The sequence below is a fragment of the Podarcis tiliguerta genome, assembly GCF_965153285.1.
Source record: "Podarcis tiliguerta genome assembly, chromosome: Z".
NCBI lineage: Eukaryota > Metazoa > Chordata > Lepidosauria > Squamata > Lacertidae > Podarcis > Podarcis tiliguerta.
This window is the reverse complement of record NC_139553.1, coordinates 15,136,663-15,415,287: the sequence shown is the minus strand read 5'-3', so window position 1 is coordinate 15,415,287 and position 278,625 is coordinate 15,136,663. Positions and strand designations below refer to the sequence as shown.

Below are 278,625 nucleotides of genomic sequence, written 5' to 3'. Positions count from 1 at the left end.
CTTAATGTAGGGAAATCATTTCACTCTTGAGTGCCCAGTTAATATATTCCCAAGGAACTTGCTTAAATCTCCGTGAGCTGTTTCTGTGGAAATTTACCCCTCCTTATTCTATTAACTGCAGATGGAATTTGGGTGGGTGGGGTGAGGGGCTTCCGAGTCCTGAGGCCAAAACGTGACACTCCCAGCTTTAGGCTTCTGTTTGAGGTAGCTTGATTGTTTGAAAAAGACAAGGATGCTTGTGGGGAAACAGAGGGGCCCTTGCGTGCTTTCACATCTGTGACTGTCTGACAGGTGTCATGGTGTCCTCCAGAAGTTGTGGTTCAACTCCCAGCTCTTGTTGGATGACTTTAAAAGAGGATTAGGCAAATTTATTGAGGACAAGGCTGTCAACAGATACTAGCCATGATGTCTCCACTGTTGCCTCTGAATGCTAGTTTCTGGGAGGGATCATTAATGCGGAGAGTGGCTGTTGTATGGGTCTTACTTGCAGGCTTCCCACAGGCACCTGGTCAGACACTGTGAGAAGAGGACACTGGACTAGATGGGCCATTGCCTAATCTAGCAGGGCTGTTCACATTTTCTACCAGTTGCTCGGAATTCCATGTAGGGAGAGTGCTGATGTGGTCTTATCCTGCTTGTGGGCTTCCCATAATGGGCATCCGGTTGGCCACTGCGAGGACAGGATGTTGGACTAGGGCCATTAGCCTCATCCAGCAGGTTTGTCTTACATTCTTATGTTTTATGTTCTTATCATTCATGACTATTAGCCACACTGTCTGGGGCTGATGGGAACTGGGAGTCCCAACAACTTTGTAGCCATATTGGCTAATCCTGCTTTACACAATTGTCTTAACTGAAATAATTTAGTGGTGCTTATGCACCACTCAGGACTTCTTAAAATATTTAAAATGTCATTAAAGAACTAATTTGTAAAAAAAAAAAAACCCAAGATGCATGAGTGTGTGAAACTAGATTCCTGTACAAAAATAAGTTTTAAAGTTTTATTACAGTACTACATTTTTATCCCACCTTTTACTCTAAGGAGCCCAAGTTTAGGTACATAGTTCTCCCCATTTTACCTTCAGAACAACCCTGTGAGGTAAGTTTGTCTGAAAGGCAGCGACTGGCCCAAGTTTACCCAGTGAGCTGCATGGTTGAATGGGGATTTGCACCCTGATCTCTCCTAGGTTCTACTCCTCTTTTAATCCCCAAAACAACCCTGTGAAGTAGGTTGGGCCAAGAGGCAGTGACTGGCCAGAGATCACCCATTACGCTTCTTGGCCAAGTGGGGTTTGAACCCTGGTCCCCCAGAGGCCAACACGCTTAGCTGATACAGTACATTGGCTCTCATCCAATTTACATTCATTGCTCCACTAGCACCTCTGGGTCTGCCCACCCTTCACACAAGACCCCCAGAAAGTTGCCAAGATGAGAATGTGGCCCTTGGTCTGAAAAGGCGTCCCTGGCCTCTGCCCTACATCTTAACTAGCCAAGCAACATGGATTGCACAGGTGCAAAGCTAAAGGAGTTAAATTTGAAATTCATTTAAGACAGTTCAGGGTCCAGTGGGAATAAACCCAGCTTTGCTAGTTAGAAGTTTATTTCCTCCAACAAATGTAACATTAGCTCAGCTGAACTCGTTGACATTTGGTCTGGCAATGAGCCTGCTTCGAAAGCAGAGAGCAAGTTGCTAATGGCTTTCTGTCTACATTCCTGGTCCATTTTCACATTTATTTATTTTTTATTCTTTACATGGGAGCAGGTTGCACAATCTGGCAACTTGCTAAAAACGCGTTGCCATCTCCAGTGGGATTTGTGGCAGGTCAAGTTGCCTCTGGGCTCCTCAACTGGGCAGACAGGAAGAAAGCACAGTGGGTGGTCATTTCCAATGCCAGTCCTACCCACTGAAATCAGTAGACTCACTGAAGCACTGAGTTTGTTTCAGAATGGCCATCCACATTGGCTGCCTCTTGTGGGAGTGAGTTCCATAGATTAACTATATGTTGGGTGAGGAAGTCCCTTTTTGTATCTGGCCTGAATCATCCAATGTTCAGCTTCATAAGACATCCACCTAGTGTTCTGAGAGAGGGAGAAACAGCCTTAATCACTGGTAACCATTGATAGCCTTCTCCTCCCTGAATTTGTCCAGTCTAAAGCCATCCAGCTTGGCGGCTATCACTGCCTCCTGTGGGAGTGAGTTCCACTTTTCCACTGTGCATTGCATGAAGAACTTTCTTTGATCTGAATGTTTTTGAGTTGCTCTGAAAACCTTAAACTACTTCAGTAGTGACACAGCTTAAGACAGTGGGGTTCATTTTGGTTAAAACAAATAGCATGATTTTGGGTAGATGATATTCCTGGTGGCAAACTGTAGTTTAGGAGGCAGACATCAGCTCTTGTTGATAGCAGTGCATTTTACTCCCACAGTCAGAAAAAAAGAGCTGTTTCAGCTAGTTTAAAATAAGTCATTTAAAATGCAGTTTTGTATATCCTCAAAAAAATTTCACTGGAAGCATCCTTTTCTCAGGGGATTGGGCTATGGCTCAATGGTATTGTTGTTGGTGGTGGTGTCCCCCACTTACATGCAATTGGCTCGCGCATGATAAGTACAGTGAGGGGAAATAAATAAATAGATTAAAACAAGGAAATGGTGGAGAGAGCTGGTTTGTGGTTCATGAGGAGACCCTCCTTGGAGCTCAAAGAGGACTTTAGTGAGGTGGAGGAAGCCCCGAAGATACCAGAGGCACAGCAAGGTTTGTTTTGGATGCTGAGCTTCCTGTAGTGCAGTTCTCATGTTGCCAACCTCTGGCCCTCATGTGAAGCGGGTGCATGGAAAAGGGCCTCAGATGACTACTGCAGAGTCTGGTTCTTATAGGGAGAAGTAGAACCTAGTGCACAGTGTTGGCTATTCCTGGACTATGCCATGCTGGGATAGTCATGTTTGATTTGCAGATTATGATTGCTACATGGAAATTTTCATCCTTGATTCAATAATGTTTCATCTTTAAAAGGACTTCATCAAGACACACAGATTCCATACCCCGCCCTCATTGGATTTCTGCCTGATTAGTGGTTAGCTAGTGCTGGGAAGACTAAGCCCATCTGCTTGGTGCTACTTTGCATTTGCTGCCTTGGTGTTTTTTTTTAAGGATCTGTTTTCCTTCAGGCAGATGCTGTGCTGTGATTTTCCCAGAAGCCGCCTGCCACTTCCTCTTAGGTTTCGGGCAGTCCTTTTTTTCCCTGCCTGTGCCCATGTCACATGGACATTGGCTTCCTGCAAAGCATTGAGGAAGTCTTTTTGTGACCCTCTTCCCTCTTCCATCCTTTGTAGAAACTATGATGATATAGGTACTTAATCTAAAACAAATCAAATAAATCATAGAAAGCTCCCTGAGCCACAATAGCATTTCAGTATCAAATCTATTTCTCACTGTGTGCATAATGAGACATGTCTGTATGTTCTGTCAGCCTACCCTAATTTATTTGGCCTGTAATCTAGGCCAGACCATGCAATAGAGAAAGAGATAGAGATAGAGATAGATTCTATAAAGCAAGACAAAAATATATTTCCATTTTAATCCTCTTCATTGAACGCTTTTGTTGGTGTGCAGTAATTGGGATTAGCAAAATTAATGTTATGTTACTGATATTAGGGGGTGTTTATACATGTATATGAGATAGTTACAATGTCAGACTGGCATCTGGGAAAGAACAGGATTTGAATTCTGGGGTATGGAACCCATTAGATGGCCTTGGGCCAGTCACTATCTCTCACCCTAATCTCTGCCTCATTGAGTTGTTTTGAGGATGCAATGAAGTGGAGGAGAACCATGTACACCATGTTGAGTGACATGTTTGATGGTGTTTTAGCAACACATTTTGGGAGGTGGGGATTTATTCCTTCTGCTCTCAGTGCAGTTGGTGGGCACTGTCAAAGGGTTGGACAGGGCTAGGGTCGGAAGGTCAGCATCACAGGGCTTGTACTTGCTGTGGGTCACATCTCATCTTGCTAGTTATAAATCGTTTTGTGGAAGGAGAATAGGCTGGAGGTGCATGTGTGGGAGAGGGGCTCAATTCAGTTAAGCCAGATGTGATCAGCGAAGTGGGCATGGGTCATTGCCTACGTTGCATTTCCCAGGGCCTGGGAGAAATTGCTGTCTAGGAGGTAAAAAGCTGAGAAAGGGGCATGGAGCATATGATGAGGGTGCCTATTCAGGAATGTGACCCCCGATGCATGCTACAGGCTGATTCCAGGCATAGCTTTGTTCCTGGCTCTCCTCCTCCAGCTCATTCATGGCCTGGCATGAGATTCTGAGCAACTCAGAAGGGCTCATTACACTTATGAAATTGAAAGACACACACAGAGAAACAAAGACAGGCAGAGAGGCAGACTCATTGCCAGTCCTGCAACTGGATCAGGTCACAGGAACATCTAGCCCAATCCTATTTTTGATGCCCCAGTGGAACGCCTTGTAAGCAGGACCTGAGTGCAATAGTAACATTTGTGATTCCTAGCAACTGGTATTCAGAGAAAGACAGCTGGGTGTGAATGTTCTATGCCCAGCTATTATGACTGCCAAGGAGCTGTCAAACGAGCCAGGTCAATCATGGGGCAGGTACACACACGGCAGGTGCAGAATGGAATTAGCTTTTTAGTAACAGAAAATAACAACACAGTAGAGTCCTCTGGTTCGTCTTAATGAATCTGAGACGTTACTGAAACTAGCTCTGTCCATATCGCTCTAGTCTCACCCTGGATCCCTCCCAAGCAGATGAAGGCTGCATCCTGGGAGTAAGCACCTCTTCTGGGCCTGCTGCTCAACAGCATTAAACTTAGGGAAGTGCTGGGTGAGATCCCATGGACAGTAATACTAAAAGGAAAGGGAGTTCATGATGGCTGGGAGTTTGTTAAGAGGGAGATAGTAAAAGCACAACTTCAGGCAATACCAATGAGACGGAAACATGGAAGGTGCCTAAAGAAGCCAGGGTGGCTATCTAAAGAACTTTTAACTGAGTTAAGATTAAAAAAGGATGTGTACAAAAAATGGAAAAGGGGGGAAACCACCAAAGAGGAATTCAAACAACTAGCCACCATGTGTAGACACAAAGTCAGAAAAGCTAAAGCACAGAATGAACTCAGGCTTGCTAGAGAGGTTAAAAGCAACAAAAAAGGCTTTTATGGGTATGTTCGTAGCAAAAGGAAGAACAAAGAAACAGTGGGGTCACTCAGAGGAGAAGATGGTGAAATGCAAACAGGGGACACAGAAAGGGCTGAACTCCTCAATGCCTTCTTTGCCTCAGTCTTCTCCGATAAAGAAAACAATGCCCGACCTGAAGAATTTGGAGCAAATGATTCAGCAGAGGAAACACAGCCCAGAATAACTAAGGAGATAGTACAAGAATACTTGGCTAGTTTAGATGTATTCAAGTCTCCAGGGCCAGATGAACTGCATCCAAGAGTATTAAAAGAACTGGCAGATGTGATCTCAGAACCACTGGCAGTCATCTTTGAGAATTCCTGGAGAACAGACGAAGTCCCGGCAGACTGGAGAGGGGCAAATGTTGTCCCTATTTTCAAAAAGGGGGAAAGAGAGGACCCAAATAATTACCGCCCAGTCAGTCTGACATCAATACCAGGGAAGATTCTGGAGCAGATCATTAAGCAAACAGTCTGTGAGCACCTAGAAAGGAATGCTGTGATCACCAATAGTCAGCATGGATTTCTGAAAAATAAGTCATGTCAGACTAACCTGATCTCGTTTTTTGACAGAATTACTAGCCTGGTAGATGAAGGGAATGCAGTGGATGTAGCCTACCTTGATTTCAGCAAGGCATTTGACAAGGTGCCCCATGATATTCTTGTAAAGAAGCTGGTAAAATGCGGTCTTGACTATGCTACCACTCAGTGGATTTGTAACTGGCTGACTGACCGGACCCAAAGAGTGCTCATCAATGGTTCCTCTTCATCCTGGAGAAGAGTGACTAGTGGGGTGCCACAGGGTTCTGTCTTGAGCCCGGTCTTATTCAACATCTTTATCAACGATTTGGATGATGGACTCAAGGGCATCCTGATCAAATTTGCAGATGACACCAAACTAGGAGGGGTGGCTAACACCCCAGAGGACAGGATCACACTTCAAAACGACCTTGACAGATTAGAGAACTGGGCAAAAACAAACAAGATGAATTTTAACAGGGAGAAATGTAAAGTATTGCACTTGGGCAAAAAAAATGAGAGGCACAAATACAAGATGGGTGACACCTGGCTTGAGAGCAGTACATGTGAAAAAGATTTAGGAGTCTTGGTTGACCACAAACTTGACATGAGCCAACAGTGTGACGCGGCAGCTAAAAAAGCCAATGCAATTCTGGGCTGCATCAACAGGAGTATAGCATCTAGATCAAGGGAAGTAATAGTGCCACTGTATTCTGCTCTGGTCAGACCTCACCTGGAGTACTGTGTCCAGTTCTGGGCACCACAGTTCAAGAAGGACACTGACAAACTGGAACGTGTACAGAGGAGGGCAACCAAAATGGTCAAAGGCCTGGAAATGATGCCTTATGAGGAACGGCTAAGGGAGCTGGGCATGTTTAGTCTGGAGAAGAGGAGGTTAAGGGGTGATATGATAGCCATGTTCAAATATATAATAGGATGTCACATAGAGGAGGGAGAAAGGTTGTTTTCTGCTGCTCCAGAGAAGCGGACATGGAGCAATGGATCCAAACTACAAGAAAGAAGATTCCACCTAAACATTAGGAAGAACTTCCTGACAGTAAGAGCTGTTTGACAGTGGAATTTGCTGCCAAGGAGTGTGGTGGAGTCTCCTTCTTTGGAGGTCTTTAAGCAGAGGCTTGACAACCATATGTCAGGAGTGCTCTGATGGTGTTTCCTGCTTGGCAGGGGGTTGGACTCGGTGGCCCTTGTGGTCTCTTCCAACTCTATGATTCTATGATTCTATTCTATGACTCTCCTCAAGTGGGATGTCGGAGAGGGAAGAGAGCCAGTAGGAATTGGACTGTCCTGCTACTGCTTAGCAGAGGCAACCTCTGACTCCGCTCTGCCTGAGTCGGTGCTCATACTGTGAGTCTCAGCCTCTAACCCTGTCCTGGAAGTTCTTCCTCCTAACCCCACTTGATTACTCAAACCCCCTGCTTCTAGCACCTCCTAGGTCATCCCTTCTGCAGACTCTTCTTCAGTGTCCCACCACCAGGATCCGAGATCTAAGTACTGTAGTCATCTTCGGTACCCTTCCTGGAGGGCTGTTGGGCAGGTGGCTTCCACTGCTCTTTCTAACCCAGCCAGTCACTAACAATGGCTAAGTAAAACCTGGGTGCTGGATCAGGCCAGTGACCTCTCTAGCCTAGCATCCTCTTCTCACAGTGCAAAAATCAATGGTATGTTGTCTAGTTATCACAGGTTCCATCTGATGATAGTCCTACTCACAATAAATCCTCTGTGGGATAGGTTAGGCTGAGAATCCATGACTGGCCTAAGGTCACACCTAGTGAGTGTCATGCCTGAGTGGGGGGATTTGAACCATGATATTTCCCACATCCTAGTCTGATACTTTAACTACCAGAGCTATAATCCTAGAGAGATTTAACAATCAATGCCTCTTAACAGGGAACTCTGGGAACTGTAGCTCTCTGAGGGAAGAATAGGGGGCCTCCTATCAAATCTCAACTCCCTTAACGAACTGTTACTTCCAGAATTCTTGGAGGGAGGAAGCCTTGGCTCTTTGTAAAGCAGTGTTATAAGGTTTATTTTTTAATTTTTTGTATATATTGAGTTTAATGATTTGTGCAGTTATTCCATTTGTTCAAGACATAATGAGCTACATACATAAAAAACCAAAATGGTTGAACATCAGATAATACAGTGGTGCCTCGCAAGACGAAAAGAATCCGTTCCGTGAGTCTCTTCGTCTTGCGGTTTTTTCGTCTTGCGAAGCAAGCCCATTAGCGGATTAGCGCTATTAGCGGTTTAGCGGCTATTAGCGGCTATTAAAGGCTTAAGGGATTAGCGGATTAGCTGCTAAAAGGCTATTAGCAGCTTAGTGCCTTAGAAAAAGGGGGTGGGGAGCGAAAAAAAACCCCTAGGAATCGCAAGACATTTTCGTCTTGTGAAGCAAGCCCATAGGAAATTCGTCCTGCGAAGCACCTCCAAAACGGAAAACCCTTTCGTCTAGCGGGTTTTCCGTCTTGCGAGGCATTCGTCTTGCGGGGCACCACTGTACTGCTACATTAAGTCTTAAGGTCTTTAAGGATGACATCCCTCCACCTCATTGCGGCTCCTTACTTCTTCCTTTTTTTTTTTTTTACTGTGTCTCCCCCACCCCTTTTAATTCATTAGTCTTACATAATATACATTTAAAGTGTTTGGTGTGAATGTGGCTTGAGCAGAGTATACCTCTGTTTAGAAGGGAGTTGCTTTATTTCGAAGAAGCTTTGCTTTACTGGCCTGAAGAGATGGGCCTTAGCCTCTGAAGGAGGAGACTAGGCACATCAGCTCGGTGCTTTAAGCTGTGTCTCAGGCCCTGCATAAGTTAACAAGGAAGAACCACTGACTTAAAGTCAGGCAGCAGGGTTCCTCCTGAAAGCCAGAAACTCCCCCCCCCCCAAAAAAAACACCAAGCCTCCCAGAACATGCTAAAGAATAATGGAGGGCAACTCTCCCATAACCACTTTGGGAAGTCTGTTGCAATCCATTCAACAACTTAGAAATTTCATGCTGCCTTCAGAAACAGCAGAAACAGCTCCTCCAACATTTCTGAACATGTGCAGTGGGTGGTGGTGCTTCTGGACATGCACAAAATGCGATCAGTCACAGTCATGTCTGGGACCAATAGGGCAGAACATCCAAGGCAGTCTCTGCAACAGTTAGAAAGCCAGCATTCTATTGCTGTTAATTGCTGGATTATGACCTGGGTTACCAGGGTTCAAATCCCCTGCTCAGTCATGAAACTCACTAGGTGCCTTTGGGCTAGTCACTGCCTCTCATAGAATCATAGAGTTGGAAGGGACCACAGGGGTCATTCTTGTAATTCAGGAATCTTATCAGTCTAACCTACCTCACATGGTTGTTGTGGGAATTAAATGAGCAATGGGAGAACCTTGAGCTCTTTGGAGGAAGGGCAGGATAGAAATATAATGAAATAAATTAAATTAAATTAAAAAATCCAGGCAAGCAAGGTCAGGGACTCCAATCTAGTCAGGCAAAAAAAGCACAGGGTGCAAAACAGGGAGTTGGTGTGGCCTCAGGAGACAGGGTGGTGTCTCTCTCTCACCTAATCCACCTCATATGGAGGTTGTGAAGATAAACCCGGAAGATGAAAAAACCTTGGATCCACTTGGATTTTCCAGCTGCTGCAGTCAGGGGCAAAATTTACCCACTTCATTTTGGAAGTGCTGTGGCTTCATATATATACTCTTCCATTTTCTATTGGCATTTCAAATCTTGTCTTTGTTTCTGTGGTGCTCCAGTGAATCAATATTTCTATCAAAGGTGCATTTGAGCTCTTGTGCCCCAACATGAATCTCCCCACCGCCTACCCTTCGATCTCATATCATTTATAGGAGGACATACTGTCAAGAAATGTTGCTTCATTGCATTTATTTTTATTGCCCTGCTAACACTTTTCCAAAGTCCTGGATGAAATAATCCTTAGTCTCTTGAGGGTCATAAAAAAGTCCTCAAGAGGTTTCTGAAAGACTGGTAAAAAAGAAAAAAAAGGTAAAGGGCCCCTGGACGGTTAAGTCTAGTCAAATATGGCTATGGGGCTGCGGTGCTCATCTCACTTTTCAGGCCAAGGGAGCTGGTGTTTGTTTGCAGACAGCTTTCCGGGTCATGTGGTCAGCATGACTAAGCTGCTTCTGGCACAACGGAACACCATGACGGAACCAGAGCTCATGGAAATGCCGTTTCTTTCCCACTGAAGTGGGCACCTATTTATGTACTTGTGCAGGTATGCTTTCGAACTTCTAGGTTGGCAGAAGCTGGGACAGAGCAACAGGAGCTCCCCCCATCGAGTTGATTCGAACCACCGACCTTCTGATCGGCAAGCCCAAGAGGCTCAGTGGTTTAGACCACAGTGCCACCTGCATCCCTGTCTGAAAGTCAAAAGTGAGGGTAACTGCTGCATTGAGAATCATAGAACCATAGAGTTGGTAGGTACTCTGAGTGTCATCTAGTCCAACTCCTGCAATGCAGGAATCTCAACCAAAGCATCCATTTCAGATGGCCATCCAATCTCTGCTTAAAACCCTCCAATGAATAAGAGCCTACCATCTTCCGAGAGAGTCCATTCCACAACAGCTCTTGTCACAGATGTGTTCCTGATGTTTAGTTGGAATCTCCTTTCTTGTATCTTGAAGCCTTTGGTTCAGGTCTGGAGCAGCAGAAAACAAACTTGGCCCATCTTCCATGTGACAGCCCTTCAGATATTTGAATATGGCTATCCTATCACCTTTCAGTCTCCTCTTTTCCAGGCCAAATATGCACAACTTCCTGAACCTCACAAGGCTGGATTTCCATACCCTTGATCTTGGCTGCCCTCCTCTGCACAATTCCAGCTTGTCAATGCCCTTCTTAAATTGTGGTGCCTACAATTGGACACAGTATTCCAGGTGTGGTCTGACGAGGGCAGAGCAGAGTGGTACTAGTACTTTCCTGCACACTATACTTCTGTTTATGCACCCCAGAATAGCATTTGCTTTGTTTGCTGCTGCATCACACTGCTGACTCATGTTAGGCTTGTGGTGTACTAAGACCACTTCTGCTGGAAGAGTGCAAAACATGACTTGGGACAGGTGACACTAAAATGAGAAATATACTAGCTGCTTTCATTGAATCTTATCTTTCCATGGATTGTGATTCCAGCTGTGATTCCTGCATTGAAGGGAGTTGGATTATATGACCCATTGGGTCCATTCACACTCTACAATTCCAAGAGGGTTTGTATTTTATCCCACTTGTTGTTCTGGGTTGTTGTTGTTTTTAAAATAAGTGCTTTTGAATGTTTTGTTTTCCATTTTTAATGTGGGAAGCCACCTTGGAAATCTCTTTTGAGGCCGAAAGAGGTGTGTCGGTGTGGGGTTGGGGGGGAATTTCTAAACAGACAATACTTTGCAAGGTTTTTTGTTTTTTTAATGCATTCCCTATATCAAAATGCTGCGGCTTGCAATGGCGGGAAGGAATTTTTTAACTGGTCATCGCGGTAGGAAGTTGCTTCTTATGGCATATTAAATGCAGTCTGCAGCCTTTTTTCAGTTGAAATCAGGCAGAAGGGGAAGGTAGCAGCTAACAATAGGAGCAGATGTGGAATTGAGCCGCTGCTGATCAACTTCCGGCATCATAATTATTTAATTACTGAGTTTGGAGTTCTGGGACTAGCCCCAAAATGCATAGTTCTTGTGAGCTTATTGTGTGTGTGTGTGTGTGTGTGTGAGAGAGAGAGAGAGAGAGAGAGAGAGAGGAATATGCCTATTCCTCAGGCATAGACTGTCCCCAATGAATGTGGCCTTTCAAATGTTCTAGTGCTGGTTTCAGAATGGCAATTCTTGCTTTGGGCACTCGGTGGGGCTCTTCCAAACTTTTTAAAGATATCCTGTCTTCTAGGAGGAGAAACATTGTGAAATTACAGCTGTGAAATTTTTAATAGTGCAAAGCAGTTACTTAAAAGGATGCAAGCAATAAAGGGTATGATATTTATAATCCCAATAATTTAGGATTGGTTTAATTGGATTTTCATTTAAGTGTGTTATTTTCTTGGGCTATTCATCCATTGCACTCTAGGTTTGCTGACCCCTGAGGTTTCCCCAAATGTGGGAAACTTGATTGCATATTTGTTATTGGGCTAATAATAATAATAGAAATAATGCAAGTAATCCAAGTAAATCAAGTGTAAATGTTTGGGAATTTAAGTATAACAATAACAGTAATGATTGTATTTAACGTTCAAAGAACTAATGTTTGGTTAAAGGTAAAGGGACACCTGACCATTAGGTCCAGTTGTGGCCGACTCTGGGGTTGCGGCACCCATCTCGCTTTATTGGCCGAGGAAGTCGGCGTACAGTTTCTGGGTCATGTGGCCAGCATGACTAAGCCGCTTCTGGCGAACGGAAACGTCGTTTACCTTCCCGCTGGAGCGGTACCTATTTATCTACTTTCACTTTGACGTGCTTTCAAACTGCTAGGTTGGCAAGAACTGGGACCGAGCAACGGGAGCTCACCCCGTCATGGGGATTCAAACCACCGACCTTCTGATTGGCAAGTCTTAGTTTAACCCACAGCGCCACCCGCGTCCGTATAACAGTAATGATCGTATTTAATGTTCAAAGAACTAATGTTTGGTTATGGTGCTGTAATTGGTTGCGTCATAAAACTGCCATCAGCCTCTGAAATTAGGATAGTACCTCACTAGTTGTTGGAAAATTCTGGTATGTATGCAAATGTTAAACTATAGATCTTACTCCTGCAGGATTGGATAAATTCATGGAGGAAATTAAGACTATAAGCAGCTGCTGGCTAAGCTCTGCCTCCATGGTTGGTTGTGATGCTTCTGAATACCACTTGTTGGAAGCTACAGCAGGAGAGGATGCTCTTGTGCTTGGCTGCTGCTTGTGGGTTTCCCAGTAAGGCAGCTGATGGCCACTGTGAGAATAGGATGCTGGACTAGATGGGCCTGATCACAAGCCTGATCCAACAGAGATTTTCTTACATTCTTAATAGTGTCCCTCAGCTGATAGTTAGGTATCTTCTGTCAATGCATGAGGTTGGGTGCAGGAAGCAATTCCCAGTGTTGGAAGCTACACACAAACACACAAATTTTCCTCACCCAGAGTCCAAACAAACTCTCAACTCACCCACAAAACTCTCACAATGAGCAGAATTCATGGAAACAGCAAACATCACCCTATTATCCCATTCTAGATGTGCTTTTTATGGGCAGGCCCAAGGTGGTAGTTCCTCAGGCTGCCCACAGCTGTGTTCCATTCAGTTGCACTCACCACACCCAGGTCGAGGTATAGCCGGTTTGTTGAGTTTCCTGGGGGTCCAAAGAATGGGAGGAAGGCCCCCTCTACTCACAGCTCTTTCTTTACCCTCTATCCCAGGCATAGGCAAACTCTGGCCCTCCAGATGTTTGGGACTACAATTCCCATCATCCTTGACCACTGGTCCTGTGAGGGATGATGGGAATTGTAGTCCCAAATATCTGGAGGGCCAGAGTTTGCCTATGCCTGCTCTGCCCTTTCCTCAACCAGCTGCTTTACTGTCTCATGGCAAGGTTTGCTTTTGTGGATGGTGCTTCCTCAGGCTGCCCACAGCTATGTCCTATTCAACTGCACTCTCCACACCCAGTTCCAGAATGTAACCAGGGGAGAATGAATAAATGGAAATTGCTTTCTTCCCCATTTTGCTTACGGAAGCCCAACTGTCAGCTGAGCGGCACTGTTGGATGGAACCCACTGTGAGGATAATTTGCTTGCTGTCAAATGCAAGGCCTTTCAGGTTCCCAAAATTGGAATTGTTCTGCTTACCTATGCTAGCCTCAGATTTGCTCTTAAAACCCTTTAGTGTGAAAATAGAATAACTAGGATTCTGAGCTCCCAAAGTTTGCAGTCTTTGCTTAGGTGCAAGACTCAGTCTGGGTGTGTTCAGAAGTTGTCTTTATGTACTTCTGGACTGTCTGGCTCCCTGAGAATGGTATTTAGAGGCATACTGCCTTGGACAGTGGTGAAGAACATAAGCAGAGCCCTGTTGGGTAAGGTGAAGGGAACCCATGTAGTCCAGCATCCTGTTCTCACAGGGGCTAACCAGATGTCCCAATGGGAAGCCCACAAGCAGGACCTGAGCTCAACAACAATTTTCTCCCCACTTGGAATTCCCAGCAACTGGCATTCAGAACTGAAGGCAGAGAGCAGGACCACTGCTTTACTCCCAGAAATACCCAGATTTTAATGCGTTTGCTGCCACAGGGCCCAGCATCCAGCTTTTCATCTGGATACCATCTGCAACCTATAATGCCCTTGTAGATAATGCCTGGGGAGCTGGGTTTACATCTCATTTCAGCCATTGACTCACCGGATGGTCTCCAGCTAGTTAGTCTTTTCTTCAGCCTCAGTCCCTCTATCTGTAAAATGAGCATGTTGGTGACTTCCCTCACAAGGTTGTTGTCAAGACAGACAGGCGGTCCCCCACTTGTAATAAGACAGCATATACTTCTTGAAGCTAACATTTTTCTTTCCATTCTTTTAGTTCCCCCCAGAACATTTTCAGTGCCCCTATCTTGGACATTGTGTGTATGTGTGTATCTTCTGGAAAACCTCCCCAGCCCCTCTATTTTTCTAGTGTGGGTGATGTCATTTGGCCTCCACAGTTGCCAGGTGAACAAAAGAGCTGATCTCGAGGGCTAGAGCAAGTGGAAATAACGTGGCCTGAGCCATGTGTGCACAATTTGTCCAGATGATTCAAGGTGCCGCCATGGCAACTGGCAATAACAAAGAGGGAAAGAAACTGGAAAAGCAGCTGCAAAGGAGACTTCATTTTAACAGCGCCGTGGCTGTGATTTTATAAGGCTTGGATAGTTTTTTTCTGGGATATCTCTCATCTCCCCCTTTCTGCTGTTCCTCTCATTCTCAAGCTCTACACAGTCCATGGCAGGACTGTGGGACCTCAGGCCCTGGGAGTCAGTGTGGCCCTCAGGAACCTTCCCAGGCAAGGGACCTGTCCAAACTACACCCCTCATCAGAAGGGAAGGGCTGTAGCTCAGTGGGTAGAGCATCTGCTTTGCATGCAGAAAGTCTCAGGTTCAACCATCACCATCTCCAGTTAGGGCTGGGAAAGGATCTCCTGCCTGAAACTATGAATAGCTGCTGTTAGAGTTTCTGAGCTACATAGACTGCTGGTTCTCACAGTATTAAACAGATTTCCATGTTTCTCCACAATGGCTTAATGCCCTCTGAAAGTGTTTTTATCTGAATGGGATGTGTCTTTGATTTGTGATAATGCCTCTTGCTTGTCTGGATGTAAGATAGGTATGGTTGATTGATTGAATTTATACCCTGTTCTTCTGCCACAAGGAGTCCAGGGTGGCAAACAGATACACAGTTAAAAACAAAAGCAAAGCAAAAACATTCTAGAGCAGATCAAAACACCCTTAAAACATTTAGAATTAAATGCATCAAGAAAGGCAGTTACAGCTAAAAACATTTTAAAAGGCATTTACAGTTAAAAAGCCTATTTCCAGCCAGGAGTCGGTATTCTTTAGCCACTAAAGGCATGGGATAAACAGGAATGTTTTCAGTTTCCTTTTGAAAGTTAATGGTGATGGAGAGATAGGCACACTACACTAGGGAGGGCATCTTGCAGCAGGGGAGCCACCACTGAAAAGCCCCTGTCATGGATAATAATTACCAGCCAGGCAGCCCCCAGAGGCAGCTCTACCAACAAGGACTCACCTGCTGATTGTAGGGTTTGAGATTTGTATTGTGGAAGGTGCTGTTTTAGATGCTTTGGCTCCAAGCTATTTGGGGCTTTATATGCTAGGACTAACACCTTGAATACATCTGTGTATTCAACATCTTGAACATCAATACCTCTGACTTTTGCAAAGCTGAAATGTAGCTTACTATACAATGGTCAGAGTTGGACCTGTTGCTCCTAATACTTTTTGCCTCCCACTTTTTGCCCACTGCTTGCACATGGCCTTCAGGAGGTCCCACATGAGAAAGTTCCCCTAACACTGATCTCAAGGGCATTGGGTGGCTCTGTTTTTGACTTTTTAAAAAAGTGGCTATTTTTACTTCCAGAGTTTATTTAGCCCTGAATTTTCACTTCAGGCAACTAATTGTACAGTTCATCTCACTGTGTGAAGACATTTGGTTCCAAAGGTATTCTAGAGATGGCTGTGTTTTCAAAATACCTGCACACCATGTATTGCTTTTAGGAAATCCTGCAGGGTTTGGAACTGGATTTATTGTCGCTTAGGTACACAAAAGGTACCTCTGTGTGCCCTAGCCTTTAATAACAATGAGAAGACAGTTATATTGTAGGATCTCTCCTGTCCCCTGAGGCTTTGAAACCTTTCCTGTTTTCAAAGAGAGACTTCCTGCAAAGTGAAATTTCCTTTTGTGTTAAATAAAACGTACAATATTGCTTGAATCAAAGGTCTTCCCACAGCTTAATAATGGTCAATTTTGGTACGGTGTGTGTGTGTGATTTTCTGTACAGATATCGTTTCCAAGCTTAGCTTAGTTTGGGGAGGAGTAGAGTGGCTGCAGAGTCATATCTAAGGCTTGGCTAGGCATGCTGTGCAAACCTGGTGAAAGTTAAAAACCAAGGTTCATAAGCCAGCAACAAACCATGGTTTCAGATTGTGGTTTGTTGGCAGTAGACAACAGTTAAAAAGCTAGGACAGGGTTCCTACCCAGTATTTGGACCTGGGAAATATGCAGGTGGGGAAAGTGTAGAGCATGCTTCCCCGCCCCCCGGCTGGGCTCTCATGATGCATATCTGTGTGGAGAAATGTGTAGTTTTGGTTCTTCCGAGGTCCCTTCTCTGCCTCATTGCTGTCTTTAAGGCAGATATTGTGACCAAAAAGAAAACCAGTTTCATTACATCACCAGCATGCAATTTGATTTTGATGGGCAGCACTTAGATTTATGTTTTATGTACAAAAGGTTTTTGCCCTCTGAAAGCAGCTGACTTTAGAACTCTAAATAGAGAGAGAGGGTGTTTTTAAAAAATAGCATTCACCACTGTGTTTTGAAGCATTATGGTACATATCCAGTGAAGCAGAGCACTGGAAGATTCAGAACAGACAGAAGGAAGGAATTATTCATGCAGCACAGAGTTAAACTATGGAGCTCCATCCTACAGGAGGCAGTGATGGCCACCAACTTGGCTGGCTTTGAAAGAAGATTAAAAGTAGAAATTCATGGAGGAGGAGACTACCAGCTATAATGGCTATGTTCTCCCTCTACTATTGAAAGCTGTAATGCTTATTAATACCAGTTGCTGGAAGGAATTGTTAGCGGGGGAAGTTGCTGTTGCACTCAAGTTTCTGCTTGCAGGCTTCCCATGGAGGCATCTGGTTGGTCACTGTGAGAAAAGGATGCTGGACTGGATGGGCCTGCTTTTTCCTGATCCATCAGGCTGCTCTTACACGCTTATGTAGTCCTTCATGTTCCAAAAGGAAGCCTTTTGGGGTGTTATGAGTGTGTGCCAGGAGATAAAGTGTGCTTCTGTTATCAGACATTTGGGAAAGAACACAATTCTGTATCCTCTTGCTAACAGTCCCTTTTTGGGAAATGTGACTCCGTATCTTTGTGCTCCTTGGCTATTCTCCATCTCGCAGTCCATTTCCATGACAGTCCAAAAACCTGTTGCTTCAGCAGAAGGTGCCAAGAAAACTCTATCCATGTGTGACTGGCCTTCTAAAAGAGTTTTTCTTTCCTAGCCTTTTCTAGATTCCTTAATATTATTTTCAACATCTGGAGGGACACATGTCCTCCCTGTTCTTCAGCACCCATGAAACAGAAAAAGAGAAGGAAGAGACACTGCTGTGTGTGAAATTGTTATTATTTATTGTATTTCTACTCCACCTTTTTCTCATCACGGTTCTCCCCCTTCCCATTCAATCCCCCCCCAACAACCCTGTGAGGTAGGTTAAGCTGAGAAGCATTGTCTGTGATCCAAGGTCACCTAGCGAGCCTCATGGCTGAGTGGGAGTTTGAATCTGGATCTCCCAGGTCCTCACTACACCACATTATGGCTCCTAGGCTTGGCTTAAAGATAAATTAAGCCTAGTGTTGGGATTTGAACCACCAGAAGGTCATGTACTTGGGGGTGGAGGGAATCACGTTAGGCTTGGGCCCATTTTGTTGCTATCAGCCTTGATTTAATATTTGCATTTTGCTTTTCAAACAACAGTGTTCACAATAATACTTTTTTTTACCTTTAAAAATTTATCTAATAAAACCTATTCAAAAAGTTTTTTAAAAATAGACTAAAACTGTTTAAAACACATAATCAATTTTCTAGGTATCTGGGTAGGGTAAAAGTAAAGGGACCCCTGACCATTAGGTCCAGTCGTGACCGACTCTGGGGTTGCGGCGCTCATCTCGCTTTATTGGCCAAGGGAGCCGGCGTACAGCTTCCGGGTCATGTGGCCAGCATGACTAAGCCGCTTCTGGCGAACCAGAGCAGCGCATGGAAACGGTGTTTACCTTCCCGCCAGAGTGGTACCTATTTATCTACTTGCACTTTGACGTGCTTTCGAACTGCTAGGTTGGCAGGAGCAGGGACTGAGCAATGGGAGCTCACCCCGTCGCGGGGATTCAAACCGCCGACCTTCTGATTGGCAAGTCTTAGGCTCTGTGGTTTAATCCACAGTGCCACCCACGTCCCTTTAGGTATCTGGGTAGGTATCTGGGTAGGGTTGTCTAAACAAGAATATTTCTAGTAGGCACCGAAAAGAGTACAGTGAAAGCTGCTACCTGATATCAATAGGCAAGGAGTTCCAAGGTATAGCTTCTGCCACACTAAAGTATCAGGTTCTTACAAATGTGGAATGGGTATTATGTGGCACCTATAACAATGCCAGTTCCACTGATTGAAGCGCTTCAGTGGACTTATATGGGATAAGGAGATTTTGTAGGTAAACTGGTCCCAGGTTGTTAAAGGGCAAATTTGTAGTGACTACAATTCAGCACAAACTCAGAGTGATTCAGAATATCAGAAGTGGTTGCTGATAACTAGCCCTGTGCCAGTTGATGTCCTCTCTCTCGTTCAGTAAGGAAAGGGCTCCAAGCTTCGATAAGGCCCACTCAGAAAGGCCAGTGGTCAAAGATGTTGGGAGTTGCAGCCCAGCATGGAGGACCACAACTTCTACATCTTTGCTCTAATTTGGTGATTGTACTTTTTTTTATGTTGGCGTCACAGTGTGTATGATTTTGACTTTAAAGACATTGGGTTGGGTTGTAGATTTGAAACATATTCAGTGAAATAATGGGGATAAGGAAAATATAACTTGCTTCGAGAAGGGTGGTCACCCAGTTTCTGTGTTGCAGTAAACAAGGCAGGTGGCAGCTTTTTAATGACAAACAGGTTTAAGAACATAAGAAAAGCCTGCTGGATCAGGTCAATGGCCCTGTTCTCACAGTGGCTGACAGTGGAAAGCTCACAAACATGGTTTGAGTACAACAGCAACTCTCCCTACTTGTGATCCTCAGCAACTGGTATTCAGAGGCAGACTGCCTCTGATACTGGAGGTAGAACATCAGAAGAGTCCTACCACAATGGCTGGGCAGATGCTACTATGAGAAACATGCAAGCAAGACCACTCTCGCTACCTGTGATTTCCGGCACCTGATATTCAGAAGCATTACTGCCTCCAACCATGAAGGCAGAACATAACTATTGTGGCTAGTAGCCTTTGATAGCTGAATCCTTCACAAATCTTTCTAGTTCTCTTTTAAAGCCATCGAAGTTGGTGGTCATCACTGCCTCCCGTGGAAGTGAGTTCTGTAGCTTAACGTACTGATCTAATTTCAGAGACTGATTGCAGTTTTATGATGTGACCAATTGCCGTACCATGACCAGACACTAGTTCTTTGAACTTTGAATAAAATATTTTTAAACTTTTACCTATAAGAAAAGCCCTGCTGGATCAGGCCGATGGCCTGCCTAGTCCAACATCCTGTTCTTGAAGTGGCTAACTGGATGCTCCAATGGGAAGCCTGCAAGCAGGACCCAAGCACATGAGCTTTCTCCTTCTGTGGTTTCCAGTAACTGGCATTCAGAAGCATCCGACTATGGAGGCAGAGTGTAGCCATTGTGGGTAGTAGCCATCAATAATCTTTGTTACAGTTTAAACTTTAATAGACTAGAGTCCGCCTCGTCAAGAACTGGCTACTCTCTAAATTGGTCCCCAGTTTTTGAAGAACAAACCAACCAAATTGAGGCAACCACCCAGATTTGCTCCTGTTTTTTAAAAAGTGCACATGTGAAGCTCTTCCATCCTTAAAACATAAGGATTCTTAAAAAGCTCTGTTGCACTTTGACTTTGTAAACATCTCTTCTCGTTGAACTGTCTCTTGCCTTACAACACCATTTGTGGGTTTCACAGTTCCAAAGTTGTCCCTTCCTCCATAATTGCGACTGTCAGTTTTTTTTTCAATTTAGCAGCCTTCAATTCTGCCAGCAGGCCTTGTGAAAGCTGCATCTCATGTGACTCAGATCATCTGATCCTCTAGGAGCCAAAACAGTCACCAGAGAGACCAAAACACGCCTTTACCTCTTGGCAAAGCTTTGCCTATCCTCCTCCCTCTTTTCTTTTCTTTTCTTTTCTTTTCTTTTCTTGAGCTGTGCTGTGATGGAGGAGGTGCCCTTTTAACCAGTTTCAGCAGGAATTATTGAAAACCCAGTGATCTTAACATTCGTCTGGTGCGGTTTTTTTGGTACAGATTTCTTATTTCATTTTATAATGGACATAAAACTGAGAGAACAGATATAACAACAGATGAAAACTAAAAGGTGAAAAGCAAAATTATAAAAGAGGCACATAGAATGAATACAGTTGCACATGATTTAAAACAACAAGGGTTTAAGTAAAGAATATTAACATCTGATTTTCAAGCATAATTCCAGATTTGCTAGACATGTGACAAAGGTTGTCTTGAAAGCGATTGTTCTGTTGTATATGTAGTAAAATAATGCCGAATCTTATTTAAAAAAGACTAGAAGGATCTAGTCATTGAAATATCAAATTATGTACAATTTTCTCCATTATATCTACATTCCAGAATGAGCATCAAAAATATTCCGTAAGTTCTGCAGGCACATGGAGACCTTGGTACATACAGTTCTGAACACTGATCTCAGGTGGTACGTTTCCATTCCCTATTTCATATTAAGTGGTGAAATAATATTCTCATATCACTGAAGAACCAGCCTCGCACATCGAGCCCCAGATGGCACCAACCCCTTCAGGACAGCTGGTTTCACTTAATGCACTCTCTTTAAACAAAACCCGTGTTACTGGAAGCAAGTTTTGAAATAGGCCATAGTTTTCTCGGGTTCTCTGCTGCTTTATGAAGAAGTAAGAGGAGAAGGAGGGAAGGATTTGAAAGAATTTCACGTGGAATCTGTATTGGAAAAGCATTTAGGGAAGCTTTTGTGATGGAGCATTTCCAGTCAGGAAAGACAAAGTATTTATTAACACAGTACAGAGTTACAGGGTGGAATTTGCTCCCTCAAGATGTAGGGATGGCCACCAGCTTGGAGGGCTTTTTAAAGAGGGAGGATAAGGTTATCAAAGGCTGCTAGCCATGATGGCAGTGCTCTGCCTCCACCGTTGGAGGCAGTATACTTCTGAATGCCAGTTTCTGGGAATTTCAAGTGAGGAGTATGGTGCCGTGGTGCTCAGGTCCTGCTTTTGAGCTTCCTGTTGGGGTATCTGGTGGCCACTGTGAGAACAGGATGCTGAATTAGATAGGCTCCCTTTGGCCTGGCTCTTCTAAGGAGATCTGTTGTGATAGCAGAACTTCCATGCCCAGGGGCAGTCTACCTTTGAATCCCAGATGAAGGGAACAGCAACTGGAGAGGGGATGTTGCACTCAGGTCCTGCTTGCAGGCTTTTCTTCTGTTGTAATCTGTCTGTCTGTCTGTCTGTCTGTCTTTATTTTTTAAATTTCTATTCCACTCTTCATCCAAGGATCACAAGATGAATATAGAAACACAAAAATGTGTAACATAGTGAGACGCCAAAGCAGTTTAAAAGGTCATAGATTGTTCAGTTATCCAGATGCCTGGGAGAAGAAGAATGTTTTTGCCTGTCCTTAAAATATATGTAACAGAGGCACCAGGCAGAGCCTCCTTGGGCAGAGCATCCCATAAGTGGGGAGCCTCCACAGGAAAGGCCCATTCTTCTGTTGCCAGCCTCTGAACCTCTCACGGAGGAGGTACACTAAGAAGGGCCTTAGATGTTGACTGCAGGATCCAGGTCAGTTCATATGGGGAGAGGCGGCCCTTGAGGTATTGCAGTCCTGAACCATTTAAGGCTTTATAGGTCAAAATCAGCACTTTGAATTGTGCCTGGAAATTAATTGGCAGCCAGTGTAGTCGGATCAGGATCAGTGTTATACGCTCAGACTGTTTTGCCCTGGTGGGCCAGAATTCTGGTCACAGAATTCTGCAGAAGCTGAAGTTTCCGAACTGTCTTCAGAGACAGCCCCACATATAATATATTGCAGTAATTAGCCTAGAGGTTACCAGAATATAGACAACAGAAGTTAAGCTATCCCAGTCCAGATGGGACGCAGCTGGGCCACCAGCTGAAACTGATGGAAGGCACTCTGTGCCACTGAGGTCAATTGAGCCTCAAGTGACAGCAAAGAATCCAGAAGGACCCCCAAGCTGTGTACCCACTCCTTCAAGGGGAGTGTAACCGAATCAACAGCAGGCAACCTCTCATCCATCTGGTCTAGGGAACCAGCCACTAACAGTGCCTCAGTCTTATCTGGATTGAGCTTCAACTTGTTGGCTCTCATCCAGTCCATTACTGAGGCAGAATCACAGTCCAGCACATCCACTGCCTCACTTGCAGATGTAAAGGAGAAGGAAAGCTATGTGTTATCTGCATATTGCTGACTATGTACTACAGAACTCTGGTTGACTCCACTCAGTGTTTTCGTGTAGATGTTAAACAGCATAGGGGATAAAATTGAACCTAGAGTAACCCCTGCATTAAAGGCTCCATGTGGCCGAAGAGCACTCCCCAAGCAACATCCTCTGTAAGTAACTATCAAAGTAGGACTGGAACCACTGCAAAATGGTGCCACCCACCCCTAACTTGAATAGCTGCCCCAGAAGGATCCCATGGTTGATGGTATCAAAAGCCAGTGAGAAGATGAAGAGAAATTAACAGGGGCACATTTCCCCTGCCTCTCTCCTGACAGAGGTCATCATGTAGGCTGACCAAAGCATTTTCTGTGTCCAAACTGGGCCTAAACTCTGATTGAAATGGATCAGTTTACTCCAAAAGCCCCTTTGCCATGAAGGGGAGATTGGCAAAAGGCCCCTCTCGCTAGGAGCCACTAATAATCTCCCTGGCCTAGCCAGCTGTCGTCTCCCTGCTAGTTTTTATCAGCCAAGAAGTGCAAGGATCCAGAGCGCAAGTGGTTGCCTTGAGGATCCAAGCACCTTGGAATCCTCCCCTCTCCCCAGTTCTTGTACAGAATCCAAAGAGAATCTGGCAGTAGCAGTTGCTGCTGAGCTGACCAACAGGTCGAGACACCATTGCATCATTTCCCCTCTGCCCTCCTCATCCCTTTTTCTTTTTGGTATTGCATATTTTAGATTGTAAGCTACTGGGGCCAGGACTGTCTCCCTCACCTTTTTTTCCTGAATGTATGTAAAACATTATAGGAAGCTTTCTGATGAAGAGCTGAGGCAAAAAAAATAAATGCTTTAAATCATCATCGTCGTCATTGTCATTGTCATCATCATAAACGGTTGTGAGCAATTTGCATGGCAGTGAACTCTATGAGGTGGCTCTAAATGCCTCAGAATCTGTGGGCACCTCTGATGTCTTTTAAATGAGTTGTTGCTTAAATCCATGAATCACTTCCCTCATTGATTTCACTGGGCTGGGTGTATGAATGGAATGTTATCTATGGCTTGAGGGTTTTTTTGTGTTTTTTTTTTGTTAAACTTCATATCTTAAAAATGTGGTGGCCATTTCACGCTTAGCAAACCCCGTTTTTTTTTCTCCCCTTCCAACCTCTTTGATGCCTTGGAGTCTTCCATGTGCCTTTATGGGTTCCCTCTTCCCCCCTGCCTTTTTGGGGCAGGGGGTGGGGAGGAAGAGGACTGGGAGTGTGTTTAAAATGGAATCACTCAAGCTCCTTTCATAAATCTCCTTTTAAGAAGTCCTGAGGAGGGTGTTTCACACATGGAATATCCTCATTGGCCAACTTCCAGGTAACAGAGCCTTTTAAATAAAGGATCTGAGGTGAGGCAACAGTGACAGGGAAGTCTTTACTTGGGGCTTAGCAGAATAGCAGCCAGGCTTTCATAACTCTGGATTTCCTCCTCTGCATACTTAAAAAAATTAAAATTAAAATTGGAGTTTTACTCCTTCAGTTGGCAACTACATTGGCTTGATGAACCAATCTAGAACAAAATCCAGAGTGAGGTACACAAGGCTCTCTCTACTGCTTTTCTCAGTCATTTCCCTGACCAGCATATCCTATAGAATCATAGAATTGTAGAGTTGGAGGGGAACTCAGGATCATCTAGCCCTGTTCCCTGTAGTGCAGGAATCACAATTAATGAATCCCTGACAGATGACCATCCAACCTCTGCTTATAAACCCCCAACGTAGGAGTATGCATCACCTTCCAAGAGAGTCCATCTTACTATCAGAAAGTTCGGAATCTCCTTTCTTGTAATTTGAATCCTATGCTCAGGAGCAGGAAAGAACAGCTTGCTCCATATTCCACTTGACAGCCATTTAGATATTTGAAGATGGCTATCATAACTCTTCTCAGTCTTCTCTTATCCAGGCTAAACATGCTCAACTCCCTCAACTATTACTCACAAGGCTTTATTTCCAGACTCTTCATCATCCTGGTCACTCTCCTCTACACAACTTCCAGCTTGCCAATATCTTTCTTAAACTGGGATGCCCAGAACTGGACACAGGACTCCAGGTGGAGCCTGACCAAGGCAGAATGGAAAGAAGGTAGTTGTTGATCTGAACATGAGGCACAAAATGAGCGAGGTTGGATCTGCAGTGAAGACGAGCTCTTAAATCCTGAATCTAAAAATCACCACAGAGCAAGGGATGGCTTTGTAGCCTCTGAATAAAGTGTAAAATTGAGCCCTGTAATTTCTCTAGGAAGGTGTGATGTGGTGGGAGGCAAGTTTGATTAAAAAACAACACCATGTGCACTCCTATCACATGACAAAATATTCTTAGCCCCCAAGTGCATTGGACACTGTGTTTTCTACAGCTATTTTCTGGCTCATCGCCCATGAAACGTGATGAGAGGAGAGAAAGGCTCAGCATTCCAAAGAAGCAATTTTCTTGACAAAAGTCAAAGTTATTTGTTGTGTTTATCCTGTATGAGCTTTTGCGGTTCAGTGGAACTTTTCTCACTGTCATTGCCTGGAACTTTTTAGTTTAGAGAGAAGGCGAGTAAGAGAAGATATGATGGAAGTGTATAAAATTTTGCTTGACGCTGAGAGAGTGGATAGAGAAAAGCTTTTTATCCCTTTATCCTAACACTAGAACTTGTGGACATCCAATGAAGCTGAGTGTTGGAAGATTCAGGACAAATAATATGAAGTTCTTCATTCAGAACATAAACTGTGGAACTCACTCCCACAGGGAGGCAGCAGGGATGACTTTAAAAGAGGATTGGAGGAACAGAGTATCTATGACTACTAGCTGTGATGGCTATACTCTGCCTCCATGATCAGAGACAGTAATGCTACTGAATTGAGTGCTCTTACTATTTGGTCCTGCTTGTGGGCTTCCTACTGGAGTATCTGGTTGGCCACCGTGAGAACAGGATGCTGGACTAGATTGGCTCTTGCCCCGATAGAGTAGCCAGGCTCTTCTTGCATTCTATTTCCACTATCAGAGATAGTATGCTTCTACCGTTCTCAGAATCACAAGTGGGGAGAGTGTTGCTTTCGCTTTTGGGTCCTGTTTGTGGGCTTCCATAGGTGTCTACTGTGAGAGCTGGATGCTGGACTAAATGAACCATTGGCATGATCCAGCAGGGCTCTTATGTTCCCATCACCTGCTGACCTTAACTTGACTGTGCATCAGCCCTGGAAACCCTCTACAATTTTGGCAGGATGGCTCACCACAAGGGCAGGGAAAGCTTTTTTAGCTTAAGGGCCACATTCCTTTCTGGGAAACCTTGTGAAGGCCACATGCCAGGGGTCAGCAGGATCAGATGCAAAAATGAGCAGAGCAGTGAATGCAAATTTTACCTTTCTGTGGCAGGCTAATTTCTACACAATCACATCCTTCTCTATCCAACAATAGCCAGTGTGGTGTAGCAGTTAGAGTGTCACTCATGAATTTCACTGGGTAACATTGTGCCCAGTCACTGCCTCTTAGGGTTATTGTGAGGGTAGAAGGGGGAGGGGTAAACCATGTATGATGTCACCTCGAGCCCCTTGGAGGAAAGACAGGATAGAAATTTAATAAAATAAAATAATAAAATAAAATAAAATAAATCCAGGCAAGCAAGATCGCTGAGTGCAAGGATTGCAATCCAGTCAGCCAAAATGCCCCAACAACACTCTGGGTGCAAAGCAGGGAGGGCGTTTGGCCTGGGGAGAGTACTGAGGGCCAAATAGAGAGTGTTGAGGGGCCGCATTTGGGCCGCAGACCCAAAGTTCCCCACCCTTGACTTAATGCCACAGTCCTTAAGGATCTCTCTCCCCCCCCCTTTAACACAATGAGTCTTGTGGTACCTTTAAAGACTAAAACATTTTTTATCTCATAAACTTTTTGTGTGCTGCAGTTCATCAGAAGCAAAGCTGCAGCTCTTAAAACAAATATATATATTAAATGCACACCCCACCCCCGATTTTCAAGTAGGCTTCAGAAGAGAGAAGCAAAGTACCTTCTAGGGTATGTAAGAATGTGAATATTTTCTCAGCTGTTTGCAACTCAAGACAGAAACAGAGGCAGGTCCAGCACTGAGAGAGAAGAGTCCTGTGGAGACCAGAGGAACCTGCCAGGGTTAGGCTGAGCTCAGCAGGAAGTGGGATCTGTAGAAGACAGGAGGGCCTTGACACCATTTCTGTTGGCAAATACATGGTGCCCAATGGCCATTTTCCACCTGCACTGTTAGAGACAGTGATACTTCTGAATGCCAGTTCCTGGGAATCACCAGTGGGGAGGATGTTGCTTTTGCACTCATGCCCTGCTTGTGGACTTCCCACTGAGGCATCTGGTTTGCCACAGTGAGGAGAGGATGCTGGACTAGATGTACCTTTGCTCTGATCCCACAGGGCTGTTATGTTCTACCTCCACTGTAAGAGTCAGCGTGACTCTGAATACCAGTTTTTGGGAATCACAGGTGGGGAGAGTATTGTGTTCATATCCTGCTTGCAGGCTTTCATTGGGGTATTTGGTTGGCCACTGTGAGAGTAGGATGCTAGGCTAGGTTGCCCCGCTTTGGCCTGATCTAGCATCAAAGCTCTTCTTTTTTTCTGCCTCTCCTGTTGGGGGCCAGCAATACATTGGAATACCAGCTGAAGGAATCAAAAGTGGGGAGAGTGTTGCTATTGTGCACTTATGTCCGTCCACCTTTTAAGCTTCCCATTTGGGCATGTGGTTGGCTCCCTGTAGCCTGATCTAGCAAGGCGCTTATGTTCTTACACCCACTCCACTTCAGGCCTGGGGCCTTCGCTTGCATCCTGATGTCATCCAAGCTTTTGTTTTCCAAGATGTGCTTGGATCAAGCAAAACTGCTCTGCTGGATCCGTTTCCCCAGCTGAACATTTGTTTGGATAACCTTTTGGAATGAAAAGGGGCTCCTCATTAAATGTGGGTTTGGGAAGGGTGCTATTATTCCCTAATAATTCTTGCAACTGCTGTTTTGGAAGCTGGGGGAGGGGGACATGGAGAGCAGGGGATGTTTCATTGTACACCCTTCGGTCGAAATGCATCTGAAAAGATCTGAGCTGGCAAGTTGTGTGTGTGTGTGTGTTTCTTTCAACTGCCCTCAAGACAACTCTGGAGAAATAATGGCTTATTCCTTGTTTAAGCCGCATCCCTGCTGTGTCTAACACTTTGTGCAAAAGTTCGGGCATATATTTTCTATTCCTTTTCTTCTTCTTCCACTTCTTCTCCCTCAGATGTAATTTGATCGCTCAGGCTTGGTCCTCTTAACTCTGGAAGAAGGCTTTTATTAACTGTTTCCTCCCCGCTTGGAGGAGTGAGTTTGTGAAGAGTGCTGCTGTCTGCAACAGGGTATGTCAAGGAAAAGGGCAAACCAAATGATCAAGTGGATGGAGCGACTCCTCTGCAAGGAAAATTTGCAGTGTTTGTGGCTTTTTAGTCTACAAAAAAAAAAGACAACTAAGAGATTACATGACAAAAGTTTATAAAATTATGCCTGGCATGGAGAAAGTGGATAGAGAAAATTTTATCTCCCTATCTCTTAACACCAAAACTTGTGGGCATTCAATGAAGCTGAGCACTGGAATATTCAGGACAGATAAAATAAAGGACTTCTTCATGCAGCATATTGTTAAACTATGGAACTCTTTCCCAGAGGAGGCAGTGATAGCCACCACTTGAATGGCTTTAAAAGAGGATTGGACAAATTCATGGGGTTGAGGGCTATCAACGGCTACTAGTCATGATGGCTACTCTCTGCCTCCATAGTTGAGGCAGCAATGCCTCTGAATACCAGTTTCTGGAAACCACAGGAAGGGGAGAATGCTGCACTCAGGTCCTGCTTGCAGGTTGCCCTTAGTGGGCATCTGGTTGTCTGCTGTGAGAAGAGGATGCTGGACTAGAAGGGCCGTTGGCCTGATTCAGCACTAACCTATGGCCCTTCTCAGGTGAGGCTTACCCCTAGTGGCTATGACACAAAAGTTAGGAATAGACTAGTTGGCAGAAGTGGGATCACATGTCCAACATCTCTGTATGTCTGAATCTGTTGTGAAAACAGAGAATCTTAAGCGACCCTGGATTCAGCATGCAAGTAGTAGATGGAAATATCTGTGCTCTTGAAAAGGAAATCTGGAATATCAAAGAGACCCACCCATCCTAGATTTTTTGGTTTTGCAAGTAGTGGAAACCAAATTTTCCCTCCCGGTTTTATCGCTCTAATTTGGGCTTGAGGGAAGGGAGCGATGAGGCTCTTTAAGAAGGAGAAGCTGGCATCGAAGCACAAAACTGCTCAGATTTCCTGCTCATCTTCCTTTCTTCGGCATGGAGTGTGTTAACCTTGTTGTCCCTCTCTTGAGCGTTAATAGGGGCAGTCTTAGTAATCCCATTTAGTAATTCCACTGGAATTCTTATGGAATTCTGCATTCCTGCAGCTGCAGCAGTAGACAGACCTCATGCTATGGAAAGCAGGAGGGGTCAGAATTGCTCAGTTTCAGGATATGCTCTTGTGATACTCCCTGCAGTGTGACTATGCTGCAATTTCCCAGAACTGCTGTCCTCAACTTGGGAGGGTCAGGATTGCCCCATGCTCTGTGTTACATAATATTCAGTCTTGTTTTGTTTTTTGGTACCTCTCCCCACTGTTGACAAAGCATTATTTGAAAAATGTTATGATATACCGTATAGGTTTTTGGCCCAGTGCTGTGGGGTCCACTCTCTCTGGTCACTTTCCCCACCCAGATTAACCCACTTACTCAGACAGACAGAAAGGGAGAAAGTCTGCTCACTCTCTTTCACATACTAATAGACACATACTTAGCTTTTCCAAAAAGAAGAAGAGGATTTGATATCCTGCTTTATCACTACCCGAAGGAGTCTCAAAGCGGCTAACATTCTCCTTTCCCTTCTTCCCCCACAACAAACACTCTGTGAGGTGAGTGGGGCTAAGAGACTTCAGAGAAGTGTGACTAGCCCAAGGTCACCCAGCAGCTGCATGTGGAGGAGCAGGGAAGCGAACCTGGTTCCCCAGATTACGAGACTACCACTCTTAACCACTACACCACAGTGGCTTGGGTCGGGTGAAAAACTGGATCCAGAAGAATGAACACTTAGTATGCCATACTAGAGACCAGGGATTGAATCATAGAATCATAGAAGAGTTGGAAGAGACCACAAGGGCCATTGAGTCCAACCCCCTGCCAAGCAGGAAACACCATCAGAGCACTCCTGACATATGGTTGTCAAGCCTCTGCTTAAAGACCTCCAAAGAAGGAGACTCCACCACACTCCTTGGCATCCTCACTCAAATCATTTATTTAATCAATTTATTTAATCAATATATTGGGTTACTGCTTTTGGTTTGATTTTATATGTTGTGGTCTTGTTGTGAACCGCCCTGAGACCTCCAGATATAGGGCGGTGTATAAGTTGAATGAATGAATGAATGAAGTTCACTGAGTGACCTTGGGTCACAGCCATTGCCTCTCAGCCTATAACATACCTCACAGGGGTGGAATGGGGATTAAATGAGGAGAGGGAGAACTGTGTACACCACCTTGAGATCCTTGGAGAAAAAGGTGGGGAATAGATTCAATCAATCAATCAGTCATCAGTCAAAGAAGCCCTGAGAAGCACATAGAGTTGAAAGAGGGAGTTGGGAGGAGCATCACTCCTCCAATTTCCTCCTTCAGCTCTATGCACTTTTCATAGGAGAAAAGTGGCAACTGCGCTCTCCATCTCATGACCAAGGGAGGCAGTGAGTAGGGTGAGGCTCAGAGACACTGAGAACACCTGGGGAAAGATCTCAAGGGCCACTGTGACCATGGGTGCCATTTTGAAAATAGGCCAGGCACAAGGTGCCATATAAGGGCCTTTGGGGGGGCTGTTTGTCAGCCTCCATGAGAAGCACTGGTGGCTACCAGTTTGTGGCTGGATTGTGACTATTATTGTTATTGAATTTATACACCACCCTATCAGGGTGGTTTACGGAATAAAATCTATCCAGTGGATAGAGTAGCAAGTGGATGAGTACCACACTAAATATGTATAGCAAGGATAAAGCTCATGGATAACAGAGACAGGTTAATGAGAAAGGTTCATTTATTTCATAAAAGAAAGGACTTCTTCACAGGGTGCACTCACTCCCAAAGGAGGCAGTGATGCCCACCAACTTTGAGCTTCAGAAGAGGGTTGGGCAAATTTGTGGAGGATAAAGCCATCAATGGCTACTAGCCATGCTGGCTATGCTCTGCCTCTGCAGTTGGAGGTGGTAATAAATCTGAATATCAGTTGCTGGAAACTGCAGGAGGGGCAGAGTGCTGTTGCACTCAGGTCCTGCTTGAGGGCTTCCTATAGGGGCACCTGGTTGGCCACTGTGAGCACAGGAGGCTGGACTAGAGGGACCATTGTCTTGATCCTATAGGACTGGTCTTACGTTCCTAATATGGACTCCTTTCTTTCAGCATAGTTTTTTTTTGGGGGGGGGGGAGCAGACGAATCTCCTGGCTTCCATTAGGATTAGCTTCCATATTCTCACTATATTCTCACTTTTCTTGTCTTTGAGTTCTGTTTTACCATCTCCAGAAAAAAATCTGAGAACTTCTCTCTCATGCTGCTGTGAAGCTAGAAAGCAACAGATAGTTGTCTAAACATGTCTACCCACTACCCACCCCTTAAGAATTTCTAAAGGGCTGAGGCCACCACCTGTAGAGTCTCAGCTGACCCTTTTCTAGTGAAGTGTGGGGGAGAATTTCAGTTTTCTTAGCCTTTCAATAAGAAGCTGACCAGTTCATGCTTGTTGAACCAGTACAAGAACTGGAGCACAATGATCTTTCAGAATTCACACTCCTCTGAATTTTGCAACCATGTACTCCATGCAAGCAGTAAGTATTAATAAAGAGCCACTGTGGTATGGTGGTTAGTGTCAGACTAGGGCCTGGGAGAGACCCAAATTCAAGTCCCCACTTGGTAACCTTGGTCACTGCCTCTCAGCCTCACCTACCTCATAGGGTTGATGTGAGGATTAAATGAGGAGATATAGAACCTTGAGCTCCTTGAGGGGGAAAAGGTGAGATATAAATGCAATAAATAAGTAATAAAAAACAAAAATGCACAAATTAGAAAAATGTGTACACTGGTACCTCGGGTTAAGTACTTAATTTGTTCCGGAGGTCCGTTCTTAACCTGAAACTGTTCTTAACCTGAAGCACCACTTTAACTAATGGGGCCTCCCGCTGCCGCCACGCCGCCGGAGCACTATTTCTGTTCTCAGCCTGAAGCAAAGTTCTTAACCCGAAGTACTATTTCTGGGTTAGCGGAGTCTGTAACCTGAAGCGTATGTAACCCGAGGTACCACTGTACATTAATGAAGATAATATACAAAAATGCATTAACTAGGGTGAGTTGCTTTGCAAAAATGTGTCCGGTCTTGGTCAAAACTGCATACAGAAATGAGTACGTTAGGAGATACTTACCCTAAAACACTTATGAATTTTCACAATTGCAGTTAGGAGATACTGACCCTAAAACACTGATGATTTTTCACAATCGCAGATCGCTGCAGAAGTGTGGAGAACTGGATTTAGGATTTGGAAAGTGAGAAACTCGAAAGAAACTGAAATTGTTAGTTTCATCCCTCCTCTCCTCTGCTTGGAAAGCGGAGCCATGAGGGGTTAACATGGGATGGGCGTTCCTTTCCTGATGTCACAAAGTCAGACAACCAAAGCCTGAAGGGGGCCCTTTGTTGGCAGTTCAATGTATGCAGCCTCTGCTTGAGTTGGATGTAGGACGGAGCTGGAAAGTGGGATGGCAAAATTTGGGAGCTCTCATTTGGAGTAATTCATCATAATAGAAAATCAAAGAATCATAAAAAATGGATGATCCACTGCTTTGACTTCTTCCGTTAACAGTTTTTTAATGAAGGCTGGATTTGTAGCCTTTTTGTGTGTGTATGTACCGGAGGGAACTTTTGTGTGAAGTTTTCAAGAGGAGAAGAGGAGGAGGAGGGGAGGAGACAGCAAGCCTACAAAACCAAGGGCCTTGCTCTAACCGATGAAAATGTTGGAGATCTGCCTGAAATTAGTTGGTTGCAAGTCGAAAAAGGGTCTCTCTTCATCATCCAGTTGCTACTTGGAAGGTGAGTTCAGAGCTGCAGGGTCATTTGGTGGGAGGGAGGAGAGGGAGTAGTTAATCTGTCAGGAGGGCCCCACAAAAGCAGAATTCTTAACTCCAGACTCACTTTGCCTAAGCCTCTGTTCAATTGTGCTTGTGCTTTTCCAGAGAGGGGCCAGCTGCATTGATAGGGGACTGGGCTGGAGGACTTCAGAGGGCCCTTCCCCAGAGTTAGCCTCCACTCGCTGGTTTTAGTCCTTGCATGAGGGGTAGGGGGAGCTGTTGGGGGTGGGGTTGGCAGCATCAAAGAAGAAGCTTATTTTTTAAGCAGTTTCTGTGTAACTTTCAAACCAGGTGATTTTTATTAACCACAATGTACAAAAAGTGTGCCCGATTCTCTTCCATTTATGGTTGGAAACTGACGAGAGCTCACTGACAATCTGCTAACAAAACCACGTATCTGTGCCTTGGGCTTCTTTCTTGCCGGGAGCAGCCCAAGAGGTTGCCTTTCAGAGGAGAGGATGAAGCCACCTGGGCCTTTGAAGAAGAATTTTAAGTGAGACCCATTCTTGAAGAGAGATTTGCATCAATTGATCCAGAAAGTTTATATGTACGTGTGTCTTGGGGTTGTGTAGTGCTGTTAGCTTGTTTTTTAATTCTTCCTTTTTGACGCAGATATTTTATTTGCATTGTTTAAACTTCACTTCTGTTGGCCTTCTACATCTTTTAACTTCATATATATTCTTTGGGACATGTCCTTAAGATCAGCACAAGACCTTAAAAAAAAAGCCTTGCACAAGATGTAGAAGTGAAAAGACAGCCTTTTTTAAAAAAATCCATACCAATAGTGTAAGGAATTGGTAATATAGCTATACTCTTCCTTTGGAATATTAGAGCTCAGGATTCAGTTTTCAACTTGTGTCACCAATTGTTCATTTGGACTTGGTCAAGTTCTTTAACCTTTTGTCCCAGTTCCCCCAGGGATCAATGGCACGTTTTCCCCCATCCAGATTTTTTATTCTTTCTCTTCTGGCATTGTTTGGACTGTTCAAGCAGACCACGGCTTTCTTTTCTTTTCTTCTAGGGCTTTGGACAGTGGGTTGGCTGAGGCTTTTGGATGTGGCTCATATACAAACATCATGCATGCCAGGAGCCTCCTCTTGTTCATCAGTTTAGCAAGCGGAAATGAGTCCCCGTGACTTCCTTGAGCCAGTCAGCAATATCTGTTTCTTGGAAGGTTGGCCAGTGAATTCTCCACAAAAATAGTTCTGAAAAGTGGATCATAAAAGTAGATCTTAATAAGTACCTTCAGGGCAGGAATTGTGGCCTGCTTGTAATCATTTGTTATATCTGGGGTTCCAGCAGTTATTGAGTTTGATTTTCAACACCGAGCAAAAGCAAAGGCACCCCCCCCCCTGTACTCAAAATTTCCATCTTCTCAGTCAATTCTGCTTTTTTTAAAATAGAAAAAAATGCCATCTTATTGTAACAGTTGTCTGCCATTAGCATAAGTTCTACTTGGAGTAGAGCGGGGACACAAAGAATCAGGGCTGGGAGAAAAATAAACACATTTGTAATGCAAAAAATTTATAGGAGCATTCATTAAAAAATAATTATCAGGCACTGGCTCTATGGAACATTAAAGTGAAAGGGGTGGGTGGAAGGAATACCGGACACCTAGGAATGCAGATCTAACTCCTAAGAATTTGGACCCTATGCTATGTCGTCCCATAGCCAGCTATCTAGGTTGGGAAAGGGTTGAAGGGTCCTGGGTCAAGATCCCTTCAACAGCTCCACAGAGTATTATTATTATTATTATTATTATTATTATTATTATTATTATATTTCAATTTATATACCACCCTTTATCAAAAGATCAGGGTGGAGTATAGCATTAAAAACATATTAAAGAACATCAATGATAGAAACAAAGTAAAAAGCATATTGACAGACAGCATAATAATAATACTAATAATACTACTAATAATAAGATAATCATCATCATAATAGTCCCCTCCCCCACACTTTTACATGCCATAGATTATTTAATAGCCATAGGCCTGGGTAGATAAGAATGTTTTTGCCTGGTGCCTAAAGACATGTAATGATGGCGCCTGGTGAACCTCTTTGGGGAGAGCATTCCATAGTCAGGGAGTCACCACAGAAAAGGCCTGTTCTTTGTTGCCACCCTCCAAGCCTCTCTGGGAGGGGGGGAAATAGAGAATGGCCTCAGATGACAAGTGCAGGGTCTAGGTTGGTTTGTATGAAGAGAGGCGGTCCATAATGTATAGAGATGCTGAGGTGTGTAAGGCTTTATATGTCAACATCAGCACTTTGAATTGGTCCTAGAAACTAATTGGCAGCCAGTGCAGTTGTGCCATAATTGGCACACACCGTACTCTTAAGCTTCTGTTAGAGCTCTTCAGGCTGTCAGAACCCAACAGATGCTTGCCATTATGTTTTGACCATTGACTTTCTTGACTAGACCACTGTAATTCACTGTGTGTAGGACTGTTCTTGAAGACTGTCCAGAAACTTTGGCTGGGGCAAAATAAAGCTGCTAGAACAGTCATACCAGTGGTGAGGACCTTCAAGTCTCTGTGACTAATGAATGCTACCTGGCTGCTTTGGTTAGGCCAAGAAAATGCCACCTATTCTACATCTGAAGTGGGGTGTGGGGCAGAGAGTGACATGGCTGGCCGAAAGGGGGCTTGCAGTTATCATTGATTAGAAGCATGTGAAAATCTATGTGCACCAACAATCAGCTGATCAATTTAGCTTGCAAAGCAGTTTGAACATTGTAACTTGCAACCGTTTTGCATTAGTTATATTGGTTGCCAGTTTGTTTCCAGGCTGAATTTAAAGTACAGTGGTACCTCTGGTTGCGAACGGGATCCGTTCCAGAGTCCTGTTCACAACCTGAAAGGAACACAACCCCCTTCTGCACGTCTGTGCACGCGCAGGTCACGATTTGCTGCTTCTGCGCATGCGCATGACTTCATTTTGCGCGTCTGCATGCACGAGTGGCGAAACCGGGAAGTAACCCTTTCCGGTACTTCTGGGTCACCACAGGATGCAACCTGAAGCAAACATAACATGAGGTATGACTATACTGTATCTGCTTTCCATTCAGAATGTTCCTGGTTCAACCCCCAGCAGCATCTCCAGGTAGGGCTGGGAGTGCCACCTGTCTAATACCCCGGAGAGCCACAGGCTGTCAATGTAGACAATATTGAGGTAGATGGACCGATCATCCAACTCTATATAAAGAAACTTTCTATGTTTAAATGCATAATAAAAAAGGGGACACAGATTTACATAAAAGGCAAATTTCGAAATAATGAATGAAGCAGGGGTGTCCAAACGCTCCTGATGTTGTTGGACTCCCATAAACCCCAGCCAGCATTGCCAATAGTCAACGGGATGGGAGTTGTAGCTGAGCAACATCTGAAAGTCCAAAGGTTAGCTCCTTTTGCTTTATAAAGAAATACAGCACATTTTCTCACTCCATATCTGTATGTATATAGAAAAAGATAGATGGATAGATCCTGTTCTATTGTACCATAGCTATGTGCCTGTTCAGCCTGCTGTTCTGGTGCTAACTGCAGATGAGCAACTGCAGGGCCTCTTCTGCTGTCCCAGACTTTCCTATAAGATGTAAAGTGGTGGGCACCAATAGAATGTCTTTAAAAGAGGATTAGACAAAGTCATGGAGTAGTAAGGCCATCAATGGCTGTGTTCTCCCTCCACAGGCAGAGGCAATCTGCCTCTGAATACCAGTTGCTGGGAGTCACAAGTGGCAAGAGTTGCTGTCAGGCTCAGGTCCTGCTTGTGGGCTTCCCATTTGGGCATCTGGTTGCCCATCATGAGAACAGAGTTCTGGACTTGATGGTTTATTGCAGCAGAGCTCCCTATGTTCAGACCTACTGTGGTACCAGAACCTCCATGCTCAGAGGCAGTCTCTTGCTGTATACCAGTTGCTAGGAATCACAACTGGGGAGAGTGGAGCGGCAGTCAGATTCTACTTTGTGGGCTTCCCATTGTGGCATTTGTTTAGCCACTGGGACCAGAATGCTTTACTGTATGGGTCCCCTTTGGCCTGATCCAGCAGCCAACCTCTTATTATGTTCTTATGGCCAGATAGCCGTTTAAATTGAGGACTTCTCTCTGTCAAGGAAAGCACATGGTGTCCCCCCCCCACCATGTTGCAGGTCTCTCAAGAGCAGGGGTCAGCAAACTTTATCAGCAGGGGGACGGTCCACTATCCCTCAGACCTTGTGGGGGGCTGGACTATATTTTGAAAAAGAAAAAAGAGAATGAATTCCTATGCCCCACAAATAACCCAGAGATGCATTTTAAATAAAAGCACACATTCTACTCATGTAAAAATACGCTGATTCCCAGACCACCCGCAAGCTGGATTTAGAAGGCAATTGGGCCGGATCCGGCCCCCGGGCCTTAGTTTGCCTACCCATGCTCAAGAGTTTTAAGTAGAGGTTCCCAAACTGAGGCTTGAAGGTTTCTTGTTTCAAGATTTCAACTTCCTCCAGTGGCAGGGCTCTTTATTGCCCTCCTTTGATGTAGCCACTGTCTGCATGGAGATAATTAAGCATTACAGAAACACCAGTAGAAAACATTACTCCAATTGTTATTGTTGTTTAAATTACAAGAAAGTAGTTTCTGATTAATCCTTAGGAAGAATGTTCTGATAGTAAGAGCTGTTCAACAGTGGAACGGACTCGTTCGGAAGGTGGTAGACTCTCTCCTTCCTTGGAAGTTTTTAATCAGAGGTTGGATGGCCATCTGTCAGGGATTCTTTAACTGTGATTCCTGCATTGCAGGGGGTTGGACTAAATGACTTTTGGGGTTCCTTCCAACTTTACAATTGTATGATTCTATTCCATACCTGGATATGAAAAACACTGCAAACTCCCAAGCCTTGTCTGACTGTTCAGCAGACAGAATAAAGAAGTGGAAGGTGTGATGAATTGCTAAACTACAAACTGTATATACTGATCAAAGCCTTGTAGCTTATTTGAGTTATCTGACACTGCCGTTCAGCAATCAGGTGGAATTTATCACAGCATAGTGACCATGTGACTGTGCCTCTTGCTTTGCCTTTTTTGGGAGGGTGTGTGTAGAGAACCTCTGATTTTTGCACTGGCAGAATGTAGCCCTTGGTTCAGAGGTTAAGAGTTGTGTTGGTTGGTAAACTGCCCTACTAGAAAAACCAACTAACTAACTGAAACTATCACAGGGACAAACAAAGGAGGGTGCCTTCACCCCATCACATACACACGCCTAGAAGACTATGACCCCCCAAAAAAACCCCACATACGAATCAATATGGTTACCTTAACCCAGCAACACCGCCCCCCCAATCAAAACACACTGCAGCCAATCAACAACAACAACCAACCATGCCCTGGGCCCTCTGATCTCTCCTCTGCCAGCAAAAATAAAGCACCTATCCACGCAACACTTGCAAAAAACCCCCACTCATATACTCTGTAAAGGATGAAAGGATTTTTAAAATAACATTTTTATGAAGTCTCCAAAAACATTCTAAGGCATTTATCACCATATACATTTTTTTTAACATCCAAAGTTTCTTATTGACTTCCCACCCCATCTTCTTCATAAAGAATGAAAGTTTACTATCCCTCTCACTCTGCTTCTTTTTTCTCCCCCTCTCTCCTCACTTCTCTTTCTCCCTCAGCCCCACATTGCCGGCAACAAAAAGGTCTCAAATTGACTGTAATTGGCTTGTGTGAAATACTCCATGACTTGAAAACAGAGACACTGAATGTACTTTTGTTACTCATGGAAAATCTTTTAATAAAAATTGATATTTAGAAAAGATTTGCATTGGTTGCCCTGTCCACTTTTTGCCTCTAATCCCATGCCTTACTGGTGCCATGCAGCCCCTGGAAGGTTATACAAGAGGGGAAGTGGTCCTTGGGGTGGAAAAAAGCTGAAAAAACAGTGATGGAAATAGTGTAGGGCAAGAGCATCTTGGGAAATATGAAAGACACAGCCACACACACACACACACACACACACACTGAGATCTGTCACTGATGCTGAGCTCAGGATACCATCATTTTGTGACACACGATTAGGTTTCGCCAGGAGCTGAGCTTCTTCAATTTTGTCCTGAGGTTGTGAAATGTTCCCTCTTGGGAGACTTGCTCACCCCCTTTCAGAGACTGACAAAAACATTCCTTAGTTTGCCTAGACCCGTTGATCCTACTACTGCTGTTTGCTCTGCTCTTTTAAAAGTTTTATTGGGTTTCAACTGGGCTAAATGTTGTGTTTTAATCATCGTGGCAGTGTATTAGATGTTTTGTGTCAAAAACAGCTTTGATAACTACCGTTAAGAAGTAGTTGGAAGGACAGTTCCACAGTGGCAGAGCATCTGATTGGCATGCAGAAGGTCCCAGGTTCCATCCCCAGCAGCATCTCCATGTAGAGCTGGGAAAAGACAATCCCTGAAATTCTGGACAGTGACTGCCAGTCAGTGTTGACAGTATGGAGCCAGATGGACCAAAAGTCTGATTTTATATGAAGCAGCTTCATGTATTCTTAGTTAATTCAGCTCTTTATTCAGAACCATGATGACTAGAATCTTTCTTTTTTTGGGGGGGGGGCATAGATGAATGGTAAAAATGCCTGTTTTGCATGTAGAAGGTCTCAACTTCAATCTTTGGCATCCCCAGTAGGGCTGGAATAAAACTCCCAGACCCAAACCCTGGAGAGCTGCTGCTGCCAGTCAGTGTAGACCAGGGGTCTGCAACCCGCGGCTCCAGAGCCGCATGTGGCTCTTTTACACCTTTGCCGTGGCTCTGGGGCGGATACTAGCGAGGGGAGGAGGCGCATTGTGCACCCCGACACTCCCCACTGTGGCGGGCGCTGTAATGGCTGTGACGTTGCATCGGGGCGGTGCGTACGTTAGTCACGCACCGTCCCGAAGTCACCTTTCCGCCCGCCCGCTACACTGTAAGGGGCATGTACGCTGGTCACTGCATTGAAAGGGGAGTGAAGAACACACACACACAAAAAGGTAACTTGTTAATTTAACGTTTATTTCTATGAGGAGGAGTAATTCTAAGGGGTCAAACAAAGAAATAATAAAAAAGTGACAAAAAAATCATTTTTATAATGATGGGTTTTACGGCTCCCAGGTTTTTTTTTCTTCGGAAACGGGTCCAAGTGGCTCTTTTTGTCTTAAAGGTTGCAGACCCCTGGTGTAGACAATGGTGAGCTAGCTGGACCTAGGGTCTGACTCGACATAAGGCATCTTCCTACATCCCTAGTGGGTAAATAGTTTTGTGAATTGTGGTGGATTTTTGTTTTTGTTTTAAGCCATTGTTGCTAGCTCAAGCAATATTGCTCCCTAATTCAGTGGTTTCCAAAGTGGAATTTCCTGGGGGGGGGGGCGGCATTGAGAGGCAAGGGGGAGGCAGGGGTTGCTGGAGTATCAGACTTTGAACAGCTAGTGTCACTGGATCAAATCATCAGTTTTGTTGAATTAATCAAACTGAGAAGTTTGAATTGGATTTTTACTAAATGTGCAATTGTTACTGTTTTTAATTTTATTGTGTTGGTATCTTCCTTAGTGGCTTGTGCAAACTCTTTCTGAACAATGCTTTTTCTAGGGTAGTGGGCACTGGGGATGAGTTTATGGAACCATGGGGGTAGTGGCCCGAAAAAAGTTGGGGAACTACTGTGTTTGTGGTGCTTAATCAAAACACCCCCATTATGGCTTCTACAAGGGTTGTCTCTCCCCCCTCCCTTCCTGCTTGATTCCACCTGGTAAATATTATCTTAAGAGGTTTGAAGAACCAAATGGTTGACAGCTGCAGCTCCCACCCTTTCTAGCTCTCCTCTTTCTTCCCAGTTTGGATACTTCTTCACACCCCCTTTCTGCATTGTGAAAAAGAATAGATCAGATGCGGGGGGGGGGGTGCTGTCTGTTCTTACTGCAGATGTGGTCTCAACAAACGAACTGCATCCATATGTCTCGAAGAGAGGATAAAATTAACTTGCTCTCGCTGTATTTTTATTTTAAAACACAAGTTACTTTTAAAGCAGAGAATTTTTCCATCAAATCAAAAGCTAGTTCTTGTAAAAACTTAGCTCAAATGGAGCAGAGAAGGTGTGGTTGTTGGGGAACCCTCCCCAATTCAGTGCGCCCTGGTTAAAAAAAAACCCCAAAAAATTGTAACCAGAGAAGTGATTTCTTTCACTGCCAGCCATTAGATTCTGTAGACATTCCTGTATGGTGAAAGTATCTTGTTACAGTAACCCCAGAGTAGCCTAGTGAAGATTTGACGTTTGCTGTGGTTCTTAAAAAATGCTGGGCTCTTTTTCTACGTGATTTGCAAGGATATGTGTTTGAACCAGATTCCAATTTCCGTAATTAGGAGAACTGAAGCATTATCTATACCCACCCACCCAAATTCAGTTCTGATCAAAATACAACATATGAAATCCAGTACCAGAAAAGCGCACAGTTTGAGCTGTTTGAACCCTTAATGCAGAAAGGTTGCAGCATTTTGGAATATTTAAGTCACACCCAAACTATACATTTAAAGTGATGTAAACAAAATCTGCTCCCTTTCCCTTATGGGGTATCCAAGAGCCCGTACAGAGTCCTTAAGTGGGTTCCCTATCGGCAGAAGAAAATAACAGAGGCCAACCAGAGAATATTGAGAAGCAAAGTGGCTAGGAAACCATGATCTTTATTGAATTGTTGCAACAGGGTCCTCACACCACATGCAAGAGGGAGGAACAATCCAGAACAATGGTGTGCAAGCCCTTATATAGACTTTTTAAAATTGCCACCCTGTAAGCTTAAGGCCACCCCCCAATACATCATACATACATCACAGAAGGGGTTGTCTACAGCAGAATCCTAAGGCCAGGATACCTGATAATGGTCACTGATTTCATTACCTGGACAGTCTGGCTACACTTTTGTGATGGTTAATACTTTAGTTCCTGAATCCAGGTCACAGGCTTACCCTATTCATACCCAAATGTGCCCTTAAGGCAGGATTTTGTGAGCACAGAGACAATAGGGAGGCTTTTCCTATTTCCATCCAAACTGCAGAGGAGTATTTGAGGTGACTGAAAGAGTCAAAAAAACATTAGGACTGTTCCTGGTGCAACTTGACTTCTCCGCGACCCTTCCACTCTGCGGGGAGGTGGGACCGATTCGGATGGTCCGCCCCCGCCACTTAATGGATCCAAATGGTTTCCATAGCGTGATAGGGGATGCTTTATCCCATGTTGATGGCCTTTCAGCTGATTCCCTGGTGGCCCGCTGGAATGTGGAGTTAACCAGGGCTATTGACTGTTTGGCTCTGAAGCGCCCTCTCCAATTGCATGGAGCCCGGACAGCCCCGTGGTTTTCCACGGATCTGAGGGCAATGAAACAATTGTTGAGACGGCTAGAGCGCCGGTGGTGGATGACCCATTCTGAAGCTGACCGGACACAGGTTAGAGGTCAATGTTGAGCCTACCAAGTGGCGATAGCGACGGCGAATAAGACTTTCTTCGCCGCCTCTATTGCATCTGCAGAAAACAGCAGCAGGAGACTTTTTCAGGTGGTCTGCAATTTAGCGGAACCACCTGCTACATCGGGGCCCAGTACGGGCCACATGATCTCCTGCAATGATTTTGCAAAGTTTTTTGCAGATAAAGTCGCTCAGATTCGGGAAGAGGTAGACGCCACCGTGGGAGCAGGTCCGGGGCAGAAGAGTGCTAGAGTCCTGTCTAGTCAAATTGCGTGGGATCAATTCCAATCTGTTACCTCCGACGATGTGGACAGACTGCTTGGACAAGTGAAACCAACCACCTGTCTCCTTGATCCTTGCCCATCTTGGCTTATAAAAGCTATCCGGGAAGGGCTGGGCGATGGGTTTCGTGGGGTGGTGAATGCTTCCCTCCGTGAGGGAGCCTTCCCAGACCCACTGAAAGAGGCGGTTATTAAACCGCTTCTTTAAAAAAATCTTTAGATGCGGCCATGATGGCCAACTATCGCCCAGTCTCAAATCTTCCATTCTTGGGCAAGGTGATTGAGCGAGTGGTTGCTGAACAACTCCAGGCACGCCTGGAAGAAGCGCACCATTTGGATCCCTTCCAGTCGGGATTCAGGCCTCATCACGGGACTGAAACTGCCTTGGTCGTAGTGGTTGATGATCTCCGCCGGGCTAGGGACAAAGGTGAGAGCTGTTTCCTAGTTCTGCTGGATCTCTCAGCGGCATTTGATACCATCAACCATAACATCCTTCTGGACCGTCTTGAGGGGCTGGGAGCTGGGGGCACTGTCATACAGTGGTTCCGCTCCTTCCTTCTGGGCCGTGTTCAGAAAGTGGTGGTGGGGGATGAGTGTTCAGACCCCTGGGCTCTCACTTGTGGGGTGCCTCAGGGTTCTGTCCTCTCCCCTATGCTTTTCAACATCTACATGCAGCCGCTGGGAGAGATCATCAGGGGGTTTGGGCTGGGTGTTCATCAGTATGCGGATGATACCCAGCTCTACCTCAGAACTAGTGAAGGCGGTGACGGTCCTGTGTGAGTGTCTGGAGGCGGTTGGAGGATGGATGGCGGCTAACAGATTGAGATTGAATCCTGACAAGACAGAAGTACTGTTTCTGGGGGACAGGAGGCAGGCAGGTGTGGAGGATTCCCTGATCCTGAATGGGGTAACTGAGCCCCTGAAGGACCAGGTGCGCAGCCTGGGAGTCATTTTGGACTCACAGCTGTCCATGGAGGCACAGGTTAAATCCGTGTCCAGGGCAGCTGTGTACCAGCTCCATCTGGTACGCAGGCTAAGACCCTATCTGCCTGCGGACTGCCTCGCCAGAGTGGTGCATGCTCTGGTTATCTCCCGCTTGGACTACTGCAATGCGCTCTACGTGGGGCTACCTTTGAAGGTGACCCGGAACCTACAACTAATCCAGAACGCAGCAGCCAGACTGGTGACTGTGAGTGGCCGCCGAGACCATATAACACCGGTCTTGAAAAACCTACATTGGCTCCCAGTACGTTTCCGAGCACAATTCAAAGTGTTGGTGCTGACCTTTAAAGCCCTAAACGGCCTCTGTCCAGTATACCTGAAGGAGCGTCTCCACCCCCATCGTTCTACCCGGACACCGAGGTCCAGCACCGAGGGCCTTCTGGCGGTTCCCTCACTGCGAGAAGCCAAGTTACAGGGAACCAAACAAGTCACAGTGAGCTACCATTGGTTTCTACCACCTCTTTTAGGTCAGACTGTAGCAGGCCCCATACTACCTGGGAAAGCTTCTGAACAGCACAATGCGGATGCAATGGAAGCAGCAAAGTAAGCTTTCTTTGCGGGCTTCACTGCCCACTAGCTAGGCCCAGTGATGAGCTCTCATCCTTGTTCAGTTGCATTCAGCCGAAACTTTCCTCCACTTGCGTTCGAGCCATCTCCTAGCTTGTTTCCTCACCCTAACCTCTGGAATATGCCAGACACCAAACTGCTTCCCTTGCAAATGACATGCATTTCATGCTAACTGTTTCTGTCCAGACAGGTGTCTCTTATTTTGCTTGATGAAATTAAACAGCTTTTGTTAAACATGGGACAGGTGTGTTAGTGTTTTGCATGAAGGAGGAAATAAGTCCCTGTCTTTCTCTCCTTCATTATGCATTTCTTCCTAGGCCTTCTGCTGCTTTGTTTGGTTCCAGACTGTGTGTTTTCCATCCATCCATCTCCTCAGTCTCCCCAGTGAATCTAGTATCTTGCTTCCTCACAAAAGGCTTGGCTCCTGCCTATAACCCATTTAAAAGAGACACCCAGTTGTAATGAAACTGGGTGTGTAGTGTCATGGGAAGATGTGTTTCACAAGTGTGAAAGGTCATATGCCTGCAGGATCCGTAACAATATTTATTTACACACACACACACACACAAACAAACAAACAGAGAGAGAGAGAGAGGTCGCTATAGCAAGTTATTTGTGACTTCATCATGTGCACAGTGAGCGTGCATTGATTTCTTTTCCCCTCTGATTTCCATTGAGCATGCATAAAAGGATGCAATCTTAAAGCAGGAAATTGGAATACCGGCGAGGTATCCTTGCTGAGTTGCTCAGACTTCGTGTTGGGCACCAGGGTGCATGATCTGGCTGTATGTTCTCTTTGCTGATAGATTAAGACTCTGCCTATCTCTGTTGAGCAGATCGCACCTGTGTCTAATGTCACAGGTGCATGACGGTGATGCAATATTTAGGAAATTTGGCACCACCTCTGCCTGATACTGGAAGCCAAAGCTCTGTGGTGAAGCCCACATTTTATTCACACATGCATGCATGCATGCACACACATACATATATACTAGAGTGGTCTACAACCACAGTAAATATATACTGCCTGCCTCCTGGCTACCTGCAGGGAGACAGTTCCACCCTGCCCTCCTCCCATTTCTGTGGAAGGAAAGCCACATTCTTGTCCATGGGATTCACCTCCCAGCTACTACAAAAGTCCTGCTGCACCTTTGAGACCGTGGAGACTCCAGTCCACAAATGGTGGCGCTGTAAGGAAATGTGCAAGTCCTCAAAAAGTGCACCAATATTTGTTCTTGTTGCAATGTGCTAAAGCTAGTCTGGTGGAGATTAGCTGTAGTGGAAAAGTTAACTGAAAAAGCAGACGTTTGAGGGGAGTCAGTCTGAAAAGTGCAAGCTGAACATGAGTCAACAGTGTGATGCAGCAGCGAAAAAAGCTAATTTTATTCTAGGCTGCATCAACAGAAGTCTAGTGTCCTTATCAAGGGAAGTCACAGTATCGCTTTATTCTGCCTTTGTCAGACCACAACTAGAGTACTGTGTCCAGTTCTGGGCACTATGATTTAATAAGGATACTTATAAGCTGGAAGTTGTGCAGAGGAGGGCAGCCAAGATGATCAGGGGTCTAAAAATCAAACCTTATGAGGAACAGTTGGGGGAGCTGGGTATGTTTAGCCTAGAAAAGAGGAGACTGAGAGGTGATATGATAGCCATCTTCCAATATCTAATGGGCTGTTGCATGGAAGATGGAGCAAGCTGGTTTTCTGCAGCTCCAGAGGGCAGGACCTGAACCAGTGGCTTCAAGTTGTAAGAAAGGAGATTCCGACTGAATATCAGTAAGAATTTTCTGATGGTAAGAGCAGTTCAACAGTGGAATGGGCTTCCTCAGGAGATGGTGGACTCTCCTTCTTTGGAGGTTTTTAAGCAGAGGTTAGGTGGCCATCCATCATGGATGCTTTAGTTGAGATTCCTGCATTGGACTAGATTACCCTCATGGTCTCTTCCATCTCTACAATTCCGTGATTAAATGAAAAACCATACTAAAAAAGTTAACATCAGAAATTAGCTATTGTGGAAATATGTATACTTAATAGCCTGCATAGGGCTGGTGGAATAGAAATGTTTTCAGCAGATATTTAAACGCTGAAACAAGGTGCCTGCTGAATCCCTACTGGCAGAGTATCCCGCAGGCCTAGGCCAATAAAACTAACGGCTTGGCTCCTTGTTCTTGTCAAATGAGTCTCACCAATTGAGGGAATAACTAACAACCCTCCTGCAGGTGGTCTCAGTGACTGAGCTGGGATACACAGGTTCAGGCAGTCCTTGAACCATCCTTGATCTACGTTGTTCAATATTTCGTAAATTAATAGCTTGAACCTGGCTTGGTAGAAGATGGGCAGCCAGTGCATCTGTTTTAACAATGGTGCCATGTGCTGTCAGCCAGATGCCCCCATCAGCAGTCTGCCCACCAAATTCTGCACCATCTGGAGCTTCCGAATCAGACCCAAGAGCAATTCTACATAGAGTGCATTGCAGTAATCCAGACTTGAGGTTACCAGTGCATGGACTACAGTGGTCAGGCTATCCGTGTTCAGGAATGGCTGTATCTGGCAAACCGGACTGAGCTGGTAAAAGGCACTTCTAGCTACAGAGGACACTTGAGCTTCTAGTTATAGAGATGCTCCTTCAGAACTGCTGCAGTTCTTCAGGAGTGCTGAATAGAGTACAGAATCCAGTCACTCTGCACTCCATTTACCTTAAAGAAATATATTTTTCTGTGCAGTAATATTGCTTAGTGTTGTATTTATCCTGGACTGTCCACACATCCTTCCGCTTTATTAGGTTTGTGATGCTTCCACTGTGTTACTGAATTATTGCCATATGGAGCAGACACTGTTGTGTAGTGCTACAAAAGTGGTTGGGTGGGGGACCAGAACATCTGGGGTATGAAAAGGTACAGGATTGCAGCAGGAAGTTACAGGACATGCATCAGTTGGAAACAAACCTCAAAACATTTGCAGGAGCAAACCATACTGAAACTGGAATTGCGTGTAACCACCCGATGCCTTCTTACATGCAAATAATCATGAATGCACAATGAAATTGATGCCTGGAGGGACCGTGTGGTGTTCTGAAGTGTTTCTTCAGAGAAAGTCACTGGGTGAGGTGACCCAGAGGTTGCATTAGAAGAGCCTGCTGGATCAGGACATAGGCAGATGTTGTCCAACATCATGTTCTTACCAGGGCAAGCCAAATGTTTATATGGGAAACCTGTAAACAGGACTGGAATGAAAGAGCACTCTCTCCTGCTGCAGTTTCAAGAAACCAGTATTCAGAAACATTGCTGTTTCCAACTATGGAGGCAAAACATAGCCACCATGGCTAGTAGCCATTGATAGTCCTCTCCATGAATTTGTCTAATCCTGTTTTAAAGCTATCTAGGTTGGTGGCCATCATTGCCTCCTTTAGGAGTGATTGTCAACTGTGTGAAGAAGTTCTTCCCTTTTTTTGTTTTGAATCATCCAATATTCAGCTTCATTGGAAGTCCAGGAGTTCTAGTGTTATTAGAGATAGAGAAGGTTTCTCCATCCAATCCGCAAAACTTTATAAATTTCTATCATATCACCTCTTACCCACCATTTCTCTAAGCTAAAAAGTCCCAAATGCTGCAACCTTTTTGTTCACCCAGTTTGGCGAGATCCTTTGGTGGTTTTTTGTTTTTGTATGCTGCTTACATTGTGTCTGAAAACATGGACACTTAAATGTTCTTCAGAATGATCTAATAAATATAGGGCTAAGATCTCAAATGACCAGCATAGGACTCAGTACCTCTTTTCCTTGATAAGTGAAATTGATTTTCTGCCTATGAAACTTGAACCAAATTGGAAGTTAGCAATTTCAGGACCCCACTCATCAGTTACTACAGCCAGTTCCAAAACTGCCGCTGTTTTGAGGGTGGGATTCAATCACACCCTGTCAAATTCAGGCTGGGCACAGTTGGGCCATTTACACAGCAAACACAATCCCCCCCCCCCAAAAAAAATCAGACACTTTGATCAGGAGAGTGATAGAGAAATGGTTTGGTATCCCATCTTCTAACCTTCCTGGAATGAATGCTCAGCAAAACAGCCATTGTTGTTGCCATTGTTCCTTGCAAAGTTTGGTGCAAGCAACATCAGGAGGGAAGCTGAATTAACAGGCTGCCTGCATGTGACCTATGATGCATGTGAGCTCTGTGAGTGCAGCTTTCTCGCTATTGAAGTACAGAGTATTTGAGGACTGGGACATTCGCAGAGAAACCAAAATGCTTGTTTACAAAGCTATTGTACTACCAACCTTACTATATGCTTGTGAAATATGAACCACTTATAAACGCCATCCCCAGCTCCTCGAAAGATTCCATCAAACAGTGTCTCCGAAAATTTTTACATATCACTTGGGAAGACAGGCAAGCTAATATCAGTGTACTGGAAGAAGCAAAGATCACCAGTGTTGAAGCAATGATTCTTCAACATCAACTTCGTTGGACTGGTCATGTTGTGCGGATGCCTGATGATCATCTTCCAAAGCAACTACAGTGGTACCTCGGGTTACATATGCTTCAGGTTACAGACTCCGCTAACCCAGAATAGTACCTCGGGTCCCATTAGCTAAAGTGGCACTTCAGGTTAAGAACAGACCTCTGGAACGAATTAAGTACTTAACCCAAGGTACTACTGTACTCTATTCCAAACTTAAAAATGGAAAGCGTAATGCTGGTGGTCAACAAAAGAGGTTTAAAGACTGTCTCAAGGCAAATCTAAAAAAATGTAGTTGCAACTGGGAAACACTGGCATGCGAGCGCTCCAGTTGGAGAACGGCCTTTACCAAAGGTGTCATGGGCTTTGAAGACACTCAAACTCAGGACGCAAGGGAGAAACGTGCTAAGAGGAAGGCACGCTTGGCAAATCCACACTGTGATCAACTCCTGCCTGGAAACCAATGTCCCCACTGTGGAAGGATGTGTGGATCCAGAATTAGCCTCCACAGTCACTTACGGACTCATTGTTAAAACCGCATTTATGGAAGACAATCTTACTCGGCTATGAGGGATCGCCAAAGAAGAAGAAGAAGAAGAAGTCGATTAGGGGTGTAATTCAGCATATTTTCCCGTTCTGCCCCATATTTGTTGCCTGCAGCCTTAGATCTGTTCTGCTGCAATTCACTTTCTGTCAAAAACCATGTTATTTGTCTCACTGCCCGCTGTGAGGAAATTGTGTAGCACACGTAATTAATCATGTAAATTATGTACCTTAAGTTGTCATTAGGTCATTCCTCCCCATTCATTCCAGTGCAGAGGAAAATAAATGCATTTAGGGGTGGGGGACCATAATCAATTACCTATCGTTTGCGTGCTGAAGGCAGCAAAAGTAGCAGCAATTATCAGTTGTATTCACTGGGTTGCTTTCTGTTGCAGACATAAAGTGAACACCGGCAATTTCCCCTCCTGTGTCTGTTTTTGTCGGAATGTTCTGACATCCCTAACCTTGAGGGAAGCTGTCATGGCGTGCCATTGTTTGAGGAAGTGGGCCTGTAATTGGCAGCCGAGGAAGTAGCTGCAGTGCAGAAGGAAGTCTGTCGCTTCACTTTAAAGGATGCTTTTGTGGGGAGGTGATTGTGATGTCTGCAAGTCCACGGGACGTGGCACTTGTTGTTGATAGATGTTGGATGTTGTCTTTCCGTTGGACTTGCCTTGCAGTTGGTACAGCTTGGAAGCTGACTTCCCCTGCAGGTTTCTAGTGTTTGTTTGAGAGGAGAAATGCAAAGTTTAGTCTGGGGTGGAAGCTCCTGACTTCAAGAGCTTTTGTGTGGGTGGGTGGATATGTCAACTGCAAATAGGGATTGAAGGACATTTTTAATGTTCTGGTTCTGTCTGTTTCTCATCTCTATCCCTCCCTCTCCCCCCCCCGCCCGCCCCAAGTTCTCCACCTTTCTGCACCTATTTGCATTAGAGGGGAGCAGCTGAATTCTCATAAATATTCATCAGTATTTTTGTGTTAATTTCTCCCAACAAACTTTGTATGATTTTTTTTTTTACTAACGGTACACATTTTTGCAAAGGCTTCCCTGTAATGTAATGTATTTCTTTAATCTGTTTGTTTATTTCATAAAATTTACACCCTGCTTTATTGTTAAAAAAAAAAAAAGACCCTCAAAGTACACCTTCTTTATGGCAGCCTCACCTAAAGAAAAAACTTCTCAGTCATTGGCACCACCAGTGAATTTTTCCAGTCCTTTTTTAAAGCCATCCATGTTGGTGGTGGGGACGCGGGTGGCGCTGTGGGTAAAACCTCAGCGCCTAGGACTTGCCGATCGCATGGTCGGCAGTTCGAATCCCCACAGCGGGGTGCGCTCCCGTCGTTCGGTCCCAGCGCCTGCCAACCTAGCAGTTCAAAAGCACCTCCGGGGGCAAGTAGATAAATAGGGACCGCTTACTAGCGGGAAGGTAAACAGCGTTCCGTGTGCTGCGCTGGCTCGCCAGATGCAGCTTGTCACGCTGGCCACGTGACCCGGAAGTATCTCCGGACAGCGCTGGCTCCTGGCCTATAGAGTGAGATGAGCGCACAACCCTAGAGTCTGTCAAGACTGGCCCGTACGGGCAGGGGTACCTTTACCTTTTTATGTTGGTGGCATTCACCACCAGGTGAGCTCAACTTCCTTATGGCACTTTAGAGAGGCACATTTGAATCTTATTTAGTGGAAAAGAGAAGGAGAGACAGGCACACACAGAGATTTGAATGTGCCTCTCTAAAGAATTTGGCTCCCTGTTTGGAACAGATGCTTCTTCGAGGAGGAAGTAAAGGTGAAAAGAGGTGTTTTAAGATGTGTACCTGTGCTTTTCCTAGTGTGGAGGGTGTGGTGGGAAGTAGGGTGGGAAGTGGTGTGTTGTAGAGCACAAGTGAAAAGGAACCCTGGAGAAACAGTAGCAATCTGAGGCTGTTCAGACCCAGTGACTAGTGAGCTTCGAGCTCAAGAGCCTGCTTCTCAGCAGCTCCCCTATGCCGCATGTGAGAGAGGCATTGCTCAAATCTGGAAATGTTGCATTGATTTAAATACGGGTGCCACCTTAACTAGTGACAGTTTCTGTAGCATAGTGCTTATTATGTTTGCCTAATCCCCGCGGCGGGGTGCGCTCCCGTCACTCGGTCCCAGCGCCTGCCAACCTAGCAGTTCGAAAGCTCCTTCGGGTGCAAGTAGATAAATAGGGACCGCTTACTAGCGGGAAGGTAAACAGCGTTCCGTGTGCTGCGCTGGCTCGCCAGAAGCAGCTTGTCACGCTGGCCACGTGACCCAGAAGTGTCTGCGGACAGCGCTGGCCCCCGGCCTCTTAAGTGAGATGAGCGCACAACCCTAGAGTCTGTCAAGACTGGCCGGTACGGGCAGGGGTACCTTTACCTTTACCTTTAACACGCAAAAGATCCTCAGTTCAAAACCAGGTAGAAACAAAGTGTCAGACAGGGACCCAGGAGAGACCAGGATTCAAATCCCCACTGGGCCATGAAACTCACTGGGTGTGACCCTTGGCTACTCATTCACTCAGCCTAACCAACCTCTCAGGGTTGTTGTGGGAAGCTATGTACACCACCTTAAGCTTCTTGGACAAAAAAGTAGGATGTCAACGTAAAAAATGAACACATGTGGATGGACAAATACGTCAAATTTTCATTTTCCCCAAAAGTTCAGTTCAGTTCAAAAACATCAGTTTTTGAATTCTTCTGTCTTCATGAAAATTTATCTGCATTTTAGTGTGAATTTATCCTAATATGCACATTTTTAATATGCAGTTTTGCCTAAAATGTACTGTTTTGCAAAGCAATCTGCCTTAGTGCAATGCGTGTGTGTGTGTGTGATTTTCATTAACATACTCATTTTTGTACACACTTCCCTTGCTATGTAATTATTTGTACATATCTCTTGGCTGGAGAACTATGTGAATTTTGGAGGATTTCTGTGTTTTGGTTACTTGTATTTAGTTGAGAAAAAAGCCAAACCTGGATAGATTATGCTTGCTGGAAGGATGCTGGAGTTGGTAGATTGAAATTTAATCATCATCAACATCATCATCATCATCATCATAATCTGCCTTTCTTTTCAATAAGAAATACCCAGGTGGTTCAGAAATTGACATAACATCAAAATAAGAAGAATCAAATTATTGTAAAAAGTACAGCTACCGGTAATTAAAGTACATAGCAAACAACCCCCCCCCCCACACACACATTAAAGCATCCTTAACATAATAAACAAGCCCAACAGGACAATGTGACAGTTTAAATAGCAATCAAAGCAGAAGGTTCAAGACAGATATTGGGGATGTCTGCTGAAGCAGGTGGTCTCTTCAAAAGCAGGCTTTGTTCTCAAATAACAAAGCAGGAGATGTTGTCTTTTTACTTCTGCCACTGAAGTTCATACTACGTGGAGTGCAAACTTTCAATACATGTGAAGTTCTTCAGATTCTGTGTTCAAGAAAAGCATCACAAAATGTGTGTGTGTGTGTGTGTGAGAGAGAGAGAGAGAGAGAGAGACCTTCTGCATGCAAAGCAAGTGCTCTGTCCCTGAATTTACACCCCTCCCTAAATTTGGCTGCCAATAGGTCCTGTTGTTAAGGATTCAGATATTCTTGGAAGTTGTGCAATTTTCCATCTGTCAGCCGTGATTGTGTGGTCACTCAGGCCTAATAGGTTTCAAGATCTATGGCCAACGAGCACTATGAAGATACGGGTGATACTTTGCATCATGTCCTGCTTTCAGGTTTCTGTTCAAGGCATCTAGTTGGCCACTGTTAGAATAAGATGCTGGACTAGATGGGCCTTTGACCTGATCCAGGAGGGATCTTCTTACAGTCTCCCTCCATTGTCGGAAGCAGTATGCCTCTGAATGTCAGCTACTGGGACCCGCAACTAGGTAGGGGGTTGCTGTTGTTTGTAAGGTCCTGATTGTAAGCTTCCCCTAAGCATCTAGTTGACCACTGTCAGAACAGCCTGCTGGACCAGATGGGCCCCAGTTGGCCTGATCCAGCAGGGAGGCTGTTTCTATCTCTTTATGAAGATCACTCAAAAGTAAATAGTTTTCCTTGATTTCCAAGTTGTGCTTTCACTGTTCTCCTGAAGTCTGGCCTGTTGTGTCTCCTCATCTCAAAAGAGAGCAAGTAATTTGGCGCAGAGAGAAGGGAGGGGTCAAATTTTTAACATAAACATGAGGGAAGGGGGGAGTGAGGGGAGTTCTCATGCTGTTCACAGCGTGGCCTCTCTCCAGGATCTTGATTCAAGACCTGGCATGAGCCCTTCACCACTTGTCCTTGGTCGTGGTGTAATTGGAGGGGAAGACAGTGCTGGATTTCCGGCCTTCCTGTTGAATCAGTCCCCATTGGGAGGCATTTTTTCTCACTGACCGAGGTTACATGACATCCCACTGTGTACAGTTTACAGTAAAGCCTTTGCACAGGGAGGATGGAGCAGCAGCAGGGGGTGAGGGGGCAGCCTTTTCTCTCTGCACTGCTCTTCACTGATGTCATCTTTCCACCATCTCCAGCTGTTTGCTGTCTGTTTATTTCAGGTGTTTACCCAGTTGATGATGTCACACACACACACACACACATACACACAGCACATCCAATATGTATGGCGCCTCTTTGTTTGATAAAGGGAGCTTTTTAATGGGCTTGACAAGATCAAAGCATTCTTCGGGGTAAAATGATTAATCAGCTTAATTTTCTCCAAGTGGCTCTTCTGTTTCTCTCATAATTGTCGTAATTAAAGCACTGCGGGGATGATAAAATGGGTAATCTGTGTGCACAAAAAAGGGACAGATGAGTGGGGTGGGGGGGAAGGCTGAATCCCCGTAGCATGTTTGAAAACTTAATTGTTTTACAACCCATCAGACCTTTCTTCTTTTCTAGGTATTTTGCCTTGGTGAATAAGGCAGCTTTTGAGGAGAGCTCTGCAACCAAAGCTGGTGTGTTTGTGTGCAGATAGATATAGGATAGGCCTTTCAGAGCAGGTGGTGGGTGGCACTGTGGTCTAAACCACAGAGCCTAGGGCTTGCCGATCAGAAGATCGGTGGTTCGAATCCCCGTGACAGGGTGAGCTCCTGTTGCTCGGTCCCAGCTCTTGCCAACCTAGCAGTTCAAAAGCACGTCAAAGTGTAAGTAGATAAATAGGTACCGCTCCAGTGGGAAGGTAAACAGCGTTTCCGTGCACTGCTCTGGTTCTCCACAAGTGGCTTAGTCATTCTGGCCACATGACCCGGAAGCTGTCTGCGGACAAACGCCAGCTCCCCTGGCCTATAGAGTGAGATGAGCATGCGACCCCAGAGTCGTCCGCGACTGGACCTAACAGTCAAGGGTCATTTTACCTTTACCTTCGGAGCAGACCCATTAAAATTAATGGGCCTATTCTGAGTAGGGCAAGCATTGGATACAACCCATAATTTTAAATTCTGTTCATGGTTTTTATTGTAATGTATATTCAGATGTACATTCCAGTCACTTCTCTCTTGGCCTAACCTACCTCACTAGGTTGTTGGGATTGAATGAGGATAGAGAGAGCCATGTACTCCACTTTGAGCTCCTTGGAGGAAAAAGTGAGATAGAAATGCAAAAAGAAAAAGAAAAAAAAGAATAATGCTTGCAATATATTTACATAAAATCATAAAATAATAAAACAACATTGTTTATGCACACACACACACGCGCGCACACACACACACACACACACACACACTAATAATATAAATCAGCCAAAATACAAAATAAATGTCCTTTAACAGTGGTTCTCAAACTTTTTTCTCTGGGCCACACTTTCAGAATAAAAGTTTGCTCATGCCACACCAAATTTTATATTGATAAATACACTGGAAAACAAAAAGAAACAACTCCTGGCAGTGCTTGATTTATAACATAGAACACAAGTACTTTATAATATGATCATGGGACATCCAGAAAGTATAAATCAATGCAGCTACGTAAGAAAGTGAATCATTCTCACAATATAGCGATTCTGGATCACAACTAGGAGTGTCCTCAGTATCACTTGATGCTCTTGCTCTCATATTCTACTAATAAAAAATATTATTTTGACATTATACTATACTATTCTACACTGGAATGTTAAAATGTTTATTTGATTGTCCTTGAATATTCCCACCACACTTGCCATCCTCTCCTGACTAGTGGTGGAGCGTACCCCACCAGCACCTGGGGTGGGTATACTCTGGGCAATAGGGTGGGGGTGCTGGGGGCGGAGCATCTGCATCCTTCTTAGCTGGAGGGACGCAGCAGCTCTGTGCCCTGGCCCTGTGCTGCTTTTAAGTCAGTGTGGAACCTGTAAGGGCACCCTTGCAGCCTTGGGTCCCAGCATCAGAGGGGGGCAGTGCTGCCTCTCCCATGCTTTGGGACTGCACTGCACAGCCTGCCTGGCTGCCCCTCACACGCCCTGTAAGCCCAGCATCGCTTTGCAAGAATTGCAAAAATGACGCTGGGCTTGCAGGATGCATGAACTCTTGCAGTCTTCTCAGGCATCCTCCAGGCTCCAACAGGAGGGCGACAGAGGAGGAGGCAACAGGCAAGCATCATTCCCACGCTGCTTTTGCGAACGGCGCTGGGCTTGCAGGATGCCTGAGCTGTTGCCTCCTTCTCAGGCGCCCTTCTGCTGGAGGGTCCCTGAGAAGGACACAACAGCTAACCACAGGCAGGGCGTCAGGAATGCCCCCCCCCCCGAAACAATGCCCGGTGCATCGGTATCCCAGCAACCTCCACACTACGCCTTTGCTTCTGATACACAAGGTGCTCCGCATCCTTTGAGAACCACTGCACTAAGCACATTCAAAGCAAAACTGATTAAGAGAAAAGGGGAGGGGGGGACCAGATTCTTTTTTGAAAATTAACCTTTTTCTTCCCCTCCCCTTTTCATTTACTTTTCCAGAAGCGCTTCAGAGGCCAGTAGCCTCTGAATTTGAGCCCCAGGGCCTAAGTGAAGCCGTCCGCTGGAACTCCAAGGAGAATCTGCTTTCGGGTCCCGGAGAAAATGACCCCAACCTTTTCGTTGCCCTGTATGATTTTGTAGCAAGTGGAGACAACACTCTCAGCATAACTAAAGGTAAGAGATGTATGTCAGGATCAGACTACAAAGTGTGTATGAGACCCAAGTCCAGATTGTCATTATTTTCATTCAGAACAGTGCTTGTCCAAAAACAGTGCATGGCCTGAAAGGACAAACTATGGGGAGGGCATAGGGAACAAGCAAACTCAGGCACCAAATCCCAAAACAGTAACCAGACAGAATTGAAGGAGGTCAATGAGGTTGGTATTCCAGTCTTCCTTCTATCTCTGCAGCAGCCTGCTGACAGGCTCCCTCCTTTGTTCATTCCATCTATATGAACTTCCAATTTGATGCTGAGCTGAAGTCCAGGTTCTTAGTGCTAGTGCTAAACTCGACAAAGTGTGTCTCTGGTGTCTTTGAAGGAGCATCTTCTCTCAATATGGGCCTTGAGATCAACTTTGGTCTCAGAGCAAGGAGGTGAAGATGTGTGGGGTTTGGAGCTGCCTTGGGAATGGCACCACAGTGGTTCTCCCTGCCCCCCCATCACTTCTCTTCATGCAGAAGTTTTAAAACCAATTTCCAGGTCCCATTCCCCATATCAGATCTGTTTCACACGGATAGCAATGTGGGAACCCTCTCTGGGAATGGTGGGTGCCTTTTTTTTCACTGGGATTCTTCCAGTGGGCACACCTGGAACAGTGAAGTTGACCATGTCCATGCTGGTTCCACACCAGGGTTAGGAAAGATTTTTCAGCCTGAGGACTGGCCCACCCTCCACAGGCCATTTTTGGCAGGTGGATGAGGACACCTATCTGGTAATTGCCTGGTTTAAGATGACTCCAGGTGGTTCAAAGTTCAAGTTGCAGGAGCAGACAGAGGCTTGCCTCTGATCTCAGTGCTGTAGTCACACGGCGCTAAAATCAGAGATGACCTTTTGCTTGCTCTTTAAGAGTCAACAGGCAGAGGCTTATCTCCAGTCTTAGCACTCTGGAATCACAGTGCTAAGTCTTTGCTGCTGCTTTTTACCATCAAAGAGCAAGCTGCCTCTTGGATCTTAGTACTTAGATCGGAGATAACAGATCTCTACAGCTGGTATCGTATGATGTAGGGTGATAGACAAGTGGGCATGTTTTGCCCCAAATGCCCTTGTAGACCAAATTCAAAGGCCTCCTGCAAGATGTGGACCAGAGGTTCCCTACCCCTGATCTACCTGATGACCACTCTTAGCAACCATGTGATAAAGCTTTCTGCAGTTGTGACTTCTGGCTTCATAAAAATTGTTTCCAGTTCAAAAATTCAGATCCAGCTTCAGATTATTTCCCCCTCTGATGCTTTTAAATTTGCATTTGTCTGTTGGGTTTTATTACCACATGCTGCCTCAGATGCTTGCCTGTCCATGTAAAAATAAACACTGTATGTGCTGTTTTTATTTAATCCATTGATCCATCTTTGGATTATAGTCAATGACCAATATTCGTTCTTTTTGTTTTAATTGTTTTAATGGAAAGGTGAAAAGCTCCGCGTCTTGGGCTATAACCACAATGGGGAGTGGTGTGAGGCCCAGACAAAGAATGGGCAAGGCTGGGTCCCCAGCAACTACATCACCCCCGTGAACAGCTTAGAGAAGCACTCATGGTACCATGGGCCAGTGTCGCGGAATGCGGCAGAGTACCTGCTGAGCAGTGGGATCAACGGTAGCTTCCTGGTGCGGGAAAGTGAGAGCAGTCCAGGCCAGCGGTCCATATCGCTGAGATACGAGGGAAGGGTTTACCACTACCGGATCAACACTGCATCTGATGGGAAGGTGAGAGCAGACCCTGGTTGACCTTCCAGGCGTGTCTTATTTATTTATTTTACATCATTTTTTTGCTAAAAGCATGCATGGTGGTTAGACCACTACTGTTCTTTCTTGAGCATTTGTTCTGATTCATCTGTGGGACGGGGTTATATGATAGCAAGCATTCATCCTGGTTTGCTCGCAGCTTGCTCACATGTCTCTCCGTTCATTGTCCATTCATCGGTTTGTTTCTCCATCATTTTCCAAACTACAAAAAAATTCTGTGTGCGTGTGTTTGGTATGGCTTTGTTGGATGAGGGTAGCAGAGCCAAGTACTGCTGGTTTCCAAATGGATCACTGGAAGATTGAAAACCTGTGAAGATGACAAAAAATAAATAAATGAATAATAGCAAGAACATATGTCAAGAAAGGAGATTCTGACTAAACATTGGATATGTTTAGCCTGTAGAGCAGAAGACTGCGAGGTGATACGCGAGCCACCTTCAAAAATCTGAAAGGCTGTCCCATGAAAGATGGAGCAAGCTTGTTTTTTGCTGCTCCAGGGGGCAGGACCTGAACCAATGGATTCAAATGACAAGGGAGTTGTTGTTGTTTAGTCGTTTAGTCGTGTCCGACTCTTCGTGACCCCATGGACCAGAGCACGCCAGGCACTCCTATCTTCCACTGCCTCCCGCAGTTTGGTCAGAGACAAGGAAGTAGATTCCACCTAAACATTAGGAAAACGTTTCTGGCAGTAAAAGGTGTTAAACAATGGAGTGAATTCCCTTGGAAGGTGGTGGATTCTCCTTCGCTTGAGGTTTTTAAACAGAGGCTGGCTATCTGTCAGGGAGCCTAGTTGTGATTTCTGCATTGCAGGGGGTTGGACGAGATGACCTTTGGGTATTCATTTCCTATCAATGTTTGGTTTTTATTATTGTTCTATCTATGTTTTTACAGTTCTTGCTTTTAACTATAAGCTGCTTTGAGTCCCATCAAGGGAAAAGGTGGGGTTTAACAACAACAACAATTTGTTGAATATGTTGTAATAATAAATAGCATCTATTATTATTGTTATTATTATTATTATTCAATTGAAACCCTCTGAGGATGTCAAAATAAGGAACAAGCACTTGTTGTTTTATTGTTGTTTTTATTATTTTTATTACTAGTAATAATTATAATTTATTTTTTTACCTGCCCTTCACAATAAGGATCCAGGGCAGGTTATAGCAATTTAAAAATACAATACAGTGGTACCTTGATTTGCATACATCTTGGTTTGCATAAGTTTTGGATTACAAACACGTCAAACCCAGAAGTGCTGGTCCCAGTTTGCAACCTTTTTTTTGGATTAAAACCCATTTTGGGAGGATTACGAATGTGGTTTTTTTGGAGGCCCCATTGGTGAAAGCATGCCTTGGATTGCAACCTGTTTCAGTCTACAACGGACCTCCAGAACGTATTATGGTTGTAAACCAAGGTACCACTGTACTGAAAATATTTTACGGCAAATTACAGTCACAAGAACCAGGGTAAAGAGGTATGTCTTCAGCACAGGACACAAACTAAGCAGTGAAGGTGCCCAGTACATCTCTGTGGGGAGAGATTTAGATCTTCCTGCTGACATAAGGCAGTGCAGCATCAGTGACAAGGTGTTCTGCCACTTGTAGCCTGCTCCAGCATTGCGATAGGGCACTCTGTTTAGTCTGGCAGCACTCTCAGTGCCAAGGAATGACCAATACTCGCTATGATAATCAGTTTAGATTTGCGCAAAGCAGGTTAATAGTTTTTCTTTCCCTGGAACTGTTTTAATTGGAATTATTGGGAATGGGTACCAGCAGGATGATTTCATTAAAGCGAACAGCCACTGGCTTACCACCAGGAATCTATGAATTTTCATCCTAATTTTATTGTGAAGGGAAGAGAAGAAGACACCAAGAGTCTCAGCAGGCCTAGTTCTTAAACGATCAATTTCAGCCATTTGATAAAAAATATATATCATATGTCCCCTGGGGGATGGAGATGGTAGTGGGGAGAACAGACGGTGCAATCCTTCCCGCCTGCTGTCTGGGCTTTTGTAGCTGTCTCATTTCTCAGTTTGCTGGCAGAATTTAATATCTCACAAGCTCTTCCAGTTAGATCAGCAGCTTTGGTGTTGTGTCTCTGTATGTGTCTGTGTAGAAAGAACCACACTGTGCCACTGTCTCCATCTCCTATAACATTAGCACTTGTGGACAGCCAGTGAAGCTGAATGTTGGAGGTTTCAGGAAAGATAAATGAAAGTACTTATTCACACAGTGCAAGGTTAATAACTGCAGCACTTAACTCCCACAGGAGGGAGTGGTGGCCATCAACTTTGATGGCTCTAAAAGAGGATGTGACAAATTCATGGAGGAGAGGGCAATGCATGGCTATTAGCCACTGTGGTTATTCTCTGCCTCCATGGTTGGAGGCACAAATGCTTCTCATTGCCAGTCCTGGAAACCACTGGAGTGCTCTTGTGTTTGGATCCTGCTTGTGAGTTTCCCATGGCCTTCTTGGTTGGCCACTCTGAGAGCAGGATGTTGGACTTGATGGACCATTGATCTGAACCTGGTGTAGGCCTCTTATATTCCCCCTCCCCCCAGGTTGGAGGCAGTATGAATACTTCTTCTGAATACCAGTTTCTGGGAATCACAAGTGAGTAGAGTTGCTGCTGCACTCAGGTCCTGCTTGTAGCTTCCTGTTGGGGCGTCTAGTTGGCTTCATTGAGATCAGGGTGCTGGACTAGATGAGCCATTGACCTGATCCAGCAGGCTTTTCTTATGTTCTTACAACTGTATCAATATATTTTCAGCCCCCTAGACCTTTCTGTCCAGTGCTCAGAACTCTCCCCAGGCCACACTGCTCTTGTTTTATACCCCAAGTGGTGATGTGGGTGGTGCTATGGTCTAAACCACTGAGCCTCTTGGGCTTGTCGTTCGGAAGGTTGGCAGTTTGAATACGCAACGAGATAAGCTCCTGTTGCTCTGTCCCAGCTTCTGCCAACCTAGCAGTTCAAAAGCACACCAGTGGAAGTAGATAAATAGGTACCGCTGCAGCAGGAAGGTAAATAGCATTTCCATGTGCTCTGGCACTTGTCAGGGTCTTCCATGCGCCAGTAGCAGTTTAGTCATGCTGGCCACATGACTTGGAAAGCTGTTTGTGGACAAATGCCAGCTCCCTCAGCCTGAAGTGACATGAGCGCCACACCACATAGTCGCCTTCGACTGGACTTAACTGCCCAGGGGTCCATTACCTTTTACCCCAAGTGTTTTTGCCTGGCTGGGCTGTGTTCTTGAACTCTCCAGTTAAAGGATCAGAGAGCTTTGTAGCATGAAAGACAGATAGACAGATGGTCAAATATCCAGATTGGTTCAAAGGCAGCTTTCTTTTATTTCTTTTGCAAAATTTGGTATTGTAAAAAGAACAACAACAAAAACCCATCTCAAAGTGGTTTACAAAAGAATAGAAGAATAAAATTATTGGTAAAATAGATAATGATAATCAACCACAAGCTAAAAATCAGATTAAAACACATGTCAACATTCTACATATCTAGGCAGGCTTGTCTAAACCAAAATGTTTTGTAAGAGGTATTGAAAAGAGTATAGCGAAGACACCTGCCTGATGTCAACAGACAGGGTGTTCCAAAGTTGTGGTGCTGCCATGCTGAAAGATTGATTTCTTACTAATCCAAAAGCTTTCTCTGATGCAGCTTGCCCAGGATTGGGGCAGCACTGTTATAAAAAAGTGGGATCAGTTGAGAAGTGGGATCTGATGGGGGTCTAGACGGGAGAGATACTTCATTTCTTTAAACTTTTACATTTACTATTTGCAAAAGCCTGGTGGGGTGGGGGGAGGCCATGGAAAAAATGCACTCCAGTGTCATCTGCTTGGCTCAAAATCTTGGCACAACATTTTTGGGGCAGTCTCCTTTGTGGTCTGCCCAGTTTGCAAGCTCTGATATATATGCCAGGCTCATATATTGCTTATGGGATCGAATCTGGGCCTTAGAAGGGCTGTAGCTCATGGGTGGAGCATCTGTTTGCATCTGTGAAAGGTCCCAGGTTCAATCCCTGGTGTCTTCACATAGGGTTGGGATTGTTCCCTCCCTGAAACCCTGGCAAGTGTGGATAGTATTGAGCTAGATGAACCTATGGTCTGACTTGAAATAAGGCAGCTTTCTATTTTTTTCAAAATTATGAGAACTGGAATCTTACATACTTCTTAAAGGACTTTAGTTCACTGGTAGAGCATCTGCTTTGCATGCAGAAGGCTCCAAGTTCAGCCCCCAGCATCTCCAGGTAGAGCTGGGAATATTCCATGACTGAAATGCCAGAAGAGCTGCTGCCAGTCAGTGTAGACAAACCTGAGCTGGACTGACCCAATGATCCGACTCAGCATAAGGTAGTTTCCAGTGAATTTGCAGAGCAGCACATCTGACATCAATATGAAACAGAGCCTTCGGTATTATTGGCTCACTCCTGTGGAATGCTCTTCCAACAGAGAGATTCAAGCAGGCGCCTTCTATATTAACCTTCAAACGTTCACTGAAAACTTTCCTTATGCAGATAATTACAGGAAAACATTTTCCTATAATAGTTAGCTGGCAATCTGTTTTAATTTGTGGTTAGCTTTTATTATATTACAGTTGCTTGAAACCTCCCTGATGTTGCTGTTGCTTTTATTAAATTTCAACATGCAAATATTATTGTTTTTTAACAAAAGAATATTTATTTATTTTATTTACTGATAAATATATTTATATACTGCTAAGTCAGTATATTAATTGCCTGTATGATAAAAATATAAATATGTAGGAAAGCTTTTAGGAATAACTTAAGAGACTGCCTTATCCCTTATGCACCCCATATATTCTTGTGGTCTGCAAGTTCCAAAGCTCTCGGAAGACGTCTCTGCAGTAACTCTGAGCGTGCAGTAACCTTTAGTGTGGCTGCTCCTGTTCTGTGAAACAGCATTTCTGTCAAGAAATGACAGCGGCCCACTCTCTGTACTTCCTGGAAACATTTTTGTTCTGACAGGCTTTCACAGCTGGACAAAGGTGTCTTTTACCATGCATGTCCACTTCTTAGGGTTTTAGTCTTAAAAAAAAAAGTGTTCATCATTTGTGAGTTGTTAACTTTTTTATTATCTTAAACGTGAATCACCTTGATATGGTGGTTTGCAAGGTGATAAATAAATTAATTATGATAATAAGTTTTAATTGGATGATTTAATTTAGAGATTTAATTTGATGATTTTAATGTATTGGTTCATTTAACCTCTCATATTGTAATCTTTTCTAACCTTTTGATGATGTTTTATTATTACTATTACTATTACTATATTTTGATGCAATATTTGATGCAAATATATATTTTGGTTTAAGTTATTTTTAATATTGTATTAGTGCATATATTTTATCTGTGGTTGATATGACCATGGTGGTTGAAACAGCAATAATAAACTAGTAACTGTATAAATATGTACCATGTAAATGAATAAACATGCAATTTTTGTGTAAATCAGCAGCATAATAACAACATGGAGTTGTGGTGACTCTCTCTTCCTCTCTGCTTTTGCTCCCAGCTCTACGTGTCTTCGGAGAGCCGCTTCAACACTTTGGCTGAGCTGGTCCACCATCACTCTACCGTGGCAGATGGGCTGATCACCACTCTGCACTACCCGGCCCCCAAGCGCAACAAGCCCACGATCTATGGTGTGTCCCCCAACTACGACAAGTGGGAGATTGAACGCACGGACATCACCATGAAGCACAAACTTGGAGGGGGCCAGTATGGCGAGGTATACGAAGGCGTCTGGAAGAAGTATAACCTCACAGTGGCGGTGAAGACCTTAAAGGTAGGTACTGAAACCTTTTCTTATCCTCTCTCTTTCTACCACTCTTCTGTTTGGTAGCCACTGCCCTTTTAAAGAGGAAAACTTCACCACGCTTAGAAGGCCCCAAAAGGTACAGACTCCCCTAATGAAGAAGGGTTGCAGCATTTGGGACTTTTTAGTTTAGAGAAAAGGTGAGAAAGAGGTGACACGATGGAAGTTTATGAAACTATGCACGGCGTGGAGAAAGTGGTTACGGAGTAGTTTTTCTCCTTCTCTTATGATACCTGTGGGAATGCAATGCAGCTGAATGTTGAAAGATTCAGGACAAATAAAAGAAAGGACTTCTTCACACAGCAGAGCACAGTTAAACTATGGAACTCGCTCCCACAGGAAACAGTGAAGGCCACCAACCTGGATGGATTTAAAAGTTGATTAGACAAATTGGTGGAGGAGAGGGCTATGAGTGGCTGATCACCCTGATTGCTATGTTCCACCTCCACTGTCAGAAGGTTTGCACCTTCACTGTACTCTCTTTGGTGCGTGGAAGAAACATTTTTGTTTAGGCAGAGCCCTGATATGTAGAATGTTGACCTGTGTTTTATCTTCATGTTTATTTTAATTGCTTTCAAAGATTTAAAATAGTTTCTACACTCTACCTCCACTGTCAGAGGCAGCAGTATTCCTGGATACCAGTTTCTGGAAATAACAGGAGGGGAGAGTGCTCTTGTGCTCAGATCCTTCCTGCAAGTTTCCTCTGCAGGCATCTGGTTACCCAGTGTGAGAAGATGCTGGGCTAGTTGGGCCCTCTTTTTATGTTCTTAGGATTTGCATTTGAACTGCTGAGTTGTTTTCCCACCTCTGATTTGTACCCCTAGAGAAGCAAATTCCTCAAGTCGGCTTTGTGGATTCTTTTTTAAAAGCATATGCAGACAGTGACACCTAGTGTTCTAACCATGCAGATTATAAGATGCGGGGGGGGGGGGAGAGAAATGTTCCGTTTCTGATTGCTGCAGATATAGCCTCCATTAACAGATACATTGCGCTCCCTGGGCAGGTGTTTTACTTACTTTAAAAAAACAAAAAACAAAACTGTACTTTCATCCAGAAATCTCAGCGCTACCAGGAACAGTATTCTTCAGTCATCAAATGCAACTAGGTAAATAGGAATGTTTTCAAATTCCTCTCAAAAAAGTGAATGACAATGTGCACATCATGGGGAACGCCTTCCACAATCTATTAGTAGCAACAGCAGTATTTAATGTATATGTATCCTGCCTTTCTCTCAAATTAGGATTCATAGGAGCTTACAACATTAATAACGTATTTATAAAATATGAAACAATGAAAACAAATTAGTTAAAAACAATAAGTAATAATACATCAGAATGTATTGAGAGACAGCAATTAGAATCTAGCTTGCCTAGTGGTCAGCGTTGTCTGCTCCTTAGTTTTCAAAGCTCTGTCTGAACATCTGGTTGGCTGCTGAAAATTGGATGTTGGACTACATGGGCCATTGGCCTGATTCAGCATAAGCTATTCTTATGTTCTCTGCATCTGATGGAATGGGATCTGTTCTGCAAAGTGCTTCTTATGGTGTAATGAAAATGGTTAGTCTTTGGCTCAGTCTGTGCTATACATCTTAAGCAGTATCAGACCCCTCAGTCATGAAACCACCACCACTACCACTCTGAGCTTCTATGGGGAGCTGGAACCGCAGAACTTAACATCGGGGAGAGTCTGTAAGGAAGGTAGTGATCTCTCAGATATTTGGGGCAGGAGCTGTGTAACACACTTTATATGTTATTATCACTTATATATACATTTTTAGGAACATTTAACCCAAGTATATGTGAGGGGAATAGAGGGTTTCCTAACAACCTCACATAAACTATGCAAAGGAGGAGGTTGCAGCAGATTCTCCAGGTCTAGTATCTTCAGTTCAGATAAAGGAAAGGAATCTGAACACCCACAAGTCCTTTAGACCTGTTGGTCTGCAATGCCAAATGCCCACTGTATTTCAGCCCTTGACACAGTTCTGGATTGCAGAATTTAATCATGTGAGATATATGCCTCCACCACTATCCCAGTCATGCCATACTGCTTTGTAGCTTTTTTGGGTGGTGGAGGGCAGGCTTGCCATTTCCACGGGTAACTTCCCTCCTCTCGCAAACCACCTCTTCCCGCTCTGGGAAGCTGATTTCTCTTAGATGTTTCAGTTATGCATTCTATCGTAAAATCTCCCTGTTTTTCTGAGTTGAAAGCGGGTACTTTGCCACGCTCCGCCGCCAATTCCTAAACGCCAGATAAATACTTAATGAAGGATGACTGGAAGCTGGGACTAAAATAATATAAAGCGGCTTTTTCTTTCTCTCCCTCTCCCCCCTCTCTCTCTGTGCAGGGAGAGCTATCAGAGCACTCAGAGAAACTCTCCCCAAAAAGGTGCAGAGCCTGAAATTATGCATGGCTAAAAACACACTTGAAAGGCGGGCTCCTAATCCACCTTCCTTAAATCCGTCAATCTAGTCTTAGACTGCAGGATTAGGGCTCCTTCTTCAAAGGTGTGGAGAATGCCGGGTGGTGTTTTGTTTTTTGTTTTTTTTAAAAAAACACCTCATATCTGTCTTTAGACACCAGCAGGGGGAGACAGGCCCTTAGCGGTCTCTTTGCAGGGAGAACTCTTGAGAGGTATAATTTGTCTTCCAGAAAAAGAGTTTCCAAAGCACTTTGGGCATCCCTTCCCTCCGTCCCTCGCCGTGCCTGCCCCCGCAGCAAAGAAGATCGACACCTTAAAATAATAACGGGAAGGAGGCTGCCTTGGTAGTTTCAACGGACGTCGCTCATGATGAATTATTCCTGCTGCAGCCTATTTATTATCCTGCTTCAAAGTGGCTGGAAGCGACTCAGTGCGTCTTGGCAAAGTAGTTCCTACAGAGAGGAAAAACGAGGGCTGGGGGGACCCCGTCCAGTGCTTCGGTAATGTTGAGCTCCATAGGGCCATTAAGTAAGACTTCAATTAGCACATTGCATTTGGCAAAAGAGAAAGAGAGAGATCGAGATCAAGGATATTTGACAACCTGATTTGCCCAGAGCAGAATGGAAGGGAACCTCCTTCTGACAATCCTCAATTTAGAACCTAACTTATCTGACTTTGCAAAAGTTTCCCCAACTTCTGAGATTGCATTTCAGCCTTTAGGACTTGCCTACAATTGATTGAAACCGCCAGCCTACACCCAGAGATTTGGCTTGGGTTGTTTTCAAATTGATACAGCAACTCTTAGACTTCTTCATCTCTGTGGCCCCATGGTCATGTCAGCCTCAGAAGGGGAGAGTGCTCCTGTGCTCAGACACTGGTTGCTGGGACCTTCTGAATGCAAGGCCTGAGCTTTAAGCCTTTGATATTCCTCTTCTCTTCAAAGTAAAGTAAGATTCCAGTTCTTATGGTTATTAATAGAAGGAATTTAAGGGGGGGATGCCAGAGATTAAACCTGGATCTTCTGCATGCAAGTCGTAGTTATCTTGATTTTAGTAAGGCTTTTGACAAAGTCCTCCTGATATTCCTGTGAAGAAGCTGATAAAATGTGGACTGGATGAGATAAACGTTAGGTGGATTTTTAGCTGGTTGACTGACCAAATCCAAAGAGTACTCACTCATAGTTCCTCATCATCCTGGACAAAAGTGGCAAGTGGGGTGTCACAGGGTTCTGTCCTGGGCCCATTGTTGTTCAACCTCTTTATAAATGACTTGGAGGAAGGAATTGAGGGGGTGTTCATCTAATTTGCAGATGACACCAAGCTGGGAGGGGTAGGAAGTGCCACTGAAGAAAGAATCAGGATTCAAGATTACTTTAACTGATTGGAGAAGTGGCTCCAAACTAGAGAAATTAATTTCAGTAGGGACAAATGTCAGCTTCTGGGCTGGCAGGAAGATCCATCAATTTAAGACGGCAGACACCTGGTTTACTAGTAGTACATCTAAAAAGGACCTAGGGGTCTTAGTGGATCACAAGCTTAACATGAGTTAATGGTGTGATGCAGCAGCATAAAAAGCTAATGCTATTTTAGGCTGCATCAAGAGAAGTATCCAGATCAAGGGAAGTAATAGAATAACTTTATTCTGCTTTGGTCAGACCCCACCTGGAGTAATGTGTCCAGTTCTGGGCGCCACAATTTAAGAAGGATAATGACAAGCTAGAACATGTGCAGAGAAGGGCATCCAAGATGATCAAGCATTTGAGGCCAAAGGTTTACAATGTACCGCAGTCTGAGGCCAGAGGTTATTGATATTCTGCAACCTGAAAACATCAAAAACCTCTGGCCTCAGGTTGCAGAATATTTTGCCCCACAACCATTCCCTTTTTGCAGAGCTTTTGTTGCCTGCATCAAGACAAGCAAATCATCCCAGGCCTCTCCATTGTTTTAGCACACAAGAGCTTGATTTCTCTCCCCCCCCACCCCCCAGGTTTTCTGTGGTCCTACAGATCTGGCCAGGCGCTTGCTCCATTTCCTCTGATGATGTGATGTGATTGAATCTAGCAGCCTGACCCACCTGGGTGCCTCTGGAGGGTCATGTTTGAGACATCCATCCTGCAGCTGACGTTGGCCACGGCCTCTTTCCAGCCCCAGCCTTGTGGGAGGCTGAAGATCAGTCAGCCTGGAATCTTTTCATTCCCAATAGGCTTACAAACAAATTATTGCTACTGTCAGGCTTCCCCTGATATTTCATGCATGTTGTGGTCTTCCTGGAAGAGGAGAAAAATGAGGTGTACATCAAGGAGCTAAGACAGAGATTCTGGAAGAGGTTTTTCATTGCATCATAGAAGCAGAGGCAGTGTGGTGTAGTGGTTAGCATCTTTGACTAGGACCTGGGAGAGACCAGGGTTCAAATCCCCACTTGGCCATGAAACTCGCTGAGTGACCCTGGGCCAGTCACTTCCTCTCACCCTAGCCCTCCTCACAGGGTTGTTGCGGGGATTAAGCAAGGAGGGGGAGAACCATGTTCACCAGCATAAATGAAACAAACAAACATACATACATACAAACAAACATACAAACCAGGAAGTCAGAATTCCACAGCAAAGGATGAAAGGGAATAAGGATGGAGGAGAAACTCAATTCAGTTTGCATTTTAATTTGCACTTTCTGGAACCATGAACAAAACCAGGTGCAAGGTTTTTTCCTGAATTTGCACTTCTCTGAAATTTTCAGTGTGGTTGTCCAGAAAGGTAATGTTTACAAAAATGTGTATATTTGGGCAAAGTGTGCCTAACAATGTATACATGAGTGGAAATAGCATTTAGAACTTAATATATGTCCCAAATATCTGAGATATTGCCTCCTTTCTTACAGATCCTCAAGAGTGGTAAGATCAGTGGGGGGAGGGTCTTTTTGTAGTTTCACCTCCCTCAGAAATTGGGGGGAGGGTGGCAGCCCAGGGGAGGGCATTCCCTTGTAATAGCCCCTAAGTTGTGGAATTTCCTCCCCATAGTGGTGCATCTAGCACCTCCATTATACAGCTTTCCAAAGCACCTATTTACTCTGACTTTTTGACACCTGTGATGTGTGTTTTCAGGGCCCACCCCATTCCTGTGGTTGTAACCTGTTTTAAGTGTTCTGAATTATAAATTGTTGGGACCTGCTAGTGAGGCACAGGTAATAATAATAATAATAATAATAATAATAATAATAATAATAATAGTACTACAGTGGTACCTCGGGTTAAGAACTTAATTCGTTCTGGAGGTCTGTTCTTAATCTGAAACTCTTCTTAACCTGAGGTACCACTTTAGCTAATGGGGCCTCCTGCTGCCGCTGCGCCACCACTGCATGATTTCTGTTCTCATCCTGAAGCAAAGTTCTTAAGCCGAGGTACTATTTCTGGGTTAGTGGAGTCTGTAACCTGAAGCGTCTGTAACCTGAGGTACCACTGTAATAATAATACATAAATATAATAATCCAGCCATGAAAAAACCCCACCCGTCTCTTCATCTTCCATCAAGGCAAGCAAAAGGCATCATTGCAACAGCAACAACAAATCTTTATTACAGTCGAAGATCAGCATAAGGAGGGAGGGATATACCGTACTTTTCTGTGTATAAGACAATTTTTTAAATTCTAAAATAATGTTCAAAATCTGGGTTTGTCTTATACATGGATAGTATCTCCCCCCATTTTCTTAAATCAGAGTCCCCCAAAATAGGGTGCGTCTTATACATGGGGGTATCTTATAGATGGAAAAATACGGTAATCATTAAAAATCTTTAGTTTTTAAAAAAAAACTAAAAGGAGTTAAGACAGAAAGTATATATAAAAGTCTATAAGGATCCAGAAGAAGCTAAGAGAGTCTAAAAGAAGGATTAAGAACATTAGACAGGAGTGGAAGAGCGTAAAAGGTTAGTATATACAGTGGTATCTCTGGTTACATACTTAATTCATTCTGGAGGTCTGTTCTTAACCTGAAACTGTTCTTAACCTGAAGCACCACTTTAGCTAATGGGGCCTCCCGCTGCCGCCGCGCCGCCGGAGCATAATTTCTGTTCTCATCCTGAAGCAAAGTTCTTAACCCGAGGTAATATTTATGGGTTAGCAGAGTCTGTAACCTGAAGCTTATGTAACCTGAAGCATAAGTAACCCGAGGTACCCGTGTATAAGACTATAGCTATCAGTCTATAGAGCACTCTAATACAAGTTCTCATTATATCTAGTTTGTGGCACTAGTCATCATCCGACGAATTTTGAGCACTCCTGTGCAGAATCTGGCAACGTATGTTGTAGCAGGGTTGGTATCTGAAAGCAGCAGGGAAGTATAAAATTGTCCTGTGTGCCCTGGGTACTTATGCAGTAATGGTAAGATGAGGCTAGTACGAATGTCTCCGTAGTAAAGACTCTAGAGAAGCACATGCTCTGTTGTTTCTATTTGTCCAGAGTCACAGGGGCATTGTCTCTAGGCATTATTGCAATTCAAGAGCATATTCTGGGCAAGCAGAAGCACTTAGGGAAGGACTAGGAGGGATGTGGCCTGGGAAGAGTCCTAAGGGCCAGATAGAGAAGGCTGGAGGGCCACATTCCTGAAGTTCCCCATTCCTTGTAAGCTGTTGCAACTCACTGTGAGACCAGCTTGTAATGACAATGAGGATGGTAATAGGAAAAATATTGCAAAATGCTAATATTTGACTCTAAAATGCCATGGAAATGTGGAGAGCTGAACTTAAAACTAAGGGGTGAGGTGAGTGAATCCAGGAGAAACAAAAATTGATAGATTTGCCCAGCTCTAGAAGAGAAGCTGCATTGTGGGGCTCATGAGAGCTGGACTCTGTTCTGTGGGTTCTCAGTCGGTAGCCTCATGCAGATTCCTTTCACACCCTCTCTCCATAAGAAAATAAATGGCTTATTAAGTAAACAGAATGTAGAAGGACAGGAAATCACAGCATGGGGTAACTCTGTCTCTTGACCACCACTCCCAGGCTCAAAGGCTATAAAGCCAACCTGGATTGTGAACCTTTATTTAGCATGCCTAGCCAACATGTCTCCAGAATTCTGAAGAAGATTCTTGAGGACAAGAAACTTGTTTAGAAGCTAAGATTCTTCACAGCCAGCACTAACCACTAGGTTTCTCGGCTGTGTGATTTATAGCCAGACTTATTTTTTACCCTTCGCCTTACCGTTCAGACATCATCCTTGCTTACTTTTTATTAGCCCGGTTTCTGTTGGCTAGGTAGAGGAAGTCACCTGCCAGCTGCCAGTCAAACTAATTGGAAGCAAATACATGGATGGGGTGAAAATGCTGAACAGCAAAATGAGCACTGAGCCAGATTTTAAGAACATAAGACGGCCTGCCAGCTGAATCGTTCCAAAGGCTCATCTAGTACAGCATACTGTCCTCACAGTGGTCAACCAGATACCTCGAACAGAAGCCTGTAACCGGGACCTGAGTGCAATGGTAGCACTCTCCCCACTTGTGATTCCTAGCAGCTGGGAACAGGAATATCTTTAGTCCTCAGGGCTGGCCAGATACATTTAAGCACCTCTAGCAGAAAAACTCTCACACCAAATTAGAGTTGGTACAGTGTGGTGATTAGAGTACCAGACTAGGACTTGGGAGACCAGGGTTCAAATCACCCACTTGGCCATGAAGCACACTGGGTGTGACCTTGGGCCAGTCACTGTCTCTCAGCCTAACTTTCCTCACGTGGTCGTGGGGATTAAATGGGGGGGGGGGGGCTACTATGTACACCACCCTGAGCTCTTTGGGGAAGAAGGTGAGGTATAAATGCAGGGATGTACCAAAAAATTTCTCGAAGCATGAGTTTGATCAAACTGCGGGAGGCAGTGGAAGACAGGAGTGCCTGGCGTGCTCTGGTCCATGGGGTCACGAAGAGTCGGACATGACTAAACAACAACAACTAAAAAATTAATCTGTGCAAGCCCCATTGAAAAAAGTGGAGGCCACAATCTAGTGTAGCTCTCATTCATTTTAGTAGCCCCTGTGCAGGAGAAATTCCAGCAAGCAGGTGGCATTGGGCTGGATCACCCCTTTTCCTAGCATCTGAAATCCCAAGGTTTCTTCTCTGTTTCACAGTGGTGCTGCCTCTGTGCCATTTTCCCACCTCCCAGTATCCCCTTCTGCCATTTTCTGCCTTATCCCCCATCAATGTTTTGTTTTCCTGCCCAGAAAGAAAGAAGCCCAGGGACAGAGAACAGCATTGTCTGTAAAGGCACAGCCTCCTCCCAGCCGTGCTTTGTAAATGACCTTCTGGCCACCCAAGCTTCTGTTTATCTTGGACTCTACGCCCCGCTGAGCAGGAACCGTACCTTCCTCACTCCAGAGTGAGGCCAAGCCGAGATGGCTTTCTGCTAATAACATCATAACATACATAATTTTAACTGTGGCGGTGGAAGACACTGCGGGGAAAAAGAGAGAGGCAGTGGCTTTTAAAATGCAAAACTTTTTCTCCATGGTTCGGGTTCCATTGCAAACTCTGAGGGGGGGGGGGAATTCTGTGGCAGAAGCTCTTCTAGACTTGTATAGTTGGAATCGGACCCCTTCAATGCAGGAATCACAGCTAAAGAATTCTGCTTGTGCTGTTAGCCACGGTTTCCAGAGAGGCAATGTGCCACTGAGTTTTAGTGGCTGGAGACAAGCAATTAGGGAGCAAATCGAATACTGGACTAGATGGAATTTTGGTTGAAGCCAATGAGGCCCCTCTTAATACTTCTTAATACTTTTTAAAGCATCTCCAGATCAGGAAGGCAGTGTATGTAGTTCTCCACATTTAATCTCCACAATAGCCCTGTGTGGTTGGGAGATGATGACTGGCAAGTGGTCATCCAGAGAACTTCATGGTCGAGTGGGAGATTGAAATCCTGGTTTCCCAATTCCTAGTCTTACACTCTAACCACTACACCACACTGGGTTTTCCTCATTTTGTATTTGTAGATTATATGTGACAGTAAAAGTGAACTTGTTGACATCCCCCCATGTCACCCTCTCAACTCCCATGAGGTTCAGTAACCATCATGGTTGGGGATGATGGGAGTTGAAGTCCACTGATGTCTGGAAGGATGGTTGGAACACGGGTCCAGTGACATCTGGAGGGATGATGGGAGCTGGAATCTAGAGGACTAGAGATTTCTCCACTCTGGTATATGCCTCTGAACTTTTTTAGCTACTGATACATCTTCTCTCTGCGAATATTGACTACCTAATCAAGCCTTAAGTGTCATGTCTCACACAAGATGCAGGAAGCAAGGAGGGAAAAGATTATTAATGTGGGGACGGCAGCAGTTTATGGAATTTATCTGTGTTATGCATAATTCCATGGAAAGAGAACAAGGAAGGGGATCCTTTTCCCTCCATGATATTAAAACTTGGGGTCACCTGGGGAAGTTGTTTGTCAGTAGATCTGGACAGGCAAAAGTGTGTCTTTTTATATAATACTTCATTAACTCATCAAGGTGTGCTAATGGAAACTAGTTTTGATGGCTTTGAACACTGACTAAACAAATTCATTGGGGAGGTCTGTTGGCAGCTTAATAGGTTAACAGACCCTCCACATTCAGGTGTGGCCTGAAGCAAGTCCTGAGGGCCCGATAGAGAGGCCTGGGGGCCATATTTGGCCTCTGGACTTGCGGTTCCCCACAGGGGATCAGCCAGGAGCCCACAGATTGATTCTTGACTTACTCCAAATTCCAGTTAACCCAGCCACCACCACCCCTGGCTCAGCATGTAAATTAGCCCCTCTGATATTTCAGAGGAAGGTGACGGTTTCTGAAGTTGCATCGATTTCCACATTGCTCAGCCATTCTCTGGATGGTACCTGTGTGGCCTTTTCAAAACAAATAAAGGGAGAGTTTAATCTGGATATAGGGAATAAAATTGTCTCCTGGAACTGCAGTAACCCAACACCAGCAAAATATAAAATAAAAGAGCTTCAAGCAAAATATAGGGTGGTATCAATGCACTTGTTCCATTAGCAAAGATTTGCGCTCACACAATGGAATTCCTCCCCCCCTTGTCCACCCCATGCATGCCCTGCACCCTCCCCAAACTGCTCCTGAGGATTGGAGAAACCCCCAGATTTAAGGGGCAGTTGTGAGGAAGAGAGAGATGGAAAGTACAGTGTCGCAGTGCATGCTGGTCAGTAATCATACAGTCCAAAGTTGGAGTTAACTCTTTATTAGCAAAAACATGATCTCCACAGACATTGCGGAGTGTCAAGGCTAATGAGCGTAGTGGCCAATTTCTGGTGGGTCTTATTCCATGGAATCAGTTGCTGAGACTGAAGGTCCCCACCTCCCGACAGCTATCTATGTCTCCTTCTCTCCAGGGCTATTTCCAAGCAATCAGATACTGCGCCTGCATACAGCCAATCTCTCCTCTCTTTTCATACCTTTCATTGTTCTGGAAGACTGGGGGGGGGGGGGAGGTGAGCGTGTCACAGCAGGAGGGGGAGACACCCATGACTTTTCACCAGCCTGACTCATCTCTGCATATTGACCTCCCTCCTCCCACTTGCCAGATTCAGATTCAGCTTCCGATTCTTAACTTCTCTCTGCCACAAACACTCCCAACTCACTAAGCCCAGTTACTTCTTCAGATTACGACACCTCTTCCTTGCAGTCTTCTCCCTCTGACCACTCATTGTCATCCCATAACCACTCCCTGGGCTTTAAGCCTTCTTCCCTTGGGGGTTCCCCAGCTGGTTCCTCCCTCCATTCCTCTGTGTCCAACCAGACCATGATATAGAGTTGTGTAAAAATAAATCCATGCACAGACAAGGATTGGATACAGCCAATTGTTGCACTGAGGGGCAGGCCTGAGGCCAGAGGTTTTTGATGTTCTGCAGCCTGAGGCCAGAGGTTATCAATATTATGTAATGTAAGGCCAGAGGTTATTAATGCTCCACAGCCTGAGACCAGAGGTTATCAATTTTCTGCAACCTGAGGCTAGAGGTTATCGATATTCCACAGCCTGAGACCCGAGGTTATTATTGTTCATGCAACTGTAATTTCCAGTGATTCCATTATCTAGACCATGTGCTGAAATCATTCTCTCTCTCCCTGTGCTCCCCTTACCTCTTTTCCTGCAGGAGGACACTATGGAGGTAGAAGAATTCTTGAAAGAAGCAGCGGTAATGAAGGAGATCAAGCATCCAAACTTGGTGCAATTACTGGGTAAGTGTCAGAAATACCAAGCAGGGCGACTCAAACCAAAGCCTTGCGCAGCAATACAGGACATTAAAGAGAAGATAAACCACTTAGCCACACCAAGGCTTCACAGAGAGACATTTCAATTCACTGGCAGGAGCTGGCAATTAATTTTTTTAAAAGTTGAACTGAGTTAGGTTTGTGCGTCTGTGTGTGTTTAAATCTTCATACTTGTATTTAATATATAAAAGGCCAGAAAGCTTAGACATCTTTAACCAGCTTCTGGAGGAAACTTTGTCTTCTCTTACCATAGTAAGTTGTTTTATTTCAAGTCAGAGCTTTGAACCATCTAACTCAGTATTGTCCACACTGACTTGCAGCATCTCTCCAGGATTTCAGGTAGGGAGACTCTCCCAGCCGTACCTGGAGATGCTGGGAATTGAACCCTGAGACCTTTTGCATGGAAATCAGATGCTGTGGTCCCTTCCTCATAGGAGTGCAGCACCTCTAGCTTAAAAATCATTCATCCTAGTCATAGGAAGCTGCCTTACACAGTCAGACCTTTGGTCCATCTAGTTAAGTATTGTCTGCATTGGCTGGCAGCAGCTCATCAGGGTTTCAGACAGTAGGTCTCTCCTAGCCAGTGTGGTGTGGTAGTTAGTGTTAATCTAGGACCACGGAGACCAGTATTCATATTGCCACACAACCATGAAGCTCACTGAGTAACTATAGGGCTAGTCACTGCTTCTCAGCCTAACCCACCTTGGTTTGTTGTGGGCATTAAATGAAAGGGGGTGGGGGAAGAATCATAAGCACCACCTTGAGCTCCTTTCAGAAAATTAAGGGTTCCCTAGGAAAAGGGATTGATTGTTAAATCACACTGAGAACTGTAGTTTTGGGAGGCCAATAGGGGTCTCAGCACCCTTAACAAGCCACAATTCTTTGTGGGAGAGGTTTGCAGTGGTATCATAATGCTTTAAATGCATAGTGTGAAGATGGCCCGACAATGGATACAACCCAGAATTAATACTGCAAATCATAAATTATTTTTTTCTTTCTTTAGCAGGATTTATTTTTTAAAATCTAATTTGTTCATTTTTAAATGTTTCATAGGCGTATGCACACGGGAGCCTCCGTTTTACATCATCACCGAGTTCATGACATATGGAAACCTCTTGGATTACCTGCGGGACTGCAACAGGCAGGAGGTGAACGCTGTTGTGCTCCTCTACATGGCCACCCAGATCTCCTCTGCTATGGAGTACCTAGAGAAGAAGAATTTCATCCACAGGTAGGAAAACTTTGTGCTGCTATTCAGAATAGTGCTATGATTTGCTTGCTTGTTTGTTTCCTGTTGAAAGAGCCCAGGTCTGCAAATGGATCCACAATTTAAAAAGAAAAACATTATAGAGCAGTTAAAACATACTTTAAAAAATGGTGGCAGTGACAGCCACTAACTTGGATTTCTTTAAAAGAGTGATTAGACAGATTCATGATGGATAAATAAGGCTATCAAACAGCTCCACTGTAAAAGGCTCTTGTTTGCTGGGAAGTACAAGTAGGCAGAGTTTGGTAGCGCTCAGGCTGTGCTTGTTAGCTTCCCACTGGGGCATCTGGTTGGCGACTGTGAAGACGGGGTTGTACTATGTGAGCCTTTGGCCTGATCCAGCAGGACTCTGCTTCTCTTCTTACAGAAGAAAATGGAACCACCCCCCCTTCCACCACTAGCCTGCTACAGAGGCTGTTAATACAATATTTCACAGACAGAGCGATGCAGCTTTACAGTAGCACATTAATGTTGTGTGCTGTGTCTTGGAACACGCAGGCACTCCTTGGGGAATCACGTCTTGCTTCTGGATTATTTTTCCTGCCAAGGGTATGTTGCATCCCTGCACAGCTTAGCAGCTGGCAAACCCAGACCTTCAGCTATTTTGGGGGTGGTGATGCTGCACACTCAACCCTGCAACTGTGTATAATGTGAACCTGAGCAAGAGTTCACTTTGCAGCAGAGAAAGTGGGGGAGATTTCAATCTTTCCCATACCAGCTGTTTCCCTCTACCCTAAAAAATTCCTCTCACAGCTCTTCTCCCCACCCCCAGGAGTGTTACAGATCCACCTTTGCCTGAAACCCTGGGAAGCCACTGCCATTGTAAATGATACTGAGCTAGATGGAGCAATGGTTTGACTCGGTATAAGGAAATTTCATGTGTTCCTATATAAGCCAGCGCTTTCTTCACAACCATGAGCCCTGGAATTCTTAGGGGAAGGCCAATAGTTCAGTGGTGGAATTTATTGCCTTGCAAGCCGAAGGTCCCAGGTTCAATTTCTGTCATCTCCAGATGGGACTTGGAGAGAGACCCCTGGCTGAAACCCTGGAGAACATTGGGCAGTCATTGTGGACAATACTCTGCTAGATAAACCCACGGTCTGATTCAGCATGCAAGAGCTTCCTATATTTTTAGCATAATGGCATTACAGTACTGGACCAAATAGATTCTGAGATGGTGTGTGAGGGTCCTGGCTTAAACTGCATGCAGCCCCTGCCTTTAATTGGCAGGCCACCACTTTCTGATCCCCAAGGGCTCCCCTTGGCACAAAGGGAAGCTTACTTCTGCTGCTTTTGTTGTATCTCCTATCCCATATCTTAATCATAAAATTGAGAGAGGGCTAGATAACCCAATGCTGTCACAAAAACATGGGATCAGGCCAGTGGCCCATCTAGTCCAGCCTCCTGTTCTCACAGTGGCCATTTGGGAAACCCTCAAGCCCATTATGGAAAACCCACGAGCAGGACCTGAGTGCAAAAGCTCTCCCACACCCTGTGGTTTCCAGCTGCTGGCATTCAGAAACATTGCTGCATCCAACTGTGGTGGCAGAGCATACACATCATGGCTGGCAGCCAATGAAAACCCTCACCTCCTTGCCCCTGTGTGGTCATAACCCCCAGGATGCCCTTGTCCCTTCCATCACTCCTGCCTTTTAGTCTTTCTCAGTCCTGATGTGGTGTACCAGTGTTTCTACCTCCTCTGTGATTTTACAATAAAACCTCATGATGAAACCTTCCTTCCTAATCACCACAGCTCTTTGTGCAAAATGAGCTCTTCCCCATTCTTCCTTCTTTCCTTCCTTCCCCTGAGCCAGTAAATTGCTCATAATGACACCCCTTTTCTCTCCCCACCCCAAACCATCATTCGCCGCTTTACAGTTACTGGAGTTCTCAGAAAGACTCTTTCTCTGTGTCTCTCCCCGCCCCCCACCCCCCACCTTTTCAACACACCTTCCACCCTCCTCTCTCCTTGTCATCTTGTGCTTTTTAGTGATTCCTTTCTCCTCCCGCTATTGTCTGGATTGTGTGCCTCTCCCGCTTCTCTCCATTAAGCATCTTTGCCATTCTTGCTGTCTGGAGGATTTTGACCTTTCAGTGTGCTGCAATTATTGCTAGCACTTTACATTCTTTGTCTGGGGAAATGGCCTCTGAGCAATCTAATAGCTGGTGGGTGACTTGATCAACTTTTGGGGGGTATTGTCAGTGTCTGTCTTGAAAGTAACTTGGGCTGAGCTTGGTGCCGTGTGGGAGGTCTCTATTTCCTTTCCGGGATGCTTCCTCTGTGACTTAGGAATGTTGACATGCTGGAAACAACCCCAGTCACTGAGCAGGGGGCAATCTGCAAATGGGACATTTGTACATCTCTTTCTCCACCCCACAGGGAAACGTGCACACCCACACCCACCAGAGTACATTTGAAAATGATTACAGTACTTCCAAACCACTCAGAAAACTTCAATTTGGTGCATGTGTAATCAAAGACTAGAATGTAGATCATTTGCAGTGCATAGTCATTAAATTCACCTCACAATAAAGGGTAGTATTTATAGCAAATAATGCATGTGAGGCCCTTCCATTTGGGGAAGAGGTAGAGCATCTGTTGTGCATTCAGAAGGTCCCAGGTTCAACCCCCAATGGCATCTTCAGGTGGGAGAGACTCCCATCTAGCTCAATATTACCCATAAGGTAAAGGTAAAGAATCCCTGGATGGTTAACCCAAGCCAAAGGAGACTATAGGGTGTAGTGCTCATCTTTCTTTTCAGGCGGAGGGAGCTGGCGTTTGTCCACAGACAGCTTTCCTTTATTGCCTATACTGACTGGCAGCAACTCTCCAGTGTTTCAGGCAGGGAGTCTTTCCCAGCCCTACTTGGAGAAACCACTAGGGTTGAAGCTGAGACATTCTGCGTGCAAAGCAAATGCTCTGTTTCCAAGGTACAACCTTTCCCCCTTTTAATTTTTCAGATGTCAATGTACATTATTCCACTTATTTCAACGTGTGATGAGCCAGCCTTGCTAGTTTGGGTGTGTTTGTGCATGTATGCTGTTTATTGTAGTAAGTGGATCCTGGACAATGCCTACCATCATGGCACTAGTGTTCCCCACCCCCGACCATCTCAGACACTATTTATTTATTTATTTAATTCATTTATTGCATTTACATCCCCCCTTTTTTCCAGGAGCTCAAGTGGAACCACATGGTTCTCCCTCTCCTTGTTTAATCCCAACAACACTGTGAGAATGAGTGGTTGGCCCAAGGTCACCCAGTGAGCTTCATGGCTGAGTGGGGATTCGAACCTTGGTCTCTCAGATCCTAGTCCAGCACTAACCACTACACCACACTTGCCCTTTATGTCTGTTTTGCATGACTTTCCAGGTTGTGCCTGGCTCAGGAGCCCTTTTTGCCTCACCTTTCTGTTGGTTAAGAGAGAGAACTTGAGGAAGTGCACCGCTACTCACTCTCTCTCTCTCTCTCTCTCTCTCACACACACACACACACACACGTCGAGGTCACCTGCGTTTCATCAGAGTAGTGATCTTTCCTACACAATTAGCATGCCCACCAAAGGTTGCCCACCTGCTTCCCCTGTAACAAGCTTGATGATCCCACACTGAAATGCTGACCGTTTATCCCTAAGACACAAGCTTTTCTTCTGCTGTATCTAAAGGCTCATCCAGGCACCTCCATCTCTGATAATGGCACCACCAGTGTCTCATAGAATTGTAGAATTGGAAGGGACTCAAAGGGCAATCTAGTCCAATCCCTCAGTGCAGGAATCACAGCCAAAGAATCTGGCTGCAGATTATGGGAGTTGTAGTCCAACAACATTTAGAGCTCAAAGTGCCTCCCACCAACCTTATCCAATCACTCCCCACTCCAAACACAGACTCTCCCCCTCCCAACCTAATGCTTACTGTCTCAACTGGTTCAATTTGCTCCATGCTGGGATCCTCATCTCCGGTCTAACCCTTCCTGCAAAGGGAACTTTTCTTCTTTTTTAGAGGAAGAAAAAAATTCAAGTATCATTCTCTGTCTCATTCCTTCTGTACTCTTGGGCACTTTGTTCTGCACTGTCAGTGACCCCAGATCGCAGGAGCAGGCGGGAAAAGTGTCTTGCTTCCCGTTCTCTTCTCTTCTATGCAAACGGCTCACCCCCACAGGCTCCCAGTCCCTTCAAGGGGGTGCTGTCGCTGTCCTCCTCAGTGGATTTCAGATGCATGTTGGTGACCTCACTGAATGACTGGAGTCGGCGGGAAATGACGGTCGCTAATGACAAGGTGCTTTTCTCCCCTTTATGTGCCGTGTTGACGGCATTCTCGCTGACGAGAACAGGACATGTCGGCAACGGTGTGTGACAAATTAATGTGCCCTTTCAGTATGGCGCTCTCTCATTGAACAAGGAGCTCTTCTGTGGCTCTGCCTGTGACTTTGCAAAGTTCACAAGTCACTGGGAAAGTGGTTCATGTATCTTTCACGTAGGGAAAGAGTTGCGCAGTTGGATTGATTTCCAATTTAGCTTGGTGTTGGGTGGAAACAATTTATTCAGCCTCATCGAACATAAGAAGAGCCATGCTGGATCAGGCCAATGGCCCATCTAATCCAGCATCCTGTTTTCACAGTAGCCACCCAGATGCCCTAGTGGTAGACCTTCAAGCAGGACCTAAGCCCAAGAGCAGCTCTCCCCTCCTGTGGTTTCCAGCAACTGGTATTCAGAACCATTGCTGCCTCTGACTTTGGAGACAGAGTTATTATGGCTAGTAACCCTTGATAGGCTTTTTCTCCTCCTCGGATTTGTCTGCTTTAAAGCCATCTAAGTTGGTGAATATAATCCCCTCTTGTGGCACTGAGTTCCACAATTAAATACATGCTGCACGAAGAATGACTTTCTTTTAAATGTCCTAAATCCACCAACATTCAGCTTCATTGGATGACCATGAGTTCAAGTATTAGGAGAGAGGGAGAATCCCCCCCCCCCATCCACTGTCTCCACGCCACACATAATTTAACAAGCTTCCATCATGTCACCTGTTCCTTGCCTTTTCTCTAAACTAAAAAGCCTCCAACACTGCAACCTTTTTTCATAGAGGAGTCACTCTACCCTTTTGGTCATTTTGGTTCCATTTTCTGAAACTTCCAGCTCTATTTTATACTTTTTGAGGTGAACTCTCTTCCATTGTTTTATGAAGGAGCTGAAAATTTGCACGGAAACAATTCCTCCATTATCTCTTGTGTGTTATGGCTTCTACACCCTTCATTGAGGTTGTTACTTACTCCCCACTCCACAAACTCCAGATGCAGTGGCTCCTAAACCTTTTCAGGCCACTGCCCCTTGGTTCCACAAACTAATCCCTAGTGCCCCATACCTTACCCTACCCTGTACAAATCATTATTCAGAATAGCAGTTTTCATGACCCACTGAGGAAGATAATAGCACAAAAAAGTTCAAAACTGTAATCATTAACTGCACATTTGTTCGGTTACAACTACTCAGTTTAATTCAACAAAATGAATGCACTTGATTCTGTGAAGCCAGCTTTTCAAACACCTCCATTTACACCCTCCTGCTACCCCCTTGCTTCTTAGGGCCCCCAGGTAATCCTGCCCACTTTGAGAAGGACTGTTGTAATGTTTGCTTTTTCATCACCAGGTAGATGTGTGTTACCAATAAATTCGGCTCCTTGGCCCAATTAAAATGATTGGTGAAGGGTTGTAGCTTAATGGCAGAGCATCTGCTTTGTATGCAGAAGGTCCCAGCTTCAACCCTCAGTGGTGTCTCTAGATAGAGCTGGGAATATCCCCTCCTGAACTTCTGGAGAGCATTGACAATACTGAGATAGATGTACCTATAAGCTGATTCAAACCAGCTTCTTGTTTAAATCTCTTTTTCCAGAATCATGAAAATTAGATTTTTTTTTATTTTAAGAGAACAGGACCAATTTCTCAGGTACAGAGCATCTGCTTTGCATGCAGAAGGTCCCAGCTTCAGTCCCCAGTGGCACCTCCAGATATTGCTGGGATGGTCCCACACCTGAAACCCTGGAGAGAAACTGCCAGCCAGGGTGGGCTATACTGAGCTAGATGAACCAGTGGTCTGACGCAGGATAATAAGGCAACTTCCTATGTTCCTCGGAAGTATCTATTGCTCAGCAATAGAACATCTGCTTTTCATGCAGAAGGCTCAAGGTTCAATCTATGGCATAACCCTGGGGGCACTTCTAAGAAGGCCCTGTCCTTGGTAGTTACCTGCCTCATTTCATTCAACAGTGGCACTTGGAGCCAAGGTGTTCTTCAAAGTTCTGGTTGGAGAGAAAGGCACTCTATCGTGTAGCTAGTCCCAAGCTGGTTTTAAAAATATTATTATTATTATTATTATTATTATTATTATTATTATTATTTCAACTTATACACTGCACTTTACCCGGAGGTCTCAGGGCAGTTCACAACAAGACCACAACACAGAAAATCAAACCAAAAGCAGTAACCTAATAACACCCCCCCCAAAAAAATCCACATTCTAAAAGGTTGTAAAGCGTACAAAAAAATCAACATTCTAAATGGTGCAAAGTGTAAAACCAACACTTCAAACTGGGCCCAAACAGATATTGTGCAAAGACCTTTTAAAATTTCCTCAGGCTCTGTAGTTTATAAGTCACCCTGATGATACATTGTAAGGGCAGGGTATAAATCCAAATAAATAAATCGTCTGCCATTATTGATTCCCCCCCCCCTTCCCTCTCACTGAGGGAGTCCTAATGAGCTTCAGAGGAAGTACAGGAGTTGCAGAACACTGTTTGAAAATGACTGTTCTAGATCTCCTTTCATTCTTGGCCTCTGCTGGGGAAAATACTTTCCTCGAGGTTGCTTAGTCTGGTGTTCCTTCAAAAGGAAGCTTTAAAAAGTTTCAGTTCTCTGCTAGCATCAGAGCCGTTGGTTGAAAGGAAGCAAATCGGCTGGGAGAAGGTAAACTTGGAGCAGTGACCAAGTGGTGAGCAGAGAGTTCAATCCTGCTAGCTGCAGGGGTCTGCTTTGCCAGGGAAGATGCACACAGCAGGATTGAACCCCTCCCACCCATTCTTGGTGTCACCAGGTGACATCAGCTCAAGGACAGTTGGGTGTGTTTTTGCAGAGAAATGGCCTTGTGGGCCAAACTGGGCTCCCTGGCAGGCCAGAGGATCCGCATCCCTGAGGCATATCCCTGATTTTGCTAGTGGGGTACAGTGGGAATATTTGAAGCTCCCTGCAGCAAACAGCCACCACCACCAAATTGTAGATGGCAGCAAAGAAGCCACAGCTATCACTGCCATCCTACTCTTACATTCAGTTGGTAGAGCATGACTCTTCATGTGGGACTCTTCATCTCAGGGTTGTGGTTTCGAGTCCCACGTTTGGCAAAAAAATCCTGCATTGCAGGGTGCTGGACTAGATGACCCTCGTGGTCCCTTCCAACTCTGTCAGCATCAACACTTGAAATGTGTTTGTGTAAATTTAATGGAGCAGCCTCTGGTTGCGTGAACTGACTCTTAATGAAAAGCAGTGAGTGCATAATGGAACAGAAGTTGTATCTGTGGTGAAATCTAGAGAGAGATTTCATAGCCCATCTTCCATCACTGCTGCCACAGGGACCTGGCTGCCCGGAACTGCCTCGTTGGGGAGAACCACCTGGTGAAGGTGGCCGATTTTGGTTTGAGCCGGCTGATGACTGGTGACACCTACACAGCTCACGCCGGTGCCAAGTTCCCCATCAAGTGGACTGCGCCAGAAAGTCTCGCCTACAACAAGTTCTCCATCAAATCTGACGTCTGGGGTAAGAGCTATGTAGTGTGCCTGTGGTGTTCTGTTGTACATGTAAATTATATTGTGTTTGTATATATGTAATAATTTTAGATTAATAAAGTGATATGTGGTACATGCATATTAGGTAAATTGAGGGAAGCATTAGGTTGGGAGGCGGGGGGAAGTGTGCTTGGAATAGTGAGAGTGAACAGGAAGAACAGAAGCCCTGCTGGATCAGGCCAATGGCCCATCTGGCTCAACATCCTGTTCTCATGGTTGCCAACAGCGAATGGATAAGCGTTTGAATATTGGAGAGACAGTTTGGGATCTAAATGTTGTTGGACTACAATGCCCATCATCCTCAGCAGGCTTAGCCAATGGTCAGGGATGATGGGAGATGTAGTCTAGCAACATCCTTGGACCCCCCAAGGGTGAAGAACACTGGTTCTGACAGACAGTCCAGGGCACTTGGACTCGGGAGTTGGATGTGGAGAGAATGACTGGATGTGGATGGGGTAACTACATTGGTTGTAACCAATTTTTGCATGATGGTTTCTGAGATCAAGGGAACAGGTCTTTGTTTGTGCTTGGATGCTACCAGAAACCATTTTGAATCAAGATGACAGGCTGAACCTTTCAAAACTGCAGTGATACCAGCCACTGATTTCAAAACTGCCTGGACTCCCATCATAGCTGTAGAAAAATCCAGTTTTCCAAGGTGGATAATATGCCTGCATCTGTGGAGGCTGTGGGTTGTTGTTTTTTTTAACATCACATTTTCTCCTCAATCTCCCAAATGCTGGAGGACCGAGATGTTAACAAAAGAAATGGCTGGACTAGAACAGTCCCTGGTTGTTTCCCATGTAATGCATTGTGACACCTCTCAATACACAAGACGGCAGTGGACTTCCCTTCATGTTAAGAGAGAGAGGGGTGGCTGAAGTAATTACATACAGGTTGCTGAGCTGATGACAAGAGGCTCTGCCTTGCCTAGGGGAATCTCAAGTACCTTTAAAGCACATTTGGAACATATCCCCACCCCCCAGCACCAAAGAATCCTGGGAAGTGTAGCTGGTCAAAGATGCTGGGTAAACTTCAGTTCCCATAATTCTTTGAGGAGGAAAATGTGCTTCAAATCTATGGTGTGTACACAGCTTTCATTTCCTAGGTGGGTTGCAATGCTTGAGGATTTCGTTCAGTCTCCCATCTTTAAGCAGACCAACCTGATTACTGATACATGTATCACATTATCCTTCCTTTGGGAAAAAGCCATAGCTCAGTGGCAGAGCATCTATCTTGCATGCAGAATTCACAGGTTCAGTCCCCAATGGTATCTCCAAGTAAAGCTGGGAATATCCCCTGCCTGAAACCCTGGAGAGCCACTTCCTGTCCGTGTAGATAGAACTGAGCTAGATGAAACAACGATCAGTATAATGCAGCATCCCATGTTCCTGCTTAAATTGGCCTTTTATTTAGAACTATGAGGACTAGAATCTTGCTTTGTTTCTAGGAGAAGGACTGTAGCTCAGTGACAGAACATTTGCTTTGCATGCAGAAGGTCCCAGCTTCAATTCTCAGCATCTCTGGCTAGGGCTGGAAATGTACACTCTCTGAAACCCCTGGAGAGTAGCTGCCTGTCAGTGTAGACAAGACTGCACTAGGTGGACCAGTGGTCTGATTCACTTTACTTGTGTTTTACTTCCATTCTTGGAGGAAGTATGCCTCTGAATACCATTTGCTGGGAATCACAGGTGGGAAAAGCACTGTTGTGCTGCTTGCAGACTTCCCTTTGGGGCATCTGTTTGGCCACTGAGGGAACAGAACACAGGACTAGATGGGCCCCTTTTGGCCTGATCCAGCAGCCAGGCTCTTCTTATGCTCTTAGGATAGAAGCGAGAAAGGAGGTCAGAGGGCTTTTTTGGAGTGGGTTAGAGAAGGTGAAGGAGAGCTATTTGATTCCCAGAGAAGCAGCAGCATCTCAATAGGAAAGGAGGTTTCAATTAATCCGCCCTGACGTCTCTTAATTGTGCCTTTAACAGGACTTGAAGGAACTTGAAGTGTTCGCACTGGAGACAAGCTAGTAAATTGAAAATTAGGCTAATTCTGCCCTGTCTTATCTCATGAGACTTGTCTGGATTGATGAAGAGGCTTGTTACTCTTCCTTAATGTCTCCGTAGCTGTTCGGCATGGAATGTGAGCTGCCCAGAGCGGGGAACTGCCAGAGCGTGTTTTGCTCGGGCTCTCCCACCTCTGGGGAACAAATTTACATGTTGCATTAAAATCAGTTGGGAGTAGGCAAGCCTGGAGTGGGGACTCCTGCAGAGTAGCATTGGGCAGCCTCACCCAAGTGTGAATAATTCTGCAGCATTTTTGCCCCAGGATATGGAGAACACTCCAATCACAGCAGGGGCAGAGGTGTGGGACAGAGGGACCCACCCATTGCAGAGACTGTGTCAGGGCAGCACCAGGCAAGCTCCTCTGTTCCAGAGGCAGCTTCCATAGGATTTCATTATTTCAGTGGTGTGTTTCTTCTAGCACACTCACAGGAAGGAAACAGAGAGGGGGGGATGGGACGAAAATTGAGGAAAAAAATAAAAAAAAATACCAGCTCAGACTAGTATGTCCCTATGACTCCAGTGATGTCAGTGGTGCTCCAAGGTTGTAATAAGAGAAAAGACTCCTCCCCCCCCCCCCCATGACCTATCCTCTCTTTGATCGGAGATGCTGAGATTCTTCATGCAAAGGGGTGGCTGCTGAGTGATAGTCCTTCCTCAAAATAATTATTATTATTATTCATCATTAAATTAATCTATATTATCACTTGTATCGCAAAATGACTTCTAAAGCAGTTTACTTTAAAATCAGTACATAGTTCAAATATACACTAAGAGATCCACAGTGGCATTAAAACACCCTTAATTAAAGTATTCAACAAAACATGGAATTACAAAGCACAACAAGTTGGTTTTTTTGGAAAAATAAGTTAAAACAATAAGTTAAAACTCTTCCTTCTGGATGGAGAAATGTTAATGTATATAGAATTGTACACATGGTTGATTTGAATATGTTATTATTGATTATTTATACGCAGTGTATCAGCTACCTGGGGGGTTTCACTGTTTGGGTTTTGGTTGTTGGTAAAAAATAAAGAAAAATAAATAGATAAATAAATAAATATGAAAAAGAAAAAGAAACAATAAAATTATAAGTTCAGTTCACCTAAAATGGTGTGTCTTCAGGAGCCGGCAGAACGTCAACACAGATGGGGCCTCTGTGGCATGCCATGAAACTGTGGCCTCCAGTGAAGCAGCCTGCCTCTGTGTTACCAGCAGCGGATAATCTTCACCTTTCCCCAGAGGACCCTTTACCTGGAGGGTACCAAAGATTTGGGCAGGGATGCTCTGCGAGCAAAGTATCTCAATTGAGGTTTATATATCAATCTATTGACATCGACAACAACCCTCTGAGCAATTTACATACAATTATATGTGAACTATTCATTAAAAGCGTCAATAAAATCAAATATTGTAAATCAGATTGACTTAAAATGCATCAAAATATATACAAAATCAGCAATTTTACACATTTGAATATGCTTTGGATGCCCCCTTCCTTTTGCTTATTAAGTCCAACCCAGGGATAGTTTAGATGGCCTCTTTACCTCAGCAATCATTTTGGAGAGATATGTTTTGGTTTAACTAGCCCTGGTGGTTACTTCTCCTAGACTTTTCCTTGCCATGCACAAACCTGGTTTGGGTATGTGCATTGCACGATTAACAGACAAGCTAAGTGTGAAACACACACCATAGCTCTAGTCCCTGTATTTATTGAGGCAATGCTTATTTTTTTTCTTGGCAAAGAAATTTAATGAATGAATGAATGAATAAAAACAATAGTTCAACACAATATAATTGCATGTTAAAATTACGTGCGGTATGCCATGTTAGCCCTAACTCAGAGTAGACCCATTGAAATTGTTGGGCATAACTCATTTCAGTGGGTCTGCTTGAAGTAGAATTTAGTTGGCTACACCTGTATGTGTCTTAAAATTACATTGGTTTCCCCCCAAATGTCAATCCTATTTAGAGCAGATCCATTGAAATTGATGGATGTGACTAATAATTATTTGAATTGCATTTATATCCCACCTTTCTCTCCAATGAGCTCAAGGTGGCACACATGGTTCTTCTGCCCCCCATTTAATCACCACAACCACCCTGTGAGGTAGATGCGGCTAAGAGGCAGAGACTGGCCCAAGGTCACACCCAGTGAACTACATGGCTAAGTGGGGAGTTGAATCCTGGTCCTGGTCTGACACTCTTAACTACTACACCACATGGGTCTGCTTTGAGTAGAATTGGCTACAACGATACATTCCTTAAAATCACACTGGGCTTTGTCTCCTGAATGTTAATCCTACTTAGAGTAGACCCTTTGAAACTGATGGGACTAATTTGGGTCCATTAATTTCAGTGGGCCTACTCTGAACAGAAGGTAGATACAACCTGTTGTTGTTGTTGTTTATATGTGTTCCCCACCTTTGCCATAAGCTCCCATTTAAAGTATCAGTACATTGAAAATGTCTTACTGACTTCCTCTTCCCCTGTAGCCTTTGGTGTCTTGCTTTGGGAAATTGCAACATATGGGATGTCTCCCTACCCTGGGATCGACCTCTCTCAGGTCTATGAGCTCCTGGAGAAGGACTACCGAATGGAACGACCTGAGGGCTGTCCGGAGAAAGTCTATGAGCTCATGAGAGCATGTAAGGTTTTACTTACTTCTACATCTCAGTGGGTTGCTGGGGTCGGCTGCAGTCACAGAGAAGCAGGGAGCTGCTCTTCACCTGGTCTTCTGCTCTTACTGACCATTGTAAGAACAGGCTGATAGATGACTGGCCCAGGTGTCCCCTTGAGAAATGTGAGTTAATTGTTATTCCAACTGAAGATGAAAGCATTGCATTGTTTCAGCTGGCTTTAGTTACACTCATTATGTTCTTGTTTATTTTATTTATCGCATTTACATTCCACCATTTTTTCCAAGGAGCTCAAGGTGGTGTACATGGTCTGCCCCCCACTCCTCATTTAATCTGCAGAATGTAATCTGTGGCATAGGTTAGGCCGAGAGACGATGCCTGGCCCAAGGTCACCCAAGGTCACCCATTGAGCTCCATTGCCAAGTGTGGGATTTGAACCCCCGTCTCCCAGGTGCTCATTTAATTCTCACAGTGACCCTGTGAGGTAGGTTAGGCTGGTAGCCCCTATCGCTTCACCCTTATGGCTAGGAGGGAGAACTCAAGGAAGTGCACCTTCTCACCCATCAGGGAGTTTGGCTACTCCTCCCAAAGAGCTCTTAACTTGTGAGAATGGGAGGAAACTGCATGGTAGAGAGGGTTTGCACATGTGTTGAAGGTATTTCACAAAAGCGCTAACATTCCGCCCTTCCTTTCCTACTTTTCAGGCTGGCAGTGGAGCCCATCCGATAGGCCTTCCTTTGCAGAAATCCACCAAGCGTTTGAAACTATGTTTCAGGAATCCAGCATTTCTGATGGTAGGTGCCATCATGGATAATTCTCACTCTGTAGGAGGCGAGATAAGTGCTTTGTTTTCTGCATGATTGCTTCATCTGCATAACCCCACGCATTTTATTTTATTTTTGGAGATGTAGTGGAAATCTTCTTTTGATAAGTCAGGGTAGGGGGCCACCAATAGTTCTGGGTCCAGAAACTCAGGCAAACAAAACCCACTGCAGTCAACTGAAGGCAACCAACCATGCTCTCAGCACCAATGAAAACTAATAAATGAATAGAAAGAACCTACCCAAGTGATGCTGACATAAAAACCTCACATATACACTAAGTAAAAGAATCTAATTTTACTCCCCCCCTCATCTGAAAATAGAGTCTATGTAGATACTTTTGTAACCCTAGAAAATCTTTAATAAAAACAATTTTAAAAGAAACTCAAGACTAGCACCCAAAATGGATTAGTAGCCAACACAAACACACACACAGAGATACTAGGGACTGTGTCCCCAACTCTCTCAGCTCTCCAACCCCTTGCCATTCCCCCCTATTAACCCCCTAGAGCAGCGGTTCTCAACCTGTGGGTCCCCAGATGTTGTTAGACTACAACTCCCATCATCCCTGACCACTGGTCATGCTGGCTAGGAATGATGGGAGTTGTAGTCCAACAACATCTGGGGACCCACAGGTTGAGAAACACTGCCCTAGAGCTTTCCCTCCCCTTGCAGCTAGGAAGCAGAGCCAACCAAGACTGGATCTAGACACATCAAAGAAGCGTTTCCATTTAAAGTGTTGTAAATTTAAACAGGGAAAACAGGCAGAGAAAACCAGGACTCCACATCACCATCTGGTGGCACAATGTTATATTGCATATACAACACATTCAAATCACTTTTCCTTTACCAGTCTAGCTGAGTCCCAGCTTGTATTTTTGTCCCCATCCTCCTTCTCCCTGCTGAGTTTTAAAAGGGGCAGCAGCAAGACTTGATAAGGAAGCTGATGGGCAGGGCCGCCCCCTGAGCTGGTTGCAAGGAAGGCTGGGGTTGGTGGGGTGGTGCCTCACTTGTCCTAATAGAATGGCCTGCAGTGCAGTAAAGGCTTAATTTCTGTCAGTTGCTAACTCTGGCTAGTGCCTGTTGACTCTTTGCTCTCTCTCTCCCTGCTCCCCACCCCATCCTTGTGTTTTCCAGAGGTGGAGAAAGAGTTGGGGAAGAAAGGAATGAGAAGCGTAGTGAGCACCTTACTACAAGCTCCAGAACTGCCAACAAAGACAAGGACATCCAGAAGAGGAGCTGAATGCAAAGAAGCCAATGAGAGCTTGGAGGCGGGACCTACCAAAGGGCCAGGGGAATGCGGTATGTCCTAGCTCTGGTAGCAAGGCGACTCAAGGTTGCTCCAGGACACTTGAGGCACCTTGAAGAGGCTTGAGGCAGCCTGCAGCACACAGAGCAGCTGGGTCAGGACTCCAATGCACCATTGGGATTGCTCCTTCATAGATTTGATGTGTGTGTTTATGAGAAAGAGATAAAATATGGATGTGGTTGTTTTGTATATCATTATGAGGATTTTTTGAGAAGTATGCTCATACCAGACCAGGGCACAATCTGGATTTTAACATTAAAAAAAAAAAATGTTAAACAAATTAACAAAATATATATGCCACTTGATTGTACATGGAACTCCTAAGCACTTTGCACAAATAATATTAAGCAAACATTAAAATTATTGACAACAGACAAAGTTAAAAACAGGAGTTTTAAAAAAATGATTGCAAAGGGTGGGTGACATTCAAATTAAAAACACATCCAAGTTCAAAATTAGTTAATTTAAAACATCTTAAACAATGAGGGCAAAGCCATCCCCAGAGAGGTGGTGTTAAGGGGGTAGCCCTTGTCCTTGCTTACCTCTGAAGCAGCAGTTCCTGCTGGGGGCGCCCCTGCCCCCATTGGACCAGGCCTTGATATAGCTCCTACTACCCTGGTAGATTGAGCCCAGGTGTGCTCTCAAGCAATCTGGCCAGGCCTCCCTATGCCAGTGAAATCCAGCTGCTATGGAGGAGGGTCACTTACAGTCTCCGGCTGCTGCACTAAATTGGGCCCCCTTTACCCTGATCCACCAGCCAGGCTCTTTGTGTTATTATTAGCTGTGGTATTTGGGAAAGATCCTCCATGTCTAAGAGAAATCTACCTGGAAGTGCCATTTGCTGGTGAGGCAATGGCATGGGCCTTCCAGCCCTGCTTCTGGGGTTGGATGGGCCGCTGGTCTGATCCAGCAAGGATGGTTTGCCTTCGCTCTTGGAGGCACTATGCCCCCTGGTGCCAGTTGTTTGGAATCCCTAGTGTCCCTGGTGACGCTGGTATGCTGAGATCTTGCTTGTGGGCTTCCCATAGGGCATCTGGTTGATCACAAGTGTATTTCCCAGTCCTAACTGGGAATTGAACCTGAGACCTCCTGCATGTGAAGCAGGTGCCCTGCCACTGATCTGTGGTTCCATGTCTTAATAATAAAGAAAGATTTCATTCCTCATGGTTCTGAATTAAATAGGGGCATAGGCAGCTGCCTTATACACAGAGCATTGTTCTATCATGCTCAGTATGCTACAGTGACCAGCAGTGGCTCTCCAGGGTTTGAGGCAGCTGGTCTTTCCTAGCCCTACCTGGAGACACTGCCAGGGATTGAACCTGAGACTTTCCACATACATAGCAAGTGCTGTATTGCTGAGCTAAGTTTGCAGTTTGACACTTGAGATTTAGAGGCAGCTACACACAAATGGCCACCCAGCTCCAGAAAGCCTATTCAAATTGGCCTACAGCCCAGAGATTTCTGTTGCAAGTTACTGGAGTGAGAACTTAAGAAGGGCCATGCTGGTTCTTCAGACTCCAAACCTGCCCACCATCCTCTATTCCAGCATCAGATAACCAGATGCCTCTGACTATGTGCACGACGCAAGGGCACTGGCATGTTGCTTCCCAGCAGCTCTCAGATAAACTGCCTCCAAACAGAGAGGCTGCGCCTAACTATCATGGCTAACAGCTGCTGATAAATAAACCTTCCGATTCCTCCATGAACGTGCCTGATCCGCTCTTAAACTCGGTGGTCGTCACTGCGTCTCACAGTAGTAAATCTTTAAAAGTAGCTACTTAAGAGAACGAGCTGAGAAGTCATTTGGTGTCCTTAGATAAGCTGCTCTCTGCCCGCCCCCCGCCAAACAAATCTGCAGCATGGCGCGGGATAATCATGCTGCTGTACCTTATAAGAGTTACTGACATAATTCATGTGAAGCACTTTGAGAGCTTAGAATAAATACCAGGTCTTATTATTATAGCAGTGTAACTTATGCCTGCCACATTTCAAATCAACCTCCAGACAGGCCCATAAGGCGAGGAGATTGGTTTGCCGGTTAAGCAAGTGCTGTCTAATTCTTGACTTTCTATTTTTCCTGCTCTGCAGATCCCACGGACCACGAGCCAGCAGTGTCCCCCTTGCTGCTGCGGAAGGAGAGGGGCCCTGCAGACGGGGGCTTGAATGAGGATGACCGCTTGCTCCCGAAGGACAAGAAGACCAACCTCTTCAGCGCCCTCATCAAGAAGAAGAAGAAGATGGCCCCCACCCCGCCCAAGCGGAGCAGCTCCTTCCGGGAGGCGGACGCCCATCTGGACCGCAAGGGAGGGGGTGAGGAAGAGGGCAAGGAGGGCAGCAACGGGGCTGCGCTGGCAGACGCCGAGGACCGCTCCAGGTTCCAAGGTGCCATCAGCGAGGCTGGAGTCACCAATGGGACTGTGTCTGGGAACTCAGGGTTGCTGTCGCCCAACCCCTGGAAAAAATCTGGCCCTGCCACCAATAGCCGTCCAGGGGCCAGTGAGGAAGAGAACAGCTTGAACTCTGCCAGCAAGCGCTTCCTGCGATCGTGCTCGGCCTCCTGTGTGCCCCATGGGACCAAGGACACAGAGTGGAAGTCGGTCACCCTCCCCCGGAACCTGCAATCCACAGGGCGTCAGTTCAACTCGTCCACCTTTGGGGGGCACAAGAGTGAGAAGCCTGCCCTGCCTCGGAAGAGGGCCAACGAGGCAAAGGCAGACATGGTCACCCGGGGGACAGTGACCCCACCTCCTCGGCTGCTCAAGAAGAGCGATGAGGCGCCTGAAGACGTCTTCAGAGATGCTGAGTCCAGCCCGGGTTCCAGCCCACCCACACTGACGCCGAAACTTATCCGGAGGCAGCAGCTTGTGCCTCCCGCCAGCCTTCCTCACAAAGAGGAAGGCATGAAATCCAGTGCCTTAGGAGGTGGGTTGGGAACAGAGCAGAGCCCCTCTGCCAAAGCTGGCATCTTTCTCAGCAAAGCTCCTGCTGAAGAGCCCCGGCTGAGGAAGGCAAAACAGCCTTCGGAGAAAGACAAGGGGAAGCTCTCCAAGTTGAAACCAGCCCCGCCCCCTCCACTCTCCTCCTCATCTTTTTCCATAGGGAAAAGCAGCAAGGGGGGTCTTAGCCCGGGACACGAGGAGACACCTATGCCAAAGGGCAAGCAGCCAACTCAGGCCACAGACTCCTCAAGCATTGAGCCCCCCAAGTCCAGTCTGTTAGCAGAGGGGATGAAAAAGCCTGCGATCTCCTCTGTACCAAAGCCCCCATCCTCCACAAAACTGCTGCTGATGGCAGCCTCCGCCTCCTCCACTACTTCTCCCTCATCTGCCCCAAGTGTTGACCAGCCTCCCTCTACGGCCTTCATCCCCCTCATCTCCACTCGTGTCTCCCTGCGAAAGACCCGCCAGCCCCCAGAGAAGATCGCCAGTGGTGCCGTCACCAAGGGGATGGTCTTGGAGAGCTCTGAGGCTCTGCGGACGGCCATCAGCAAGAACTCTGAGCAGATGGTGAGCCACAGCGCCGTCCTGGAGGCAGGCAAGAATCTCTACACTTTCTGTGTCAGCTACGTGGACTCCATTCAGCAGATGCGGAAGTTCACATTCCGGGAAGCCATCAACAAGCTGGAGAACAGCCTCCGGGAACTCCAGATCTGCCCTACTGCAGCCACCGGGGGCCCCTCTGCCACCCAGGACTTTAGCAAGCTGCTCAGTTCTGTGAAAGAAATTAGTGACATCGTCCAGAGGTAGCAGAAGCCACTGGATACCTGTAACTGGGGAAGATGATGGGTTGCTGCACAGCTGAGTGCAGATGCAGGACTTGGGGGTGGGATGGCATGGGTGGGGGTGGAGGGCATCAGTTGGGACTGGCCAAGGCATTTTGTGGCCTGGGGCAGAACAAAACAGCCCCCAAATCGTCACACATATTAACTAACACAGGGTGATGTCTTCTGCGCTTGACCCAACTGAAACCAGTGGGTCCCAGGAAATACAATTCAAGGGGTGTGTGAGGCTATGAAGCTCACTGAAGTGAAGCAGGTCTGGATCTGGTCACTGCCGGAAAAGGAGGCTTCCCAGGAGATACAAAGGTGCACCACCTGGGGTCCTGTGATGGAAAGAAGTCAATACACAAACAGACACAGAAAGTGTGCAAGAACAGCTCTCCTCAATTTAAGCCAGGGGTTACACAGGATCCTCTGAGGGTTTCTACCTCCCTCCCTCCCTCTGTGTCACCCTTAAGGGCTCTCAAAACCCTCTGCCTCACCTTACCCTGTCCTATCAGGTGTGGGCACAAAGCTGCCTGTTCAGTGCAGGTCTAGCCCCTGAACCAGAGACTCATTGAGAGATGGCCCACCCATCCACCTCTCTCTCCCCCTCTCCCTTTTCTAACCCAGATTCCCTGCTGTCTCGAAATCCTCTTATCTGTGGAGTTCTCGCCTTGAGGGGAAATGACTGAACAGTGTTGAGGCTGGCATCATTTCCTTTTATTCCTGTTTAATGTTTCATTTCTTTTGGACTAACCTGTACATTGGAGGCTGTGCTTGATGGACCCTGCTACCTGGACCAGTTTTCCTGGCCAAAAGGTGTATGGAGGAGGTCTCTTCAAGTTCCTTCCTCCTCTTCTCCCCTGTATGGTGTTTTATTCCATACCTGCCCTTCTCCACTTCCCTGACATCTGCACCAGATCTCTGTTTTTTCCAGTTTGGAACTGGCTAGCGAAGGGGACAGAGGGAGGAGGAGATATTGGCAATGATGCAAAAGCCCTGTCTTGCCAGGAGAACCTGAGCAATTATTATGTCCCTTTGCCCCCATGTTCCCACCACTACCTGTATCCACTGTTGATGGGTCCTTTACCTTACCTTACCTTACCTTAGACCTGTTATGGTGGTGAAAAACACCACCACCACCGCATTCCCATCTCTCCAGTAAACAGCCTAGCCAAATTATTTCGAAAATGGCATGATTCAACCAGGGCATCAGTTAAAGCAGAAACCTCCCTAAATGTATGCTGGTGGTGAATTGCTAGCATCTGACTAGAAATTAAAATGGGAGCTGTAAATCTCTCCCCCTCAAAAAAAATAAAAAAAAATATGTAGCACTGTCCTGCAAAGAAACACTTTTGGTGGGTTTTCAGAAATTTGTTAATTTTCATAGAGGTGGGGCTTACTATCAGTATTTAACCAGAGGCAGAAGAGAATTTTATCCTCCCTTTATCCTAATTTTCTTCCTGAAACAAGCTGCAGTCATTCCCACTGTAGATTAACTTTGTGCTTTCATATTTGGACTACAAAGCACTTTGTTCAGGGCATGGATAGGAAACCTGTGGCCTTCTGGATCCTGTTGAAACTCCCAGTTCTCAGTGGCCAGCATGGCCAACAGTCCAGTGGGGAAGTCCAGTGGGGAAGTGGGGAAGTCACAGCTGTGAGCTGTGAGCCCAACAATGAGGGACTGGCAACTAGTTCTTGTTGGATGCCTGGCCCCTTGTCAGGGATTTTGGAAGTTGTAGTCCAATAACATCTGTAAGGGCACACAACCACTGACTCTTGATTTAATGAAAATGAACTGCAATCTTTTGTGTTCATAAACCCCTCTTGACAAAGGCTCATCTTACAGTAGCACCACTCCTAACAAGTGCCAAGAGGGGATTAGATGATTAAATGCAAAAGGTAATTCCCTGCAGATGCCAAACTAGGCATGTCAGGAAGAAGTGTGCAGGAAGAAGGCATGTCACATGCTGTCTTTGTCTCTGTAGGATCCCTCATCCTCAATTAAATAGATAGATATATAGATAAGATAGACTTGGATGGGTTTAAAAGAGGAGTGGACAAATTCAGGGAGCAGAAGGCTATTGATGGCTACTTGCCATGGTGGCTAAGCTCTGCTTCCATAGTCGGAGGCAGTAATGCTTCTGATTTCCAGTTGCTGGAACTCTTGAGAGGAGAGAGTGCTGTTTGCCTGTTTCCTGTGGGCATCTGGTTAGCCACTGTGAGAACAGAATTCTGGGCGAGATGGGTCATTGGCCTGATCCAGCAGGCTCTTATGTTCTTAGATAAACAGACACGCACAGGGGAGCATTTGATCCCATCTGCACAGAGGGTTCTAAGAGCCAGGAGCAGTTTTATCGAATGAGACATTTGTTGACAGAATCTCCTAATCCAAGAGCATAACTAGCCCCCTGCCCTTTTGCAAAGCGATTAGCTCCCCTGTCTTGCTGGCTTCCCAAAGCCTTGTCCCATCACCTGCTCACCAGTCTACTGTCACATTTACTGCCCAGGAGGTTTCAATCCCACCTACTGTCCCCTTGGCAAAAATTGTTTTTTTGATCAGCTCAATGCTACTTCACCCTGTTAACTGCAATTTACCGCCACTTGATTTTTTTAAAAAGCGAGGCTCAAGGAAACCAAAACCAATTATCATTCGCCCCTTCCTTCTCTTATTTGGCCTCGCGCTGTCCTTATCCTCTCTATGTGTCTTCAGCACTAACCACTTTTAAATTACATTGCTGCCTTCCTCTTTGAGGGTTCTTTAGCTGTGATTCCTGCATTGCAGAGGGTTGGACTAGATGACCCTACCAATTCTATGATGCTACGATTTCCTTTTTTATACGTTCGTTATGTCGCTGTGACATTTCTGAGACTCTTTCCTCTCCACTCCACTCCACCCACAAAACCCACTTGCACACCGCTTTGCAACATAGTCATAACATATTTTTTTTTTGTACATGACAATAAATATGGGGATGTAAATGCACCACTGCCGGCTGCCTTTGTGGACCCAGATGTGCATAACAAAAAACAAACAGTAGACCAAAAAAGACTTGCACCCCTAAACACTCAAATACACACCCAGAAAAAGATATCTCTCTTTTCCTGTTGGGCTCTACTGTTTCCAGAGGGTACCAATTTCGTTTTTGTGGATAATCTTTTGTTGCCACTATAGATATATGTTTGTAACTCAATATTACACACAGTTTTTGTAGGTCTTTCTGTCTGTTTCGTTTTACAACATGTGAATAGCTGTGTCTCTCTTTGCACCCCCACCCACCCACGCAATAATACTTGCGGGACTTTGTAGTTTTCCTCCCTCAGCTGATGATTGTCCAGTTCAGAATGTGGGGGTGGGGGCTGGAGGATGCCTTCCCTCCCCCCTGTAAATGGCTTTCTCTCTCTATCTTTGGCTTTGTGTTTGTTTTTTAAATAATTCCAGATTTTTCTTCCTTAGCATTTTTTTAAAAATAAATTGATGTCAAAGAAAGGAGGAGCATTTTCTTCCCTGTAAAATGAAGTCAAACTCTCTCTGGTTTCAGATGGATAGGAAGGTTGACACCCTTCAACACTATGCTGCACAGCCTCATTGTGGGATTCAGCATGGAAGCAGCACTTTTATCTCTCTGAATTTCTGGGGAGGGGAGCCTTCTACCTGCTCAGAAGTCCACACACACAAAATCGACCTTTTTTGGATAGACTAAACAGGTCTCAAGATGAGGTGAAGCTCCTCCCCAGAAAGAAATTCTCACACATAGAAAGCTAGTGCATCAGCGAGAAGGGCAATGCTAGAGCTTTGGTAACCTTCTATCTAATTCTGGGGCAAGCATAAGAATCTCTCAGGAGTTGGGAACACCCCTCAGGCCATGGACCACAATCCGTCATGAGAAGCATTCCAGGGATGAGGAGGGCCAGAGGCAAAAGTGTATGAAGGGGTGGCAACAAATGCAACTCTGCCTTTGAACAATAGGCTATATTGGACAGGGATAACTTGGCCATGGTCCTCCATGCTCTGGTAACTTTTGGACTGGATTGTTGTGGTGCGTTCTCTGTGGGGCTACCCTTGAAGATGGAAACGTCAACTAGTCCAAAATGCAGCACCCACATTGCTGGCTGGGGTTCCCTTCAGATCTCAGCTGTTTTGGTTGCCAGCGAAGCCCAATTCCAGACACACACTATTGTTTAAAGCCCTAAATAGCTTAGGTCCCAAATATTTGAAAGGCTGCCTCTTTCTCTACAGTCCCTTCCCTGGCTTGAAAATCGTCAGAGAAGGTGCCCTCTTGGTAGCTTCACCACCTTCATAGATTTGGGGTGGTGGCATCCCAGGAGAGGGTCTTCTTTGTGGCAGCCCCTAAGCTGTGCAACTTGCTCCCCACAATGGTATGTCCACCACCTTCACTATACAGCTTTTGACAGATGCTGAAAATGCACCTCTTTACCCTGGCCTTTGACATCCGAGATGTGTGTTTTCAGGGCCCACCCTCCGGCTGATCGTAAACTGGTTTTGATTTGGAAAACCAGTTGAAAACTGGTCTAAGAACGGGGACATCCAGTTCTTTTTCACACAGCTCAATGTATAGTTACTGTGGAACTCACTCCCACAAGAGGCAGTGATGGGCTCCACCTTGGATGGCTTTAAAATATAATTGGACATATTCATGGAGAAGGAGGAGGCTATCCATGGCTACTAGCCATGATGGGTATGCTCTACCTCCATGGTCAGAGGCCGCATTGTTTCTGAATATCAGCTGCTGGAAAGCCGCAAGAGGGGTGAGTGCTCTTGTGCTTGAGTCCTGCTTGTAGACTTCCCCTTGGGGCATCTGTTTGGTCACTGTGAGAACAGTGCTTGCTCGCCTAAGATGGGCCATTGGGCTCTACTTAGGTTCTTATGCCTGTGCCCCTTCAAGAGATGAGAAGCTGAGCATGATTTTCATTTTTATATCTCTGGCATATAAGACCGCCAGGGAGAATTTAACAGCCGTTGACCAGTTTTCATTGGCTCTGGCAGGTGGGAATTTCCTGGGCTGGTTGGGAGAGAGAGAGAGAAGGGGGTTCAGCTGCTTCCTAGTGTGAGCTTTTCAGGTGATCTTTGGCATTTCAGGGAAGGCATTTGAGCTTCTGCCGTGTGTTTTATCCGGCTGCATCTGGGAGGGAGGGAGGGTTCCCCAAAGGAGCTAAGCGCATCAAGCTGGGAGTGGTGGGTTGGACGAAAGTGGTGGCAATTGGGTTGAAGCCTAAACTTAGCCTAATATGGTGGGAGTTGATTTAACAGATCGATGCATTTAACAGTTTGATAGCTCCAATTTTCAGGGTTATTGAGCCTGAGCAAGAGCGAGAGAGCGCCCTGGCTGGGGGGGTGGGAGTGCAGAGGATAGCAGCTTGCTTGCTTTGTGAAGTACGTAGTTGAAATGGTAATGTTTGCTGTCAGGGCCAGCCTTGAATGCTGGCCCTCCCTTTTTCAGAGGCAGCTTGGCTGGAAAACTTAGCAAAGAAAGAGAGAGAGTTGGGGAAAAAACATTCTCTGGGGGTTTTTGGGGGGGAGGGCAGGATTTTTATTGCTGCTGCTGCTGTTACGTAGATGGTAAAAGGTTGGACAGTGTGTAGTAGTCTTGGGAATCATCTTCAGCATATCACTGAGATGTGGAAAGGAAGCCAGGAATCTGCTTTAAACTGAGCCAGCCTATCTAACTCAGTACTTTCTGCATTGACTGGCAGCAGCTCTCCAGAGTTTTAGATGGGACATTCCCAAATCCACCTGGAGATGCCAGGATTGAACATTGGTGGTTCTGCATACAAAGCAAGGGCTCAAACACTGTTTCAGCACTTCCCTGTAAAAAAGTAAGATTCTAGTCCTCATGGATCCAGATAAAGGGTTCATTTAAAAAGAAACATGGAAAACTTACTTCTACCAAGTCAGACAATTGGCCCATCTGACTGGCAGTGGCTCGCTATCGGGTTTCATTGGGGGGGTCTTTACTACTGAATACCAGATACTGGAAACTGCAGGAGGAGAGAGTGCTCTTGTGCTCAGCTCCTGCTTGAGAGTTTTCCTCAGCCGTCTGGTTGGCCACTGTGAGAACTGGATGCTTGACTAGATGGGTCCAGCAGGACTCTCCATATGGAAGTCTACTGCAATAGAACCTCCACACCCAGGGAAACTACCTCTGGATACCAGACGGTGGGGTACAAGCTGGTGGTTGTATTAGGCAGGCCACTGGCCTGATCCAGCAGGGCTTTTATTGTGTTCATAGACGTATGTTCTTTGTGGGAGCACAGCTTCACATCTGCTGGGTCAGCCGAGCCCCTGTGCCCTCGCTTTTCTTCTTGGCAAACTTCTTTCATCAGTGTGTGGGGGGGGAGTCGAAGGTTGGTGGAGGGGGGATGGCAGATAGAAGGGTTGGTGGTGGTGGTGGTGTGTTGTTTTTTTCCTACCCAGAAAATATGATCTGAAATTGACAAAAGTAACTGAGCCAGCAGAATTTCCCTCCCTGGTTTCTATTCCCCTGGCAGATCTTCTTCCACCTGCGTGAGAACCCTCTCTCCTTGAAGCTAAGTTTGGCTCTTGGATCCATGCGTGAAGAAGGGTGGTTTATTTTTATTTTGCACTGTCCTTTCTATGGGTCCCCCCCCCCCAGTACGATACTTCTGCAGATTTTTTGTTTTTTTAGCTCCCTGCCCTCCTTATGCTCAGCTTGACCTGAGACTTAATTCCTGCTTTGCTGGCCTACCTTGGAAGTGACGGATGGTGTCCCCTTCACACCCTTCACATTATGATAATCTGATATTGGACCAAAAGTGGCAAGGAGAGTGTTTAAATTTGTGGGGCTGTCTCTGTGAAGAGAATCTGAAGCTGGGTTCTCTGAAGCTTCCAACCCCGGATGCTATCTTTAAAACAGGTGAGGAGAAATCTGAGGCCCAAGGACTAATGCAACCCTCCAGGCCTCTCTGCCAGGCCTTTGGGACTCACCCCACAGCCATGCCTGTTCTTCCCAGGCCATATCTCTAATTGATCCTGCTTTGCACCCTTCTAGAGAGTTTTTGCCTGCATGCAATGTGTTGTTTAACTCTGATCATGCACCTGGCTTGCCTGGATGGAGCATAGAAAAGGGTTTGTGTAAGCAAACATTTTATACCCTGCTCACTTTTGCTGTCAGCCCCATCCACCCCGACACGTGACCCTCAGAAGGTTGCCTAGAAGGGAACATGGACCTCAGGCCAAAGAAACTCTCTTACCCCAGTTAATATGTTTGGAGGTTTGGCTGAAACCTGTGGTCATTTGGACAGGGTTGCAAAGTGTAGAAGGCAGTTGCTATCAGGCCAGTGGCTGACAAGATGCCCCTGTGGAAAGCCTGTAAATGGGACCTCAGAGCAGCAGCAACACTCTCCCTGCTTGTGGATCCCAGCAACTAGTATTCAGAGGCATATTGCCTCCCACAGTGGAGGGAAAACAGGAGAGCCTGGCTGCTGAATCAGGCCAATGGCCCATCTAGTCCAGCATCTTCTTCTCAAAGTGGCCAACCAGATGTTCCAAAGGGAAGGCCACAAGCAGTACCTGAGCACAACAGTGCAGTCCACTCCAGCGTTTTCCAGCTACTGATATTCAGAAGCATTTACCATCTTGGATTGTGGAGGCCTGGCCTAGCTGTTGGGGCTAGTAGCCATCAATAGATCTTCTTTTAAAGCCATCCATCCAAGCTGTTTGCTGTCAGTGCCTCCTGTGGGAGCAAGTTCCATCTAGTTTAACTATGTATGTCCTTTAAATGGATTCAGGCACAGACTTTGGCTTCGCCTGCATTGGACCGCCTTTGTCATTGAGTGTCGGCTTACGTCTAAGCCATTCGTGCATTGCCTGACTAATTATATGCCAAATGGGATGCTAAAGTATGTCTATTATATTTATAATCCGTCTAAAAGAGTCCAGCCTCATCCACTACTATATTTCTGCCACAGTTTTATAAGAACACAAACACATAAGTTATTTGCATTGTTGTGTGTATATACATTTTATGTGCTGGTTCCTTTAGGAAGCCTCAAGTGGAGAGGCGTATAATAACACACATAATATATGATAATTGTTTGCACTTTTAGCAGAGCTGGTAACAAACAACTCATTGAGAGCAAGGAGCAAAACAGGAGTTAGAAAAAATCCATGCAGATAAGCTCAAGATAGAGATTTAACAGAAAATCCTGTGCCTATATCATAAGATCACTTCCTTTGTTCCTACTGAAAACCTAGCCCTTTCCCCAAAAGGGTGGGGGACATTATTATTCCCACTTTCTCCCCACCATCCATAATCTTTATATTGTCCCAAAGTCTGCAGTGAAGTGGCAAATTCTGAATTGCAGAGTCCTTTAGTGATTTTAGTCTCCTTTCCACCCACCTTTCCAGAGTGACTCTCGGAGCCCATCCTCTGTGGCTGACTCGTCTCCTTTCATTCTGATGGGTACCACTGGCTAATAAGCTCCCCATTCATGCTGATTGGGTAGTTTTTGGATGCTTGAGGCAGGGGCCCTGATGCAGAAAAAATTGTAAAGGGTCTTTGCCCCCTCCCCAATGCAGCCTCATATCCCTACGCTCTGCTTGCACCTCTAGACTACACCTCTAGACAAAAGGGTGCAGCCAGTGGTCTCAGCCAGTGTTGGTGGGGAACTTGACTCTGTCCCTTGGATCTTTGGTGGCCCAGCATATTTTCCTAGAGCCGTTTGGTCAGACTCATAATGGTAGCTTCGAGAACACTATCCAACCATCTCGTCTTCTGTCGTCCCCTTCTCCTTGTGCCCTCCATCTTTCCCAACACCAGGGGCTTTTCCAGGGAGTCATCTCTTCTCATGAGGTGGCCAAAGTACTGGAGCGTCAGGATCTGTCCTTCCAGTGAGCACTCAGGGCTGATTTCCTTAAGAATGGATAGGTTTGATCTTCTTGCAGTCCATGGGACTCTTAAGAGTCTCCTCCAGCACCATAATTCAGAAGTGTCAATTCTTTGGCGATCAGCCTTCTTTATGGTCCAGCTCTCACTTCCATACATCACTACTGGGAAAACCATAGCTTTAACTATACAGACCTTTGTTGGCAAGGTGATGTCTCTGCTTTTTAAGATTCTGTCTAGGTTTATCATTGCTTTTCTCCCAAGAAGCAGGCGTCTTTTAATTTTGTGACTGCTGTCACCATCTGCAGTGATCATGGAGCCCAAGAAAGTAAAATCTCTCACTGCCTCCATTTCTTCCCCTTCTATTTGCCAGGAGGTGATGGGACCAGTGGCCATGATCTTAGTTTTTTTTATGTTGAGCTTCAGACCATATTTTGTGCTCTCCTCTTTCACCCTCATTAAAAGGTTCTTTAATTCCTCCTCACTTTCTCCCATCAAGGTTGTGTCATCTGCATATCTGAGGTTGTTGATATTTCTTCCGGCAATCTTAATTGGCACTGCCCGTCTTTGGGATTGGGATGTAGACTGATCTTCTCCAATCCTCTGGCTACTGCTGAGTTTTCCAAACTTGCTAGCATATTGAGTGTAGCACCTTAACAGCAACATCTTTTAAAATTTTAAATAGTTCAGCTGGAATATCATCACTTCCACTGGCCTTGTTATTAGCAGTGTTTTCTAAGGCCCATTTGACTTCACTCTCCAGGATGTCTGGCTCAAGGTCAGCAACCACACTACCTGGGGTGTATGAGACCTCCATATTTTTCTGGTATAATTCCTCTGTGTATTCTTGCCACCTCTTCTTGATGTCTTCTGCTTCTGCTAGGTCCTTACCACTTTTGTCCTTTACTATGGTAATCTTTGTACGGAATGTTCCTTTTATATCTCCAGTTTTCTTGAACAGATCTCTGGTTTTTCGCATTCTATTGTTTTCTTCTGTTTCCTCTGGCTGAAAGTCTAGGCTGCATCAACAGAACTATAGCATCAGGATCAAGGGAAATGAATGTATTCTGCCTTAGACAGACCCCACTTGGGTGTACTGTCCAGTTCTGGACATCTGAAGAAACTGGTGTAGCTGCATAAGGAGCTTAAAGATGAGAAGAAGAGCTTTATCAGCTGAGATTTAAGGGCATGTATAAGAAATGGAAGAAAAGGGAAACCACAAAGAGTATATACGAGCAGCCAACAGCTGCAGGAAGAAGGTCAGGCTTGCAAGAGAGGTTAAAAATAATTTTCAAAACGTTTCTTCAGCTATGTTTAAACCAAGAGGAAGAACAAACAAGTAGTAGATCTCATGTATGGTGAAGACAGAAATGCTACTGTGTGACAGAGAGAAGGTGGAACTGTTCAAAACTTATTTTGCCTTTTCACCCAAAAGGAAAGCAATGCCCAACCTGCTGACAACAGACTAAAGGATGTAAGGAGGGAGCTGCAACCCAAGAAAGGAAAAGAGGTGGTGAGGGAACACCTAGCTAATTTAAATGAATTTCCAGGGCCTGATGAGCTGCATCCAAGGAAACTAAAGGAGCTTGCAGATGCAAGCTCAGAGTCACTATCCATAATCTTTGAGAATTATTGGATAACAGGATTCTTTAGCAGTGATTCCTGTATTGCAGGAGATTAGGCTACATGACTTTGGGGGGTCCCCTACAACTCTACAGTTCTATGACTCTATGATGGTAGATGCTCTTGCCAGTTTCTGTGCCCCAAAGATTAATATATTTATATTCTGATTCATGCTTTTTTTGTCATCAGACTTAACTGCTTTTACAGAAAAGCAAAATATTGGCAGCACACTAAGTTTGTCTCGCAGACTTTGCAACCAACCCCATTATCCCAAGACTTACCATATTTTCATGAATCATCATATCCATTTCAACAGTGTAGCAGACCATAACTCAGCAATAGAGCACCTGTTTGACCAATGCTCTGATTCAGTACATACGAACACAAGCAGAGCCTGCTGGATTGGATCAATGTCTCATCTAGTCCAGCATCCAGTTCTCACAGTGGCCTAATGTGAAACCTGCAAGCAGGACCTGAGTGCAATAGCACTCACCTTGTCTGTGGTTTCCAGCAACCAGTAAAGTATGATGTAGCTTCTTACACCTTGAGGACTGGAACCTTAACTTCATCATAGTTAAAATACTGTAGCTTGTTGGCAGAACATCTGCTTTGCATGCAAAGGGCACCAGGTTCAATCCTTCTCGTCTCTGGGTAGGGCTAGGGAAGAACACTCTGAAACCCTGGAGAGCTGCTGTTAAGGACTTGTGGGGCTCTGTTGAATGACAAAAGGGTTAGCGTGGCCAGAGGCTGATCCAGAGGAAATGGGTTGCAATTTATGGGGGTTTGTGCCTCCTACAAGGCAGGAGACAGAGCTGGAGGATGGGAAGAGATCTGAGCAGTCAGAGATGGGTGAGGAAGGGCAGGACACGCCAGGAGCTGAAGCAGAGAAGGTGCCTGAAGTGGGGAGAGAAAGCAGCAGACACAGCAACAGCTTCCATGTCAAAGGAGTCACAGGTTACTTGTGCCTGTTGCTCCAACAATCCAGCACAGAGCATTAGCCTGGGGAGTGTGTGTGTGTGTTCACCTCTGGAGCTACTGTAGGTTTGTGCTTTCTTTGTCAATAAAGAATTAAACTACTGGCTGTTTGCCCCCCCCCCCATGGGAGCGAGTTCCACAGTTTAACTCTGTGCTGCGTGAAGAAACTCCTTTCTTTTTTCTGCCCTGAATCCTCCAACATTCATCTCCATTGGATGTCCATGATTTCTAGTGTTGTGAGAGAGGGAGAAAAACTTGTCTCTACCCACTTTTGCTATACCACCAAGTTTATAAACTTCTATCATGTCCCTTCTCACTCACCTTTTTCTCTAAATTAAAAAGTCCCGAACGCTGCAACCTTTCTTCATAGGGGAGATTCTCTAGCCCCATGATAAATTTGCTTGCCCTTTTCTGAAGCTTTCCCAATCCTGCAATATCCTTTTTGAGGCCATTCTCTGCCCTACCTAGAGATTACGAGAACTTACCTGGGAGTTTCTGCGTGCAAAGCAGATCCTCCACAGCTGAGCACCAGCTTTTCTCCTAGAGATCAGCAAATTGCCAGCTGTGTCCAACTTGTGGATGCTGGACATGGAGGAAAGCACAGATCTGGATAGTGACAGAGGCTATGGACTAGGCCAAGTTCCAGCCTGACATTCCTCCTATCTCAAGTTCAAGACCCACAGAGGGCTGAAGTCCTGAGAGCACCTGTCTTTTTGCTGCTCTGGAAATGGTTGGCTGAATGACACCTGTTGCTTCTTCAGCCAGGTTGCAAAGGAAGATGACCAGAGGCTGGGTGCAGGGGATGCCTCACAAACCCTGCTTTTAATCTCATCCCACGGGAGAGCTCTGTTTCAGAAAACAACCCCAATGTATGGTTTGATTGAACAGCAAAGCTGCTGGGAGCTTTTAATTGATGTTGCCATGAAGACAGCCCTCTTACTTTATAATCCACCCCGCAACACTCTTTAAGCACTCAGATCCTTAATAAATATCCAGCCTGTCAATTTTCCATCCAGCTGCAATGAAAGAGTTTCCAAACTGCACCGGGCTCAGGGAAAGTCATGCTAACTGGAGGGCTCCAGATTTCATCTTCTGATTATTCTTCTGTGGCGAAGCAATGCCCAGCAGAACGTGGGGTGGGGGTGGGGATTCCGTTCCCTCCTTTAAACCAGAGGGAGGAACAAGCAAATATTTATTTCAGTCATTTAAGTCTGCAATTGGTAACGGGCACACATATTTTGATTATGCCATTTCCACGCCTCAATTACCAAGTAGCTGTGATTTCTGCATCGCAGGGGGTGGGACTAGATGACCCTTTAGAGACCCAGCTCTATGGTTCTATGATTTTCAAGTCTCCTGAGATTCAAGAAGGAGGTGGAGCCGGATTGAGAAAGGGGCAGAGGCAGCAGTGGTTCTGTATACCGGTTGCTGGAAAGCACAGGAGAGTGCTCTTGTGTGAGGTCTTGCTCACAGGCTTCCAGATACCCAATATGGGAAGCTCGCAAGCAGCATGCAAGCACAATAGCACACTCCTCCCTCTGTGGCTTCCAGAAACTGGTATTCAGATGCATTACTGTCTTTGTTGCAGCAGAGTGTTACCATTTTGGCCAGTAGCCTTGCCCTCCATAAACATGTCTGATCCCCTTTTAAAACTGTCCTGCATTCTCTGCTGCATCAGGCTAAGTGAGGCCCATCCAGTCTGTCCTTCTCTTCTCTCAGTGGCTAACAAGATGTTCATTATGGGAATCTCCCAAGCAGAACTTGAGCACAAGAGCAACTCTCCCCAGTTGTGGTTCCCAGCCATTGGCATTCATAGGTATATTGCCTCTGACGTGGAAGGAGACTGGTAGCTAGGGAATGGCAAGAAATTCAGCTCAGTTTTCACTTAAAGGCAAACCTACATAATATGCACTTTCAGAAACAATGCAGAAACTGCACTGCAGCCCTTCTCCAAATTTAGTGATGCAGTTCTTGCCAATCATTGCCCTTTTCTGGAGTAACGTGAGTAAAGATGCACACATCCACAAAAACAGCATACAAATATGTGTTGTTTTAGGGGAAATTGTTTTGTGAAACAATGCCTGTTAGTGGAAAAATATTTCAAGCGTATCAATTAGGAGAATCTGCATAAAAATGCTAATGACTTTTCATGAGAACTTAAAGGAATAGCGGTCTTCCACAGGCTGTGGAAATGTGGAGAGCTAGTTGGAGAAATTAAAAATGGAGAAAAACTTCAATTCACAGTTCTACCCATCTCCAGCAAGGAGATGGCCCTCTCTCCCCAAGCCCAGAAAGCAAACCCCCTCCACCTCATTCTCCCACAAGGATACTGAGTCAGAAATAAAAGAGAGTGGTCATGGCCCTTAAGGGCTCCCTGTCTGGCCCTCAAAACTCTATGAAGGCTACACCAACTCCACACTCCACACTGACTCTTACCAGGCCACACCCCTAACTCCCCCCCCCCCCCATTATTTTGCATGGTTAGAATATGTATCCTTGAACTCCAATAATGCCTCTTGCTTGCTCTGGCTGCAGTATAAAGGTAGGGGTGGGTGGGTGGGTGGGTGTAAACTAAGCTATGGTACAAAGGTGAAATTTTCATTTGTTTCTCCACCCACATTTGCTTTGGGCCCCATCCACCACTGGCCCATGACTCCCAGAAGGGAATGTGGCCCTTGAGCTGAAAACCGTTCCCCACTCTTTCTCTCAAGCATCTGCTCAGTTTTTCTTCTTGAGTTTCAGAGGTGCCCTCCATGAATGAAGACTGTGATCTATGCTCCCAATGTTCCTTTACGGTCAGGCATTGCAGGGGGGAAATTGTAGCGTGGGGGGGGGGGAATCTCTCTGCACTGTTCTCCCTTCCTGCAAAACACGCAGAAGTGGCCTTGAGACTGAGCTGCCGAATCAGAACAGCTGAAGTCAGTGGAAAGGAGGAGACTGTTGTGGAATCAATCCTTTCTTGACACCCTTCTGCGAAAAACAAGATTTTGTAGAATAGGGAACAGGAAAATGAGAAATGCTTGTGTTGTATGAAGCAACAGATGGATGAAATCAGGGGTGAGGGCACTGCAGGTCATCCCAAGAGTGTTGAAGATGTATCACAGGACAGATAAGGAAGGACTTCCACAGCCGAAGTGGGTGGACAGTGGACTTCAGAAGAGAGCTGCTGTCTTCCGACTCCGCCGCCCAAAGCGGAAGCTGAAGCCTCCCTTCTTCCGGCTGTAGCCGTTCAGCTCCTCAGCAAGGTTCCCCAAAGTGCCAGCCCTCTTCTCACCTGCCTCCTCCGGCAGGTAGTTGGTGGCTTCATTCTCATCTTCTGGACCACCTCCTCTCTCTCTCCCGAAGCGGAGGCGGATGCCAGCTCGCTCCTTCTCGAAACCCTGTAGTTCCCTGGCGATGCTGAGGAGGGACTTTAGGTCTCCAGGTGAACACTTCCACTTGGCAGCTCCGGGGACCCAGAGGCTGGCCTTCTGGCCCAATGCCTGCCCCTCATCCAGGGGGAAACAGACACAGAAGCTCAGCAGGGAGAAGCAGGAGAAGAGGCAGGAGGCCTTCATCTGGGGAGAAAGAGTGAAAGACATGTCACTGGATTTAGGCATCCCTAGACAAGTCCTCAACCCACCACACAAACACACACCACAAACGCCTCTGTACTTTATAATGAATAAGGGAAGAACTAATGGTTGCATTCAAAACTATATGATACCACTTTAAATTATCATGGCTTCTTCAAAGGAATTATTTGAGACTGGAGTTTGTTAAGGGTGCTGAGTGGTGGTAGGAAACCCACTATTCCCTTCACAGCTCCCAGAATTCCCTGGGAAGAGAGATTGACTGTCAAATCACTCTAGGAGTTGTGTGTTTTACTCACATTTTTAAGCTTATCATTGATTTTAATTATTCTCTGTACATTTTAAATATATATTTTTAACAGCCCCCCCCTGAAAATTTCATTGTTTTATTCACATTTTAAACTGCTTTTAAGTATATAAGGGTACTGAGAGCTATTAGTTGAACAATCAATCACTCTTCTCAGGGAACTCTGGGAATTATAGCTCCAGGAATAAAGATCTCCTAACAACTCTCAAGAATTCTCCTATCCTGTGGTTTCCAGCAGCTGGTATTCAGAGGTTTGGTGTCAGTGGAGGTAGAATATTCATTCTGGATCAGGCCAAGGGCCCATCCCGTTCTCATAGAGGCCAGCTTATAGTCTCCGACTGCCCTAAAAATGCTGGGACTGTCACAAAAATCCTTACGCCATCACGACTTCTTGCTATGTCAAGCAGAGTCCTGAATTCCCTTGGCTAGTGGGGAAAGGCAGTGGGGAAGGGGAGCAAGTGGGGGAGGCAGCCTGACCTCTCACAGTGGTGCAGTGGGAGCTGCTGGGAGGGGTGAGCAGCACTGGCCTTCATCCCACCTTTCCTCCCTCCCTCCTCTGATGGTTAGGCCTTTCAGGAGCTAGAGTCAGATGAAAGTCAGCAATAAACAAACAGTGGTGTCAGTGAAGTTAACTCTTTATTCAAAGAAACCCAAATAGTGCAGCTGTAGTGATCCCAGCAACTCTTCCCAGTAGGTCTTCCCACAGCTGCCTGAGTCTCTTCCTCTCTAGGGTCTTTTCCCCAAGCATTCTGGGACTGTGTCTGAACACAACCAATCTGTTCTTTTCATTTCTCTATGTGTTCTGGGAGACCGGGCAGGAGGGGAACTTTTCACAGCAGGAGGAGGAAACTCCCTGGAGTCTTCAGCAAGACTTCAGCACCCCATCTTGTCTCCTGGCACCCCTCCTCTCCAGCCTTTGAATTAGGACTGCTCTCTGCTACACAGTAAAATTATTGCTGCTGTTGTTACAACTTCATGTGCTGCACCACTGAACGACTGCCTTACTCTCCTACAAAATCCAAGAGGAAGTCTGGGCTATTCTTTTTTTTTACTGCTTAGAAGTTTTTCTCTTTTGCTTCTGAGTGCAGCAGGCACTTTCCCCCTTTCATTCTTTTATTAGTATATCTTGATTAAAATTTGGCCTGGCTAGTTAAAATTGCCCCATGGCTTGATCTGGCCTGTGACCTCTTCCACTCCCCAGATTGCCAACTCTGTCGCTCCATTAGCACCATGTGGATTCAACAGGAGCCTTGTAAAACAAGAATGCAGGAAAACAAATTAATCAAGAGATCTGGACAGCTTCCTTTGGCAAACTGAGGCTGAAAGAGAGTCAATTCTGGTCGCAATTATTCGGATGGTTTTGAGGGGTTGGCATGGAGCCCCCTTTGAGCAAAGGCTCACCGCTGAAATGTGGGCTTTTGGAATACACAGTCATCCCCCCTGTTCCTTTCCTGCTGTGAAATGAATTCTTCCTTTTTGCACTGCAAAATTGTGCGCCCTACTTCTCTCGCAGAGTTCATTCTTGTCTCGTAGGGTGAGATACAGAATAGTCTAAAACATTTATTGAATTTTCGTGTAAAGCTTTGCAAACCCTTGACACACCACAGGTATCTTCTTCTTCCCCAGACATAGATTTTTATGTTTCAACAGCAACTATATTATAATAAAATTACAGCAGTTGATAAAATAACAAGGGTGATGATAGATCTTTTTTTTAGCACAATACAGTGAATGAATGATGGCTTAGCTTAGGGTGGAGGGGTCTTTTTCAGCACTGAGGGGCCACACACCCTTATTGGAACCCTTCTGTGGGCTGCATGCCAGTACTGGGTGGGTTGACAGAGAAAGTGGGTAAAACAACAGAAGTGAGATTTCCCCCCCATGGTCAATTTCAAGGGGGGAAAGTATTCATTAACAGGTGTAGCTTGAATTGAGCAATGTTTGCAAAGGAAGATTCATGCAGCAATCAGGGTTTCCATTCAGCATGGAATTTACCACTGAATAGAAGTCCTTGCAGGAAAGTTTGGCTCCACTTGGAAGGCCTTAATGGGAACTCCTGAGTGATGCTGTTTCCAGTAGTGCATCGTTTGGTCCCAGATTTGATGCCAAATGCAAACCCCACTTTAAGAGAGCTCATCCATACTGCCAATTAATCTGGATACAAAACTTCATGTAGCTCCATTAGTTCTCTGTTGTCATGGAATCAAAGAATTGCAGAGTTGGGAGGGTAACCCAAGGGTCATCTAGTCCAACCCCCCTGCAAGGCAGGAATCACAGCTAACAAATCCCTGACGGGTGGCCAACCAGGTTCTGCTTAAAAATCTCCAAGGAAGGAGAGTCTGCCACCTTCTGAGGGAGCCCATTCCACTGTTGCACAGCTCTCACCATCAGAAAGTTCTTCCTTATGTTTAGCTGGAATCTCTTTTCTTGTCTTTTGAAACCATAGGTTCAGTCCTACCCTCCAGTGCAGGAGAAAACAAGCTTTCTCCATCTTCCATGTGACAGCCCTTGAAATATCTGAAAATGGCTACCATATCTCCTCTCAGTCTCCTCTTTCCTAAGCTAAACATATCCAGCTCCTTCAACCATTCCTCATAAGGCTTGGTTTCCAGACCCTTGGTTCCAGACCCTCCTCTGCACACATTCTAGCTTGTTCATATCCATCTTAAACTGTGGGACAAAGTACTCCAGATGCGGTCTGACCAAGGCATAATAGAGTGGTGCTATCTCTTCCCTTGAACTGGTCACTAGACTTCCATTGATGGCAGCCTAGATTAGCACTCACCATTTTGGCTGCAGTATCACACTCATGCTAAGTTTGTGGTCTACTATCACCCCTAGATCCTTCTCACATGTACTGCTGTCCACATGGTGCTCTCCTGCAAGTCACTGCCTTCCTATATGTTCCCCTCCCTTGATCCAGATTTTTTACCCTCCATACCAGGGATACTCTGAAAAAGAAATTAGTATGAGAAAAGGACAGGAAGGTGTGAGAAGGCAGCAATTTGGAGAAGAATGTAATATAGACAACAGATGATTAATGGAGGTACAGAAAGCTTATTAGCTATATTAAATGAAAGTATGGAAGAGCCCTTAACATTCATGCCCCAAGCCTGACATTCTCGGTTCAAATAATAAAAGGCATTAAAAATGGATATATTTTAATGTGTATATTGAGATGAAATGTGGATTTCAAGGTAAATAAAATTATGTGATAAAATTTGTGGGTTGCTATCCAGCTAAGTTCTACCTAGAGCAGACCTATTGAACTTGATGGACCTAAGTTAGCCACTGCAATAAATTTCCATAAATTTATTCTGAGTAGGACTAGCATTGCATACAACCCCAAATAATTAAGTACAGATTTTCATGTGGATTTTTAAATACAGAATCTCAGATTAATGCAGAAACAAAACAGGTATATGAACCCAAGTAAAATTAGCACAGACTGGAGATAGATTTATTTTATTTGGAGAGCAAGTGTGATGTAGTTTTTGCATTAGGGCCTAAGAGACCAGGGTTCAAACCCCCCACTCAGCCACAAAGCTCATTATTTCAGTCACTGCCTCTCAGTCTAGCCTACAACACAGGGTTTCTGTAAGGATAAACTAGGGAGAGGGAGAGCCATGTATGCCACCTTGAGCTCCTTGGAGAAAAGGTGGAGTATGAATGCAAAATAAATTAATTAATTTCCCCATTGCTTCAAGTTGCACCCCCTGAAATCTCCTCTTCTAGATAACTGTTAAAAATGCAGCAACTCTGCCTTCCTTTGCATCTGGCTGCTCAAGTCATGAAAGGGCAGCAGATTTTAAGTCCTTTAATTTATCATAATTGTCATGTTTACTCCCCAGGGAGAAGCGCTTGTGGGATTCTCTGCTTCAGGTGCCAGAATAATTCAGCCAGCCTTTAGTTAACTCCATGTACCTTGACTTGGCACGAGGGAGGAGACTAGTTGTTTCCTGCTCTGCCTCAGCCAGCAAAATGTGTTTAATTCTGTTCCTTGTAGAAATCCGAGGCACTTTTCTTCCAAATGACACACTTGCTTGTTTTTAGCATGCCATTTCCTCTAATCTGCACATATTTGCAAGTGAATTTCCACTAACACAATACATTTTGTGCCTGCCATTTCAAGAACATAAGGTGACCCTGGGTTCTGGATAAGGTCAGTGGCCCGCCTCGTCCAGCATCCTGTTCTCATGGTGGTCAGGACAGGTACACAAGAGCACTCTCTCCTCCTGTGGTTTCCAGCAACTGGTATTCAGGGGCATTACTCTTTTTAATTTTTTATTGATTTGCTAAGAAAAAAAGTTCAACCATAAGAAAAAGAAAGAAAACAAATAACCTTTCTTGAAAAGATATCTCATAAAACTATCTAAAGTATCTAAAGGGCAGAGCTTGATTGACTGACTGTTTTTCAATATGCGGCATGATTTTATTTCCTATACAAATGCTGAGGTGCATGGTCAACCAGTGCCTTCTGTACATGCAAACATCTGGCTCATTTAAGGCTATATAGAACAATAATGATGGAACTCACAAGTGGATGATACGTTTGTTTTTATTAAACTTTCTTATTTGTGAAAGAAATCTTTGGATGGGTTGATACTTTATTAACCCTTTGGAGCCACACTGTGTCTTGGTGCACAGTGGCTGCACTACTTTATAGTTTAAAAACTGAAAAGCCTCTGAGCACAGAGGCAGAGCATAGCCATCGCAGCTAGTAACAGTTGATAGCCGCATTGTCCATGAATTTGCAATATATTTCCAGTGCAAATAAACCCAAATTTCCCCACTGAAAACTTCCTAGAAAAACCTGTCCGTTGTGTTGGAACCCGCCTCATGAAGCCAGGCTACTCCAAGAGGCTGCCATCCAAGTCGTCAGAATTCCAGAGGCAAATACATCTGTAAATGCCTTGGAGAGAGTGAACCTGCCAAATACATCCTCATCTTTCGATGTCTGCTTCTGCATGAAAAGGAGTTGCGTGATACTGTTCAGGGATGCAATAGCTTGGTAAATGACATCACTGCAATAAAAAATTTAAAGCAAGGGCATTTGTAACTTGATGCACTCTCAGTTATGTAATGTACCACTGTAATGTACTTTTTGTGATATCATAAGATTGGGAAGAGGAGAGCACTGCTGTGATATTTTAGTTGATCTAAGACAGCAAAAACATCAGAAAAGCCCTGTTGCATCAGGCCACTGGCCCATGTAGTCCAGCACCCTGTTCTTGCAGGAGCACACCAGATGCCCTAATGGGAAGCTCACAAGCAACATCAGAGCACAAAAGCAACTCACTCATCACTTGTGATTCCCAGGAACTGGTATTCAGTGGCTGGCTGCCTCTGACAGTAGAAGTAGACCATTAGAAGAGCCTTGCTAGATCAGGCCCCTCCAGTCCAGCATCCTGTCCTCAAAATGTCCTCAAAAAAATGTCCTCAAAATTGTGGAAAGCCCACAAACAGGACCCAAGAACAAGAGCCCTCTCCCCTCCTGCTGCTTCCAGCAACTGTTTCCAGAAGCATAGGGAGACAGAGCATAACCATCATGATAGTAGCAATCAACAGCCCTCTGCTTTATGAATTTGCCTAATCCTCTCTTAAAGTCAACTAAGCCATACTCGCCAACATTTATCCAATAAAAATAGGGATGGCCTAAGTAAAAGGAGGACATTCTGGGATCAGATCAGAAACCGGGACGGCTTTTGTAAATCCAGGACTGTCCCTGGAAAATAGGGGCACTTGGAGGGTCTTGCCTCCCCATTCTGAAGGAGGAGCCAGTGTGGTCCAGCTTTAGTGGGGAGGCTGTTGTCAAGGCAACCATGACTCACCCAGCCCAGCCTATGTGACATCACTCACTGCTGGCTTCTAGGGACCAACTGCAACTGATCAGTAGTTGGCAGTGAGGAGCAGGAGTGAAAGAGTTGGCAGTGAGTTTGAAGCCCTGGCCCCCAAGGCAATGATCAGGTCCATTGCTGTGGCCCTCCTCTGCCTCATTCAGACTTCCCTGACGTGGGCTAAGTGGAGGGAGCTTGATGGCTGAGAGATGTTTTGAACCCAGGGCTCCAGTTTTTCAACTTCTCCTTGTTCTCTCCTAGTTTCAAGAGGCTGCGAGAGCTTCTGGGCAACTGCTGCAAGAGGAACAAGGTTCCCCTCTTTGCCCCCATGGAAGATCCAGCCCTTGTGAGTGGCCAGGGGGTGGAAACAGGTGAGTCTGGGGGTCCAGGTGAGCAATTGTTCTGTTGCTGAGAGGGAGATGATTGCGAGGCCTGTAAGACTCTGACGATAATGGAGTCCAGAGGAGACTGACCTCTGCTTTGAGGAGACTTGGAAGAAGGCGGAGGTGGTTAGTTTGTATTTTACTTTCTTTATGATGTTTCCCCCTTTGTTTCACCTGCAGAGCTGCCAGCCCAGGGCCCACCGTTGGAGCTCCACTCTTTGAGGAGGTTCATGGTGGAGCCCCTTGGGAAGATGATCTTCATGTGGCCGGGCGAACTTGGGAAGGGTACCTCAGCCTCCACCATCTTTAGCATTTAAAGCCGAGCTCTGGGAGGCAGTGGGGGGGCAGTCCTTGGATAGGATGTGCCAACGTGCCCCCCAAGGGCACCCTTGGGGCTGGAGAGACTACCTCTGGCGCCCACAGGTTCACCTCTCGCCCCCACCGAAATCAGACTTGAAATAAACATCTTTTGGTAGCCAACAGAATAGGGGCAGTTTGGGCTTGAGAGGGTGGGGTGTGGCACCTCCAGGGGTTTCCCATCCCTTAAATGGCCGTTCTCTTCTTTCCCTTTCCCTTCCACCCAGACGGAGTCCTCATCAAAGACCTTGAGCCAGGGGAGAGGGAGATCTTGCCAAGTCCGACCACAAAGAGTGACAACCATGGGTGTAGCCAGGATTTTGGTTAGGGGGGCAGGCCTTTCATTTTGAGGGCAGAACCTCAGTTTGCCATGTATTTTTATTGATTTTTATTGATGGGGCGGCAGCCTCCCCTCCCTGCAGCCCCCCCCCAGGGGTATTAGACTTCCCAGGCAAGTTCAGATAGAAGAATAAGATGGGAGAAAGCTCTTCTCTTTCGGCTCACACCAGGGACCTCGCCCTGCAAATGGCACATGGTTGCTATTTGACATCACAATGAATTTATTTTGTACACTTAGGGGTGCCTCCCCACCATGCCAGGATCCTGAGACCTACAGGCATATCTGGCAGGATGGCGCCAAACAAAGGGTCCTGGACCAAAGTATTTTCTGAGATCTTTTTGATAACTGGGCCAACAATTCACCCTTCCCCTTGTCTGGCTCTTTTGAATTTGTATGTTTGGATCGAGACCTTAATAACAAGGAACTGATTTTGTATCTGTTGACACTGGCTGGGACCACAACTGCCAAATTTTGAAAGACCTCAGCAGGGCAGATTCCTCGCTTCTTCCCAAAGATGAGGCTGTCAAGGCCTTTCCTCTGTGAAGATCGGGATTGGCAACTGGTGTCCCTGGGCCAAACTGCCCTCCTGAGACAAATCAGCTTGTCTAAGCCACAAACATGTCTTGAGGAAATGGATTTCTTGGATTCTCCCTCCTCCCTCCTCCCTCCAAAGCCCAACTGCCTTTAACTGTCACACACACACTGTCCTAACCATCACCTGCCTGTCACACACCATCCTCAGCCAATCAGCACGCAGCACACCCCAAGGTTCCATCCTCCTCTCCCACTGCTCTCACTTACCTTATATCCCACAAATGTTTCTCTACCCAACATTTTACCACGTGTCCCTTAATATACAAACTTACACAAGTCAGTTAACAATGACAAACACCACACACACACACACACACACACACACACACACACACACACTTCTGAACAATTTCGGTCTGGCACCTCCTCTTTCCTTGGAGGTTTTTAAGCTGAGGATGGATAGATGGATTCTTCTGGTGGAATTCCTGCATCACAGGGGGTGAACTAGATGGCCTTTGGGGGTCCCTTTCAGCTCTATAATTCTGTGCTCATGGATGCATAGAGACATTTGCAGAAGGGGGTGAGCCAGAGAAAGTGGGGCAAGCTGAGAAGCCCCCTTGCAAGGGTTTGGGGGATGGCAGAAAGCAAGGAGGGTGGAAGGAAGGTAATCCAGGCAAGGGGAATCCTCTCTGGATTACAAGAGAACCATACAGGGAACAGCTCAGTCCAAGAATTGCCTGGCTCTGTGCAGATCTGGAGCCATTGTGAGCCTAACAGGGGTTGACTTCCCTGAACATCCTCTGTTTATCGGTCACAAAGAACGGCATTGCCCAGACCTGGAGACTCTGTGGCTTATTGAGTCTGGGGTGGGGGACCTCAGGGACCCAAATGCACCCCTTGGGCTTCTCTGCCTGGTCTCCAATTCTCCCATTCACTGGGAGTTGCTGTCCTTGACTCAGACAATGCCTCTTGCCAGCCAGCATGGAGAATCGAGAGCGGGGGTACGCAGAACCTAGGTGGCTGCACAGAGGTGACATTTTACATCCATTGTCTCACCCACTTTGCCTCTGGCTCCACCCATTGCTAGCATGTGGCCCCCAGAAGGTTTCGCAGACGGGAAAGTGGCCCTCAGCTGCAAAATGTCCCCCACATCCCTGTCCCATGACATCCTTTCCTATCCCTTTCTCAGAGTCACCTCACCCTGCTCCTGATTTTTCAGTATCTCATTGTTGGTGAGCAAGGACAGCCTTATTATACCCTACCCATCTAACTGGGTTGCCCCAGCTACTCTGAGTGGCTTCCAACATATAAAAAATTTCAATAAAACATTAAAAACTTCCCTATACAGGGCTGCCTTGAGATGGCTCAGGGGTAAGATAACTCCATACCCTCCAATGAAAATAGGGACGCCCTAAGGAAAAAGGGGACATTCCAGGATCAGATAAGAAACTGGGAGCGGTTCTGTAAATCTGGGACTGTCCCTAGAAAATAGGGACACTTGGAGGGTCTACTGGCCATCACTGCCTCCTGTGGGAGGCAGTTCCATAGTTTGTGCTTCAGGAAGAAGTCCCTCTTTTATCTGCCCTGAATCTTCCAACATTCAGCTTAATTGGATGTTCACAAGTTCTAGTGTTACAAGAGAGTGATCAAAACTTTTCTCTATCTACTTTTACAGTGCAATGCAAAATTTTATAATCTACCATAATGTCGCCTCTTACTAGCCTCCAAAGAAGCATTGAGAACTCAAGGCCAATCTCCTTACCCTAGTAGTCTAGAAATGGCTCAAGTTAGGGAAATAGGAGTCTAGATTTGTTTACCTTTAAAAAACTAGTTTCAAGAGCTGACCTCATCTATGCCACCCTTTGCGAGACAGAACACCCACTCGGGGGGAAATATTCCTTGACAAATGAATGAATGAATGAATGAATGAATGAATGAATGAATGAATGAAAAAACGCATAAGCTTTCTTCTGAACACAGTAGCAGACTTTGGGCTCTCAAATTTCAGTGGCACCCTGTGTGACACTAAAATTCAACACACATACCACCTCTCATACTCCCTTCTACGGCACTGTTGTGGCACCCCCTGCAGTGTGCCGCCCAGTGCAGCCGAACCAGTCTTGCTACCCTAAAACCACCTCCGCTGAACACGGCAACAGGCTTCCTTTAGTACTTACTTTGCTGCTTCTGCTAGATTGACTGCTCCGTCCAGGTGGGAAAGTAGGATGTGCATGAGGTGCCCATGTCTCCCTTTCTTTAAATAAGACCCCTCATTAAACAGACACCCTCCCCTCCCCTCTGATAAGATTATTGCTCTGCATTCCACAGCCTAGGATTCCATTGTGAAGCCTGAAGTCTGGGGGGGAACATGGATCCGACTGGGCTTCTTTGAGGGCAAAAGAGTCGTTTTGATTAGCTGTTCACGCTCCCCCTTTAAAAAGTGCATTTAATTCAATTGTTATTTTTCTTTATATCCCAAAGCAGGCCCAGGACCATATCGTTAATTAGCACTGAGTCACCCGTGAGTGACAGGGAAGATGAAGAAGGTGATGCTGATTATCATAGTATAGCATCATAGAGCTGGAAGAGATCCCTAAGGGTCCTCTAGTCCAACCCCCTGCAACCACAGCTAAGGGACCCCCTAAGGCAGCCTTTCTCAACCTGTGGGTCCCCAGATGTTGTTGAACTACAACTCCCATCATCCCTAGCTAACAAGGCCAGAGCTCAGGGATGATGGGAGTTGTAGTCCAACAATATCTGGGGACCCACAGGTTGAGAACCGCTGCAGGAGTTCAGCAGTGTAATTAAAAAGTAGTGCTGAAGACACATATAGTGGTTGAGGACAGTGTGAGGCCAAAGGAGGGAAGGAAGAGGTGAATGATAATTGTTTTTAATGACCATGTGCTGGAACTACTAGATAAGGTGAGTCGTCTTTCGATATTTTGGACTAATGACAAAACCAACCACCATTTGACTTAGGCAGCAGCTAATTGGCCTCTTCAGAAGAACGGTGTGAGCAGAAAGCTGTTAATGAAAGGGGCAAGAGCCCTAAATATATACAAGGGGTGGCTTCAAGAGAAAGGGCCTTCTCCATATGACCCCTACCTCAATTTATGCCTGCAGGCACAAGGAATCCTAGGCTTCAATGCTTTTTATGCGTGCATGATATCTGATTTGAGTATTTTCATCTCGGGCTCCCTACTGAGCACTTATTTGCTTTATCCTTTATACTGATTTATATACAGTTATATAGATATTTCTTTTCCTGATAGTGTTTGTATGGTTTTGTCATGGCCTTTGGCTAGTACAATAAAGCATATCTTGCTTTGATTTGCTTTATAGTACTCTTGTCTTCAAAGCTAGCACTCAAACACAGACACTTTGTTCAAGAGAAGGGCTGATCACTCCAGGAGTGTGATCCTATTAAATGTTGATTTGAAGTTTTACATCTGCCCAACCCCTGCAGGCAATAACCATTTTTAGAAAAACCAGACACAATGTTGTTCCTGGATAAGGGAGACATAACGACACATGTAGGGAGGAGGGTAATGGTTTGTGGTGTTTTGTTTTGTTCTTGTTTTTATAATGTATTTTGTGCTTCGGTATTGCATTTTTATGTTATGAACTGCCCTGAGATCTGCAGATGAAAGGCAGTATACAAATTTAATAATTTAATAGCCTTGCTGGCAGGGGCCAGTGGCCCATCTAGTCCAGCATCCTGTTCTCACAGTGGCAGCCTAGATGCCCCAATGGGAAACCAGAAAGCAGAACCTGAGCACAAGAGGACTCACCTCTTCTGATGTTTCCAGCAACTGGGATTCACGCATTACTGTCTCTGACTGTGGAGGAAGAGCATAGTCATCTTGGCTACCAGTTATTGATGACCTAAGCCATCCTTGTAACTGACCTTCACTGCCTCCTGCGGAAGCAAGTTCCACAGTTCATGCACTACGTGAGTAAGTCCTTTTGTTTAGCTCTCCTGAATCTTCCAACATTCAGCTTCCTTGGATGTCCATGCTCTAGTGCTATGTGGGAGGAAGAAAAAACTCCCCTCTGCCCACTCTTTCCAGGCCATGCATAATTGTATAATCTTTTATCATGTCGCCTCTGACTTGCCTGTCTCTGAACTAAAAAGTCCCAAATGCCTCAACCTTTCCTCATAGGAGAGTTGTTCCATTGTCTCTGATGGTGCATGACAACTCACTTGAGGATCTTGGGCAAGCCAGCCACTCCTTCCTGAGCTTAATCTACCTCACAGGGTTGTTTTGAATTGGGGCAGTAGCCCTCACGTTCACCTTTGAGGAAAAGCAGTAAACCAAACAACACATAATAATGAGTTCCTTTTTATTAAGGTTTTGCAAGTCCACACATTATGTTATTGGACACCAATCACACACTAGTGATCTACTTCACTGGAATGGTGGATGGGCACATGATCTGCCCAGCAGTTCAGACATGAATGGGCAGTATCCTATACCCAGCTCCCTTGCTGACCTTCACACACCCTTAACTGACCCATGCAAAATACATGAAAGTCACGTCTCTCTTCCCCCACCCTCCCTTTATCGCTGAACTTCCAGCTCAATGAAATGCAGAAGTGGCAAACTCTCCCTGCTTTGTATAATTCCTTGTCATTGTCAAGATCAAACAGTGCATGAAAGTGAAATGATGGCTCACTGGAAAGCATCATTGGAAAGGTCAGGCCAGCCTCTGTTCAAGTAGTTGTTCAGAGCAGCATCTAACCATCAAGGATCAGCCTTTGAAGGAGCACATCTTAGATCCAGAAACACCCATGTCAAGTAGCTGCCCTGTTCATCTTCTGTAGCATCCTGCCCTGGTTTCTTGTGCACAGAAAACCCAGAAATACATCACACAATGCATTTTGATAAGCCATACAGTGTTAAGAATTGCAAGACTGTAACATCTTTAAGTTGGAGGAACATAAGAGAAGCCTTGATGGTTCAGGCCAGTGACCCATCTAGTCCAGCCGCCTGTTCTCACAGTGGCCAACCAGATGCCCCAAAAGAAAGCCCCCAAGCAGGACCTGAGCAAAAGAGCACCCTCCCCTCCTGAGATTCTCAGCAACTGGTATTCAGAAGGATTGCTGCCTCCAGAAGTGGAGGCAGAACATAGCTATTGTGGCTAGCAGCCTCCTATAGTTTCTCCATGAGAGCCAATTTTCAAATATCTTAAGGGAAAGCTTGTTTTCTCCTGCTCTGAAGGGTAGGACCAAAACAAGGAAATTCCAACTAAACATCAGGAAACTTTCTGACGGTATGAGCCCTTCAGCAGTGGAACAGACTTCCTCTGGAGGTGATGGGCTCTCCTTCATTGGAGGTTTTTAAGCAGAGGTTGGATGGTCATCTGTCATGGATGCTTTAGTTGAGGTTCCTGCATTGCAGGGGGTTGGACTAGATGGATGTCTCTTCCAACTCCATGATTCCCATCAGCCTCACTGATGTGACCAATGATCATGGATGATGGGGACTGTGGTAGATACAGAGAAAGTGAGTCATGCTTATGTCCCATTGCTGTGAACAGAACTTCAACCAATTTCTACTAACATTTCTCAGTAATTTTACTGCGACTTAACATCGCAATTTTTCTCTAGATTGGAAAATATTAAAACTTGTATTGGCCTCTCTGATTCATCTTTAACCACCCATGTTTCTCATACTTTAAATTCTTACCCCTCTTCACACCCCCACCCCCAAAAGTGGAGTTAAAATCTGCTGTGTGAGCACTTTTCATTGCAGGACTTACACTGGGGTAGACCTGCAACATAGCCCTCCTTGATGAACATCACCTGTGTAGTAGCAAACAATGTCCCTGAATTTCAACAGCTTGCCATTTATTATTTTTGTTCTGTAAAAAAAAAAAATGCTAAAGGTTCCAAAATAGCTGACATAACCTATTCAGTTTTGCCATTTTGCTGTTTTTTCATCTCAGCAAAGATATTGGGTTTAAAAAGAAGTTTCATATAGTTTTTCAAATGAAAACTGATCCAGGGAAACTGGTTAAAGTGCTCTTCTCCTGATGCAACACACTCAGCTTTATTTTGGAACATTTTAACACGCTGAGATGCACTTGAATTCTGCTCAGGGTAGAAAAATGCCCCATAAAATTGCCCCCCCCCCCAATTGCTTGGTTTCTGACTAGGAGGGCTAAGGTGCCACAAGACTCTTCCTTGTTCTTGGTGCAAGAGGCTAACCTGGCTGGCTGCCCCTCTGGGATTAATCTGCCTTGAGCATCACAGCAGACATGTTTTAGCCTAAGCCTGAGAAACAGATAACACAGAGACTCTTCAGGAGTTAATCCTTGCATCCAACCTGGAAACTCCACATTTTAGACAGCCCCTCCTTTTCATTGAAATAAACTCACTAGAGGAAAACAGTGGAGGCTGGTGCTCTTTGGGATTGGTGGGACGGAAGGCAAAGGAGACAAAGGAACCCAACAGTAGGTGGCACCTGGGCCAATTAGGTCAATTAGTAGGTGGCACCTGGGCAAAGCCAATTAAGTCTCATTTTGTCCCCATCGTGCCTCTGGCAGGGCAGCACTGAGACTAAGGAGGAAGAAGTTGACATTCAGTAGCAACCCTCAGACTGGGTCTAAGGAGGAGGGCAGGTGGGTGAGGGGCTGAATGAGACCAGCCTGAGGTTGGTAGAGCTGTGCCCTAACAGGCACTCCTGGGGTGAGGCTTTCAGGATGACAGAGGAAATGTTTTCACAAGCCAACGACAACCCAGTTTTGCTTTTTTTTTTTTCTCCCGGCAAGAAAGCAGTTTCTCAAAGATCCAAAATGTGGGAGTGGGAATGGAGAGATCAAGATGACCGCTTAATCCCTTATCTCCTCCCTGATCCAACAGAATTAGAAAATATTCCACCTAAAGCAAAAGAAACCAGGGCAAACACAATGGACTGGTTATCTAGCATCACAAAGGCAAACACCATAAAATCTATTTCCACATCACTTGGGTGAATTATATAAAAGCAGAATGTCCTGTTCATTTGTGGGAGACTTTGTCTTCACCGAATGTCCTCTGAGGTGGAGCACATGCACCAATATCTATGGAATCTTCTTTGAATTGAACAAATTGAACTATTAAAAAAAAAATCAAACCAGTCCCAAATCTTGAAGCTTAGATACTGCAGATACAGGAGCAATAACAAACAAACAAACAAAACAAACAAACAAACTCCTAACCTTCCAGTATCAACAAGAAGCAGATTCCTCCTGCCTTCACTTGATTGCAGGTATTGTTTGGGCTTGAGTGTAAATCAAATTACTTAATTAGGCTGGAAGAAACAGCAGGAGTGGGATTTGTCAAATGGGCTTTAATTCCTCAACCGAAAATTTTCTCCAGGTGTAAGGTAAAGATAACAGCTGTTTCCCGCCCCCCGCCCCCCCTTGTTTTCAAACACACCCTTCTGAAAGCAGGACAAGTTTCTGTTCCTGGGATGGAAGCTGAGTGGGGTTGTCTTATATAGGGAAGTTCTTCCAGGACTGGTCCAGGTCCTTTGAGTTCCTGAATGAATATGAACATAAGACGAGCCCATCTAGTCTAGCATCCTGCCACCTAGATGTCCCAATGGGAAACCCACAAGCAGGTCCTGAGTACAATGGCAACACTCTCTCCACCTGCAATTCCCAGCAGCTGGTATTCAGGGGTACAAAGCCTCCAAAAGTGGAAGGAGAATCTAAGAAGCACCTGCTGGATCAGGCCAAAGGCCCATCTTGTCAAGCATCCTGTTCTCTCATTGGCCAACTAGATACCTCAATGGGAAACCTGAAAGCAGAACCCAAGCCCAAGAGCCCTCTCCCCTCCTGTGGTTTCCAGCAAGTGGTATTCAGAAGCATGACTCTCTGACCATGGAGGCAGTGCAGAGCCAGCTCTACTATTAGGTAAACTGTGGCCCCCAAGGTAGCAGCCCTGAGGGCCCCCCACCTGCCCTGCTGCCTGTTCAGAAGCAGTGCTGTTATTGGTGCCGAATTCAGCCGAAATGTCTGAAATTGTGCAAGATCTTGCGAGTGCACATGATTTCAGCAAGATCTTGCCTGAAATTAGTGGTGATGTTGGTGCTGCGTCTCTGCCAGTGGTGGTGGCAGGGCAGAGAGAGGTGTGGCATTGGTGGGAGCAGGTATCGTGGCGATGGGAGCAGCAGGACAGGGCAAGAGGACACTCCCCCTTTTGCTTCAAGCGGTGAAATGGGATGCACCACCCCCAAGGCAGTGCAGAGCTATCATGGTTAATAGCCATTGATAGCCCTCTCCTCCATGAATTGGTCCAGTGCTCTTTTCAAGCCTTCCATGTTGGTGGCCATCACCACTTCCTGTGGGAGGGAGTTCCACAGTTTAACTCTGTGCTGAATGCAGAAGTTCTTTATCTGTCCTGAATCTTCCAATGTTCAACTTCACTCGATACCCACAAGTCCTAGTGTTATGAGAGAACTTGTGGACATCTCATGAAGCTGAAAGTTGGCAGTGTCTCCCACCACCCCTGGGCACAGAAGGGTAGATAAGCCTGACAAAGAGAATAAAAAAAAAAAACCACACACACACACACCTCCCAATATGAGGCACAACTAACGATGTTTGGAATGCAGCTATATAAATGGTTACTGACCAGTTGTTACTCTGGCACACCATTCCCTGTGTGTTTAGAGGAACATTTATTTGTCTGTCATACTTTTTGCGTTTACTGCGGAGAATTAACATGGATGGACACTCACATGGGGGTGGGGGGCAGCTGGAACACCTGGAGGATAATCAGATCTAGCAACCTTCCCTGTGAATCAGAAAGGATGCATGCCCTCCCTTCACCATCAATGTGAATAAATCTTCATGTAATATTTTGTGCACTCTCCACAACAACCAGTATCAATCTTAAATTAATTAATGTTGAGGGAATTGGCCCTTGAGAGCAATTAATTGATGCTGTGCCTACCTTGCAAATATAAGATGTGGGACACTTGGCTTGCCAGTAGTACATGTGAAAAGGATCTAGGGATCTTAGCAGACCACAAGCTTAACATGAGTCAACAGTGTGATGCAGCAGCAAAAAAAGTGAATACTACTCCAGGCTGCATCAACAGAAGTCTAGTGTTCTGATCATGAGAAGCCATAGTACTGTTCTACTCTGCCTTAGTCAGGCCACACCTGGAATAAATACTGTGTCCAGTTCTGGTTTCACAATTTAAGGAGGATACTGACAGGCTGGAACGTGTGCAGAGGAGGGTGACCAAGATAATCAAGGGTCTGGAAAGCAAGACTTATGAGGAATGCTTGAGGGAGTTGGAAAAGAGGGGACTGGGAAGAGATATGAAAGCCATCTTCAAATAACTCAAGGGCTGTCTCATGGAAGATGGAGCAAGCTTGTTTTCTGCTGCTCTAGAGCGTAAGATGCAAACCAATGAATTAAAATGATAAGAAAGGAGATTCTGGTTAAACATTAGGATGACCTTCTGACAGTAACAGCTGTTGAACATTGGAACAGACTCCCTTGGAAGGTGGTGGGGTCTCCTTCGTCAGAGGTTTTCTAATGGAGCTTGGAGGGCCACCTGCCAGGGATTCTTTAACTGTGCTTCCTGCATTGCAAGAGGTCGAGCTAGATGGTGCTTGGGGTACATCCCAACAATTCTATGATTCTATGCTCAAACAGCATTTGCAGATTTTTTAAAGACTACCAGAAGCAGTGAACGGAGACTGTATAGCAGGCAAACAATGCTTTTTTCACACAACTTCCAATTCACCAGTGCACAGAGATGATGGTCTCCACTTTCTATTTTTCAAGCCCCAGTTGGCTGTGATATTAACAGCCTTAATAACCTCTCCCTGCAAAAGTATACCACAGTAAATTTGAAGGCCTTAAGGATTTGGTGCCTGTTAACTGGACACAGGCTCCCCATACCCTGCTGAGAGAAGATGAATTATGTCACCAATTGTATTAGTTGTATTATTTATCAGTTTGTATCTCTATGTACAAATTAACATGTGGACACTTTATCTGGATCTCTGTCCTCGCCTCTACTCCCCGAAGTCTAATTGCCCACCAATAGGTTTTGACAGGCCTTGCTCTGTCAATCAGACAAAGCAGGACACTCTATCTGTGTGCTTTAAATGTCTGGTGTGGATCTGCCCCAAAGCTCCCTTTCTTTTAAGTTAGGTATTTTACATGGCATGGAAGTTGGTTCTTAATCTTGGCTCCTCTCATGCCAAGCTCAAGACACCAGCCAGGTAATGCTGGCAGAACAATTGTCTTCTCCAGGGATTCCTAGGGAACTTTGCCCATGCATGGATTGTTCCAATACCCTTCAAAATGTTTCCGTAGGCAAATCCAGGTGGCGGTTCAGAGTTGTGTGGAACTGCTTACCTACCTCACCTGAGAAATATTCTGTTATTGAAAGGAAACACTTCCCTTGCAACTCCTTGAGTGTTTTCCCCTCCGCAAGAATCTCCAGATTCATTTCTCTTGAGAAGGAATCTTTTAGCAACTCATATCAAAATCCTTTCTCCCATTCCCACAGGGCAGAGACAATGGGAGATCTCCTAGACCACTGTATTTAACCAGACTCCATCATAAGAAATTGCTGGCCCATTTAGTCAGCCTCCTGTTCTCAGTGGCCAGCTAGCTGCCCCAATGGGAAGCCTATAAGCCAGGCCTGAGCACAAGAGCACTCTCCCCTCCCGTGCCTCCTATTCAGAGGCATACAGCCTCCAGCAGAGGGGGCAGAACATGAGGTGAACCCTGCTGGATGAGGACAAATGAGGTCCATCTTGTCCATCCTGTTCTTGCAGGTGCCCCAATGGGAGACCCAAAAGCAGAAGCTGAACAATTCTCCCTACTTGTGATTCTCAGCAACAAGAAGAGCTTGCCTGCTGGATCAAGCCAAAAACGGTGCATCTAATCCAACATTCTGTTCCCACAGTGGCCAACTAGATGCCCCAATGGGAAACCTGCAAGCAGGATTTGAGCACAAGAGCTCTTTCCCCTCCTGAGGTTTCTGGCAACTGGCATTCAGAAGCATTATTGCCTCCATCTGTGGAGGTGGAGCATGACTAGTAGTTGTTGATAGCCTTCTCCTCCATGAATTTCTCCAACCCACTTTTGAAACCACCCTTTGCCTCCCTGTTAGTGCCAAGAACACACCCGCTTCCTCCATCTCGCCTCTTCTCTCTACCAGTCCTTCAGCATCAAACTGCTAAAGAGTTTGCTGCAAAACCATTGCCAGATCTGTCCCATAAGTGCTTGGAAGTGAGTGGAATTGGCCACAGCAAACTAAGGCAGGCACCCCATTTTTGAACATCTGGGCTTGATGGAGAACAGCTTGCTCTGCTAACTATCTCTTTTATGAGCCCCCCCCCTCCATTGCAGTCTCTTTACAAACTAAGCACCACAGTTGGGGTTGTGACATTTGCTTAAAGCTCCTTTGGCAATCCTGTTTTCTGTTGTTTGCTGTGAAAGCCTGAGATGACAAAGAAAAGAAAAGAAATACATATTAACCAAGCTTTTCTACCTAGACATGATTTCTGCCATGCAACAGCAGCTGAGGTATGGAGGGCTTGAGGACAGGTGGGAAGCAATTTCTGAAGTTATCAGTGACCCACAGATAATAAGCCCTCTCTGATTGCTTCTGCAAGACCTTAATGGGATTGGAAGAAATGAGAGGCTTGGGGGAATCTTGAAAGGTGCACAGCTTCTGTCTGATGCAAAAATGAGCCCATGGCCTTCTGTCCTCCCTGGGCAATAGAGACACTGCTGGAGCAAGGGGAATGTGGCAACCACCACTACTGTTATAAGGTTGGGGGTTAGTTTAGATGATCTCCATGGGTACCTTTCAAACTTGTGACCCCATGACTGTGAGGTTAAGATCTACAAGAGAAAACCTGGTGAACTGGTCAGACCAGTCCAAAGAGACTGCCATAGAAACATATGAATGCAACCCAAACTCAATCCAATGCAACCCAAACTCAAATTGACTCTGGATTCCTCCCAGTTTTGGGAACTGACAATAGACAGGTTAACAGAAATGAAGGTGCTGAATGACAGGGAGAGGGGGCAGTGAGAAAGAATAATAGGGTGAGTTGTTTCCCCCCCTGATCCTGATAGTGTATTGAAAGTTCAATTCAATCCTCACAAAATGTGGGAGCTGTGGAGCCATATTTTCCTGGTAAGGAGAAGGTAAGTAGACTGATAACCATTCTTGGGGCTGCTTCACACATAATGCATTTCCTACAGGACCATAGAAGTTGTGATTGTGAAGCTGAGTTAGATCATTGCTCTATATAACAAAGAATGGGCTATTCTGACTGGCAGCCAGTCTCTCCAAAGAATTCGGGGAATAGGCCACTCTCGTCTCTGCTGTCCATGATTCACTTTTAATGGGAGATGCTGGTAGTCAAACCTGGGACCATCTGTATGCAAAGCAGGTCCTCTCCTACTGAGTGACAGCCCATGTGCCTGTTTGGACATGTGGACAGTGGTCCCCCCTCCCAATATTTATAGAAGCATGATGTGTGAAGCACTTGCAGGTATTAGTGCCAGTGGGAATCCCAGATTCTGAAATCGGGTGGCAGAGCAGTTATTGATTATCAAGAGCCAGTTTGATCAGTTGAATGGTCTTTGGGGAGGCTTTGGGGAACAGAGGAAGCTGCCTTGTATGAAGTCATTGGTCCACCTAGCTCAGTATTGTCTACACTGGCTGGCAGCAGCTCTCCAGGGGTTTCAGGCAAGAGTTCTCTTCAAGCCCTACTGAAGATGCCATCAAGGATTGAACCTGGGACCTTCTGCATGACACTCAGATGCTCTACTACTGATCTAGAGCCCTACGTTTGTCAAGATCCTGGTCCTCATGGTTCTGAAAAAACCTCACGGTTTTTTTTAACCTCATGGTTAAATAGGAGAATAGGAAGCTGCCCTATATTGTGTCAGACCATTGGCCCACCTAGGTTGGTATTATCTACCCTGATTGAATGTGGTTCTCCAGGGGTTTCAAGTCTCCCAGATCTACCTGGAAATGGCTGGGGCTGAAGCTGGGAACTTCTGCATCTCAAGAAGATGCTCTATGACTAGGCTGAGCTTTCCCCATTTAAAACTTTTTTTCCCTAGATATATGGGCCACAGAGAATTTGATAGTCACCATGTGAAATATGAGCCTCATTTGCCTATGCGTGTGCGTGCGGGGAAGCACTGGGTGCTCAGGATTTGCTGGATTTGGGGGCATGCATTAATTCTGCCTTTATTACATCACAGCTTGCTCCCTCATCTGAAAGCAATGTGATTCTTCAGAGGTGTCTGCCCTTTTTGCTTTCTGCAGAACTGAGACACAAGGGCAAATTCCTCTATAGGAACACAGGATGCTACCTTATACAAAGTCCAACAGTTGGTCCATCTAGCTTAGTACAGTCAAAACTAACTAGCAGAGGTTCTCCGGGGTTTCAAATAGGGAGTCAACCCAGCCCTGTCTGGGGATGCCAGATATTGAACCTCTGGCCTTCTCAGTGCTTCCCCTTCCCCACCCACAAGAGAAATAGGTGCTGGAACTCACCACAAAGTTGTTACAGTAAGTCGTTGGGCAACTCAGGGCAACCCTGAACAATTGCCGGTTTGACAACAAACCCACGGAGGTGCTAAAAGCTACTGCAAGTTGTCTCCCTAACCAGTTTGGAGTTCACCCCTGGTTCTGGTGCAGGTCAGATAAATGCACCCCTGCTTCCCTTATTCTCTTAGATTCAGGCAGGTGGCTAGGGCATCTCAGAAAGGCCCTTGCAGAAACACACACATGTGCAACAGTAGAGGCCTGGCAGGAAAGCTTAAAGCCTGCTGCTGCTACACGGGAGACTGATTGAAGAAAATGGAATATGAATTGGCCCCACCCCATAGCTTGACCAATCACTGCTAGGAGCTAGGTGGAGTCATAGTTCTGAAAAAATTGTAGACTCACACATGCTGACCAGCTTCCATTTTGACTTGACATGTTTGCTTTGGGCTTCTCAGAAGTACATAAAAGGCAAGAAGCAGGTGGGAGGATCGCCAGCCCACAATGGCACCCGCATGAGAAGTGCCAGAACTGTGCTTCGACACACTCCGACTGGGAAAAAAAAAGCATTGGACCTTCTGCATGCATAGCAGGTACTCTGGCACTGAGCTGCAGATGCTCTTGATGAACACAGGAAGCTGCCTTATTATGCTGAGACAGACCATTAGTTCATCTAGTTCAATATTGTTTACAGTTTTCCAGGATTTCAGACAGTGGGTCTCTCCCTGCCCTACCTGGAGAGAGATGCTGGGGACTGAACCTAGGATCTTCTGCATCTTTTGCTTTACCACTGAGCTCTGCCCCATTGAAAGTACAGCCCCCTCCTTGCTTGTGGCTGCTTCTCACAACCTCCAGTGTGTTTTCCTGCTCAGATTCTTTTGGCTCAGGGCCTGTGGGTGCCTTGTTACCTCTGTCTCTCCCAGCTTCAAAAGGATTCGCAAACAAATGTGGCTGATTCCTGTGGCTTTGAATTAGTTAGGCTGAGAGAAGATAGAGGAGTCCAGCTGTGCCTGAAGGCTGGCCATTCTTGGTTTGCATGTCCTGATGCAAATCATTACTCTTGAGGTGCTGACTCCATCCTTCACCCTGGTGCTTAGTATGTCCTTTTGTCCATAAGAACAGTGGGGCACCCTCCACTCTTCATGCAGCAACACAAAGAAAGTGTTGTAACTAGAGATGTGAGAAGACATCCCTTTTGGTTGTGCCATGTAGCTGTCACATGTAACACCGTTTCCATTCCGCTCCTTTTTGTCTTCCACCAAAACTACTCATCTCATCTGCTGTGATGAAATAATGTAACTTACACAATAAATTACGCAGGTGACATATGCTGTCATTACATTATCCCACCGCATTTATTTAATGCAAAGGAAATGCAGTGCAGATCGGGGGTGTGTGTGTGTGTGTAGCATAATCGGTTACAGATCATCGGCAGACTGGAAGCAACAACAAAGGCAAATACTGAAAATAATCGCTGGAATGATTTCTGTTCCAGACAAGAAGGCGAAAAAGCAAACTGTTTCAGCAGTTCCTGCTCCTGTTTCCTTCAAAGTTCTCTTGATGCCCCTGGTTGTGACAGCGAGGCAAGCTCACACCAAATGAACAGAGGTTGGATATGTCAAGGGTTCTTGAGTTGTGATTCCTGCTTCGCAGTGGACTAGAGTAGATTACTCTTTGAGTCCATCCAACTCTACGATTCTATGATCCAGGAGTCATTTTCAGTGCAATCCATGATGTGTGATTTCCTGACAGCACAGCAATATTTTCCTTTGGCTTTTCTTTGAAGCACTGTCAGTCATTCTCAGCACTGACACAAAGCTTTCCTTCCTTGCCGTGGGTCTATTTCATCTCCTTCAGCCTGGCCTTGTATGTGAGCTCACCTTGCCTAAAGATCAGGCTGTTGTTATAAATAACATGATTACATCTCTACTATGGGGTGGGATGCTGGATATGCTTGGACCACTAAGAGATTCACACATTCTAGGGGCCAGGTTCTTTGGCTATCGAAGCATCTCTTTTTTTTCATAAGAAGAATAAGAATAATAAGTAGTTGTTGTTGTCGTCGGGGTGGGGGTGAGTAAGATGGCTTCCATTGTGCAGCTGGGGAATCCTTCTTGCTTGTGTTTATATGGGAGACTTGTGGACTTAAGACAACCCTTGCTTTGGAAGAGGTAGAGCTGGTGCCTTTGCTTCCAGGAACCTGCTGTGCACATCAAGGGGAACTCTTGAAGTATTAAAACATTGGTTGGTGGGAAGGGGGCTCTTTCGGGTCCTGCTGCCCCAGACTCAGACAAAAAACAACACTGAGCTACAGGGGACTGGGGGTGTTGGTGGGGGTGGGGTGGGGATAGAGAACAAGTAGAGTGATGTGGGAAGGGGACTTAGCTAATTCTCATCTCTGGCAGGCCGGATCTTCATCTCGGTGAACTTGAGGGAGTACTGCCAGCCTGTCCACGAGGACCACTCGATGCCATCAGCGTAGGAGCTGTGGTGGCCCTTCAGGTACTGCCCGTTCAGGTTGGAGGTATGGCAATTGCGGTACCACCAGGCCCCGTGGTAGAAGGAGGCACAGTTGTTCTCTGAGTGGTCGTTGTCCAAGTCTTTGGTGGTGAACTTCATGCCATTGTGCTTCAGGAACGAGTCGCCTGCAGGGGGAAGAAGTCATTTGTCAGGGTGTGGTGAGGTCTTTGGAAAGGGCCACTTGGTGGACAGGGACATCTGTCCACAGAGAGTCTATTTTAATTTGCTCCAAAAGCTCTGAGCAGGTCTGTAAGAACATAAGAAGAGTTTGCTGGAGGAGGTCAATGGCCCATCTAGTCCATCATCCTTCCTCACAGGGGCCAACCAGATGCCTGTAGGAAACTCACAGGCAGGATTCTGGCACAAGCACACTTTCCTTTCCTGAGGTTTCCAGCAACTGGTATTCAGAAGCATTACTGCTTCCAACCATGGAGACAAAGCATAGCCATTTTGGCTAGCAGGTGGCGCCAGATCTGCACTAGGGGTATTAATGTCAACATTCTGGGACAAAGTAATGGAAGGCTGAAAAACTAAAGGTGCAGGTTTTGGTGAGGCTAAATGAATGAACAGAACTGTAACTCTACATTTTAGAAAGGGTTGTGCAATTCAGTTGAAATAAAATTTTGTTTAGTTTTGTTTTACGTCAATAAAACTATAAATATTTGCTTTCTGGGTTAGTCCCTGACAGCTGAGAGCCAAATTCTTCCTTGCAAATTGGACGTTCCGACTTAAATGTTCTTTCTGTCAGGGTGAAATGTCAATTTCTGACCTGAAGTTTCAATTCTGAGCAGCTGTTTTGAAGTGGAAATTTGCCGTTCTGACAGGCCCGATTGTTCCAATGCTATTAGCACCGGTGCTGTTCTGGATATAATGCATGGTCTTTTGAGCACAGAGCAAATGGCCTTCCTTCTTTCCTTATGATCCACGAAGAGGTATATACCCCAAACTTCCACAGCTATTCACAAACACACATCCCCAGTGCACAAATATCCACTGCACATGCGTATCTGTTTCCCCTCTCACACTCATCCCCTCTGCCCTAGGCACCAGGCAAACTTACCTGCTGTCCCAGAATAGTCAGCAATAGTAACTGGATAGCCATCTTCCTCAGGGTCGACAGAGAACAAACCCACTGAAAACGTTCCATAATGTGCATAAGCTGTGCCATTATCAAAGTCCTCTAGGTCAATGCGCAGCTCATAGTTGGCTTGCGTGGTCAAGGCATGGATCCTCTTCAGCCCTATTAAATGAGTTTCTAATCAGTTTATATGTGGGACATAGATGTGTCCTTAAATACATACATTACTGTTTGTCAGACACTGCATTTTATAAACAAAGAAATACAAACTTTGGAACTCCCAAACTATTGACATCAGACAGGTGCCTTTGCTGCACTCTTTCCAGCACCGGCTATAAACATTTTTTTGTTTAAGCAAGCCTATCCAGACATGTAGAATGCTGACATGTTTTAATCTCGGTTTAAACTTCTTGATTTTAATCATATTTTGAAGACTTTTAAATAGCTGTTTTGTACTTTTTTACTAGCAATTTCATTGTTTTATTTCTTTGTATACCATTTTGAGAGTTTGATATCTTTGGTTTTCGGGGGTTTTTTTTGCAATCAAGCAGTACCTCTGGTTGCGGACGGGATCCATTCCGGAGCTCTGGTTGGATCCTGAGGTTTCCACAACCGGAGAGACTGCTTCTGCGTATGTGTGTGTGGTGAAAGCCGGAAAAGTACTTCCGGGTTTGCTGCATTCACATCCTGAAGGATACGCAACCGGAGGTGTGCATATCCAGAGGTACCACTGTATGCATTTTATGAAATACATAATTTGCTATGTTCTTCTTAGAAGGTGCAGCTTTTTCAGAAAGCACCTTTCTTAAGGCTACCAAAAATATTAAAAATCAGACCTGCCTTAATGTGTGATTGGATGCGGGTGGCGCTGTGGTCTAAACCACTGAGCCTAGGGCCGATCAGAAGGACGGCGGTTTGAATCCCCACAACAGGGTGAGCTCCTGTTGCTCAGTCCCAGCTCCTGCCAACCTAACAGTTTTAAAGCACATCAAAGTGCAAGTAGATCAATAGGTACAGCTCTGGCGGTAAGGTAAACAGTGTTTCTGTGCACTGCTCTGGTTTCGCCAGAAGCGGCTTAGTCATGCTGGCCACATGACCCGCAAAAATTGTCTGCGGACAAACGCCAGCTCCCTCGGCCTAAAGAGCGAGATGAGTGCCTCAAACTCAGAGTCGTCCACAACTGGACTTAACTGTCAGGGGCTCTTTACTTTTACCTTTTCAAATGTGTGATGTGCAGATTTTGGAGGATTCTGCACTGGGTAGTTACCCTTAAGTTACAAGTAAGGAGGTTCTGACACAACGTCAGAAAGATCTTTCTGGTGGTAAGAGCTGCTCGACTGTGGAACCAACTTCCTCAGAAAGTGGTGGACTCTACTTCATTGGAGGTTTTTAAGCAGAGGCTGAATGGTCACCTGTCATGAAATCTTTAGTGGAGATTCCTGCATTGCAGGGGGTTGGACTAGATGACCCTCAGAGTCCTGTACAACTCTACAATTCTATGATTCTAAGGATGTACAAACATAAGAAAAGCCCTGCTGGATCTGGCCAATGGCCCATCTAGTAAACAATGACCCATCACAGTAAACAACCAGGTGCCCCATTGGAAAACCCACAAGCAGAATTCGAGCATAAGAGCAGCACATTCCCCTCCTGTGGTCCCAAAGCAAGTGGTATTCAGAAACTGGTATTACTGTCTCTGACTGTGGAGGCAGAACATAGCCATTATGACTAGTAGCTATTGATAGCCTTCTCCTCCATGAATTTGTCCAGTCCTCTTTCAAATCCATACAAGCTGGTGGTCATCACTGTATCCAGTGGGATGAAGTGAAGAAGTCCTTTCTTTGATCTGTCCTGAATCTTCCAACACTCGGCTTCATTGCATGTCCAGAAGTTCTAGGGTTATGAGAGAGGGAGAAAAACTACCCACTTTCTCCATGTCATGCACCAACTGGAGGTGGGGGTTCAAGAGGCCATGGAATATTAAGAGCCCAGCCAACACAACAAGGAAAGCTACTGTTGGCTGTTGTGTCATGTGCCTTCTCCACAATTTAGTCCCACTTCCCAGTCCAAACCTTCTCAGCCTCTGTTTCATGCAGCTTTTAGTGTGGACCTTCAGTGGCTGAGAGATGGGATTTCGCTGCCTATCAATTAGGACTTGCAAAAGCACCTCTCTAGAGGTGGGTGCTGAGTGGGGAGAAGGAGTCCTGCTGATCATTTCTCAATTAAGAGGTGATTTGGGGAAAGTTGTCATTCGCCGTGAGTGATGACTCCTTCTCTCCCTTTTTCAAACCTCTCCTCCATCACACCTGGTGTTCTCTTTAATTACCAGTATTTTAAGTTATACTTGCAGGCTGCAGGCTCCTTAGGTAGAAATCATCTCCACAACATGACACAACAGCCAGCAGCAGCTTTCCTTGCAAACCCCAACAGTTTTGATTCAGAGGTTTCTGCTCGCTGGCGTGCAGCTTATCTAGGAATGGGTCAAGGCCGGCATAACAGGGAAATTCCAAAGTGAACATGTGGTTGCAGGGTTTGGGACTTTTTTGTTTTGAGAAAAAAGCAGTAGGAGGCAACATGACAGAAGTTTGTAAAATTATGCATGACCTGGAGAGAGTGGGAATATCTTCCTTTCTCATAACACTAGAACTCATGGGTATCAAGTGAAGCTGAATGATGGAAGGTTTGGGACAGATAAAATAAAGTCTTTCTCTATGCATAGTTAAACTATGGAACTCACTCCCACAGGAGGCAATGAGGACCACCATCTTGGGTGAGGCAGCACTGCCTCTTTGCCTAACCTACCTCAAAGGGTTATTGCGGGGATTAAATGAGGCCCAGGACCTGGGAGACCTGGGTTCAAATCCCCCACTTGGCCATGAAGCTCATGGGGTGGAGCCAGTCACTGCCTCTCAGCCTATAACCTACCTCACAGGGCTATTGTGAGGATAGGATGAAAAGGAGGAGGAGAATCATGTGAACCACATTGAGCAACTTGGTGCAAAAGGTGGGATAAAAATAAATAGAGCCACTTCTCTGCCTCTTCCCCAAAGCTGTGATAACAAAGGCCAAGATGCACATACCGAGCCAGTGTTCTCCAGTCAGTTTCCCGAATCCATCCCTGTAAGCTTCCCACCCGCGGAAGAAATTCACGGAGCCATCCTCACGCCGCTGGAAGACCTGTGGTGGGAGAAATCAGTGCAGGATTAATAAGAACGAGTGTGTGTGTGTGTGTGTTCACTGGGGGGGAGGCGGGGGGGGAGCCTCCGTCAGCTTTGTCTCTGCCTCCCCCATTCACGGTCCAGTTTGAAGAGCGATGGTGCCGCTTTATCAGATGAAAGAGCCGAGATGCAAACTAAAAACCCCGTTAAATTGGCTAATTATGTTGGAGTGGTTCAGCGAAAGGGACTCTGAAGAGGCTTCCTGTCAGGATTAATAGGGAGGTTGACACTGAAACCAGAAATGTTATGTTACAGATATGGCGGCTATTAATTTTCTCATTCTAGGCTATCACCCAGGGAGCTTTCTTCCAGCCCAAGGGCCGCATTCTCTCCTGGACAACCTCCTGGGGGCCACAAGCCAGGCTAGGAGGGAGGCAAGGGTCATGAGCAGAGTTCAAGGGCACATTCCAGCCAGGCAAAAGCACCCAAGAAGGATACAAAGCATAGGTAGTATAGAGCGTGGCCTATGGCAAGAAGGAATGGCTGAGGAGGAGGTAGAGCCCAAGGGGAGTCCCAAGGGTTGGATCGAGAGGTCTCCAGGGATGCACTAGGTCCCTGGGACTGAGGTTTCCCAACACTGTTGTGGGGTTGTTGTTTTTTTAAGTAATGTGCAAAGCAGACATAAGAATATAAGATGACCCCTCCTGGATTAGTCCAGTGGCCCTTCTAGTCCAGTCTCCTCTTCTCACAATGGCCACTCAGATGCCTGTAGGAAACGAGCAAGCAGGAATTGAGCACAAGCGCCCTCTCCCCTCCTGGGGTCTCCTGCATCTAGTCTTCAGAAGCATGCCTGCAACCCATGGAGATTAAGCATAGCCATTGCAGCTAGTAGCACAGCCCTCTCCTCAATGCATTTTTCCAATCCTCTTTTAAAGCCATCCAAGTTGGTGGCCACCACTGCATCCTATGGGAGTGAGTTCCATTTTTTAACTATCCTCTGCATGAAGAACTACTGAATTGTATTCTGCCTTTTGGATTGCCAGCAGATCTCCCCTTAGCCATGTGTTATCTCATGATTGCTGTGGGGCACATGACCTCCCTTCAGGTGCCCATGGTCTGGTATTTGTGAGTGGTGTGCCAAGTGATAGGGAAGCCCTGCTGTGTTGCATTTGAACCACGGCATCTTATAGTCAAACCTTATATAGTGGTGAACATGAACATTTCAAGCAGGCTTTCATTTCTGGGCAACGAAAGAGTTTTGATTAAAGATTAAGCAATAACGAACTGTGCATTTACTGGTTTGCCTTACCCCCTTCTGCTGTGCTTCTCAAATTAGCCAAGTGAAATGTCCTCCTTTTGGTACTTTTCTTGCTTAATTAAACTTTGATCTATTGGCGGGAGAATCAAGAAAATACCTCCTGTGTCTGCTGCTCACCATTAATTAAGCGTCCATCCCCTGATTTAATGAAGCAGGGGCACATTTTGACTGGAAGGGCACCAAAAGGAAAGTTTACTTTCAGAACAGCTGAGTTCTCAAATCACTGGATTTTCAGCCGTGACCTAAAAGGCCTTTCAAAGTTGCACATACAAGTACAATGGCCCATCCATTTACCGTATTTTTTGCTCTATAAGACGCACCAGACCGCAAGTTTTTGGAGGAGGAAAACAAGAAAAAAATATTCTGAATCCCAGAAGCCAGAACAGCAAGAGGGATCACTGCGCAGTGAAAGCAGCAATCCCTCTTGCTGTTCTGGCTTCTGGGATAGCTGCGCAGCCTGCCTTTGCTCCATAAGACGCACACACATTTCCCCTTACTTTTTAGGAGGGAAAAAGTGAGTCTTATAGAGCAAAAAATACGGTACTTTAAAGAAGCACTCTGGTGATGGTAACCGTATTTCCACTGGTGATGCCAATATGCCACCATTACCCTCAGGCTAATAATGGTTGGAGGGTTGGAACTGGGGTATTATTTCTAACAGTGGCAGGGAACCCTTTTCCGCCAGAGGGCCACATATTATGGGCAACCTTCCAGGTGCCAGATGTAAAAGCAGGCAGACGTGAACTTTACCTCCACTAAGCTAGTTTCATAGGCACATTGAAAGCTGCTTACACCGAGAATCAGGTCAATGGTCCATCTAGCTCAGAATTGTCTACACTGATTGGCAGCAGCTCTCCTTCTTCATATGTGTTACTTCAAGACTGGATTACTGCCATGTGTTCTATGTGGGGCTTCCCTTGCATTGATCCAAAAGATGGAGTTAGTGCAGAATGCTGCAGTCTGGTTGCTGACAGGACTGAGACATTGTCAGCATATCACACTTGAGCTCAGAGATCTGCACTGGCTGCTGTTTTGCTACCAGGCCAAGTTCAGTGTGTCATTTCATTTCATTCGGCAGAACTGGCGCTCTTACAGGTGCCACATAATACCCACCCTGCATTTTTAAGTAGTATGGCAGCAACTCCCTGCCTATTCGTATCAGGCAGCTGGCTTCATTGTATTCTTTTTAGCACCGGCTAAAAACATTTTTGTTTAGACAAAGATGTCCAGATGCTTAGAAAGTTGATGTGGGTTTTAATCCGTTTTCAGTCTATTGTTATTCTCACCCTTCAAAAGTATTATGGTTGTTACTTTTCCTTTCTTGTTTGATCCTTTCTGTAACCCGCTTTGAGACCCCTCACCCCCCATTTTATTTTGTTTACAATCAAGCAGTTATAAATTTTATGGAACAAATAAATAAATACGTGGAAAGGCAGCATTTTGGGTATAGGGATCCCAAACAGTACCGGGTTTTCTAGCTTAAAACCAGCAGTGAGGGAATCCAACTGGCATCAAGGGAAGTTGGGAGGTTCACACATTCTCATTCCATCCATCACTGTGTTCTGTGCTGGACTCAGTTTCCAAACCAAGAAGCAAACAGCTTCTGACCAGCTTACTCTCTGTGCATTTGTCCAAGCCTCTCTTTAAAAACAAAAACAAAAATACCCCCACCTAAGCCAGGGATCGCCACCATGTCTGTAGTTAATTTTGCAAGTGTGTGAAATATTTACAGTCAATTGCATTGGGTGATAGGGAGTTGTAGTGTTCTGTGGGAGTGTGTGTGGAGGGGGAGGGGAAGAATTATCTCTGACTGATGTCCTCCCTCTCCTGTTTTCTTCCCATGAGCTGCACAAACATCCCCCACCACCAAACCCTTTTGCTATGGATGATTCTTCCTGAACAGATTCGGGCAATTTCATGCTGCATAAACTGCCCATGATTACATTATTGCAGTATCTGGAGGTTGAGCACCACCGCGGCCAGCATATGCTTCAAAATCCTGATGTGTTTCTGTTGCATCACAATGGAACATTGTTAAGGGGCAGCCAGGAACTGGGCTCCCCACAGTCTTAGTCTGGGGCTGTGTGCTAACCTGGACAGACAGGAAAACATGGATGGATTTATTTATTTTTTTAAGGTGGGGAAAACAACAACATGATTTTTTCTTTTCTTTTGCAAGGGCTGTACTTCAGTGGGGGAGCACATGCTTCAAACAAAAAGGTCTCTGGGTCCATCCTCTGCATCCTCAGATGCGGCTAGGAATGTCCCTTTCCTGAAATCCTGGAAAGCTGTTGCCAGTCAGTGTGGACTATACTGAGCTCGATGGATGAATGGTCTGACTCAGTATCAGACAGCTTCAGGTGTTCCTACTTAATTCAATCAATACTTAAGAACATAAGAAGACCCTCGCAGGATCAGGCCAATGGTCCATCTAGTCCAGCATCCTGTCCTCACAGTGGCCAACCAGATGCCTATGGGAATTTGACAATCAGAATCCGAGCACAAGAGCAACACCCTTCCCTCCTTAAGTTTCCAGCAACTGGTATTCAGAAAGCTTTGCTGTCTCCAACTGTGGCGGCAGAACATATCCATTGTAGCTAACAGCCATCATCAGCCCTCCCCTCCATGATTTTGTCTAACCCTCTTTTAAAAGCATCTAAGTTGATGGTCATCAGTGCCTCTTGTGGGAACAAGCTCCATAGCTGAACTATGCGCTGTGTGATTCTTCAGAACAATGAGGACTAGAATCTTGTTTATTGTGGCTAGGGGAAGGAGATAGCTCAGTGGTAGAGTGCACCATTTGCATGTAGAGAGCCCCAGAAGAGGCAGATTTAGGGGGGCATGATGGGTTCAGTCGCACAGTGTGCAGAGAGCATCAGGAGCACTGCAGGAAGTACTGTAACTGTGCTGTAGAATGGAAAGAGAGAGGTTGGGTGTGTGTGCTGAATTTTGGTGTTGCGCAGGATGCTGCTGAAATTTGAGGCCCCAAAGTCTGCCACTGGTCCCAGGTTCAATCCCCAGTGGAATCTCTAGGTAGGGCTGCAAGAGAGCCCTGCTCAAATCCTTCCTATGCAGCGTTAACATACCAAATACCTTCAGAATCACAAGCCCACTGTCCCTGAACTCTGAAAATGTTTCACTCTTGCCTGGATGGAGGATACAGAGGAGCATGTGAGTAAATTGATACTCGTTTCAGCAACTTTTGCTTATTGGGCTGTCCAGTCCTACTCTGTGGCCCCCAGAAGGCTGCTTAGAAGGCAACATGGCCCTTGAGGCTGGGAAGAATTGCCTAGCCCTCCATTAGATGCCCTGCCACAGCTCCGACCAACTTTGCAAGCCCTAGTTTGGAGGCTGTGACATGATGCTCACTCATCAGGCTCGCCTCTGATCCAAGCAGTACTTACCTTCTAGAATTAGAACCCTTAATTTTTATCCCTGCATTGAGCGCTTGAGAAGCTGCCTTCGCTAAGCCCCTTTGAAAGGGGCTTTGGGCCTGAACAGTTTGACGGCTGAAGGACACTTTTGCTGGAAAGGGGCCCAAAGCTGATTGCTAATGGAGAGCTTTTCTTGGCTCCCACATCAGTGGGGCATGGGGAAGGAGGGAAGGTTATGGGAGCAGGAGATAATGCAAGCTCCTTCATTAAGCTGCTTTGACCTCAGGCTGCAAAGTAGGCCAGTTGTCCACGGCACTGATGGAGGAGGGTTTGGAGGGGCTTGAGTTGCATTAGCAGAGAGCTCTCCCTCGCTCTCATTCTCCTCTCCGCAACCGTCCATGTAAAGGCCTGATTACACAAATGCCTTGAGAGATTAGTGGCCCGAACAGCTTTGGTGATAAATGCCTCTTTGCTGATTATCCCCCTTTGTGGAGGTGCAGAGACAGCCATGCATGGACCCCGAAGTGGCGCACAACGCCACAGCCACAGTTCCTTTGCCCCTCAACATGACTTGTTATTTTTCCTCCCCCAGAGCTGATTTCTCTGTAGCCATGTGGGCTAGAAACCTGAATCTGAAATCAGGGGAATTTGCCATCCCTTTTAATCTTGCCATCAGTACGTCATATAAGAAGGTCTAAAAGGATCCAAATATGTCTGGTCACAGCCAGGGAGTCCCAAGCAGATTAACACAGCCATCAGGAGGAAAAGGGTTTTGCTAATAGCTAAGGTGTTGCGGTTGGGTCTGTATCCCTGAGGACTTAGTTTTATTGCTGGATCACAAAGGGAAAGCATTCATAGCTTCAAAGACAAGGGTCAAGAACTCAATACTCAAGTGTTCTATTCCAGGGTCAGAAAAGAAATTGATGTTGTTTGGTAAGGCTGCCAAGCTATGATTGAAAAACCAATGGCTCCTTAGGCAGTTCAGAGACAGGCTGTGCTGGGTAAATCTGGGGAATGGTGGCTGAATACTACTAGGGTATCAGATTCCAATATCATTTTCTTCATAAAAGATGGCTTTACACACAGGTTCACGTCTGTCCACCCCTGGCATGGCCACGAAGAGGAGATCAGAATTTTCTGTTTTAAATTGAACACACTTTAGAATGCCATCCCAAACTAACCATAATAGTGGTTAGTCTTAACTATGGTTTGTCAGAAAAACCAACCTTGTAAACCACAGTTTGGAGTCATTTTGTTTATACAAATCATCATTAAGATTAACCACAGATTATCCATGTTCAGGCATCACAGCAACCAGTCAGTGGTACAAAATGGACACAAAGCTTTTGAAATGCTTGCAAGCTGGGCCAGGCGGTGGGAGGATGCAAGCACCCAAGATCACTGCAACTTGTTTTTGTTTAGTGTTGCACCTGGTTGAAGCCACAATACGGTTGGCAATAGTACTGTACTTATTGGAGGCAGACTACAGGAATCCTGACTACAGGGCTTACTTATCTCCTCATTCAACCCCAAAATTTACACGTGTGGGTTTCCTGCCTGCCCCCGGAAGTGATCCGTTGTGACCTTCCTGGAGGTACTTGCAGTGCATTTGAGCATTCAAGCAATTGGCCTCAATGCCCCCCTCCCTCACTGCCCACAAATCATCCAGAGAGTGACAGCAACAGTTTTAATAACCAGGGACCACTCGAGAGTGTATTGCTTTGATACTGCATTAACTTCACTGGAATAAAGGACTGCCACTTATGTGTCACTGCAAAAGAGGTGCACATATATTCATAAACTGTGCATCTGCTCTTTTGTATGCATAGGTCCAGATTTAGACATACCGTAATTGCTATAATTGAAATAGACTGCATTTCACCCTAATAGAGAAGGCTGTGACCAGGTGGCCTCTCTGCCTTCCAGGTGCTCACCATTGATGGACAACCACAAAGGCCCCTCCTGCTCTCCCCTCTTTGGGTCTGTTAACTTTACAGCCCTTCACAGCCCTTCAAAACAGAGCAGTGTCCTTCAGCCTTCAGTCCCCAGATGTTGCTGGACCACTTCAGCTCCCAGCATCCTCCCAGCAAGTAGAGAGAGAGAGAGAAACATTTTTCAGGCTCTCTCACAGCACTAGAATTTATGGACAGCTGATTCAGGAAGGATAAAAGAAAAGAATTTTTCCACACAGCACATTGGTACACTATGGAACTTGCTCCCAAAGCAGGCAGCGATGGCCACCAACTTGGATGACTTTAAAAGAGGATTAGACATGGCTATCAAAGATTAATAGCCATGATGACTGTAGCTCCACCTCTGTGGCTGGAGGTGGTAATGCTTATGAATAAAAGTTGCTGGAAACCTAAGCAGGGGAGATTGCTCTTGTGCTCAGGTCCTGCTTGCGGGTTTACAATTGGGACACCTGTTTGGGATGACATATGGGCCTTTGTTCTGATCCAGCAGCCAAGTTCTTCTGTTTTTAATTTTGCGGAAAGCTGATCTGGGTTCTGTACATCCTCACCCCAGAAGTTACTTATTTGTTTATTTCATAACATTTATACACTGCTTGTTTGGTTTATGGTTGTTTTTTTTTAATATAAAAAAGCCTCAGTCTGCTCTACAAAAGATAAAACAGAAAAATCAATAAAAACATCACACCCATACAAAAGTTAAAATACTAAAACAGATGAAAATCACCTCAAGATTCTAAGCATCTGGCTAGGCTTGTCTAAACAGGGATGTTTTTAGCTGGTGAAGGCACCTGCTTGATCTCAATAGGCAGGGAGTTCCAAAGTGCAGGTGCTGCCACACTAATTCACTGAGTTGTAACGGATGTGGAATGGGTATTATGTGGCACCCTCAGCAGTGTCAATTCTGCCAAAGCAGTTGAGTGCGCACATGTTGGGGACATTCCAGATTCAGGTGAAAGAAGATGGTTTTCTCATTGTTAGATTCTATGCAACAGGTATGCAGCAACTTTTTTGTGGAACATTTGAAAAAGCCTGTTCTTGCTTTTTCTTACTAGATTAATTGGGTTGTATCCAGTGCTATTATCCTAGAAAAAGAGGTGCTGGAACTCTCAGTGAACACCTCACTTGGAAGGGCATATTTTAAAAGTTTAACAATCCTTTACTACATCCTTTACTACATATTTTGAGACTTTAAAACTCTGCTGGGGTTCTCTCAACAAAGAGTATGGGCCTCAAACTTGGATCTTGGCATCCAGGAATTCTCATTTTCTCTCTCTTTTGCACCAGTAAATATTAGCCAATCAGTCCATATGCCAATGTTTGTCAAGTTCAATGTACTGATGAGCTTAACATACAAGGTAAATAGAACTAACTCTCTTCCCTGCTTTGCTGCCTGGGGGCAATTCTCACTCGCTGCAGGCGAGTAGCTATTTCAGAGCCTCAAAGAATCGTGAACGTTCTGTACATATTTTTTTGTTGTTACACATCTCCCCTTCTCTTTTCACTTGGCTTTCAAGCTGCAGGTGAATTGTGTAAGTTTTTTGACCAGTAACTAGAGCTTTTAGAGTATCATTGAAACAAGAGTTGGGGTAAAAACTACAAGTCAAAACCAAAACAGAAAACATAAATGGCCATGTCTGGGGGGATATTGCAACCCACTAGTTAAACACTAGTGTCACTTCTGAAAAAGAAAGGAAGGAAGGAAGGAAGGAAGGAAGGAAGGAAGGAAGGAAGGAAGGAAGGAAGGAAGGAAGGAAAGGTGTCATGACAGTGCAGTCAAACAGAATTGACTCAGAGGGTCAAAGGAGCAAAACCTAAGTTTGTCTTAACATGTTAGTGATGTATAAGAGGTTCTGTCAGAAGCCTACCTTGATTTCTTGTACAAGAAGAAAATTCTCTCTCCTTCACTCATGAGGTTCTGGCTATCCTCACAAGTCCATGTTGGGACTGAGAGAGCTGGATTGGAATTGATCATCTGAGGAGCATAATGTAGAATCATAGAATTGCAGAGTTGGAAGGAGGACCCAAGGGTCATTTAGTCCAGCCCACTGCAATGCAGGAATCACAGCTAAATAATCCCTGACAGACGACTACCCAACCTATGTTTAAAGACTTCAGATGAAGAAGCTAAAAAAATGAATTTCAAAAGGGACAAATGTAAGGTTCTGCACTTAGGCAGGAAGAAGCAGCTGCACAAATATAAGATGGGTGACACCTGGCTTACTAGCAGTACATGTGAAAAGGATTTAAGGGTCTTGGTAGACCACAAGCTTAACACGAATCAACTGTATGATGCAGCAGCAAAAAGGTGCTGGTACTCACCATGAAGTTGTTACAGCAAGTGCCACACATTTAACCAGTGCTTTACATCTAGGAAAATGGTGCCGGTATTGCGGAGGATGTTGACAAGCTGGAATATATGCAATGGAGGGCAACCAAGATGATCAGGGGGCTGGGAACCAAGCCTTACGAGGAACAGCTGAAGGAGCTGAGTATGTTTAGCATGGAGAAAAGAAGATCTGAAGGGTTGTCACATGGAAAACTGAGCAAGCTTGTTTTCTGATGCTCCAGAGGGTAGGACCTGAACCAAAGGATTAAAATCCCATGAAAGGAGATTCTGATTAAACATTACAAAGGAGTTTCTGATGGTAAGTGCTGTTGGACATTGGTGGCTCTCCTTCATTGGAGGTATCCAAACAGAGATTGGATGGTCATCTGTCAAGGATTCTTTAGCTGTGATCCCTGCATTGCAAGGGTTGGACTACATTATCCTTTGGATCCCTTCCAACTCTACAATTCTATGATTCTATGGTCAAATACACTGGGACCCTGCCAGAGAAGGGCAGGAAATAAATTTGATGATGATGATGAAGAACAATGGGATAAGTGAAGGCTATTGTGGAATGCTCCAAAGGTGTGGACAAAGAGTTTCTGCAGGATATGGAAGAGGACAGCGAACCAATGCAGGGATTTGAAATAGGATATTTATGATTATAGGTGGGAACAATTTTGGCAACGAACTATTTGATATTGCCATGACCAAGGAAGACTAGGAAGCAATAATGCAGCAGAAGGCAAGCAGAGTTCTAAAAGATGAAGAGGAGATAGGTTTTTGCAAAAGTGTGTAATTTATGTAAGAAGTTCACACACAATGCTCACAACAGGACCAAATGAGATGGAACAGACCTTGGCTTGAGTGCCATCGAGACAAAAATGGAGCATAATTTGCAGCTTGTCCTACCATAAGTCTGAAGCCCCGAAATGCATTTATCTGGGCCCTCTTTCACATCTTTGCCCTGCATGGTCAGTCTGATGCTCAAGGTCTGGATTTAGCCATGACATGTCTAGCATGCTGACAGACTTGTTGAGGCATTTTGCTGCCAGCGTGTTGCCTTGATGTTAAAACTATTTTCTCCTCAAAGCTGAGAGGATCCTGCTGACTGGGCTGGCTTTAAATAGGCACATAAGTATTGGAGTTATCATCTCCCACTGCCCTTTGAGAAGTCGCTGTTTCAGTCCTTGGAGCACTTTTGAAGCTGTGAGAAGGTACGGAGAAAGGTGGCCTTTCTTAACCTTTTCATGAGAGACTCCATCCTTTTCTCCTTCAACTCTTTTTCTCCAACCCAGATAGCAGTGAGGAGGAAACAGGGATGAGGTTGCCATTTAATTTTAATGATTTTATTAAGGTTATGTTATTACAATTCATTGTCAAAACTATTATATATGAAACATTCTTGTTTCCTAAGAAGAAAAAGAATGAAATATAAAGGGGAAAGAAAAAAGGAAGTGTATAAGGAGGGGAAGAGATCAGGGGGGTTTTTCCAGCCAGAACTCGCCAGAACTGTTCCAGCATCTCTCAAGTGGGCAATACTGCCATTATAAGAGAACAAGGGAGGTGTTCATAGTGAGTTCCCACACCTCTTTTTCTTGAAAAATAGCACTGGAAGGGATAATAGAACAAACAACAAAAATTCTATAGTGCTGTGAATAAATTAAAGGGGGAAAATATATAATCATTTACACTGGCATTCCAGAAATGTAAGAATAAGGCCCAACACGGCTTAATAAATTTGCTTTCTTGATTATTATGTATTGCATTTTTATTATACAGTATTGTTATGAGGGGGTGTGGCAGACTCCCCATAGTCTCTACATTCAGTGGAGTGGCAGAATCTGAGCAAAATCATAAATTCCTGAATTTAGCAAGAGCTGGGAATAACATCAGCAAACATGTTCATGAAGCCAGCTTGGTAATGCCTTGCTGGGGGTGGGTCATTGAAGAAACGATGGCGCTGATAGCCAGCTGTCAGCCCTCAATGGAAGTCATCACCCAGGCAGAAGGCTCTGCCAGTCACAGAAGGAAGTTGCCAGGGTAACAAGGGAGGTGATGTCACCACAGGAAGGGAGGGTGTCCTTTTACAACTGATGATCTGGGAGCAGGGGTTTCTGGGAAGAAGGAGCAGGAGGTGGGCAGAACTCTATGCAGGGACTGAAGGACTAAAGGGCTGGGCTGGAGCAGGCCGCTAACAGAGAGACACAGGGATGGGGCTTAAGGTGCCTCTAAATCCAGTGCTGCACTGCTTGGAAGGACAAGCCCCTCTTGGGATGTCTCTCTCTCTCTCTCTCTCTCTCTCTCTCTAACTCAGGTGTAAATATGTGTGAATAAACCATATTTCTAAGACACTGCAGTCTCCGTTGTGCCTGGTTTTTCCCAAGTAAATGCAAACCCTGGTTAATTTCCAAGAACCTTGAAATCTCTTGCTACCACTCAGTAGAGGTTGGGGTGGCCGGTAACAATATGTAAGTTTCATAATTAAGGCAGTTTGCCAGGTTTTCCTTAACTGATCAGATATGGCAAGAGGGTCTTTATATTTCTACTTTGGGGCAATACACTGTTTTGCTGTTGTTAGCGGTGTAGTAGTCAGCTGGAAATAAGTACTAATTACTTTAGAGTGAAGCATCAACAGGAGAGTTATTTTAAGGTTTCTCGGGAGACATTGTCGTTTAATTTGAAAAAGCATGTGGCAGGGGGGAAATGGTTGCCTTCGCGAATTACAAGTGCATCAGAAAACCACTTCTTCTTGAGCATCATATCTTTTGTCAGAAGGGGAACATCTATAAACATTTGAAGTTGCTTTATACCGAGTGAGACCAATGAACTCAGTCCTGTATGGGTGGACTGGCAGCAACTCACCAGGAATGCAGACATGAATCTTTCCCCTGCTCTACTTGGAGATGTCACTGGGGATTAAACATGGGACCTTCTGCATGTAAAGCAGATGCTTTACTACTAAGCTACCACCTGTCCCCTAAAAATAAAGTAAGATTCTAGTCCTCATGGTTCTGAATAAAGGGCTGAATTAAATAAGAACACAGGTCCATCAGGAGTGCTGTTGTCTGCACTCACTGGCCACAGCTCTCCAGGGTTTCGGGCAGCCCTAGCTGGAAATAATAATAATAATAATAATAATAATAATAATAATTTATACCCTGTCCACCTGGCTGGATTTCCCCAGTCACTCTGGGCGGCTCCCAACAGAATATTTAAAATACAATACAATGTTGGGGATTGAACCCAGGACCTGCTCTACTCCTGAGTTACAGACGTTCCTGTTGAACATAGGAAGCTACCTTATATTGAGTCAGAGCATTGGTCCATCTGCCTTAGTATTATCTACCCTGACCGGCAGCAGCTCTCCAGGATTTCAGGCAGGGAGTCGTATCCCAGTCCTACCTGGGGATGCCAGGGATCGAACCTGGGAACTTCTGCATGCAAAGGAGATGCTCTACTACGGAGCTACAGCTACCTCCCTGCTCTGTAGCAGTGTGGTCACACAGATTGAATCTCAGGTGCTCCTTTTTACATGTGGCACAATGTGGATTTATGTGGCTTGTGCCATTCTTTGAATCCATACAAAGCTTGCATCCAATTTGTGCTCAGTTTATTTGTCAGAGGAGGAAACCAGCAAGCCCTCAAGAAGCTGAGTGAATCTCCTTCCTCAGCATGTCATGGGCTTCGCTGGCAACCTGAGCTGTAGATGAAGAAATTATATGATCTCATCCAAAGGGATTTATAGAGCAGCATGAGCAATTTAACCTATGTCCTGGCTCCCAGTAGGCTCTCAGAAACTGTGGAGTGGGGAGCATGTTGACACAGTGTGAGAGAAACAACCTGCTTATATCCTGATCTGGTTCAGACAAATTGATTTGACTGTCCTGGAGTAAGCATGGGTTAAAAAAGAGAAAATAGCCACACATTTATCAGAGCGGTTCCACAAGCAGGGCTAATTGTATTCGGTTCAAATTTAAAGATCCACCTACCTAATTTGCAATATGTGAGCCTGTGTGATGTAGTGGTTAAAGTGCCAGAATAGGGCCTAGGAGACCCAGGTTTGAATCCCCACTTGGCCATGAAGCTCATTTGAGTGACCCTGGGCCAGTCTCTCAGCCTAGCCTACCTCACAGGGTTGATGTGGGGATTAAATAAGGGGGGGGGGGAGAGAACCATGTATGCCACTTTGAGATCCTTGGAAAAGAATGTGGGATAGAAATACAGCAAATAAACACAGTTATTGATCAGCATTCACAGTTAAATTTTGCAACACACTTCTCTGGCCAAATATTGTGTACAAAAATGCATATAATAGGGTAAAGTGTGCATAAATGTGTGGAGAGTAGTCATGGATATAGCACACCCAAGTGCATTTTATTGTAACGTGTGCGGATTCAAATGAAGGTACAAATAAATGTACAAATATAGGGTACATATAAATAAATGAATGTTAAACAAACAAACAAACAAATAAATAGCTATTTTTAATAGCTAGCTAGCTCTGTGTGTGTGTACATAAAAATGTATGTTTTGGGGGAAATCCAAACTTGGCAGCAGGGTGGTTGGGAAAATGAGAAAGCGAGAAAAACAAAAACTGACATCCTCATGCGTACGTTTCCTTCCTTTTTAGCTTTTCTTGAAGAGCTCCAGAGCCTTCAAAACCCACCTTTCAATTCCTCCCTCACACACTGATGTCTGCTCATTTGGGCTCACCTCATTTACCTCACAGAATTGCCTTAGTGAAACTCAGGTTTCCCGCCTTAAAAATATATATATTAAGAAAATAGCTTTAAAGCTTTTAAGAACTACATTGCAAATCACTATCTGCTCATAGGATCCCATTTCGTTTCCCTCACAGAATTGCTCTTGCTACACGTTCCTGAGGGTCTGGGTTCAGTTTCTCACCATTTTTTGTTTTTAAAAGAGCATCAGGGTGTTCAACAATTGCAGGCAAAATTTGAACATGCATAATTTCCCCCTCCAGTAGAGAGAGGAATTTCTGGTATTCAAGTAACTGTTAAACAGAGAGAGAAGCTCTGACAGGCAAACAGTACAGCTGGTCACCAACAGGGACTGTCCCTCTTATGGACACAAAACTGCAGCCCTCTCCCCTCATCCATAAGGACCTAGTTCTTGCTCTCAGCTGAAGCTGGAGTTCCCTAGGCCCCATCATCCATTCCTTCACACAGCTCTCTGATTCCTTAAGCCATGGACTTAAAGAGACACTGGGTAATTTGCTTTTCTGGAAAGGTGCCATTCACAGCCAAGCGACCGCCTTTTCTAACTCATGTCCTCATTTTCTAGGGTAACAAAGGGCCTACAGGTTATATAACTGCAACTATAAGGATTATCAAGTCAGCTTTGTATACTTGGATTTTTTTTATTTGGCTTTCTCCAGTTTCACTTTCTTAGAAACGGAGGTGAGGCCTGGCTTGGCCTGGCCTAGTCTGACCGATGAGGGATTCCCTTAGTCCTCTCACAAAGCACCAGCATGCTGACTCTGCACAACTTGCTGCCTTATTTATTGGCACTTATGGATTACTTGTCTTCCTACAGGTATAAAAATGTAAGGCTGCCAACGTGCAACCCCCATTGGAGGAGTTATAGTGCCACATCACAATTCTGGATTTGCGTGAAGTTGGTGAGCAGGGGAGCAAAAGAGGAAGCAAGTTTTTAAATGGTGGTTTTAAACAACAGCATGGGTTTAAATAAAGCTGTTTAATGTGGTATCGTAGTGCTTTAAATGTATGGCGTGAGTGTGATCTTAAGTCAGAGTCATTCTCAAGATGATCAATGGCCTGGAAACCAAACATTATGAGGAACAGTTGAGGGAGTTGGGTATGTTTAGAGGAGACGAAGCGGAGACAGGACAGTCATTTTCAAATATCTAAGCTAAAGGGCTTTCACATGGAAGATGGAACAAGCTTGTTTTCTCCTACTCCAAAGGCCAGAACCCGAACCAATGGTTTCAAGTTACAAGAAAGGAGATTCTGAATTATCATCAGGAAGAACTTCCTGGTAGTAGGAGCTGTTCAAGAGTGGAATGGTCTTCCTTGGGAGGTTGTGGACTCTCCTTCCTTGGAGATTTTTAAGCAGAGGTTGGGTGGCCACCAGTCATGGAAGCTTTAGTGGAGATTCCTGCATTGCAGGGGGTTGGACTAGATGACCCTGAGAGTGCCTTCCAATTCTACAATTCCATGATTTTATGAAATGCAAAGTGAACAAAATTTATCCCTATCCCTATCTGGCAGGAGGAAAGACAGCAAAACAAAAATGTTATGTTGCTTATTCAGATAAGCCAAACTATCCCAGGCTTTATTTTCTCACCTCGGGGTAACCTGGCTGTCTGTAATACCATGCCCATGTGATTTTACCACACACCAGGTGCAGAAGGTGTGATAAAATGGTTTGCCTCTCTGGCAGCTCTTAATTTTACAATCCACTCTCATTTTCAACCCAAACGCTTCCATCGCCACTAGCCACAGTGTTGATGGCAGAGATTGTGTCTGCAAGTCAAGAAAAATGGATGGGTCCCAAGTGACACCCTCTGCTTCTCCTCTTAACTAACGAGCTGCGATTGAGTCCCCAAACAATTTGTTCCGACAGGTCTTTTGCTCCTGACCAGTGTCTATAATAGATGTGTGCGAGATTGGCTTGAACAGAGCAGGGAGAAGATATTATTCACATCCCTCATTTCCTCATGAAAAGGGTGCTGGGCAAATCGTACATGATGTTTTGTCAGGGATCTGGATTGGAGGAGCTGCCATGAATCAGGCCTCTGACCTGGCGATCGTAGTGTATGCTTGTAGACATCTGCCAAGCTGTCACCAGCATCACACTGTCTCCTGGCCCTGATTTCAGTAGAAAGACATATGCAGATGGCTCTGTCATGTCACCATGGCTACTGAAGTGTAGGTGGGTTCAGGCATAACCCAAAGACCAGATTTCAGCTCAAAGGGATTTATTGTAGCAACAGGAACAAGACTAACAGGGCCCAGTATATACATCTTAAGACGGCTCAGGCGAAACACAGGCGAAACACAAACCCCACCTGTGATAGGTCGTCTTAATGCTGCAATTAGAGAATCACAACACTGGCCTATCTCAGCAGGGATTGGTTGCCTGCCAGCTATTAACAATGTCATTGGAGGGTTTTAGACTCCTCTCTGTCTTTTGTTATGCAGATGGTTCCTGAGCTCCAGGAGGCCTAGGCCTGTATTGCATGCATACAGCCTAGCTTTGGTCTACAGTGCCTGGATACATAACAGCTTCTTAACTGTCCACCTTCCCTGTAGGCCCCAGTAAACAAAATATGATCCCTCACTCAGTTTTCACTATGCAATCATTTAACATGTAGAGTTGGAAAAGGTTCAGAAAAGGGCGAGCAAAATGATCAAGGAGATGGAGTGCCTCTCTGATGAGGAAAAGTTGCAGTGCTGGGGACTTTTTAGGGGAAAGATGTTAGAGGTGGCATGATAGAACTTTATAAAATTATGCATGGCATGGAAAAAGTGCAGAGATAAAATTCTCCCTCTGGAAACTAGAAGATTCAGGACAGATAAAACGGAAGAAATTCTACATGCAATGCAGAGTTAAACTATGGAACTCACTCTCACAGGAGGCAGTGATGGCCACAAACTTGGATAGCTCTAGACAAATTCATGGAGGATAATTTTATCAGTCTTTATTAGCCAAAATGACTCTACCTCCACTGTTGGAGGCACCATGCCTCTGAATGCTGGGTGCTGGGAATCACAAGGGGGGGGGGGGGAATGCTGTTGTGTTCAGGTCCTGCATGCAGGCTACTCGCGGGTCTCTGATATTGCTGACACACACAATGTCCCTTTATGGATATGCCACCACGATGCATGAAAATAAAAAGAGCCAGAGACCCAGCTATCCCAGCATCTTGTTCTCACAATGGCCAACCTCTGGGAAACCTGCAAGAGAACCTGAGTTTCAATAGCAACTCTCCCCTCTTATGCTTCCCAGCTACTGGTATTCAGAAGCAAAGGAGGGAGAAATCAAAATAGCTGTGTTGGATTAGGCATGTGCCATTTAGTCCAGCATCCAGTTCTTACAGGGGCCAACAAGGTGCCTCAATGGAAGAAAGCCTGCAAGCAGGGCCCAAGCACAACAGCACTCTCCCCTCCTGTAGCTTCCAGCAACTGGTATACAGAAACATTGCTGCCTCTAACATTTGAAGTAGAACATGCCCAATATTTCCATTATGGGTAGTAGCAGCAATGCTCCTTCGATGGCTGTGTGTACAGTGGACACTCTGGTTTCGAATGTGATCCGTGCGGGATGCACGTTCACAAGCCGCAGCTGTGCGTCTGCGCACACGTGGATTGCGATTCAGCGCTTCTGCGCATGCGCAAACCACGATTTAGCGCTTCTGCGCATGTGCAACCTCTGAAACCTGGAAGCAACCCGTTCTGGTACTTCCAGGTTTCAGCAGTCCATAACCCGAAAAAACGCAACCTGAAGCGTCTGTAACCCGAGGTATGACTGTGTTCCTTGTACACCATTTTGAAATCTGAAGAGTGCCGACCTGATTGTTTGACAAGAGTGATTTTTCTACCACTTCTTAAAGCCAGTTCTCAGTATCAGCCTGTCTGTAGGTATCTCCTACTTCAGCTATCTTTTTGACTTTTCAAGTTCTCGTATGAAGCTGCTCTTGTCACGATTTGTGATTTTTCTGCTCCTGTCTCCTTGCCTCACTGTTTTGGCATTTCTTCAGCCTCGTTCATTAATTTCTCCAGGCTGGCGTTGTTGACACAAACTAGCCCCCAATCTAGCATCTTTGCCATAGACATGAATTGCTGTGATGACCCCAGCGCTCTCTGGGAAGGTCACATCTATGACTCTCCTCCCAGAGGGGAAACTTGTTAAATTTCTGCCAATGACTTCATCTTGCCTTTAGAAAATGGCAGGTCAGGAGATGGAACTGCGTGTTAAGAGCCACTGATAAACCTTCAGTCACTCTGTTGTGTCTTAAGTTCAAACACCCTTAGGGTACATGCCCTGAAACCACTTCATGTGGATCAGTTACTCCTTAATATCATTTAGCCACCCTGTTATTTTCCTGGATACTTCTGCCGATGAACTCTTTAGCCCAGCTGAAAATTTTGCTTTCTTGCCATTTGCTGAAAGTGGAATGAAAATCCCACTACTTCATTAGCCAGCAATGGTGATCTAGTTCTGAACTTTTAAGAAATCAACCTTTTAGTTTGGCAGCACCCATGGTTTGGAACTCCCTGCCTATTGACATCAGGCATGCACCTTCGCTGTACATTTTTCTGCACCTAAAAACGTATTTGTTCTAACAGTCCTGTCCAGACATGTAGAAACTATCATGTGTTTAAATCTGGTTTTAGCTTAAACTGTTGGTTTTAACAGTATTTTGATTTTTTTAACATTCATGTTTTCAATTTTTTATGATCATTTTAATGCTTGTTTGCAAACCACATGGAGGTTCTACCTACAATCAAGTGGCACATATGTTTGGAAGGGCTCAGAGGTTGAGCACGTGCTTTGCATGGAGAATTCCCAATGCAATTTTCCAGGGAAGGTTGGGAGTGTCCCCTGCCTGAAACCCTGGAGATGGTTTGGGGAGAGTCAGTGTAGACAATATTGGGGTAGATGGACCAACGTTTTGACTCAATATGAGGCATCACTTCCTATGTTTTTATTTCAATCAGCTCCTTATTCAGAACCATGAGGATTAGGACCTTAATTCTAGGGAAGGGCTGTACCTCAGGGACAGAACCATGTTCAATCTCCAGGTACAGCTGTTGGTAAAATAGAGCCAGGTGAATCACTTGTCTGAATTCAAGTTTAAAGCACCTTCATATGTACACAGGTGCTGCACAGGAAATAAACCAGAGCACTCTCCAAGGCTGGGCTCTTCTTTCTGGGAAACCACATTTCTCCCCTGAGCTCAAAATGCAAGACAAAGCCATGGGCAAAATGAAGGTATGGTCTTGCTTATAAGAGTGTTGTGGGTATCTAAGTTCCTAATGAACTGCGAGAGTCTTTCTCCATGCACAGCTCTGCCCCCACCTTCTTGGCTGTCTGCTTGTCACACCAAGCCGCAATGAAATCTAGAAACTAATTTTATGCCTAGAGATAAACAAACAGAACATCTAACCATGCTGGCATACAGACCATCAAGTTTAGTACACAAACCCTGCTTTTTATGTGTGCTCCATTAATAATAAAGTCGGCATTATCGCAATATTTTGCATTTACTCTTGTATAGATTTATTTCCCATCTGCTCCTCTCCAGAAATGAGTTTATTTTACATCGGCGTGATGATGCCAGGGAAGGTTTGTTTTATGTATATTACTTCAGAACCCCAAAACATAGAACAAAGTACAGTGATAGCAAATGCCGTTTGTTCTCCGTTAAGTCCTACCTACTAAAAAAGTAAAAATCGAAATCTCATTCCATCTGTGTCTTTCCCAAAATGTTATTGTTGAATCCAACTAAGTTCTAGTTAGAGTAGACCCAGTGAAATTAATTACAGTGGAATCCAACTCCCTTCAGCCCCAGCCAACATAGCCAACAATCCAGGTTGATGGAAGTTGTTGGCAACATTCATTCACAGCACGCATTTAAAGCATTATGATACCACTTGAGACAGCTGTGCCCTCTCCAAATAATTCTGGGAGCTATAGTTCATTAAGGGTGCTGAGAGTTGTTAGGAGACTCCCTTTTCCCCTCACAGAGCTACAATTTCTAGGGTAGTTTAACAATCTGTGAGGGAGATAGGGGGTTTCCAAACAACTCAGCACTCTTAATGAACTACAGCTCCCAGAATTCCTTGGAGGAAGCCATGACAGTTTAAAGTGCCATCACTGCACTTTAAATGTATGGCATGAATGTGGCTGTCATCTAGCAACAACTGGAAAGGCACAGCATCCTGGTCCCAGCCACAGGGTGCTGAAAGTCTGGAAGCTGAGCTGCTATCCCATTTCCAGCTTAAACCAAAACTGTGCTGATCAGATGCTGTTAAATTGTCCATATCTGAAAGCACCCTCAGCATTTGCCCTGGCACTGACTGGCCCTGTGCTCTTGCTGCAGTGAGGCCCACGGTGCCTCGATGCCCAGAAGGCCCTGCCCATCAACTCACAAAGGATGCCAGCTTCTCTTGTCTCCTCCGTAAGCTCCCAGAATCTGTTCCCCATCATTGCCTCTCTGCTTCAACCTTGACGGAAGGTCACATGCTTTGACCAGCTAAGCCAAGGGGTCTATTACTCAAACCAATGCGTCAAAGAGACTTAAGCAGGCAACAGACCCTTACCGTCCACCCGCCGCCATCCGTCGTCATGTCACAGTAAACCTGGAAGCCTTCAGGGTAGTGAGTGGGGAAGACAGAAAAAACACCGTCCTCTTGTTGTCCGCTTGCATAGATGTCAAAGCAGTCCCGAGGCCGAGAGCCTGCAGTGAAGTGTGGGGCAGAAGAGAGTTGGGGGGAAGAGAAACAAGAGAGGTCTAATTAATAGACTAAATTACAACATCACTGTTTGAGCCCTTGGCTCTGGACTCTCGCCTATTCCAACTGGTTGCTGTCACTAAAAGAGACTTTGTTCTGTTTCCTTCTATGCTCTGGGCAAGTGGAGTTCTGGCAGAACTCTTGTTTCATACAATCATAAAATTGTAGAGTTGGAAGGGACCCAAACAGTCATCTAGTTCAACCCCCTGCAATACAGTTTCTCTCTCTCTCATTTTTAGGGGGTTGATTCGTGCAGAAACAAAGCAGTATGCTACATCTGGGACTGTGTGTTTTTTTGCTCAGAAGATTCATAGCTGAGTGGTAGAGCATCTGCCTTGTGTGCAATTGTTCCCAGATTCAACCCCTGATGTCTCCAGATAGGTCTGGGAAAGAACCCTTGCCTGAAACAGTAGAGAGCTGCTGCCAGTCAGTGTGTAGAGACAATACTGAGCCACATGGATCAATGAGCTGACTCACTATAAGGCAGCTCCCTATGTTCCTACAAAAAACGCAAAATGCACTTCTATCTTACCACTGAGCGCTCACTTGTGCATTTGGGGCTGAATACCCACAATTCCCTGTGAAGAGGGACTGATTGCTAAACCAGTCTGGGAATTTTAGCTCTGTGAAAGCAGTTGGGGATCACCTAACAACTCTCAGCACCTTAACAAGCTACAGTTCCCAGGATTCTTTGGGGGAAGCTATGGCTGTTTAAGTGGCATGAAACTGCTTTAAATGTGAAGTGCAGATGGGGCCCAGGATACATATTTTACATTCTCTAACTTCTTATTTATGGTTGGTGGAGTGTGAATAAATTATATTCATAATTGCCCCAAGAAGGAGAAGAGAAGGAAGCAGATCTCCTACCGTTGGAGCATCCTTTTGGCCGGGCACTCCGAGCTGGAGCCTTCTGGAGGTCAGCTTTGAGCCGAGGTCGGACCGCACTGCGGTCCTTCTGCAAGGTGTCCAGGATGTCGCTGACAGAGCTCACTAGTCTCGCCATGTTGGTCTGGCTCTCTGAGAGCAGCTGTGTGGAAAAAGTCCAAATTCGTTATGACTCAGTTCAGGGGGTTTGCCAACACACCATCCGCAGGCACCAACCTGTCCACTACTAGCTTTAGGACAGCCTGCGAAAGGTCTCAACCAGGGCCAGCCCCAAGGCATTATATTTTATATATTTTTTTTATTTCATAAAACTTGTACACCACTTGATTGTAAAAAAAACAAAAAACTTCTAAGAGGTTTATGAACGATAGAACAGTAAAATCAATTAAAAAAAACTACAACCCTATTTTAAAACATGAAAAAGTTAAACTACTAAAATAGATTCAAATTACTTCAAGTATCTGGGTAGGCTTGTCTAAACAGGAATGTTTTTAGCAGGTGATGAGAAGAGTACAGTGAAGTTGCCTTCTTGATCTCAATAGGCAGGGAGTTCCAAAGTGCAGGTCCTGCCACACTAAGTGATCAAGTTCTTCTTACAAATGCAGAATAGGTATTATGTGGCACTTGCAGTAGTGCCAATTTTGCTGCATGAGGCAAGCCAGACAATGGTACCATCACCACCCTGTCCATGCATCCTGACTAGGTGATATCCCCTATGATCTTAGACACAACCTCTGAATAATGTCTTTTTTTGCTTGGTGCTTTTAAAAGCACTGCTACAGAGTTCAATGGGACTTATGAATGCTTTCCTAGCTGCAAGCCTTACTGAGTTCAAAGGGATTTGCAGCCCAGGCCTACTAAGCGAGGCTTTGCTCTGTTCTACAGCTCCCTCCTCTAAACTGTCCCTTCAACTTCCTGCCCTCATACTCAGGTACTTTCCCTCAGCGGCTGTTCCTTCCAGCCTCTACAATTCTATGATGCTCTGATTCTAATACTTATTTCCATTCTGCCCTGCATTTGTTACACGCAGGACCATTTCGATTCTGCCACAGTTCATCTTCCACCCAAAACCACATTATTAATCTCAGTTGTCCGCTGAGGCAAAATGATATAACTTACATAACTTATGTAAATGAGATTCCTTCCATTTTGGCACCCCATTCATTTCAGTCATTTATGAACTGAAAACAATAACAACAGTGAATACTGATTCTACTCAGTGGATTGATTTCTCTTCTGGGCATGGTGGTGAATAAGCCAGCATCTGCAATTTCCAGCCCCATTTCCAGTTTTGACAGAATCTTCTGACATCCCTAATGGCTCGCTCCTTCCTTCCTTCCTTCCTTCCTTCCTTCCTTCCTTCTTTCTTTCTTTCTCTCCCCTCCCCCCCCCGCCCAAATAGTCTGCCTTTATTAAATTTATATAAGAGAGTTTACATTCAAAAATTAAAGCACAAGATGCTTTTCATTTACGTTGAGAAGGAAAATGTGTCAAGGGAACTGCATTGCATCTTTGCTTTTTATGATATGGAAGAAATACAAATTTAATAACTAATGATTTCTCATCGCCCGTTGGTTTGTCTGGGAGCTAAAGTTGCTGAGCTAATAGGAAAGGTTGCAGATTTTTGCTCTGGCCATTTCTAAAATTAGACTAAGGCAGCAACAGAAAAGCAATCTTGTCATTTCTGTCAAAGTATCAATTGGGTTTTATTTTATTCTAACTCTTCTTCTTCTTTTGTATATAGCACTTTTGGGTATTAATGGTGGTTCATTACATTAGTCCCAATGCTAAGATTTTTTTAATGTAGTGCTCATTTTAGAGTTCAAAACCGTAAGTGGTTTAGGCCCCATAGGTATATCCCTACAGACTCTCCTGGGTGTTAAGATCAGTAGAGGAAAGACATTTTCGTAGTTTCACCTTCCTTAGAAGTTTAGGGTAGTGGCAGGCCTGGAAGAGGACATTCCATTGCAGTAGTCCTTAAGTTGTGAAGTTTCCTCTCTACAGAAGTGGCTCTGGCTTCTTCACTATACAGCTTCTGGCAAATGCTGAAGTCGCACCTCTTTACCCTGACCTATTCCTGAGACTGTAATCTGTTTTTAATCATTTTTAATTCTAAATTGTTGTAACTTGCCCTGGGACCCTGCTGGTAAAGGATGGGTAATCCATTTAATGCTAATGCTAATAATACTGTGCTGGGGTGTGTGTGTGGAATTTTTTTTTATATACATATTGCATTGCTCATTATTGTTTTAGACAAGCCTACCCAGATAAGTAGAATGTTTACATGTGTCTTAATACGTTTTTAGCTTAGTTCTGTTTTTAATTATTATTTGAATGTTTACATAGCAGTTTAAACTGCTTTTAATGTTTTATTCTTTTTGTAAAGTATTCTGAAGGTGGGGTTTTTTAAAATAAAACAATGCCGTGGTAAATGAATCATATGGGGAAGAAAACATTATCATTATCATTATCATTATTGTTATTCCTATGTTAATATCCCAACTTTCCTTCAAGAAGCTCAAGGTAGCATATACAGTTCCTCCCTTTTCCTATTTTATCCTCACAACAACTCTGTGAGGTAGGTTAAGCTGAAATACAGTAATTGGCCCAAGGTCATCCACTGAGCTTCTTGGCTGACTGGGGATTTGAACCCTGGTCTCCCAGGTCCTAGCCCAACACTACAGCATACTGGTTCTCAATATCAGGAGTATGCAATGTAATAGTATGAAATAATTCCCCCCTCCTTTCACAGTGGACCTAGTAATGTATATGGTAACATTTTAAACAAATGCTATCTGGGCCCCCATTGTGGAAGCTTTATCTTATTGAGCTGCAAATTGATTGCATTTCTCTGCCAAAACATCGAGAGTTTTATGTTGCATTCTGCTGTGTTTGTTGATGCTTTTAATGATCATGTATTTTATTCCCTTTGCCCTGTAGACTTGCCCAGGGAACATTGTTGATGGGCAGAAATGTAAATCTTGTCATTAAACAACAAAAACGTGGTTGAAAATTGGGCTGCTATAGGTGATCAACTCTACAAAGCTGACTTCAGCTGCAGTGCATGGGGTAGCAGGCTGTGCACTGCGTAATGGCTTATTGCTTGTACATATGCACATACACTAGAGGCAAGGAGCATTTGCCCATTACTCTTCCTTAAGGGTGGGGAGCTTTTTCTGACTGGTGATTCAGATCTCTATCACCCCCAACCCTGGAGAGCCCAGCTGCTATCAGGTGATACTGAGCTTTGATGCCCCAACTGCCAGGACTTCAAAGCATGGTGAGGAACTGTTTGAAAGCCCTTTTGCAAACAGCCTCACACTGCTATTCAAACTTCTGAAAATCAGGGGTCTAAAGAGCTGTTTGCAAAATGGCTTTCAAACAGCCCTACACTGTGCTTTGACTATATGAGCCTTCTTCTAGCAGGGGAACAGGTGAACTGAGCAGAATTGAAACTTCTGCTCACCAGGTTCAGTCCTTGTGGATGCAGGGGTCTCCTTTGCCAAGGGAATATATTAGTGAAGCAGACTCCAGCAGGATTGAACCTAATTCTCCCACCCATCAGTGATGTCAGAGGATTGGCAGGTGGGCCATGGATTGGGAGAAATGACTTTGTGGGCCAACTTGAACTCCCAGGCAGGGAGGCTAGAGGCTTCCCACCCTAGCAGTACTTGGAGATATGACTTCTGGAGACCTAGGGGAGGCTGCTGAGCTCCACATAAGGACAACTGTAGCAACTCAAACTAAAAAATGTTAACAAGGCATACCCAAAACACCAAAGCCAGGCCCAGAAAATAAAAGTAATGGACATATCATGGCATGGACTAAGAACTTAGAAAATGAGATATCAGAGGAGTAATAAGACTTGCTTTGTTGTTCTTCCCATGTAGGACACTTTGCCTGGGATCCTGCGTTGCCTGAGGAAACTACTGCTGTCTTCAGACTCTGATGAGTGGATCTTGTAGTGACCAGGGATTTCCCTCCAACCAGGTCATCACTATTCTGACCTTCACCCACTAGGAGCCAGAAACTGTGGCATGAGACTTATGTCCTTTAAGATACCTGTGTTTTTTTGTGTGTGTGTGTGTAGTTTCCCAAAGGACTATATAACTCTGGTGTTTGCTCCAGGCTGCTGCTGAGGTAATTTGGCTCTTACATTAGCTGCAGGTTTGCTTTCCATGGTGCTGAAATCATTCCACTGTGGTTTTGCATACCAGCAGAACTACCCAAAGTTCTGAACCTACACCAGAACAGCACCAGCACAGCAGAACTTACACCAGAACAGCACCAGCAAATCACCTTACCCCTGTGCTCTCCTGACCAAGTTGTTGCTTTCCTGGGATGACTAATCATTCGTAAACAAGAACAGCACATGGAAAATATTAAATAGCAATTAGCACTTGGATGCACTCAGGGAACCTTTTCATCTTGGGGGGGTCAGAAGTTTATCTGCCACTAACCCCCATGGGCCATGTTTAACAGACGGGCAGGACAGCCTACCTGTCAGTCATCATCAAGGAATGAACCAGCAAAGCAGTACCCAACAGGATCGTACACTTTATTCATAAGCTGATGAGCAGAAAGTTAGGTTCTGCTGGCTGTGGGGGTCAGCTGATGGGCAGTTGGATGTGCTTAGGGGGGAAATGGCCTTGCAGACCCCTTGCAGAGCCAAGATTGGCCCACTGGCCACAGATTCCCTACCCATGGACTAAGCTGGTGCCATTTCATTGTTAGTGTGCTGCCAAAGCTTCCTGTGGCTGTAGGGGGGGTATGTGTATTGCATGGGGGCTCACAATACTCACAACAGCATTAAAAACAACATTGCAATCGCTATACATAGTATCAAACACAGTAGCATATAATTAAAGCAAACAATAACTAATTCATCAAAGTAATTGAAACAATTCAGTGAGGCTTGCTGAACTCTTGAGTTCAAAAAATATGGATCCCTTGGCAGAAGTGATGGGTGGTTTTTAAAAGCAGATTTTCCAACATCACAATTTTCCATTAAACACCCTACACGGGGGTGGAGGGGGGTGGGGGTGAAAATGCGAACAGCTTTTCTCCTTGCTCGCACCTTTTATCAGACTTCTCCATAAGAGTCAGCAGTTCTTATCTAATATACAGTGATGATTCATTGAGGAATTGCCTTACTTCAGCAAGAAACAGGTGCAAAACCAGGAGAGTTTATAAAGGTTTTTACAAGGATGTGATGATGATGTCTTACCTAACTGAAGATGCAGGTGAAGAGGAGGATTTAGAACTACAGGAAACTGGTTCACACTGAATCAGGCCATTGGTCTATCAAACTCAGTACTGTCCACGCTGACTAGCAGTGGCTCTCCAGGGCTTCTGGCAGAGAGTCTCTCCCTGACCTACCTGGCAATACCATTGGGGATTGAAACTGGGGCCTTCTGCAGGCAAAGCAGGTGCTCTACCACTGCGCCTTCACTCCTAAGAATATAGGAAGCTGCCTCCTTAGTCCAAGTTGGGGCATTTAGCTCAATATTGTCCACACTGACTGCAGTGGCTCTCCAGGATTCCAGACAGGTGTCCTTCTGGACCTACCTGGAGATGTTGGGGACTGAAGGGACCTCTTGCGTGCAAAGCATGTGCTTTTCCTGAACATAAGAAGAGCCCTGCAGGATCAGGCCAATGACCCACCTAGTCCTGTTCTTCCTCAGTGGCCAACCAGATGCCAACTATAGGAAACCTAAACACAAAGCACCCTTCCTTCCTGCAGTTTCCAGCAATTAGTATTCAGAAGCATTAATGGCTTCCAAATATGGAGGTAGATCACAGACACGTTCAGAGGCATCCTTGTTGCCCTAGCCGAGTCTCAAGGTTTATGGGACTGAACCCCTTCCCCCTGCCCAGACAATTAAACCTCACTTGAATGCAGAGTTGAAATGGTCAGCCATTTTGTTTCCAGGTGATGCACTTTCCCTTTCACTACAGGGATGTAATGGCTGTTCTTTCCACCACCCCCTCTAACCTTGCCTTAGGCATCAGCACTGAATTTGCAGAAGCCTCCTTTGATGACTTCAATCAAAATGCAACAGAGTTCACTGAGGTAAGCCAACATCCTCAGGGCTCACCAGCATTTAGCTACCTGTCTGGCAAATGAGCTCTCAAACGCTACGTGCAAAACATGTACAGGCTCCCCTCCCCTGCCTTCTGTAACCTTCCCAGTTTTCCTCCTATGAAAAGCTGTGGCTGCAACTTTCCTCCTCCTCCTAATTAATTAATTAGATTTTTATACCGCCCTCTATCCATAGATCTCAGGGCAGTTCTGTGGCATCCCAGACCAGTGTTGCGGTTGTAAATTTGGAAGTGCATAAACTCATTGTGAGAGCCCCTATACAGCCACATCACCAAGGAAAGTCTGTCAGGGGCAAAGGGCCACATTCCCTTTGGGGGCAACCTTCTGGGGGCCACATGCCTGTGGTGGGTGGGGTCAGAGCCAAAAGTGGGCTGAGCAATTTGGCTGGTAGCCTAGTTTCTACCCGAACAATTATCTTCTATATGTTTTTGGCTTTTTGTATTTAATCGGTGGTGTTTTAACTTGTATAAGCTGCCTTGAGTCTTGGTCTTGGAAAAAGGTGGGATATAAGTAAATATTGTTGCATGCCACCCCAATCTCTGAGAGGTGCGAGATTCCAGGGGCTCCAGGCACTTACCCAGGGTCCGGTGTCCTCGGAATGAGGGACAGCAGAGACGGTGGTGTCACAGAATCACAGAATCGTAGAGTTGGAAGGGACCACGAGGATCATCTAGTCCCACCACCTGTAATTCAGGAATCTTTTTGCCCAAACATGGGACTCGAACCCACAACCCTGAGATTAAGAGTCTAATGCTCTACCAACTGAGCTAACCCAGGTTGACAACGTGTTATATGGTTTATTTAGATCTATATACTGTACAACCTGAGCCTGTGTTGGAGGGGCTCACAGGATTCACCCTCCCCCCCCCATTGGGTCTTGATTCTCCCATGGCCTCAGCACTGGATTCAAGCAGAGATCAGGCATAGCTCTTTCTCTCACCTGCCCAGCCTGCCTCCAGCTTCTAGCTTCTAGCTCACACAACTCTGGTCTTTGTCTTTCTAACTGCCAGACAGTTTCTAACTACCCTGCCCATTTGTCTTCTGGCACAGAGCCACCAAGAAACTTGCCTGGCTACTCCAGCAATTGATCCTTATTGTATCCAGGAATTAGAAGGGACTGTATACAGGTACACAGCCTATCTCCCCAATTCTCAACACTATAATAAATGCAACTGCCACCACCACAACAACACATCCTTATCTATCCTCCACCCAGACAAGCAGGAGTCTTGAGCAAAGTTCAAGGACACATCCCAGGCAGGCAGAAACCCTCAAGAAGGATGCAAAGCAGAACTGGTAAGGGCTGTGGTCCTGGGAAAAGTTCTGAGAGCTAGGCAGTTAGCTAGAGAGCTATAGGGCAGCATCCAGCCCCCAATCCTGAGGGTCCCCATCCTAGTCACAGCTCTGAGAAGAGTTCAGCAATGCAGACCACTGTGTGATCCATTATAGCCGGTGAGATACAGTGGCCAGAGTGTCCTACTAGGACCTAGGAAACCAGGGTTCAAATGTGCACTCCCCCATGAAGCTTGCTGAGTGACTTTGGGCAAGTCCCCCGCCTCTCAGTTTAAAATATCCCATTGGGTTGTCATGAGGCTGAGAACTATGTACTGGTAAGTCACCTTGAGCTCCTTGGAGAAAAAGGTGGGATACAATAAAGAGATTATAAGTAAATGCTTATACATGCATGTATCAAAAAGGAGCAGCACACAGAATGAACAAGTCCTTTGCATTGGGAGTAAGCGCCATTGAACTCAGTGGCTGGTTCCAAGGGGACTGGTGGAGAAGAATACAGGGAGCCCAACAGTAGGTGCTTCCTGTGCCAATGACAGGTAGAGCCACACCCTGATTGGTTGTATGCATGAAGATGGTCAGGTAGGGGGTGGCCAATGGGAGACTAAGGTTGGTGGGGCAGCAACCTCTATATGACCTAATCTCCACCATTTGCAACCACGACTGTTTTTATAGAGGCTATGGAATGCTCCTTCCTGCCTTCTTCTGTTCTTTCTGTAATTAAAACACACTTCCTGAAAACCCGTTAAGAGAGTTAGCATCCTGTAAACCAAGGAGCCTGGGTAAGTAATGGTGTATATTCAGGGGGAGATAGTAAATGTTTTGACATCTGTTTCTAAAATAATAATTAAAAAACCAAAAGTTTGCACTGCACCTAACTGCAACAGACCTTAACATTTTCCACATAATTTGATTTTGGTTTATTACACGGATGGAAGTGACTTAAATAAAATATTTTAAAACCCTCCAATCTAGAGGACAGTCTGCAGTTCACGAAAATCTCTGGTCAGCTACTATTTTATTTATTTAGACTGAGATGATTTTTTTAAAAGAGACTCCACATTTTTAATTGATTGAGGGCCAAGGGGTCAGCAGCAATGGAACACAGGAAGCTGCTTTATCCTGAGTCAGGCCATTGGTTCATCCAATTCAGTACTGTCAACACTGGCTGACAGTGATTCTCCAGGGTTTCAAGCAGGAGTTCTTCCAAAAACTAACCTTTCCCCCTGAAAGTAAAGATGCTGGACCTCTGGCTATGACCCTTCAAATGGCTTTAACTTGCTTCTGGAACACAAGCCAAAAGTTATTGGGGATGGGGGGGGGCACACTGCAGTTCTGCAACCTGCCTGTCCATAACATATGAAAATCATCTCAATCTATATTGGTCCCTAACTTATACTTTGCATGATTTGTGTGTTTACGGGGCAAGTGTTCACAGGAGCTAGCCTCTTGCCCCTCCGCTCCCATCCATCACCTGTATGAGACGGCCTTGCTCATTCTGCAGAGCGTTCAGCTCCTGCCCCATGGTGCTGTGCCCTTTCTTCAGACCGTCACAGTCTGCCCTCAGCTGGGTGGCATGGCTGAGAACTTTGGACACCTCATCCGACAGGCCCACCAGCAATGCCCTCTCCTGCCCCTTCGATGACTTCGTCTCGGCATCAAGATCTGTCACAGCCCTCAGGACAGACGACTGGAGGCCCTCCAGGCGGGTGAAACCGGTGCCCTGATCCGGGCAATTGGGGTCGATGAATATGTTGACACGAGAGCCATCAGCTTTCTCGATGGTGACCAAGGCGTTGGCTTCATCGGGATTGGTGCTGATGATGGGTGGGGATTCCGTGACAGGCGTGTGGTAGTGGTTCATGAAGAGGATGGCACCAGTGACAGTGACGGCAAGGAGAACTGCCACAGACAGGAGGACGGTGCAGAGGATATAACCACAGCTCATTCTCTAGAAAACAGAAGCAGAGAGAAGGTTATGGCCACTTTGTGAGCCAACATAGCAATGGCAAGGGATGGGTAGGGATTGGGAAGTGAGGGGAGAGAAAGGCAGTTCATGTCAGGGACCAGAAGCTGGGTTCCTCTTCATTTTATTTATTTTTTCAACAATCTGTTGCTTTTTTAATTATATGGCTACTAGCCACTGTGACTATGCTCGTCCTCCATGATGGGAGGCGGTTATGCTTCTGAATAATAGTTGCTGGAAACCGTAAGAGGGGAGAGGGCTCTTGTGGTCAGGTCCTACCGTTGGGCTCCTCATTCAAGCAACTGGTCAGCCACTGTTAGAAGAGGACGCTGTACTAGGTGGGCCTTTGGTTTGATCCAGTGGGACTTTCTAATATTCTTACTCATCCTTCATATCTTGTTCACTCTCTCGCCATCCATTTACAAGGTGCAGGGACAGCCACCAACTTCAATAGCTTTTGAAATAGGCTAGACAAATTTATGGAGGTTATCAACAGCTACCATTCATGATGGCTATGTTATCTCTCCTCTGTCAGAGGCAGTATACTGGGAATCACAAGTGCAGAGAGTTGCTGTTGCACTTAGGACTTGCTTATGGGCTTCCCCCCACAGTTGGCCTCTGTGAGAAGAGGATGCTGGGCTAGATGACCCATTGGCCTGATCCAGCAGGCTCTTCTAGTGTTCTTATATACCATTTGAAACGGTTCTTTTTAATCTCAAATGGGTTCACAAGAAAGAATAAAACAATGCAATTTTGAGTTTGAAATAGTTAAAAACAACTGTTTAAAGCATTAAGAAAAATAATTAAGATGGTAAGCTGACAACCACATTGAAACACATATCAATGTTCTCTGTGCCTAAGCAGAAATGTTTTTAGGAGGCACAGTGAAGACACCTGCCAAATGTCAATTGGCAGGGAATTCCAAGGTGTCAGTGTTTCATCAGGTGATGGAGGCAAGGACTGTGAACCTGAAGGAAAAGGTGATGCAAGGCCAACCCCAGAGGCATTGCTACCAGATGAATCTGTGGGGCCAATACCCCCCCCCCCCCGGCCAGAGGATCTGTGCAAAAACGTGGGAGATCTGAGCCTCCCTCAGATGACATCAGAGTCTCATCTCCCTCCCATTTAGGGTATGCTGCCAGAGGTGTGGTAGTCTGTGGACACAGCAGGTCAAAGGCCCATTACTTTTTCTGCAGATGGGTCCCAGCAGGGTCTGTTGTCTCCAGCATCCTAGAACTGCCCCATCAGCATGAAAGGAAAGCTCCTTAGCCACTATGAAAAAGCCTCCTCTGGTTGGAGCCCAACCAGAGTGAAAGAAGGTGAGGCAGCCACTGATGATGTTCTCCTAGGGTCCCTCTGGAGAAGATACACTGGAAGGACACCAAGGAGTTGTTGTTCTGTCTGCTCCAAAGCTAAGCCTTTAGGAACACTGACAGCCAGAGGCATAGCGGGGGGGCAGGGGGGGCACATCATTGGGGTGGCACTTACCATAGGCTGGGGCCTGCAGCAGGCCCAAGCCACACATCTCTCTTGGGAGTGACACAGTGGCTCGGGTGCCTACAGGCTCTGCATTGCCTGAAACAGCAGCATGGAGCTTGCGTCTGCCCATCACCTACCCCTCAGCCGCCATACAGCTGAGGCAGAGGCAGTGGGTGGACTCTTTGGAGGCTCTGGATAGCGTGCCCTGCCCCGGCTCACCCCACCACTGGGCGCAGGCTGCACACTGCCCTGGGTGCCTATGGAGCTTGCTACACCACTGCTGACAGCACAGGGGGCTTCCATTTCAATAGAATGGGGTACAAGTTCTGTTATATATGCTCAAGGAGAATCCTGCTTCGCAGGGGGTTGGACTCGATGGCCCTTGTGGTCTCTTCCAACTCTATGATTCTATGATTCTACAACCTAAGTCACTCCAAAAAAGGATGCTGGAGCATTCCAAATCATTTGACCATGTATGTGAACAGACAATAGTATATGTAGCTGAAGGGCAACACAGATAGATTGGCACTGAGTGTTGCAGTGCACCCTTAATTAGAATTATTGCATGATTATTATTGTCTAATGGCTGTGACTGCCATGAAAGGACCCTGTGCCTCTGAACTGGTCACTACACCACCGGTTAGTTGCAATGCTCCACGACCCCCAAGCCCACTGATATCCCCCAGGATATCTCAACCCACTGGGATTTCAGAAAGTTTCTTCTTTGTTTAAGCAATCCTTACTCCGTTGCCCAAGGGTCGTGTTGAAGGGCACTTTCAAAATAAGAATATAAGCACTTGCTGAGTGCCTTTCAAGGGTACAAAAAGTACTCGAGATATATAGCCTCAATAAACCTTTGTAACAGCCGATATGTCCCCGTACTGTAGTTGCCAGTGTGTGTGTGTGTGTGTGTGTGTGTGTGTGTTGAAGCCGGAGGAAAATAATAGCTTGTCTAAAGTAGGGTTGTCACCTTTGGTTGGGCAAAAGGACAGGTCGGGGGTGGTGGGAACAGCGGAGGGAGAGACGGACAAAAATTACTTTACCTGGTGCAGAAATGACTTCAAAGCAATCCAATACAATCCGCCGCCCCCCTACTCTCCACCAGAGCCTTGCAAAAACCCTCTCATGCTCTCTGACCCACCCTATTCACTCTGTCTGCAAAAAACTCCTGCACTGCAGCTGGTCCCTCTAAACCCACTCTCCGACCCACCCACAGCCACCCCTGCTAGCACAAAACCTGAGACTCCACCATAGAAGGCCTGTGCACTGCAACTCCTCCCCCCCCCCACTCTCTGCAAGCCACCCTCTGCCCATGCAAAAACTCTCTTTCAAATTCCTCCTCTCAGCTCTATCCCACCCTCTGCCCATGTCCCTCAGGCTCTCACCCTCGGCTGTCCTCCTCACAGACCCACCCTTTCCTGCACAAACTCTTTGCTCGGGCTCTCCCTGTTAAAATTCATATTGTTTGTTTTTGCCCAGTTCTCTAATCTGTCAAGGTCGTTTTGAAGTGTGATCCTGTCCTCTGGGGTGTTAGCCACCCCTCCCAGTTTGGTGTCATCTGCAAATTTGATCAGGATGCCCTTGAGTCCATCATCCAAGTCGTTGATAAAGATGTTGAATAAGACCGGGCTCAAGACAGAACCCTGTGGCACCCCACTAGTCACTCTTCTCCAGGATGAAGAGGAACCATTGATGAGCAACCTTTGGGTTCGGTCAGTCAGCCAGTTACAAATCCACTGAGTGGTAGCATAGTCAAGACCGCATTTTACCAGCTTCTTTACAAGAATATCATGGTGGAGTCTCCTTCTTTGGAGGTTTTTAAGCAGAGGCTTGACAACCATATGTAAGGAGTGCTCTGATGGTGTTTCCTGCTTGGCAGGGGGTTGGACTCGATGGCCCTTGCGGTCTCTTCCAACTCTATGATTCTATGATTCTATGATTCTCTCGTTCTCCTCCTCCCACTGGACCAACCCTCTACCACGCAGTTGGAGGAGGAGTCCAGACTGCTTGAAGTCCAAACAGGACAGGGGCCACTTTTCTCCAAAAAAAGAAAAAAAGAATGATCATGCTTTTCTAGGGACAGGGATTGTGACCCAAGGTTGCCCAGTGAGCTTCATGACTGATTTAAACCACTGTCTGACATTCACAGACCAACATTCAAACCACTATACCACACTGCTCCAGTATAATTAAGGTTATTAATTATTTAATATACTTATTCCATAAATTTCTACACCACTTGATTGTGTTTTCTTTTGTTGTTTAAAAACACATGCACACTCAAATCAGTTATTCTTAGCATTAATGTGGTGCTCTATCCAGTGTTTCTCCTACTCAGCGTAGTAATGGGCATGCCTATCGTAAATCCATTAATGTCAATAGGTCTACTCTGATGAGAACTTAGTTGGATGCATCTGTATTATATTATTATTATTATTATTATTATTATTATTATTCATGTTATTCACCTCCCCTATCCTAAGATACCTGGCTGATCATACAGAGCGGGGGTCGTTCTCTGAAGGTGAACAGATAAATGTTCACTCCTCAGAGACATCTTTCTACCAGGCAGTTAGTTAGACAGAAGGGCGCAGTTGATATACGGCTCGCTTGGGTGCCTGCTCTATGAAATAATAACGACGGAGGGGTCACGGAACAGATGCGCTTCTGCGGTTGGATTCGTTTTTATTTAGTGCGACAATAAGCAGTCCCCGCTTCCAGCAGGGCCAAATGGCGAGACCTGGTTCCGGTCAGGAATTCCTTCCACCGTGACTCTGGAGTCACCCCAGCGCCTCGCCTACCGAAGAGGTTGACGGACCTCATGACTCTTTAATGAGTCTGGCGGTTTGCAGTGAGAAAACATCTCATTGCTGCATGAATCATGAATCTCTTTCGTTAATAAAAAAGCAAGGAGATGGGACAGGGAGAGAGGGGAGGTGAAGGCAGGGGCAGTGTTTTTAGAGCAGGGAGTCTTATTTGGAAATGGCCCAGGGCACCAATTCCTTTCCAGAGCCACGCTCTCCGAGGTGTGCGGTTGATTCTGCAAAGTTTGCAGCAAAAGGATTCTGGTTGGGGATAGCTCTGACCTTTGGGACCTTGTAATGTCTCGTTGCTAATAATAACCCCTCCCCCCAAAAAAAACCCAGCCTGCCTGGAGCATTTTTGCACTTCTCCCCCTAAAGTTTCCATTTTCTTTTAATAATAAATGCTACAAATGAACAGACAGATCATGGTGAAAACTCACGCAGAATCCAAAAGATCAGAGTGGTTTCTGATGCCAGTCCCCCTCAAGAGTAGACCTGCTGAAATTTATGGATCTAAATTAGCCATTTCTGATAACTTCAGTGGGTCTACTCTGAGCAAGACTAGCATTGGATGCAACCCATTATTTCCAGTGCAGTTTCACATGTGCTCGTTCACAAGTCCATCATGTTTCTACAAAGATTTTTGTGGAAGATGGAGTTCGTGCAGAATGCTGCAGCATGACTGCTGACAGGAGTGAAGCTGTGTGAGCATATAACACTTGTGCTCAGAGATCTGCACTGGTTGCCTATCTGCTACTAGGCCAAGTTCAATGTGTTTGCCTGTGAGATCTCGCCTTACCCCATATCCGCATAATAATAATAATAATAATAATAATAATAATAATTTATTATTTACACCCTGCCCATCTGGCTGGATTTTCCCAGTCACTCTGGACGGCTTCCAACCAAATATTAAAAACAATACAGCATCAAACATTAAAAACTTCCCTAAACAGGGCCGCCTTCAGTTGTCTATTAAAAGTAAAATAGTTGCTTACTGCCTTGACATCTGCTGGGAGGGCGTTCCACAGAGCAGGCGCCACTACCGAGAAGGCCCTCTGCCTGGTTCCCTGTAACCTCACTTCTCGCAGCCTGGGAAGAGCCAGAAGGCCCTCAGTGCTGGACCTCAGTGTCCGGGCTGGACGATAGGGGGGGGGTGGAGACGCTCCTTCACGTATACAGGACCAAGGCCATTTAGGACTTTAAAGGTCAGCACCAACACTTTGAATTGTGCTCGGAAACGTACGGGGAGCCAATGAAGATCTTGTTGTTTTAGTGTTTATAATATTAACTTGTAAGATATGGATTTGTTTGTTTTTTTGTTTTGTTTTGTCTTTTTTAGTTTTCGAATGTTGTTTTTTGTGTGTTGTGTATTGTTATCTTTTTATATCTTTCGTGTTGTTGTTATGTGGAAAATACTAATAAAATTCCAAAAAAAAAAAAAAAAAAAAGGTCTTTCAGGATCGGTGTTATATGGTCTCGGCAACCACACCCAGTCACCAGTCTAGCTGCTGCATTCTGGATTAATTGCAGTTTCCGAGTCACCTTCAAAGGTAGCCCCACGTAGAGTGCATTACAGTAGTCCAAGCGGGAGATAACTAGATAAAGCATGCACCACTCTGGCAAAACAGTCTGCGGGCAGGTAGGGTCTCAGCCTGCATACCAGGTGGAGCTGGTAAACAGCTGCCCTGGACACAAAATTAACCTGTGCCTCCATGGACAGCTGTGAGTCCAAAATGACTCCCAGGCTGCGCACCTGGTCCTTCAGGGGCACAGTTACCCCATTCAGGACCAGGGAATCCTCCACACCTGCCCGCCTCCTGTCCCCCAAAAACAGTACTTCTGTCTTGTCAGGATTCAACCTCAATCTGTTAGCCACCATCCATCTCCAACTGCCTCCAGACACTCACACAGGACCTTCATGGCCTTCACTGGTTTTGATTTAAAAGAGAGGTAGAGCTGGGTATCATCTGCATATTGATGAACACACAACCCAAACCCCCTGATGATCTCTCCCAGCGGCTTCATGTAGATGTTAAAAAGCATGGGGGAGAGGATGGAACCCTGAGGCACCCCACAAGTGAGAGCCCAGGGGTCTGAACACTCATCCGCCATCACTACTTTCTGGACACGGCCCAGGAGAAAGTAGCAGAACCACTGTATAACAGTGCCCCCAGCTCCCAACCCTTCAAGACGGTCCAGAAGGATGTTATGGTCCATGGTATCAAACGCCGCTGAGAGATCCAGCAGAACTAAGAAACAGCTCTCACCTTTGTCCCTAGCCTGCCGGAGATCATCGACCAGCACAACCAAGGCAGTTTCAGTCCCATGGTGAGGCCTGAATTCTGACTGGAAGGGATCCAAATGGTCCACATCCTCCAGGCATGCTTGGAATTGTTCAGCAACCACCCGCTTAATCACCTTGCCCAAGAATGGAAGATTTGAGACTGGGTGATAGTTGGCCATATCAGCCAGGTCTAAAGATGTTTTTTTAAGAAGAGTTTTAATGACCGCCTCTTTCAGTGGGCCTGGGAAGGCTCCCTCACAGAGGGAAGCATTCGCCACCCCACAGAGCCCATCACCCAGCCCTTCCCGGGTCGCTTTTATCAGCCAGAATGGACAAGGATCAAGAAGACAGGTGGTAGGTTTCACTTGTCCAAGCAGCCTGTCCACATCCTCGGGGGTAACAGGTTGAAATTGATCCCATATAACAGGACTAGACAGGACTCCAGCACTCTCCCGCCCCGGCCCTGCTCCCACAGTGGAGTCTACCTCCTTCCTAATCTGAGCGACTTTATCTGCAAAAAAAAATATTGCAAAAACATTGCAGGAGATCTTGGGGTCCCTACCAGGCCCCGATGGCTGCTTTGTTTTGTAGACCTGGCAATGTTACAGGTGCCACATAATACCAGTTCTGCATTTGTAAGAAATTGATCCTTCAATTTGACAGCACCTACACTTTGGAACTCCCTGCCTACTGACTTCAGGCAGATGCCTTCATTGTACTTTTTTTAGCACCTGCTAAAAAAGTTATTGCTTAGACATGCCTAACCAGACATGTAGAATGCTGGTCTATATTTTTATTTGTTTTTAGTTTATTTCTGATTTTGTTTCTTGGGATGTTTTAAATAGTTGTTTTTTTACCAATAATTTTATTGTTTTATTCTCTTTGAAAACCTGTGTGTGTGTGTGTGTGTGTGTGTGTGTGTAAAAACCCAAGCAATGTATAAATTTATAGAATGGATAAATAAGTTAAACCAGTTTACAGTACTTGTGAGATTCTCTTAACCCATATATACCCATTCCACGAGGGCTACTAACCATGATTTATCAAGATTTATCAAGGCTACTCGCCATGATGGTTGTGTTCTGCCTGCACAGTTGGAGGCAGCAGTGCTTCTGAATGCCAGTGCTTCTGAATGAGAGGGCTCATGCACTCAAATCCTGCTTGCAGGTTTCCCACAGGCATTAGCCAGCAGGAGAACAGGATTCTGGACCAGATGGGCCCCCTTTGGCCTAATCCAGCAGGCTTTCTTCCATTCTTATGTTCTTATGACCGCTGTGATCTGCAGAACTGGATCATGATATAACCCAGATTGAGTACCTCTGAAGGAGCCGGACCAGAGGTTTGTATCTGCAATGAGCTGATGCTTGAACACCAGTGTGCAATTTTGTAGTGGTTACTTTGGATGCCGGAGAAACAGAAAGAAGCTTAGCAGAGCAGGCTAGTGTACTAAAGCTTGCTGGACTCTGGGGGCCTGTCCTGATTTTGCCTTTGCTGGATGCTGCATCTATTTCTTCCACTTATTTTCAACCACTTATTACAAAGGCCTCCTAAGTCTCCAGTGCTGTGCTCCATGAGCACAATCCTCTTAAATCACACTCCTTTGTTCACTTGCTTCTTATGGAGACTCCTGATGATGCCTTGTCAAACTGTTGTGCTCTGGTGTAGAAATTTGGTGGTGGTGGTGGGATGTTCTCTTGATATTTTTCAGGGCTGATCCGCTGTAATCTATATTCTTTTTTGGGCATGGGGGCATGTGCAATCCAATCCAATTTGCATCCAGTAAAGCCAGCCCAAGAGGTGGGGAATCTCTTTAGGCCCGAGGGCCACATTCCCTCCTGGGCAGCCTTCCAGGGGCCATATGCCAGTGGTGGGCAGAGCCAGAGGAAAAGGTGGGCAGAGAAAGAAATGTAAAATTTACAGTAGATTGGCTTCTACATTCACAAAGCCCTCTCTATCCTCCATCCAGTCAACCACGTGGCATTATCAGAGTTTAAGGTCATAGTCCAACCAATCAAAAAACACTCAAGCAGATCAAAAAGGAAGGCCAGTGAGGGGTGTGGCCTGAGGAGAGTTCCAAGGGCCAGGCAGACTACTTGGGAAGGCAGCATCCAGCCCCCAGGTCTCCGGTTCTGCATCTCAGCCTGAGGCCAAGATGGTGCCTCCCATTATTCCATGCGCAAAAGCTAAACAAATTGGCAGTTGAGTCGGCCTTTGGGACTCTAGCATACATGAGTTGAGGGCAACAGCAGGTTAGCTTAGAGGGTTACGGAGCAGGTCACACAGCACATTCTGCTGCCTGAGGCAGCCGCCTCACACTGTAATGACAAGGCCGGCCCTTACATTCATTGCAGACTAGCCAAGTGCTGTTGAGGCTTTCCGGGGCTATGGCATCCATTTTTCCTTCTCTGTGTCGAACGTGGCTGAGGGATTGTCCTCTGAAGAGCCTTCTTTACTTGCCTCTAGGTCAGTTTCTGTTCACACAGCAATGGCCGGGGAGGGGGGTGTTAGTTTCTTTCAACTACATTTTACTTTTCAACTTTGTTTTCCTAGCAAAATCACCTCCTTCTGCTACAAAAATGAAAAGCAGAACAATAATGCAAGGAAACCAGGAAGCCCGTAACTTGTCCACCCCTCCCTGCATAACAAATCGTTTCACAAATGCAACACCTTCTCTTTATTTCAGGGCTTACCCAAAACACCCTCCCTCAAATCAGGCAAACTCAGGAGAAAGGAGACCTGTGAGCTGTACTGCTTACGTTGGCTTAAGTGGATATTGATTGATTTTACTTTTTAATCTTATATGAAGCTCCTGAGAGAGTGTTTTTTGGGCTGAGTATGAAAGAAGCAGGTATGAGTAATATATAAATGAAAGGCAAACAAATATAAGGGGTTTTGGAGAGGGAGGTTTATAGAGGGTTGTATCCAACAATAGTCCTACTAAGCACAGACCCATTGAAATGAATGGGCATTATTTTTAACAGGTCAACTCTGAGTAGAACTTATTTGAATACAACCCATATCTTATCATGGTCTTCCTTTAGCACCATTATGCCTTATGCAAATATACTGAACTTATCCCATACAACTATTAGCCAATATAGATGTTTTGGACTACAATTCCCATCATCCCTTGCCATGCTATCGGGGATGATGGGAGCTGTAAGTCACATCCACACCATACATTTAAAGCACATGGATTCCCCCAAAGAATCGTGGGAATTGTAGTTTAAGGGGTCTGGGAACTGTAGAACTGTGAGGTGGTAAACTACAGTTCCCAGGTTCTTTGGAGGAAACCACAGAACTTCAATATGCATTCAATATATGCCATCAATGTGACCATAGTCAACATATACCCCACTGGTGAGGGGTATCAGAGAATCCTGATGAAACAAAAAATGTGTCCAGGAACTGCCAATGCTCACTAATTCACCCTGTGTCCAGACCAGAATTCAGTCCAGTGGATTCACCACTGGCTATTGCTGCTGCTTTCAGTCTCCAAATGATATGCAACTATGTTTTTCTGCAGGTGCATTGCATTTCCTTTGTATTGAGAGAGTGGAACAGTGTAATGACGTGTGTCCCTTACATGGTTAATTACATAAGTTATGTAAGTTGCAGTTTAGGCCCAGGCTTTCTGAAGGACAAGCCCTGGCTCTGAGATATTTTGGGGAGGCCCTTCTCTCCGTCCTGCCACCCTCACAGGTAGGCTTGGTGCGGACACGGGAGAAGGCCTTCTTGGTGGCTGCCCCAAGCTTTAGAACTCCCTCCCTGGAGAAGCTAGACTGGCTCTCTCCTTTATGCCCTTCTGCCAGCAGGTGAAGACTGTTTTATTCCAACAAGTATTGGGGGGGCTGACTGTTTTTTGTGCTTTTAATGGTGCTGTGCCGTTCTTATTATCCGTATTTCTAGATTTGGTTGTTGGCTTTTTTAATGTTTTAATTCTATTAGAATATAAGCACTTTTTAGCAATTAACTTTTATACATTTTGAGCTTTTTGTATTTTATCTGTGTTGTTTTAAATTGTATAAACTGCCTTGAGTCCCAGTCTGTGAAAAGGTGGGATATTGATGATGATGATGATGATAACGTGAGCTCGCCACTGTGGACAATGGGACAAATAACATAGTTCTGGGCAGAGGGTGAACTGCTGTAGAACAGAAACAGCGCTGCCTGCACTGAAAAAGAAGGCGGAGCAGAAAACAATGCCTTATCACATCCCTACCAGTGTCTACCCCTGCCATACACTGAGACCAGTGTGGTATAGTGCTTAAGAGTGTTGGACTAGTACCTGGGAGACCAGGATTAAAAAAACCCCTTGGCCATGAAGCTCACTGGGTGACCTGGGGCAAGTCATTGCCTCTCAACCTAACCTACCTCACAGGGTTGTTGTTGGGGTTAAATGAGCAAGGGGACCATGTACGCCACTTTGAACTCATTGGAGGAAAAAGTAGCATAAAAATCAATCAATAACCATTGGCTTTCTTTGCTGCCTCGCCCCACAAGGAGGCTCAGCTCTCTCCCTGTGGTTGCATTCATTTCCTTACTCCATTCCTGCCGACTTTCCCCCTGCTTTCCATTACACCTGCAACACGGAGGCTATGATTTTCTCCTGACCTCAGATGCAGCTGTCAGAATGGATTGAGGCCTCACAGCGGGGGGCGGGGGGGGGAATGAGCTGCATATTCAAAGAGACAAAAGACAACTACTTTCCTCTTGGGAGGTGGAAAAAGAGACAGAGAAATTGCTGCATTGACAAAGTTCCCCTTCCCCTCCTCCAAGCCTTGTCCTTGCCTCTCCTGTGAGTTTCTGTCTGGAGTGACATCTTCCTTCCAGCATCCTTTGTCCTCCACCCCTGCAGCCATTTGCATTAAGGCAACTTCAGCAATGATCTGGATTAGGCACATGGGGAGATGACGGGTGTTATGTTACTGCACTGGAGTTCCTGTCTTCTCTGCTAGAAATGTAGGCCCTTCTTGCTGGGAATGGGCCACAGAAATGGCACACATTCTGTCCGTGCTTACATAAGAAGAGCCTGCTGGATCAGGCCAATGGCCCGTCCACTGGCGGAGGAAGTGGAGTGGGGGGGGAGCGCACCGCCCCCGTCAGCACCATCCCGGTGGGGTGCCATCGTGGCTGCCCCCCTGCCTGCGCTGATCGTCACGCCCCCAGGACGCACATTAAGCCCCTGCGGGCAGTGCGCCACACCCTGGGACTTGCGCCAGCCCCGACCCTGCCTGTTCTCCGCCCCCAGTGCCGGAGCATGAAGCTCCACCACTGGGCCCATCTAGTCCAGCTTCTTTTACCCCCCAAAGATGGCCATCAAGATGCTTGTGGGAAACCAGCAAGAAGGATCTGAACATAGGAGCATCATGGTTTCCAGCAACATATTCAGAAGCAAGGGCATATCTAGGGGTTGGCAAGAAAGATCACACCTTTGGCTTGGAGTGGCTAAGAGCCCACATCTGTTCAGAAGCATTGCTGCCTCCAGTTGTAGAGACAGAGCATGGCCATTGTAGCTAGTAGCCATTGATAGCCCTCTCCTCCTCCACGAATTTGTCCAGTCTTCTTTTAAAGCCATCCAGGTTGATGGCCATCACAGCCTCTTGTGGGAAGAAGTTCCATAGACTTAACTATGCATTGCATGAAGAACTTTCTTTTATGTGTCCAGCTGAAGAGCTGCAAATCACTTGGCCAAGGGGATCACTGGCAGAAACCAGGCAGCAGCTCTGGTGATTGCCTTAAAACAGCAACAGAGAGGCTGCATAGTCATTTTGGGGGTTTGTGTGCCTCCAAACACAAGATGTCTAGAGTCAATAAGGGAAGCATCTTAAGAGTTAAACAATTTAGCAGGGTGGTTTTTAAAATAATAATAGTATTCAGATCTGCTGAACAACATGAAAAACAAAACAAAAAACAACCCAGGCAATTATGACTCCATGTGTGGGCTTGAGGCCATGTTTCACTGGAAGCAAAGTTACAAAATGGATTTGGACAGGCTCCGCGATGGCATCCTCAGGCAAGCAGCAGGAACTCAGGGCTTGGTGGGGCCCACTATTGCTGATAAGAATATCAGAAAAGCCCTGAGGAATCAAGCCAATTGCCCATCAAGTTCAGCCTCCTGATCTCACAGTGGCTGACCAGCTGTCTGTGGGAAAGCAAAAAGCAGGATTTGAGCAGAAGAGCAACTCTCCCCTGCTGTGGTTTCCAGCAACTGATTTGCAGAAGCATCGCTGCCTCTGACCATGGAGTTGGAGAGCATATCCATCGTGGCTAGTAGCAATCAATAGCCCTTTCTATGAATTTGTCCAATCCTGTTTTAAAGCTATCCAAGCTGGTGGCCATCACTGCCTCCTGCTAGATTGAGTTACATAGTTCAAGTATGGGCTGCATGAGGAAGTACTTTCGTTTATCTGTCCTGAATCTTCCATTTCTCTCCCTTGCTTACAGGGTTCTGGAATGATCTCACAAAGGCTCATGGGGCAGTATGAGATCTTACATAGTGTATCTTGATTTCAGTAAGGTTTTTGACAATGCCCCCCATGATATTATTGCAGATAAGCTGGTAAAATCTGGGTTGAACAAGGTAACTGTTAGGTGGATTTGTAGCTAGTTGACTGATCTAACCTAGAGTGCTCATTAATGGTTCCTCGTTATCCTGGAAGAAAGTGACAAGTAGGGTGCCCCAGGGTTCTGTCCTGCAGCCATTGTTGTTCAACATCTTTATAAATGACTTGGATGAAGGAATTGAGGGGATGCTCATCCAATTTGCAGATGACACCAAACTCGGAGGGGTAGCCAATGTCGCAGAAGACAGAATAAGGATTCAATATGACCTTAACGGATTGAAGAACTGGGTCCAGACTTACAGAATGAATTTCAATAGGGGCAAATGTAAGGTTCTAGAAGACCCTTGAGGTCCCTTTTAACTCTATTATTCTATTATTCATGAGTTCTCATGGGAGCCTCCCAGAGCCTACGTGAGACCTTCCCAGGGCACAGTAAGCAAGGCAGAGAGCTTAAAAGTTCTCTTAAAAGCTCTGTAGTTTGTATGGGCAGGGGGCAAGGCCTGCTCAGTGAGCCAGCTCCAGGAAGGGAGAAATAGCTATGGGGGGTGTTGTTCCTGGGTTGTTCTGACTATGCGCAACTTCAGCTTTATGAGCAATCTCCCAGAACCTGACACCCATGCAATTTGCAAGACACCTGCATGAATATAATTGTGCCCAAAACTATGCCCAACTTCCTCTTCTGAAAAAGAATAAAATAAAACCTCTCTCTTGCGCTGAAGCAAAGAGGATTTTTATTCTGAAAAGCGATGGGTTTTTCCTCCTGCCTTCTCCTCGTCCTTTGTTGAAGGTCTTTGACATCTCCAGAGGGTCTTTAAGCAGTTACATAATAAGCAAAAAAATAAGCAACAGACGGAGCCAGAACGTGCTCCCCTCGCCGATGAGGAAAGGGAGCAGGGGCCAAGTTTTATACTATATCGGAAACTTGCATTTCTGCATTCCTCAGCCAAAGGGCTGCAGTGTTGATGGAGTGTCGCATTATTCAGGACCAGTGGCGGTGGCTGGCATTCATTGGGCCCGTAGGCAGAAGTCAAGGGGTACAACAGTAGGTAGAGCCAGAGCCAGTTATTGGTGAGGCCAGAGCCAATGACAGGCAAAGGCAACTAATTCTACTTTTGCCCCTACCTTGCTCCCTGCTGAGTTCTACAAAGGCAACAACGAAACTGAGGAGGAGGAAGCTGGCAGGCAGCAACTGCCTGCCCCCCACAAGCTGTAAGTAAGAAGGCAGGCAGAGTAGACCCATTGAAATAAGCAGACATGACTCTGAGCAGACTATGGCTACATTTGCACTATGATGCAAGAGTCATGGCTCCCCCCACCCCCAAATCCTGGGAGCTGTAGTTCGTGAAGGGTGCTGATAATTATAAGACCCTTATTCCCCTCACAGAGCTATAGAAGAGGGATTGACTGTTAAGCCATCTTGGGAATTGTAGCTCTGTGAGGGGAATGGGGGTCTCCTAGCAACTCTCAGCACCTTTCACAAACTACAGCTCCCAGGATTCTTTATAAGAGGGTTAGACAAATTAATGGAGGATGGCTATGCTCTGCTTCAATGGTCAGAGGCAATAAAGCTTCTGAATACCAGTTGCTGGAAGCCACAGGAGGTGAGAGGGCTCTTGTGCTCTGGTCCCAATTGAGGTTTTCCCACAGGAATTTGGCTGACCACTGTGAGGAAAAGATGCTGGATTCGGTGAGCCATTGGTTTGATGCACCAGCCAGGCTCTTCTTCTGGTCTTATCTAATACCAGAATCGCAGCATTCCCCATAGTTGCCCTCCAGCCTGCCTGCTATCAAGCCACTTAGTTTGTCCACATTTCCGTAAGGCAGATGACACGGTGGATGCTTTCTGGAACACAAGTGAGACTGAGATGTTTATTAAGAGATTATGGGACCAGTTGCCAGGAACAACAGTTAAGTATAAATTGCATCAAGACTAAGTTGGTGGTGTTTGCAAGCCGCCCTCCGTCTCATAAATAGACTCTTGATGATCGAGAAATTGAACAAGTCAGATGCATTTAACTGCCTGTGGGTTTGTTTGTTTCTTTGTTTTGGCAATTGGAATACACTAACCAAGATCCCTGCAGTTTCTGGATTTGTAAGAGCTCAGCTGCCCCGAGGAAAGGTTTCTCCTCAACTGATGTATGGGGCAGAACTATAGGGACTACTGGAGACAGATCAATTAGAAGCCCCACAGCAAGATTTCTTTTAAAAAGGTATGCATTGCCTGTTCTACCCTGTTCTGTGTTGCAGCCTGTTTCAGAACAGGGGGAAAGCTTATAACTACATGGCTTCATGTTTTGTTTTATTGCAGTCAGCCCATATCTCAAAAAGGGTGTTGTAGATAAGGGAGGAAGGGATCTGTCAATTTCAGTTTGGCTCCAGTGCTGTTGGCACGCAGCGCCTGAGTTTCACATTATCAGGAGCCAGGGACAGGCGAATCCGTCAATTACAGTCCCCCCCCCCCCACCATTTCTTCTTGTTCCAACCCTAAATTCCATTCTCCACATTTCTGCAGCAATTTGCAATTGTAAGTCCCCATGAAAATCGGTCAGCAAATTTTTAGTGCACATTTCTCCTAATAAACACAATTTTAATGCAGTTTTGAGCAATGCACAGGTGTTTGTAACACAATAGTTGTTTGCCTGTTGTTCTCAATAATATAGCCGTCTTTATGCGCACTCTTTCCCCATATACATTCATTTTTATTAATGTTTTTTATTGGATAGCTGCATTCCCCTCCCTCCCTCCTTCTTCAATCAGATCCAACCAACCCCATCCCAACTTAAGCTGCACCATAGACCCCTGTGGCAACGTTCAGCATTCTGTGTCTACTGACCACAAACTAACAACTCCCTCTTGTTTCTCACAGTCACTCTGTTTTGTTTCCAGTGCTCTTCACATGCAGCAGCACCTGTGTTTGGTATTATCAGGAGCAGGGGCAGGTTTATCCATCCATTCCGGTTTCTCTCTGTTTCTCATTTTCCCAACCTTAAGTTCAGTTCTCCCCATTTCCATAACAGTTTGAAGGAAGGGTTTAATTCTTTAAAGAAGTCATCATGTAAATTCATCAGCATTTTAGTGTGATCCCCCCCCCCCAAAAAAAATGCAGAAGTCTGTACCGTTTTACCTAAAATACACTTTTGCAAAGTGATTTTCCCCCATCGCAAAGACATTTTTAAAATGTTCTTCTTGACAATATATGCATTTTATGCATACTTTGCCCTCATATACACATCACTTGGCTAGAGAACTACATTCCAAAATTCAGAGAAGTGTGAATTTCAACTGATGGCTATGTTTTGCTTCACATAATGTTTCAGAAAATGTGAATTGGGTTGGTCCACCTTTAAACTGAACTGAAAATAAAATGGCCAGTATCATTATTCCATTACAAAAATCTTATGGCACAACCACATTTGGAATACCATGTGTGGTTTTGGTCACCTCACCCCAAAAAGGATACTGCAGAGCTGAAAAAGGTTCAGATAAGGGCAACCCAAAAGATTAAGGAGTGACTCCCCTACGGGGAAAGGTTGCCGTGTTCAGCAGATAAAATGTTAGTAACAGGTTAAAATTTTGCATGATGTGGGGAAAGAGGATAGAGAAAACTTTCTTTCATAACACTAGAACTCATCAATATCCAATGAAGTTGAATGTCAGAAGATTGAGGACAGATAAAAGGAAGGACTTCTTCACACAGCACAGTTAAACTATGGAACTCACTTCAACAGGAGGCAGTGATGGCCACCAACTTGGAAGGCTTTAAAAGAGGATTAGACATGGCTATGGTCTATGGTCAGAGGCAGTAATGGTTCTGAAATACCAATTGCTGGAAACCACAGGAGAGGGACACAGGTGGAGCTGTGGGTTAAACCACAGAGCCTAGGCCTTGCCAATCAGAAGGTCGGCGGTTTGAATCCCCGCGACAGGGTGAGCTCCGGTTGCTCGGTCCCTGCTCCTGCCAACTTAGCAGTTCGAAAGCACATCAAAGTGCAAGTAGATAAATAGGTACCACTCTGGCAGGAAGCTAAACGGCGTTTCCGTGCTCTGCTCTGGTTCGCCAGAAGCGGCTTAGTCATGTTGGCCACATGACCCGGAAGCTGTACACCGGCTCCCTCAGACAATAAAGCGAGATGAGCACTGCAACCCCAGAGTCTGCCACGACTGGACCTAATGGTCAGGGGTCCCTTTAGCTTTACCTTTACAGGGGAGGAGACAGCTCTTATGGTCAAATCCTATTTGTGGGATTCCCACAATAGGCCACTGTGGTTGGCCACTGTGAGAACAGGATGTAGGTGGCTCTTTGACCTGTTCCAGCAGGGTTTTTTTCCATTCTTTCTCCTCACAGAGTGGAAGAAGAGGAGGAGGAGGAGGAGGAGGAGGAGGAGGAGTTTGGATTTGATATCCCTCTTTATCACTTCCCTAAGGAGTCTCAAAGCGGCTAACATTCTCCTTTCCCATCCTCCCCCACAACAAACACTCTGTGAGGTGAGTGAGGCTGAGAGACTTCAGAGAAGTGTGAATAGCCCAAGGTCCCAGCGGCTGCATGTGGAGGAGCGGGGACGCGAACCCGGTTCACCAGATTACGAGTCCACCGCTCGTAACCACCACCCCGTGCTGGCCCTTGGAGGCAGCAATGCTTCTGAATACCAGTTTCTGGAAGCTGCAGGAGGGAAGAGTGCTTTTCTGCTCAGGCCCTGCTTGTGGGCTTACTGTTGAGACATCTGGGTGGGCACTGCTGGAAAAGGATGCGGGACTTGATGGGTCATTGGTCTGATCCAGTAGGTTTCTGCTAGGTGATGCCTTAGGTGAGTTTGAGCCTGGTGTGCAAAACCTCAGAATTACTTGGAAGGAAATGCTGCTAGGGAATCAAAATACAGGGTGATTAAAATGATTTTTTTTGGGGGGGGGGAGTTGCAGCTGTCACAATGGCTGTTAAACCTATTCTGAAAAAGCAAAGCACCTCTAACAGGCCCACAAAGCAGAATGCTTAAGAACTCCTGCTTGTTATGTGGCGAGATTGGGTGAGGTGAGACCCAGCTGGTGTGAAATGAGAGCTGTTATTTTTCACCTATTCCCCCCTTCTTCCATCTCCATCTCGTAGGGATCAGAGCTTTATGCTCTGACTGACAGATCACATTTCGGAGAATGAAAGGAGCCGGGAGAATAAAGCCGCTCTCCCGGCCCGGGGAACGAACACGGCAGAACGAAGGAGCTTGTCTCACCAAAGGGGAAAGCAGATGAGGGGTTGATACAACAGCCTCATCTCATCCTCCAAGCCCCTTGCAAGCTCGGAAAAGCACAGCGATGCACAGAACAAGCAGTCACTCGGGGCAAATGATCGGGTGCTTTTTGATCGGGAAGGCCGGTGGGGAGAGAGAGCATGTCTCATCCGTGGAACTGCCCGGGAACCAGCACCGAGATGGTGGCTGGAACATTCTTGGCTCATTTCAGGCTCTGCACCACCCTTGAGGGCACCCCGAGGAAACAGGAGTGAGTGATTAGAAGAGGACAGGAGTCTGGCGGCAGATTCCAAAGTTCTTTGCTACATATCCTTGAACCCAAATCACCCTCTAATGAAGCATCTCTGATGTAGCAAAGGGAAAAGAGATGCTATTAAGAACATAAAAACATAAGAAGAGGCTGCTGGATCAGGCCAGTGGCCATCTAGACCAGCCTCCTGTTCTCACAGTGGCCAACCAGATGCCCCAATGGGAAACTATCAAGAAGGACCCAAGCACATGAGGACTCTCCCCTCCTGTAGTTTCCAGCATTGGTGTGCAGAAGCAAAACTGTGGAGGCAGAGCGTAGCCATTGTAGCTATAAAGCAGATCCAGGGCAGCACGACTGGTCCCTCCACACTGGGAGCCAAGCCAAGGGGGGCGCCGCAACTATGACGTAGTACACACTCAGAATGGAAGGCAAGAGGTGGGCTGAATTTTTGCCTTGCACAGGGTCCACTGAATTTTGAAAGACCCAAGTCCCCCCTTGTTGTAGCTAGCAGTCATTGATAGCCTTGTGCTCCTCCATGTCTAATTCTCTTTTTAAAGCCATCTAAGTTGGTGGCCATCATTGCCTCCTGCAGGAGTGAGTTCCATTGTTCAACTGTCTGCTGCATGAAGAAGTCCATTCATTCGCCTATCCTGCATCATCTATCAATGGCTACCAACCATGATGGCTTGGCTTTGCCTCCATGGTCAGAGTCAGTAATGCTTCTGATCACCAGTTGCTGGAAACTGCAAGAGGGGAGAGTGTCCTTGTGCTCAAATCCTGCTTGCAAATTTCCCTGGTTGGTCACTGTGTGAACAGGATGCTGAACTAGATGGGCCACTGGCCTGATCCAGCAGGGTTGTCCCTATGTCCTTACTGTGTTACCACAATGTGTGGGTGATGGCTGATTGTGAACCATAGCTTTAAAATGACATTTGACAAATCCACAGAGGATAAGGCTATCCATGGTTACTAGTTAGGATGGTCACCTGCTACCTCCTGGGTCATAAGAATATAACCTAAGAAGAGCCCTGCTGGACAGCCCCATGATCAATCAAGCTTTGCCTGCTATCAGGTTCCAAGTCAACCCGTCTCCACCACTTGAGGCAGCAACATCTCCAAGGCTCCACCTCCTGTTAGTAAAAAAACAAAACCCTCTAGGCTTGACTGCACGACATAAACAACATTTCTCAGGGTCCAACTCCTGACACAGCAAACCCCATGGGCTCCACTCCATGGCACGGCTGCTGATGCAGCAAATGTTTCTAGGCTCTGCCGCTGTTGTGCTAGAAACTACCCCATTCTGCCTCCTGATCCATTAAGAACTCATCAAGCTCCACCTTTTGCCCAGTCAAAGCCCATCCTGGCTCCCCCTAACTGCTCAAATGTCTTTCAAATCACTGGTGGCAACCTTAAGCCACTATGGGTAGCGTTCACCTTTGAACCACTTCATTTCCACTTTTGCTCAGCCACAGAGAGGACTTCAGGAGGGTGCACACTAGTTTAGACCTGTCTGCTCAAAAGAGACCATGATTAAAAGTCCTATCTGCTTAAAAGAGACATGATTACCTAGCCTCACCCTTTATGTTAGTCATTTCCAAGCTCTGTGCCAACAGCATTTAAACAAGGCAGTGAGCTCAAAGGAGCCAGTCCCAGGGGTGCTTACCTGTTGTTCAAAAGCACGGGGGGAGGGAGGGGAACAACCCCAAAAAACTCATTCAGCACAGTGGTGGAGATACCTTCATTTGCCTTTGTGATGTATAGAATGCTCCCCTCTTTTCTTGACATGTTCCGTTGTTATGCAGCAGACCAGTATTGTTTGTTAATGGTTTTGCTTTGTTCACTCCTGTATAGGTAAAGGGTAAAGGGACCCCTAACCATTAGGTCCAGTCGTGACCGTCTCTGGGGTTGCGGCACTCATCTCGCTTTGTTGGCTGAGGGAGCCGGCACACAGCTTCCAGGTCATGTGGCCAGCATGACTAAGCCGCTTCTGGCGAACCAGAGCAGCTCACGAAAACGCCGTTTACTTTCCCGCCGGAGCGGTATCTACTTGCACTTTGACGTACTTTCAAACTGCTAGGTTGGCAGGAGCAGGGACCGAGCTCTACCCCGTCACGGGGATTCAAACTGCCAACCTTCTGATCGGAAAGTCCTAGGCTCTGTGGTTTAACCCACAGTGCCACCCGCGTCTCACTCCTGTATACAACGTCATAAAAACTCGATTTTTAAAAACAGTGCACTAGAGCGGTAGAAATTCAAGTTCTGGACAAATTGTTGCAGAATCTGTATGGATGCTGAAAACCTCAGCAAGGTTTCACGAGAGATGCAAGATTGAAGTTGCCCTCCCTCCTCACCCCAAGTGCTAGACAGCAGATGGCAGAAGTTCCCTGGGAGAGCACTAAGATGCATGCAGCTGGAGGGAGGCAGAGAGAGGCAGGAGCAGCCAAAATCTGTCCCATGAGACGCCCAGCAGAGAGTCAGGGGCAGCTGCATAACTGATGCTTTTATCTCACCTGCAGCTGCAGGGAATTATGACAGAGAGGGAGGCGGGGGCAGAGCTGGCATCAGAGTTTTCATAGGTTCTGGACAACAGAATGCCAGCATAGCTCCGTAGTCCCATTTTGCTGCTAGACATGTGAAAAGAAGATAATGGCTTTGAGCATGTACAATAGGCTTCCTTCTTACATCACTGCATAATAACCACTGCCAGCCTCCAAACATCGGAAATTTGTCATGGCCCTAAATCCTGAGCAGTCTTCCTTGAGCATGGAATCACAGAATTGTAGAGTTGGAAGGGACCCTGGGCGGTCATCTAGTCCAACCCCCTGCAAAGCAGGATTCGTAGCTAAAGAATCCCTGGCAAATGACCATCCAACTTCTGTTTGAAAACCTTCTCCAAAGGAGTTTGTTCCACTGTCAAACAGCTTCTGCTGTCAGAAAGTTCTTCCTAATCTTTAGCTGGAATCCCCTTTCTTTTCTTTCGAGTCTTTTCAAACTGTGAACCAAATGCTAGCATAGCATCTATGCTAGCATTCGATTGACATTGGAGAGAGACGGAGTTGAGAAATAAGACCAAGGGTACATATTGATATAGGAATGTATTGGATAAAATGTAAAAAAATATACAATAATAAGAGTACATTCATTTGTAAAAAAGGAATATACAACGGGATAGACAAGAAGTCCAAAATGTTGGTACATATATGATTTTGGAATAGTTTTTTGTCCTTGTTTCTTTTCTTTAGGTATATAAACTTTGTATACATGCTGAAAATTATATTATAATAAGCCTTGTGATGTAATATGATGTTTACCGATGTAACATAAGAATGTTAATAAATAAATAAAACAAAAGCAAAGTGAACCAAAGACCAAGCCCACACAAAGCAAAGTGAACCAAAGACCAAGCCCACACAAAGCTACCTTAATCTGAGACAGACCGTTCATCCATCTACCTTAGTATCATCTACACTGACTGTCAGCAGTAGTCCAGGGTCCCAGACAAGGGTCTTTTCCATCCCTGCCTTCAGACACATGGAGTTGAACATGGGACCTTCTGAATGTGCAGCAAAACTTCTACCACTGAGAGGCTGCAAACCAGAACAGCTGCCAGAACAGTGGGAAGCAGTAATCCTTCTGAATACCAGTTGCTGGGAGAAGGCTCTTGTGCCCAGGCTCTGCTTGCAGGTTTTCCACAAGCATCCAAGTGGCCACAGTGGGAACATGAGACCGGACTAGATGGGGCACTGGCCTGATTCAGCAGGTTCTTCTTGTGATGAAGGAGAGGATAGAAATCTAATAGCTGTCACAGATTTATCCATAAGGTTGCCTTAAATATTTGTATATCCTTTTGTCATCTTCCCCCCTGGACACTTAATCTTCTTTTCTGTAAGCTAAACACCCTCTGCTCTTTCAGCCCATCCTCTTGGATTTGTCTTCGCAAGTCCCTTTATCGTCTTCAATACACTAATCTGAAATCCCTTCCCAATTGATCAACATCTGAGGATCACCAGGACTGAACTTGCTTCTCTGAATCACAGGTGGTGCCGGGTGGGGGGAGGAATTGAGGGGGGAGGCCAGGACACCTTCTTCCCCCAGCAAGTACTTCACACGTGCACACACACCATTGCTGGACCCTCATGGTTATTTGAAGGCCCTTTTTTACATCATTAGAACACTTTTATTGCTGTTGGTCGATACATCCTAAGGACTCCTGAGCATGCTTATTTGAAAGTTAACTCCATCAAAAATCAATAGGGCTTAACTTCAGAGAGAAAATATATTTTGGAGTGGGAGCGTCCATGTGAAATATATATACCATTATTTATCTTTTGGAACTCTAACATGAGCAGTGGAGGCTGGTCCATGAAAGGAAGTGTGGTACTGCCCAAACAATATCAGTCTGTGCCCCCCCCCCGCACAGCTGCCTGCCCTCCTATGACCTGGTAGGGAGTAGTCCTGGATTCATCTACTATTGGTCCTCCTGGCTTCCACCCCACCAGTGCCAAAGAGTCCCAGCCACCATGGATTGGTTGGCTCTGCTTGTCATTGGCCCTTGCTCCACCTTTCATTGGCTCTGGCGCCACCTATCGTTGGCTTCATGGCTATCTACTATCCGTGGTGGAGCTTCAAGCTCCAAGCTGGGGGGGGGGGGCGGAGAGCAGGCAAGGGGGCATGGCTGGCGCGCGTCTCGGGGGTGTGGCGCACCACCCGCAGGCGCACGGCACGCGTCCTGGGGGCCTGTGCGCCTTCTGTGGGAGTGTGGTGCCCAGCACGGGGGGGGGGGGGGGCAACCATGATGGCACCCCACCGGGATCATGCCGCCGGGGGCAGTACGCTCCCCCCGCACCCCTGTTCCTCTGCCGGTTTCTACCATGCCAGTCCCAAAAGATGCCAGCCATCACTGCTACGAGCACATTCTCCTCAAAGCAATAGCCATTGACTGTTTCAAGTATGAGCTGTTGCTGTTGTAGTAGTTATTATTACCATTAATTTATTAATCACCTTCCTATACCACCATCTCCAAGCAATTTTGCATAACAGTTTTTGGGGGGTTTTTTAATACTGCAAATACATTTAAAACAAGACTGAAACCCTAACAAGTGGACACTCATGGTAAAGACTCATTTATCCAACTGGGAAAACCCATCTCTGGTTGTTTTCAGATAGTGCAGAAAGTGGGCACCTCTGTCTCTCAAAGAGGAATGCTGTTCCACAGAACAGGGGCAGCCACATGGAAGGCCCTGCTGTCAATAACTTCAGAGTTGGTTACTGAGATCTTTGGAACTTCTCCCACAATATGCACAGATCTACTGGGTGTATAAGGAATAAGATGGTCTCTCAAGTAACCTGGTCCTAAGCTGTACAGGGACTTACAGGTTAGTACCAAAACTTTGAACTTGGCCTGGTAGCAGATTGACAGCCAGTGCAAATCAAGTAGGGTGTTATATGCTGGTGGTAACTTACCCTCACAAGCAACCTAGGTGTCGTGTTCTGCACCATCTGTAAACCTCTGGACCAACCCCAAGGCTAACCCTCCCAAGAGTACATTGCAGTAATCCAACCATGAGGAAGAGTGCAGAGTCCAGTTGCAGAATCCAAGCTTTGTATATAGAAAGTCCCCAGGTTTGGTCTCTGGAATCTCCAGTTTTAAAACCAGAGTTGCAGTTAATGGGTGAGTAAGGGGAAAGTCTCCCTTTGCTTGAGCCCCCAGAGAGCTGTTCACAGTCAGTCAATACTGAACAAGATGCTGAATAAAACAGGATTATGCAGCTAGGCTGCAGCTCAGTGGCAGAGCACATGCTTTGCATGCAGAATGCCCCGGATCTAATCCCTGGCATCTCAAACTACAAAAGGATATTGGGCAGAAATTGGGACTGGGATCCCTGGAGGTCTACACCAGTCAAAGCAGCTAGCAAAGCTAGCCAGTGGTGTGACTCTGTAACAAAGCAGTTTTTCTAGGCGGATCATCTCTTCTGACTTCCAAACAAAGCTGCCCACGTTCTCAGGTAGATAAGACAATGCTCAGAACTTAAGGCTGGTTGCTATTTTGACTGGCTCTTTTAGGCATGAGCTTATGGGCATACATCTGGGGCCTGAAGCATTAGATAGCTATGTACTCTGGCCTTGAGTGCATGGGCATCCAATGAAGCTGAATTCTGGAAGACTCGGGACAGACAAAGCAAAGGATTTATTCACACAGCACACAGTTAAAACTATGGAAATTGCTCCCACAATGGAGGCAGCAATGGCCACCAACCTGGATGCCTTTAAAAGAAGATATATGGAGGATAAGGCTAATTAATGGAGGATGGCGCTGTGGGTTAAACCACAGAGCCTAGGACTTGCGGGGTGAGCTCTGGACCACAGAGCCTAGGACCACGGTGGGGTGAGCTCCCGTTGCTCGGTCCCTGCTCCTGCCAACCTAGCAGTTCGAAAGCACGTCAAAGTGCAAGTAGATAAATAGGTACCGCTCCGGCAGGAAGGTAAACGGCATTTCCGTATGCTGCTCTGGTTTGCCAGAAGCGGCTTAGTCATGCTGGCCACATGACCTGGAAGCTGTACGTCAGCTCCCTCGGCCAATGAAGCGAGATGAGCACCGCAACCCCAGAGTTGGCCACAACTGGACCTAATGGTCAGGGGTCCCTTTACCTTTACCTTTAAGGCTACTAGACATAATGACTATGTTTTGCCTCCAAGGTCAGAGGCAGTAATGATTCTGAATCCCAGGTGCTGGAAACCACAGGAGGTGAGTGCTCTTGTACTCAGGTCCTGCTTGTGGGTTTCCCACAGGTATATGGTTGGTTTCTGCGAGAACAGGATGCTGGACTAGATGAGCCAATGGCCTGATTCAGCAAGGCTCGTCCTATGTTCTCCCTCCACTGTCTGAAGCTGCGTGCCTCTGAATACCAGGTGCTAGGGAACACAAGCTGGGAGAGTGCTGTTGCACATGCCTTCCTTCCTGGACGGCCACTGTGGGAAGCAGAAAGCTGGACTAGATGGACCATAGGCTTGATCCAGCAGGCTCTTATAAGAAAGGGGAACTCACAGGTTTCCATCTGCGCCCCCTCTATTCCAATAGCACACATGGTCCCTGAGCCCATGGCATTGACATGATCTATAGCGTACATTCCTTACCAATATGAAGCAATAACTATCCTGTTGCAACCCTTCCAAGGCAAAACATTCCAGGGCTTAACCAGATCACTGAGAAACAAGCTGGTGTTGAACCATGGCTTGCAATGTAATTCCTTCTGAATGTGCTGCATGATATTTTCTGACTTACAAACACACACAATCACACACACACAAAGTTTCATAACTTCCTTTTTAAAATAAAAAAAATAAAAAATGGTTGTGTTTCACCTCCTGCTGTGATAACAAGGATTGATCCCCTTCACGGTACTTCTTTCCTGTAATCTAGTCTGAGCCACCGCATCTGTTGCCTCCCTAGGGAGGATTTTACACCACACAGCACTTTTAAGTGGGATTGTGGTCTGGGAGGATTAGATCTCATGCTTCCAAATCTCAGAGAACCTGGTTGTCTTCCTGACAAGGCACTCACTAACCAAGTCAGCTGTGAAAGACACTTTCAAACATTGGCAAAGGCAGGTTCTACGCCCGCCTTACAAAAGTGCCCTCATCAAATTCAGTACAAACATCTCATTTTGCATGTGTTGGAAAATAAAAAGGATTACAGACGTTTCCAACAGCCTAAACGGGAGGCATGTTTATAGAATGGGATGAGCTATTGGCTGGTGCATGTGATATCAACAACCCAATTTCCCTCTGCCTGGACCTAAAGCACTTCAGCAACTTTTAAATGAGCACTTCCACGATTCTTTCTTTCATGCCAAAGAATGAGCATATAAGAAAGCATCATTTGCATGTCAAAGGATAGTAACAAAAATACTAGGGGCTGCCCCCCTGCTCATATTGCTCACCAATCCTGCCTGTGTCCCAACATCCCTGCTTTATTGAAAACAATGCTGTTGTTTAAAATTGCTATTTTAAAACCTGCCTTCTCTTTTGCCTTCTGCCCCAACATGCAAATGCAGGATTCGGATGAGACACTACAAATTCTTCAATGGGGATTTTGTGATGACACCCTTACATTTTAATGCATATAGGAATAAGCATTTTTTTAAAAAAAAAATGTAAATGTGGTCTGGAAAATGTTTTTGAAGTGCTTTAGATAGCAGCTAGGGAAGATGGTCGTGATCTGATCAGGTCTAGAACTCTGGTGTGTAGGAAGGTGGGGAGAATTGCAGCAATGGGCAAGATTAACACTTCCCACCTTAATCTATCTGATTTCCCCAATTCCAGATTGGGATCCCCCAAACAAAGCTACTTATTCCCCGCTAAAGGAAAATATGTGATTCCTGCAGTGCAAGTTGGACTAGATGCCTCCCTTTCAACTCCACAGTTCAGTGATTCTGTGATTCTAGGTGGCTACTTCTTCTAAGTAGAGAAGTTAAAAACACTTTTAGAGAAATGTGTTTCTCTAAAGGACTAATTTTGAATATGCTTTTTTAGTCTTTCTTTTTTAAATGCAAAATGGCCTAAGATTCTGTGACAACCACCTTCATCAGATGGTGCATTGAGACAACTGAGGAAGCTAGTTGTCATCTCTGAACATTCATTCCATTTTCTACTAGAAAGAACCTTATTCAGAGCTAGTCTCAAGGGGCGCTCAAACACATTTCTCTTTATTCCTGAAGACAAACATGGCTTTTGTATTGATATCAGTTAACGTGACATGTCATTTGGCTCTGAAAATTAGGCCAAACTCAGTAGGTCAAACTATGCATTGTGTTAAAACACTCTGGGATGTATTCAAATAAGTTTTTTTTCCCCAGAACAAACCCATTGAAATTGAAAAATATTAAGTTAGGTCCATTCATTTCTGAGTAAACCTTAATTTAAAAAGCACGCTCTATTTTAGTAATAATATGGCTGGTTTTGTTTTGTTTTGCCTATTCAATTTACAAAGGAAAAGTAATCATGCAGGGAGGGCCCTGATCCAGAAAACAGCACCTTTGGAGGCAACAATGACCCAGTGTGGTGCAATGGTTAGAGTGCAGGACAAGGGCTTGGGAGACCAGGGTTCAAATCCACCACTCAGTCATGAAGCTCCCTGGGTGAGCTTTGGCCAGACACTTGCTCATAGGGTTGTTGTGATGATTACATGGGGAGATGGAGAAGTATGTAATTGAGCTTCTTGAAGGAAAGGTGGGATAAACTGTAATAAATGAAGCAAGAGGAGGTGGAGGAGGAGGAGAGAGAGCCCCCAATCTTTCTTGGGAGAGGGGAGAGTACATGGCTGCTTTTCCTTCAAAATAAAAGTGTAGTGATAATGTGTACTTAAGTCCCTTGCAAACCATAATGTATCGAAGGGTTAAAGTGGCTAGACAAGAGTCCCATTATGAGAAGCCTACAAGCAGTACCAGAGTGCAACAACCATTCTTCTCACTTGTGCTTCCCAGCAACTGATACTCAGAAGCAGATTGCCTCTGACAGCGGAGGCAGAACACAGGGCGGTAAGCTTTAGTTGGTAAGTGAATACTGTAAACTGAAGCATTAGTTGGTTCATTAGGAAAGGTACATTTCAATATTTGAGACTTGAGAGCCTGTAAATATGCCAGCATATTTTTTGGAAGCTACTTTGAGTTTAGTATGTTAACTGCAACAGCAGACCTTACTGTTTACAATTTGACATGCACACACCGCAAACAGGCTCTGTATCCTTGTCCTACACAAAGGTCCCAACCAGTTAGGGATCACCTATTGAATGCACCCACAGAGGTGTGAAGCCAGAAGAGAGACCCCACGACCTTCCAGATGCTGTTGGACTCCAACTCCCATCAGCCCCAATCAACAACTGCCAATAGTCAGGGACAATGAGAGTTGGAGTCCAACAATTCATGGAGAGTCACAAGTCCACTCTCAACACATGTTATATGTAGGGCCTGCTCTCCACAGCTGCAGTCTATTGCATACTAAAACTGGAAGTAAATTCTACTGAAATCAGCAGATGGGCTGGGGGGGGGGGGCATACACAAAAGGAAGTACAGTGAATCTGATGTCTCCGCTAAACATTAGAATGGAAGTCATATTATCAAAATCCTTGGCAGGGAGGATGCAGTACAAGGAGAATCCTATTGCAAAGAAATTATCCAATTTTGGCTGTTACAAGGTCTGCTGATTTGAGAGATTTGGGGAGGGAGAGAGCAGGCAGAGAAACATATTCTAGATGAGAAAGGGTGGTTTATCAAGTCTCCTTTGTTTTGGTAGGGGGACAGGGGTCTGGTGCCCCAAAACGGTCCTACAGAGATCTAGCACCCAGTGAGTAGCACATGTAGCATAAAACGTGGTGTGTTCCCCCCTTCTCACAGGAGGATGGAAGGTTCAGAGAGAACTAGGCTGAGGCAGCAAAGGGTTGTTGGCAGGAACAAAAAGGGAGTTGCATCTCAGTGGCAAAGCTCTGCATGGAGGATGGAGACAGGTGTGTGCATGTAAACATAGAAACAAGTCTAAAGTAACATTTGCATCTATTGCTTGTCCTTCTTTCCCCTCTGGCTCCCCACATGTTGCTGGAATATGCCCCCCCCCCAAGGAATGTGGCCCTTGGGTTTAAAAAGTTTCCCCACCCCGACATAGATTATTTAACATTACTGTTGCACATTTCTCCAGGCTATTTTACTTCTACTACTGCAAATTCCTCCTTAAAAGGAGTCTTCATTGCGCCAGGCTTCATGCACATTCCCAGCAGCAGAGGCAGTGCTTCCTGTGTATGAGTTTGTTCTTTAACGATCCTAAACAGCACTTCATCCAAATTGACCCCAGGCCGCTGTGTAATACTAATAACAATAATCAATTTACAACAGTGGAATATAAATCTTGTTTAAAATAAGTAAGAACCTTAGAATATCCCTGCTGGCGCAGGCCAAAGGGGGCCCATGTAGTCAGAGGCAGTAATGCTGGAAACTGCAGGGGAGACTTGCTCTTCTGCTCAGGTCCTGCTTGCAGTTTTCCTACTGAAGCATCTGGTTAGTCCCTGGGAGGACAGGATGCCAGACTAGGTGGGTCATTGGCCTGATCCAGCAGGCATTTCTTATGTTCTTATGGCCACCCAGAAGCTGGACTTGAAGGCAGCAGCTCTCACTAGTTGTTTGTCTCTGGCATCTAAAGTTGCAGTAGACTGCTTCTGAGCCTGGAGGTTCTGTTCCAATTGTGTACTGAAAGTACTAGAGGCTTGCCCATTTGAGTGAAAAGGGCACTGCCCCACCAACCTTTCCCCCCAGGCAAAACCCACCTGCCTGTCTTCTTACTCACAAGCAGTCCAGTGGGTGCCCCTGGTTGTCAACTTCTTCCTCCTTAGTCTCAGTGTCGCCCCTTGTAGAAGGGGTGGGAGACAAAACTAGAATTAGTTGGCTCCACTTCTAATTGGCTCTGGCTCTGCCTACAGCTTGTCTTCTGCCTACTATCATCAAGAGCCACTGTGGTGTAGTGGTTAGAGCACTAGACTAATCCCCACCCGGCCATGAAGTTCACTGGGAGACACTGAGCCACTCACTACCTCTCTTATCCTAACCTACCTCACAGGGTTGTTGTGGGGATTAAAATGAAGAGTTGGAGGGAACCATGTTACATGCAAATGCAGTCAATCAATCAATCAATCAATCAATCAATACCATTTCTTGCAACAACAGAGTGCCTCTGGGCTCATAAGGGAACATGTGAGTTTTCTATAGGTGCTTTGGAGAGGGGGGGTGTGCAAGCTGGGGAGTGTCATTCCCCCTCTCCCCCAGCCTGTTTATCCATTTGCCTGTCATGTGGCTCAGCCTCTGAGTCAGAGAGAAAGAGAGTGACATTCTGTCTGTAAATAAATAAACTAAATAATTCAAGGAGGATTTTGCCAACAGCCAGCAACACAGGTTCCAAGAGGGTCCCTGGGGAAGGTTGCGTGTGTGTGCAGGAGGGTGAAGCTGGGAGTGAATGTACAGAGCCTGCCATCCTGAAACTCCAGCGAGAGACCTGTGCACGCCTGCTAATCTCGCACAAACAGAGGTGAGGGTTGCCAGGGCGGATGATGGGCTCCCAGCCACCCAACTCCACAGTGTTTCAGAGAGAGCACCTGTTCCAAAGACTGCTGCTAGCCATGCACCTGCGTCCTCCACCCCTATCCTGGCAGCAGTGGATGACCGGATGCCACTCAACTTGGCAGCATAGGGAAGGGGGTGACGGTTTGAAGAGGACAGCCCAGAGCTCAGCAGCAGAACATCTGTTTTGCATGCAGAAGGTCCCAGGTTCAATCCCCAAGAGCACCTCCAGGTGCGGCTGGGAAAGATTCCTGAAAGCTCTGGAGAGCAGCTGTCAGTCAGTGCAGACAATCTTGGGCTGGATGGACCCATGTCTGACTTATGCTAAATTCTTTTTAAAAACCAGTCTTTTCTTCAGAGTCACAAGGTCTGTGATCTTAGAATGGTAGAGTTGGGAGGGGCCCTGAGGATCATCTAGTCCAACCCCCCTGCAGTGCAATCTTGCTTTATTTTTAGGGAAAGAGCCGTAGCTCAGTGATTGGGCATCTTGCCTTGCATGCGGAAGGTCCCAGGCTCAGTCTCCAGGCAGGGGTTGGAGACACAACCATTGCCTGAAACCCTGTAGGGCTACTGCCAGTCAGTGTAGACAGTCCTGAACTAGATGGACCAGTGGTCTGGCTCTGAACAAGACAGCTTCCTTCGTTCACAAAGAGCATCCATAGCTCAGTTTTAGAGCATCTGTGGGAAGCAAAAAGTCCCAGTTTAATCCCTGGCATGGGCTGGGAAACTCTTCCTGCTTTAAACCCCTGGAGAGCTGCCACTGGTCAGTATAGACAGTACTGAGATTGATGGGCCCAATGGCTTGACCCAATAGAAACCACTTTCCTATCTTTCTGTTGAAATCAGCCTTTAATTCAGCAACCTAAAGCCTGGATCATGATTTCATTTGATGGGATGGGCTGCTGTATAGAGGTAGGACACCTGCTTCTGCATGCAGAAGGCTCCAAGTTCAATTGCCAGCACCTCCAGGTATGTCTGGAAATGCCCACTGCCCTGAAATCCTGGGGAGCTGCTGCCGTTCCATGTGGACAGTACTGATGGTAGATGGAACCAATGGTCTGACAGTTACCTGTGTTCCTGTATAATTGCATTTAAAACCATGAGGACTAGAATCTTTACTTTTAGGGAAAGGGGCTTAGCTCAGTTGCAGACTACCTGCTCTGCAGGTGAAAGATCTCAGGTTCAATCCCTGGCATCTCTAGGTAGGGCTGGAGAAAAACTCTGTGGGAGCAGCTACCCATCAGTATAGCAGATGAACTCACTATAAGGCAGTTTATTGTGTTTTCGTTGCTGGCAAGGGCTGTAGTTCAGTAGCACAGCATGTCCTCCATGCGGAAGGCACCAGGTTCAACCCACAGCATCTTCAGGTAGGGTTGGTATGAGACTCCCTGTCTGAGACCCCTAGAGAGTGGCTGATCCTGAGCTAACTGGACCAGTGGTCTGTCTCAGTATAAAACACCTTTGTATATCTCTGTTTAATTCAGCTCTTGATTCAAAATTATGAGGACTAGCATCTTGCTTTGCTTTTCAGGGAAAGCTCACAGCTCAGTGGTAAAGCAACTGCTTTGCATGCAGAAGGTCCCAGTTTCCGTCCTTTACATCTCCAGGTTGAATTGGGAAAGACTCCCTGCCTGAAGTCCTGGAGAGCTGCTGCCAGTCAGTGTGGACAGAACTGAGCTAAATGGACCAATGATCTGACATAAGGCATCCCCTTATGTCCATACTGAATCCCAGAGACTAGGATCCTATTTGTATTTTTAATTGAAGGGCCTTGTTTGGTGACAAAACATCTGCTTTGCATGCAGGAAGTCCCAGGTTTGATCCCTGGCATCTCCAGGTAGGGCTGGGAGAGGCTCCCCATCTAAAACCCATGGAGAGCTGGTCCTGAGCTAGATTGGCCAGTGTGTTGACTGGCAGCTAAGAGGGAAACCACCTCACATGGCTGGATGGGCAAAAGTGTACCATCCGCGTGTCCCCAAATACTTCTACATCTTTTTAATTTTGTGCAAAGATACTGCAGTCACATTACAGGACTGGGCACAGGAAGGGGAGAGGAGCATCAACAGGAGGATAAAAAAGTTTTTGGGTGGCTGGTTTTCTAAGAAACAGAGAGAAAGCAGTGCATCCTGTATCCTGTCCAATCCAAAGCCTCCATCCTTTTAATCTAGAGTGACTCTGGATGGAGATGGTTGCATCCTCAAGTGCAGAGGAATATTAATATAGTGTGTGTATTGTTGGGAAGGGATCAGATCCTCTCATTTAGCCCCAAATTAACCACCTGATTGTAAGTATAAATGGGGGTAACTAATCCAAATTAAGCATCCAATTGTGCCCCCCTCCAATTTCCTTTTGTACATCTCTCTTTCTCCATCGATACCAGTTCCTCTCTCCTTCACTCAGGGTTTATCCTCCTACTCCCGTTCTTCTAATCCTTGCCTCTCTTAGACCACCATCCTCACTTATTTATTTTTTTAAAAAAATGCTTACCTGGGATTTCTCCTGCGGACCGTCTTCCAGCTGAGAGGCTCCCCCCACGTTTTTCCATCGATCGTTGACCATCTTCTGGATAGGGTGATGAAAAGACTGGTGGAGATAAAACACAGATCCCAGAAACGCAACTGAGGCTCGCCCCGGTGATGCCGCAACTCCAAAGTGGTACCCAAGGGGGTGTGATGGAGAGAGTCTCTCTCCCACCACCCCCACCCCGCCCACCAAAAAGAGTTCCAAACGAGAAGCAGGAAGAAGACAGGCAAAGGGTTGCTTCCCAAGCGCTGGGAAGAGAAAAGGGCTGGATAGGAAAACGCACAGAGCAATTTTGCCTCCTGGTGGGGTCTTGAGGTTCCTTCCTCTAGCTTAGCAGATCCTTTTACCTGCGCTCGCTCGCTTGCTCGCTCGCTCGCTCGCTCGCTCTCCCTCCCTCCCTCCTCCCTCGCTCTCTTTCTGCCAGGGTCTCAGGAAGATTTGGAGCGGGGACGGGGAGGGACCTGCCGCATCTGCAAGAAACTGAGGGGGAATCTCTCTCTCTGCGTTTCCAGGCAATCCCCTCTTCCTTCTCTTTTTGGCTAGGCAAAACAAGCCCACTTTTGCAGGAAGGATGTGCGTGCGTGGCGAGGGGGGGGGGGGTAATGAAGGGCTGCTTGAGGGAGGAAAGAAGGAAGGAAGGAAGGAAAGGGAGGCGATGGTGATGACCCACCTAGAGAAAACTTCCCCTCTTGGGAATGCTGATGGTGGGGCGCGAGCGCGCGCGTATGTTGAGGGGTGGGAGCGGGTATTGAAGCTGTCTGGCTGAAGCTCGCGGCACTTCTGCCGCTTAGGGAAAGCCGAAGCAGGCAGCGCGGCGGGATGAGGTGTGGGGGTGCCGAGACGCGAGGTTCCTCCGCGCGCGCGTCAGGCTGGCAGGAGTTTCTTGCGCGTGTGAACTTGGAGACGCGTAGCGAGGCGATCGCCTTCCGCACCTCCGCGCGCTATAATTGTTAAGCTACGATACTACTACTAGTAGCATAGTATTGTATAGCTTAGTGCTACTATACTACTATTACTAGTATACATACTAGTATTGCTGTTACTATCTATATCACGGATGCTACTATTACTACGAATACTACTGAAAGTAATGTTAATATTACTACTGATAATAATGCAGCAGGCTCTATTCCTTCTCTCCCCAGGGGAACCAGAATTCCCAGAAGATGGAAACACACTTTCACTCGTTTACATACAGGAAGGGAGGCGTTCACACACACACATTACACACCAGAAAGTTGTTAATGAAAACGTGTCCTATCTTCTAACCGCTCCTCAGTCGCAACTCTCTTTTTCTCCCCTTTACCCACCGCTCTGCAACCTGCTTGGCTTCGGGCTGTGTTCACACGTGCAGCTTCCTTCCTTCCGCACCTGAACAGGGCGCCCTCAAGCGACGCCTGCTGTGCATGAATGGGCAGGGTGGAATGGGGTAGACAGGAACCTTTCCCCCCGCCCCACCACACCACACGGTTATAGGGTGCCAATTTGAATAAAATATTGTGGGGGCCCAGGTAAGTCCCGCCCTGCATAATCGATCACATGATGCAGTGCACACAGACTAATTGAATGGGAATGTCCATCAACTTTGTTGCCTCAAATATTTTATTGCGGGGGCCGAAGCTCCCCACGGCCCCTAGGAGTTGGCTCCTGTGCACGGTTACATTTTTCCTGGCCCCTCTAGCCGCCAGGCTTCATGAGGGAGCTGCTTCAGTCGCGCGCTCCTTGAGGGCAGAAAATAGCCAGCAAGGTGAAGCGTTTCACATGCCGGCTCCGCTGCGCTACGAGGCTTTGGACAGCCAGTTGTAGCCAGGCAGAAGGCTTGCCTGCACGGAATCTCCAGGCAGGGTCAGAGGAATCTCATTCTGTAACCCTGGGGAGCCGCTGCCAGACAGTGTAAACAATTCTGAGCTAGGTAGGTAAGCGGGCTGACAGTATGAGGCAGATTCCTATGTTCCACTGAGAAACAATGTACATTAGCATCTAAAGAGGATGGGTAGGCTGGAGGGCCATTAAATCCAGGGTCTAAAATTACCTAACTGCACCACTGATTTAAGTTATAACTAATCTACACTATGTGAGTGAATTGGCCATTTGAGAGGAAAAATAATTAAGCTTGCCTGGGTATTCTCTCTCTCTCTCTCTCTCTCTCTCTCTCACACACACACACACACACACACACTAACTACAGAAATTTGTTTAATTTTCTTCCTTTTCTTCCTTCAAAGAACTCAGGGCAGTGTCTATGGTTCTCCTCATCTCACTCACCCATTTCATTCTCACAACAACCCTTCAAGGTAGAGCAGGTTAAAAAGGAGTGGCTGTCCACTGCAGGAGTTAGAGGTTTCGACTGGGACCTGGGAAACTAGGGTTAAAATTCCCCACTTGGCCACGAAGTTCGCTGTGTTATCTTGGGCCAGGAACTGGCTCTCAGACTAACTTACCTCACAGGGTTGCTGTGGGGATTAACTGAGGAAAGGTGGGCAGACAACATACACCGCCTTGAACTCCTTGAAGAAAAAGGTGGGATAGAAATGCAATAAATGAAATGAATGAATGTCCCCGCACAAGTGCTATTCAGAGGTGGATTGCTCCTGCACATGGAGGTTTCACTACCCCGATGTGGCCCATAAGAACCTAAGAGCCTCATTCAATCCACCTTGGCCCAGGACACTTGTTTTTCACAGTGGCCAATCAGATGTGTTTTGGGAAGTTTGCAAGCAAGGCATGGAGGCAACACAAGCTTCCCTGGGTTTTTCCCCTAGTACCTGGTAGACTGCCCCTGGGTCTACAGTAGAGTTTCATTTTACTGTAACCATTGCAGAGCTGCATGTACATTGCACAGGTTAGGGTGAGATTTAAATTATTTAAGATAATAATAGTGGAAAGGTTGGTTGTTGAGGGACAAGCTCTCTCTGAGGGGCATTTTCTGCCATTAATTATTGTCTCATTGAGGAAAACTCAAATAAATTTCCACAGGACCATCTTGAAAACTGCTGCCCTAGAAAGACGAAAAGAAAGATTTATGTGTGTAGCTTCTGGGTGTGATTTCCATTAGAAAAATGCATGTTCCTGGACTGCCAGAACATGTCAAGAAATTGCCACTTAATCAACTTGCATTAGCCACTTAATCAACTTGAATTACTTCCATTAATCAGAGGGTCTCCTCCACCAATACTAAAGTAAGGAAGGCATTCCTCATGTAAAATATTTTTATAACACTTCTCATTCAAATAATACATCCAAAAAAAAAAAAAAACCTCAGTATAAAAAGAACAACAATAAATATAAGCCTGCAAACTGTATAAATCATGCAAACATGCCTGTTCTCTCTTGTTTTGCATGATCTTTTAAAAAAACACACATACCATATTTTGCATAATCTAGCACAGGTTTCCTCAACCTCGGCCCTCCAGATGTTTGAGACTACAATTCCCATCATCCCTGACCATTGGTCCTTCTAGCTAGGGATCATGGGAATTGTAGTCTCAAAACATCTGGAGGGCTGAGGTTGAGGAAGCCAGATCTAGCATGGTTTCGCTGGCCATAGGGCAAAGTAATACGTTTAGTGTGGAGAACTTATGGCCTTACAGATGTTGCTGAATGATAACTCCCATCATCTCTGGTCATTGGCCATACTTGCTGGGGCTGATGGGAATTGTAGTCCAGCAACAACAGGAGGGCCAATGGCTCTCCGTTCCTGCTACATTTGACTAGGAGGTCTCTCCCCCCTCCCCCCCCCACTGAGAAAAACTTGCCTCAGCCACCCAGACTGCTTTTGTGATGACTCTAAGCATTGCCTTTGCATTTCTTGCCCCCACAAGGACTAGAAACTTGGTGCTGGTTTTGTTCAAAAAGCCAGTAAGCTGGATTCTGAGGCCAATGCAACATTTTGTGCTTTCACAGTACTTCTGCAGAGCTGCAGCATGTCCTGACTATTCATGGCAGGTACGTTTTGGCTATTGCATCACTTACTCACAGGCTCACTTGTTCGTTTTTCTTCCTAATGCAATGGGGTGAGGATAAAAGAATGCGTTCCAATCTCAGCCTTGGCAAGCAGGTATGAGTTTCTTAATTGGCAGCAGATTTCAGTGCTGTCAATCAAGTTAAGCTTCCTGCTCCATCTGACCAGAACCTGTTTTCTTTCCCACCTGCATTCCCTGACCCCTCCCCCAAAGAAAAAAAAATAGCAATCTGATTCTGCCAGGATTTGACACTCTGTATAGATGGCTGCAGATTGTGGGGGGGAGGTGTTCTCCATGCAGAGCTCAGCAAACTCCAGAAAACAAGTGTCTGTGGCAAAGGACCCCCCCCCCCCCAGCTAAACTGAGGTAGCAGAAGGAAGCTCCTTCTCTGAGGAAAGGAGCCTTGGCAGCAGTGCTGGCCCGACCACGAGACATGATGAAGCAGTCTCCTCAGGTGGAGATCTAGCCTCTAAGGCACATCCTCATTGCTGCTGTCTGTCCCTCCCCAGCCTCCTTTTAACCCTCCACTGCCTTCAGTGTGTTTGTGGGGGGATCTGCAGAGGAGGTTGTAAAAATGGAAGGGGAGCAGAGAAGGAGGCCGTTGAGGTTGACATTTTCTGTTTTACCCCAGTCTATAAGATGTCTGGGCAGCCTGCCTCTGAGCTGAGCTGTGGAAGTTTCGCCTAGGAGGGTGGATGGAACACTGCCCCACCAACCTCAGCTTGCCCTCAGCCAGCTATAACTTCCCTTCCTCCTACAACTAGTCCAGGACGGTGGTCCTGCCTAGCAACTGGCTCCTCCTTAGTCTTAGCATTGGTGCTTGCAGAACTCAGCAAGGAAGAGGGCAAAAAGAGAATTACCGGTAGTTGGCTCTACTTGTCACTGGCTTTTGATGTTGGATCTGGAGCCCCTTACCAGCCTGCTTTGCTGTGCTCAGCCTGGCAGTTTCTCTGGCTCCAGGTCCCTACCCTGCCTGGACAGACAGACACACCCAGGAGGGATGGGCCAGAATCTCCCATAGCACTGGCTACAGAAATGAAATATACTCAGAGTTGCAAAGTGATTTCATGCTCTTTATTCAGCTCATAGTGGTGAGGAGGAATGAATGAAAGTCCCCTCAAAGTATCTGCTTTATATACATATTTACACAATGGGCTGCCCATGATTGGCTAATTCTGGAATTCTACTGTAAGCCAATGAGGTTGTGGATTCACTTATATCTGGAGCATGATTGGGTGGTTCCTGCCAACCAATCATACTGCTGCATTGTTCTAGGACTAATCAGACTGCTGCAATTTGGATCCTATTGTTCTAGGACCAATCAGACTGCTGCAGTTTGGATCCTATTCAACTCAGTACATAACAAGAAACAATAGGGGCACAGGGATGAGCTTATTGGGTCCTACCAAAAGATTTATCTAAATGAACATCCTGTGTCTGACAGTGTGCAGCCAGAAGGCCACGATTCTGCAAGGCAGGGCCTTTTCCAGCCTTTCCTTTCTAGGCAAGCTCCCAAAGGCCACAGGTCAGTGATGGGTAGGGCCAGAAGCAAAAGTGGGAGGTAGAAATGCATGCAAATATTATCTTTGTACTGTTGCAGGTTGTGGGGTGGGGCAGCCTGGATGATGCCCTGAGTACCTTCTGATTATCGGGGTCTTGTACTGAGTGACGTTAGAATCTGACAAAGGAGTTTGCTGAAGCAGTCAGGCAGGTTTCTTTGTGATACACGCCCACTAAGTGTCCTCATCAGCATCCCAAAAGAAGGAGCTCAGCTGCAAGAGCTACAGCTAAGTGATGGTGCCCTCTAGGTTGGATGGGTCTTTCCTCCACCTGCCTCACCTAGGAATACAAGAGCCAGTGTGGTGTGTGAGAGCTGAGCTGGAAGCAGGATGTAAGCTGGAGACACAGAGCCATGCTTGCTCCGTGCTGGATCCAAAGCTGTGACTAATGGAGAAGCAAGATCTGTTGGGGGTGAATGCTGTGAGCCCTTCCACTTTATGCTCAGGTTGTATATATGTGCATAAAGGTAAAGGGTAAAGGGACCCCTGACCTTAGGTCCAGTTGCGAACGACTCTGGGGTTGCAGTGCTCATCTCACTTTACTGGCTGAGGGAGCTGGTGTACAGCTTCCGGGTCATGTGGCCAGCATGACTAAGCCGCTTCTGGCAAATCAGAGCAGCGCACGGAAACGCTGTTTACCTTCCCGCCAGAACAGTACCTATTTATCTACTTGCACTTCATGCTTTCGAACTGCTAGGTTGGCAGGAGCAGGGACCAAGCAACGGGAGCTCACCCCATTGTGGGGATTCGAACCGCCGACCTTCTGATCAGCAAGTCCTAGGCTCTGTGGTTTAACCCACAGTGCCACCTGCGTCCCATATTTATGTGCATATTTGACCATATATCCTAAGGATACCACAGTCTCCACTCATGTTCATTCCAAGGAAACTAAATCCTGGGTAAGTGCCTGGAACTTGGAGATTTGGGTGGCACGTAACAGTACAGTAGAATGGTTTCTATAACTACTCACATGTTCCCCTTCCCCTCCTCCCCTCTGAATTCTGCACTGTCCAAGTTGCAGTGACATTCTGCCTTGGGCAGAGTCCTCTGACCTGGATAACAATAATAATCACAGGTGAGATCGGACACAGAGCAGTGGGAAGGACCAGGGGCTTGTAAGTGAGATGGAGCCGTTGAAGGGTGTGCAGAATTAGGGAGAGGAGATCCTCTGTGTTTCATTAGCCCCTCACAGCTGGCTGATTCCGGGTGGCTTTTCCAAGAGAGCTAAAAGAGGCCTCCCAGCTCCCAGAATCATTGCAAGCTGTCCTTCCGCACGCCCCACACTAATTAATTGTACAGCATTGCAGATTTAGACAGTTAGTTGCAACTGCGTGTCATTTTTTACTCCTTCCTTAGATGCTGGCAGCCAATAAGAGATGGAGGGAGAGGGAGGGAGGGAGACGAAAGAAAGAAAGAAAGAAAGAAAGAAAGAAAGAAAGAAAGAAAGAAAGAAAGGGAGTCTGTGCAACATCATTGCTTGCTGGGAATCTCTGCAATTGCTTCCTTATTGTAGATGCCTCAAGATGGTCTCCTGGGACACATGATTGTGCGTTTCTGGCCCAAAAACCCTGCAAAACATGTCAGGGTCTCACCCACAAGGCAGGCAAACAACTCAGTGTGCTTCCAGGCTGCCGGCACTGTTTCTAGGTAGGATTCAGTCATGTGCTGACAAATTCACATTGCACAATTAGAGTCTGTCAGGAGATCTTGCGTGACAAACCAGCTTCCCAAAAAGATCTGACTTCTTGCGATATGGAACGAGACAGGAGAACACCCTGGAAAGTGTGCAGTAACATTTGCTTTATGCAAGGGAGTGTTCACCTTACTGTGCTGAAGCACAGCAAAGTGCCTTGAAGCACACTGAACACAGGGAAACTGTTCACATCAGCATGGCTTCATTAGTGTCAGATTTGTTTCCATTTGCCTACGCACCAGGGGGCATTGACGGGGTGGGAATGTCTTCGCCCTACGCAGAGGTGTTCACACCTTGGCTAGGGATGAATTAGAAAAAGCTTAAAAACTACAACCGGTGTGAGGCTGGGTTGAGAAATGATGACTCAGACAGTAATATTTTACAGAAAAGTACAGGATACATATGCATTTTGGATAGTATGCAAACACAGGTTAAAAACCCATTGGTCCATATAATTCTGGCAGCAGCTCTCCGGTATTTCAGAGAGCAGTCTCTCCCAGCACAACCTGGAGATGCCACTGGGGGATTGAACCTGGGACCTTCTGCCTACAAAGCAGGTGCTCTATTACTGAGCCACAGCCCTCTTTGCCCCCTATATATGTGACCATTCCACTACCACAAACATCCACGTTGTTGCCTCTTTCCTCCACATCTCTCCATTTCCCTGCTCATCATTAATGATGCATATAGAGAGAAGTAATGGTGGATCCGACCCAGATACATTTGAAGGCCTTGTGAGTATTGGGTGGCCCCAGAATGCCACTGGTTTTTTGTTTTCTTCATGGCTTGAAAGACCTTTAATGAAGCTCAAAGAACAGGAGAGCTGGCCTCCTCATGGTACATTAACCCTCCCCATTTCCCAGTGTGTTTGTGCCCCAGAGAAAAAGAACCAGATGGTCAGGATGCAGTAAGGGCATGGAAAAAGACATTACAGTGGCTTGGGGGGGGGACATCCCTGGAGCTACCTACCCCCAGCACAATAGCAAAATTATAGCCAGGCATGTTTCTAGCTCTTTGTTCTTAGCCTGGTGGGACATTTGGGGGAAGGAATTAGGGAAGGGGTACTTGTTTCCCCAATTTGGGAAGGCCTCTACCCTCCCATCCCCAAACACAACAATGGTGGCTCTTACTGGAGAGGGTTAGGAAGAGATCTTCAATCAGGCAAATGACAGGATAGGCTTAGCAGTGAGCACAAGGTTCAGAAGTCACAATTCCAATGTAGACATAATGACATGAGAAGAGTCTGTTCAATGGCCCATCTAGGCCAGCATCCTGGTCCTACAGTGGCCAACCAGATGCCCATTATGGGAAGCCCTCAAGCAAGATTTGGACACAAGAGCATTCTCTCCTTGTCTCCAGCAACTGGAATTCAGAAGCATTTTTGCCTCCAACTGTGCTTTGTCCTCCCTAAGTTTGCCTAATCCTCTTTTAAGGTCATCTAGGTTGGTAGTCATCACTGCTGTGAGAATGAGTTCTGTAGGTTAGCTATGCACTGTGTGAAGAAGGGCTTTCTTTAATCTGCCTTGAGTCTTCCAACATTCAGCTTCATTGGATGTCCACAAATTCTAGTGTTAAGGAAGATGCCGAGTTTTCTTTATCCACTTTCTAGACAGAGAGGCAGGGCTGAATGAAAGTGATGAAGATGCCCCACAGATTTTCATGCCCCTCCTGCCGAATGTCTAAAGCTATGGGACTCTCTTGCCTTACAAGACTGCTACGGGGGCAAACACACACTCTGCTGGTGCATCTGATCCCATCTGTGGAAGTCAAGAATGGTTCCTGGTGACAAAATCAAATCCTGCCCCTCTGTCTCCAGCTCGGCTATCACTTCTTCCTGTTCAGCCCCTCCTGTTGGCTGGCGAAAGTCCTCACCACAAGGGGCTTTGCACCCTGCAGGAAGGGCGATAGGGAGAGCTGGCTGATCTACCATTCTCCCTTGCCATTATCTAGAGCTTTAAGAGGAGAATCTTAAGTTCAGTTCTCCAACTTTCCACTTCAGTTTGAAGATTCTTTCTTAAAAAAATCATCAGCATTTTAGTGTAAGCCTCTCCTAATATATACATTTCCCTAACACAATGCAATTTAGTAGATTCTGTTTCCTATTGTATGCATTTTCATGCACCTTTGTTCTTTTTTCATGCATTAACTTGGCTGCTGTCGGACCTCTGAGCATGCATGAAGTGTTTTTCATGCAGAATACACCCACTGACTACCCATCTTGGCCTGAAGACTATGAGAATATTGAAATGCGTTATACAGAGAAAGCAGGCTTTGTCCTCTTCCCTGTTGAGTTCTACAAGGGGAAACACAGAGGCTGAGGAGGAAGGAATTGGCACAACCTCCTGGATTAGTTGTAAATATGAAAGGAGATTGGGTGGGAGCTGGCTGAAGGGAGACTGAGGTTGGTGGGGCACTGCCCCATTTGCCCTCATGGACCAGCCTCCTCTGGTAGGGCAGAAGGCAGGAAGATCAACAGCAGGTGTTCCCAGAGCCAATGACAGGCAGAGCCACACTCCAATCAGTTGTAAGTAAGAGGGCGGGCAGGTGGGATCTTGCTGACCGCAAACTGGAGAAGGGGTGGAGCAGTCCCCTGTTCACCCAAATGGAACAGCCTCTCTCTGTGGTGCTTTATTTCCACAGTTCACTTTTGTTATCCACAATAAGATTAAATGCATAAACAAGGTGGGGGGAGGGTTGTCTTGCAGGTGGTGGATCCCTTCATACATTCAGAGCAGGCTGTATCGGTGGTCACCATCTTCTATGGAGTTTGGTCCAGCTCATTTCATCCCTGGCAGACTCCCGGCCCCTGACAAGAGCCTCACCCCACCGTCTTTCAAAACAGCTGGGGGGCTTGCTTCTCTCGAAGCTGTTTCGACTTAACTCTGACAATAAAATTTACCATTAAAAATAAATTTGTCTTGGCTTCACGCAGCCCTGGAAATCTGCAGGGGGAGTGATTCAGTGGGCCTGTCACGCCGCGGCATTCAGCCTGCTGAGCCGAGCACACTGGATCTTTTCCAAGTCCGGCAACTCATTTTCTCCTGCCGGAGCCCAAGAACGTACAGTTGGGTTGACGTTTAATTTAGCACCTAACATACCTTGACATAAACCCATAATACAATAGCAGTGGGGGAGGGAGATGGTGATGGTGAGAGGAGGAGGAGGAGGAGGAAGAGAGGAGAGCAGGGCCAACTGATGGAATTGATTTTGTTTTGTTTTGTTTTGTTTTTTTGGGTCTTCTACTTTTGCTCTGTCAACAATCAGCAGGTATGACAGGATGAAAGCTGCAATAAAGGGAGGATTGAGCAGTGAAAATTGGAAAGGGGAGCGCTCTTGGTTTCTGCTCCCACGGCGGTTGAACAAATGCGCCACCTAAACATGGAGAGAGTTGTGGCAGCATTGTGGCTTCCCCTTCCAGGGTGGGGTTTGAGACCAAGTTGGAACCCAAGATTCAGATGTGGCTGAAACACATTTGCCATTAGTATTTTGCATGTGAAATTTTCACTTTGAGTCTGAAACTTGAATTTCAAGGTGAAATCTGTGTGTGATATCATCATCATCATCATCATCATCATCCATATCCTTTCTTCCCAAGCTTGGATTCAAGTAGGCTTCCAACATTTAAAAATGCCGTTATGAAGTAATATGAAGTACGGTAATAAAAGCTGAGTAGTTAAGACCAGTAATTAAAATGCATGCAGACATATTGAGAGCCAGCCATTCAAATCCACTTTGCCCTGACAGCAGCCCAGTGATCAGCGTCACCTGCACCTTAGTTTCCAAAGGTCTGTCTGAACAGGAAGGTATTTGCCTGCCAGCAAAAGAAAAGCAAAGAGGCAGCCAGTCTTACCTCTCTTGGGAGGGGATCCCACAATAAGGGAGAAGCCACAGAAGAGTCTGTCTGTCTGTCTGTCTGTCTGTCTGTCTGTCTGTTTCTCTCTCTCTCTCTCTCTCTCTCTCTCTCTCTCTCTCTCTTGTGTGTCTGATGTTGATGAGACTGAGAGCAAGTACCCACCTGAGGACCACAGCACGCAGACAGGCTCATAAAGTGAGATATAGTCTTTCATATGGCCTGAGCCCCAACCAACCACATAGTGGACTGTCCCTAGACGCAGGGACCATCCCACATAACTGTTCACCCAATTCTACCCAATGCTATTGTTTATCTATTTTTTGCATTTATATTTCACCTTTTTCTCCAAAGAGCTCAAAGTAGCTTGCGTGCTACAGATAGGTGTGAACAGTAGTATATACTGGTATCCATTTGTGCACTGATCACTTGTTTTCCTAGGATGGTCAAGAGCATCAGGCTGAGTCAAATGTCTTTCAGGCTCACCATTCTTCACATTTCCAGAGCAATTTCCAATTAAAAAAATCTTCCTGGAAACTCTTCAGCATTTTGTGCGAGGTTCTCTTGATAAACATATTTTTGTATGTACTTTTGACCCACGTGCATATTTCTGTAAGCAAATTCTCTTAATATAATGCATTTTTGTATGTTATTTTCACTAATGCAGCCATTTCGGGGCACATTTCCTCATAATATTTTCAGCTGGAAAACAACATCACAAAATTTAGGTAAGTTTTTAAGAATTTGGGTAAGAATTTTAAGGATGGCTGGGTTCAACTCTCTTGGAAACTGCTAATTTGATAGGATCAGCTCTAAATCCAACCTAAATCAAATTTCCCTAAATCACTATCCCTGCTTATGACCATCTCTCTTGATTGCTTTGCAATGCATGGGTCTACTTTCCATGGAGTCGTCTCATTTGTCCATCTGGGCCAGTGATGTCTACCTTGTCTGGGAGCAGATCCACAGAGTGAAACCATTCTATGCAGAGATGCTGAGGATTGAAACCCGGGACCTTCTGCATGCATCCTACCTCACAGGGTTGTTGTGGGGATTACATGAGGAGAAAGGAAGAACCATGTATTCCACCTTCAGGTCCTTGGAAGAAAAAAAATGAATCCCTGTAAATAAAACTTCAAAGGGGTTCACAAAGAATATGAAATGTGCATGCAAAGTGCCACTACAAATCAATGCTAAAAACAAGGGGACACACACACACACACACACACACACACACACACACACACACAGGCAAAATGAATAAAACCAACAGTTAAAATTATGCATGATAAGTTAATATTATAGGTTAAAAGGTATGTGAACTGTACCTGTCTAGGTAGGCTAGCCTAAACAGAAAAGCTTTTAGCAGGTGCTGAAAAAGAATACAGGGAAGGCACCTGTCAATAGGGAAGGAGTTCCAGGGTGCCACACTAAAAGATTGGTGCCTTGCAAACACTGAACAAATATTATTTTGCACTCGGAAAAGTGCCAGTTCTGCAGATCAAAGTAGCTGAGTGACAATATGTGGGGTAAGGTGACTCTCCAACTGTAAAAATATATAGCCAGGTCTTAAATACGACTGGACATCTGCCATTGTGCATCACCTGCGAAGTCAATAGAAAGAAACCCCATACATTTAGTCCTGAGGTTGGTGTAAAGCAAAGCATGACAATGGGATTTGGTGTAAGTGTACTCTTTTTTTCCCTTGTCACCCCATCCCATCCACGTTTTCATGTTTCCTTGTGGTGAGGCTGCTCCACCAATGCACCAATACAGTGGTACCTCGGGTTAAGTACTTAATTTGTTCTGGAGGTCCGTTCTTAACCTGAAACTGTTCTTAACCTGAAGCACCACTTTAGCTAATGGGGCCTCCTGCTGCCGCCGCGCCACCAGAGCACGATTTCTGTTCTCATCCTGAAGCAAAGTTCTTAACCTGAAGCACTATATCTAGGTTAGTGGAGTCTGTAACCTGAAGCGTATGTAACCTGAGGTACCACTGTATATTAGAGGAGATATCTATCATGCCGGCATCTCACTACCCTTCAGCCGGAAAGGGCTTCTTCACACAGTGCATAAATGATGGAACTCCATCCCACATGAGGCAGGGATGCCAGCCAACCTAGTAAAGGTAAAGGGACCCCTGACCATTAAGTCCAGTCACAGATGACTCTGGGGTTGTGGTGCTCGTCTCGCTTTATGGCTGCAGGAGCCAGCGTTTGTCCGCAGACACCTTCTGGGTCATATGGCCAGCATGACTAAGCCGCTTCTGACAAACCAGAGCAGCACACGGAAATGCCGTTTACCTTCCTGCTGGAGTGGTACCTATTTATCTACTTGCACTTCGTGCTTTCGAACTGCTAGGTTGGCAGGAGCCGGGACCAAGCAACTAGAGCTCACCCCGTCATGGGGATTCAAACTGCCGACCTTCTGATCGGCAAGCCCTAGGCTCTGTGGTTTAGACCACAGTGCCACCCGCATCCCGTCAGCCAACCTAGATGGCTTGAAAAGAAGATTGGACAAATTCATGGAGGAGAGGGGTGTCTGTGGCTGCTAGCCACAATGGCTGTGCTCTGTCTAGCTGGAGGCAGCAATTCTTCCAAACACTAGCTTCTGGAAACCGCAGGAGGGGAGAGTGCTGCTCTTGTGCTCACATTCTGCTTGCAGGTTTCCCCGCAAGCAGCCGCGTTGCCACTGTGAGAACAGGATGCTGGACTAGACAAGCAATGGCCTGATCTAGCAGGCTATTCTTATGTTCTTACATCAGGCAGTGAGTCTTTTAAGTACAGGATTGCACCCTACATCCAACAATGTAAGAGAGAGCATGTCAGTTCTGCTTCCCTGGTGGTGGAATTTTGAAGTTCCTTCAAGGGAGTTTAGTTTTTGACAAATACAGATAGGTTTAATTGTCCTTACTCTTCTCTGGTGGGCATTTAAAAGAGTTTCAGGCCTAGCGTGTGGAAATGATGCCCATCAGGATTGATCCCATCATCCTTTCTTTTAAAAGAGATATCTTTGGAGGCAGTTGGCTGAGGTGTCCGTTGTACATCTTAGATGCTGCTGTCATGCAGAATATACCCCAACCAGCGTTCCTGGATGATTTCTGTAACTCCGCTTGCTGCTGCTGCTGGAACAACATGGGGGGGGGGGAGGTGCAGACTGATCCCCGCAGTAATTGTCCAGACTTCCTGGACCCAGCTAATAAAATACTCTCTCTGCCTTTCCCTCTTGGCAGAGTTTTGTCAACTGGGAGCACGCAGACAGTCGTTCTCTCTCCTGCATAAGTGTGTTTCAATTCACATTGCTGGGGTTCCCTGGAGAAAGCAGCAGCCGGCGGAAAGGGAAAGATTTTGGCAACATATGACAGACACACATACACAAAGGCATTGTTGTTGTTGTTGTTGCTGCTGTGTTTTGAACAAATGGTGCCCAAGCACAGTGCAGAAACTATTTATTTATCTCACTAAATTTATACCTTGCTTAATCGGGGCATAAGAGTAGACCCAACAACCTCAAAGCAGTTTGCAAAGAGAATAAAACAATAAGATTATCAGTGGGGAAAACACTCCATAAAACATTCGAAAGATAAAATCAGCAATAAACTAAACACAGATTAAAACATACATCAGTGTTCTACATGTCTTGGTAGGCTTGTCTAAACAAAAATGTTTTTAGTTGTTTGTTGGCAAAAAAAGAACATTGAAGGCACCTGTCTGGTGTCAATATGGTGCTACCATGCATAAAGATTGATTTCTTACAAATGCAGTACAGCTGTTATGGGGCACCTGTAACAGTACCAGTTCCACAGGTTGAAGGATCCCCACAAAGGACCACTATCCAGCCTCTACAGCAACCATTTCTTCTTCTACAATCCTGTTTTAGAAGTGAAGCAGAAGCTGGAACATCTGGGTGAGGCAGTGGGGACCTGCATCTGTCTTTGCCCCTCTATATTGACTCCTGTCTATCTTCTTGTAGATTGTAAACCACCTTGAGAATTTCTGTCATTTGGCAGAGACTAAATATACACTCCAACAGAGAAATAAATATGCAGAGGCTCTGTCTTCATTATGAACCCTGGACGTCACCCAAACACTCTTCTGAACATCCAGCGGAGAAATGAATCGTTCATTAACATCTGGGATTGCGTTGAGGTTTTTTTGGAAGCGGCTGTAGAACTCTCCTAATAGCACCCTGATCCTTTGCATCTTCAGAGTTAGCTAGGATTCATACAGCTTCTCTGTTCCTTAATTGTTCACAAGGGACCTCAGCGCTGAGGCTTGGAAGATTGCTGGCTTGGTTTTATTTATTTTTAATATATTCTTTAAAACACACACAAAAATGCTGGGGGGGACGGGACCTTTTTATTTGTTTTACTTTATTTCATCCTTTGTCTTCCAGACAGACTGGTCAGGTTTCCCCCCACTCCCCACCCAACTCTCAAAAGAAAATTACTCTAAAGCCAAATGGAAAGGTTATTCAGATGGACAGTAAAAACCAAAGCATTTGACACATCTGTGGCAGGGAGGGGCAGGTGGGATATGAAGTAGGGAACTTGCAATACTGGAGACAGGTAGGGAAGGCTCTGTGGTCTGCTTGGCATGCAGAAGGTCTGCGGATCAGTCCCAAAGCAGCATATTTTAAATTAAACAAATTATTGAGGAAGGACCTTAGCTCAGTGGTAAAACATTTGATTGCCATGCAGAAGGTCCCAGATTCAACCCTCACTGGCATGTCCAGGTTGGGCTTGGAGAGACCTAAGATGGCTAGAGGGCCATCTTTGACCCGCACACCTGAGGAGACATAGTCTTTGTTTATGCTGGATTTCAAAGTGATTCTGGAATGACAGGCAGGTGTCCACTGGTTGATTGCAAAGATGTTGTCTGTATCAGCATCAACTTTTGTTTGGGAAACTTGGGCAGGGTGGCGAATAAGGAGGGATCGGCTGGCATTTGATTTAACTTGAGCATCTTGGTAACAGATTAATGTTGGCATTTACTTTCCCTGCAATGCGCCTTTACACTTCTTCGAAGTTGGGAGCACTGCAAAACACACACACACACACACACACACACACACACACACACACTTTTCTTGGCTTCTTCTCTTTTGTTGGCATTTTATTCTTCCAAGACAAAAAGAAAATGGCCTTTTATTATTATTATTAATCATTTCTATAGCGCTTTTCATATGCAATGCTCTTTCACATCCTGATGACATCCATCCTCACAATAGCCCAGTGCTATAAGCACTTTGCTTGTGGGGCTCACTGTTTGTCTGTGAGTGTAAGAATACAAGAAATGTAAGGACATAAGAAAAGTCTGCTGCAGGCCAATGGCCCTGGTGGCCCAGCATCCTGTTCTCACAGGGGTCAAGCAGATGCTTTAATGGAAAGCCTGAAAAAGGGACCTGGGTGCCACAGTGCTCACCCCTCCTGTGGCTTCCAGAAACTGTTATTCAGAAGCATTTCTGCCTCTGACTGTGAAGGGGGAGCCTGACCATCTGGGCTAATAGCCATTGATAGCCTTCTCCTCCATGAATTTGTCTAATCTTCTTTAAAATGAGGATTGTTCTTGTTCTTGTTTTTATTACATAGTTTGGGTTTATGTTTTGTATTTTTATGCTGTGAACCACCCTGAGCTCTTCAGATGAAAGATGGTGTACAAATATAATAAATAAATAATAATAGATTGCCAGCCATCACTGTCTCCTGAGGGAGCATGTCTGAACTGTTGTGCATTGAACTTAATGCAAATTGGAGTTGATTTCACAATGGCACAAGTGGGTGGCAAGGAATGGATCGACACAAGCTCAAAGCATGATGGAACAACCCTTTAATAGTAATTAAAGGGTTGTTCCATCATGCTTTGAGCTTGTGTCGATCCATTCCTTGCCACCCACTCCACATATATGCCACACTGCAGATTCAAGAACAAGGGTGAGAGGACTCAAGCTTTGTGCCTCTGAGGTGCCCTGCCTTGCTTTGTATGCCTCTCAAATTTCAGTTTGGGTTGCCTTCACAGGAGGCAGCAATGGTCACCAGCTTGGATGGCGGTCAGATGTGATTGGGCAACTTCATGGAGGACAGGGCTATCAATGGCTATTAGCCATGATGGCAGTGATCTACCTCCACAGCTGGAGGCAGCAGGAGGGGAGAGTGCCCTTGTGCTCAGGTTCTGCTTTTGGGCTTCCCATTGGGGGATCTGGTTGGTCACTGTGAGAAGAAGATGCTGGACTAGATGGGCCTTTGGTCCAATCCCTCAGGACTCTTCTTATGAAATTGTCCTTATGAAATTAATGAAAATGACTAAGTTATGTCCATCAGTTACAAAGTTCAGTTGACACCATTTCACATTCCAGCCACAGCGACCCAAAAGTAGGTAGGGTTCCAAGCAGCGTGGTGTGGGCCTCTTTCAGGACCTTGGAGAGCTCCTGCAGAAAGCAACTGTTGTTATTTGCCTACTTTCATCTTCATTTTTTAAGGGAACACAATAAATTAAACATCTCGTAGTCTCCTTGATCCATAAAATCGGTAGTGGCATTGTTTCTATTGGCCAGGGAGCATGTGGGGACCAGGAATTTAAATGAGTGACATCAATGAAGGATTTCTAAATAACAGCTATGCTCAAAGGGCTTCTCAGAACTCTCCACTCTTTCTGGCAGAGAAATTGGCAATGGGGAACCGTTATGCAACATTTCTCTGGGATGGGGGAGAAATCTATGGTGCAACCACATTTAGGATGTTGTGTACAGTTCTGGTTGCCTCACCTCAAAATGGAAATTGTAGAGTCTGAAAAGGCCCAGGAAGGGCCAACCAAATGATCAAGTGGATGGAGCAACCCCCCTATGAGGAACGTTTGCAGCACTTGGGCCTTTTTAGTTTAGAGAAAAGGTAAGAGGTGACATGATAGAAGTTTATAAAATATTCATGGCGAGGAGAAAGTGGGCAGAGGAAAAAAATTCTCCTTCTCTCATTAATCTAGAACGCATGGACATCCAATTAAGCTGAATGTTGGACGATTCAGATCAGATCAGATAACTTATGTTGAAAACCCACAAGCAAGACCTGAGCACAAGAGCCCTCTCTCCTCCTGTGGTTTCCAGCAATTGGTATTCAGAAGCATTCCTGCGTCTATCTGTGGAAGCAGAGCAAAGCCATCACATCCAGTAGCCATTAATAGCCTTGTCCTCTTTGAATTTGTCTAATCTTCTTTTAAAGCCATCTAGGTTGATAGCCATCACGGCTTCCTGAAGAAGTGAGTTCCATAGTTTAACTGTGTACTGGGTGGGGGGGTGGAATCATTTATTTTATGCTAGTACTTCTCGGAGTAGGCCCACTGAAAATAATGGGTGTTACTAACTTAATTCATTAATTTCGGTGGTTCATATTTTTCTGGATACAGCCCAGAGGCATTAATCTGCCCTAGATCAAATGTACTTGTCCTTCCCAATATTCCTGCTGTGCATATATGATACTGGAAGAAAGGAGAGATGCAAAAACAACAGTGCCTTCTGCTTTGAGATCCACACCGGCCCCCACCCCCACCCAGGGCTGGGGAACACGCTTCTCTTGGAAACATGCCATTACAGCCACCAAACAGCCACCGCACACACACACCTCATCAGACATCATAATAATATTAATAATGAAAGGGCAGCTCTTTCTAAGATCTTAGACCCTAGTGTAGAGCAGCTGACAGAAGCCTTGCATGCAAAACAGCCTCGTGAGCTTCATTCGAAGCAGAAGAGAATGGAAAACATGAGGGTGGGAGGGGGAAAGCCCTCCCAGACAAAAACACTGATCCAGTCCCTTCATTACCGAGGATCAAAAATCAAGACGAATGCTTTTTAGTTCACAACATCTGGGCTTGTGTGTTGGAACTCTGCAGGTCTTTTCCTCCCTCCTGTGAATTGATTGTGATAGGAACTTAAGGCCAGGGAAAGCCATCTGAGGTTCCAGGTGGCCACCACTCCACCAGTTCCTTTGCTGTGTCCACTCGGCACCATAGAGTTAGAAGGTGCTTTTCATAATGGGCCAATCCAGCAGAACCTCCATGCCCAGGGGCAGTCTACCACCAAATACCAGTTGCTGGGAATCACAAGTGGTGAGAGTTGCTGTCATGCTCAGGTCCTGCTTGTGGGCTTCCCATTGGGGCATCTGGCTGGCAACTGCGAGGACAGGATGCTGGACTGGATGAGTCCCCCCTGACCTGATCCAGCAGATCTTTCTTACATATTATGAGACCCTGAGCTAAACCTTAGCACAAGGGGCATTCTTCTGAAGAGCCCATGTATCAGAACTATTACAAGGACATCTTGCTGGGGACTTCGGATGATGTGTTATGATGCCCAATTCCTAAATTCCACCTAGGCCTCCTGTTGGTCCTGCTCCATTTGAACGCCTTCCCAATATTTCTGGGCCTCTTAACCTGTTGACCCAGTGCCAAAATAAGGTTCATCCCTGGCCTGGATGTATGCATCAACTCTCCTCAAAGGTCCCTTTTTGTACTCACACCTGTACCCACTGCCCCCTGTTGTTCAAGGGGTTCCTTTACTCATCCTCGAATCTTCATTAGCCCACCCAAAGGAGGTGCTCAGATTGAACACAAAGGGAAAAGAGGGGGGAAGGTTAAGCGAACACCTAGGAAAAGAACACAATTCTCACTGCTCTGGGGTTGTGTGCCATATGGCTCTCTCTTGCTCTCATTCCAGTTTTATGTGTGTTCTGTTGAATTCCAATTAATGGCAAGTGGAATGGGGTGGGGCAGTGTTCGCTGGATTCCTTGAGGTGGGAAGCAAGAGACCCATCTATAGGCAATGGAGGGGCCTATGGAGGGGACAGAATTCACCAAGTTCCTTGGGGAACCTGTCCCCCAGCACTTAATTTGATGGGAGAACACACATCACTGTTATAACAACAGGAAAACAAAACCCGTTTTTTTCAGTGATCAACAACCCTACATCTTTATTCTCTTGCTCCCTCCTGGTTCTCATCACACGCGCACGCACACACACAAACACAAATGTTATTTTTTTCTTGTCTCCAAGCCTCCAGCTCTCCCTCATTCTTTCTCTCTCTTTCGTTCTACCACAGAAGAATATTGATTGAAACGCTGGGTAATCCATTGTTTTTGCAAAAAAAAAATTGGCTTTGAACAGTCCCAGGTGGAAGCCGGGGGAATCTGCATGTGTTAGCTGCTTGCAAGTGCATCTGCCTTCATCCTCAGGAAAGGGGGGGGCAGGTTGGAGGAATTAAGAGAGGGGGATGCAGTAGCAGCTGGGCTGCTGCAGGAATCAAAATGGTTCTTGTTAATTTAGGGGAAACCAGGTGTGTCTTGTTCTTCAGGATCCCATTCTACATCAAGTGTCTCTGTTTATCAAAATATTTCTTTGTTTTATTTATGTCTTGCTCCAAGTGGTGTCTTGGTTCTTCTTCCTCTCCTCATTTAATCCCCCACAACAGCCCTGTGAGGTAGGTTAGGCTGAGAGGCAGTGACTGGCCCCAAGGCCATACACACTGAGCTTCATGGCCAAGTGAGGACTTGAATCTTGGTCTCCCAGTTCCTGGTCTGACACTCTACAGAACATGGAAAGAAGACTGAGCAAGTGACTGTGCTCTGTCTCCACAACTCGAGGAAGAAATGCTTCCTTATAAAAGTTGCTGGAAACCACAGAAGAGGAAAATGATCTTGTGTTCTGGTCCTGCTTGTGGGTTTTCCAGAAGAGGCATCTGGTTGGCCACAGTGAAAACAGGGCGCTGGACTACATGGGCCATTTATGCATCAGGGTCTTAGGTTCTTATGGCAGACACTTACGGTCACTGGTAACATACTGTCCCTATTTGGCCTTTAAGAAAGATTTTAATAATGCCTTCAAAACTATATTACTACTAGATCTGGGGGCAAAGGTAGAGCACCAGGTTTGATTCCTGCCCCCCACTCCAGCATCTTCAGGTAGAGTTGGGGGGGAGACTCCTTATCTGAAATCCAGGAAAATGACTGCCAGCCAGTAGAGACAATGCAGAACAATATAGACCAATTGTCTAACTTGACATAAGCCAGCTCCCTATATCATTCTACCCTTTATTTTAAAAACTGAGGACTAGAAGCTTACTTTGTTTTGAGGGTAAGGTCCTTAGCTCAGGGGCAGAGGATCTGTTTTGCATGCAGAAGATCCCAGATGCAATGGCATCTCCAGGCAGGGTTGGAAAAGATCTCCACCTGAAAACCCTGGAGAGCCTTGGCCAGTCATTGTAGTTAATACGGAGCTCAGATGGACCTGTGGTCTGACTCATTAGACGGCCGCATCTTTTCTTCCCTTGATGTACTGCACCAACTGCCTAAATGTTTGTCTAAAAGATTGGAGGGTTTAAAAATAAGCCTCCTGCAGAGGTTCTTCCTATAAGGGAGACAAAATGGAACGGAGCTGCTTAAGGGATTTTGACATCCTCTCGGCAAGATTCAAGGAGACACTGCAAGCGTTCTGGAGAAGGACACAGGAAAACTGTTGTACCGTCAGCTCAGTAATGAAGTGGGGCAGTGACAAGTGGACAGCTTTCCCTTTATGAGGACTGAAGGCCCATCATTGATTTATATGATATATGGTGTGCACAACAATACTGGTGGACCCTTTTAAGGTGCTATTTATTGCAACTGCCTAGTGGAGGTCAGTTTCTCTCCGGTTGATTTGCAGGGTGGTTTTTTGTCCATCCCCCTCCCCCATTCTATCCCCAAGTGCCAAAGCAACAGAGACTTCAGGCCTTCTTTAAAAGCATGCAGAGGCATTTTAGAAAAGGGTCTTACATGTTATGGAGAGAACAGATAGAGATATGTTTTTCTCTTTCTCTCATAGGACTAGAACTCGTGAACATCCCCTGTTGCAAGATCCAGGATGAATAAAAGGCAGCTTAGAGAAAAGACAAGCAAACGACGACATGAAAGAAGTTTGTAAAATTATGCAAGACATGGAGAAAACGGATAGAGGAAAGTTTTTTCTCCCTCTCTCATAACACTAATGGGCATCCCGCATAACACATGAACATCCTGTGAAGGTGAATCCTGGAAAATTTAGGAGAGATAAAAGAGTGTACAGCTTACAGTGCATGGTTAAACCGCATGGAACTCACTCCTGCAGGAGGCAGTGACAGCTACCAACTTAGATAGCTTTAAAAGAGGATTAGAAAAAAACGTGGATGAGAGGGCTATTAATGTCTACTAACCATGGTGGCTTTGCTCTGCCACCACAGCTGGAGGCAGCAATACTAGCTGCTGGAAGCCACAGGATCCAGCAGCCAGGCTTTTCTCACAATCTTATGTTCCCCACTAGGCTGTCCGCTGCAGGGGGGGATGTTCAGAAAACCCAGGTGTGTGCATTGGAGGGTGGGGCAGGTATTTCCTGTCTGCCCCCTCAATACCCAGTTTGGGGATTCCTAGTGTTTCCATTTGCCCCACCTTCTTTGCTCAATTAATTGTAACCACTTACGGCACAGAAGTCACACCCTCAACAAAAAGGCTTATGAGCAACACAGCAGGCATAAGCAACCAAGCAACACGGTCACCAGACACAACATTGACAGTAAATGGTTACCTGATTTATCTGAAGGATATAGTCTTGGTTGACTTAGCTGTGGCTGCAGAAACCCTTTTAGGAATCAAGAAAGATGAATGAAGTTTAGGAAGAAGCTGGTCCTTCACACTCAGAGATATTTCATTTCCCCTCCTTCCCCCCTCCCCCCCTCTGTTTTGCTCTTGCACTTTCAATTAAGCCACAGAATTAATCTCTTGCAACAGACATTGGCTGTTGTCATTGCTTTTTAAAAAAGAAAGAAAGAAAACAAATCTAATTTGCATTGGGACTCCTAATTACTTTTACTGCATATGCCAACAATTGCAATGGAGGAAACAAGGTTTTCACAGCTAGTGGTGATAATTGTAGGGACTTGGGTGGTAGTCCCCATACCAGGAATCATCAGAGGCAGAGTCCTCTGACAACAACAGCCCTGAGGAGCAGATGGATCCACTGCCTGGCCCATCCCATTTAGAACTGCAGGCCCCAGAACTTGCATCTCCTTCCCTGATCTCCAATGAGACCTCTCTACTTCCAGACATCAATGATTGGCTCATGGACTCCTCAGAGTTAATAGGCAGGGAGTTTCAAAGTTGTGGGTTCTGCCACATTAAAAGATCAATTCCTTACAATGCTGAATGAGAATTACAGACCGTCCAATTGTCCCTATTTTCCAGGGATGTCCCTGATTTAGAGAAGCCATCCCAGTTTCTGATTTGATCCCAGAATGTCCCACTTTTCCTTAGGATGCCCCTATTTTCATTGGAGAAATGTTGGACAGTATGGAGTTATCCGACTCCTTAGCCATCTAAAGGCAATCCTGTATAGGGAAGGGTGTTTTTTTTAATGTTTAATGTTTCATTATGTTTTTATATATGTTGGAAGCCTGCCCGGAGTGGCTGGGGCAACCCAGTAAGATGTGTGGGGTATAAATAGTAAAATTATCATTATGAAATGGGACGTCCCTATTTTCATCAGACAAATGCTGGAGGGTATAGGATTACGTTGTGTCTGTAGCAGCACCGATTACTGTGAAGGACTTGGGAATGTGGTCTAAGGAGAATAATAAGAGTGTCAAAGAGAGATCCAGAGGGCCACATTGGATGTACCCTGTCTCTGTTTTACAGTAATCCTCCATGTGAAGGATTACTCAAAGCAATATCCCCTTACAGCAGGGGTAGGCAACCTTTTTCAGCAGGGGGCTGGTCCACTGTCCCTCAGACCTTGTGGGAGGCCGGACTATATTTTTTGGGGGGAGGGGGAAATTGAACGAATTCCTATGCCCCACAAATAACCCAGAGATGCATTTTTAATAAAAGCACACATTCTACTAATGTAAAAACACGCTGATTCCCGGACTGCCCATAGGCCAGATTTAGAAGGTGATTTGGCCTGATCCGGCCCGGGGGCCTTAATTTGCCTACCCATGCCTTACAAGAGGGGCATCTTCCAAACTGCCCAGATCCAAGCTTTCTCTCCCCCCAGCAACACCCACAGGTAGGGTTGCCAGGTCAACAGCATCCCAGACCCCACGATTCCAGGGCCCAAACCTGAGAGCTAGGAACAATCTCTGGTGGTCATGCATGGGGACCCAAGTGATGTCATGGGGGAGGCCCCTGGAGATGGAGGTTAACTGTGAGCAGGCATGGCAAGTAGGGATTGGGGGGCCAGGGCTCCCCAAATATTTTCAATGAAGGGGCTGGACCCCCCCCCCCAAAGTTCTGTGTCAGCTGTGTGCACATGCCGCAGGGCGTGCTAACATCACATGTGCAAGCCAGAGGGCGTCCACACGACATGTCAGCATGCTCTGTGGCATGCACAAGTGACATCAACGTGCCATGGGGCTTGCTGACATTGCATAGCCTGGCACCCTCAATCACAGGGGAAAGGCAGTGCATGTGAATGGGAGAGAGGAGGAGGGCAGCCCCGTCCCCTCCCAAAGGTCTGTTCTATAATTTGAAGCCAAGCTAAGGCTTGCAAGCTGCATGCACAGTCCTCTTAATAATTTTTTTTAATTGTTAAGGGCCCTCTCACCCACCTGTATTTTCAAGCCCCCTAGCAGGAGAATTCAGGTAGGACCTGAAAGTCTTATGAACAATACTGGCAAGTTGAGTGGTAATGGAAAAAAGCCCAAAATATTGGTACCACTCACCCTGGAATGTGGTTATAATGGAGAAAATTATGCATCCTTTGAGATTTTGACAGGGACTAGAACCTCCAGGCATTTTTTATTATTATTATATGATTTGGCACTCCTTCGTTACATGTACAGCGAAACCATCATTTTCAAGATGACCCTCATCACAATCCTGGCAGAGACGGAACACTATCCTTGATAATCAGAATAATGCTGATATTCTTTACTTGGGCTTTTGTTATTTTCCGCCTCCATGCAACCGGACTCATTCTACAATTTTATGGTTTTTGTATTCCATCTTTTAATTTTCATCTGTTGCTACAGCTGTTCTCTCTGCTTTTTATATACGTTATCGAATGAAATAAAAATTATTCACAAGACGAAAAGAAAAAAGACCTGGAGCTCTGGCTAACCTACCCGCAGGCAGGCAGATCTTTGCTCTTCAATTCCCCCTTCCTCCTCCACTTTTCTTTCTTTCTGCCATGCACAAGCAAGAGAGGTTGGTTGCATTAAGAAAAAAAAATCATTGCCATTTCTTTTTCTTCTTAGAACGGCAACCTATTTGCTATCATTAACTATAGATGGGACACTTTCATGGCCAGGGCAGAGGCTTGGAAGGGTAGGAGGTGGCCCACTAGTAATGATTGCAGCTGGCAAGAAGCAGGAGAAAGGTCCTAGTTTGCTCAGGCAGGGGAGCCTGTCCCTTTCTGTTCTCTCTCCCTGCTATTCTCTTCCCCTTTTCTTAAAAAAAGATTTTTTTAAAAATAAAAAATAAAGAATAGAGCCCATTGTCCCTGTGCAAGCTTCTAGATAGCCTGATAATGAGGCCTTTTCAGCAGCTGGTCAGTCAGTCCTTTCTTCTCAGTGGCACAAAGGCTAAAGTGTCCTTACCTGCTTCTGAACAGCCTCTCCTGCAAAGCACCCCGTTCACCTCCATTACACCTTCCAGCCTCTGATCCACTGTCTCCTGGGATGGAGTGGCTCCTCTGGGTGGCTCCCAGCAAAGTGCCAGGGATCCGAATAATAGAGCTTGTAGAGTTGGAAGGGTCATCTAGTCCAACCCCCTGCAAAGCATGAACCACAGCTAAAGAATCCCTGGCAGATGGCTATCTCACCTCCCTTTAAAAACCTCCAGTGAAGGAGAGGCCACCGCTTTCCAAGGTCATAGAATCACAGAATTGATTCTATGTAGGGATTGCAGCCAAAGAATCCCCAACAGGTAGCCATCCAACATCTACTTAAAACACTCCAATGAAGGAGGGCCCACAGCGTCCCGAGGGAGTCAGTGCCACTGCTGAACTTTTTGTCAAGGTTCCCTTTCAGTGTCTCAAGTTACCAGCATTTTCCCGCTGGGAGTTTCCCATAGGAGACTGCTCTGCCAGCTAATAGATTTAGCTCTCATGGCTTCCCCCCCGCCATCCACCCAGCAACTGACATGCCAAGCATAACTCTTCGTTTTTGCTTAATTTCATTTTGCCGCTTGTCCTTTTGGCCCTGCCGTTCCGCCCCTCAAGAATTCCTATCCTCCATCCCTCTACTCCAAGCAAGCCTTTTGCATAATCTGATTTAGGCAGAGTCTCTCCCCCACCCCTCACTGCCAGCCGCCTCTACCCTTCAGCTTCATCCTCATCTTGCTAAGCATTTGATCCACCTGCAGTGTTTATTTGGCAGAATCCCAAAGTTACTTCCACCTTATTTTCATTTTAAAAAAGATACTTGTCTACATATCGGTTTTGCACTAGTCTGACTGTCACGGCTCCCAAAGGCTCCTGGGATTTGTAGTCATTATCGCGGCAGGATGGGCAAGTCTAGCGTTTCTGCTCTGTGACGCTTCTGTGTTTGTTCACTCGTCAGTTCATTCATCCATTAAGTGAGGTGTGTGTTTAAATCCCCTGTGAGGGGGAGGAAGGTTAAACCCCCGCCCTGCAAGCCAAGACCTCTCTCTCTCGCTCTCTCTCTCTCTCTCTCTCTGTGTGTGTGTGTGTGTGTATGAGATAGACATAGAGGTACAGTGGTACTTCGGGTTAAGAACTTAATTCGTTCTGGAGGTCTGTTCGTAACCTGAAACTGTTCTTAACCTGATGCACCACTTTAGCTAATGGGGCCTCCTGCTGCTGCTGCGCCGCCAATGCACGATTTCTGTTCTCATCCTGAAGCAAAGTTCTTAACCTGAGGTACTATTTCTGGGTTAGCGGAGTCTGTAACCTGAAGCGTATGTAACCTGAGGTACCAGTGTATATAGATATTTCTATAGATGAATAGATGTAGGTATTGTTTTGGTAAGGTTCACAACCACCCTGCAAGGTAGGTCAGTGAGTGTGATGATTATCCCTCCATGTTGTAAGCTGGGAGCTCAGGGGGAAATACTGCCTATTCTTTTATTTGGGGAAGCTAAAGTTTGAACCAGGGATCTTGTGACTCTCTTCTCAAATAAATAGTGGCTGTTCCACCCTAACTCTCAACCAGAAAGTATTATTATTATTATTATTATTATTATTATTTTGCTGAATTTATATCCCACTTTTTCTCCAAGGAGCTGAAGATGCTGTACATGGTTCTCTCCCCCACCCCCACCCCATTTAATCCCCCCCCCCCTGTGAGGTAGGGTAAGCTAAGAGGCAGTGGCTGGCCCATGGTCACCCAGTGGGCTTCATGGCTAAGTGGGGATTTTATCCCTAGGCTTCCAGGTTCTTGCCCAACACTCTTAACAACTACACCACACTGGTTCTCATGATGTAGAGGTGTCCATGGCAGAAGTGAGGGGATGGGTGCATAACCACAGAGGCCCTGGAGCCCCAGGAAACCAATGGAAGGAGGGATCATACCAAACAAATCTCATTTATTTTGTGGCCCTTGGTAGCCTCTCTAGGTCACGCCCCCTTTTCCACCAGCCAAACCCCTCACTAGCCCTGCCCCACATCCTCCTTGAGTGTTATTGCCTGGCTGTAAATGTGTCCTTGAACTCGGATAATGCTGCTTGACTCACTGGATGGAGCATAGAGAAGGGTGGGTGAGTGTGTGTAAAAACAAACCAAATGTGCAAAGGTAACATTTGTATTCAGTGCTCTGCCCATTTTTGCCCCTAGCCCCAGTGCTAGGGTTGCAAGATCATCCATATTTCAATGTAGACTGCTACATCCTGTATTCAATACAGGATACTGATTGTCTTTTATTTCTGCTCCTCCCTTTCTGTCTCTAGGCCAAGTTAGGGATTCTCTCCAAATGCATCTGTGTGAAAGAGTGTGTGAAAGGTCATGTATTTAAGCTCTGGGGTAACCAAGCACAGATAGATTTAAAAATTCACGTGCATGTGTGTGTGCATGTGCATGTGTGACAAATTCCAGAGAGGCCATCCTGTTAGGGTACAATAGATTGCAATAGATTGCTTTGAAGTCACTTCAGCACGAAATGAAAAAAATATCCCCCCCAAACCATCCTGCCACACCCTGTCCTATGTTTTGCCAGAACAAAGGTGGCAGCTCTAGGCCCCACCCACTGCCAGCACATGGCCCCCAGAAGGCTGCTCAGAAGGAGATGTGGCCCTTGGTCTGAAATAATAGGCTCCCTGCCCCTGGAACGAAAGAACCAGAACGCCCCTCCACCACCCACCCACAGAAAGAGTAAGAATACCTGGCATTTACAAAATAATAATACCCGACTGACATTACACTTCAGAGCGTTGGAAGCACTTTGCATAGCATTACACTTCAGAGGAGTAATCTTGTCACCAATTACCAAGGCTGCATGATTGCTCCCTCTTCTTACCTTTGCAGGTATCTGAAGAGTGACAGCCTTGACTGTTTTGCAATCTCCTAGCCCTACTTGGAGCAAAAGCCCCTCTTGGCTACACTGGAGTGTTTTGCCACTGAGGCAAAATAGAAAGGGCCACTTCTCCCCACGTTGACATCCCCTGCTGTTGACCCCCCCACTCTGATGACAACTTTCCCACTGATTCCACACACACACACACACCCTGGCAAGGTGGGATGGTTAAGGAAGAGGAGGAAGCAAGGAGGGAAGGAGGGGGAGGTGGTGAGTGGCGAGCGGCGCACTCCTTGTGGGCCAGTATCTGGAGACCCTCCCAATGGTCCCATGCCCGTCAACCTGAGGCTGTACATTGCTTCACCTTGCCTCCTGGGCAGGCTGGGCCTGCCCTGAACCCCCACCCCACCAGATTGTAGAGGTGAGCTAAGGCCAATGTGAAGGAAAGAGGGACAAATCTGCCACTGTGCAGTCTTAAGTTTGCTCCATTTGCAATTTCTTTTCAAGTCCACATGCATTTTATTGCCACCCATTGTAATGTGAGCCAGTGTGGGGTGGGGGCTAAAGTGTCAGACTAAGATCTGGAAGAGCAGGGCTCAAATCCCCAGTTTGGCCATGAAGTCATGGGAGAGACTTTGGGCCAGTCCCTGCCTCTCAGCCTAACGTACCTCACAGGGTTGTTGTGGGGATTAAATGAGGAAGGGAAGAACCATGTACACCTTCTTGTGCTCTGTGGAGGGAGAAAAAGGTGTGGGGTAGAAATGCAGCAAAATAAATAAATGAATACATCAGCATGTGTACATAATTTTGCTTAAAATATGCACTTTTTGCAAGAACTGCTCCCCCAATAGAATGCATCATTATACATCATTTCCGATATTATTTCCAGTCTTCATACATATCTTACACAAATGCACAAATCTCCTTCGGCATTCTTTAGTTGGAGATCTCCATCGGGAAATTCAGGCAAGTTCCGGAATGGGGGAGAAATTCAGTTGCACTGAAGGCAAATCAATCAAATTCAGTTTCTGATCTGAAACAATACAAGCATTAAAACACAGCCATCCTCCAGAATCTGCACTTATCCAGCATTTGGTGGCTGTTCTTGGCAATTCTAGGATCGCTCAATGCAAAAAAACACATTTTTAACTGAAATTGCTCTGAAGTCTGTCATTGTTTTTAGAATGTTTTGATCTTTTGCTTTGTTTTTCATTCTAAATTGTGGATCTGTTTGCCTCGCTGTGCTCCCTAGGGGCGTGATGGTTGAAGGGAAAGATAAGAATATCAGAAAAACCCTGCTGAATCAGGCCAATGGCCTTTCTAGTCCAGCATCCTATTCTCACAATGCAGGTGCCTCAGTAGGAAGCCTGCAAGCAGGAGCCAAGCAGAAGAGTACAGTGGTACCTTGGGTTAAGTATTTAATTCGTTCCGGAGGTCTGTTCTTAACCTGAAACTGTTCTTAACCTGAAGCACCACTTTAGCTAATGGGGCCTCCCACTGCCACCGCACTGCTGGAGCACGATTTCTGTTCTCATCCTGAAGCCAAGTTCTTAACCTGAAGCACTATTTCTGGGTTAACAGAGTCTGTAACCTGAAGCGTATGTAACCTGAAGCGTATGTAACCCGAGGTACCACTGTACTTCCCCATCCTGTGGCTTCCAGCAACTGGTATTCCAACCTGAGATAAATTCAATAAATTGACGATGAAATAACTGAATTTTGCAGTGCAGTTCTCCAACCAACCGGTGTTACAAAACTGCGTGTGTTAGGGAAAGTTTGCATTAAAATGAAGGTGTTCAGGGAGAAAGCATACAACATGCATTAGGGGAGGTTGCTTGCAAAAATGTGTGCATTAGTCAAAATTCCATACGAAAATGTATGTATTTGGAGAAATTTGCTCTGAAATGCCAATGAATTTTCATGAGATTTTATATACATATTGTTGTAGAAATAGATCAGTTGGTTAGAGCATGGTACTGATACTCCCTGTATGGATTGTACAAGGTTCAGTCCCTGTATGGGACAGCTGCATATTTCTGCATTGCAGGGGGGTTGGACTAGATGCTCCTCAGGGTCCCTTCCAACTCTAAAAACTCTATGATTCTATTATTCTTTCTCTATGAAATGTAAGGAAATTACTTCAAGACCAGGAAAATAAAGCAAAGGTTGCTGGCCTCTGTCAAGGACATGGCAGCGAGGCCAGGCCAGACTCTGCAGCCCAGAAGCACCCCCAGCAGAAGGCAGGCAAGCAGGGAAGGATAGGGAGCCAGGACATGCCTGGGGGGTGGCGCTGACAGTCCCCCGACAGGCTGTTCTGCCACCTTTGCCGGGGTGGCGGAGGGATCCTCACGGAAGCCACCACCTGCATGGGGGTGCCTGGGTGCTTCCTCAGAATTTTGCACCCAGGGACACAGCCCCCTGCCCCCCTGCTATGCCACTGAAAGGGAGTGGCCATATTGACAGATTCTTCCATCTCTAGGGGATTTTGAATTTCAAAGGAGAGACCTGCTTTTGTTCCAGAAGTGGGATGAACATCTGAGCCCCATAAGGAATTCCAGAGGGTGGTGACATGAGAAGAGTTTTGTTTTTGTTTTTTACTGGTGGCTCCCCACCTGCAGAATGCTATCCAGGGAGGCTCAGCTGGCACCATCATGGGATAGCTTTTGGTGCCACGCAAAAGACTTTTGGCTTTTAAATTATCTGTGGCCTCTATGACTGACTCAGATGCTTTCATCCTGCCTTTAAAAAACAGGATTGTCTTTTTCATGCTGGTTTCAATGTATGTGGTTTCATAGAATCATCAGGTTGGAACGGGCACAAGGGTCATCTAGTCTAACCCCCGGCAATGCAGGAATCACAGCTAAAGAGTCCCTGGCAGTGGTCATCCAACTAACCTATGTTTAAAAACCTTCATTGAAGGAAAGTCCACCACCTTCTGAGGTAGTCTGTTCATTTGTAAGTCGCTTTGCATTGCTTTGGTTTTTAAAAAGTCACAATAAATTTAATAGCAAACAATTTCTCCCACATCCCTAGGATATCTCTTGTCCTACCTGCCCCGCCTTCAACCCATGATGTGAGCATTTGTCTCCGCTAGTAATGAATTGTGACGTTATTCATTGGAAAGTAGATTGACAGTGTTGGGATGTCCGTGTTCCTCCTCCCTTTCATAAATTTAAAAGGATGTCCTTGAAAAGGCAAAATTAACAGCAGATCAAAAATGACATCCAGACTCAGCTGCAATGTTTGCTCAGGGCTTTGGTAAAGCAGAAACCCCATCACATGCAATCATTTCAGTTACAAACCCTCCAACATTTCTCCAGTTGAAAGAGGGATATCCTATTCCATACCCTCCAATGTTTCCCTGATGAAAATAGGGATGTCCTAAGCAGGACATTTCAGGATCAAATCAGAAAACCGGATGGCTTCTGAAAATCCAGGACTGTCCCTGGAAAATAGGGGCACTTGGAGGGTCTTGCCTCCCCATTCTGAAGGAGGAGCCAGAATGGTCCAGCTTTAGTGGGGAGGCTGTTGTCAAGGCAACCATGACTCACCCAGCCCAGCCTATGTGACATCACTCACTGCTGGTTTCAAAGGCACCAACTGCAACTGATCAGCAGTTGGCAGTGAGGAGCAGGAGTGAAAGAGTTGGCAGTGAGTTTGAAGCCCTGGCCCCAAGGCAATGACCAGATCCATTGCTGAGGCCCTCCTCTGCCCCATCCAGACTTCCCTGAGGTGGGGTGGGCAGAGGGAGGGCCTGGTCCAAGGTCAACTTGTGAGCATGGTGGCGGAGGGATGTCTTGAACCAGTTTCTCAACTTCTCCTCATTCTCTCCTAGCTTCAAGAGGCTGCGAGAGCTGCTGCAAGAGGAACAAGGTCCACCCCCTGGTCTCCAAGGAAGATCTTTGTGGGTTGCCAGGGGATGGAAACAGGTGACTCTGGGGGTCCAGGTGAGCAATTGTTCTGTTGCTGAGAGGGAGACAATTTAAGTCCTGTAAGACTCTGAGAATAATGAAGTCTGGAGGAGACTGACCTCTGCTTTGAGGAGACTTGGAGGAAGGCAGAGGTGGTTAGTTTGTATTTTACTTTCTTTATGACGTTTTCCCCTTTGTTTCACCTGCAGAGTTGCCAGCCCAGGGCCCACCGTTGGAGCTCCACTCTTTGAGGAAGTTCACGGTGGAGCCCTTGGGAAGATGATCTTCATGTGGCCGGGCGAACTTGGGAAGGGTACCTCAGCCTCCACCATCTTTGGCATTTAAAGCCGAGCTCTGGGAGGCAGTGGGGGGGCAGTCCTTGGATAGGACATGTCAACATGCCCCCCAAGGGCACCCTGGGGGCTGGAGAGACCACCTCTGGCGCCCACAGGTTCACCTCTCGCCCCCACCAAAATCAGGCTTGAAAGAAGCATCTTTTCGTAGCCGACAGAATAGGGGCAGTTTGGGCTAGGGATGTGGCACCTCCAGGGGTTTCCCATCCTTTAAGTGGCCGTTCTCTTCTTTCCCTTTCCCTTCCACCCAGACGGAGTCCTCATCAAAGACCTTGAGCCAGGGGAGAGGGAGATCTTGCCAAGTCCGACCACAAAGAGTGACAACCATGGGTGTAGCCAGGATTTTGGTTAGGGGGGCAGGCCTTTCATTTTGAGGGCAGAACCTCAGTTTGCCATGTATTTTTATTGATTTTTATTGATGGGGCGGCAGCCTCCCCTCCCTGCAGCCCCCCCCAGGGGTATTAGACTTCCCAGGCAAGTTCAGATAGAAGAATAAGATGGGAGAAAGCTCTTCTCTTTCGGCTCACACCAGGGACCTCTCCCTGCAAATGGCACATGGTTACTATTTGACATCACAATGAATTTATTTTGTACACTTAGGGGTGCCTCCCCACCATGCCAGGATCCTGAGACCCACAGGCATATCTGGCAGGATGGCGCCAAACAAAGGGTCCTGGACCAAAGTATTTCCTGAGATCTTTTTGATAACTGGGCCAACAATCCACCCTTCGCCTTGTCTGGCTCTTTTGAATTTGTATATAACAAGGAACTGATTTTGTATCTGTTGACACTGGCTGGGACCCACAACTGCCAAATTTTGGAAGACCTCAGCAGGGCAGATTCCTTGCTCCTTCCCAAAGATGAGGCTGTCAAGGCCTTTCTTCTGTGGAGATCGGGATTGGCAACTGGTGTCCCTGGGCCAAACTGCCCTCCTGAGACAAATCAGCTTGTCTAAGCCACAAACATGTCTTGAGGAAATGGATTTCTTGGATTCTCCCTCCTCCCTCCTCCCTCCTCCCTCCTCCCTCCTCCCTCCTCCCTCCTCCCTCCTCCCTCCTCCTCCAAAGCCCAACTGCCTTTAACTGTCACACACACACTGTCCTAACTGTCACCTGCCTGTCATACTCCATCCTCAGCCAATCAGCACGCAGCACACCCCAAGGTTCCATCCTCCTCTCACGGGCCACCCACTGCTCTCACTTACCTTATATCCCACAAATGTTTCTCTACACAACATTTTACTACATGTCCCTTAATATACAAACCTACACAAGTCAGTTAACAATGACAAACACCACACACACATAAACACACACACACACACACCTGAATGGTTTCGGTCTGGCACCTCCTCTTTCCTTGGAGGTTTTTAAGCTGAGGATGGATGGCCATCTGTCGAGGATTCTTCCGGTGGGATTCCTGCATCGCAGGGGGTGAACTAGATGGCCTTTGGGGGTCCCTTTCAGCTCTATAATTCTGTGATCATGGATGCATAGAGACATTTGCAGAAGGGGGTGAGCCAGAGGAAGTGGGGCAAGCAGAGAAGCCCCCTTGCAAGGGTTTGGGGATGGCAGAAAGCAAGGAGGGTGGAAGGAAGGTAAACCAGGCAAGGGGAATCCTCTCTGGATTACTGGAGAACCATACAGGGAACAGCTCAGTCCAAGAATTGCCTGGCTCTGTGCAGGTCTGGAGCCACTGTGAGCCTAACAGGGGTTGGCTTCCCTGAATATCCTCTGTTTAGTGGTCACAAAGAACGGCATTGCCCAGACCTGGAGACTCTGTGGCTTAATGAGTTTGGGGTGGGGGACCTCAGGGACCCAAATGCACCCCTTGGGCTTCTCTGCCTGGTCTCCAATTCCCCCATTCACTGGGAGTTGCTGTCCTTGACTCGGACAATGCCTCTTGCTGGCCTGCATGGAGAATAGAGAGCGGGGGTATGCAGAACCTAGGCGGCTGCACAGAGGTGACATTTTACATCCATTGTCCCACCCACTTTACCTCTGGCTCCACCCATTGCTAGCATGTGGCCCCCAGAAGGTTTTGCAGACAGGAAAGCGGCCCTTGGCTGCAAAATGTCCCCCACATCCCTGTCCCATGACATCCTTTCCCATCCCTTTCTCAAAGTCACCTCACACTGCTCCTGATTTTTTGGTATCTCATTGGTGAGGAACCTTCAGAGGCCACTCTACAAGCAGGAACAGACTCATACAGTCCAGCATTTTTCTGATGAAAATAGAGATGTCCTATTCTGTTGTTGTTGTTGTTGTTGTTGTTGTTGTTGTTGTTGTTGTTCCCTGTCCATTTGACTGGGTTGCCCCAAGCACTCTGGGTGGCTTCGAATATAAAGAAAGACATAATGAAACATTAAACTTTTTTAAAAAACTGCCCTGTACAGGGCTGCATTCAGATGGCTTTGGGAGGGACATAACTCCATACCCTCCAAAATTTCTCCAATGAAAATAGGGACGTCCTAAGGAAAAGCAGGACTTTCCAGGATCTAATCAGAAACCGGGATGATTGGAAAATAGGAAAATATGGACGCTGTCAGAAATCGCTCCAGGTGACTCACGTAAGTAAGCCAAGCTGAACGGAACAATGAGGGAATGCCTAACAGATCCTCGCTGCCTCCTGGCTTGCTTTTGCCCTGGTGTTTTGGAAGCTTCCGGAAATACCCTTCAAATCAGCTGCTTGGATATAGGAGAGAGCGTTGGCCTGGCCTGAGGCCTTGGAGCTGCCCACCAGGTGCTTTCTCAGATGAAAATAGGGACATCCTATTCAATAATAAAGGGACGCGGGTGGCGCTGTGGGTTAAACCACAGAGCCTAGGACTTGCCGATCAGGTCAGCGGTTTGAATCCCCGCAACGGGGTGAGCTCCTGTTGCTTGGTCCCTGCTCCTGCCAACCTAGCAGTTAAAAAGCATGTCAAAGTGCAAGTAGATAAATAGGTACCGCTCCAGTGGGAAGGTAAACGGCGTTTCCATGCGCTGTTCTAGTTTGCCAGAAGCGGCTTAGTCATGCTGGCCACATGTACACCGGCTCCCTCACCACAACCCCAGAGTCGGTCACAACTGGACCTAATGGTCAGGGGTCCCTTTACCTTTATTCAATAATAATAATAATAATTTTACTATTTATACCCTGCCCATCTGACTGGGTTGCCCTAGCCACTCTGGGTGGCTTCTAACATCTTTAAAAATATAATAAAACATTAAAAAACTTCCCTATACATGGTTGCCTTCCGATGTCTTCTAAAGACTGTATAGTGTTTTATCTCCTTGGCTGGGAGGTTGCGAAACTCCACACCCTCCAGCATTTTGCCTATTAAAATAGGGATATCTTATTTCATACGCTCCAGCATTTCTCCAGTGAAAATAGGGACATCCTATTCCATACCCCCACCTCAGCATTTCTCCGATGAAAATAGTGACGCCCTATAATTACAAACCTCTCGTATTTCTCTGCCTCCTATGTTCTTCTTTTTTCTTATTCTTCTTGTTTAGAAATGGGTTTCTTTTGAAGATTGAAGGGGAAACAATCTGATTTTTGTTGGCTAAATCAGATCGACAATGGGAATATTTCTTTCTCTCTTTTGATATTTCTCTGCTTGAAAAGAAATGTCCACAGATCGATGGATGTCCCATTTTGTGCAGCACTGAGGATGAAAAAAGTTTTCCTCCCTTTCAAATAACAAAACGGTGTAACACTAGAAACAAGGCTCCCATTACTTTGATGGTTAAAAAACAGACTCTGGGAACAAGCTCACCCCCCACCCCTTTCCGATATTTTGCAAACTTGGTCCAAAGGGCAGATATCACTGGATGGCAAAGTTCTGGAGGGCTCAGAATATAAGCTTTTTGGTCTTTTATTGCAGCACATATAAACTGTACCACAAAACCTCCAAAATGAAGTTTTAAATGGATGGACGGTTGTAGCATCTACTGGGCTTGCCTCTTTACAGTATTTTTACTGCTGGTCCTTAAAACCCCACAAACATCATCAAAGCAACATTTTACCTTCCAGCTGACATAAAGAGAATTGTTTTCTTGCAAGGAGTCAACAGGAGGTGATGTTGCAAGGGAAACTGGCTCACAGCTGGTGTTCTGAAAATGTGGTCTACCCACCCAAAGGAATCCAAAGCTTAGCCCAGTATTAGCAACACTGACAGGCAGCTGCCTTATACCAAGACAAGTGATCCATCTAGCTCAGTGTTGTCAACACTGAAACTCTCAAGGGTTTTAGGCAAGGATGTAGCCAGCCCTTTTTGGAGATGCCAGGGATTAAACCTGGGACCTGCTGTGTGCAAAGCAGATGGTCAACCATGGAACTATAGATGCTCCTGAAGAACATAGGAAGCTGCCTTATACTGAGTCAGGCCATTGGTCCATCTAGCTCAGTATTGTCAACACTGACTGGCAGAAGCTCTCCAGGGTTTCAGAGAAGGATCTTTCTCAGCCATGCCTGGAGGATGCCAGGAATTGATCCAGGGACTTTTTGCCTGCAAAGCAGAAGCTCTATCACTGAGCTACAGCCATTCTTTAATTACATTAGAGGAAGGAGGCCTTCTGAGCTGCATCCAGTGTCAGCAGCACTGGGATGGCCAGTTAATAAATTCATTGGATTCTGCCTTACACTGAGTGAGATTGTTGGCCTGCCTAGCTCAGTATTGCCTGCACTGGCTGGCAGTGGCTCTCCAGGATTTCAGACAAGAAATCCTAGCCCTACAGAGACGCTGGAGATGGAATCTGGAAGTATTTGGTGATCTTACAACTCACCTCCCAGCTAGGAATAACACTGAGATGAGATTACCAGTTGCCCTGGAGATGCAGAACCAAAGTATAGTGTGGCCACACCCCTCGTCTAGAGCATGAGCCTTACTAGGTTGCATCATCATGTGGGATGCTGTACTTGAGGTGCAGGTTAAGAGAGACAGTGTGGTATAGTAGTTAGATTTCTGGACTAGTAGCTGAGAGACCAGGGTTCATAACTCAGTCATGAAGCTCACTGACCTTGGGCCATTCACTGCTCCTCAGCTAACCTCACAGAGTTGAGGTGAGGTTAAAAAGGGAAGGGCAGGAAACTTATCATTAATTATATTTCTATGTCAACTTGATTCCAAGGAGTTGAAAGTGGAATATAGATGATGATGATGATGATGATGATGATGATGATGATGATGGGCCTAAGAAAAGGCACAGAAGCCCATGGCCACACACACCACTTATCACCAGATCTCCATTTTGTCCTTATTAAATCTATGACATGCTTGGGAAAATAGTGCTAATAATTCAGCTCCCTGCTAAAGGATCTTTGAAGCCAGGAGCTTATTAAAGCAACAAGACTTAGCATTTCAGTGGCACCTTTTTCTCAAAGAAATCAAAGCCCTTTGCAAACATTACTTAACTAAAATGAACAGCACCTCCGGGATATGTTGTTATTCTATTATAATACTAATATCGGAGGAAGGCGCAATGAGATCCAAGGAAGACAAGGCAAATTTTCTTAATGTAAAGTCCTTTATCTCTCCCCCTCCCCCCCCCACACCTCTTAATAAATGTCTGTGCATCTCACGGCCTTGTTTCCTTCAGATTTTTAATTCAAGATGCACGCAGAAACTTTTAATGTGCACAGTGTTTTACATATTTTGCTCTGCTCATATTTTGCATTACCCCTGTGGAGCGTTGTTGAAACACTCCTGACAACACACAAACCTGACATCCCACATCTTCAACTGATGGGATTCAAGATTATGGAAGTTTTCTTTTGTTGGGGGCGGTGGAAGATTTGCTTTAAAAAGAAAGAAAAGAAAATGAACCATTTCTTTCAAGCTGAAACAAATAAAGATTCTGTAATTTGCCTCCTCTACCAGATGTTCTGCTTGAGATCCAAATTTGGATTTGGAATGTGAAAGTTTAGTTTTAGACCATGTGTGTGGAACCTGTGGCCCTCCAGAAATTACTGAACTACAACTCCCATCATCCTCCCTACAATTGGCTGTCCTGGCTGGGGCTGATGGGAGTTGGAGTCAAACAACATCTTCAGGCCCACAAGTTTCCATCTGCTGATATAAGAAAGGGTGCTCCCCTCTCATGAATGAATGCCTCTTCTAAATAGGAGCGTTCTTCCACCTCTTGCCTGCAGTAGGGAATGCACTGTGTGGAGAAGTCTTTGTATCTGTCCACCAGCATTCAGCTTCATTGGATATCCATGAGTTCTAGTGTTATGGAAAGAAAACTTTTATCCACTTTCTCTATGTATTGCATAACTACATGGACTTCTATCATGTCATCTCTTCCTGGCCTTTTCTGTCAACAGTTGCTGCACTTTTTCCTCATAGGGGAGTTGCAAACTGCAAGTAGGACCTGAGCACAAGAGCAATCTCCTTTCCTGGCAGGGCCGGCCCAAGACACTTTGGCACCTGAGGCAAACCACAAAATGGCTGCCCCTCCCCACCAAGGAGGAAGGGGTGAGTGAAGAAGTACAAGGGAGGAATAAAGGTCTATATCAGGAACAAGGGCAAGCATCAAATCAACCTAACCTAGCGGTTAAAGTGGGAATCAAAGGCCGTTATGGGGGGGAAGGGGCCCACAATAAGTCACACCTGGTAGGTGCAGAGCCCCCCAGAGGGCAGCCTCTGCCATTTCCTCCCTAGGTGTGGGAAGAGACCAAGGATTCACCAAGTGGCCACTGCAGAAGCAGAACTGGGGGATTGCCAAGGAGGTGGCAAATTTGGTTTCCAAGAAGTGTGCCACAGCTGTTGCTGCCACTGCGGCAGCAGCAGGCAAAGCATTCCTTGAAGACTGGATCTGCTGCGTCTGTGAATCCTGCTGCCTGAGGCAGTCACCTCATCTTGTCTCATGGGCAGGCAGGCCTTGCATCCTGGCACAGGCATGCCTAGTTTTATTGTGCTTTGCAGATATACAGGGACATGGGTGCATCTGCAAGCAGCCCGACCACTTCCAGGGAAAAGAACACCCCCCCCCCCTTTCCACCCCTAAGCTGGTCAGGACTGGAGCTAGAATTTCCCTTTGCTGCCCCTGCAGCCAGGGCGGCACCTGACTTAGTAGACTGAAGTATGTTGTAAACATAACTTTTATATGCATTGGGAAACAGACAAAAAATTGTGTGACTTTCTTTATTGTGATACGCTTCTTTATTGCAGCAGTCTGGAACTCAACCTGTAATATCTCTGAGGTGTGCCTGTGTTCAGAAGCATTACTGCCTCCAACCACGGAGGCAGACCATAGTTACAGTGGCTCATAGCCATTGACAGCCTTCTCCACAGATTTGTCCATCTAGGAAGCCCCAAACACAGCAGCCTTTCATCATAGGAGAGTTTTCTGAGCAGCTCCTGGAAAGCTTCCCTTGAGAGAAGGCAGCTCTTCAATCCCCAGATAAAGAGGGAGGGAGGGAAATTCAAGCTCTTTTATTTCCATATTTATTTATTTATTTGGCAAGCACAGGGGAAAGTGAAAATGTGAAGGGTAAAAGAAAGCTTGGCACCATAACTTTCTCTCTCCCACTCCCGACATCCTTCTCCGTTGCTCCCCTCCCCTGCCTCCAGCCCACACAGCACTTCATTTGCGGCTTCTGTGGTGGCAGAGAGCAAACCCGGCTCCACCGGGGGAGGGAGAGACGCCTGTCTCGGAGCTGTCAGGCTGGGTTATCACCTTGACGCTTTAATCGAAGAATCAGACTTTCACTTGGAGGATTTGATTCTGCAAAGCGGGCCCTGACTCTGACTTTCAATGAGCACACGTGGGAGGGGAAAGCTTGATGTGGCTTCACACTTCCCCGCACTGGGCCGGGTAGCTGGTTAGGCAGGGGGGTTGCAGTTGCTTCAGGCGGCAGATGCATTCCCCCAGGGTCTCCCCTAAGCCAGCCTGCTCTGCACCTCATAAGAAGGAGGGAGAGTAAGACTATCAATGGCTACATTCAGGACAGATAAAAGAAAGGACTTCTTCACGTGATGCATGGAACTGTGGAACTCCCAATGGAGGCAGTGATGGCCACCAACTTGGATGGTTATAAAAGAGGACTAGGCAAATTCATGGAGGATGGTGGCTATTAGTGGCTACCAACCATGATGGCTGTGATCTGCCTCCACAATTGGAGGCAGCAGTGCTTCTGAATACCAGCTGCTGGAAAGTACAGAATGGGAGAGTGTGCTTGAATCCTGCTTGTAGGCATCTAGTTAGCCACTGTGAGAACAAAAAAATGATTTGGTGGGCCATTGGCCTGATCCAGGAGGCTCTTATGTTCCTAAGAACCCTAATGGATCAGGCCAACAGCCCATCTAACCCTGCACCGTATTCTCACAGTGGTCACCATATGCCTCTGGAAAGCCAGCAAGCAATTGAGTACAATAGCATTATCGCTATTGTCTAACTTTACCAATTTGTCCAATTATATTACAGTGGTACCTCGGCTTAAGAACTTAATTCGTTCTGGAGGTCCATTCTTAACCTGAAACTGTTCTTAACCTGAGGTACCACTTTAGCTAATGGGGCCTCCCGCTGCCGCCACGTGATTTCTGTTCTCATCCTGAGGTAAAGTTCTTAACCAGAGGTACTACTTCTGGGTTAACGGAGTCTGTAACCTGAAGCGTCTGTAACCTGAAGCGTCTGTAACCCGAGTCACCACTGTATTGTGCATGGAATTATATACCATGAATGGAAAGCAGATGCTCTACCACTGAGCCACAGACCTTCCCCCAGATATAACTGCATGACTCATGCAGCCTGCCCTGAGCCCCCTAAGCTAGTGTACTGCCCTCATGAGAGCACTGTCCCATCATCAGTGCTGAAGTAAAATTCAGACAGCAATTTAGTCTACTTTTGTATGCAGAATGGCAGAAGCAGGACATCTCAAGTTCTACTCAGAGTAGACCTATGGAAATGAATGGATCTAACATAGTCACATCCATTATTTTTAATAGGACTAGCATTAGACAAACCCCCTTGTCCTTGGACTCAAGCAACAGACTTCATCTAGCACCAGGCCTGCGTCTGATAGCCACATAGTTTATTATTATATCAAAACAGATCTATTAAAATACAGGTGATAAAAGCAGCAAAGCACCACTAAAACCCATTTCCTTGAAAAAGAAGTTCCCAAAAGACTTGTTGGAATAAAATAGTCTTTACCTGCCAGCAGAAGGACAACAATAGGGAAGCCAGTCTGGCCTCTCTAGGCAATCAAGTAGTATGGGGGGGGGGGGCAAAAGGGGTGGTTGCTCTGGGTGCAAAATTGTTAGGTGAACAAAATTTCAACGCCTGGTGCTGCCTCAATACAGCTGTGCATGTCCATTATTGGGCTCCGTTGAAAAGGGCTTCTCCATGTGAACCAGGAAATGACTTCTCCTGACAACAAAACAACTCTTCTTTTATCTCTGCAGGTGCAATCTCCTGGGTGATGCAAACACCCATTAGGCAGTTGAATGTGCATGCATATTCCATCTGTTTCCCTTCCACCCACCCCTTTGCATGGCCCTGGGCTCTGGCAACCCACGCTACACCACTGTCAGTAGGAAGAGAGTCCCACAGTCTGGGAGCTACCACAAATAAGGCCCTCTCCTGCGTCCCCAACCAAGCCTGCCTGTGAGGGTGGCGGGACTGAGTGAAGAGCCTTCCCTGAAGATCTCAGAGCCAGTGCAGGTTGGGGGGGGCGGGGGTTATACAGTTATTCAGATAGGCACGGTGGGTTTAACTCGTTATTGATAAAGGTGTACAGTATTGATCAATAATTCCCCTTGCTTTGAAAAACTGCAAGTTAAAACTAGCTTATTCGTCTTCCTTAACTCTTGTGTTCTGGGATTGTTGTGGTTTCCCCTTACCTTCCTTTTCTCCACAGCCACACACACACACACACACGTCTTCCTGCAGCCCAATTTTCATTTGATGCAATGGCTGGTTATCTGCCACTACACTTAAGAGACAGTCGGAGAATCCAGGAGAGTCAAAACTGCTCACCCTTGATCTAAAGAGCACACAAGTGGGGAAAATCTTGTCTGAATATTATTTTTTTATTTCCTTCCCCTTTTGCCACTTGTGCTCTGACCCAACCAGGAAGAAGTTCCTCTATGGGGAACTGAGGCATTGCATCAGTGCATCCTTGTTCTCCAGCTCAGACTTTTCCTCATTTTATCCTTTCCCCCTCCCCTCCCACTCCGCGCCATCGCACTGCTCCAACTGCTGACTGTGGTGAAATCCCTGCGGTTAATTGGATCAGGGTCAGTGTTTTCCAGAGGAATATTAAGTCGGGTCCACAGCTTCAGCCTGGAGCCGTGCAGAAACTTTGCAGTATGTGGCCCTGGAAGCTATCACACCGCCAGATACACACAGGTCCAAACCAAGCTTTTATTCCATGCAAGATTTAGAAAAAGGTGCATGGCAGAGTTGCAAACCCTAATCAGCATCGTCACTGATATCTGCAACAGGGTAAAAATAATAAAACACCAGACAACTCCCACCTGATGGCCTGATGGTGATCAACTTTGGGAAAACAGAGATATGTTTTTACGCTGGCGGCACCAATGTTGCATAACGTTCTTCCTGCTGGAATGTGAGCGGCCCCATTCCTTCCACCAGCTGTTGAGGACACACCTGTTTAGACAAGCGTTCCACTGGATCTCCTGGCCTGAACCTCCTGTTTTAACTGCTGTTTTGCTTGTTAATGGACATAAAGAGTATAAGAAGAGCCTCACGGCTGGATCTAACCCAACAGTGGCCAGCCGGATGCCTGCTTCAGTGGGCTTGTTTTATGACACATTTCAATAGGTTGGTGTTTCTTTTAACATTTGGATTAAATTGTCCTATTGTGCATTTTAATTAATTAATTGCTACAATGCACTCTGTGTGGAGATTACCTTGCATTTGATCTGGAAGCTGCAGAATGATCTGGTCAGTGCAGAATGCTGCACCACAATTGTTGACAGGAGCAAGGCCTTGTCAGCATGCACCACCCATGCTCAGAGATCTGCACTGGTTGCTGATTTACTACTGGGCCAAGTTCAAGGTGTTCCTATTAGTATATAAAGTCCTTAACAGCTTGGGTCCAGCTTACCTGTGCGATCATCTTACCCCCACATGTGCCTGCTTCCGTCAGCGGAATTGGCACTACCACCACACATGCCACATAATACCCATTCTGCATTTGTAAGAAATTGGGTTTTTTTAGTGTGGCAGTACCTACCCTTTGGAACTCCCTGCCTATTGACATCAGGTAGACACCTCCACTGTACTCTTTTCAGTACTTGCTAAGAACATTTTTGTTTAGGCAAGCCTACCGAGATATGTTTATGTCATTTCCGTGCACTGCTCTGGTTTGCCAGAAGCGGCTTAGTCATGCTGGCCACATGACCCGGAAGCTGTACGCTGGCTCCCTCGGCCAATAAAGCAAGATGAGCGCCGCAATCCCAGAGTCGGCCATGACTGGACCTAATGGTCAGGGGTCTCTTTTCCTTTACCTTACTGACATATGTAGAAGGTCGATGTGTGATTTAATCTTTTCTGATTTTTTAACTATTTTAAATCTGTTTTTGCTGGTGTTTTTATTGCTTTATTGTGCCTGCCTGTTATCAATAGGCAAGGAGTTCTATAGCATAGGTGCTGCCACATTAAAAGATTGATTACTGACAAACTTGGAAATAAGGATTATATGGCACCTGTAACAGGGTCAGTTATGAAGATTGAAGCAGTTACATGGGCATGTGTGGGGTAAGGCAATCTTGCAAAGTAAACTGGCCTCCAGGTGTTATGGGCTAGTATGTCATTGCTTACTATAATTCCCAGGGAAATTACTTTGTGAAAAGGGGTGGGTTGGGGAATAGGTATCTCCATAAGAATACGGTAGCAATGAAGTGATCAAATTTAGAGGGAGCTGGTTGGTGCAATAATGTGATGGAAATAATTGAAGTTGGTTGTAGCAATATTGGGAAGGAGTTAGGGAGAAGCTTGGCAGTGCAATAACAGGATGGAACTTGCAGGGAGATGTGTGTGAGTGAGACAGAGAGAGAGAATATAAAGTGCAGTCATTCTTTTTCTTTTCTTTTTTGTCCTAACCCCCGCACCCCCAATCAACTGGATTTTCCTTCCGCTTTGCTCAAACTGAGCTGCCAATCCAACAGGTGTATGTTGAATTACTTAATGGGGAGGGGCAGAGGGTAATTGAATGGTGACAGGAGAGATAATTTAACTAATGACTTGTAATGGGATACAGAGCCTTTCACCTTTAGTTCATCGGTTTGACTCTTCCCTAGGCTGATGGGAGCCATCTGTTTACATCGAAGGCCTGCTCAATTAGATGCCTGTGTTCATTGATCTGTCAACAGCCATGGGTGGGGGTCCTATCAGAAGTGGCTCTTCTACAGGATGGTGGGGGACAAGCTCAAATGGCTGCATCCACTGATGGTGGTTGGGGGCATCAAGGGCAGTAGAGTGGCAGGTGGACAGGTTAGGCTCCCATTGAAATGAACAGGAGCTCTCAGTGAGAGCCATAGAATATAATTCCTAGGTGTATTGTTCCTCATTTTAGAAGTCGAGGATGACAGGAATCCACCTGGGATGGGAACAAGCAACTCTCACCACCCTTAACAAACTACAATTCCCAGGATTCTCTGGAGAGGGTGCTGTGTGCTTTAAATGTATGGTCCAAACGTAACCTCAGCCTGTGTCCTGCCAAATCTGGTGATGTTATCTCAGGTGATGGTCAAGACTTTTCTCTAACTTAACATATGCGGATGTTACTCTAATCCATGTCCTACTCTGGGGTGATTTGTAAAGGGGTGGCCTCCACCCACATACAGAGCTTACAGAGAGACACTGGCAGAAACTGATAGCAAATCAGAGGAAGGAAACCTCAAGTCAAGGCAGGAAGCAGATCCTTGGGCCATATGCCAAGCATCACAACAATTCCCTTCCTACCCTCATGGCATTGCAGGGGGTTGGACTAGATGGCCCTTAAGGGCCCTTCCACAATGATAAAATTCTTCAATTTTAAAACTCCATAATTATAAAGAGTCTATGATTCATCCCAGGGGTCAGCCAGTCCCAATTCCACCCTTAAGCTATCAGATCGGAGGATGTCAGGATGAGTCTTGTTAGCAGTTGAGGTTGCCTCGGATTACATTAGCAAGCCCATTAAGGGGTCTTATGGAGGGACCCCAGCTGGACAATTTAAGGGAGGTTTCTCCATAGCAGGGTGACAGTGTTGACTGTATCATGTAGGAAGTGTCAGGTTGAGCAGCCAGCTGGCTCAGTACTTAGAAAAGTTTGCTTGAGGTAGAGTCAGCCTCATCCGGTTCATCCCAGTATGGTCTGGGGGATTGTGCAGGCTCTAAAGCTCTGCCTGAACCTGCTGGTACCAGCAGTTCAGATCTGCCTTTGGAAGGTATTCAGTTCAGGGGTGACAAAAGGAAGGGATTAGCCCAGGAAGCTGTTTTATCCTGAGTCAGACTGCCGGTCCAGCTAGCTCAGGATTGTCTGAGGTTGAGGATAGAGGAAATGGTATTCTTCCTAAAGTTGTTGGACTCCAGCTTCCATCAGCCCCAGCTACCCTTGCCGATAGGCAACAGTTATGGGAGCTGTGGCACAACAGCATCAATAATCTACCCAGCCCTGCACCACACTGACAGGCAGCTGCTCCCCAGGTTTTCCAGCATGGATCTATCCCAGCACTAAATGGAGATGGGCCTAGGATAGGCTTTGAGAGGGCACTCCCTCCTGCCACCAGGAGGCAGCCATTCCTTCAGGCTGCCCTTACAGGAGAAAGGGGAGCTAGCCTCGTTCCACCAGCTATGCCAAATGACCAGCTCCATCAGGCACCACCTCCTATAGAACTGTTTAATTTTAGTTTGTTTGTTTGCTAATTTTCTTCGAGGATCACAGGGCCTTTTACAATCTAAAAACACAAAGATACAGAACATAGTAACGAACAGGCACACACACACACATACCACACACTTTCGAAAAGGTCATAGATTGTTTAATTCGCCAAAGGCCTGGAAGAAGAGGAATGTTTTTGCATGGCACCTAAAGATATGTTGTGAAGGTGCTGGGCAGGCCTCCTTGGGAAGAGCATTCCACAGACAGGGAGCCACTGCAGAAAAGGCCCATTCCCATGTTGCCACCCTCTGGACTTCTTGCAGAGGAGGCACACAAAGAAGGGCCTCATAAGATGATTGCAGTCCAGGTCAGTTCATATGGGGAAAGGTGGACTTGAAGTATTGTAGTCCTGAGCCATTTAAGGCTTTGTAGGTCAAAACCAGCACTTTGAATTGGGCCCAGAAATTAATTTTCAGTCGGGCCAGGAATGGAATTATATGTTCAAATCATCTTGCTCTGGTTAACAACCTGGCTAGCAAATTTTGCACCAGCTGAAGTTCTTGAACCATCTTCAGTGGCAGCACAATGCATAACGTGTTGCAGTAATCTAACCTAGAGGTTACCAGAGCATAGGAAACAGAAATTAGGCTATCCCTGCCCAGATAGGGACACAGCTTGACCACCAGCCAAAGCTGATGGAAGCCACTCCGCACCACTGAGGTCAACTGAGTCTCAAGTGACAACAATGAATCCAGAAGGACCCTCAGGCTTCTTACCTGCTCCTTCAAGGGAGTGTAACCCCATCAAAAACAGGCAAACTCCCGCTTGTTTGGAGGTTCTAGCAGGGGAGCGCAGCTATCGTATACCCTTGACTGAAGAACGGTACATTCCTTCTATCTGGGATGGTCATCCTCTTCCACCAAGCGCGCAGCTTCAGGAAGGACACACATGGAGCGGTGAGGGAGGAAGAGGACACCCGCCTAGTCAGCCAGATCAGCCGAATCAACCCTGGCGATCAATGGGGTGACAGATGTCACAGCCAGATCGCCCTCACTCCCAAAGAAACACCCTCTGAAAATGACCATCCAGATATGTCATCTATAACTTGGACAACTGCTCCAATACCAGCTGGTCAGTAGAATAACTATTATTATTATTATTATTATTATTATTATTATTATTATTACAAGGTGACATACATAGTTGTTCTCCTCCCTATTTAGGTTAGCCTGGAAGACCCCTGGGTTACCTTGGGCCGGGGTGTGGCTTTGAACCCTGGTCATCCAAATCTGAGTCCCACACCTAACCACTACACCTAGAGCTTGCTTTCCCTCTCCTCCCTCCATGTCCCTTTTTTACTTATGTGTCATGTCTTTTAGATTGTAAGCCAGCAGACAGGGAACTCTCTTGATTTAGTTGATTGTGCATAAGCTACTCCGGGAGCCTTTTTGGCTGAAGCACAGTGCAAATAAAATAAACAACAACAACTCATGGTAGTTGAGGGGCACTAGGACCTGGAACATTCATAGACTGAGTCCTTCAACAGCAGTAAAAGCAGAGATTCAAGAATCAGACCTGCTCCCTTGTCATTCCCCAAAAGGGCCCTCCAACCTGGACCCTGTACTGAATCAGCACTATGGACAGCTCCCGTGTCTGACTCCCTCGTTAGGCAATATGTGGAGGTATTGTCTCAGCAAAGAACTGGAGCCACCTTGCCTTATAAAGGTAGGCAAGAAGTGCTTTGTTGCAAGATACTTGGGGGGGCAGTCATGTGATTTAAATATATAGTGCGTATGCCGCCCAAGTTTCCATCAGATGGTCTTTACCTGCATGCCTGCTCAGCCAACTCTCTCTTCCACCTTCCCTAGGTCTGCTTATCAGCTCACCACCAGCTTCCTTCCTGCCTGGCCACAGAGTAAGCCATTCTCTGCTTATAGTAAGAGGAAAAGATTCCCTACAATCCTCTTGGAGAGAAGCAGGATTGCTTAGCTTGCCTGTCTAGTGGATTATTTTGTTGTTCGTTGGTTTGCAAACCACTTGGCAGAAAACAGCATGCCAAATATTTCTTTCTTTTTAACACACACACACACACACACACACGTATCAAGCTGGGTTTACATAAAATGATACAGTTTAGGTGAACAGAGCAAGCCATCATGCCTGGTGCCCATTGGGACTGGTAGGGCTGAAAGCCAAGAGCCCAACTGTAGGTGGTAGCAGAGCCAACCTCAGGTGGAGCCGACTATTTCTAGTTTTGTCCCCATCCTCCTCCTTTTCCCTGGTGAGTTCTACAAGGGACAACACTGAGACTATGGAGGGACCTGGCAGCAGGGCCACCCCCTGGACTGGGCGCACATTGAAGCAGTGCTCCATTCATTCTAATGGACCAGATTCCACCAACTAAGGAAGCTTACAATCTGCTACACCCATGGGGAAAAAATATGTGTAATCACTAACACAGCCCCCCTCCTTTCCCCTTTCCCACTACTTTCCCCTTTGGCTAAAACCCACCTGCCAAGCCTTAGAAAACCCACTTTAAAACCTTGATCTCACATGCTTTCCCTTTAAGAGCTGGGAAGGCGGCCCAGCCGAGCAGAAAATGGCAAGCAGTGTGTAAATAACGCCTTGAGATTCTCTCTCTTTTTCTTTTTCATATGGGTTTATTTTGTAAACCTGAACTTTACAAATGTCAGGGAATAAGCAAATGCGAGGCCAGGGAATAACTAAATCTCTATTAGAATTCCTTGCGATAACATCCCTTCATATTCTATCTCGGTCTCGGCATGTTACAGATAATCCTAGCTTAGGCAGAGGAGATCTCAGGTACCATTGAACGGGAGAGGTATTTAATTAGCTCTGTCATAAACAAACCTGCCACAATCCCACATGATGCAATGAGGGGAGGGGTGAGGAAACAGTAAAATTGGTGCAACTCAGGGATTGATTGACATGGAGCCAAGAGACTAGTCCCTTGCATGATTATTTGTTGTTGGTTTATCTGCAGTTTTCATGTGGCTCCACCTATTCACACCACCTATTCCAGAATGACTGGTTGATTGCATTTATATCTCACTTTTCTTCAAAGGAGTTCAAGGTGACATACACAGTTCTCCTCCTGCCCATTTTATCCTCAAAACAACCCTGTGAAGCAGGTCAGGGTGAGAGTCTGTGAGTGGCCCAAGGTCACCCAGTGAGCTTCATAGCCGAGTGGGGATTTGAACCTGTATTCTGTCAACCTCTTGTATAACAGGAAATCGTACACCAGAAACCATGGCTAGGTCTCCTGCAAGGAAGTGGCACTGAGTTTGGGATGGGCACCTGAGAAATTGCTCACAAACATGGAAGATTCAGGAAGAGGACTAGACAAATAGGGACAAAGCTAGAATGAGTTGGCTCTGCCTCTCGCTGGCTCTGGCACCACGTGCTGTTGAACTCCCTGCCTCTGATCCTACCATTCCCATTTGGCACCAGCCACCACTGAGTTAAATGAGGCTTCCTCCCAATGCAAAGTACTGAAATCTTGTTCATTCTGCCTGCTGCTCCTTTTTATACATGCATGCATGAATCAAATATTTGTTCTATATTTATCGCATTTATATGCCACCTTTTTCTCCTCATTTAACCTTCACAACAACCCTGTGAGGTAGGTCAGCCTGAGAGGCAGAGCCTGGCCCAAAGCTCTCTGGCGCCACCTACTGCTAGGCATCCCACCTTCAGCCCCAGCAGCTCCCATGGCTATTTTCCACCACCACTGGGAGATACTGAATTAGATTGGGACAGGCTAAGGGTAGGACTAGACGCTCAGCAAGAAACACTAAAAAAAAAAATCCATCCCTGAGATACAGCAAGCATAGTTGCTGACCAGGGTTGTAAGCACTTTGGACACCATGGGAAGGCCTCCCCCCTCCACAGGATACAGTCCCTAAAAACCTTCTGCTCTTTGCGAATGTGCCCTCCCTTGTCACCCTCTTCAGAGCCTTGCACTGGAAAGGAAAGAGGTTGGGGGGGGGGTAAATTAAAGGTAAGAAAAACTTTTCTAGCCTTTGCTGCAATGCTCTGAGCCGTGCAAAAGCTGGGCTGGTTTTGCAGCAGACAATAGCCTTGGGCCTCAGCTGTCCCCCTGAGGTTCCTGATGCTTTGAACAAGGCAAGGCCTGGCTTTCCGCAGAGCCAGAATAATTTGTGGTTCCTTCAGACTCTTGGCAGTCTCCTTGGAGTTCTGGGGTCAGTGCAGATCTGGGAAGTAAACAAGGTGGGTGAGGGGCAAATACAGGGCAGCTTTTTTTGCGGGGGGTGGGGCGAGTTAGACCTCTGGGCTTTTAACCAGATAGCACATTATGTATTGCAACAATGGATTAAAACATTATTATTATTATTATTACCACCACCATCACCACTACTACTACTACACACAAACACCTTTTTAAAAGGCACTGGGAAATGCCAAACAAAAACTTTTAATCCACAAGGGCCACTATGCAGGCAGAGCATACATACCCTCTAACATTTCTCTGATGAAAATAGGGACGTCCCACTCCATAATGATAATTTTGCTATTTATGCCCCTCACATCTTACTGAGTTGCCTCAGCCACTCTGGGCAGTTTCCAACATATATAAAAACATAATAAAACATTGAACTTTAAAGACACAAAAAACAAAAAACCTTCCCTATACAAGATTGCTTTCAGACGGCTCAGGGGTCAGATAACTCTATACCCTCCAACATTTCTCCAATGAAAATAGGGACATCCTAAGGAAAAGTGGAACATTCCAGGATCAAATTAGGACAGCTTCTCTAAATCAGGGACACCTCTGGAGGGTCTAGCAGAGGTGGGCAGCCTCAGTTCCAGGGGCCAAATGCAGCCTTTCAGGTGTCTCTGTTTGGCCCTTGGGAATCTTCCTGAGTTACATTCCTCTGCCCACTCCAGCCACACACACTTTCCCCAGATCATAATGGAAATGCAACAGCAGAGAGCATGCCATGTGGAAGTGAAGGGTTAATTCTACTAGGGTTACAAGCAAGAAGCCCAAAGGAAGACAAGTGGAGATTTTGCTGAGTGGCCAGGCAGAGTGGCCTGCTGTTTGCTAAGGTAGCACCTGTCCTGATTGGCTGTGTAGTTCTGAGGGAGTTCTCCTGCCCTGTGTATGCTTGGATGAATGTCTCCCTGCTATTTACAAGGGCTGAACTGAGACAGAACCCCTATGTTTTATCTCCCCTCGAGTTATGCGCTGCTTTTGTTCAGTTTCCTCAGTAAAGTGTTACCAGCATTTCTCTTCTAAGAGGCCATACCCCTTACTGGCTCTGCTTCATACCATCCTCAGGCATTTTTTGCCTGGGTGGGATGTGCCCTTCAACTCTGATCACACCTCTTGCTTTCCTGAATGGAAAGAAGAGGCATGATGTAGAAGCTAGCTTTCTGTATAAAGTTTAAACTTACATGTTGCTCTGCCCGATTTAGCCTCTGGCCCTGCCCACCATTGGCATGTGGCCCCCAGAAGGTCACCCAGGAGGGAAGGTGGCCCTCGGGCTGAAAAAAGCTTCTAGGATCTCAATTGATGTCAGGTGAGGGAAAATTCTTGCTTGAGACTCTCAGTCAGTCGGAGTGGGATATATTGGATTGCATGCACCAGCGGTTTTGGCTGAATGCAAAGTTCCATCTGCATAGCTTATGAGGATGGGATACAGTTCAGTGGTGGTGAGGCTTTAATTAATTTAGTGGCACATCTGTGCTGCCCAATAGCCAGTCTCCTCTGGGCGAGTTCATAAAATGGAGTTAAAATAAAAACCTTGGAATGCAAGAATATACCTAATAAACCCTAACATAAAAATATAAAGCAAATTAAAACAGCGGCAGAATAAAGCCAACATTCTTGCAGATCTGTTGTCAACCAGAGATGTAGGGATCTGCACCACCCAGTTAAAGCACCTGTAAAGTACATGACTGCCCCCTACAAAGAATCCTAGGAACTGCAGTTTAACCCTCAAGGAGCTACAACGCCCAGCACCCTTAACTAACTACACTTCCCAAGATTCTTTTAACACACAATCCATTTAACACACATTGAAAGCATCTGGCTTCCCCCAAATAATCTTGGGAAATGTAGTCAGTTAAGGGTGTTGGGAATTGTAGCTGGGTGAGAGGCATAAACTACACTGCCCATGATTCTTCGGGGGGGGGGCACACAAGCTTTCAGTGTGCATTAACTGTATAGTGCAGATGTGACCCAGGTCAGAAAATTTCTCCATCTAGCTTACTATTTGGAGAGCCAGTGTGGTGCAGTGGTTATTGTGTTGGAGTAGGTCCAGGACATGGGAGAGACCAGGGTTTGACACTCCACTTGGCCATGAAGCCCACTGGGTGACCTTGGGTCATAGTTCTCTCAGCCTACCCTACCTCACAGGGTTGTCGTAGGGATTAAATGAGGAGGAGGAGAACCATGTGTGGCGCTCGTATGGAGCCCCCAGTTGTCTCGCGGACTATTGACCCGTACACCACTAATCCGCTGCCACCAACCAGGTCCTCCCCGGTAAAATCACTTCCGCCTCAGTCAGGTTCTCAATTAATAAAGAAGAGTGTCTTTTATTTCAGACACAAACAAACTTTTCCGGCATTCCAAACGTTGTTACTCTTTACTTTCTTAGTCTTAGGGCACCCAAAATGGTCAAAGGCCTGAAAACGATGCCTTATGAGGAACGGCTAAGGGAGCTGGGCATGTTTAGCCTGGAGAAGAGGAGGTTAAGGGGTGATATGATAGCCATGTTCAAATATGTAAAAGGATGTCACATAGAGGAGGGAGAAAGGTTGTTTTCTGCTGCTCCAGAGAAGCGGACACGGAGCAATGGATCCAAACTACAAGAAAGAAGATTCCACCTAAACATTAGGAAGAACTTCCTGACAGTAAGAGCTGTTCGACAGTGGAATTTGCTGCCAAGGAGTGTGGTGGAGTCTCCTTCTTTGGAGGTCTTTAAGCAGAGGCTTGGCAACCATATGTCAGGAGTGCTCTGGTGGTGTTTCCTGCTTGGCAGGGGGTTGGACTCGATGGCCCTTGTGGTCTCTTCCAACTCTATGATTCTGTGATTCTTATTTTCCTCTCTCTTCCACCTCCCCTCGCTCAAGAACCCACTGCCCTAACTCTCTCTCTATTACCAACTGCTTCTCCAACCGCCTTTCCCAACCAGCCAACCCACTAAAACCAACCAACTACCCACCAACAGCTCCCAACAACAACTACTCAAATCTCGGGCTAAGCCCTTTTATACACAGGTAGGATCCGCCTCCGGCTTTCCTATTGGTCTATATTTTTAACCATATCTCCCCCCCCCTCCCCCGTTCAAACATTTTCTAAATGAATGGGCAAATGCCACACCATGTCAGCCGCCTTGAGCTCCTTGGAGAAAAAGGTGGGATATAAATGCAGTTCACAAGTGTTGTCTACTACAGAGGAGCAGCCTTTCTAAACCCAGGGGCCATACTTAGGAGAAACCTCCTGGGGACTCTTCAATTTGTTCCAGGAGACGTTCCAGGAGACATTCCAGTCAAAGTCAGAGATTTCTAAAACACACCTGTCTATTCGGCATCCAGACAAGGAAGAGACATCATCCAAGTTCAAGGACACATTCCAGCCGGGGAAGAGCACTCAAGGAGGTTGTGACATTCAATGAAGCTGAATGTTGGAAGATTCAGGGCAGATCAAAGGAGATACGATGGCCATTTCCACATATCTCAAGGGCTGTCACATGAAAGTTGGAGCAAACATTTTTTCTCCTGCTATGGAGGGGAGGACCCAAACCAATGGTATCAAGTTGCAAGAAAGGAGATTTCAGCTAAATATCAGGAAGAACTTTATGCTGGTGAGGTAAGGTTACCAGACGTCCCTGTTTCCCAGGTCAGTCCCCAGATTTACAAATCAGTCCCCATACAAAATTCTATCATTCCTATTGAAGTTGAAAAGTGTCCCCGGATTCATTGAAAAAATCTAGTAACCTTATGGTAAGAGCTGTTTGACAGTGGAAAGGACTCTCAGAAGGTGGTGGACTCTTATTCCTTGGAGGTTTTTAAGCAGAGATTGGCTAGCCATCTGTCACTGATGCTTTCATTGACATTCCTGCATTGCAGGGGGTTGAACTAGATGACCCTCAGGGGTCCCTTTCAACTCTACAATTCTATGATTCTATGATTCCAAGTACTTCTCCACGCAGCACAGAGTTAAGCTTTGGAACTTGCTACCCTAGGAGGCAACCAGCTTCGATAGCAAATTGGCAGCCAGTGCAGATCTCTGAGCACAGGTGTCATATGCTGATAAGGCCTCACTCCTGTCAGCAATTGTGCTGCAGCATTCTGCACTAACTGCAGCTTCCAGATAAAGTGTGAGGGAAACCCCACATAGAGTGTGTTGCAGTAATCCAGTCTTGAACCATGCATTAACTACTGTGGCCAGGCTTTCCCAGTCCAGAAATGGAAAGCAAATTTCCTTAAAGCAATGTATTCTGGTGTGTTATTTTCACAGTGTATTTTTAAGAATACTATATCCCAGGGTATCCATTTTTGCGCCTTGCCAAAACTGCATTGCAAAACTGGGGTTATGTTTCAGTTTGAGGATCATTGTGGAAAAGTGCGATGAGATATGCTGGTCTTTAAGTTATATTCTGGCCCGCTCCTTGATTTCCTACCTTCAGCATCCACATCTCCTAGATCTTTGTATGTCTGCTCTGAATATCATTGGTGGTTTTTCAACTTGGCAACTCTGCTTTGCAGCTGAGGGTGTTTTTAACACGGGAGAACAGCCCAACCAATCAAGATGGAGATAAAAACAACAGCAGCAACCAAGTCTGATTAATCCAGCACTGGGATTTCTAGGCTTAATCACATTTGAAGCCAGAAAGGGCAGCTGTCGAGTCTGGAATCAGATCAAAGGTTCCTGGTGCCATTCAAATGAGAAGTGCCTTTTTCCTAACAACTGCATTTGACCTTAGCATTTTGCTTTCATGGGAACCTTCCTCAAACAGGGAAACAGGAAGATGCCTTATACCAAGTCAGACCATTGGTCCATCTAGGTCATTATTGTCTACACTGACTGGCGGAGGCTATCCAGAGTTTCAAGGCAGGGGACATTCCCAGCTCTACCTGGAGATAGAACCTGAGGTCTTCTGGATGCCAAGCAGGCACCCTGCCATGGAGCTACAGGCAGTCCCCTAAAAATAAAATAAGATGCTAGTCCTCATGGTTATGGAAAAAGGGCTGAATTAAACAGGAACAAAATACTCAGTCATACTGAGTCAGGGCAACAGTCCATCTGCACTCAGCCAGCCACCATCCAGTCCAGATGGGGACCCTCCTCAGTCTCAGTGTTGCTCTTACAGAATGCAATAGGGAGAAGGATGGGGATAAAACGACCGTATTTTTTGCTCTATAAGACTCATTTTTTCCCTCCTAAAAAGTAAGGGGAAATGTGTGTGCGTCTTATGGAGCAAATGCAGGCTGCACAGCTATCTCAGAAGCCAGAACAGCAAGAGGGATTGCTGCTTTCACTGCGCAGTGATCCCTCTTGCTGTTCTGGCTTCTGGGATTCAGAATATTTTTTTTTCTTGTTTTCCTCCTCCAAAAACTAGGTGCATCTTGTGGTCTGGTGCGTCATATAGAGCGAAAAATACGGTAATTGGCTCTGCCTGTCAGTGTCTCTGACGCCCCCTACTGTTGGGCTCCCTGCCTTCCGCTCCACCATTCCCACCACTGAGAGAGATTCTGTGAACGAGATTACATTGGGATAGGCTAAGAGTAGGATTAGGGATGCGGGTGGCGCTGTGGTATAAACCACAGAGCCTAGGGCTTGCTGATCGGAAGATCGGCAGTTCGAATCCCCATGACGGGGTGAGCTCCCATTGTTCAGTCCCAGCTCCTGCCCACCTAGCAGTTCGAAAACACGTCAAAGTGCAAGTAGATAAATAGATACCGCTCTGGCAGGAAGGTAAACGGTGTTTCCGTGCGCTGCTCTGGTTTCGCCAGAAGCGGCTTAGTCATGCTGGCCACATGACCTGGAAGCTGTACGCCGGCTCCCTCGGCCAATAAAGCGAGATGAGCGTCACAACCCCAGAGTGGGTCACGACTGGACTTAACAGTCAGGGGTCCCTTTACCTTTACCTTTAAGAGTAGGATTAAGTGTGCAGCAGGAAACAGAATCCCACGTTACATGAAGCTCACTGGATGTGGCCTTAGACCAGTCACTGCCTCTCATGCTAAGCTACCTCACAGGGTTGTTGTGGGGGGTTAAATGGTGAGGAGGATCATGAACACCACCTTGAGTGCCACGGAGAGAAGAGGTGGGATAAAAATGCAATCAATCAAAACAAATCAAACCCTGAGATCTGGCGAGTACAACTGCTGACCAGGGTTGTAAGCATTTTGTACCTGATCCTGTTTGTTAGAACTGATGGGAGTCCAACTTCCTCTGGGTTGCCACAGGCTCCCCATCCCCGCCGTAAGACTTGTCCGTTTCAGCTGAGTTTTAACAGCAGAAACTAAGGAAGCATAAGATGGTTTTAATTTGTCAAGAGGATGCGGCCCTTTATATCTGAATTTGCTATTTTTACAGCGTTGTTTATCTGAAGCCTCAACCTGCCTCACACCCTCAGGACAGCAGCAGCCTCGAAAGCTAGGCCCTGGATGTCAGATTAATTGAATTTTGTTAAATCGGATCAGTTTTCTAAACGGGATGCTGTAGGATTAATTAGGCAAACGAAGGGAGCTAAGTAAGTTTTAATTTGACTCGCCGACAAAACAATTGAACGATCAAATGCCAACGACAGAGCTAATGGGCACACAAGATTAATTAATCGGACTTGGCATTGTGAAAAGGGGACTCTGTACAGCCACGCATTTTCCACAACATCACTGGGCTGCGGTTGTATTTGTGGCAGGAGAAAGGCGTTTTGGCAGGGGTGCCTCACACCCAATGGGACCGCTAGGGTGACAGACAGGAGGGCCATAAGTGGGAAGTGCCAGACCCAGTGATAGACAGAGCCATCCACTGGTTGGTTTTTTAAAAAGAAGGCATGCAGGTAGGGATTTGCTGAGGGCAGATCAAGGTTGGTGGGGCAGTGCTGCATTTTCCCTAATGGACTAATCTCCACAGGGTATGTTGTGGAACTTTATCTTGGACTCCCATTATCCCTGATCACTGGCTATGCCAGCTGGGGCTAATGGGAGCCACAGTCTGGCACTTCTGGAGGGCTGCAAGTTAAGTAGATCTCTGTTCAAATCCTTGCATTTGCCATGGCATTTGTTTGGGTAACCTTTGCTTTGCACAAGACCCACTTGTAGGAAACACAAAATCCCCCTGTTCTGTTCTCCTCAAATTATAAACTGGTTTTTGTTCGGCTTCCTCAGTAAAGGGATATCAGGGTGCCTATTGTACAGAGGTAAAATGTGTGTGAGTTGCTGCACCCAATTTTACCCCTCCTCACACTGGCACGAGATGCTCAGAAGATTGTCCAAAAGGGAATGAAACCCTCAGGCTAGAAAAATGTTCCCCACCAGCCCTGGAAGTCTGCTAGATTTAACCTCTGGCCCTCTTGCTGTGCCTTAAAGCAGCAACCTGTGATGCAGAGAAATACACCTGGATAAGTCCGTCCCATCCCCCACCCCCATTACTTTAAGTGCCTTGACAAACAAAACCTGGCTAGGTTTCATCATTTTCAGAGTCTGGTTTAAAGGTGCAGGTGCAGAGCTGCTACAAGAAGTTGGCAACCCTAGCCATTGCCTCCCTAGCTACACTCCAGGGGAAAATAAGTTTCCTTAAGGACTAAAGGCAGGTTCTAGAGAAAGAAAGTAGCTGGTTTCCGTTCTCCTCCCACCCCCACCCTGCAATTGGGAATTGACTTGAGCCTTTAAAATCTGTAGGCTTTGAATCAACTTTAAAGCTGTTTTCTCCCCTCATTGCCTCTCTATGCTGTGGGGAAAAGGTCCCTGTTGAGTTTCTGCCTCTTGTGCAGCACTTAAAGGCATAGAATATGATTTAGGAAAGTAGGGACTGTATAGCATAGGCCCCTTGAGGCCATATTTGGTGTGTTGTTTTTTCTTCCCCTCCACAGAGCAGGAGATAAAACAAGTGAATTTGTACTTTGACTACAAATATTTATAGTCATTCAGTTCTTAAGACTTTGAGTTTGTTTCAGACTTTGTCAAGCTTAGATTAGACCCATGATTTCCTCTACGCTTGACTTATTCCAGAGACAACCCTATAGACATTTCCATGTGTGCACAGTTCATTCAGAGTTGTACTGCACTGTGGGTTTTGTAGTGATGCAGGGCATTCCTAAATATGTTTATTTGGCTGCTGTAAGGCTGCAGAATTAACTACATCCACCAGCAAAGTGGCAAAACACATTCTTACAATAGATCTAGGTTGAAATTTATCAGACATTTTTTCTGGTGTGTGTGTGAAAATTTGATGATCTTCTTCTTCTTCTTCTTCTTCTTCTTCTTCTTCTTCTTCTTCTTTTGCCTTCCTAGAAACAGGAGGCCACTTTTTTGGATTGTCTCTGAATATTTTCCACCAACAACAAAAAAACGAAAAACGCAAATCCTTGGGGGGGTGGGGGAGAAGCAGCTGCTTCATGGTAAGCCCATACTTCAGAAAATGCTGAAGAATTTCTCCTTCGCCTGGAGAAGCTCAGGGAAATGATACCAACCCTACTGCATGGCCAATTTTGTCTGCCGACAAATGTGGAATTTTAAGAGGTCATTTGAGCTTGGCACTTGTTTACGGCCATAAAATGGCCTGCTATTGCACTGCATCATGGATTCTGAGTCTTAATGCTCAGAGAGCCATATTTATTAGTTTATTTACCAAAATTTATATACCGCTTGATTGTAAAAATAAATAAATATCCAAAACCTCAAAGCAATTTACAAAAAGATAAAGCAAGAAAAAAAATTACAGCCATACTTTAAAACATAGAAAAGTTAAAATACTTAAACAGATTAAAATTACCTCAATTTCCTAAGCATCTGGGCAGGCTTGTCTAAGCAAGAATGCTTTTAGCAGGCACCGAAAAGAGGGCAATGACAACACCTGCCTGATCTCAATAGGCAGGGAGTTCCAAAGTGTAGGCATCACTACACTAAATGATCAAGTTCTTACAAATGTGGGGTGGGTGTACGTGGCCAGTTTGGTAGTGCCAATTCTACCAATTGAAGCAGCTTAGTGGGCCCATGTTGGGTAAGGAGATTTCGTAGGTAAGCTGGTCTCAAGCTGTTAAGGACACCTTGTTAAGGACACAAGTTAATAGCAACACCTTGAACTTGGTCAGGTAGCAAATGGGCAACCAGGTGTTAGATGCTGGCAGTGTTGGGATTCTTTTAGTGATTTAGTTGAAGAATAAAATAATAATTCCCTGGATGCCTAGATCCAGGTGTGGGGCAAGTACTATTTGGTGAGAAATTTAAAGTCACAAAACATGCAGCAAAGTAAAGCATGGCTGTAGTTAGACCTTTAAATATCCCCTTCTTAAGTTTCTTCCAAAGTTCCCCACTTCTCCTTTGCATATGTTTGGTAAGTCTAGTAAGAGATTGTATGTTTGTAAGTTTAAAATGGTTTACTTACAAATATTTCAAAGCTCAGGTTCATGTGCTTTTCCATACAGCAGGAAGGGAAAAAAGGCAGTACAACTTAGGAAATATTTACCAGTTTTTGAATCTATCTTCTTATGAAGGGCTGCATCTCACCGGCAAAGTATCTGCAATGCATGTAGAAGGTTCAGTAACTTTTCCTTATCGGGTGGGAAAAGAATTCATAGAATCATAGAATCACACAATTGTAGAGTTGGAAGGGATCCTAAAGGGTCATCTAGTCCAACCCCTGCAGTGCAGAAATTCAACCTCTGATTAAAATTGTCCAAGGAAGGAGAGTCTACCACCTTCTGAGGAAGTCCGTTCCATTGTCGAGCAGCTCTTACTCTCATAAAGGTCTTCCTGATGCTCAGCCAGAATCTCCTTCCTTGTCACTTGAAATACCACTGGTTAGGGTCCTGCCCTCTGGAACAGCAGAAAACAAGCTTGTTCTATCTTCCATGTGACAACCATCCCTTTAGGTACAGTCATACCTTGGGTTACAGACACTTCAGGTTGTGTTTTTTCGGGTTGTGGACCGCCGAACCCCGGAAACACCTGAATGGGTTACTTCTGGGTTTCGACAGTCGCACACACACGGGTGGCGCTGTGGGTAAAAGCCTCAGCGCCTAGGGCTTGCTGATCGAAAGGTCGGCGGTTCGAATCCCCGCGGCGGGGTGCGCTCCCGTTGTTCGGTCCCAGCGCCTGCCAACCTAGCAGTTCGAAAGCACTCCCGGGTGCAAGTAGATAAATAGGGACCGCTTACTAGCGGGAAGGTAAACAGTGTTTCCATGTGCTGTGCTGGCTCGCCAGAGCAGCTTCGTCACGCTGGCCACGTGACCCGGAAGTGTCTGCGGACAGCGCTGGCCCCCGGCCTCTTGAGTGAGATGGGCGCACAACCCTAGAGTCTGTCAAGACTGGCCCGTACGGGCAGGGGTACCTTTACCTTTACCTTTTTTATCATATAACCTCTCAGTCTCCTCTTATCGGGGTTTAACATACCCACCTCCCTCAACCGTTCCTCATAAGGCCTGGTTTCCAGACCCTTAAGCATCTTGGTCACCTTCCAGAGGAAGTCAAGCATTCCAAAATCTTCCACAGTTCAAACTATAGTCTGTCAGGCCACAGTCAATAGAAGCGATAAAAGTTGTTTAGATTGAACATCTTTGTTTGGCCCATGGCACAATGATGATAAAAACAGTTGCTCCAGCTCCTAGATCACTTTGGTCACCCTTTTCTGAACTTTCTCCAGCCGTACAGCATGGCAGGATGGGAATTCTCCAGAGGTTTCTGTGTGTGTGTGTGTGGGATTGTTATGTTTGAAGAACAGAAAAAGTAGTCTTCTTTTTGTTGTCGGATGCTTATTTAAATGCACAGAGAGCCTGCCGCTGTTTGTTCCCTTCCCTAATCCCATCTCGGATGCCACCAGGAGGATGTTCAAAGGACGCACTCAGAATTGCAAAGGATGCGCTCTTTGGGAAGGGAGAATTAAAGTACGGAAGAAAGCTGAACATCCCCTAGGGATCGGTTTGTGCCCTCAGGTGCTGTACTAATATTGAGGGGAGTGTTGAGGGGAGAAGGAAGATTGATAGTATGTGGAGCAGGGTGGGTGGGGAGACGAGGCTTATCCTGCCCAATATGCTGTTGATGGAAGAACAAGGACTGTGCCCTGCAGCTGTGGTTTTAAAATTAAATTACAGAAGAAAAGCAACTTAGAGCAGATGAATACCTGGTGGGACAGAGGGAGGGAGAGCCTGTGAGTGAGGATCCTGTCAGTGGCTGTCAGTCTCTCTGGGTCTCAAGGAACACACACCCCATTTTAACAAGCTAGTCACTGGCTTATAGAATTGTAGAGTTTGAAGGGAACCTCAAGGGTCATCCAGCCCAACCCCCTCTGCAATGCAGGAATCACAGCTAAAGAAGCTGCTGCCAGTAGGTGTACACAACGCTGAGCTAGATGTAGCAGTGTTCTGACTCAGTACAAGGAAGCTTCCTATCTTCCCATGAATGGGCTGCAACTCACTGGTAGAGCACCTGCAGTGTATGGGTTTAATCCCCAGTAGCATCTCCAGCTTAGGCAAAGAGCTCTGCCTGAAAACCCTGGAGAGCTGCTGCCAGTCAGTGTCAACAGTACTGAGCTAGATGGGCCATCAGTCTGACTCAGTCTATTATTATTATTATTATTATTATTATTATTATTATTATTTCATAAAATTGATATACCACCTGATTGTAATATAAAAAGAAACCTCAAAGCAGTTGACACACAAAAAAGAATACAGTAAAACAATAAAAATTATCAGTTGGGGGAAAGCTATTTAAAACCTGCGGGGGGGGGGGTTAAAATAAGCTAAAACCATATTGAAACACATGTCAGAATTCTGTAGGTTTGGATAGGTTTGCCCGAACAAAAAATATTTATAGCAGGCAGCAAAGGTACCCCCCTGGGGTCAATAGGCAGGGAGTTTCAAAGTGTCACACTAAAAGATGAATAGGTGTGTGTGTCCTTATGTTTCGATCAGCGAAATATCACTTGGAACCAAGTATCTGTGGGTCCCAATAACGGCTGGATGAGGTGTTAAAACTGAGGAATCCCGAGCGATTGGCTAGGTAGCTTGAGGGGGGAATCTTTGCCACCTCCCAAAAGCAGTCATTTATTCATGCTGAAGGATTCCGCGTCCCCCCCCCCCCCTCAACTTGCTCCTTCAAAAGCCAGGCTTACGCTCTTCGCTGGCTGAGGCTCCAGGCTTTGAACTGAGGGGGGGGGGGGGGGAGAGAGAGAGAGAGAGAGAGAGAGAGATGAGATGAGATGAGAGAAAGGAGGGATTTTGTGCTCTTCCACACCCCTCGCCTCCTCGTGCCTCCGTCACTTGCATTGTCAAGTCTGATCAGAAGGAGGATCAGTCGTCCCCGACTCTTCCTCTCTCTCCAGATTTAATTAACGGTCCTTTCATCTCTACCCTGAAGGAATCTGCTATCTTCTGTCTCCTTAATTAACGTTCATTAAGCAAATCAGAAGAACGTTTTCTCCTCACAGCCTGGAAGGTTCTTAGACCGCTTGCCAGGCACCATGTTTGCATGCCCCCCCCCAAAGGGAGGAGAAGGCACGGTGAGGTCATGAGAGGGGGCGCAAGATGGAAGTGGGAGACCCTATGCGGAACCTGAATTTGTTCCTTTGTCTCAGCTGCTGAAGCTCTATTAACTATTATTATTAAAGATAATGGGACTAATGTGGCTTGCAGATAAAAACGCAAAACACAGATAAAATACAAAGAACTAAAAACAAATAAAAGATAACCATGAAGAAGTAATTAAACTATAATAAAATTGAAGCAATATAAAAAATAAACCTATTGAAATACAAATATAGACAGCGCAGCACTACTAAAAGCCCTTTCCTTCAAAAGTCAGCCAGTTCCCATAGGCCTGTTGGAACAAGAGAGTCTTCACCTGCTGGCAGAGGGACAACAAAGGAGGGAGCCAGTCTGGCCTCACTAGGAAGGGAATTCCAGTCTGGGGGCAGCCACCGAGAAGGCCCTGTCGTGCATCCCCATCAAGCCTGCCTGTGAGGGTGGCGGGACTGAGAGTAGCGCCTCCCTTGAAGATCTCAGAGTCAGGGCAGGTTAGTATGGGAGAATGCGGTCCTTCAGATAGCCTGGGCCTAAGCTATATATAGTCCGTATAGTTAAAGCCATGGTTTTCCCGGTAGTGATGTATGGAAGTGAGAGCTGGACCATAAAGAAGGTTGATCGCCGAAGAATTGATGCTTTTGAATTATGGTGCTGGAGGAGACTCTTGAGAGTCCCATGGACTGCAAGAAGATCAAATGCATCCATTCTTAAGGAAATTAGCCCTGAGCGCTCACTGGAAGGACAGATTGTGAAGCTGAGGCTCCAATACTTTGGCCACCTCATGAGAAGAGAACACTCCCTGGAAAAGACCCTGATGTTGGGAAAGATGGAGGGCACAAGGAGAAGGGGACGACAGAGGACAAGATGGTTGGACAGTGTTCTCGGAGCTACCAGCATGAGTTTGACCAAACTGCGGGAGGCAGTGGAAGACAGGAGTGCCTGGCGTGCTCTGGTCCATGGGGTCACGAAGAGTCGGACACGACTAAACGACTAAACAACAACAAAGCTATATAGAGATGTATAGGTCATAACAAGGGTCACTAAGAACAATATGGGTGCCCACCATGACCTGTATGAGAAGGTAAGACAAGCCCTGCTGGATCAAGCCAAATGTCTGTCGTGGTGCAGCATGCTGTTCTCACAGTGGCCAACCAGAGGCCAGGGCTCAGGAGAGGGGTGTGCATCTTACCACTGCCTGGGATCAAAATGGGGGCTGGGAGCCAGAAATTTTCTGGGACCTCAGAAGACCTTTGCAGATATTATGTGAAGACTAGCTTTTACATTTTGTGTAAGCCTATATAAAACTATGACATTTCTTCCCCCACCCACTTCCTGTCCTGTCAGCATGGCCCTGCCCACTTCTCCCAGGCAATCCAGAGAGGCAGCACTGAAATCCCAGTGAAAGATAGTATGAGTGGGCAAGGCGAGAAGGCAGGCTTGCCTTGCCTCCCCTGCGGGAGACATGCTCCGCCTCCTGAAGGGACTGCCATCTGCAGGTGGAGGGCAGCAGGGGTTTGGTCCTGACAGCAGCCTGCCTTCAAGCTGAAGAGGGCAAAGCAGCTCATGGTCACCATTATCATCATGAACAGATGAAGAACTGACTACATCTGGTAAAATCATCTTTTCCAAACAACTGTCCCAAGAATCAGGAGATGGTTAACATTTGCATTGATTCAAATTATAATTGTAAAAGTATAATAAAAGCAAAAAGCAAACAAACAACACGTATTTCATCTGTGCATTTTAATTTGGGGGTTTTCTGACAAAAGGTGTTGTCGATTTGGAATTATTGGTTAACCTGGGAAACAGCTCAGATATGAGGAACAAGGAATTGCAAAGTCTTTTTACTGCTGAGCACAACTTAAGTTATTTCAGCCAGCTGGCAACAAGCTGCATAGTTTGCAGGGGAGCTCTTGCTGGATTGTTGGTGTTTTGATCAAGCAAGCACATTCGGTGCTGCATTTACTTGCATTTATAATATTGCTTACAAATAAAACTGAATGACAGAAAGAATGGTGAAGCCTGGAGAACATTTTTAAGGTTGAGCGAAGGAAGATCAGTTATAGCATGCCGTATTTTACTGCAGAGGAAAGGAGCAGCTTTAGATATACTCCCATCCCAACAGCGTCATTGCAAAAACATCCCCTTTATTTTTTTCCTCGTATAATAAATAAAGTGCCGTTGGAAACAGTGGACAAAAAAACCTCTCATGATTTTCCACTCCTGGTTTAGGAACAAATTGTTAGGTAGTTGGCTCTTCTAAAATTAGAAGTATTAAACATATTTGAATTTACACAGGAAATCTTCCACTACTGTACCCTTACATACTGTACATACAAATGCATGTGGAAGATGAGAGGCATAATCATAATGTAGGCATTGGCATTGGATATATCAGAACTAAGTTTCCATCTGTAAAAGAAATAGACACATCCCTTTGCCTAAAATATTCCCAAAAGCAGAGCCATAACTACAAGGGGGCTAGTCAGGTTTCTTGCCCCAGGTGAAGCTTCCAGAGAGGTTCCGTTGAAGCTCCAGGTCATATAATCATATATAATCATATAATAGAATCATAGAATCATAGAGTTGGAAGAGACCACAAGGGCCATCGAGTCCAACCCCCTGCCAAGCAGGAAACACCATCAGAGCACTCCTGACATATGGTTGTCAAGCCTCTGCTTAAAGACCTCCAAAGAAGGAGACTCCACCACACTCCTTGGCAGCAAATTCCACTGTCGAACAGCTCTTACTGTCAGGAAGTTCTTCCTAATGTTTAGGTGGAATCTTCTTTCTTGTAGTTTGGATCCATTGCTCCGTGTCCACTTCTCTGGAGCAGCAGAAAACCACCTTTCTCCCTCCTCTATGTGACATCCTTTTATATATTTGAACATGGCTATCATATCACCCCTTAACCTCTCTCTCTCTCTCTCTCTCTCTCTCTCTCTCTCTCTCTCTCTGTGTGTGTGTGTGTGTGTGTGTTTGTGTGTGTGTGTACAAATGCACATTTGGAGGGGTGCCAACCTGGGTCTTTGACCTAGGCAAAATAAAGCCTAGTTTTGACCGTACCAAAAAAAACCCACAACCAAGTTTTCCCAGAAAGCATACTGAAATGTCAAAGCACCAATGGAGAGTTGCATGTAAGAGAGTAGCTTCTCTGTAGTCAACAGAAACAAGACAGTCAAGATTAGCTCTCCTGCGTCAGCACTGCATCTGCACCGGTATCTGTTGAAAGCTGGGATTCTAATGAGAAGTGGCAGAAACTTTCCTACAGGATCCCAGAACATGAAAAAGCCGCAGCAAATGTTACCTAGTTTGGCGAGAACTAGGAAGGTGCCTGCTCTCTGGAACAGGAGCTGATGTCATCTTAGAAGCGCCGATCAAAGCTGAAGCTTTGAAGTGATACAACTTTTTAAAGGGCATCATCAATGTTGTAAACTTCTTGGAAGAATGTGGTCTAGCATTTACTGGTTCATTCCATCAAATTGGTGATTCATCCAATGGAAACTTTTAAAAACTTGTGGAACTGTTCTCCAGGTGGGGCCCCATCCTTCAGGAACATGTGCTAAGTGTAGAGGAGACACAGAAAAGGAGTGAGAGGCTTCAAGTTCATTATTTGTCCCCTGACTCACAAAATGTATTTATTGCAGAATGCTCAAATCATGTGAAACAACACATTTTGCTTGAGTGACAATCTGTAAAGTACTTTGCAGTAATAGTAAATCCACATCAGATTCTTTCCGTATTGAACAAACAACATTTATTTTGAGATGTGTACTTTTAAAAGAAACACAAAATGAGATTCAAGAAAGATTTCTCAAGTTTGCAGATAGTAGCAGTGAAAGAAGGAATCAAATTGCTCAGTTGTGCAGGGATGTGAATAGTTTTATTAGTTATTATCTTTCCTTCCTCTTGTTTGTGAGTTCAGTAGAGTGCATCCCTTTGCAGCTTAAAAGAGAAACTTAGGCTAGTTTTAGCTTTTTAAATTTAAGTAATCCAGGATGCTTCAAGGCAGTTTGGATTCTCCAGGTATTTCCCCCTTTAAAACAACAATTACAGTAACAGTCTGTAAACAGTAAAAATAACATTTACTCACTCAGAGTTTCTGTTGCAGAATGTCAAATACAGCGACTTTGTTCAGGCAGGCTTAAAATTGTAATTCAGTTACAAAGTCATGCTTTAGTGTAGTTTAAGATGGTGTCTGAGCAGACATTCTCACATTTCTGGCTTGATAATGAAGATGAAGAGTAAGAGAAGAAAGAAGATGTGCCCAAGCAGGTGGGACAATATATGTGTCTTGGGCACAGTGGGAGTGTCTCTCACAAGGTTTTCTCTAGGAAACTTACAGGATAACTATGAGAGCTTCAGTTCCCAACATGCGCCAAATCGTTGGTTTGACTGCATTTTAAATATCCCACAATGATACATTGAAAGAACATGCTATTCCTCTCGGTGACCATATTGCTCAAGATTTCGATAATGGGGCAAATAGGGCCAGAAAACACAACAGTGCACATGCAAAAATGGAAAAGAAAAAAGCTCAACAGCCATTTTTTCACCTTGTGGGAGTCACACACTCAACACATGTTGAAATGATGGTGCTGAATGCATACCTGAGGCAATCACTTTTTCAAAACAATTAAAACTGTGCAACACCACTTCCATTCCTAAGCAGTGGGAATTAATACAAAACGGTATTGGTTGTTCTATTTGTGGTATAATAAAACTCCAAAAGTCCGAAACAAGATGGCCAGATTGTACTGGATGTGTAAAACCTTTTGCAGCTCACTTGACTGGCATTAAATTAGCACTGGAAGACCTCCTAGAACCAAATTTGACAGCCAAAACAAGCCATGAAGTCCACAGAGTTTTATTATATGTGACATCTTTTGTCTGTATGTTGATGTCAGCTGTGTGGTACAAAATATTAGCTGGCATAGATATTTGCAACAAGGTCATTCAGGCTAGAGATGCCACACTGGATGTTGAAGTAGCAAATGTAGAAACTCTCCTCACAGAGCTGACAAAACTTGGAAGCAACTGGAAATGCAAGTGGAATGAAGCCAGATCGGTTGTGTCAAACCTAAATATAGATTTGTTTGGCAGGGCAAGAAGCCTCGAATAAAATTTAAGATATTAACTGACACTAAAGAAAGAGGTGGATTTGCCCTGCCAGACCTTAAACTTTATTATGAATCAGCTGCTTTTTGCTGGCTGAGAGAATGGCTGCTTCTTGAAAGCACTGAAGTGTTGGATTTAGAAGGTTTTAACAATGTATTCGGTTGGCATGCATATTTGTGGTACGATAAGGTAAAAGCACATAAAGCATTTAAAAATCATATTGTCAGAAAAGCATTTTTTAATGTTTGGATAAGATATAAGGATTTGTTAGAAAAGAAAACCCCAAAATGGTTGTCACCAATGGAAGCGAAGGCACAAAAAAAACTCAATACGGAGGCCAAATGGCCGAAATATTGGGAAATTCTGGGACAGGATGGAGACAGAATAAAATTGCAGAGCTTTGAAAAATTGAAAAACAAAATGCGAGATTGGCTCCATTATTATCAAATAATGGAGGCATATAATTTGGACAAAAAAAGTTGGTTTCCAGGTGGAAAAATCATAATTGGAAACAGAATTGTTAGAGCCAAAGATTAAGAACTTGTCAAGAATGTATAATTTGCTGTTGAAATGGAACACTCAGGATGAAATGGTGAAATCAGCTATGATTAAATGGGCACAAGATGTTGGACATAATATAATGATGGCTGACTGGGAACAGTTATGGACCACAGGTATGAAATTTATGGCATGTAATGTCTTAAGAGAAAACTTAATGAAAATGATTTATAGGTGGTACATGACACCAGTCAAACTTGAAAAAAATTATCATTTGCCCGACAATAAATGTTGGAAATGTAAAGAGACTGAAGGTACATTCTTTCACCTTTGGTGGACATGCCCAAGGATGAAGACATTCTGGGAGATGATTTATAATGAAATGAAAAAGGTATTCAAATATACCTTTCTGAAGAAACCAGAGGCCTTTCTCCTGGGCATGGTCGGCCAATTGGTGCTAAAGAAGGATAGAACTTTTTTTATGTATGCAACAACAGCAGCTAGAATACTTATTGCAAAGTATTGGAAGACACAAGATCTACCCACCCGGGAAGAATGGCAGATGAAGTTGATGGACTACATGGAATTGGCGGAAATGACTGGCAGAATCCGAGACCAGGGAGAAGAGTTGGTGGAAGAAGACTGGAAAAAGTTTAAAGATTATTTACAAAAATATTGCAAAATTAATGAATGTTAAAAGATTGTTGGAATGAAGCTATATGGCTTTAGTAGAAATGTTATAAGGATTTAAGTATAAATAGATTAATAGAATTTCAAAGGTAAAATAAGGTTAGAATGTGTTAAGATAATTATAGGACAGATAACAGAGGAAGATGGAAAGGAATTGCTGAAACAATTGACAGAAGTGGAATACAAAACGGGAGGTGTGAGGAGGTCGGTGAAATAAGTGAATGAAAGATAACACATTGAAATTGTTTGTTTGTTTTAAATTGTTTAAATTGTTTTTGTTTGGTTTTGTTAGTTTAATGTGTTAGTGTAGTATATTGTTAGTTTAATGTGTTAGTGTAGTATATTGTTAGTTTAATGTGTTAGCGTATTTGTATTGTATTGTTTCCTTTTTTGTTTTTTGTTTTTTCCTGTTTTGTGGCGTTTAAATTGTTCAAAAAGCAATAAATATTTTATATATATATATATATAATAAAACTCTTCCCGTAGATGTAATGGAGTTCAGTGCAAGAGGACAAGGTCATATGTTGACAGCACACCTGATGCTAACTTGGAAGAAATGAATGGCACGGATTATACTCCAGAAGATGCCTACTTCAGAAAGTGTACATTTTGGTAAACAATGGTCTAGCAGAATGTGATGCTGTTAAACAGTTGGGAAAAAATTGATTTCGTCTGGAAATATCTCACCATGTCTGAAAGTGATGTGGGGGGGGGGGAGCTTTGTCCTTATCAGAGTGATATCCCGCTGACCTTAATGCTAATGATTTTGGAAAAGAAATGCAACATTTATTCTCAGTACATAAACAAATTTTGTAAATGCACAGTTAAAGCCAATAGAACTTGGTGACCTGTTTCCAAGTATTTGTGCTAGCTTAAAAGGTAAAGGTACCCCTGACCATTAGTCCAGTCACGGTTGTCTCTGGGGTTGTGCGCCCGTCTTGCTCTATAGGCCGAAGAAAGTCGGCGTTTGTCCACAGACAACTTCTGGGTCATGTGGCCAGCATGACTAAGCCGCTTCTGGCAAATGAGAGCAGCACATGGAAATGCCGCTTACCTTCCCACTGGAACGGTACCTATTTATCTACTTGCACTTTGACGTGCTTTTGAACTGTTAGGTGGGCAGGAGCTGGGACCGAGCAACAGGAGCTCACCCCGTCTTGGGGATTCGAACTGCCGACCTGATCGGCAAGCCCTAGGCTCTGTGCTTTAGACCACAGTGCCACCTGCATCTCTTTGTGCTAGCTTAAGAATACTATTAATTATTCCAGCAACAGTTGCTTCTGGCAGAGGTGGATTTAAGGCAGTATAACTGGTCCCCCCCCCCCAAGCTCTGTGCCAAGAGGGCGTCTTCCCAGCTCCTTCCCAAAGCCTTATTATTATTATTAAAGATTTTCTTGGTTTACAAAATTATATGCTTGTTCTCTTTTTACAGGTTGTACAGTCTTTCTTACAAATCAGTTACATTAGTTGTGAGACATTAGTGTTGAGTACAGTATAAGGTTGGGGAAGAAGAGGGGGGAGAGGAGGGGTAGGGTGGTGAGGCTTGAATTCTTTTGTATAGTGTACGTGTGGGATTTTGTGTCAGTGTCAACTGGGTATGTTCTCTTTCTGTGTATTCGTTGCATTTCCTTGGTTGTGAGAGGTATTGGAGGTTAGGGTGTGGTTGGTTGTCTGCAGTGGGGTTTGTTTGCATTTGTGGGGGGGGGAGGGCTTGTTGAGTCAGGCAAGCCAGATTGATTTGTATGCTGTCATTGGCCTCTTCTTGTTGTCTTGTTGAGCTGTGTATATGATAAAGGGGGACCATACTGGGTTCTCTAAGCCTATTTAGTGCTTGCCCAACATTGATAAGGAGCTGGGAGGGCTCTGGAACCCTGCCAGAGCCTCACACCTCCTTCCCCAAGCCCAGTGCCTCACTTAGCCAGCTTTGGGAAGGCAGCTTTGGGCCGGGAGTGGGGGAGGGCATTGTTTAGGCTAGAGACAAGTTTGGGGTAAATTCATTCATCCTTGTCATAGGTGATCTTGAAACCAACCTAGACAGAAGAGCAACAATATATAGGAGTGTATACCTTTTGCTGCCCATCTGTCAGGCTTCCACAGGTGCACCTGGTCCAGCCCTGTCTCTACCAGCTACAGGATATCCATCTTAACTAGCAGGTAAGTCTACTCCTGAACTGCTGATGGGAGCATCTCAAAACAGCCAGAAGCAGGCATTACTCGGGGAAGAATGAAGTAGATACACTCTTAGCACCAGCAGGAGATCCTGAATGTTCACTTACAGAACATACATTTTCGCTTGCATTAGCCGTTCCAAGCGGTTTTAAGGATCCACAAGAAAAAAATTAGCAGGGTAAAAAAAAACGTTCTTAAATAAATCATGAAGGAGGGAGCTCTCTGTTTCATTCCCACAAGCCAGCCAGGTTATTGTCTTCCCATCCCCAGCCTTGGGTTCAGCTCTCTGTCTCCCCGCTCACTACCTGATATGCTGTGGGAGTTTCAAATCAGCTCGGAGCCTGAATGCCACACCGCAGCAAATGGTAAATAAATAAATAAAAGGAAATTTAGTGCCAGCATCAAACAACAAAAGACACGAGGGGAAAGCTACCTCAAAAAGATTGCAGGGAAGTGATCCTCTTGATAAAGAGGTATAATAAAGATCAGGGAGCACATTCATGGAGATCACATGCCCTCTAACATTTCTCCAGTGAAAATAGGGGCACGGCCACTGGTCCCATCACCTCCTGGCAAATAGAAGGGGCAGAAATGGAGGCAGTGGGAGATTTTACAGTCACAAAATTAAAAGACGCCTTCTTCTTGGGAGAAAAGCGATGACAAACCTAGACAGCATCTTAAAAAGCAGAGACATCACCTTGCCGACAAAGGTCCATATAGTTAAAGCTATGGTTTTCCCAGTAGTGATCTATGGGGGTTGGACCATAAAGAAGGCTGGTTGCCAAAGAACCAATGCTTTTGAATTATGGTGCTGGAGGAGACTCCTGAGAGTCCCGTGGACTGCAAGAAGATCAAACCTATCCATTCTTAAGGAAATCAGCCCTGAGTGCTCACTGGAAAGACAAATCCTGAAGCTGAGGCTCCAATACTTTGGCCAACTCATGAGAAGAGAAGACTCCCTGGAAAAGACCCTGATGTTGGGAAAGATGGAGGGCACAAGGAGAAGGGGATGACAGGACTAGATGGTTGGATAGTGTTCTCAAGGCTACCAACATGAGTTTGACCAAACTGTGGGAGGCAGTGGAAGACAGGAGTGCCTGGAGTGCTCTGGTCCATGGGGTCACGAAGATTCGGACACGACTAAACAACAAGGAAAAAATGATACATTTTGGGATCAAATCAGAAACCGGGATGGCTTCTGTAAATCCAGGACTGTCCCTGGAAAATAGCGATACTTGGAGGGTCTGAGACCAGGGGGAGCAAGGTGGAGTAGGGGGTTGCAGGTAGGTAGTGTTAGTGAGCAATGCAAGCAGGGGCAAAAGGCCCTGGTATTTAAAAAACAAACAAACCCATAAAGAGTTATATGAGCTCTCCTCTGGTACAGACAAGGAATGCTCAGTCTAAAAATAAATAACAAGATGTTGTATGTGGGCTGTGGCAGTCAGATGTCTGTTGGTTCCCCTTCAACACATCCGGGCAAATCTGTTTTTTGTATCTTCCACGTCTGCGTTGCTCCTGTTGATTAAAATGTGGTAAAAAATCTCCATTCCTCTTCTCTTCCAACACCATGTCCAGCTGGGTAGCAAACTCTGCTGGAAACGCTGAGTACTTTATTACTATATCTTTTCAAAGCTGAGCTCCACAAGGCCCCAGGCCAGCCATGAAACCTCTTTGATACAACTGCAAATTCACTTTAAAAAATAAAATAAAATGTAAGTACGGATGCAATGAATATCCTGGGTGTTTGTTTTCCAAAAGCAAAAGTTTTTTTAAAAAAAATTGCATATTTATAATTGAGGATAAGCATGCCAAGTAAAGCAATAGTTATCACAGGTCTGTCAGTGTGTGAGAGAGCGGGGGAGGGGGGAGAGAGAGAGAGTAGGTGAAATGGTAGGTTTTGCAATCCTGCTTTATTTTATTTTATTTTTACTTCCATTTATGAATTGCTTCCAATAAAAATATCTCGAAGCGATTTAACAATAAGAACATCAACCAAGAGGGCAGCAGCAGCAGTTTCATATATGAAGCAATCCTCAATCTAATACAGATACAGACCAGGATAAAAAATAAATACATCTCCACTGAAAAGTCTTGGTTTAAAAAGGAATGTCTTCAATACGCACCAAAAGGACAATCGTCTGACTTACTATTATTTCGACTACTATTTTTATTATTATTACTATTATTACTATCACCATCATTGTCAATCTTTATTCTAGAAATGGTGTCTGTCTGATATATTCAAGAATGAACAGGATTTAGCGCTTAATATTGGGGCCATGAACTGGCCAGGACCTGGGGCAAATCTAGGGTTGCCATATTCTGAAGAACAAAAAAGAGGACACATTTGTCAACTTCTACTTTTAACTCTGGATCTCCAAGACAAGTCTCATTTTACATACCCATGAAAAAGAGGGCGTGTCCTGGAAAAAGAGGGCACATGGCAACCCCAAAATAGGCATGGCAGCCAATAGTCTGGTGGCATAGAGCAGGGTTAGGCAATGTGGTGCCCCTGGCCAGATGGACTCCAACTCCCCATACCCCTGACCACTGGCTATGGCTGGGGTTGATAAGAGCTGGAAGATATCACATTGGGCTGTCCCTGGCATAGAAGGACACATTAGTGGTAGAGGTGTAGTAGTATATTGTTTTATGGACTCAAAGACCCATTAGAGAAGGCTTCCTCAACCTTGGCCCGCCAGATGTTTTGAGACTACAATTCCCATCATCCCTGACCACTGGTCCTGCTAGCTAGGGATCATGGGAGTTGTAGGCGAAAAACATCTGGAGGGCCAAGGTTGAGGAAGTCTGCATTACAGCATGATGCCAATAACACCAGGGTTGCAGGTTTGATCCCCATATGAGACAGCTGCATATTCCTACACTGCGGGGGGTTGGATGAGCCTTTCAAACTCTACGATTCTATGATTCTATACTATTTCTGCAGCTGGGTCTCTATCTCCAGCATCCGTAGGCCACCCACTCAGCATGAAAGGGGAGATTTTTTTTAACGGAGAAGATGTCTTCTCACCCTTTGTATTGACTTGGAGCCGTTCAGAGTGATAAGAAATATGTCAACCACTAGGGATCCCTCAGAAGTCCATTTGATCCCTTGAAAGAAGGCCTGAGGGAAGGACACAGAGGAGAAATTGTTTTGATTGCCCCAAAGCTAAGCATTTAGGAACATTGACAAGACAAGGACCTTCAGTTTCCATGGAACGAGGTACAACTTCTGTTAGGTACAAAGGAACTTCAAGGGAAACAAAAGCTAAGAAGATATTGGAGCACTCCAGATCATTTGCTCCTGAATGTGCATAGAAAATAGTAGGTCTAGCTGAAAGGCAACACGTGGAGATCTGCATTGATCATTGCAATGCATTCATAATCATTATTATTACACTTCAGGTTTAATAAAGTAACCAGCAAATCAACAGATGGATAGAGCAATGTATAAAAAAAATACTTACGTATTATTCTGCAGAAATGTAGTACAGCGTAGAGTACAGCCCTAACCCAACTCTCTTATGTGAAAGAGATGTATATGTAATATATGTATTTTTTTCATGTAATTTTTGAATAGTGACACTGCTTAAAACTAAACTTCAGATATAAGCAGGTGGTCTGATATTGACAAATTCTGATCGAGTCAGAATTGCCAAATATCACCTATAAATCTGTCTAAAGTAGAGTGCTCCTCCATCCCTACTTCTGAGTATACATTGCCACCCCAAAACCCTTCAATACCAAATGAAACAAATTCCTTCTTGAAGAATTTTTTTAAAAAACCTGGGCAATGCCAACTGCATACATTATGCAAATAGAGTAATTTTGCACAATTTCCCACAATCTGCACATTTTTAGATTGAATAATTTATTCTATTTTGCTAATCACAAGGAGGAACAAGCACTTATTGCTAGGAATCAGACAGAGATTCCTCTGGGGTCTGCACCTTTTCAAACAGGGTGTCCCAGTCTTAAGGACTAGAAACTCACTTTTATTGTTGTTGTTACTGTGGTGTTTGACTGTTGATTTGAAAATGTCTGTACAGGGGGAGAGAAAGGGTTAATATGTAGACCAATAGGAAAGCCAAAGGTGGAGCCAACCTGTTTATAAAAGGGCTTAGCCCGAGGTTTGGGTGTGGGTAGTTGGTTGGTTTTAGTGGGTTGGTTGGTTGGGAAAGGCAGTTGGAAAAGCAGTTGGCAGACAGTTGGAATTAGAGAGACAGTGCAGTTGGTTCTTGTGTGAGGGGAGGTAGAAGAGATAGAGACAGGATAAAAATAAGACTAAGAAGGTAAAGCGTAACAACATTTTGAATGCAGTTAAAGTTTATTTGTGTCTGCAATAAACTACACTCTTCTTTGTTAACTTAAGAACCTGACTGAGTCTAAGTGATTTACTGGGGAGGACATGGTTGGTGGCAGTGGATTAGTGGTGTACTGGTCAATAGTCCGTGAGACTACCGGGGGCTCCATACGAACGCCACAGTTACAAACTTAGATATTTAGGAAGCTGTATTTTGTGGTCACTATCACATTCTGGAGCAGATCATGGCATATTCATAC

The 278,625-nt window shown here is 45.6% G+C and overlaps 4 protein-coding genes and 2 long non-coding RNA genes across 14 annotated transcripts in view; 2 read left to right on the top strand and 4 right to left on the bottom strand.

Annotated features, from left to right (window-relative positions):
- ABL1 (ABL proto-oncogene 1, non-receptor tyrosine kinase) overlaps positions 1 to 98,660 on the top strand; it is a 125,723-nt gene extending 27,063 nt beyond the window's left edge. Inside the window, exons 1-12 of one of the 3 annotated variants that reach the window (XM_083423481.1) lie at positions 32,396 to 32,784; positions 56,031 to 56,204; positions 57,656 to 57,951; positions 63,535 to 63,807; positions 75,372 to 75,456; positions 76,543 to 76,720; positions 84,374 to 84,558; positions 89,137 to 89,289; positions 89,985 to 90,074; positions 91,239 to 91,403; positions 93,499 to 96,802; positions 96,833 to 98,660. In XM_083423481.1, the coding sequence (XP_083279607.1) occupies positions 32,700 to 32,784; positions 56,031 to 56,204; positions 57,656 to 57,951; positions 63,535 to 63,807; positions 75,372 to 75,456; positions 76,543 to 76,720; positions 84,374 to 84,558; positions 89,137 to 89,289; positions 89,985 to 90,074; positions 91,239 to 91,403; positions 93,499 to 95,156 (3,342 nt within the window). In that variant the 5' untranslated portion in view covers positions 32,396 to 32,699 and the 3' untranslated portion in view covers positions 95,157 to 96,802; positions 96,833 to 98,660. The other 2 variants (XM_083423479.1, XM_083423480.1) reach the window with 2 other exon arrangements.
- An 11,127-nt stretch (positions 98,661 to 109,787) lies between these two features.
- On the bottom strand, positions 109,788 to 110,234 carry QRFP (pyroglutamylated RFamide peptide; the record flags this gene model as incomplete). The annotated part of the gene is made up of 1 exon (XM_083424403.1): positions 109,788 to 110,234. One exon carries the CDS (start codon positions 110,232 to 110,234, stop codon positions 109,788 to 109,790), a length of 447 nt encoding a protein of 148 aa, XP_083280529.1.
- Positions 110,235 to 115,966: 5,732 nt separating this feature from the next.
- LOC310669686 (uncharacterized protein) lies at positions 115,967 to 267,301 on the top strand. Of its 4 annotated transcripts, XM_083424156.1 has the most exons (6): positions 115,967 to 116,526; positions 234,600 to 234,711; positions 241,363 to 241,491; positions 242,188 to 245,803; positions 250,228 to 250,573; positions 266,932 to 267,301. In XM_083424156.1, the coding sequence occupies exons 1-4, from the start codon at positions 116,474 to 116,476 to the stop codon at positions 242,293 to 242,295; spliced, it is 402 nt and encodes a 133-aa protein (XP_083280282.1). In that variant the 5' UTR covers positions 115,967 to 116,473; the 3' UTR covers positions 242,296 to 245,803; positions 250,228 to 250,573; positions 266,932 to 267,301. The 4 variants fall into 4 exon arrangements, 2 of the variants coding, with proteins under 2 accessions (XP_083280282.1, XP_083280283.1); XR_014507269.1 differs by lacking the exons at positions 250,228 to 250,573; positions 266,932 to 267,301 and adding an exon at positions 234,885 to 237,597 and having other exon boundaries at positions 238,529 to 241,491; positions 242,188 to 245,858; XR_014507270.1 differs by lacking the exons at positions 234,600 to 234,711; positions 241,363 to 241,491; positions 242,188 to 245,803; positions 250,228 to 250,573; positions 266,932 to 267,301 and adding exons at positions 116,613 to 116,740; positions 116,915 to 122,573 and having other exon boundaries at positions 115,967 to 116,444.
- On the bottom strand, positions 132,832 to 203,023 carry FIBCD1 (fibrinogen C domain containing 1). Of its 3 annotated transcripts, XM_083423825.1 has the most exons (8): positions 202,913 to 203,023; positions 202,207 to 202,302; positions 168,504 to 168,980; positions 159,619 to 159,778; positions 158,560 to 158,696; positions 138,179 to 138,275; positions 135,081 to 135,260; positions 132,832 to 134,145 (listed from the first exon to the last, which is right to left on the bottom strand). In XM_083423825.1, the coding sequence occupies exons 2-8, from the start codon at positions 202,276 to 202,278 to the stop codon at positions 133,886 to 133,888; spliced, it is 1,383 nt and encodes a 460-aa protein (XP_083279951.1). In that variant the 5' UTR covers positions 202,279 to 202,302; positions 202,913 to 203,023; the 3' UTR covers positions 132,832 to 133,885. The 3 variants fall into 3 exon arrangements, with proteins under 3 accessions (XP_083279951.1, XP_083279950.1, XP_083279952.1); XM_083423824.1 differs by lacking the exon at positions 202,913 to 203,023 and having other exon boundaries at positions 202,207 to 202,882; XM_083423826.1 differs by lacking the exons at positions 202,207 to 202,302; positions 202,913 to 203,023 and adding an exon at positions 171,518 to 171,644.
- Positions 223,479 to 228,790, bottom strand: LOC310669179. Of its 2 annotated transcripts, XR_014507063.1 has the most exons (4): positions 228,654 to 228,790; positions 227,894 to 228,066; positions 227,420 to 227,479; positions 223,479 to 223,698 (listed from the first exon to the last, which is right to left on the bottom strand). It is a non-coding gene; the product is annotated as an uncharacterized lncRNA (long non-coding RNA). The 2 variants fall into 2 exon arrangements; XR_014507064.1 differs by lacking the exon at positions 223,479 to 223,698 and having other exon boundaries at positions 227,092 to 227,479.
- On the bottom strand, positions 261,159 to 278,086 carry LOC310669716. The gene is made up of 3 exons (XR_014507307.1): positions 278,056 to 278,086; positions 262,533 to 262,584; positions 261,159 to 261,354 (listed from the first exon to the last, which is right to left on the bottom strand). It is a non-coding gene; the product is annotated as an uncharacterized lncRNA (long non-coding RNA).
- Positions 278,087 to 278,625: the final 539 nt, after the last annotated feature.

Excerpts from the sequence above, each read along its gene's own strand:
- LOC310669686 (XM_083424156.1), top strand. The coding sequence starts at position 116,474 with ATGATCAGGTCCATTGCTGTGGCCCTCCTCTGCCTCATTCAGACTTCC. Across the intron at positions 116,527-234,599 it reads CTCATTCAGACTTCCCTGAC|CTTCAAGAGGCTGCGAGAGC; the intron begins GTGGGCTAAGTG and ends ATTCTCTCCTAG. Across the intron at positions 241,492-242,187 it reads TCCCCACCAAGGAGGAAGGG|CAGTCTGGAACTCAACCTGT; the intron begins GTGAGTGAAGAA and ends TCTTTATTGCAG.
- FIBCD1 (XM_083423825.1), bottom strand. The coding sequence starts at position 202,278 with ATGGTCAACGATCGATGGAAAAACGTGGGGGGAGCCTCTCAGCTGGAA. Across the intron at positions 168,981-202,206 it reads GTCCGCAGGAGAAATCCCAG|AGAATGAGCTGTGGTTATAT; the intron begins GTAAGCATTTTT and ends TCTGTTTTCTAG. Across the intron at positions 138,276-158,559 it reads CGGATGGCGGCGGGTGGACG|GTCTTCCAGCGGCGTGAGGA; the intron begins GTAAGGGTCTGT and ends CTCCCACCACAG.